Raw genomic sequence first — 288,358 nt, forward strand, 5'->3', positions numbered from 1 at the left:
TGTTTCAGCACCAGGACCAGCTTCTATTCCATGCACAAAGAAAGTCGGAGCAGTAAAATCGACTTATGAGACCAGGGCCAACTGTGAGGGCGGCATCCCCAAACAGCAGTATTGATTGTGCGAACTGCTACATAAGCTGGACATTCGCTACCTACAGCTGTATTGTTGAGTCCTAAGGTAAATTTTCCCGGACTAGCCCCCAATTTCTGTTACTTGTTAGAGTTGAAACACAATGTTAACAAAGAAATCCGAATTCAAAAGAATTCAGTGTGAAATGAACAAACATCAATGAAATCTTATAATCAATTGTATTTTAATATTAACCAACTTGACAAATATATGCAAACAGCATGAATGGAATTACGGTGACTGTGTATGAGACTTACTGTACAAAACACAGTGGTTGTGTTATTACAGAGGCGGTGTAAAATATGACAGGAATGGAGGTAGAAACAATGAGTGAGTGAGTTTAGTTTTATGTCGCTCTTAGTATTCCTATAATGTCACAGCAGGGGACAACAGAAATAGAAACACGCTTTACACACTGTACCCATGTAGGGAATCGAACCCGAGTCTTCGGCGTGACAAGCGAACGCTTTAACCTCTTGGCTACCCCACTGTCCCTACCTTACACTAGAGGAAAACAAACCCTGATTAAGGTCGATCTTGTTGTATTGGGAAACAACACGACCAGTGATATGGTAGTGACAGACCAACAAGGAAGATGACAAATGGGAGATTCGAATGACAGGATACAGGGAAACGTGAAAGAGAGCTAACTCTGGCAGCACGGCAAATAAGGGGCCTCATAACTGGGCCACCGCGCCACTGTTTGAATATAAACTATAAAGGCCAGTATTTAACCAGTCTCGATTATCATATATCGAGAGTGCAATACGCCGGTGTGATATGTACTTGAATTACGGCGTGTAAATGAGATGTTGAAGGAAGCCCAAAAGAATCGCCAATCGTAGGGGTTTACCATTTGATGAATCCTCCAAATACAGGTGTATATGCAGACAAAAGAAAATCATCTTTTGTTATTCAAACCATATTACCACGAATCAGGTACTTTGATGTTGGTTATATATGGGAGCCAGTATCTTCCTTGTATCACTGTGTCAGCTGTCATCTCGCCGACGACGCTTCGGAATGGCTTCTGCCAACATTCTGTCTGACAAGTTCTGGTGGAGTATAGACGATTACTCATATAGATGGAAATTGATGAAGGGTGCACCCCAGGGGTGACCCATCTGTACCAGTTCACAGTGTAATACCGGATGTCTGCGCGACAGGTAACTGATGGTAGAACATGACCATTCAGCAAGTAACAACAACGGAAGCTCTTGGCAAGACAGTAAGCGAGTTGACTAGATTTTTAAGAGAAACTTTGCTCAGCATGTAGCTGACGGACCACCATTGACCACGGTCAGGTTGATAGCATGGTAGCTCTGTCATTCAACGTGCTTCAATCAAGCAATCGCTGTGCGGAGATACTTCCCTTCGACAACCCTGACACCTATGAATATGGGTTCGAATCTCGACGTCAGTCTGTTTCTAGGGTTTTGAACATTATACCATGCAGGATTCATACGTCTGAAAACCTGCCAGTCTAAGTAAACTTAGTCTCAGTGTATTTCGTTACACCCCACCACTGAGTCTACCAAAACCTACAAGGTCGCGTCATTTAACCTTTGATCAACAAATGGCCGTCCAATCAAACGCGAGACGGTTAAATAGATTTAACCAATCAGACAACGGCTACTATTTAGGGGTCGGAGGGACTTTCAAAATATTCAGGACACTGACACAGATCTCCCCATAAACAAACATTCCCCCTGTAACACAGTTATTTGACCTGTAGTATATACGCGTTGGGGTTTCTGTTGACATGGTTACCATTAGCTAATATTTCCACAAGATAACATCCTTGAATATCCCCAAAAACACTTTTTTCAGCGACTGTTTACTCTTCGTTATCAAGGTTGTACGTACGCTGTGTGTATCAACCGGAAGCGAGCGTACGCTAAATAACATTCGGAATCGTTCGGGTACGAACCTTTTCGATATGAAAAGTTCAGAAGGTATGTGCGAATGTGCACTTTCGCGATTTGGTTAGCTGTGTTCTGATTGGTCAGTCTCAAAGGTTACCTGACGCGACCTCCCATAAGGTTTTTTGTTAGACTCAGTAGTGGAGTGTAACGAAAAGTACTGAGGATAAGTTTACTTAGACTGGAAAACCTGCCCCACGTCCAGTTATCCAGACAGTGATCCAAAGGAAGATTCCTAAATCAGCCATTAAATCCAAACGCATTCACTCACTCCTTTATCGTAATTAGGGACAATGTGCGGAGGTTTACACTTATCCCTGTCTAATCCCCTGACAATCGCTCCTTTATATATCTAATTGTCCTTTCTGTTACTGCATCCAGGTAAATGGACATAATTAGATATGATATGAAAAGACATGTTTACAGGTATTAGGACAGGTGGTGTAATTTCCATTTTATTATAATACGTTTATGACTTCTCACATCCCATTGTTGTTAATATTCAACCTCAAGTGTTCTTCTCGCATACGCCCATCGGAACAGCAAATATTGCTCATTTAAACAAACATTACCAAGAAAGGGTTCGAATTCTTCTTAGGGGTATTATGGAATCTGATTTCAAAATTTCCATACAGCTGTTTGTTTACGATCTGTTTGATTGTGTGGAGGAAATAACTCGACGATGACAGACAATAGTCACCTGAATGTAGGCTTGTTAGACAAAGGTTTATTCCACGTAGGCTTCAGGGAAACAAACCGGTGCAAGAAGACTCACAGGTGTCTGGTTTCCAAGTGGATAGAAGGGAAATAGAGAAGGGCAGGCGACTTCAGAGGCGGTCAGGAAAACATTAAATCGTTTATGGTAGCTGTGGGTCATAAACTGGCAATTGGGTAGGTGTGTAAGATAGGATGGACATCTGAACGTCTGACTGGTGTGCGTATGTAGGGGTGGAGGAGGGTGGGTAGTAGATTTTCCATGGAATGTGGGACAGCCTGATATCTCATGGAAACTCAATGTTGATGAGAGCAGGTGGGTTTTATGGAATTTAACGTGTGGATACTCAATGGTGAGGTGAAGGTGGGGTGGGGAGGGCATTTCTTAATGTAATTTGAGGTGCTCATTGGCGACTAGTGACTGGTGTGGGTATTATTTTTTAAGGAATTTGAGGTGTGTATGGTCACACGCCGATTGGGCACTGTTGTCTGGTTAGCTAAAAGTTGGCTGACTAAAGGTTAGACAAAATAGACCTTGAAATCATTTGAAGCTGACAATGAATACTGTAGTGTTTAGGTGGAAGACGAGATACATGCCCTCACTCTTCCACGCACCAATGTATTTAGTGACCAAATTTACATTAGTCCCGCAAACCATAAACTATGAAAACCAATGTCGCTATCTTGTTGAATGATAAACACATTTATGAAAGCTATGATTGAACGAGAAATTGTGTTAATCTCGCCACGTCTAAATTGGTATGTTCTCAGAATACCAGCATGCGGCTATCAAACTGGCTATTTTAAAACCCCAGTGCGGCGTGAAGTACCTCGAGCGATTGCCTTTCTATCAAGAATGGTCATTTCCACAGTTGCCACCTATCTCTATGTAATAACTTGACAGCTGGAGGCCGGATCCCTATTTACCATACGTAGCCTGAGCTACAGGGGTTCCGGCTCAGCCCATACACCGCGGTATTGGGACTATCACAGCGGATGACAGCGGAATATATTCTACAACATTAGCAGTAATTTCCAAGACATCCTCTCATAGGGAGGCCAGAGCTCCGCCATGTATACATACCCTTGCCTCATGTCCGTCGCCATGTAAACCATTGGCATTAGTTCAACCTCTGTCATGAGGGAATTCGTATCTTTCTAGCGGAATAACGAGGCAATGTTACGGTGAAATAAAGTGCCCATTTTAGGCTTTGATCCGGTCGGCGACAAGCTGTAATTAAAGGTGTGTAATAGACATCCACTTCAAAACCCGTCATATGTAGACGCTCGTAAAGCAAGCTAAAGTGGACGTTACACTCTGGTAACACAATCTGTTAAATACACCTTTCTGTGAAACGCGATCCTTCCATTAAAACAAGCCGTACGAGTTGGATAACGTCAGCTTATGGATTAGTGCACTTCTGTCGGGGGGGAGGATGGGGGTTGGGGGAAAGACAGACAGTTGCTATGTGCGTTAGTGTTCAGAACGAGAGGGTCGGGTTTAGAAATTGTGGGTAGGTGGTCTGCAGTCGGTTTCGTGTAGGTTTGTTATTGGCAATACTAGTACTACTCTAGCTCTATGTTGGTGGTTTACAGATAGTCTAGTCTGGACAATCCAGTGATCAACAGTATGAGCATTGATCTACGCACTGAAATACGATGACATGTGTCAGCCAGGTCAGCGAGCCTTACCTCCAACCCCGCTCGTCACCTCTGACTATAACCAATTCAGACCCTCATCTTCACGGGTCTTTGGGGCGTCGGGGTAGTCTAATGGTTAAAAGCCGGATTCGATTTTCCATGTGTACATGTGTGAAGCCCAAATTTGGTGTCGTCCTCTGTCATATTGCTGGAATATTGCGTAAAACTAAACTCACTCACTCACTCACTCACCCACGGGTCTTTGGCGAATGTATGATCTTACCTAAAGGTTGTCAAAAGAATTACAGAATTATTTACTAACCGTGTGAAGAGTGCATAGGCTTTGCTTCAAAATTTGGCTCTCAGACAGCAAAATAACTGAAATACTACAGGATAAACCCGATCCAAAGCGCTCTCACGCGCTCATCCAACGAGCCACTCGCTGTGTTATAATGACTATTGAAGTGGGCTTTGTTTTTGAGTAACATGAAACAGTCTATGCATTTAAAACCTTGATATGACCCAGCCATGTTGGAATCTCTGGTAACACTTTGGCTGACCTTGCTGCTATGGCAGCGCTAAACAAATCTGTGACACCACTTCATATTCCCTATACTGATTATAAAGCTACAATTAGATCTTACATTCGTGATCTGATGCAGAAGCAGTGGGACACCCAAGTAGGTATCAATAAATTCCATGCAATAAAACCATATGTTGGTTACACCTACTTGGGTTGTCGGTCCAGATTTGAAGAGGTCATACTACGACGATGTCGTATTGGCCACACTAGGTATACGCATGACTATCTTTTGAAAGGTGAGGCTCCTCCGTTCTGCATCCCTTGTGATGAAATCATCACGGTCAAGCATGTCTTGCTTGACTGTGTTGAATATTCCATCGCAAGGGACAATTATTTTAAATCAAGAACTATAAAGGACCTTTTTAGTAACGTACGTTCTCATTTAATTATTGCATTTTTAAAAGAATTGAATTTATTGACTGACATGTGAATAAATAAGTATTTTATGATTGGAAGTTGAATTAGCAGCTAAGATTGTTAGTGGCTGTATCCTCGAAGGGGGTTGAAGTACCGTAAAATTACTGTCCTCCTGAGAGGGTACGTAAGTCCCCAAACGGTTTAAGTCAGACTGAATCTTTCACTTTTTTTTAATCGTAGAATATGTGTCATTTTATTTTGTGGCTAATCTTGCATACAGTCGCCAACAGCTGAGGGGATGGTGTAAATCCAGCCAGGGACCAAGCAGATAGCAGAGGTACTGTAAGTCCCCATGGTCCCTGGTATGGGGATCTACCCTTTGTTGTTGGCGATCTATAACCTGTTTTTATATTGTACTGTCCAAATAGTGATACTATCATTTTTTAAGTTTCCACGCTAGTTTTAATACTAACTGTGATAATCTAGTGGTTTTACTGTCCTTCGTAGACAGGTTCTTCATAATATCCATATGTATTCTTTTTTGTCATATATGTTCTCGTCACGATATGGCTGCGATATTGCCGATGTGACGTTAAATGTTAACTCACTCACTCACTCCTTGATATGACAACGTGCTACCGCTGCACATTGTCTGTGAAATACATGTAATTTATCAAACCAGACCAGTCTCAGTTATACAGATGCAAGGTTAGCTTCATTCCAATTTCTACACAAAAACAGAAAAGAAATGCTTAAACGATTTCCTAGGTTTTGAGTTAGCTCCTATACGTGAGTGTGAGGCCACGCTGAAGTCACGCTGAAGCAACGCTGAAGTCACGCTGAAGCCACGCTGAGGGGCCAAATGTGTAGTGTAGATGCGGTGCTATATAGCATAGGCTGTACGTATCGTATAATGAACACACATATTATGGCTTTCTTGAGTAAGTAGTGTGCCGTGATAGATGTATTATTGTTAGAAATTTACTAGTTCATCTAAAGTATTTTATCTAAAGAACATTTAGATATTTCATTTCTTATTTTGTATATCTGTGGGGGCAGTAATCAAGTCATGATGTTGGTATGACATCAGGCAGAGGTTTCACACTGCATACCCTTGATCACTGGATTGTCTGGTCCACCACCAAACAAAGCAAACCAAACGATTTAATACCCTTAGTGATAATGGGAGAGAGCGAGTGTAGTTTTACGCCGATTTTAGCAATACTCCAGCAATATCACGACGGGGAACACCAGAAATGGGCTTCACACATTATACCCATGTGGGGAATCGAACCCAGGTCTGAGGCTTGACGACCGAACACTTTAACCACGATACTATCGCCCTTGATGTGAGTGTAATCCGGTGTTTAGGCTAGATTAGCAGAAGCTTTGCCTACTGCACCACCTCAAATCATCCACCACCTATGGTAAGGATGGACGAGCAGGGACTGACGCAGCGGGTGCGCACCCCTGCACCCCATATGAAGATGCGAAAAAAAACTTCACGAAACTCCTAAAAGGTCTTACGCTGAAAGACGCAATGTACCTGCTTGGACTTTGATGTATGCTGTAAACCCGACCATGTGGATGTAATCGATGCTATTATCTTCCTAGGTGTTACACATTCTTTAATGGTGACACACTCAACAAAAGGTGGTTTGATAAGGAGAATAAATATATAAATATTTGAACGTTCATCGCGCCCTGTGCACAGCCGGAATGAATGTTTTCAGGTCTAATGTCGTAGAAAGATTCATGTCATTTTTATTAAAAGTTTGTGAAATAAATGGGATTTTTGAGAAGAGACGTCATCACAATACAAGCTTGATATTGTCAGAAACCTACAGAGCATAATAGCATCTTACACCTAAATGAGTGAGTGAGTTTAGTTTTACGCCGCTTTTATCAATATCACGGCGGGGGCACACTATAAAAGGGCTTCAAACAGTGTGCCCAAGTGGGGAATCGACGCCGGGTTTTCGACGTGGCTAGAGAACGCTTAACCTTAAGGCTACCCTATCGCCTCTCTCACACCTAAAGGGCCATGCGGGTATTACAGTCAAATCATGGGGCACCAGGAATTATGCTTCTATACAGCGGGTATAAAGACTATGCAGTCCAAAGATGAAGGTAGTCGACCCTCGTATACACAAACGTGCGGTGTTGTAGGCTAGTGGGTAAAGAGTTCGCTCATCACGCAGAAATCCGGGTTCAGTTATCCACATTGATACAATATGTGAAGCCCATTCCTTGTGTCCCCCACCGTTTTACCGCTGGAATATTGCTAAGAGCGGCGTAAAACTATACTCACTCACTAGAATATACAAAAGATGAACGTTCACCTGAAAGAGATAGACGGAGGGAGGCAGGCATAAGTTATCCGACACAACACGTAGATGGCGGTAGATTGTCCTTGTATACATAGCACTTAAGTGGTCACAGGACAGGCTAAAGTGGAGCTGGGTTTGTCTTATCTACCTATTAAAATTGAAACACAATCAGACTTAAACGCAAAGATAGAGGCAGACATTTATGGTATAAACAACGGCCAAACGGTCACGCACAGCCCAAAGATAAAGCCAAACATCTATCGTATAAACAACAGATAAACTATCACGCACAACACAAAGATACAACCAGACATTTGTCGTACACACAGATAAACGATCACACACAACACAAAGATGGCGGAAAATAACATAAAGACACTTTCGTTCCTGATGTGAGCAGTCAGTGAACAGAGGTCAATTCAATCTGAATCAATCCAAATTCACTCGATCTCCAAACTAAACAAACCCCCAAATTACCGACGTTCTGTGTATATTAGTCGAGCTGAAATTGTCCACTTTGTGGACCCCAAGTCCCAACGATACGCTCCGGTCTGCTCTCCAGACCTTTTAATTATCAACCCATGGCCATTCTAGTAAACGGACACACAGAGGAGAGCAACGCCGTGCCAGTTTTAATTGATGTAAACACACAGGAGTGTGTCAATAAGGAGACCCGACAATATGGTATATGTACCAGGCAAATGGCAGAGTATTTGTTCCCAGCGTTTCTGGGTGGACTGACAAGCGGAGAAGGAGAGTAGCGGACTTTTGCCAACACCAATCTCATTTCCTCACCGGCAGCTTAATGAACTGTTGACCGCTTGTTATCAAGTGTTAGAGCGCTATTTGTCCGGAACTTGTTTCGCGGCCAAAGGCGGGCCGGACAGTCGTAGATCGCCATCAGCTAACATGGCCATGATGTATATTTACATAGAGGGATATGTACTTATGCCCAGTTTACTGTCCAGATTGTTGTGTACAAGCGGAGGGTTTACTTACATATTGAAGCCGCGTTGATTCCGGGATAAACATGCTCTCGGTAGCTGTCAACAACTACTATGTGGATCGGGTGGTCAGGCTTCGTGTCTGTTTGTTGTTTGACGCCACACTCAGCAATATTCCAGCTGTATGGAGGCGGTCTTTAAAGAATCGAGTCTGGACCAGACTATCCAGTGATTAACAGCAAGAAAATCGATCTATGCAATTGGGTGTGGTTTGTTGGTTTGTTTGACGCCACACTCAGCAGTGTGTATGGAGGCGGTGTGTAAAGAATAGAGCCTGGACCAGACAACCCCGTGATCAACAGAGCATTGATTTACACAACTAGGATTGGATTGTTGGTGTGTTTAACGTCGCACTCTGCAATATTTCAGCTATATGACGGCGGTCTGTAAAGAATCGAGTCTGAACCCGATAATCCAGTGACCAACAGCATCGAGTGATCAATTGAGAACCGATGACATGTGTCAACCAAATCAGCGAGCCTGACCACCCGATCCCGTTAGTCACCTCTTCCGACAGACATGAGTTACTGAAGAACAATTCTAACCCGGCTCTTCACGGGTACGACAAGCATGGGTTCCTGAAGACTAACCCGGATCTTCACGGGTACGACAAGCATGGGTTCCTGAAGACTAACCCGGATCTTCACGGGTACGACAGGCATGGGTTCCTGAAGACTAACCCGGATCTTCACGGGTACGACAAGCATGGGTTCCTGAAGACTAACCCGGATCTTCACGGGTACGACAAGCATGGGTTCCTGAAGACTAACCCGGATCTTCACGGGTACGACAGGCATGGGTTACTGAAGAACAATTCTAACCCGGCTCTTCACGGGTACGACAAGCATGGGTTCCTGAAGACTAACCCGGATCTTCACGGGTCCAGGCTTAGGGACAAGTCATTTCTTGTTATCATGTCCAAACTGTGTGGGTCGTTGTTCTCAATATCGATCACTAGATTGCTGGTCGAGTCTCGATTCTTTACAGATGGTCCTCTTATAACTATAATAGTAGTATATGCGGCGTAAGCTGTCGATGTGACACAAAAGCTTAACTCCTGCACACACGTACTCTCTTTACAGACTAGAAACAAACTGGAACGGAATGTTTATCGTTACTGGTCATCTATTGGTAACTACACCCAATAACAGTGGTAACCGTATAACACGGAGATTAACAATGCCCTGACCGAGACACTATTTATTTATACCACACAATTACTTTATATTTACGTATAGCCTAAACTCGAGGTGAAGTCAACAAAAATCTACAAATACATACATACTGCTTGACAAGTATTAGATGAGCCACTACCTGACAAACGACAGCAATTTGCATATATGGGAACGCCCTAGGACATTCCATTTGAAACAAGAGGGAAACAAGTTGTCGTCTAAATATTGAAAAGTTCAATTTCCTCGTGCGAATCGTGTCGTGACGGTGTTTTGCTGAACTAAATCGCTCGACGTGTTAAACAGTAACGGTATTGATTTCACGCCACGGTCAGCATGTATTGCACTTGCTAAATCGCCAATCTACCTGTAGCAGCCAAGTGTATTCGTTCAGATTACTTGCTCCGCCTGCTTGTCACAAACGCTTTCACTGCGCTGGCTCATCTAATACTTGTCAAGAGGTAGATATCAAGGGTTGGAAAATATGACCTTCCAGATTGAATGAAATGGATTGTTCATAAAAATGCACACTCGTCCTCGCTTATGGCGGGTAAAAAGTACTTGCTATGTGCTAGCCAAGTCCTAGCCAATAACGGAGTCTGACATGGCTACCCCGCTAAGTGGATTGAGTGGTCAGGTTTACCGACTCCGGACTGTCCGTTCCTTCGTTTTATACCGCTAGCCAACTCTGACGCTGTCATAGTTTCGCCCCACTTTACAGGCCCGGGAAGACAAACGCTTAGTCCCTGAACATATGTAATTGTGGTAGTAACCAATAATACTGTTGAAGCTGAAAAGGGAGGATGTAGAAGTGCTTTGGCTTTGCAGAAAGGGCTGGGAAGAAAAATATTTTGACTGAGGGGCTGTGAGACAGGTTAAAATCTGAAGTCTGCGATTCCTTCCCTATATGCCGATCGCCAGGCAGGGTGGCATCAAGAACCATCAACAACGTCGTTGTTTACGACGTTGAGAGCTGCTTACGTAAAAATTGTCTTTGTGCGTGCGTGCGTGCGTGCGTGCGTGCGTGCGTGCGTGCGTGCGTTCGTTTAACGTTATTCACTGCATCCCAACAGGACGGGGGACAGGTTAGAGACAGGATACCTGTTTCACATTCTACTTCAAAACACATAATTTCTTTTCTGAAAAGGGAGGATCAGAACAAAAAAATTTACAAACCGCAAAGTCCCAGAACAGACAGCATGCCTAGCGAATAATTCTTATTTCTTTGTACAACACGAGCACGAAATATTTTTTGGCAAAAAAAACCAGCATACTTATCGGAATGACAGCAATAGTTTCTCTGGTCATTACTGGGAAGTGAAATGTGTTTTAGGACTGCCTAAGTTGTTCGGACAGGCTGGGTAACATCATCGACATAACTAGCAATGAATATGCAGTCTCACGCTCGGTCGTATACAACTGGCAGACAAATAGTTGCTGCTCACTTGGCCGGTGACACCAATATGTATGAGGGGACCGTTCCATAGTCTGGGTGTCTCTACACGTTAATGTAAGGAACTGACCTCTCAACACCCTGGAGGTGGTCTGCCAAATTGTTAGAGACAGTTATTTTCTCTGAAAGGAGAAGCCGATTAATTTAAATTTTAACACGTTTATTTCAGAACATCTATCATGTCCAGCGGACGTTCATTTTATTTCTCTCAAAACCCGAGGCACCTTTTCTTCAGTACCCCTCAAATGCAACTGCTCTGTAATTTTCGGGAGTTGTAAAAAAACTGCACTTTTTTAAAGTTTGATATATTGTACTCTGGTGGAATTGGAAAGAGTCTAAAAACTGAAACAGATTTTTTTAAGGAAATTAAAAAGTTAACGCGATATGTTCCTCGGCATATGAGCCTAATAGGGCGTAATGAATACGATGTACAATCTGTAGGTTAGTCGAGACTTATAGGCAATGTGAGAGAGAACGCTTACAGGTTGGAGCTGACATGCTGGAGTTCAACGCGGGATCGTGTCATGTGAAAAAGAAAAGCGTTGAAAAGGGACATTAAAATGTTACTTCTGTACCCTGCCTGGAGCTGTGCATGAAGGTCTGGGTGCATGCGGCTCGGAGTAAGTGTATTGTCTCTACATTGCTATGCGTAGTCACTGATTGATTTATTTTTTTATTTTGTTTTATTTTATTTATTTATTTATTTTTTTGACGCTGCACTAATTAGTGAGTGAGCTTAGTTTTTAGGAATATACCAGCAATGTCACGGAGAGAGACACCACAAATGGGTTTCAGATATTGTACCAATGTGGGGAAATAGAACCCGGATCTTCGACCTCTGCCACTAGGCTAATGTGAAGCCTATTTCTGGTGTCCCCTGACTTGATATTGCTGGAATATTGCTAAAATTCGCGTTAAACCCATGTCTCTCACTGAGGAAGCAACATGGATGAAAGTGACTTTAAATCCCACTCACGGATTGATACAGGCCACCCGATACTCATTTGCAACAACTGCTTTGGATTTAACTAAAACATGAAAATACATGTATAACATATCTACGTAATAACAACATGACATGCCACACGCCTCAAGTGGCTAGAGGTCAGCATGGACAATGGCGTTTTCTGTGAGTCACTAATCTATCAGCACCAGGATGCCCTGGTAGACTCGGGATGTACACACAGGTCGGGTAGATAACGACAGGAAATTCCTGGTAGTCAGTATGGCGGAGGCAACTGTCAACAAGACTCCAACAGCGCTACTTAGATACAGATTTATCAGAATGAGCTCATTACACGACCTCTTGTCTCCGGCACGGCCGGCGTCGTGTTTCGCCCAATCCCTTGCATGTCGTAGTGATCATTAGACCAAGATACCCACCACCCCCAAATATGTCAGGCGCTTGTTAGACGTTAGTTTATGTGTATATGTGGTTGACTCGGCGACCCCAATTAAAGAGCACCTGTCGCTCCCAGTCTGATAGTTGCGTGAGTCTATTGTTTGTGGAGATAAGGAAATAACTGAGGGAGGGAAATATTGACATGGATGAACTCATCACCACCCTACTGCGTATGTACCCGGGTGTATTGTGTGTATATCCTATCTCCGATTACATCCACCTATATTATTACCAATGATTCAAGTCACGGCCAAGCCCACATAACATACCCATAATGTTATTTCAACAGACATGTTAAACCTTCTGTTCAGTTTTGAGGTTCTCTTGTATAAATACTGAAAAAAGTTAACAGCAAATTCGTGTTTATAATTACTTGCTTTTCCGGCAAAGTTAGACTGGGTGTATTACTGGCGCCGGCCATTAATAAAAGACGATGCGAGTGCAAGATCAGTTTTCATCATCAGTTTTTATTTATGTTTTTTTCTTATTTTAATATTATCATAATCATTGCAGTACAGTATGGAATTAAAACAGATATTTAGCTTGAACAATGTCCGGTCGAATTTGGCAACTAGCGATCGCTGCTAGTCTTTATCTTTCAGAGAAAGAGATGCAATACTCTACAGTGGCGGCTTTATGATGAACCGTTTGGGCAGTAATATTTTGATTCAACCTGGTATACATCTATGAATCCAGGAATCCAGTTATAGTGCATTTGTTGGCAAACTGTGAACAATGTTATGATGTCCAAGTCCGATCTTCTTAAACAGTAGAAAAATCGAGAAATTATTAATTCTGAATTTTAATTGGTATTTTTTTTACTGTTAGACCTAATATAAGCCCTTGAAATGTTTAGATAAATCACTGTTCTTCATAAGGATGTTTAATTGTTTCATCACGTTTTCCAAACATTATGGGGTTCATGTTTCGTTGAAGTAAACATACATATTGTTTCACCCATGCTATTATGCGGGTGTATCTGCCCAGGCTGTTACGGTGTAAGGGAGATAACTCTTTGCGTTGGAAAGGCCTGCGCTGTCTTGGTGTTCGCATCCGATCTATTTTGATCTAATTTACCCATCATTTGCTTCAGAGCTTTCATTTCAAGCATCAGCTACACGAGAATATATTGCCTAAGGGGGGAAGCGTTGTCGAAGCTCGTCAAATTGAGCATGAAGAAACATGATAATGACAAAAGTGGAACTTGGATTCGTGGAACCATATCGCCCCGTGAGGTATAAATTCTATGCAGTCGTGACCTTCAAGTGCTATGCACCACACCTTACATGATGTTGTGTAAAAGCCATAAATCTTGTTCTAATTGCACACAGAGAGACATACGTTTCCCGTGTTTAGCAGCCTATTGTTCATGACGGTTGTAGATTACAGAACAATGGGCGTGGGAGGACAATGCACACAATACATCAAAGAGGTAGGTATGGTGCACCCGATACTTATCCTCCGATGAGAGACTGACGTGCAGGTTCGGGCTAGATGCTCGACAAAAACATCACAGCGGGTTGGATCAAGGCAGAGCATTGACAGAGTAATCGTAAATCACCCAGGGCTAAATGAGTCTTCTAAATGCATCCTGGATTTAAGTAATATGAGCGAAGCTGCAAGACGTCGCCAAGACGCTAGGGATTGTACCAATCCATTAAAACCTTACTAAAACATCTATTGCAACGTGGTTTGAACAGATCAGGCAATGGTTTGGCTTGGTAGCACCAAACTTTGGTCAGATGCGAGTGCCGTGGAAAACGGGTCTGGTTAGCCCCTCCACTGACTGATATAAACGGCCTCCCTTCGACATGTTCTCATCATTGCCTCGTGAAATGCTGGGCCTGTCTGGCTTTGAGACAAATAGTTTGTAGGAGAGGGCTCCGATATGATTGGAGTGAGTGAGTGAGAGAGTGACCGCCTTTAGCACTACACCCGCAATATCACGTCGGGGGATCGCAGAAATGGGCTCAACACATTGTACACATGTGTGGAATCGAACCCGGTTCTTCAGCGTGACGAACGAGCACCTTAACCACTAGGCTACCCCATCGCTCTCCAGTGATCAATATCATGAGCATCGCTCTACGCAAATGGGACACGGTGACATCCCGTCAGTTGCCTGCTACGGTGCGTGTACGTTGCTGAATCGTCGTGGGTTGTTGCAAAGTATGTGAGTGAGTGACCTTACTTTTACTCCGCTTCAGCAAAATCACGACGGGGGACACCAGAAAATGGGCCTCAGACATTGTACCCATTGTACTGGGGAATCGAACCCGGGTCTTCGGCGTGGCGAGCGAACGCATTAATCAATAGGCTACCCCACCACCCCTGCTTAGCAAGTATTATAAGCCACAACATATAATCCATATCATATAACGCACGAGAGAGGTGTGTAATTGGCATTGTCGTTGGCAATATGCGGATAAGATTGACAGTTTTTATGTTTTGCAGTTTTGATTCATTCACACAATCATCTCATTCCTTTGTTGTTATGATAAGGATCACCTATGTGTAGTTCTATATCGTACCTTTTATGTTTATACCTGTAGTTTATAGAATATTGCCACTGATCCTTAATGGAATGACATGCAAGAAATTTCTTATCTTATCCTTTCTTTTGATAGCATCATGCACAAAGCATAAGACTAGTTGGCATTACTAAGTCGTCTCAGTTTTCTGAACCACATAATGTTCCCTTCCGCCAAACACTTTCTGGCATGCAGAACCCTAAAAGAAGCAAGGGTATAGTTCTTAAGGTTCTATATGTCCGAACACACTAAGGCCCTTGAGCATGAAGAGACGTGGTAATGCCCCGTGGTTAAATCTAAACATCGGCCTCATTTAGCTAATTGAAATTTAGACCATGGTCCGCCTTCAAGATTTACAACATATTGTAAATGTTTCCCGTTACAAGCTCTACTGTGTGACTATGTGCAAGAAACCTTCTTCTTCTAAATCAACGCCCATTTGAAGGGTATTGGGTACATGGCTGGCGTCTTTGGCGTCACATGTGGACATAAATTGTTTCGGTAATGACACAGTGGTGTCTTACATTAATATTAATGATCTAATTGTTGGTTCAATGAGCCCCTTTAGAAATGACGTGTTTTGATTGTTGATCGTTTTGTCTTCAGTTTAAATTCCACTTATGAGCAAAGATTTTACTTCATCGAACATTGGGTATCTGTGGGACAGTTTGCGCGAACATAACGAGCAGCTAAAGAAACAAGAATATATGAACAAGGAGTGAGTGATCATGAGCTCTGTTTTACGCCGCTTTGAGCAATATTCCAGCAATATCACGGCGGCGACACCAGAAATGGGCTTCACACACTGTACCCATGTGGAGAATCGAACCGGGTCTTTCGCTGAACGCGAACGTGTCAACAAGGCTACCCAACCGCCCCTGTCGCCCAAACCAACCATTTGAAGATTTTTGCAACAAAATGGTAACAAAGTTCATAGATACTAGGGATACAAAGATTTTTGAAGAAGATTGAACGTTATCTGCAAAAATACCATTTTGTTGTAAATGATACTAAAGATCGCATATAAGCCGTGAAGGTCCGGGGGTAGAATAGGCCTTCAGCAACCCATGCTTGCCATAAAAGGTGACTCAGCTTGTCGCAAGAGGCGACTAACGGGATCGGGTGGTCAGGCTCGCTGACTTGGTTGACACATGTCATCGGTTCCCAATTGCGGAGATCGATGCTCATGTTGTTGATCACTGGATTGTCTGGTCCAGACTCGATTATTTACAGACCGCCGCCATATAGCTGGAATATTGCTGAGTGCGGCGTAAAACTAAACTCACTCACTCAAAGATCGCATATACTCAAGGGGGGACAAAAGCATAAATGCATATATTAACATCGTTATGAATGAAACCCTGTCATTAAAACTGCTCGTTTCGACATTTAATTACCTTAGATTAATCTTTTTGACAACAGTGCACAATTCTCTCCCGCGAACGAAATTCGCCAATCAGATGGGCGCGCCTCCGTGACGTAATATGAGGTGTACCCATTCCTTGTACTGTAGGGGCGGTGGGGTAGCCTATAGCAGCCTCGTCCCGCCCAAGACCCGGTTTCGATTGCCTTCGTGGGTACAATGTTCGAAGCCCATTTCTGATGTCTCCTTCCGTGGTGTTGCTGGAATACTGCTTAAAGACGGCTTAAAACTAAACTCATTCACTCTTGGACGTTACGTAACGGGGCGAATGGTGATGAACGTTTAGCCAACCGATCCTCACCGAGTCGCTTCTTATGACACACATATTGGTTACCGGGGGACGTTTTCTAATCTGGAGTTCAACTGGGGAACAGGCCTAAAAGACGATTACCAAACGTGTAGTATTGCTGATCTTCGCTTTGATACAGACATTTACCATAATGAAACTGCACCAGAGCCTCAGAACTAAGGCGATCGCTTCATATTGGTGGAAATCGATGAGATTTGCGTTATTACTTTAATGGCGTCTATGAATAGAGGTAGTGATAGAGGTATTAAAGCTAGCATTATCGATATAATCCTTGGAAGAGCCGAGCGATGGTGAGCGAGGATGTCGATACTGGAATAGAAAGGTTTTAAATTGAGAGAAATAGATATGTTCCGAAACAGGGATTATCAGCGATAGATGAATGGATATCAATAGATGGCGAGATATGATATCCTGTGAACTTGACAGGTGATTTCAACCACTTAATGGCGTTTGAAGTTCAAAGAACTAATCGACTTTGAGCTGCATGAAATAGAACGTGGTATATTAAGAGTCGACTTTAGCCCCGGACGTTGTTTTGAAAGATGTTTGGGGGAGCTACTGATATGTCTGCCTAACGCTCTGCGAACGGACAGTTTGGAAACAGGTTTGATATTTTACGAGCGACTCAATCGATTCAGTAGTGACCCAGTTGCATCAGGTTGAGGTCTTCACAGACTGACGTGTTGTGTTTCATCGGTCCTTTCTCCTCGGCCCTTTGGACGACATAAGTGTTTATATGTATATATATATTGACACAGAAATATCAGAAAATAGTATCTTGTCCCCAGTGCTGTTCCATTAAACATTCTTGAAAGAAGTCAGAAGAAGTAAGAAGGTTTTTATATAAGATATAGCGATATCCAAGTACAGATGTGTTAGTAAGACGAGACAAACGGGATCGGGTGGTCAAGCCGCTGACTTGGTTGACACATGTCATCGTATCTCACTTGTGTAGAACGATGCAAATGATTCTGATCTGGTCGTGCCTACATGTATATTATATAGAGACCTCCGCAGTTTAGTTTTACGCCTCACTCAGCAATATTCCAGCTATATGGCTGCAGTCTGTAAATAATCGCGTCTAGACCAGACAATTCGGTGATCAACAACATGAGCATCGATCTGCACTTTTGGGAACCGATGACACGTGTCAATCAAGTCAGCGAGCCTGACCACCCGATCCCGTTAGTCGCCTCTTACGAAAAGCATAGTTGCTGAAGGCCCATTCTACCCCGGGAACTTCACGGGTGTCCTCCGCCACGAAGCTGGAATATTGCTGAGCGCTGCATAAAACAACAGATACGTTACGAGTAGACTTGACGCCGCTTAAATTTTCTATGTATCCAGCGTAGTATAACGAAAGAAGGAGAGAAATAGGAAAGCTAAAATCAGATCCCGATCGGCCCGTATAACATAATATCTCAACAATATTCAAGCAATGTCAGCGGGGGACACCAGAAATGGGCTTCATACATTGTACCCATGTGGGGAATAGAACCCGGTTCTTTGGAGTGACTTGCCAACCGTTCCTGTAATATTATAAGACTTGCTTGTCAGACCGAAAGAATTCATGGAATGACTGTATATCCATTCAGTGAAGGCTTGGAGCAAGTCCAGGACGATGCAGTGTCTCAGAATTGTCAGAGGGTCCCTGAAGAAATAATCAATATAGATAATGTACATTGACCTTCGAACCTTGTCAGGTTGAACGTCTGCTGCCAATACCTTCACCTACATCTTCTCGTCTGCTCGGAATGGCGGAGTCAGCGCCATGGCAATAGCTAGACAAAATGGGCACACATTAGCACCTGTCAACATCGGCGTGATCTCTCGGTCAGACGACATTAATTATTTACAATTCCTCCAAGCAACCGTCTGGATTGTTCAGCTGAAGAGACCACTGTGCTTCTGTGATTGGACGGTTTGTACGGTAAAGATCATGCCACAGTATACAAATTATTATAATTTCTTGTTAGACGGATTAAATCACATTGCAAAAGATCATTGAGGGAGGTCTAATACCTTTAAGCAATTGTTAAAATCCAAATATAGAAATTAAATTATCTTTTTGACAATTTTGCTTTTTATGGGGACTTGAAAGTAAACTGCTCTTGTCTATGTGGCCAGCGGGTTGCGAAGCTTGCTGGAAGATGTGAGTGAGTGAGTGAGTGAGTGAGTGAGTGAGTGAGTGAGTGAGTGAGTGAGTGAGTGAGTGAGTGAGTGAGTGAGTGAGTGAGTGATTTTAGGTCTACGCCGCACTCAGCAATAATCCAGCTATATGGAAATCGGCCTGTAAATAATCGAGTCTGGACCAGACAACACTGTGATCAACAGCATGAACATCGATCTGTCTGCGCAACTGGGAACCGATGACATGTGTCAAACACGTCAGCAAGCCTGACCACCCGATCCCGTTAGTCCCCTCTTACGACAAGCAAAGAAGCCTGGAAATAAAACACATGTTACAAGAATACCAGCTGACACTTTAAACTACAACAAACCAGTTGTATATGACATAGGCACGTGCACTACCTGAGTTTCACCGCCATTAATATTCGGTTTATGTTATTCTGTAACTTATGGTAAAAAGATTCTCGTATGTTATTTTGATATCATAAAAAATTGCCACAAGTGTAATTCATATGAGTTTGTAGGAAATGCATGTTTTTCGATGTTGTTTTATCTAAAAACATATTTTGTAGGGACATTAATCTTGATCAGCAGCACAGTAGATAACCGAAGCATTTAGTCTCCCGTGTGTCTTAAACAAATGAAGACGGATGAGAAAAAAGATTTCATATTCAAACAGATATTAATGTGCATTGCTTAATACAGTAATGCATCCATCGAAATGTCTCTCGGGGAAGATTGTATGACCGCTTCAAAAATTATTAGTTGAATGTGCGCATGTCAAACCGGAAGTTTACGTATTTGCCTTGGTTTCGGAAATTCCAAGGTGCATCTCTTATGAGCAAATGTTTTACGCAACGTCCCGGCGTTAAGGAATATTGATTCGCTGTTTCACGATGGTGAGCGTAATACGTCATTCCATCTGTGGAAAATGAGACATTTCTTGGTGTTTGATAACTTGTGGTTCCTTGATTGTATAAATCATGATGTCAGATCTTTAGCCTTATCTCGGCTAGGATCGAGATTGTACCGAATGTTTTCGGGATTTAGAAATATAGTGCATTATGTTACAAATAGCTTCAGTTTAACAAAGGCAGTATTTCTCAGTTACGTAATTTTCAATCTTATTGCAGGATAAGTGGAATCAATTTAGTAAGGTGGTGCATGATAAGACTTTGTTGCAGAAATTGAGATGATCCTTCATGTTCGTGGATCTTAGCAAGTTGAGATAATCTCCATCCTCTTCAAGAAAACCTTTCGCTGTCATCTTTATCATTATTAGTGGTTGGGAACAGTTACTGATAAATCTTCTAGGTAATCAAATACAAATTGATAGCTTTAATTAATGACACCAAATTCTGTTCTTAAAAATCATTTAGAAGTTGGACGAACATGAATATATGACACGTTTTTATGATAACAATTTCATTTTGTTCTTTATCATGACACTTCTGAACCAACCTTTGCTCCTTCGTGATGTGATGGATGGAAGTATTTAGCTAAATGTCTTGATAAAGAATGGAAAAAGTTGTTGCCCATAATATATGTCATGTATTCAGACAGAAAATGTGTTGTTTAATGCTACACTCCGCAATATTCCATCTTTCTTATGGCAATTTGTAAACAATTGAGTCAGGAAGATCAGTGGCTGACACCATGAATAAAGACTGACCCATTTGGGACGTGATCACATAGATTAATCAAAATAGCTTGCATGACCACAGGATCTTGACATTCAATGCATCATAAAGTGTGAGTTGCAGAAGTCGATAGGAAATTGTGAAGTTGCATTTGATTAACTACCAGAACTTGTTGTTAATAGTTATAATTGTCTGAAATGAATTGGGTCTCTTGTGTCCCTAGCTTCAGTGGTCATGGTGGTATGACACTGAATTTGTTATTTTGAACATTACAGGAATTATTATGAAAAGGGCCCTAGGCAGAATTGTGTTAAGAGGCCATTATTGTAGTTCTGACTTTGCATATAGCAGGAATTGTCCAGAGACAAGTATTCAGTGGACTTTTCAATGAGTTTGTTCAATTCTGTGGAACATTTTTGTTTATTAGAAGTATTAACGAATTGTTAAAAGATCCATATTTTTGACAGTTAGTGGCTGTGTGTCAACATTGTTTTCAGTGTTAGATTGATATATCTGTTTACTAATTCTACATGTAGAACTGATAGTGTTTGTGACAATTTGTAAAGTGATCTATCGGTTTCATCAAATTGTTTTGCAGTTGTACTGAGCACATCATGTTCACCAAAAAACACATATCGATTCAGTCTGTCTCCCAGTCCCTGAACCACATTACTTTTCCTTTCTGCAAATTTAGGGATCGAAATGAATGAAGCAAGTCTAGATTTCCTCAGGTTCAGGATTTCAAAGACAACTGATCAGTATTTACATCAACCTGAACAGAGATTGTGATTGTTTCAGGCTGACAGAAGTCAAACTGTTGCCAGTGATTCTGGATCTGACTGGGATGATGAAAGCACCCTGGATTTCACATCACCACGGCAACAGAAAAAAGTGCCCCTCCGATCCCCATACCACGCTGCACTACAGGATGATGAAGACAAGTCTGAGATGAGTGAAGCCAGACCCAAGCCCAAGGAAAGGTCCACAGGGAAGCAAGTGAATGGTAGCATTATGTATTCATTCCTTGATGTGTGTCCATGAATATTCAGGCTCTACAGGGATTCTGCATGTATGGCAATTTCCACTGATTTTATTTCCAGTTGGTCAGTTTTTTTAATTATCTGACCCCCAGTTCGGTGACACAGTGTTATTGAGTTTTCAGCTGAAAAACAATTTTCCTGTTGCCATCCCTCGTCTGCATCATTTCTGCTTTTCTTCCAACATCAAGCTTACACATCAAGTTATACCATATTTCCTCAATTAAACGCCACACGTAGACTAGCGCCTGGTTCTGCATGATGCTGGGGCATATGCCCGTTTGAAAAACATTCATATTAGGCCTCTGTTAGATGCTGGCTAATACTGTGATATTTTGGTCACTGATATTGACCCATTCCTGTGAACAAACCATTTGTATGATCGTTGGGGCTTGATATGTGTCTGTTGTGTCACTGTAGAATTTGGGATTTTGTAAAGGTTGTGGCTTGTCATATTGCCAGCATAAACCAGACTAGATTTTGGACCCTGTATAACTGAGTGAACCCAGTGAGTGTGATCAAAGTGGGTGAGTGAGTTTAGTTTTGTGCCTTACTCAGCAATATTCCAGCTATATGGTGGCAGTTTGTAAATAATTGAGTCTGGACTGGACAATTCAGTGATCAGCAACATGAGCATAGATCTACACAAGTGGGATATTATAAGTTGTTCACTGGTCGCGAGGGAACCATGGACTCATGTATCCTTGAGGTTTGTTTATGTTGTCCGAGCCCACTTTGATTTTGTGTGTGTGCATATGGGACAGGAAGTTTGCACACTTGTTTTGTTTACTTTCCACTGGTATGAAAAATAAAAATTCATAGTAATTATTTCAAAGTAGTCAATACTTTTTCTATGTGATTCAGATTGTTAATTTGAAAGTGCAGATTGTAATGCATATGCGCAGTAGAGGTCAACGTTCGCTGGTATAAAAAATATTGTCGAGTTTATTGTTTCAGTAGTAAGGTAATATGTTCATGTTGCTATTTCCATGACTTATGTGGGTTTTTCTGCATTTTTCTGCACAGTGTTCTGCAAGTTTTCTTTGGTAGAACTGCATGTGATGCTAAGTTAGCACAAACACATTGTCTCTGTGTTTGAGTATATTGATGCTTGTGTATATATCTTTTCAGATAATGGAGAGACAGTCCAACGGAATTCAAACATAATCCCCAAACAAAGAAAGTAGGTTGTATTTCAAATACATATTTTTCATCTGTCAGCACTTCACTGTTGTCGTCTATTGGTAAAAGATTAACATTTGAATCCTTCTGTAGGCACATTTTGTGGTAGAACTCTTTTAATGTTTTTCAAGTTTTGAATGGTTAATGAAAGAGAATCCTTGTCACTGTGAAGTGATGAAAGAGCCCTTCAGAATATTAAAGTGCCGATAAAATTACATTTTTTATTGGTTAATAATTGTTTATGGATCACTGTCCCATATAATAAATAATGGTGAGACAAATTCCAATGGTTTATGTTTCAAAATTAGGTTTTTACAGCTGAGTCTGATAATTACACTTTTGAAGCAGCCTCCCTCTCCAGTTTACAACCATGATATTTTCACAACCAAAACAAATTCTAATTAAACAGGTAGTTTGTAAATCATCTAACAAAACCAGCAATTATAATTCACCACAAGGCGTACTGCTTTCATTATCAGTCATGGTTATGTATAAGAGTTGTCAAATACCCAGAATGCTTTGCACATAATTTGTGTAGTGCTTGTGACGGTTTTTAGATGAACATTAGTTGTGTGCCAGTATTTTTTACAATTTTTCACCTGTCTTTGTGTGGCAGTCCGGCCGACACCTCACCTCGGATCCAGTCTGTCCCTGACAATCCCCCTTTTGACTTCAAGGGGGCACTTGAAGGTAGATATCGCAGATCAGTTTAACATGTCAGCAACCGTGGTAACTGTCACACTTTCACAGACAACTCACCTTATGACTTTGTGGGGCACTTGAAATTTTACATGTGTCAGTATCTGTTTTACATGTGTCAAAAACTGTGGTTACTGTCATAGCCAACTCACCTTATGACTTCAACGTGATGCTTGAAAGTAGATAACACAGATCAGTTTCACATGTCAGTAACTATGGCAACTGTCACAGACAGCCTTACCTTACAACTTCAACTGAGCACTTGAAGGTAGATATCACAGATCAGTCACTTTCCACCAGAAACAATTTCATATTAGCTATAGATGAAGAAAGATCAAAGTGATGTGGATATTTTATTTTCTAAAATAATATATTTCAAAAGTGCTGGGAAAACTGAGATAAGGAAACATGTTCTTGCTTTACATGGATATGAAAAGTCAGGGTTGGTAGGTCATGGGAAATACAGGGAGAAATAAGGAAACTAAGGCTGGTCAAGAAACATAAGCTGACCACTTGTCCTTGTGTTGTACAGATGATGGCAGACAGGAAGACTTAGGTCAGCGGCCAGGTCGGGGCAGGAAGGGCAACACCTACGATGTCTCTCCAACCCCGCAACTGGCCAACCCAGCTGGGCAAGGAGGTTAGTGTGTGTGTTGATGATGTGCTGACGCAGCTGAAACTTACCCAAGTGTGTGAGACGATGCAAGATGTCACATCGTCTCACAGCTTCAGTTAAAGCTGAGAACTGTATTCCCTATATGCATGCATTTGGATTGTCTGAATATCTGTAAATATCAGACAATGCCAGACACCTAAAGTGATGGCATGTATATAAGTGAAATATTGTACAGGTATGCCTGGTGATCAGGTTGAAATATATATTTATACATTTTCATGGATCTTAAATTTATCATACACACATATTGCAAGCATAAATATTATTTTCTTATTATTTGATTACTGAAATGGATGCCATGTCTTACGAATTGCTGTGATTATAATACTGGTTTATATGTGTGCCATGGTACGGTAAATATTGGAATGGCAAGGATGAAATATTTTCACAGTCCTTTGACAGTGCACCTAAAATGATACAAATAATTAATACTCACTACAATATATTTAATTAATGAAAAATGCAATTAATTTGACCAACTCAGAGGATTCATATGTTTGGACCCTATCAAACTATTTGTCACTGTCACTTTCAATCTCACAGTTGAACAAGGACATTCAAACCCAATATGTGCAACAGATATGGTTTTGTCAAATGACTAGTATGCTGAAATTTTTAAATTTTCTTTCCCCATCTGCACATCTTGCACCAGCATGGCTGATATCCCTAGTATCTATTTAAGAAATACCACCATGTATAGTGTAATAAAGCACACTTTCGCCCTGAACTATTATAGTTAAAGCACAAGGACGCTTGCGATCAAGTGCTTTAATGATATAATAGTTCAGGGCGAAAGTGTGCTTTATTACACTATACATGGTGGTAGAATGAACTGTGTTTCTTTTCTAAGATGGCGTATTTAATAATTTCTAAGCCTAATTTCGATTTATCTATGGCAGAAAACAAACGACGGTGTCTGTGACCTAAATTAAGAATCGTTGCACAGAGCTAACTGACGCGCTGTTCTTTTGACGTGTCAGCCCCCAACGTTAAGACAAATGTTACTAGAAAAACAAATGATGAACAGTTTGGTGACAGTTTATGTTCGGGTTAAATATCTTCGCTAGATCATCTTAATTACATCTGTGATTCTCTTAAACCATACAAGGCAATATGAACGTCTCAGTAAAGCAGTTTACAGTGGGAGACTGTACGAGGCGATGGCAACTGACATCCATCATGACGTCGGTTACATTGTGATGTAATGCAAAAAATTTCGATTATGAGGGGGCCAGCTGGAATGGCGCAATGACGTCAACACATTGTGACGTAATGCAAAAAGTGCATGTTATCGTCTGATAAAGTATTATCGGCACCTTTGATCTTTCACCGAAGCATCTTAGAAATAGTTGTTGCATGTAGTTATAGTCAAAGTGAGAAGTAGAGCTCACAGTGAGTGTCCGTTTATTTAGGTGGTGTTGGATCATGGGATGACTCTGATGCTGAAGAGAGGACGCTGAGAGACCTGAACGCCACATTGAAGAAGGAGAAGAAACGAGAGACAGAGGAGAGAAATCGGAGGAAGAAAGAGCAGAGAGATGGTGAGACACACAGAGTGATCTGTATCCTGGCGAATCAAACATCATGTCACAGAGATATTTCATGATGGTACAAAGGAAGTGAATATGTTACAGATGGATGGCAGGATGTTACATATCATGACTGGATTTTTTATCGCTTTATTTCTTTTTTCTAGGGTACAGATTGAAATGTTATTGGATATTGTTGTTGTATGTTACATTTGGGCAGTATGAATATTTGAAGTCAATCTATTGTGATACACAACAAATACATGCAGGATGGGCATACTGTACCACATACTTTTAATTTATATACATTTTCACTATATTTATTCTGCAATACTGAAACTGGGAACATCAGTAGTATAGGGAATGACAGTTCTGGACCACTTTCAAGAAAAGTCTCTACAAAGCCTTATTTAGTAAATAAGGCTTTGGTTGGGACCTTAGATCTTGCTACTATTACCCCTACTACTTAACGTGTGTTGGAAGTAACACTGTGCCGTACGGTACGATCATTAATTCTTCTCTTACAAACCCCCTACCCGGCCCTCCCTCAAGTAGTATAAGTTAGGTTCGTCGGCTTTCATATCCACTTTATCTATGTTGTAAGTTTTGACTGACCATATAGGATCGGTGGCTCGCTTACGGCTATCACCCTCGTGTTCCCCCGGCTGGTATAGATACCTCACTAGGGCCCTATCTGGTATCTGTTTCTCCTTCCCACGCAATGGAGCGGCCGACTCTGCAACTATTGATTTTAGTTTGATAGCATCTGTCGGTTTCTTACCGGTGAGACGGGTGACTTCATGGTTGATTGCCGACACCACCTTGGGTAACCTCGTGACCCATTCAGTCGATCGTTTTCCAGGGGTGGCCATCTCCCTAGCATACTGATAGCCGAACAAGCGCTCAGCCAAAGTCCTATTAAATCTCTCAACTATGGCTTGGCTGCGATGGGCTCCAGCCGTGCCACGCCTGACCTTTGTATCGTGTTTGGCTAGCAGTTGTGACACGGCACCCATGAACTCCCGTCCGGGGTCAACTTGCAGCTCTGTTGGCCACGTCAGCGGACTGCGTTTGTATATGCGTTCGAATCCTCTGGCTACCTGGGCCGAATCTTTCGTGGTCAAGGGTTCGGCTTCCTTGTAACGACTGGCTACGTCCACTACGGTTAAGGCATACTTGTACCTCTTGTCGTGGGGTAGGAACAGTAGGTCTGCCTGGTGAACGCTATTAGGTATGTTAATACCGAACCTCCTTCTAGGCACGTAGCGTGATGCCGGCAAATAGATCTGCCACAGGGCTTGTTTTTCAAGCCACGCTTTGGCTTCCTCCGGGGGGTACTCGCGCTATTTTAGCTAGCTTATCTACTGCGCTAGCTCCTTTCCAGTACCCACGCGGGCTGTAGTAAATAGCCTCAAATTTTTTCATGTCCATACGCGTATGTGTTTATCCCATCAATAGCTATCCAACATTTCGTGTCCATAGGCGACAGGGACGTCTTGTTTATAGTCAGTCCGTATATCTTATGTCCATCACTTCTAAGTGTGTTCATTTTATGCCTAAAGGTACGGGTCTTGAACAGGGCTTCCTTGAATCTGGCGTGTTTGATGTGTTGTTTCACCACATACTTCTTAACCCCCTTAGCCTTCCGGATCTCACTATTGTCGGCTTTCAGTATGGAGTACATCTTAGGTCTCAAACCTATGTACTCGGCTATGGGCGTGCCAGCACACTCGTCCTTCATCTTACCTAGGACCTTTTTATTTACCGTACTGTGTAGGGCATGGGTCTTAGGGTAGTCGCTGGTGTTGTATAAATCGAGGTGTTTTTTCATGTCCTCGTACACGTCCTCGGTTCGAATCTCCATCAGCAGGGAATCCATGTCAGTGTACAGCACTTCACACCTGTCGCCGTACTGTTTCTTGAGCTCGTTGTAGTAAAAGTCGTACATCAGGTGTTTGGATAAATCGAGGATGCTCATCCCCACGTAAACAGGCCGGTTGAATTTTATGTGGCTTTTCTTCATGTGTAGGGCAACCAGGTTGTCTGTGAATATCTTACTACGGTTGAATGCCGGACTGACTATCAATCTCCTGAGCTTGTCTTCCTCACTCGACCAAACCAGCTTCACGGTCACGCGTTTCCTCAGGTTCTCCATAGTCTTACCAAACACCGAGTTGTTCATGAGCTTGTAGAGATTTTTCTCAAAATCACTGGTGGCTTTTTTTCGTAGGTCTGTGTTCATTCTGATGTAGGGCTCCATCCATGGGCTCTGGTCGAACATGAGCACCCTGTGTATTTTGGTCAGCCTCATACCCAACGACAGGTACAGCTGTAGGTTGCGATAGTGAACGATGTACTTGGTCTTATTCATTAAGTTAGGCACGAGTTTTTCAACGTCTGTCACACGCCCACCTAACAAGTTATGTTGGTACTCAGACATCCAGTCTGGGTTAACCCTCATACGTTCGGGGGCCAGGGGGTAGCTGTTGTGTGATGTGTGTAATTCCTTGGTATACTCTAAGTCAACCTCGAGGATATACCCTTTGTTCGAATCTGGTGCAACCCCCATAACATCAACGTGGGGTACCCATTCGAATCCCCCTGTAGGTAGATACTGGCTCATGGCCCAGCCGTACAGGTTGTTTGCGTCGAGGTAGAGAATGTGATTGGTTGGCTTGTTAGGATCGTAACCTTTCACGTATTGATTATTTGCTTTCGCGTATCGTTTGGATGCCATGGAAATCCCACCTCGCAAGCCTTTCTCAATGAATAGGTGCATGTCGTAATCTGTGAGCAATTCCAAATTAACTCCGGTCTTTTTAAGCAAGGCGTCCCACGACAGACCTGGGCTGGTGTAATACCATGCGGGGTCGAGTTTATACTGCTTGAAACACGTCCGCCTAAACGTCTCAAACACGTCGGCTAACAGCAGTACATCTGTCCTCAAGTACAGGTCGTGATAATCACCCAGGTTCTTACAACCCAGTTTATTCCATACGTTAGTCGCGTGCGAGTAATCATCTCGTGAGACGGACGCCTCATTCAGCTTGCTATAAAAGCAGTCAATAGGGGGTAGTCTGGTCTCGGTGAACTTGACCCAACTATCCATGTACTCATAGGGGTACACACCCTTCCTCATAAGCAGGGGTCTAGTCTCGGCGTCTGTGTATCGATCGGTGATAGGGAAGGTATTGTTGGCCTTGACCAGACTGTCAAGTGACGACAGGAGGAACTGAAACGAGTCAATGAACCTAAGTCCGTTTAAGCTGAAGGAGATGTATCTCTCCATGTTGTTGGGGATGCACGTTATATTACCATCGATTTTCGCGATGGCCTGCATGATCAAGTGTGAGTCGTACCCTCTCAAGTTGTGAAAGACAACGGGGATGTTTATTGTCTTAGGGTTGATTTTAAGCTTGAGGTTGCACGCGCTGTGAGCGGCGCCTCTATACTTACCAGTTATGTGGCAGTGATCTCTCACCGAATCACCGTTAAGTGGTGAGTCACACACGTGACATTTAGTGCTACGCTTGTGAGCTAGCTTGTCGTCTTGGGTCAGACACATGGGAGCGATTTTATACAATGCATTCCTAATAATTTTTTCTTCCTCCTGCAAACACTTTAGAAACCTTTCAGCCGCGTCAGGGCCCTATACACTACCGGAGCTTTCGTTTCCCCGTCACAACGGACGACAATGTATCCAAACGAACTGGCTTTATGCTCTTGTGTCTTGTGGGTGAAGCTACCACTGGGGGAATCCCCACCCACAACTAAGGCTTCGAAGTCGGCGTATATGATATAAGGCACAGACATTTGGTTCTTGTGGTTACTGAATTTTAGGATTTTATTATCTTCCTTAGGCATATCGACTCGTATGGCCGTCTGCCCCACACCTTGACAATCATCCCGGTGGGATTCTAATAAATCAGCTCGACTGAAACCGTGTAGGCATCGTACACAAAAGTGTTTTTCCCCATCGTGTTTCGACTGGTCGTGCAACAACCGGCTGAGATGTTTTATCCACGTGTAGTGATACTTTTCACCTTGTTGGATCATGAATATATTGATAACTTGGCGATCCTTCACCGGGCTGACCCTGAGTACTATTGTTGTGTTACCTTCGTGCCCAAAGACATTTATAGCCAGATTATTCTGTTTTTCTACTTTAGTGATCTGGGATATGGGGGTGGGTTCATCTATACCATCCCAGTTGAGCCCATCGTCTTGGGGATAGCTAGAAAGCCTATCTGAATGAGTGCCAGCTGGAAATAAGGCTAACCTGATAGCTAACCTCAGGCAATCGTTTCCTCTATTCTTAACGTTTACTATGGCATGTTTGTTCTTATAGTAGGGAGGCAAGGCTAGGTATGACCCGCCTCTGAACGGCACGTAGTTAGCTATGTCTAGATAGACATTATCGATTTTATCTACAGCCCACCCGGACCCCAAGTGTGTGTAGCGTTCTAGGTATTCTCGTATCTGCTGAAAACTGGTATCGATTGATGTGTCAATGGTCTCTGTATGTGTGGCGACCTCTTGTTGACCTCGGAAGTAAGGCTGAACATATTCAGTGGTACTCCCAACCTGCTTATCGAGCGACATTTTCACTGTGATCTGAAACTTGATACTTCCTAGGTTATTTAGTTCCTGGTTGACCTTATCAGCTATCAGAGGCTTGATATCTGTAATGTCTATGTTTCTATCAATGTGCATGCGCCAACCTCTCAAATAGTTGCCTACAGCGCGCTCAGTGCGCACGAACTGTAGGTCAATAGCTCTATTCTGTCGTAATAATTCTACAAGCTGTGGTTTTCTCATACGGGAATACCCGCCTAAACCCAAATCGTGTGCCTCGGCTTTCAGTTGTTTTACAGTGGGAGGTTTTGCTACGGGGGCATGTGATAACAATGCGGTTAACCCGGCTCTCCCCAGGTTTGAATAACCCGTGTATCCAAGCTGTTTTGCTTGAGCTTTTAATTGTGTTACCGTAGGAGGGGCTTCTAAACCTAGTAATCTCAACAATGCTGACTTCCGCATTCGAGAATACCCGATGACACCTCTCTGTTTTGCGACCCGCTTCAGCTCGCGTACAGTAGACATAGTGTTTACACCTAAGAGAACCAATGTCTAATTGGTTCACAGTAAAGGGAGGTAACCCTTAAGTGGCTGTTTCATGCACTGTAATTGGAGTCTATCTTGAGCAGTCGCCTACGTTCTTTTATGTAGCCTTTTTTATTCTCGTAGATGAGTTGATGTCTGACTACGTTCGCTCCGTGAGCTTTACATAGACAGTAGTGCCCTTTAACCCCGATACCACACACAGAACACGTGTAGTTAGGACTTCCCATATGGAAACAACAGAACCCCTGATTCCTGCATTTCCTACCACAGGCCTCGGTCTTCCCCATAAGTATGTATTCGCATCGGTATGGAGCGGGTCTCATGTTTACTTATATAGGTATTTTAATTTAATTGCTTCGCAACCAACGCAGTAGCTGCTATACCCAACACTGTGAAGCCCAGTTCACGATTCATTTGTCCCTTGGATGGTGTGTAGTACTGAGCGAGTGTGGGTTTATTGAGCGGTTCCAATTGTTTACCAGTTAGTAGGTAGTATTCTTTCATTGCTTCATCGACATCGTTGAATGTTTGAACGGCATGGTTTTCACGCGTGAGTTGTTCGTTAATAAAATCGATCCTCTGGAGGCGTTTTTTAGCGTACTCGGCCTGTGCTCTTTGTAATTTCTCAGTAGCGAGATCGTGCCGCTTCCTTTCTTCCTGTATTTCAGCCGCGTGATCATCTCGTAGTTTCGAGAAGAGGAAATTACTCCCGGAAAATGCCAGGGCATTCACTAACGCCCCACCAACCATCATAGCTATCGTGGCCATCCTATATTTATTTCATTATATTATCAGGTATTATTCCTTGTTTTACTAGGATGTCTTTTGTGGCCATCGCCATACCAAGGTTCATTATGAGCATACCCATATCCTGCAGGTTGAAATCTAGCTTGATAGTTGGTTGTTTAAGCACCATTTTAGTCAACCGAGCGTACCCTACGGCTAGACTGGCGACCACTGTGGCGTGGTATGCGTCGTTGACGAACGTTTTCCCCTCAGACATTATGTATATGATATAAAATATTAAAATTATAACATGATATGCGGGTCTACCGTGGGGGTGGGGGGCTCACTGTTGGGTGGTGGATCACTGTGGGAGGGTACCCCCACGTATAACCACGAGATAGCCAAGGCAGCAGTTACACCTACAGCCAACAACAGTCGGGTTGGGTTGGCCACTTTATGTTGGTTACACCACCGTTTTTTACCGGCAGCTACTCTCTTAGGATTCTTCTGCCTGGTTACTGTTGGGGGTACCCCCACTGAAGGGGTCTCCACCGTCACCTCGGGACTCACTGTTGGGGGTACCTCCACTGGGGTCTCCTCCATCACTGTTGGGGGTACCTCCACTGGGGTCTCCTGTGCAGCATCCATCTATACTATTATTATTATTCTTTCTCTCAAATTGACAATGCTTTGCTGTGATAATCGCCGCCGTCACTGGAGCCAACAACATACCATATTTGTGGTACAGCTCGCAGCTGATAGAGCTCACGGCGTGTTCGATAAAAGGGTCTTTATCTAGGTCCTCCCACAGGTAAAGTCGGCGCTCTGGTGGAATGGGAAGGAAGTATGACACAATACCGGTGTATATCTGGGTCATAGCCGATCCTATTGTCTTTGTCATTTCTGCTCCGAGCCGGGACTCGTATCTAGCGTACAGCTTATCGATTTCTTCGGCTGACATTTTGTGAATTTTATCAGGAGTGTAGTCTCCAAAGTAATGTTTGGCTTTGCCGCCAACAGCCAACGCCACCAGTTTCTCTCGCTTATCATCAGTGGGGCCTGCCGTACCCCCAGGTACTAACTGTTCGAGCAATTCCTCACACTCCATCTTATAATATAACAAGTAAGATTTAGTTTTAACTATATAATACCCGATGCAGGCAAAACACAGAGAAATGAAGGTTAAGTTGCACACGACAAACACTTCAAATATCATAGCTATATGCTTAGCTTTGTTTAGCTTTAGCTTAGCTTTGCTTAGCTTTGCTTAGCTTTAGCTTAGCTTTGCTTAGCTTTGCTTAGCTTTAGCATACTATATATGCTACTGGTTGGTCGGTCTTTTGCACGAGCTTAGCGTGTTTAGTTTCAGCGAGCTGTTTCTTCACCCGTTCCCGTTCTAATTTACTCATCACGTCGTTCTCTCTCAAACACTCCTCGAACGAATCCCTGTCCTTGCAGTGAAATAAGGCAACCCATCGCGTCTGCTCCCTGAGGTCTTTCAACACCGAGTTGAACTTCTGCGTTAGCACCCAGACGCTGTGATTTGCATGCCGGCCGGAGAAGGCCAGGTACGATAGCATGTCTCTCTTTTTTGTTATCTCGCGATTAGCGCTGCAGTCGTCCAGTATGAACAGCGTCGGTTCCCCTTTAAATTTCTCGTGAAGAGCTTTCAACCAGTCCTGCAGGCGTGTTCCAGGGTCGATTTTGTGTACGTCCGGGTCCGTCATCACCCAAGGTCGCGCGTACGTTTTATTCATACTCAGAGTAGGGCACATGATAACGATGTTATCGAACACATCCTTGTAGTAACCCTCCAACATATCCAACACGAAAACGGTCTTCCCACAGCCAGTCTGCCCGCACACTATGGCGCAGTGTGGGTCAGTGGGGAGGTGGGGCAGTTTATTGTTGGGGGGTGTGGGGGTCTCCCCCCCACTAGTAGATGGCTTGCACGAATCTCCCATTGTCTATATTAAGTTGCGCGTCCATAATAACGTACAGATATAATTTCAACTTACCAGCGGGTTGAGCCTTCTTAGTAATCTGGATGGTTATCCCTTCGCTGCCGTTATCTATACGGCGCCCGCTACCGTGCAGTTTATCATCATCCATGGATCGCATGTCCAACCATAGGGCGTACTTGGTGGTCAGGTATTCACCGATCTGCACGGAGCCGAGGTCCAGGTCCTTTGTTATGTAATCCCCCACTGGTAGCTTTTTTATCTCATCCCACTGCTGATGTGGTCTCATACCATGACTGAACAGCTGGTTGGGCACGCCCTCGATGGTCACTTCCACCTTTTCAATCTCGGGGTTGAAAAACTTCTCGCTGTCCCTCCGGAATGGATCGTAATACTCCACGGGGACGACCAGGATACCTTTCATCGATCGCGCCGGCACGTTCAGGTTGATATTCCACACAGTGTCGCTCTTATCTCGCACGACTGATCTATGCCTCAGTACGCGATCGTACAGGATGGCCATCTTCCCAGAGTACTGACTTCGAACCTGCCTTGCCAGCTCCGGGCTAGTGACCATGTCGAACTCCAGAGAGATGTTGTCTATGGCATAACTGGCCTCATCACCGTTCGGCGTACGCACTACTTTGCTATAGTCGTTAAACGTGAGCTCGTATTCGAGCCTATCACCCAGCGCGGCCTGGTAAAACGGCGCGTGTCCCGTGAGCAACTCGAAGTCGAGCGGCACGCAGAATCGATTCCCGTATGCTCGAGCGATGGCCTTTTCACCGTCCGATAGCTTGTCTTGCTGGTCTTGCGTGAAGACATACCCTATGCGCGCCCGGGTTGATTTGCTGATACCCTGGTACACATCATTGACTCGTTCTCTCTCGCTTTTCCAGAGATCCTTGTAGCAGTGAAACACGTCGCTGTCGTCGATACTCAGCACCTCGTTACCGCTGATCTTGACGGTCGTTTTCTTGATGATGGCTCGCCCCACGTTCCGCACTAGCTCGCGTTTGTCGTTGTCGGAGGTCAACGTGATATTGAACGCCAGTCGAACAGTGCCTGGTACAATGAGGTCATTCTCACCAAGGTTTGGAAATCTAACCAGCAGAGTTTGATTCTGGTCTATCTTGCTGGGATTATTGGTGATGGTCACCGACTGACGCACGGCTCTGGCTCCTAATGGCTCTCTCAATCTTCTGAAAGGATCTAATTTTCTGCCGTACATTATTATATATAAACGAAATATATTTTTAATACTAAATAATGGATGAAGACATACCTATGAGGGAGATGTGGGATGATACTATGGATGATACAGGGGCCGATCAGGAGACCTCATTCAGCCTACAGCCGGCTGTCGAGCAGGAGACCTCATTCTCACCAAGGACCAAACTCGTGAAGGGCGCCGTCAACGATTATTACAACGCAGTTGAAGAAAGAGATGACATCAAACCGTTTAGAAGTCACCATTCCAGGTTTACCCTCGATAGAACGGGCAAGCTGCATTTTTTATATGATAACCAGGAGATCAATCTCATGAATAAAATCACGGGAAAACCGCTTGCCTTATCAACACTAGACAGTCGACATGGACCTAACTTTCTCCGCGAACTAGGTTTCATAAATTACGATGACGCGCGACCTAAGATTCCCCCGAAGGCCCGTCAAGATCTGGAAGGCATCAGGGACGCCACATCGGTTCAAAACATGACTTATGATATTGAAAAGGTGTTGGCCGACTACGAGAACAAGCCCTTCCCGGGCCTCGAAATTACCTTTCGGGAACTGAAGGGGTTGGACCTGTTGATGCAAACCATTCGTGGCCAGCTCTGGAAAAGCACGGCCAAAGTGAGTGAGATAGACGACCACATCGCCCGTGAAAAGGAAAAACTCGGTGAAACTGAGGACGAGTCTATGAAAGCCACCATCGAGGAACGAATACGTAATTTGGAAGATGAAAGGCAGGTCTGGTTGGAGACAGCGTCCGGCTACAAAGAAAAGCTTCGATCCCAGGTCAACCGTGTGCGGGAAACCATCAATCAAGTCCTCTACCGAGACACCACGTTAGCAGACAGGATTCGGATATTGTTCCGGGAGCAAGGGATCACCATCGCCAGCATTCTGACTGCATTTGGTTTCATCATATCAACCCTGGTGGTGTCACTGACAGGGGGAACCCCCACACCTGCCGGCGGGGGAACTCCCACTCCCACAGGCGGTGGTGTTAAAGACTGGATAAAAAAACTCGGGGAAGGCCTAGCTAAACTGGCTGGTAAAGCCGCCGAAGCCCTTCCCGGCATCCTGGGTAGCATCGTCTCGTGGTTGTTGAGCGCTCTGTCTAAAACTGCCATGTGGCTCAGTCAAAACCTGTGGGCAGCCATCGTCGCCGTGGCGGGTCTGGTGTACGTAGCGGCTAAAAAATCTTTAACCAAATAAGTCCCAAAGCTACCCCACCAACCACCAGGGCCGTTTTATTATCAATATGCTGCTGATAGGAGGTCTGAATATGGGGGGCCACCTCCTGTGGTGTTGGTTGAACTTTAGACTCCGGGGGTGGCGCCACTATACCCGTTTCACGTGGTGGGATGTGTGGGATATAGGTGGTGTTAATATCGGGGTTGATACCCAACTTTTGATCCGACGTGGCTATGACTATTTTGTTGTTATAACCCACCACTTTTTTTACTCTCAGTTGCATATCACTCGGAGCCATGTACAACCCCACGCCGAACACGTAATAAACGCGTCATAGACTGCGCACCCAACAGCGCCCACACGTACGTTCGAATCGAGTCGTTCAAGCGTATTGTACCAGCACGAGTGAATTCTTTCGATGTTTTTGAGATCATTTTAGTCCAGGCTGTGGCTGCATCAGGATTGGTTTGCTTTATACAGCTGACATGGATCTGTTCATTCGTTGTGGGGCCTGTAAATGTATGACGGTGTGGGTTGTATGAACCATCTTTAGAACCGGCCTGATATGTTCCGGACCTGTAGAAGTACACGAGAACTATACCGAGACCATGGTTCACACCAGGAAGGCGAAAGTCTTTATTCGTTGGAATCTCAAACTCCCCACAAATACGTTCATAAGCGCGTCTATCATAGCCGTTATTCGTCATATTCCACCCTATATCTTGGGGAAGAGGAGCCTTTATTTCCTTCAATATTCATCTCGTTTGATAATAAATATGAAACAAAATAACCGCCTTACTCAGTTCGTCTATACCGTAGTCTGGTGTCACACCTGACCCTGTCGTCGCACACCACACAGCAAAGTTGAGTTGGTTCTGCCAAAACTGCATTGGGTTTTGATTCCAGTTTACCACCGCCTGCGCGTTATTAACGGACACGATATAGTTTTCAAAGATATTAATAAAGGTTGTTTTAAACCCCGTGCCATCTGCATTCACCACGATTTTCAAGTGTGCTAAATCCATATTATAATATATAATTCATATATTATAATATGTACATAACACTTCCAGGAATAACGAGCTGTGAGGCCGTTCAGCTGACGCACGCGATCGATAACACGTCAGGCCAACTCGAAGTCGCACTCTGCGATATCACCTACCTACCGCAATGGACTAACATCAACGCCAGCAACAATAAACTGTTCGTCAGTGGAACTCGCAGCCAGATAACTGACGGCTACTACAGCGTGTGCTCTCTAAACGACGAGGTCTTCAAACACCTTGGAGCCGAACTCAAGATGAACGACTCAAACGGTACAGTTGTGTTAATCAACAACGGAAGAAACCCCTTGAGGCTCGGCCGACCATTAGCGAGGATACTCGGTATGTCTCCTGACGAGATAAAACCAACAACAACCGTCACAGGCACGAAGTTACCCGATCTAGTACCGTACCGAGAGCTGTACATTCATCTCGGTCAGGTGAGCACAACGTACAACATTCAAGGAGGTCACCCTTCCACTATACTGAGAGCAGTGCCGGTGAAAACTGAGAAATTCAACGACGGTAGAACCGAGTCGTTTTCACCACGGCAGTATAAGAGATTAACCCAGGGCAACATACCTGAGCTGACAATATCGGTGTTAGATATAAATCATAATCCTGTAAATATAGGATACCTCAGCTTAACGCTTCATGTAAAATGACCAGCGCACAAGGGCCCGGAGTGAAAAAATGCGTCAATATCGGGATCTCCGACCTCGGAGACACGCGCGGTTTCGACGCTCCCGGAGTAGATGGTACATCGTACGCCTTTCAACTGAAAAACAACATTTACAAACGCGTTGAAGTCCCCTCCGGTGGAGCCCTAAGTGATATAATAGATACCACAAGAGCAAAAGTCAACACTAATTACGCCCTTGTCAACACCGGTGATAATAACTGGATAATATACCCATCGTTCGGGGGTAAACTGTTCGACTTAGACGATGTTGAGAGCACTACCGTCGTCCAAAACAAACCATATATGCTCGTCTTCACCGAAGATGACAAGTGGGTGTTGTTACCCGATAACGACGACTGGTTTCTCAATATTAGACTCGTCTCCCCCTACGTGTTCACGGATAACAAAGACAACCACCTAAACAAAGTCGTGAACAATGGAACCCTGCTCGTGGCTTACGTCCCAACTCAGAGACGTAGCGTAGTCGTCAGCCCAGTCAACACTATGGCAGCCCACATGCTATCGAGTAAACCGGCCATACAAAACGTGAAATTGCAGTTGGTGTCTGAATTCGAAGGCGTGGTCACTATACTAGAGGATCTACCGGCAAACTCAACACTGATCATCAAAGTCTACCTAGGGGAACCATCGGGGAATGATGTCGAGATAGTGAAGGGGATCAAACTCGGGTGGGTGAAACGACACCAGTATCAAGTGTGCAACGTTTACGTGAGGGTGGGTGCCGACTCCAACACCAGTCTGCAGGGGGTCAACGTGATCGTGGAAAACACGATATCACTAACCAATATCTTCCTGCCTGACAACATACACTTCATGGGTATGAAGTTCACCCCTGAACTATTATCAAAAAACCTGTTGGAAATTATATCGTAATAGTATAATAATGACCAGTCATCATCCCAACACTACGCTTAACGACCTAGGAGATACGGAGGGATTCGATCAGCCTGGTGAGGAAGACGCCTTATATATCCTGCACTTCAAAGACAACGTGTACAGACGGGTGTCGTTATCAGATTTTAAAGAGCCCAAATGGCTGATCAACTTAACACTTGCCTCACCTTATATCACAATAGACGAAAATGAGTTTATCTCTAAGATTAGGAACAACGGTGTCTGGATCGGGGATTTCATTCCGGAGAGGGGATTCATAGGAACTACTAATACCGAAAAAAATAGGTTAAGGACTGTAGTAAAAAATAAATTAACATTTATCAAGTATTCTTTAAACATAAATCTTGATATATACTCCCCTTTCACACTCATCATAGAAGTCTTCTTTAGTTTAGACAATGAAAACACCTCAAGAGTACACCAATTTTTACCCGGGGTGTCAATACATTGGTATGACGAACACAGAAGAAAATATTGTCATATTGTTATACAACAGGATACCCCCACGGGTCCTATAAACCGCTTAATAAGCCTCAGTGGGGTTTTTATTACAACAGGAAAGTCTATTAGCCTCTCACCTATTGCCCTGAGTAGTAGTCTAGATCTTGTAGACTTCAAATACATTGATAGAGTATTAACTGAAACCCAATTAAAATATCTTTCATAATATATATTATAGGATGGGTCTGTACCCAGTCGTAGAGGAAGTAGCGAAGACGTTGGAAACCGTAGATGGGTTCCGCTTGAGGCAGTTATGTGACGTGAAACGTCAACTAGAACATGACCGTGACACGTGGAAAGCACTATGTAAGAAGTACAATAGAGCTTTCAATATCGTGGACGGGGCTGACACTACCCTTATGGCAACCAGCATGGGACTAGGGGCGGCAGGCGTTGGGTTGTTAACCACCATCGTGGCTGCACCTATAGTGCTAGGTATTGAAATAACAGCTGGGATAGCGGGGGTGTTAGGGTTGGCGCTTAAGTTGGTATCACGCAGACTGCATCGTAAGGCATTGAAACACGACGAGATCAGGGTTCTGGCCGAAGCAAAGCTGAACACAGTGAGTGAGCGTATTTCCACGGCACTCTCTGATAGTAAGATCTCAGAAGAGGAGTTTCGTTCAATCCTCTCTGAACTCAAAAAATATAACGGAATGAAATAAGATATTCGATCCAAGTCTCGTAAGTCTGCTATCAGCGAGGACGAGAAAAAAAAGTACATAGCACAGGGGATACAAAAAGCCCAGCAAGCCTTTATTATGAACACCAAAGAGATCGTAGGCGGTTCACGTTAAACTGTTTCATCGATATAAACGTGACATAGGCACCCAACCTTTTTGTAGTAGGGGTAATAGTAGCAAGATCTAAGGTCCCAACCAATGCCTTATTTACTAAATAAGGCTTTGTAGAGACTTTTCTTGAAAGTGGTCCAGAACTGTCATTCCCTATACTACTACATCCTTCATTTGGTATTTGAATGTGCACATATTGAAATGTTGTTCCAAAACCTGCTGACATGTGTACTGAAACTAGTGCTAATCGAAAAAACTTTTCTAAATCCATATCAGGCAGAAAGTTATTTGAACATATTAATACAATAAATCTGTGACCATCTAGTCATCCTGCCACAGCCTGTTTACATAATCACAAGTTCAGTTTTATGTTATTCTTTTATCTGAAATGTTTCATGAGAAACAAATGTAAGTCACAAGTGTAGCAGAGTTGTTGTTTCTTAGCAGACAGGTCCCAGGCCACAGATCTCCCCACCAGCAGGTCAGACAACATGAGGGGCAACCAAGCTTACAGCAGTGGTCGGAGTCAGGGGAGACAACCAGTACAGGTAGACCTAGATATGGTTGGTCCTTTATATGGGAGGGCTTGATACTGGCAGTCCATGACTATGTTCTTGACATAGGTTGACCATGGCACATGTAGTGCTTGACACAGCCAGTACCAGACACAGGTTCTCAATTCTTGTCACAAGGAGTCATTAAGACAGGTCAGTTTCATTGTGGACACAGGTAGTAATTAAGGTCATTACAGCAGGTAATTATGGACACAGTTTGTCGTTAGGGCAGGTAATTAACGTCCCAGGAAGTCCTTGAGGCAGGTAATTGTGGACACAGGTAGTTTTTAAGGCAGAGAAGTATGGAAACAGGTTTGTCCTTAGGGCAGGTAATTGTGGACATAGGAAGTCCTTAAGGCAGGTAAGTATGGAAACAGGTTGTCCTTGAGGCAGATAACTGTGGAAACAGGAAGTCCTTGAGGCAGGTAATTGTGGACACAGTAATTCTTGAGGTAGGTAATTGTGGACACTGTAAGTCCTTGAGGCAGATTTTTGTGGACACAGTTTGTCCTTAGGGCAGGTAATTGTGGACACAGGAAGTCCTTGAGGCAGATAATTGCAGACACAGGAAGTGCTTGAGGCAGGTAATTGTGGACACAGGAAGTCTTTGAGGCAAGTAATTGTGAGCACAGGATAGTCCTGAAGGTGGGTAATTGTTGACCTGAACAGACATGTGTTTGGTGTTATTCAGTACAGGTCCAGTCAGTAGTTCATAATCAGAGACACAGGTTGTCCTTGAGGCAGATAATTGTGGAAACAGTAAGTCCTTGAGGCAGGTAATTGTAGACACAGTAAGTCCTTGAGGCAGATAATTGTGGACACACTAAGTCCTTACGGTGAGTAATCGTTGGCCTGAGCAGACATGTGTTTGGTGTTATTCAGCACAGGTTCAGTCAGTAGTTCATAATCAGAGACATAACTTGTCAACACAGCAAGTTTGATATGACATACTGTTCCACTGCAGGTTTCATTACCAGGCTTTCTTTTTAACTTTTAAATATCAGGTTTCGTTATCAAATGTCAGAATCTGGTTTAATTACCAGTTTTTATTGTCAGATGTAATGATAAGGTTTCATCATCAGGTTTCATTATTTGAAAGTCTCATCATATGGTTTCATTCTAAGATTTCATTATCAGCTTTCCTTGTTAAATCTGACTATTTGGTTTCATTATCAAGTGTCATTGTCAGGTTTCAGTGATTGGTATCATTATTAAGGAGTTATGTTTTTGTCATAAAGCAAGAGCAATACGTTCTAACTGAATTGAAATCCAAGAATAGTTTCATGTGTGAGTTTCTATATATTTATGAGTGAGTGAGTGAGTGTTTTCTGCCATTATTAGCAATATTCCAGCATTATAACAGCAGTCGACATCAGAATCGGATTTTACACTATGCCCATGTGGGGAATCGAACCAAGGCCTTCATTGCGATGATTTACCGCTTTAACCACTAGGCTACCTCACTGGCCTCTTCATATTTAGAATTGTGTAACTTGATCATTTTTACTGCCTTCTGAAAATCCTGACTCCAGAAAGAGGAGATACTAATTTTCCAATGTCTCCTATCTTCTAGCAATATGACCAGCGATATGAGCAAGACTTGCCTTATGAAGACGTGACACGACGAGAAGTCATGTCACCGTACAGCGCACGTGACGTCCTGGTGAACATGCCAGACAACAAACATGTGGATGACCCTGACCTTCTTCCCGTTGTCTTCCATGATGAGGACGGAGCAAGGTCGGCTTTCTCTCAGTTTGTAACAAAATCAAAGAGACCATTGATATTTGTTCGTTTAATTGCTCATGATGTTGATCACTGAATTATTTACAGACTGCCACATTGTAGCCCAAATATTAGCTGAGTGCAACCTTAAAGAACAAACAGTCAATCATTACATGTGTTTTGACTAAAATATAATGCATGTGGACACGACAAACAATATGTTGATATAGTTGTCAGTTCAATATACCATAGCTTACTGCAGAGCTCCAAATAAGTTGTTAACCAAGTGTGTATGATACCCCTACTTTAGATGCTAAGTGGGTATTTCCAGTTTCAAGAGGATATCTACACTGTTTCATACCCACCATATTTATAAAATCCAGGTATCATTTCAAATAAGAAGTTTACTAGGAGTGACTTTTTTTATCCAAAAACAGAGATAAGACAAAAGTCAGGCGTTTTTTTTTGTCTCGTGTATTTCAACTTTTCTATAGTGTATTATATACAAAGAGATCTGAAGCTTTATTTTTTATCAGTGAAATATGATGAATGCACTCCGTGAGTCGTTCCCTAGTAACCATGCAGAGGAGACCATATGGATCATTGCTCATTGTTGGTGAATGGGTATTGTGGATGTCAAAGAATGAATCATTGTTCAGAATATTGACCACAGAGATTTCTGGCCCACATTTGATTAATTTACACGAGCTCCTTTCACAGAGCAACATTTACTAAGGTTAACTCCCATTCTTTAACATTGCTCAAAGGTTACCTTACTGACTTATGACCACCTTAGTGCTTTGGACCTGTGAAGGTCCCAGGGTAGAATAGCCCTCCAGCAACCCATGCTTGCCATAAAAGGCAACTATGCTTGTTGTAAGAGGCGACTAACGAGATCGGGTGGTCAGACTCGCTTACTTGGTTGACACATGTCACTGGTTCCCATTTGCACAGATCGATGCTCATGTTGTTGGTTACTGGATTGTCTGGTCCAGACTTGACTATTTATCAGACCACCGCCATATATAGCTGGAATATTGAGGAATAAAACTAAACTCACTCTTTAACACACCTGGGGCGGTGGGGTAGCCTAGTGGTTAAAGCATTTTGCTCGTCTCACTGGAGACCCGGGTTCGATTCCCCACATGGGTACAATGTGTGAAGCCCATTTTCTGGTGTCCTCCGCCGTGATATTGCTGGAATATTGCTAAAGGCAGCGTAAAACTAGTGATATTGCTGAGAGTGGTGTCATGCAATGAAGATTAAACACAATGTGTTACTTTAAACTGGCAAAAATACCCCAAACTGTGCATCAGTGGATCACCACAAACTGTAGAAAGACTTATTTGAAAATGATCTTCACTCACAAGTATTTGAGTTGTATTGACAGATGTACTAATGGTTGTTGTGTTGTAGGATCCTCTACCACTTCCACCCCTGCAACATGAAGATGTACGAAGTGCCTGACACCGAAGATACAGCCATCATGCCTGGTGTGGCTGACAAGTAAGTACATAAATATAACATGAGAAAGTGCTTGTGCTACCGGGATGGTCGGGTAGCTTGATGGATAAAGTGTTTGCTTGTCACGCCAAAGACCCGACATCGATTCCCCACACGGGTAAAGTGCCCATTCCTGGTGTTCAACGCCATGATATTGCTAGAATATTGCTGAAAGAGGCATAAAGTTGAACTTGCTCTCTTTTGCTTACTTTGAAACACAATAGATACAAAGCTTCTCACTTTTACTAAGACAAGAGCAGTTTAGGCAGCCCTAAGCAGATTGCCAATATAGTCTATTTGCAGTGAAAACGTACCAGTGAATTTCCATTTAATTACAAAAGTAAATCAAATAAAGTGAAATTAAGGTTACGAATCCTCATAATTGTATTTGAGAGGGTTGTATGTTGCCTGTCATTAATGGCAATGACTTTGTGTATTGAGAGCAGAGAGAGTTGTACATTGCCTGTTATCTCATAATCATTGACAATGCTTTTATGTATTCAGAGCAGAGAGAGTTGTACGACGCCTGTGGCAGGAAGTATTTGGAGGATTACGCCTTGTCACTGGCATTTTCATCATTTTTGTCATAGAAGCACTGAAATTTGTCTTCCACCATGTGGCCCAGCCAATTATCATTGGTCTACTGACAGGTGTTGGAGACTTCTTCCTCAAGCCGGTTCTCTCACTCACCTTCAGCCTCATCCTCCAGCCCGTCATTGTGTTCTTCTGGAACATCTTCACAGGTGTACGCCATCTGTTACAACCTGTGATTGAAATTCTTCATGGAGTGTTAACGCCAGTTGCAATGGTTTTACGCTCATTCCGTCTTTTTGATGTCACCTATCAAAATTCATCAACTCGACCCATTCGAAATGTGTAAAGGCAGCATTGACTTAACGATGTATTTTGACTTTTTATTTGTCTCAAGCAGAATGTACTGAATGCCTTTTCATCTGATGTGTGTTTGTATCGCAATACATGTGCGTCAAAAGAAATTCTGACATGCAAGTATCAGGTACTTAATTTAGTTACATATCAAAATTCATCGAATTGACTCATTCGTGTTCTGTAAAGGCAGCTTGACATTGTATTTTTACTTTACATTGTATTGTCTCAAACACAATGTACCCAATGCAATTTCATTATTTGTTTGTATCGCAGTACATCAAAAAAATGCTGACATGCAAGTATTTGGTACTTAATGTATTCACGATGAACGTTTTATGTTCAATTGACATTTTTGTTTTCAAATGTTTTCAGTAGCAGCTCATATTGTTTTGCTATTGGCTTGTTATATTTGTTCACATCCACTGTTAATTGTGGTCCTGCAATGCAATTTTCTATTAAAATATGTCTGTATGTAGTATCTGTGTCATACAAAGGTTCTACTTTATTGCATACTACTCTCCCAAACAGGTGAGAGAATCATTAAAGAGGGACTAGACATTGTGATCTAGCTGTCTAGCTAATCAGCTGATTTTTATGTTCGTTTTATTTGTTTTTTAATTGTTTTTAACACAAATGGCTTATTTACTACTGATATTACTTGCATTGCATAGATCTTCACGCTGTTTGTCAAATTAGCAATAACAATATCTTGAAATAACTGATTTGTTTCCCAGTGTAATACATTTTGGTTTTTATGCTTGTTTCAAGCTGTGATAAAAATATTTGTTTTTTAAGAGAAATGATGACTTGCCACTGTTAGCTGATACATATTCTATATATTTTATCATTGCATCAACACATCTGACGATGTCGTCGATTGTACTGATTCATGCTTGTTCTCCTGTTACAAATGTAACATGAAACATCACATTTGGATGTGTGTCCAAGACTTTTCCGTAATATTGATGACATATTGTAAGTGATTTGTTACTTAATTTTGATATTTGTAATCATAATTTGAAAATGATTTAATTTATTTTTCACAAGTTGTTTTGTTAATGTAACATGTGTATTGAAATTGTTGCTATTTAAGAATCCAAGTCTTTTTAAATAATGACAATAGTTTATTACGTTCATGTTCAGACTGTTGTGTTCAGCAGTCTATTAATGCATAATGTGTTAAATGAGAACATTTGCTCATTTGATTGTTTTACATTTTTTGCAATTGTTTTTATCAACCTATCTAACGCATGGTATATACATTATATGCAAAAAGTTTGTTTTGAATATTGACATCTTTATAATCAGCAACCCATTGAACAAGAATCGTTGTGGGTGGAGTTATTGCACTAGCTTCTGTATGCAAGGGGCATGCTCAAAGACTAACATTTTTACCCCGGACAATGGACCAGTGTGTACTCTGTTCTAATCTCAACTTCCTGGTAATCCCACAAGACACCCAAAGGGACTTAGAAGGTTCACAGATACCATATCATCCTATGGGTAGGTTCTTGTTTAATGATAATTGCCATTTATCTGTATATGGTATATCATATTGCCTTCATCTCTCCTTCAACCTGACAGTGAGTGAGTGTAGTTTTACGCAGCACTCAGCAGTATTCCAGCTATATGGTGGCGGTCTGTAAATAATTGAGTCTGGACCAGACAGTCCAGTGATTAACAACATGAGCATCAATCTGTGCAATTGGGAACTGATGACATGTGTCAACCAAGTCAGCAAGCCTGACCACCCAATCCTGTTAGTCGCCTCTTACGACAAGCATAGTCGCCTTTTATGGCAAGCATGGGTTGCTGAAGGCCTGTTCTACCCTGGGACCTTCACGGGTCTCCACCTGGCAGAATCTATATATACTACTCAAAAGTAGTTAAGGATCATACCATGGCAGATTAACCATAGGAATGATTACATCCAAGGTGTCCTTAGCTTCTTTTGGGTGGTATATAACAGTGTGACAATTCATATCTCTGTTACAGTCAAGTTGTCACAAGCTTTAAACATTCTTGGTGAAAAAGCAGAACTTGGAACACTCACTTTATACTTTACTGACTACTTCATTGGGATCATTTGAAAATGAGTTTGTTTACTTATTGTATTAAGTGTGGAGGAAAGTACTTTGATTCGGTCAGGTTTATGTAAACACTGTATAACATGCAGGATGTTCAATACTTTTTACTCATGTATGGTGATATACAATGCATGCATATAACTACGAAAGGGAGTTTCTTCTGGTGATCTGTATATCAAAACACATCCTCCACATAAATGTATTTGATCAATTATAATTAGGAGATAAACATCATGTGTTGGCCAATTTCCGGGTGTTATTGAGTATTTGAAGCACGGGAATGCATTTGGAACCGACGGCGTCAGCGTAACACAAAAGTAAACCAAAGGGGTTTTTGTGTCTGCACTCATTTACATCGAATACGGACACAGCAGTGAAGTGTCATCAGCTGGCCGTTTCAGCTGGTTCTCATGGTAGCATCTGGAGTTGCTCATTTGTGACGTCATTCTAACTTTACGTCACAATATGATTTGAATGACGTCACCACTGTTGATGACACAACAAAACAATTGTTTACGTGTCAATACGCGGTGAATAGTCTTTCAGTTTCCGGGAATCTAATACCATTTGATCATGTTTTTCAACCAATCAGATTACAGAACACAGTGACTTTTGGTTTACAATGTTGAAAAGTCAGTAGTTACTTGTGTATTTTTGTGTATTGCTTTTATCATTTTTAATACAATGTTCTTCAAAGATGGGCCATTAGGGAGATTTGATTCTTGCCTTTAATGATAGTGTTAGATTTATTACTACAAGTTAACATTTAGGTAGATAGAAGTATATGTAAATAACAAAATTCCAGATCTTGTCAAGGACTACAACCATACAGCAAGTCAAATATTTCAAAAGGTGCAAGCACCAAGGATGTGCATTTCGCTATGGAAAAAAGAATGCACACTAGACGTATCTTAGGTTTTATAACACTTTATGTTTTGATATTTTTTCAAATATCTAGTCATAAGTAATACTTACATGGCTGGATGAAGTATGTCTTTATAAGTGTATTTGCATAGTGTTGGAAATTGTCAGTTATAATCATTGCTTGTTCAGAATGTCATTTTTGTTTCTGTGAATTACTGGACTAGATGATATGTAGCAAGGATTGACTAGATGTAAACCTGGCTGTGTAAAACATACTGCCAGACCTTGTCACCACAGTCCATTCATTCTGTATGCAGTCAAACAATGAAGTGTCTTACTTATGGTTGTCTTAAAGTAAACAGTTGGTCCCTTTGTATTCCTTTTTTCTCTCAGATATTTAAAGTATTTTGGTCCCTTCAATTTTGAGGCGGAAGTCTTTGACAGTGTTTTAGATGCAATCAGGTTCTGGGCAAGATCCTCATTGGCAATAATATTAGCATTTGCATTCTACACTTTTTTAGGAAATAAGAGAAAAATCAAATAGTCTCAAGTTTCAGCACAAAATTCTTCACAGACATCGAGAATAAGGATAGGTAAAGTATAGTTGTTTGACGCTTCCTAACATAGAAATCAATGGTATTTAACCATTTTAACATGTATATCTATGCAGATTAATTATATGTTAAATATTTGTACATGTTGTATATACAACATGGTATATGTGTATCTTATCATTGTCTTAGAAATAAGTTTTTTCAGAGACTTGGTGACTTCTGGAAAACTGTTTTTTCTTTAGAGATTGTAGCTAAGCTGAGGGGCATTGGGGTCACCTTGTGGCTTAATTTATCACGCTAAATAACCGGGTTTGCTGGGTACAGCTGTAGTATTGCTAAAAGCGGAGTAACACCAAACTAACTGTAGTCAGTAAAATCACTTGTCAGTCTAAGTAAACTTATCCTCAGTGTTATTACCCAATTGCAAAAGTGGACATTGACACTTACCTTTTGAACTTTTACCTTGAACAGGTTTGTACCTGAACGATTCCGAATGCTATTTTCCGTATGATGCACATAGAGCATGCTACAACACTATCAACAGTCACTGATAACAGTGTTTTTGTTAATATTCATCGATGTCAGCTTACAGAAATATTGGCTAATGGTAGCCATGTCATCAGAAAGCCCAAAATGTATATGCTGCAGGTCAAATAGGTCATAGGTCACTCAAAGGTTCCTGACGTGACCTCCTACTAGGGTTTGTTAGACTCTGTAGAGGAGTGTAACAAATAATACTGAGACTAAGTTTACTTAGACTGGATCACTTGTTGACTCTCGGTTGTGTTCAGGTCCAGTTATAGCAAAATTAAAGTCCCTGAAGACTACCATAACTGGATATTTGCACAAATCAACAAGAACAAGTTTTAAAGTTAGTGACATTGTTGTATCACTTTGACTTGTATTTTGTTGCTGGTCCATAAAGATGCTGGCTATATGAATCAGGAAGATTAACTGTAAAATTCTGCATGAAGCAAGTGGTTTATGGTTTAAATGCTGTATCTCGTGATGGTAATTTTTATCTTATCAACAGAAATTGAAGAAGTGTCAATAGAAAGATATAAAAATGTTGAATTTATTTTATTGTTTAACACTGATGAGTGGCGTGATATTTCTGTCATACTGTTTCACAATAAGCTTATTGTAGTTGTAAGTTTATGGTAAGTCATGAGAGTGGTGATAGTTTCAGTTTGTGGAACAACACCCCGTTGACCAACTAGAAATGTTTGAAGAGGTCTGTAGAGCAAGGTTGTATCATTTCCACTTGACAGATCAGCAAGATCCAGCAACATTACTGTATTGCCTTGTGTAGACATACTAACTGTACTTATACTGAAGTATGCCCAGTCACTTAGAAAGTTCTTCATGGACAAATGTTACGTAAGCTGAACAATGACTTTGGGTGCTTTCCCTTGCACCCCCTCCCGGAACAACCCTGCCTGAAACTTACATTCCATGTTCCTGGATACCTGCTGGCTCTTCAGGTCCATCTCTCTCAGTTCGTGACACATCAGACCTGTTTTTTCGAAACAATCTATAACTTTTACTCACATTTCAAACTGAGTGTGACAATTTGAAACAGCTGAATTTTTAACTCAACTGCATTTTGAAAGTAATAAGCCCAAACAACTAAAGTATTCTATTCACCACACAGAAATTGTCTACTATGTTTGAATTTAAATATTGATGTCAGTCTATTCTGGTGTACCAGTTTTTTCAGATTTGAGTCAACACTCTTAAGTTTTTGAGAAATTGGTGCCGGGGCCGCGTTTCACAAAACTCTCGTAAGCCTAAGATCTCATAACTTTTCTTGTAGCATCCGTAGCTCTTGTGTTACAGTATAGGAGGCACAATGGCTACGAGAAAACTTACGAGATCTTAGGCTTACGAGAGTTTTGTGAAACGGAGCCCTGGTCCATTTCCAGGTTCCGCCTGAGTCTTCAGGTATATTTCCCAGGGTTCCACCAGACGCTTTGAGTATATTTCCCAGGGTTCCACCAGACGCTTCGGGTTTATTTCCCAGGGTTCCACCACACTACAGGGTCAACATGTCAAGTCCATGAGTTATGAGATTATGAGATCATTGTCCTGCATATAACCCTCATGTTTGTTACATTGATTAGAGATTATCTTCCGTCCAATGTTTACAAACCTGTTTGTGCTTACAGTGACATTTCCATTGTATTTTTGTAAATAAACTATATATTTTAATTTAACACAGTGACATATTCTTTTTCTTTTTCCAAACATATGGCAACAATGTTTTCTTCATATTCTCTAGCCTACCAATCACAAAGAGATTTGCTTGTTTAATAGCGCATCTAGTGATTTGCCTGCAATATGACAGTGATCTGTAAATAATCAGGTATAAACCAGACAGTCCAGTGATTGATATACGTATTGATCCACACAGTTGAGATTCAATAACATGCAGCACCTCACCTCATGAATTATCCTATTAGCTGCTGCTTACATGAGTTTCTGAAGACAAATTCTAATTGAATCTTCACAAGTAATGAGTGAGTGAGTCAGTCAGTCAGTTTAGTTTTACGCTGCTTTTAACAATTTTCCAGCAATGTCACGGCAGGGGACACCAGAAAATGGGCTTCAAACATTGTACCCATGTGGTCACAAGTAATGCTTGATAAAGGTAGCATCTATGTCACCTCAGCATATAAGTAAAGTAAAGTTGAAAGTATAAAGTTGTAATCCCCAATTCAACTCTATCTTCAGTGTGTTGGATTCTTAATGTTTCTATGGTTTTTGAAGAAATTTTTGTTTTGAACATTTAGTTTTTATTGGTCTCAAACTGAAATTAAAGGAATTAAAAATTCTTGTCACACATGTGCCATATGTTTCAGCCATATTGGGTCAAAGGACTGAACCAGGGCAACTGTCAACCTTGAACAAATATAGGGAGAAACTGTCAGTGATGTATATTCTAAAGAGTCAATACTGCTACATCAATACTTGCCTTTCTCATAATCTAACCTTGCATGTGATTAGAAAGAAAGTTTAAGGTCACATTCAGTGTCACTCCACTTATATGGCAATGTGTATGCATGAGTTGCATGTGACTAATTTCAGTTTGATAGCACTAACACAGTGAGATACCATGTTGGAGACACAGATAGCTGACTCTGAACCAGCCGGTCCTTGTTCAACTCCTTTAGTGATGAGAGCCAGGAATATAAACATTGATTTTGGTTCCCACCACTGTTTCACTGTAGACAGATTCTGATAAGGATTATGTTTCAAATAAGAGGGCCTTAAATGGTAAAACCTGGACAAGGGTACATGATAATTGTAATTTCCAAAATGGTAAATATTTGTCATGAATATGTATACAAATCTTGTTGCCATGGAATCTAAAAACATAATAGCTATTAAATAAATCTTACAAGGACAGATGCATTGATAACAGGCTGATAAACTGGAGCATGTTTGCTGTAGCTTGTCATAAATATTCTTGTTTTATCAACTATGAAGTGTCTTTTGACATCAGCTGATCATGTAGATATATACTGACTCTACTGATTAAAATACAAATATAATGATTTATAGTGAAGTTATTTTGACAATTATGTAATTAATTACCTTTAACTTCAGTGTCAGCTAAACATGGCCAGATGGGTTGACATGCGTGCTTTAAATACTTTGTGATACAAATCCATTTAGACTGAATACAGTGATAAAGAAAATGATCAGGAAACCAACAGACATTATGCTGACCCACTGTTTCACATGTAGCCTTGGTTTTGATAGTTTAGGTAAATTATTTGTTTTGAAGCTAGAAACTTTGTTCTAATTAATCTCAATACAAAAACCAAAGAAAAATGAAGAAATGTCAGATAGGATATTTTTGTAAGAGTGCTAATAAATGCAGCCAACGTGACAAAATGACTGCCTGTGAATGTCCATGCTTTAAAAGGACTGTTCATATGATGCATGCAAGATGATCGTGAACACATGGACAAACATGAACTATGAATGAAACATATTTTATTTAGGATGTATGCATGATTTTTCTGTTTCCACATGAATATTTACACACTTATTGCAAATCTTTGTCAGCTTTAGACATCAGCTGGGTTTACTATCTGCAGGTATGAAAGATTGTAGATGTTGCCATTCCTGAGGTGTAAACTTAGGAGTCAGCTTCACATTGTCATAGTCGAAATCTTCGTCAAGACAGAACGCCTCCACCTGGTCCGAACACACCTGCCGAAGTCAAACATGTCCATTCAGACATTAAACATGACTTATATTTTAAACAAAATCAATAAAAATTCATTTGCACTTATTAAAATAAAAATCTAATAATTTGCATGAACACTCTGCAAAGTAGACTAACAGCTAGTCTCTGAAATGAACATATTTTACTGAAAAAAAACGTTCGTAGTGAAAAAAAATAATATAATGAAATGGAGCCCTGAGACTTTCTTCATTTTCAGAGGCTAAGGAAATCTAGACTTGCCACATTTTCTAGACTTGCGTGGGCTTTTTTTTACTTCAGGGTATGTACGACAGACTATCTGCAAGTCTGCATAACAGATATATGTAGTGGGTACACTGGATTGCAGATGTACTCCATAAAATGCAAAAATATAATGAACTCAATTTTTATCTAAAAATGCCTGAAAAATAACTTTTCAGACGGCTTATTTAACTGATGATAAAATAAGAACACGGGAAAACCTACAAAACAATGACATCATTTAGTACAATAGCTCACCACAAGCTATGTCCAGTTTATCATCAACCAATCAGAAAATAGTAGCGTATGTTTATTTCAGAAAACATCAACAAAGAAAATTGTTTGATTATTCAATGAAAAACTAGAAACTTTTCATCATGTTTTTAATGTAAACACACCCTGCTTAAAACATTCCACATGTTGCCAGCTCTGAATAATCACTCTTGTTGTTTCTCACAAGCTGTAGGGCTGGAGCAGTTATTGAAAACATCTGATCATGGTTGCCATGGTTACCGAATAACAAATGAAGCATGAATCAGCACACAGTGTTATTTCATCAAATAAAACAAGGCAATACTAGCAAACAAGAAACAATTTTATAGGCTTCCTGCTGTACCGACACTGGAACATATGACAAAATGCAGCAATCTCAGAAAACGGTATTATTCAATCAGTATAGCAGTTTCACAAATAATGCTGAACCTACGTTTATTTAGACTGAGACTAAGGAAGTTTAAAGAAACATTTTATGTTGATGTCAGACTCAATCTACTCACTTCAGCTGTAGAGATTTAAGCTGGCACCAGAGCAACAGCCACTACAGCAAAGCCAACTAACATGATCAGGTGGTCGGGCTTGCTGACTCGGTTTATGCATGTCATTGTATCCTAACTGCACTGATTGACGTCCATCACTAAATTATATGGTCCATACTTAATTATTTACAGATCATCATGTTATTGCTGAAATATTGATGAAATATTGCTGAGTGCAGAATTAAACAACAAACAAAAACATGACACAACAACCTGCATGGAGCTGATGGACGAACAGGGAGGAGGAAGAGCAAGGGTGTCCATTTCATTTGACTGCATCTTGTTGTCAAATGCTGTACATTGAACAACTTATGGATACATGGGCAACTGAATCATTACAGAATACTTATGCCATGTCAGGAGACAGTTGTAATTTCTGCCTCAGACACAACACTCATTTATTCAATTAGTTTAAAGGAACAATCTGACTGACAAGTAATGTTGACTGTTATGTTTGTGAAGGTATTAATGGAAATTCTGTTTTGCACTTGCAAACGATCTTTAAGGGAAGTAACTCTGGTCAGGCATCCGAGGAGGAAGCATGCTCGGTTGCAGTCTAAGTAAACTTATCCTCAGTACTTTTCGTTACACTCCACTACTGAGTCTAACAAAACCTTATGGGAGGTAACCTTTGAGATTGACCAATCAGAACACAGCTTACCAAATCGCGAAAGTGGACATTTGCACACACCTTTTGAACTTTTTATCTCAAAAAGGTTCATAACCGAACAATTACGAAAACTATACAGCACACGCTTGCTTCCGTGTGATGCACACAATGTACATACAACCATGACAACAGTGCGTAAACAGTTGCTAAAAATGGAGTTTGGGGAAATATTCAAGGACATCATCTTGCGGAAATATTAGCTAATGGTATCCATGTCAACAGAAACCCAAAAGTGTATATACTGCAAGTCAAACAATTGTGTTATATGCGGATTTTTGTTTGTGGAGAGATCTGTGAAAGTGACCTGAATATTTTGAAAGTCCTTCCGATCCCTAACTAGTAGCCATTGTCTGATTGGTTATATCTGTTTAACGGTCTCGATTAGACAGTCCTTGGTTGCTAAAAGGTTACCTGACTCAACCTTGTACTAGGTGTTGTTAGACTCAGTGGTGGAGTTTAACGAAATACACTGAGACTAATTTTACTTAGACTGACTTGGTTTGTCAAATTTGCCACATGACATAGAGGTTTTACAAATGTAATTATTTACATTACAAACTTTGGTCAATGTACGTTAGGATAATTTCCGTTCAGGAAAAGTAATGACAATCCATCTTCTTTGTGTATTTAGTTTTGAGCATTTACTTATGTCAGTTTTCCGTTTGTTTACAGTCACTTGAGGCAACTCATCTCAACACTTGTATTAAATATGATATACACACCTGTAGAAGATAATGATGTCGGATACAAGTGAAACACAAGATTGGCGTCCGCTATAATGAATTTGGCAATGAAACAACAATGTTACCAATTTAAGTTGCAGGAGAAGTGTGCTGCACAGTGTCAAGACGTTGACAGATTATTGTTTAATTCAAAGTTACTTTATCACAGTGTGAAATATAGTCCATTGACTTTGGTCTTTCAGTATAGCTTCTTAGAATCCCTGACTTAGATTCTCTTGTGAAACTCTCCTTGAGTCCTAAAGAACCCATCAGAAAATCTCTGATTAAGATCTCCCAACATTGAGTGAGTGAGTGAGTGAGTGAGTGAGTGAGTGAGTGAGTGAGTGAGTGAGTGAGTGAGTTGTACAACCCCTTTAGCAACATTCCAACCATACTATGGCGTGGGACACCAGAAATATGCTTCACTCATAGTACCCATTCAGGGAATTGAACTTGTATGTTCCGTTTGACAAGTGAATGCTTTAACCACTTCGCTACCCCACCACCCCTAAACGTAAAATGACAGGAAAAAGGGCAGAATGTAAATACCTGATCCTCAGACTGAGTAACATGTGGTCTGTCCTCGTTGCCAGTTTTCCGAGTGGTGGTTATGTCAAGACTCGTGACCTGTAGCAGTTCCAACTCTGTGGGTACAATGTCAGGGGGAACCTCAACCTCTCCAGGGTTAAGATGAGCAGCAACATCATCGTCATCCTCATCAACAAAGTCTGCATCATACTGCTGATCCACTAACATACTCAGGTCACACTCCGTAGCTTGCTGTGTTGCATGGGGCAACTGCTGCTCTTTTAACAAAAACTCTTCCTTGTCCTGAGTTACCTCCCCTTCAGTGACAGATTTACCTGTGTATTTTCCAGAAAGAATTTCAGATATCACCCATGCAACCAGTGACCAAATTCCTCATATAAAATGGCATAAAACATAAGACACAGTTGACAGATACTTTGCAGATGAATCATTCAAGAGTACAAGTCTCTCAACATTTACAATCGCTTTGAAAAAAATCATTGAAATATGGGGACCTGTCAATTGGCACTTGTAGATAAAGGCAAGATACAAGGATGACAGCTTTCTATATTCTGCTATGATGTAGATCCTTCCACATTTTTCAAGTAAGTAAACTAGTTAAGTAAACTGGTTTTTACATCATTTTGTAGCAATATTCCAGCAATATCATGGCGTGGGTCACCAGAAATGGGCTCATCGCCCATTGTACCCAAGTGGGGAGTGAGTGTAGTTTTACGCCACACTCAGCAATATTGCAGCTATATGGTGGCCGTCTGTAAATAATCAAGTCTGGACCAGACAATCCAGTGATCAACAACATGAGCATGGATCTGCACTTTTGGGAACCGATGACATGTGTCAACCAAGTCAGCGAGACTGACCACCCGATTCCGTTAGTCGCCTCTTACGACAAGCATAGTCGCCTTTTATGCCAAGCATGGGTTGCTGAAGGCCTATTCTACCCTGGGACCTTCACAGGTCTACCTAAGTAGCGAATCAAACCCAGGTCTCAAGAGTTAAGTACCAGTACAGACTAAATAAACACACAACAACCTTCTTGTTAATATCTCCAACGTATTTTATACCCTTATGATGTTTATACCCTTATGTGGTGAACATACGAATACATCCAGCTTACCTGTCTCAGCAAAGCTTGCACTGTATCCTCCAGCTGATACATCATCAGTATCAGTATCATCATCACCATCATCATCACCATCACTACCAGCATCATCAACAAAATTGTCAAACTGCAACATAACATTTCACAAAGCTATCACAGGCTTTGAACAAAACAAGATCACAAGAGCTTTAATATAGTAACCCAAATTACTAACTTTGACGTGTATGACAGATGATTCATAAACAATGAGAAACTGATCGAATGGGAATCATACATACAAACACTGATATGATGTTCTCTGAATACTGATATGTACCAGTGAAAGGAGAATCCTACATGCATCCTACACTCACGTAGCTTGGGATCCACAAGTATCAACTATCCTAGATATCCGTACTCTGCATATAAACAAGGAAGAACTGGGCTTTGAATTTATAAAACTGATTATTACTGCACTAAATATTTGTTAAAAAAGCACTTCTAAAAACCGAGTGAGTGAGTGATTTTGGTTTTACACCACACTTCAGCGATAAGGTGACAGTCTGTAAATAATCGACAATGCAACCGATGACATGTGTCAACCAAGTCAACAAGCTGACGGAGTCCAATACCGTTAGTCACCTCGTACGACAAGCATAGTTGCCTTTTGTGGCAAGCATGGGTTGCTGAAGACCTACTCTACCCTGGATCTTCACAGGTCCCAAAACTGAGAAAACCCTAAGCCTTACAGTTTAGATTCTTATGTGATTTTGTTTGTTGTGTAATGTTGCACTCAGCAGTATTCCATATCTATGTCTAAAATAAATTGAGTCTGGACCAGACAATTTTGTGACTGATACCATGAGCACCATTAGGGGGGGAAGAGGTCATTCATCCTTTCAACATTCCTGGATCCTCCCATAACTACATCATGAAGGTCAAATGCAATTATCAGATTAGCTTATCACATCATGCAATACTGAAGAGGAGAGATACTTTTCTCAGTGGACGGTTGCCATGGTGAATGGCTCCATCAGTCATTGTGCCGGTCTTGGTTCCTTCATCCAGAGTCTGCAACAAAACAGTGTCACCATTACGGACAATCTACAAGGTAAATTTTGCTGTAACTCCCATGAGGTCTACACATGCAGTTTCTAGAAAATGTAACTGTTTAACTGTATATATGTGTGTCATGAGTTTGTATTAATGCACCCGAAGGGGTATTTCAATCAGGTCATCGCTTATGAGTTCAATGTTTGCAGGAACTAAGCGCAAGGAAGCATAATCTAACAAACTGGAGGATTACTGTGTACCACTAAACTACTCCTCTCTCACAGAAGGTGTGGACAACTTCCCCTTTTTTAAACCCACGTTTTGTGTGTTTGTCCTTTAACATTGCACTAAGCAATATTCCAGCTATATGATGGTATGTAAGTACCAGGGTAATCAAATCTGAACCCGACAATCCTGTAATCCGCGTCATGAACATCTATCTACACAGCTGGGATACAATAACATGTTCAACCAAGTCAGCGAACGTCACCACCCAATCCTGTCAGTCGCCTGTTATGACAAGCATGGGTTATGGAAGATCAATTCTAACCCGGATCTTCACAGGTTTGAACCCTTGAGCATACCAAGATTCTGTGTTAAGTTAATTCTCCACCAACTGAGGCGTCTAAACATAGTGATGGATGTCAGATTTAGTACATACTCTGCTAAATGGCATCAGTTCATTGCACTGTTTCTTCCTCTCACCTGTTCTTCTACACCATCATCATCTGTTTGTGGATCATGTCTGGGTAAAGGAGTTGCCTCTGTTATCAACTGTGCTGAGGAGAGGCAAACAGGTCTCTCCTTACTTTGGACAACAGGAGAGACTGTTCCCTTCTTTTTCTTGGATTCAGCTTCCAGTACATCATCTGCAAAAGAGTGATTACTAAACAACAATATAACCACAATAATCATTTTCCAGGAAGCCCTGGACATGTTTGAGGTCCATCCATGGTATGACCCTGAACATGTCCAGGGCATCCTGGAAAATGATGATTTCAAACTTCTCTGGAATAGGCCTATATACAGAATCAGAAGAATTCCTACCAAAAAACCTGATCTTGTCCTTTTTGATAAAGCCAGTGACTTTATTTATATCAGTGCATTTTCTGTCCCTTTTAACAGCAAAAGATTCAGGAAAAGCATGAAAAATATGTGGACCTCGCCTTCAAAATGTCTCGCTGGTAACCCAAATACACTGTCCACCAGGAGCACAGCCCTTCTGACAAACTGCGTAATGCAGAAGGCTTCAGTGTTGGGGGTTTTCATATACTTGGTGGGTTCAAATAGGCAGCGTTTCCTGGGAGAAGTCCCATTCGCTGTCTGGGCTGCATGTAGAGGGGGCAAGGGCCCTGAACTGATGATGAACCTTACCAGCCTGACTGTGCCAGGATCACCCAAACCCTCTCTGCTGCATTTTTATCTTAATCTGTAAAACATAATAACAATAATCATCACACAGGTTTTGTCTTCATAAGAATGTATGTGTCATACTAGGAATTAGGCCAACATGTTCAGTGGTAACAATGGATGCGGTTGACCTATTCAAATTCATAACTGAAAGTATTCTGCACTGAGCTTGTGCAGTTTACACCCTTAAAACGTGTCTTAGTTAGCTTATGTAATTGTTTTCAGAGAAATACCTATCCAAACACTATTAGTCACCATTCATGCTGGTTCTCTTATTTCATATCACTTTACGTCTTTGGACCAGTGACTATATCATAGAATAGATGGTCTCTCTTTGGACATATTCTCCTGCCACCCCCCTTTGTGACTCAGTAATAACAAACTGTTCCAAAACAATAATTAACTGGAGATAATTACCCATCGTCAGATATGTAAACGATTTGATCAGCGATTCCGTTGTCTCTTGAGATTTGTTGACGAAGCTGTCAATCACCTGCCGAACCCCCTCGTCAATATTTCGATTGATTGCATTTTGGCGTTCAGGGCTAGGCTCATTCATATTCGGATTTTAATTAGTAGCCTTCTTTTTCCATGCAGTTTTACTTATCTGTCTGTGACAATACCTCTACGTGCGTATTCAGATCGCACACATCTAAAATCTAAAACGTGACCGAACTGATAACGTAATAAGCACAGAAAAGCTATTGCTAGCAAGCTTTCCAATGCGTCTTTGACGACGGGCGGAAGAAGGAATGTTCAGCCGGAAGAGGTTAAAAAGATGAATCCCGATGCGAATCGAGAATCGGGATTAGGTTAACTTGCTTAGATTTTAACCAAGATTAATGACGTTGTGTGTTGCATGTATAGATATCCTCACGAAACACACTAAAATGTGGTGTATATATTTCAAACTGCTATTATATATTGTGCATCAGACACCGTGGGTGAGTTCAGTAGGGGCGGTGGGGTAGCCCAGAGGTAAGACCGTTCAATCGTCACTCGCTTCGATTCCCCTACTCCCAAAAGAGACCATGACGTCGACAATGCATTAGGTCTCTTCTACCACCACAAAGGGTGGCATGTTTAATAATGGATGTGCTTAAATGCTGTCATTGCCACTGGTAATTTGGGACGAAGGGACATCATGTTCTCCACCACCTCACCCCATCCTCCCTATCCAGAAAACAAAATATATGAATCGCACACTGAAATCATGTACCGGGATTACCTGTACCTAGGCCCATGGCCAAAAGTCAAGATTTTAGACCCATGGGTATAATTAAGTATATTGTTGGCAGTGATGTCTCTATTTGGAAAAAGGACATTTGCAACGTTCAGTGCAGTCAGGGGATTCCATGACACTGGTCTCCTGAAACAGGTCAGATACTTGACCACCAATAAATGCATATGACACACGCTGTTTCCACCGAGATGGAAAATGTTGTAATCGGACATATTACGCCAGAGCAGAGTAAGGGGTGTCATCACATGTAAACCAAGTACACGTTTAGATAACCGTCCATGTCGATCACATCTTCCACGAGAAGGTCTGGGATACCTGCAGGATTTTGTAATTGTTAATGTATTATAATATGAAATGTCGAGAAAATCGTACCAAATCCATACAAGACATGCCGACAAGCCCTGAGTTCAATTATGGTTACATAATTTGATTACCAAAGGGATAAAATTCATCTTTAGTCCCAGGGATAAAATAAGGGAATGTGGAAATCGATGTAGTGTAACATATGTCATACTTGGGATTACACTAATTCGATACTGTACATATATATTCTAGCACTTTTGTTGGGCTTAGTCCCATCCGGGATTCGAATCCACACCCTCAGCCGTACCAATGGAGTGTTGTCGACAAGAGCCCACCTGAGAGGATCGCTGCTGTTTGCTGACACAACACAGAGAGTGTGGTGCTTTCATCTGCAGGGTAAATAGATGCCGTGCTACTCGCGTGAGCGGGACTGCACCGCCAGATAGATAATATTGAGTTACAATTCAGTCCTGTAGATAACGGCCGGAATGTGAATTTTCTTACGTCAGAAATAACTGGAAAACAGGTGAAACTTTATCAGAAGACAGAAACCTCTGTTAATAACAACCCAACCTCTGATATCATAAAACAGGGAACAAATAGAATAAACTACTCTCTTCAGAGAGTGCGGATTATGTCCCTGGTGATTAATGCTGCAAATTCCTCGAACATCAAGTTACAAAGTCAGTGGAATGTATTATTTTGGGAACGACAATGCCAATTGAGTGAAGGATTGAGTAAGTCTTGCTCCGTTTTAACTAACAATATTCCAGCAAGAAATGGGCTTCACACATTGTACCCTTGTGAGGAACTGAACCCGTCTCTAAGGCGTGACGAGCGAACGATTGAATCAGTGGGCTACCCTACTGGCGAGAACAAACAATGGATGTACTTGGTATCAAGGAAGCCATATTTTCAACGTTTTCTTTGAAAACGGGTAACTCATAGAATAGGCTACTCTGAACATGGAATAAGTCCCTCGTAATGAATGCTGTAAATGCCTTTGTTAATGATATGGAGTCACCTGGCCCTGGCTCTTCTAGCAATTGTTGTAAGACACTATAAACATACACCGCCATATTACGGGGGACCTGACGTTTCCATTCAGTTTAATTCATTTCAGTTCAATTTTCATGTTGTTAAAGATCACAATAATACGTACGAGGGTAAATCGACTAGTTCTTAGTCTCGTAGACATTTCTTTGTAAAATGTAAAACACCTTAAGAATTTTGTGAGAAAAACTGCGAACATTGAGGAAATAGACTAGTTGCGGCTAATGTTTGCGCAAGTAGACTTGCCACCAAAGAGCGAACACTCTAAGGATTGGTTATGACTGCCCATCAACTGTACGGCAAAGGCAAAATTAATTTAAGAGGCAGTGTGTCTGAGAGTCAAGTGGAAGCTTAATCTGTTGGTATCCGACAAGCTCGTTGTAATTCATCACGTCACTGAGATAATGTGAAACAGTTTTGTCGCGGAGGCCGGTTTTAGGTCATCACCATCCATCTTAACGGATATATGAGCAAACTGTCCGCAGGATTGTACGCGTTGACATCAGGTCATCTGACTACATATACAGGGACTCTTTGACCGTCAACATAATTCTGACACATTTCTCGTGCGAACTTGTAATTTATAATACGAGCCCATCGCTTTGATAGGCTGAGTGAGTGAGTTTAGTTTTACTAAGCACACAGCAATATTTCAGCTATATGGCGGCGGTCTGTAAATAATGGAGTCTGGGCCAGACAATCCAGTGAATAACAGTATGAGCATCGATCTGCGAAAATGGGAACCGATGACCGATCTCGTTAGTCGCCTCTTACGTCAAGCATAGTCACTTTTCATGGCAAGTATGGGTTGCTGAAAACTATTTTATCTCAGATCTTCAAGGGCATGCTTTGATAGCCTACAGTGTTTCGCACACGCAAGCACGCACGCTTACGTTGCAACTACTTGTATAAGCATGGGAGCGGTCAAGACTTGAACCAGTCAACCATGACGATGACATCCCATAAGCCAGACATGCCCCGTGTTTTCTTTGAAGCTAGGGGCCCCCTGAGTGAGTGAGTTTAGATTCACGCCTCCTTTATCAATATTCCAGCAACATCACGGTAGGGGACACCCGTAATGGGCTTCACACTTTGAACCCATGTGGGGAATCGAACCCGGGCATTCAGAGGACCTCTAACTGTCTAACCTCGTTACAATGCCACCCTGGATATAATGCCATATTTTCTCCTGGACAAACAGTGCCATTATAACCAGGGTATACTATATACATGTAGTTGACTCGATTAGGTGCCTCCTATGGAAACTATAAGACGACGTATGTTCTTACGTATGCATGTCTGTGCCAGTTTGTACTTGCTTGAGTGCAGAAAATGCGTGCGAGCGTGTGACATGTCTGAATGTGCGTATGATTATGTTTCCACGACTATGCTGGTCCATACGCATATTTATATCTCGTCGTTGTAGATGGGATGTACGTCCGTGCATGATCACACGTACGTACGTGTATGTGTGTGCATGCATACACACGTGTATGTGCGCATGTGTTCGGTGCGTATGTATGCAACGAGGCCTTGCTGACTGACTATATGTGTGTTTATACCTGGTCGGTATTGATGATGATGGATATATACTGAACAGGAAAAGAAACGCAAGTTTCGAAAAAAATGAAACCTCATGGAATTAATCTTTCATGTTTATGGCTTGACAAAAAACGGAGTTGGGTTTCTTTTGCTGTTCAGTAGGGTCACACTGTATGGGACCTTTCACGCACGCAAGGGATGGCTCGTTCTGGTGCAAGCTGTCATACCTTCACTACAATCCCACAGCCTGTCGCCATAAAGCTGGAATACTGCTTACCAGAATGTAACAACTAATTATCTATAAACAAATCAAAAGCAATTGTGGTTAGAAAAGGTGGACTTATTTCTGTATTATTTAGCGAACACATATACAAATAAACTGTACTTACCGTAATAAGAGCCCTTGGTGCATATATGATGGAACCTATTTATTAAAATTCCAACGTTCGAAATAACACATGTTATCAGGTAAAGTTACAATAGTAAGTGCTTCAAAAACGAAGTAATCAATATTTGCTGCATGTTATTTTCTTGGGCGATAACCTGGTTAAAACAGTCACGATTACTTAATTGTAATACAATTACCCCTCCTCTGAAGATTCAGCTATGCCCCCAACGATTTCTTTGATTGGCAATCTAGAAGTTGATTAGATGAAGGATGAGAACTGTTTTATGGATATACAACTTCTGTATTTTGGTATTAGCGACGTTTCGACGTTGACTTGCTTGACAACGACATTAGAAATCTATGTCGAGATGTCGCTAATACAAAATAAAGAAGTTGTATATACATCAAATAGTCCCCATCCTTTAAATACATGAGGTGTTTAGACAACAGATGAGGGATGAGGCGAAAACGTTACAATGACATTAGAATCTGTGTCGAAATGTTCCTAATACAAAATAAAGAAGTTGTATATCCATAAAACAGTCCTCATCCTTTATGCCCCCAGTATCATTCATCTGCACCATATAAGCCTTCTCTGCATCTTGATAATCAAAATGAATGATATCGGAGACACTGGTGAATCACCAGAGGGAAAAAAGGAGCAACGGTGTATCATAGTCAAGCAAATATATTACGGAGTATTTTCTTACTATCAAGGAATTTTTGTCTCGTCGTTGTTTGTGTATGTATCACCGGTATAGCAACACATCGCCAGATGTTTTAACATAGTTGTATATCAACATTACATAACAACACAAGAAAGAACATGGCCCCGTTTCACAAAGCTCTCGTAAGTCTAAGATCTCGTAACTTTTCTCGTACATTCGTGCCTCCTGTCCTGTAACATAGGAAGTAGGAATGGTATGAGAAAAGTTACGAGACCTTAGGGTTACGAGAGTTTTGTGAAAGGGGCTCAGGATGTTGTGTAATGTTACGAGCTTGGCAGTGGGCGTTAAGTAAGAGCATTTGCGTTACATGAAGCTGTGAGCTTAAGAAGGCAAACACGGTAACTTTACACTATGCCATCAGTTTTCAAACCTTTATCAACAGACAGCTCGCAACTGGATATTATCATCTGCCCATAATACTTTGTCCGCCATATGGTGTCTAATGTTATCATGATTTCATCGGAAACCTTATGAGCCTCTAGTTGCACGCCTGTTTGAAGAGTGCGAAAATGTACTAAATAGACCAAACTGATAGCTGGTGAATGTTTGAGACTAGCAGATTAAGGTTCGTTCGATGTTGCATGGATCCGTTGGACCTGAATTCATTTCAGAAGTCCTTACTAGTTATATGTGTATTTAATATTTCGATGATAACTAAATAATTCAGATTTACTTGTCTTATAACGTCTTTCCTGTTATATGTCACAGAATATCCGCGTGCAATTGTGTTCACACATCGAGTGACACCATTTTCAGAATACACCTGGAAAAAGCCTTATATACACCCTGAAAAAGGCTTATATACACCTGGAAAAAGCACTTATATACACCCGGAAAATTTGTATTTTTACTACGTTGCCCAAGTTTTCTAACATCAGCGGTGTGCATGCACAGGAGTACTTCAGTGAGTTAGTAATTTCTTTTTCAGCAAGATAATGTCTTGACTACAACAAACCATATGAACATGTGTTCTTGCTCAAAATGACACCTGTTACATATATGGAGAGAGGATCAGGCATGGGATGAGACAAAAGCGTTTATTTGTTACCTGGTTCTTGTAACAGGTAAAGTTTCAAATGTACGCTAGGCGGCCTTGACCGATCTGGACTCGAGGTGGCCACGGAAGGTGTGTCACTGCATTATTCTGAATGAAAGATGTCACTGCACCAAGACGGTCCCATTCATATAAACAGGTTTTGTAGCAAGAAGATGATTATCATAATGCGGTACAACAACTGGATCCAGCACTTCCTGGACATGCTGATCACCCGTCAACTTTCCACTGTTGTCAAGTTTTCATATGAGACGCCATGACGAACCTCAACCGAAATCAACAGCTGGTGAATGTTTTTTCCCCTGCAAATGCAGTATTTCTCTGCCTTCAAACGCTAAAACAGCCAGCAAATAAACAAACTTCAGTTACATGAAGAATGAATCAGCTTTCATCAGATTGATGTATTCTTCGTCTAGTCCTCAAATTCCAGCGTTGCCGTCGCAAACACCCAAGTTAAGCGCATGCTGGTACCACTACCTTAGCAGAAGACGTTTGCTGATCATTCGGAAGTGGTACCCGTTTCCTTTCCGGCGGATACCGTTCACGTAGAGACCCAGAGAAATAGTACCGGTAATCAACTGTGCTTCAGGACTTTAAGAGGCGAATGGTTGTCATCAAGTAAGCCGCAATGGTGGCCTGTCTTCGCCGGGTTCACGTTTTCGAGTCTGGGTTGTTCATAACGTGAGGACCCGTGAAGGTCCCGGGGTAGAATAGGCCTTCAGCAACCCATGCTTGCCATAAAAGGCGAGTATGCTTGTCGTAAGAGGCGACTAAAGGGTGGTCAGTTTTGCTGACTTGGTTGACACATGTCATCGATTCCCAATTGCGCAGATCGATGATCACCGGATTGTCTGGTCCAGACTCGAATATTTACAGATCGCCGCCATATAGCTGGAATATTGCTGAGTGCGGTGTAAAACTAAACTCACTCACACTCATAACGTGAGAGAACCTTCAACTCGCTGGTTTCAAAGTATTTTCTGACCAACCTAGTGTCTAGTGGAGAATCATTTCCCGACCAAATGAACTGTAAAATATTTTAAAACAAAACGAATGTCAGCTTTTGGTCATTTATGTATTTGCTAACCTCAGACTGAACAACACACACGGTGCAACCAAAACTTCCCGAAACGTATTGAATCCCACAACTAATACATATAAAGTTCCACTGCTTTTTGTTTTTATCAATACAGTATATACAAAACTCCCTACTAAATTTGAGTGCCATCGTCAGATGACTCTATTATGGCCAAATGAAAATATTGTAACAAACATGTAGCCCAGAACTAGCTAAAAATAAACCATGTCTATCCATTGCACAAGTGGATACAAAATGGCCACACATAGGTTTTTCAATATGGCTTTCGTGGCAGCCATATTGAAATTCAGATTTAAAATCAATTGAATTTATTTCCGGGGGTAACAAGTATGTGAAGTTTGGATTCAGTGGTCAGTTTTCAGAGATTCATGAGCTACATAACGGGCATGGCATGACATAATCTCAGAAAATTTTATGTACGGGGAGCTGAAGTGCATGTGTAAAGGCGTGTCTGTAACCGTAAGATTTAAAAGATATCGACGCATCGTAAGATTTCATGCGACAAAACCCCCATCGATACAAAATGATATAATGCTCAAATGTTTTAGTTTCCATCGTTTAAGCGTTTGTGAGCTGAAAAATATATGGTAACTAATGGTTTAAATTCACTTAAATGAAAGCTATGAACGAGAGTCTTCAGCTCTCTCTTCCTCTGGAATTTGCAAAACTGAAATGAAGAGGTTCCACTGCGTTGCGATGACATTAAGACGGGTATTATGTTCAGGATCTTTAGACAACATCTGAAAGCTGACTGGTTGACAACTCTTATCACAGATTCTCCAAGCATGTTATGAACTTGACAGCTATGCAAGATAGTGGTACTAGTATTCAGTTACACATTCATACATCCATGACTAAACATGCAGTTAGTTCAGCTTTCCTGGCATTGTGATATACTATGACCTCAAATGTCTTACAATGATTATTTCTTCTTCAGATTCTCAGATCACCTGAGTAAATTTGAGTACACAAGTAATCATACACTACTCTGTGTTCATAATGAAATTGATAATCTTTCCCTCTTGCCCCAAACTGATCCTTAAGTCAGATGTGTACTTAACCAGAAGATCTGATCAAATATATAGTTTACACTGTCACAATATCATTGTCTCATACAAGTCATATGCTTGTAAGCACGTATCAGAGATTTCTCATAACATCAAGTAGACTAATTGTTTGCTTAACTGTTTAATGAATCAAATCACCATGAAAACAAAATATATAAAAAAGAAGAAACAGCTCAAAAGCAGTTTTATTTTTGTTCTGTCAACTTACATTAAATAAATTTATTCTCTGCTTTCACTGTGGCATTTAACAGAAACACATTATGTCAAACGCTATAAGCCCTGTTGAAAATCTATTATAACACTCCCATAAACACATTAATCCATTATAACACTCCAACATAAATGAACATTTTAAATCGCAACTTTTAAAGTTATCTTAAAGCAACTTAATGTGTTGGGACGAAAACAGGAAAACTATAAATAATTAAAGACATACTCAAAATGTAAACAATTACTTGAATTTATATGAAGGTTGTTCTTATCCTTACAAAAAAGAGGAGTGAGTAGGAACAGTATTTCAGAGGCAGTGTCTATGTAAAAAAAATTAACATGTAACAAAATTCAAGTTTTTTACTTTTTCAGACTTAAATTTTAAGACTTTAAGTCTTGTATATCAAGTAACTAAGGCTTAGGTTTTGGCAGTTTATGACTAAATCTTAAGAATAGGGAGGGGCAGGCTGAACTAGGAGGTGTTTGATTTTAGTCAGTAAACAACATGGCAGCCATAACACTGGGTTGTCACTTGTTTCGCCAAAGGAGGGAAAGACTTGTTGACAACAATAACGTAAAATTACTAGGACAGTATATTTATGGCATTAGATTCGTCGCCAGCCTCAAAATGCCAGATGCTGCCGCACAGCCATTCATAAAAGTTAAACACTCACTAGATGCCACACTAAAGACACTCATCACATGGAGGAGCTTTGTCACCAGAAAGTTTGTAAGCTAAGTCTGATTTCAAAACTTCAGTTCAGGTTTGCCTGAAGAAAAAATCCTGGTTTCTTTAAGAATACTGACCCAGTTACATCACAGCATGTCAGGTTTAAGAGGGAGGAAAGTCTGATGTGATGCAGGTGAGACATTTCCACTTTGGTAAAAACAAAGAACATTGTGCTGACAAGCACAAGGGCATTCAGATTCAAACCAACAATCAAAGGTTCCTGGTGTGCCAAAGGGATGCAACTCTGCAGAGCAAACTCAACTCATCAGATGCTGGGGCACATGTGTCTTCTTCAGAGAAGTTACACAAATATTATACAACCATAAAACACATGTATACTAAACAGCAAAACAAACCATAAGAGTTAGCGTTCACAGTAAAGAGACATAATGAACTCAGATAAGATGATGTCATGCCAATGACATCCAAATAAAACATTTGATTGGTGTCAAGAGTAGAACCATTTGCCTAAAGCATTCTTTCAGACTCTCGCGAACTCAATGACGCGACATTACACAGCCTGAATGCAAGCTCAAGGTGGCTACTACGAAAGCGTCACTTTTCGAGTTCAGGGGTATATCCATTTGATGGACTGAGATCAATTTGAATGTGAAAGCTGTTCAGTGTGAACAATTATATAACCGACTGTATTTTCTATAGAATAAATGACTTGCATTTATTTTGCTGTTCAGTATATGGTTTACATTAACATGCTGAGAGTTGTGTAATGCTATAAATAGCCCAATCTGTATAAACAAACAAACGTGTGACCCTCAGGACACATCCTAGCTATCAATAATACATACAAGCATGACAAACTAGGGAATTTTATAAAACATGTTTTATTATCATTCTCATAAAATATATCTTCATCAATAAAACATGTCAAAATTGGAAGATTCATTAAAGCTCTTAAACATGATAATTTGATAAACAAAAGGTTTTGGTAAAATGAAATTTGTGACACATCTTCACACTGTTAAAATGTTTTTGAGTTTCCATACTCCTGATGTAGGTTTTGTTTACAAGCAATGAAAGATACTACATGATACTGAAAATGTTACCATGGAATACTAGTAACTGTACACAACATAAAATGTAGAGTACACCAGTATAGTTACACCTATTAAAATATATTCCTTGTTGCATTTTACCAATCTATGCCTAAAATTGCACCTGCCCCTAATACAAATAACATATTTGTTAGCACTATTAAAAACTACCTTTAAAATTCAAATCATGTTTTGGCACAAGATCATAAAATTTCTAACCGGCTATTCATAGTGTTCCTATCACTATCGCACTCAAACATAAGACATGGTTGAAGGACCAGTCTCCTTATTTATTATCATGAATAAGGGTTATTAGAATCTGTAGACTTTCCAATTAAGAACTTCTCAAATGAACTTCAACCATGATAGGTGCATCAACATACATTTGATTTTAGTCTCTACTCCCTGGGGAGTATAATTCAAGCAGAAAAGCGTGCGACCAAAAGGGTCAAGTGGTACATTAAAATCAAGTACAGCATAAATGGTCTGTAACCTACTAAGGAAATACAATAGAAAAATAAATCCAACCCTCCCTACCCAGTCAGTTTCTAAAACTTCAACAAAAATAATACATATTTAAAAAAATGACCCTATCGTTATCTTCAAGGAGTCTGTATGCATCTTTGAATAAGCTACAATGATAAAGAGAGGCATATTATAGAATGACTATTTTAACATGTTTTACAAGGTTAATTTGAGTATGTAAGCTTTCCTGGGAGAACCTTAAAGATGTGATATATACAGGTCTGAAAATTGGCATAAATAACATTATTAATACTTGATATATTCATAATCTGCACAGCCTGGATAAATGAGGCATGAGGTTGATAAACATGATTAATATTGTTGCCCTTGGAGACATTTCCACAAGTATAGCTATTAAAACATCAACAAAGCATAATGGCTTAACTTACAAACATAACTTATTGAACATTGTTCTGTGAATAGTTTTGTAAATACCATTCATGATCTTCAGGCTGTAAGCACCATGGAGTTGACTGGACATCACATATTAATTTCACATTTAGTATGGTCACTGGAGCATTGTCTATAGTCAGTTCTCTTCTACTGGCGATGTTATACTGAACTGTTGACATCCCAGTCTCCCTGTCCAGCCTTCTTGTCTTGTTCCGTTGGTCAAAGTAACGCTTGTTGTCCCTGGGCCTTCTCTTCCTGTCATGGACATGTCTGAAGGTTTTGTTTCCTGTTGTAATATTTTGAGGTCTCTGAACAATAATCCCAGCTTTCCTCATTCTGACATAGAATTCATCATCCTCACGGCCCCAACCCCAGTATCGGTTTGATAAGCCATTCAACAATTTGAAATCAGATGATTTCAAGAGAAGTATTCCACCTACGAATGTTTTATAGTGATATAGAGGATGGAGATTAGGTGCAGCAATGTGAAAAGGTCCATTTTCTGGATAGGAGTAGCTGAGAGCTGGGTTTAGCGGCAACAGATCCACATCATGCATGGCAATGTAATCACAGACTTCACTGCTTTCGCGAAAACCAACATTGATAAGGGATGCTCGGTTAAACCGAAAATTATCAACCTGGTTCACAACATAAATTTTGTGACGAACGTTTTGATTGTTAAGGAAAGTATGCATGTGAGGTACAAATTCCATCAATTCTTCAAACCTGTCTCTCAGAGGCACAACAACCGCCAGGGTGTGATTGGATTTAAACCGGTCAACTGTAGCTGGTGTCTGGACAGTTCGAACATCCGTCTGCACGGAGTCGCTCTCTTTGGGTGGACATTGGCACTGTGTTGAATCTGGTAACGGATATCGGGCAAGGTAGAAACAAAACACCAGCGTTAGAGCCAAGCACAGTAGAAGAATGTGCGAGGATGAAAACAGCCTCCTGTTGGCCATCCATCAACTTTAAAACAAAAGTCAACAAATTATACGGAATCCCGTAAGCGTCAGGCGTGTGTTCTTCTGTGAGACAAGCGGCTACTGTTCAACTCACTCCAAACCGTCAAACGTCATCATTTCGGACTTCTGACATATGGCTCACACATGGGCTGGCCGACTCAATTGAATGCCACCGAGGGTAACGTATCAGGAAGGTTGATAGCAAGCAGGGAAAAGCGATTCTGTCCCGACAATCTCCGTCAGCTATATGACACAAGTAGCCACACAAATTTTCCGTGGGAACGCCTTTTTTCATGTTTTCGCAACGACCACTGACTGTGCCTCTCCCCAAAAAATTGACTGACCCATGACAGGTCGTTCGCAACTCCCAACAGCCAAACCTTAACAAACGTGCTGTTGTGGAGCTTGAGTATATATAAATTGCGGAATCGGTTGAACAAATACGAAAAATGGAGTCAATCCGAAACACGAAATTCCGTCATTTCAGCATAAATGACCCATTTGGGGTTACAGAGACACCAAAAATAAAATATCTAATATTACTAAAATGACATTTATTTCTAGAAAATAAACATCCAACCTATTTAAAACAAAAATTCCACTCAAAGATACTTTTGGTTTTCGAGATATGGCACCTCTAAATGTACCTTCGACATCTTCTCGTACGGAGATAAGAATTATGACATACTTCAAATTTAATCTCTTCCTATCATGATAGGTCAGTTAAACATTTGTCCAATTAAAGAGGGGTATGTATTCTGTTGAAGCACAATAAACTTTGTTTGCCTCGAGCCTTTGTAATCAGATACTGTAAAGTGAAAACATTCGTGTCTGATGAAAAACTTACACGGAAAATAAATGTTCCATTCCAAATGTGTTTATATAAAACATACACCATAATCAGTCAAAACAATAACTGTGTCAAGATTTCACATAATACTAAAGTTTAGTTCACTCCCAAACAAACGACATGATCAGTAATGCCAAATTCTCATTATAAGCATAAACACGAAATAATACCATTAAGATCACTGTAAAAGTTCACAAATGGCAATTTCACTATAATTCTAAAGGCTATAAAGCAATACATGCTGTACCTTGCAACACTTTATGGAGGCAACACTAGAATTTGAACGTACGTAGGGCTATATTAAAATTGTCTGTTTTATCAACAACAGACAAACGTAAAAATCCACCATGTGTCCATATGGAGCACGTGAAGAACTCTGTGAAGTAATGTCCGCTTTGCTGTGTATACTACAAACAAAAAGTGTGGGAACGTCCTAAAATTTAATAACCATACATCAACTTAAATGTTGTGATCTCATTTATACTCAAGGTAAATGCATTTTTGTTCGCTTAATGGGCACTTTCAAGGAGATGTTGGAACATACAGTGAAGTACTCTGGCACTGATGACAAACAGTAATGAAACAGTTGTTTTATAGTCAGCCTTGCCTAAACAAAAGTTAAAGACCCCCAAAGCAGTTTCTTGTTTATTTTAAGTGTCTGTTACCGTGTGTATGTTGGCGACATGGACAGACATCAATTGACACCATTTTGGTTGAATGACTGAATTGCATTTGATTGAAAGCATAGCACATTGGTCAAATTTGGAGTGTTTGCAAATCTCCACATCTCATTTGGAGATTTCCGTAAAACATGCTTTGTATGTCTATTACTCAAGATATACAGTTCGCCCTTCCCCCATGTATAGTGTAATAAAGTATCCATTTGCTCTGAACTGCTCTAACAATAAAGCTCTCGGATGCTTCTAAGATGCCAGATGTGATACTTAAGGGCAATAACGAGGTTTTTAATGAGGTTATGTGTCGATAAATATCAACTCACTATACTGAGGTACGATCAGAAAATTCAACAGAAGAACTCTGCATTAAATGTGTCGAAATTTTGGTGAAGGAGTGTATATTTTCATTTTACCGCTGATACATATACATGGTTTCATATACAGAAAAGGCCAAATGAAAAAGAATATCATTTGCCAAAACAATTATATACCATCATGAAAAAAAATCTGTCCACCGTTTGTTTGAACTGTAAGGTGTCATAATGGTCTCAGTAACAACACGATTAGGATATCACATAAGGAGATGAATGCATCTTCTACGAAGACGAGATTATTATCTATGGATTAATACGTAGATGTGAGCAATTTATATGATGATATTTTAAAAAAAAATATTTTAGACCGTGGCCTTAATACACTCTCATATTTGATGTAAAATGTAGGGAATCCAAGTTTTTCAAAACGTATTGTAGGAATGGCAGTATCCCCCTGTGCGTGAGATGCACACTGATCTTACACTGGACTATTTCTTTAAAGCAGGATTTTGTACAACATGCAACATTCCACGCAGTTCAATCTGCTGATAGCGCGTGACCTCATTGTGTGACTGGTAATGCTGCAAGGCCGTCAAGAACCAGATTCCATATAGTTATATCTGAGATAATCTACAACTCTCTATATAGTCTCCCTGGTTATATTGCCACACTCAGCAACATTCCACTATATGGTTGCAGTCTGTAAATAACCAAGCCTGGGCTGGGCAAGACAATCCCGTGATCAACAGCATCGGTCTACCCAGTTGATATACAATGAGAAGTTCCAAGCCGGTCAGTGAGCCGGACACCCGATCCCGTTAGTCTCCGTTTAAGACAAGCATAAGTTGCTGAAGATAAATCCCGAACCGGCTCTTCACGGGTAGATCTTGTAATATCAGTTATTGTCTTCAGATCAGTCCAAATAAGACTGCAGCACATGACACTTGTCTACTCCAACGTCTCCTTTCTCATGACTGGAATCTCTTCCTCGGGAATCCCCCTTGCTACAGTGAATGTTTTATGCTTGTTATATAGATCTGAGATCAGACAAACCAGTAGGTGATTGCTTGATCATTGAGTCAATAATGAAGCATGCAACTTAGTTTAGAAATGTTGCTCAGTGCAATAAACACAATTTTTATTCATGACATTTTTAAATCAGTGGGATGCATTGACAATCCTGACTGTCAGAACCATGAAGTTTGACCCATCAAATTACTGATCCTGACTAGGCAGGGGTGTTGTCTAGCGGGGAAAGTGAAGACCCAGGTTCGATTCCAAAACTGGGCACATTGTGTGAAGCCTAATTCTGGTGTCTCCTGCCCTGACATTACTGGACTATAGCTGAAAGTGGTATAAACCATAACTCACTCAGTGATCAACCGATCCGGACTCCCTTATCAAGACACCAGATTCCGATGATCATAAAACATATTCCCCTGAGGTGGCATGAGGTAAGGTTAAATGATATATTTTTTAATGCAAGCACACTCTGATTTTATGCTCCTCTGTTCCATGATTACCTGCTCAACCACAGTATTCTGTGAGCCTTTCATTGACACACTGGAAGGTTTTCTTTCCTGGCAACTCTGAGCTGACCACATTACCAGTCCTTTGTTTCATCCCTTAATGTCTAACATCAGGCAGAGACACAACAAGTACCATAATTTGGTGTAACGTGGTCCAGAATTGAACCATCATGTTCCATCCATCCAATACATTAAGAACTAGGTCAGGACTGAGTGAGTGAGTTTAGTTTTTCACAGCACTCAACAATATTCTAGCAGATGGCAGTGGTCTGTAATAATCGAATGATCAACAGTCGATTCTACGCAGGTTTGGCCACCTGCTCCAGTTAGTCGCCTCTTATAATATACACGACTTGCTGAACACCAGTTCTAACCTGGATCTTCGTGCTTGTCAGGAACTGGCACACTGTCACTGATTCCATGGCAGACAAAACAGCAGACACGTGATGACTATGTACAACTTTATTTATAGTCACAAATGATGATATTGTGACACTCTATGCCCTATGTACAGTTTACACACATATTCAGATAAATTTATACATATCAGGGTATTCATTAACATAACAGAATTCAAAAGAGGTTTTTCACCAAATATAATATTGGTACAGACCTGTAAGGAAAAAACATCACTAATTTTCACATATAATGTGACCTTAAGAAAATATTAGAGCTGTCAATTTGCTGACAAAGAAAGTAATAAAGAGAACCTATAGAAAACAAAGTATTATGACTAACAGGAACACGTTTATCAAAATAGACAAGAAAACGTTTGCCATGATAAATGATAAAATGGACCTGTCAAGATTGATCGGAAAATGGATTTATCAAAATGAAGAGGAGGAAAAAGGCTTATCAATGCAAATGAGAACACAGGCGTACCATGATAAAAGAGAAAAAATAAAATGAGTGAAAACAATTTCCAATTTTCCCATGATACCACGCTATCCCACAGTAACAGATATCAACAAATGACTCCATATCACCATACATATTGTCTTGGACAACATGAGATGCACCTGTTAACTGTATTGCCGAAATGGGAAACACAAACCAATGGAAGCATTTTAGGTCTATCATAGAAGATGAAGTCCCCATTTTACAAAGCTATCATAGTGCTACTACTGTCTTAAGTCTATGTTAAAGTATAGGAGGTACGACAGTCATAGCTCTATGATAGCTTCATGAAACAGTATCCTGCTGATGAAATGATGTATATTGGTACTTCTAATAACAGTTATATCATCACCTTGACTATGAGATATAAGAATAATAGCAACATTACACTTAACCTCTTTGAGAGGCATTAAAAGAAGTTGTAAAGATAGAGGAACTTGGTGAGTTACCAAAATACAGATTAATGTTTTCTCAACACATCTCTTGATAGAGGTAATGGTTACATGTTTCTTCAGCCTCTGTATTTGTCATTCATACCCTCATCCTCACACACATCCCCCCAGGAAACAAACAAATGGATACATCTCACACATCAAGTCCTTCTCCCAAAGCAGGATATCAAGATGGTAGGATAATAATGTAAGCTAAACATGAGGAACAGATATTTTGTTTGTATCTAATTTATGTAACTGAGTAAACACAACTGTAGTTCAGTCTTGAATGTCATTAGCAACATTAATATGATAAAATACTTTAGTAACATTTGCTGTTAGTATCGGAGAGCTGTTTGTTACATCAGAACAACTGTACTAGCAAGCAAGAAGTTATTGCCCCGTACCAGTTATCACAACACCTGGCTGTAGCACCAGTAAAGACAGTTTGATTTAAACTCATGAGGCCTATCACTTTAATGATGTGTTAATGTGTGAAATACTATGAAATTACAAATCAAACCGTCTTCACAAGCACAACGAATACTGGTCGCTAGCCAGTAGCTTTGACCTGGATGTTAGCTAAGTTAGGAATACCAGCGGCTAAGATCTGAATCACTTTAGGTACCGCAGGGCAACTTGAGCTATTATATGAATGATGATAGCTTTTCAGGAAACATAGCCATTATCTAAATGTTGGCTACACTTGTAGTCAACTTATGTTAGCTTGTTGTACTTTGTTGAAGCTCTCAGTTGATGTTAATCACCTTCTTACACTCAATACTACCCACTGAGTTAGAAACAACCGAGCATACAAAGAAACAATATGTTTACTGGTGGAAATAAAACTTAACACATTCTATTGTATTGTTTATACTCATTGGAAGTGATTATTGACGTCTTTTGAATAGAAACACCCCAGAAAGGGATTCGAATCTTCTGCCAGTAAGAATGTACCCTTTAACACCATTTACCAGTGGCATAAAACATCTTCTGACATATTCTCCTGCTTTAAATCTGGGAGTGTATTTGCAGCTCCTTTTGGAAAAATTGCAACTGAAATTGATTTAAACACTCACAATATCAAACAACAGTTACTCACTGAATACTGTGATTAAAACCTCCGGTGTTACAGAATTACACCAAGGTTTATACAACAGTCTTGGAGAAAAGTAAAATCTCATTCCAGTGGGAAAATAATGATATTAGCATCCACCTGAACTGATAATCTGAGTTACATTTGGGACAGTAGACACACAAGATTTTGGCACAGTATGGTTTGTGATTTTGTTTGGCTCGGCCTTCTGATGAATGATGGCACAACTGTCTAAAGTCATGTGTGGCTAACAGATCCATGCTCTCTGGCAACCATATATTGGCATCACTACTTCTCATTTTTAACAGACCACTTTGTCGACAGGGATTCAACAAAAATTACAAACAAAGAGCACAGTTCAAGGAAAAGGAAAATTATTAAGTGTCATTTCCCTTAATTCATAGGTTTTGTAAAGTTACATTCAATGATGTAAAACTATGCATTAAAGGCTCTTTATTGTCCATCATTTATCAGTGATGTACTAACCATACCATCATGCTACATGTTATCAAGATTTGGGAACATTTTAATCCCAATAAGGGAATATTTTTTACCATGTTATATTGTTTGATTCAAGGAATCGGGGTTTGCCTTCTTAGTATTACGGATATGAAAGGCTGTTCATTAACCCACAACAAGGCCACAATGATCTACAATCTGCATCCAATGGTATCCATTCCACTTCCCAGCAGTACTGTTTGACCTTGACCTTCAAGACAAGGGTTTCACAAGAATATATACTAACTTAAGTGTCCTCACTGTATGATGGTCCTGATGACTAAGGAAATGGGGTACAGCACATAACTGTAAGACCTAATAATTTAATTACAGATATTACACATTTGTTAAGAATTCAGTACAGTGACTATTATATTATTGTGCATACTTGGCACATATTATTTTCTTCTATGTCCATTCCATGCCTTTGTGCGTACTGGACACCCACTTCTGTGTGGAGCAAACGCTGCAGCCTCCTTTCACAAAGCACTAAGGTGATCGTAAGTCAATAAGGTAACCTTATTGCAAAGTTAAATACACTAAGGTGATCGTAAGTCACAAAGGTAACCTCAGTGCAATGTTAAAGAATAGGAGTTAGGTTAACCTTGGTAAAAGTTGATGTGAAAGGAGCACCTAGTATCTAACCAAGACCAATCTGTACATCAACATGGTCCTTCATCACCATCAACAGGGGAATCAGCAGAGGATGTAGGCAAGGACACCCAGTGTCCATTATGAGCACCATGAGAGAGTGAGGTGTAGGGGAGAGGGGGATCAGGCTGGGTAGGAGGTGGCAGCAAAACGATGCAGGTTGCCCATCTGTGACAGCCCGCTCTGAATGTGATTGATGTGGATCTCCACGTTGTTCTGGAAAGAGCTGCAACAATAAAGACACTGAATGAAGAAATGTCTTTAACCATTTCTGCCAACGTGGATAAAGAATCTGATATTTCACATTATTGACTCAGTCTTACTTGGGCTGCTAGGCTGAAACAGATGTCCAATAAAAACTTGTTCAGACTGGAACAATTCCGACAAAATTATCACTGGGCATCATAAGAATGACTGAAGTGCAATGTCAAATCAAGGTTAATATTTAATATCTGAGCACAATGTTTAGCCCTTCATGCGCCATATTTCCGCACATTTTCAACACAAGCAGCCAAGTAATGTCCATAAATACTGTTCAAAAAGAATGCCATGACGGAAATAGCATGTGATGCTTCGCTGAAACTGCCTTATTAATTTCTGAGACAAAAATGGACGTCCCACAAGCATGACATAAGCTCAAATGACTTATATTAAGTGGAGTAAAAATTTGATGAGGTTATTCAAACAAACAAATCCAGGAAATCTTGGAGAAAACAATCATTACTGCAAGGTTCAAAGCTAGGAATGGATACACTGAACTTAACAGCTATTGCTTCAATCTGAATGGCTAGTTCAAATCATCTGCTGCACTGTTATCAATGTTAGTAGTGCATGTTTGTAGCAGTGTGACATCATGTCAACATATAGCTGTAAATACGATGATCAATTTTTCAAGCTGTCAGAGTCATATGAAACATAGAGCCAACATAAAGCTGAGCAGACTTGTAAAAGTAAGATAATGAAATACAAATTGGAATAACAGCTAATATCAACCATATAAATTATGTACCTGCCTCCCACTTGTGGGACTAAGAAATCCTTCATGGTCAAGGGAATATAACATAGTTACTGGTGTCCAAGGTAATTTTTTCCATGCATCCACACATCTGTCCACTAGATTTGGAGATAATCACTGATCTTCAAATGGACTGACACTCATGATCACTCATTCTAAACTTGATGAATGATGAAAGATAATCATGAAATTTTATACAAATTTTATACAAATACAATTAACTACAGGACATAGCATCCTATCACTCACAGGTTATTCTCTAAATGTTCACAATAGTACTGATACTTACTTTATGTTATTTCCGTCCAGTGTAACCTTGATATCTTGTAAACTGTCTTGTAGAGATTTGAACTCAAATGAGTTGAAATCATTCTCAGAGAATGTCTGCAAGGAATGAATGAGGATATATAATTACCAGATTACCATTTCTAAAACATTGGTTGGGAAGCTTCATAGTTTTTATATCTTGTTCAAGAAACAGACAGTTCAATGCATCTGTGTACAGTAAAACCCTGCTTATCTGGTGTAATTCAAACAAATTTCTTGATATGAGAACTACATAGCAAATCTTATTATCTCCCTATTCTCCCATAATTTGTATATAATCTGACACAAACAGATATGTTAATCATCATGCTAAGATGCTTTGGTGAAAGATCAAAGGCGATGACAATACCTCATCAGACAATAATGTGCACTTTTTGCATTACGACACAATGTGTTGACGTCACTACGCCATTCCAGCCTGCCTCCTCGTAATCGAACTTTTTTGCATTACATCACAATGTAACCGACGTCATGATGGATGTCAGTTGCCATCACCTCGTACAGCCTCCCACAGTAAACTGCTTTTACACAGACATGGTAATGTTTGCAATGTTTACATTCCCACAATGCAATCGTGGAATGTTGCATGACTAGTCAGCTTCAGCTGAATGTACTGATCTAAACATCCGTTGATAGTAGAAATGAGACGGTCATAGTGCCTTGTATAGTATAAGAGAATCACAGATGTAATTAAATTGATCTAGAGAAGATATTTAACCCGAACATAAACCGTCACCAAACTGTTCATCATTTGTTTTTCTAGTAACTTTTGTCTTAACGTAGGGGGCTGACACGTCAAAAGAGCAGCCTGTCAGTTAGCCCTGTGTGAGGATTCTTAATTTAGGTCACAGACACCGTCATTTGTTTTCTGCAATAGATTAATTGAAATTAGGTTCAATTCTCCATGTGGTTACAATGTGCAGAACTAATATCAGGTGTCCCCTGCCATGATATTGCTGGAATACTGCTAAAAGTGGAGTGAAACTATACTCCCTATCTCACTCCTCGACTCTATAGCTAGTGACTCCAGCAGTGATGAGATTGTTAGTCTCCATACTCACCCTGACTTGTAACATGAGGGCTGTCAGGTTGGCGTATAACTATACTCACTCTCTCACTCCTCGACTCTATAGCTAGTGACTCCAGCAGTGATGAGATTGTTAGTCTAGATACTCACCCTGACTTGTAACATGAGGGCTGTCAGGTTGGCGTATAACTATACTCACTCTCTCTCTCCTCGATTCTATAGCTTGTGACTCCAGCAGTGATGAGATTGTTAGTCTCCATACTCACCCTGACTTTTAACATGAGGGCTGTCAGGTTGGCGTATAACTATACTCACTCTCTCACTCCTCGATTCTATAGCTAGTGACTCCAGCAGTGATGAGATTGTTAGTCTAGATACTCACCCTGACTTGTAACATGAGGGCTGTCAGGTTGGCGTATAACTATACTCACTCTCTCACTCCTCGATTCTATAGCTAGTGACTCCAGCAGTGATGAGATTGTTAGTCTAGATACTCACCCTGACTTTTAACATGAGGGCTGTCAGGTTGGCGTATAACTATACTCACTCTCTCACTCCTCGATTCTATAGCTAGTGACTCCAGCAGTGATGAGATTGTTAGTCTAGATACTCACCCTGACTTTTAACATGAGGGCTGTCAGGTTGGCGTATAACTATACTCACTCTCTCACTCCTCGATTCTATAGCTAGTGACTCCAGCAGTGATGAGATTGTTAGTCTAGATACTCACCCTGACTTTTAACATGAGGGCTGTCAGGTTGGCGTATAACTATACTCACTCTCTCACTCCTCGATTCTATAGCTAGTGACTCCAGCAGTGATGAGATTGTTAGTCTCCATACTCACCCTGACTTGTAACATGAGGGCTGTCAGGTTGGCCACTAAACTCAGTATCCTCTCATTCTTGGCCGTCTTTTTATTGTGGAACATACTCTGAAAACATAATGTTTTGTTGTCTAAGAGTTGCTTTTCTTATCTTCAGGAGATCAAACATGATCAATGGCATGTCTAGAATGGATCATATGTTACCTCAGTGAGTGATTTTAAACACAGATTTCTGACATGTTTTCCTTGGTAAGCTCAAATGTCAGTTACTTCACTATCATTATAATAGCCAATCTTGGAACAGTAAATAACGGTAACAAGGAATTATGAAATGGTTAAAACAACCTTGCAGAAAAAATAGAAGATCAACAAAATACGACAAATATAATTAAAAAACTGACATGAAAAACCTTTTAAGCAGGTCAAACTATAAGAGCAATCTCAAACACAAGTTTTTTTTTACCACACGATGTATTAAGACATTGATTCATGATTCCCTCAAGAGTTGGGAAGAAATATCTTCATGCAAGCCACCTGGTCTGGATCATTTAATCATTGTTTGGCACAGTCAGAAATACATAAATGTTAAATGGGCAGTAATGTGTCTCTGTCAAATTGATGGACTTCTTAAATAATAAGAAACCCTGTGACTTCACAGAACAGGTTTTCCAGAGCCTGATGACACCAGTATATGTTTATAGTAGTTGATGGTGTTAACAGCATAGCTTCCAAACATGGTTATAGTAGCACAATATTCCCCTCACATACACACAACTGTGAAGATCTGGGTTAGAATTAGTCTCCAACAACCTGTGCTTGTCATAAGAGGTGACTAACAGGGTCAGGGCGCCAGACTTATTGACTTAGTAGACATATGTCATCGTATCTCAATTGCATAGATCGATGCTCCTGCTGTTGATCAAATCCAGACAGACACCAACAGGTGCTGGACAGTTTCTGCTTGACTTTCACATGCAGCATGTTTAGTTCAGTCAGACTTTAGGTCATTTGACCTAGTCTCTTAAATTCATTTCCTAATCCTAGACATTTGAAGGACAATCATAACCAACAATTTGACTACTGATAACCGGATTGACTTGATTATATACAGACTTGCCATATAATATTGCTGGGCATTAATTAGAAAGAAGCAATCACTCACACACAACTGTCAAAGGCAGTCATACAATAAATAAGTTCCATACAATAAATATTCCAAGGCTTTTTGTCAAGGGATTTAAATGTCAGCGATGTTCTAACAAACTGTGTCTTCAAAACACTGCTGATTGATGCCACATATATTTGCATTGAGATTGCTCTTATGACAATGAGCCAGGGGAACATGAAATAACACTTCACTAGTGAGAAACATACCACAGATGTGTGATTACCGCCCTGGAAATACATCAGCTCTCATCATGCAAGACAGGACAATAGTATTAATAGACCACGGATGGCAACAGGAAATATATTAGTAGCGGCAATCTTATTATTGTCATAGAAAGAGGGGCTCGGGGGAGAATCTGATATAAAATCAACAGAAATCCACCAATAGGGGGAAAATTGCCATCCCCGATAGACAATACAATGGTGCTCAACATCCATGGCAACAATTAAGCCTTCACATCCACAATGGTAGGTATTTCATCAGTATTCAGTGTCTGAATCTGTATGGTGTATAATCCATTCCAAAACAGACCTGTGAAGATATGGGTTAGAACTGGTGCTCAGTAATACCTTTGTTATGAAGGCAACTAAAGTGATCCGATGGTCAGGTTCAGACTTGGCTGACACCTGTCACTGTATCCCATCAGTCCAGATTTGATTTTTTTACAGAGAGCCACCATATAGCTGGAATATTGCTGAGGTTTGCGTTTAACAAGAAACCAACAAATCACCCATTCCAAAACATGTTGAAAGAATGCAGTTGACATTGTACCCCTTAGTACACCTGTCAGACTGCACCTCAAATACCCACTTTTTGAACTGGGTGCTGGGTAAACTTGCAAGCAGTCACATGCTTCAGTGGACAGCAGGCCTGAAAGCCTATCTATGCTTGCTTATGGTGAGGTGCAAGTGTGAGATGGCATGGCACCTGCACTACATGTGTCTGGCTACAGACAACGATACACCGGTAGAGGCTGGCTAGCCTCTCCACTGACCTGACAAATCCTGCTGACCATGGCTTGTGCTTCCTCTTCACTCTTCTTTCGTATCTCAGATGGTTGGTCAATGGGCATCATCCCAGATCCAGGGGCAAGCTGAAGCAGATGCAGAAAATGTTTGCTGTAAATTTCTCTAAACAACATATTCAAGAACATTTTGCCAAAATTATTTGAAGAAAACTAACACTGTGAGTAACAATTCAGCCACATGTAACTGCATCAATTTTGTCCTATTTCAAGTAATGACTTAAATGTTTATTCCCATCATCGAATACGTGTCTTGACAAACTGCCACAACCTTCTGCAGCCCCTCCAGGTACAAACCTCTTGACAGAACTGTTGCACCCCCAAAGTACATACCTCTTGACAAAACTACCACACCCTACCAGTTACATACCTCCTGACAGAACTGCCACACCCTACCAGCTACATACCTCCTGACGGAACTGCCACACCCCACCAGGTACATACCTCCTGAAAGAACTGCCACACCCTACCAGCTACATACCTCCTGACAGAACTGCCACACCCCCTCCAGATACGTACCTCCTGACAGAACTGCTGCACCCCTACCAGATACTCCGTCAAGTCTTTGTTGAGTTTCTCCAGCTCCAACACAATGTTAGCATACTTCCTCTGAAACTCCACTGTGATTGGCTGCTGATATGACTTCTGAAACACACAGCAAACATGGGTCTGGGAGTCTCTACATAGCCTGGTCTGGGACAGTGGTGTAATCCTTGGCAATGATGAATGTGAATATTGGAACAAACATAAAAATAGTTTTCATACAACAAAGAAATTAGTTAGACGTCATTCAGAGACACTTCCATGAAATTCAACTTGAAAAAAAAATAAGAAAATAAATCAAATGGCCAAATATCTTTTAATCAACTTCACCTGTCAGGATCTAAGGCATAACTGTCAACTGATGAGCCACTTTTAACTCTGAAGCTATACCACACTCAGGTGACCGTCCTTTGATTCTTTGGTTCTCAACATATTTTCTCAAAGTGTAAAATGTTAAAGAGATGCAGGTATGCATCAGCTTAAATGTTCTGCTTCTCAGTATGAAACAAGCTCATTCTAAAAAGACTTACCAGTTTTTCCGCTTGCGTGTTCATATCCTGCAACTGTCTAATCCAGTCTTTTTTAATCATAAGAATTTTTGACAGCCGTGTCTGGAACACAACACATGGAGAATCTGATCAGATAAAGCAGACACTGAAACAACCTTCATCTGACAATGTTAACCATCACATTTTACATGAAACTTCTATAAATCCCTCAACTTTTTAGTCAAATGAGAGCTATGCAGTGAGGATTGATATTTCACAAAAGTAAAAATATGTTTACTTACCACTAAAACTAAAAACTTGATAGGAAATCCGCCGTATGTTCCTCCATCCAAACTCATCAACCGCCCCTTGAACGGTGAGCCACTCAGCAAAGGATCATCATTCTGTAACATGAAAAATGTACAGACCAATGAAGGAGTAGTATAGGTAATGGGGGTTCTGGACCACTTTCAAGAAATGTCTCTACAAAGCCTTATTTAGTAAATAAGGCTTTGGTTGGGCCCTTAGCTCTTGCTACTATTACCCCTACTACAAAAAAGTTGGCGGTAATTACTGTGCCTTGGTAGGAGGTAACACTGTGCCGTACGGTACGATCAATAATTCTTCTCTTACAAATCTCCTACCCGGCCCATCCCTCAAGTAGTACAAGTTAGGTTCGTCGGCTTTCATATCCACTTTATCTATGTTGTAAGTTTTGACTGACCATATAGGATCGGTGGCTCGCTTACGGCTATCGCCCTCGTGTTCCCCTATGTTATGTTTATATCGATGAAACAGTTTAACGTGAACCGCCTACGATCTCTTTGGTGTTCATAATAAAGGCTTGCTGGGCTTTTTGTATCCCCTGTTCTATGTACTTTTTTTTCTCGTCCTCGCTGATAGCAGACTTACGAGACTTGGACCGAATATCTTGTTTCATTCCGTTATATTTTTTGAGTTCAGAGAGGATTGAACGAAACTCCTCTTCTGAGATCTTACTGTCAGAGAGTGCCGTGGAAATTCGCTCACTCACTGTGTTCAGCTTTGCTTCGGCCAGAACCCTGATCTCGTCGTGTTTCAATGCCTTACGATTAAGTCTGCGTGATACTAACTTAAGCGCCAACCCTACCAACCCTGTCACCCCAGCCGTTATTTCAATACCTAGCACTATAGGTGCAGCCACGATGGTAGCTAACAACCCAACGCCTGCCGCCCCTAGTCCCATGCTGGTTGCCATAAGGGTAGTGTCAGCCCCGTCCACGATATTGAAAGCTCTATTGTACTTTTTACATAGTGCTTTCCGAGTGTCACGGTCTTGTTCTAGTTGGCGTTTCACATCACATAACTGCCTCAAGCGGAACCCATCTACGGTTTCCAGCGTCTTCGCTACTTCCTCTACGACTGGGTACAGACCCATCCTATAATATATATTTTGAAAGATATTTTAATTGGGTTTCAGTTAATAGTCCTTCAATGTATTTGAAGTCTACAAGGGTTAGATTATTACCAATGATAATAGGTGAGAGGTTAATAGACTCTCCTGTTGTAATAAAAACCCCACTGAGGTTTATTAAGCGGTTTATAGAACCCCAGGTGGTCTCCTGTTGTATAATAATACGACAATATTGGTGTATGTGTTCTTTAGACCAGTGTATTGACACCCCGGGTAAAATTTGGTGTACTCTTGAGGTGTTTTCATTGTCTAACTCAAAGAAGACTTCTATGATGAGTGTGAAAGGGATTAATATTCTTTCATTTGGATTACTAAATGTTAATTTATTGTTTGACCTAGTATTTAACCCATTTTTTTTCCTGTCCCAAATAGTTATCATGCGTAATCCCCTCTCCGGAATGAAATCCCCGGGCCAGATACCGTTGTTCCTAATCTTAGTGGTATACCCCGTATCTGCGTCTAATGTGATATAAGGTGAGGCGAGTGTTAAGTTGATCAGCCATTTGGGCTCTTTTAAATCTGGTAACGGCACCCGTCTGTACACGTTGTCTTTGAAGTGCAGGATGTATAATTCATCTTCCTCACCAGGCTGATCGAATCCCTCTGTATCTCCCAGGTCGTTAAGCGTAGTGTTGGGATGATGACTGGTCATTATTATACTATTACGATATAATTTCCAACTGGTTTTCTGATAATAATTCAGGGGTTAACTTCATACCCATGAAGTGTATGTTGTCAGGCAGGAAGATATTGATTAGTGATATCTTGTTTTCCACGATCACGTTGACCCCCTGCAGACTGGTCTTGGAGTCGACACCCACCCGCACGTAAACGTTGCAAACTTGATACTGGTGTCGTTTCACCCACCCGAGTTTGATCCCCTTCACGATCTCGACCTCATTCACCGATGGTTCCCCTAGGTAGACTTTGATGATCAGTGTTGAGTTTGCCGGTAGACTCTCTAGTATCTTGACCACGCCTTCGAATTCAGACACCAACTGCAATTTCACGTTTTGTATGGCTGGTTTACTCGATAGCATGTGGGCTGCTATAGTGTTGACTGGGCTGACGACTACGCTACGTCTCTGAGTTGGGACATAAGCCACGAGCAGGGTTCCATTGTTCACGACTTTGTTTAGGTGGTTGTCTTTGTTATCAGTAAACACGTAGGGAGAGACGAGTCTAATATTGAGAAACCAGTTGTTATCGGGTAACAACACCCACTTGTCATCTTCGGTGAAGACGAGCATATATGGCTTGTTTCGGGCGACGGTAGTGCTCTCAACATCGTCTAAGTCGAACAGTTTACCTCCGAACGATGGGTATATTACCCAATTATTATCACCGGTGTTGACAAGGGTGTACTTAGTGTTGACTGTTGCTCTTGTGGTATCTACTATATCACTTAGGGTTCCACCGGAGGGGATTTCAACGCGTTTGTAAATGTTGTTTTTCAGTTGCAAGGCGTACGATTTACCATCTACTCCGGGAGCGTCGAAACCGCGCGTGTCTCCAAGGTCGGAGATCCCGATATTGACGCATTTTTTCACTCCGGGCCCTTGTGCGCTGGTCATGTTACATGAAGCGTTAAGCTGAGGTATCCTATATTTACAGGATTATGATTTATATCTAACACCGATATTGTCAGCTCAGGTATGTTGCCCTGGGTTAATCTCTTATACTGCCGTGGTGAAAACGACTCGGTTCTACCGTCGTTGAATTTCTCAGTTTTCACCGGCACTGCTCTCAGTATAGTGGAAGGGTGACCTCCTTGAATGTTGTACGTTGTGCTCACCTGACCGAGATGAATGTACAGCTCTCGGTACGGTACTAGATCGGGTACCTTCGTGCCTGTGACGGTTGTTGTAGGTTTTATCTCGTCAGGAGACATACCGAGTATCCTAGCTAATGGTCGGCCGAGCCTCAAGGAGGTTCTTCCGTTGTTGATTAACACCACTGTACTGTTTGAGTCGTTCATCTTGAGTTCGGCTCCCAGGGGTTTGAAGACCTCGTCGTTTAGAGAGCACACGCTGTAGTAGCCGTCAGTTATCTGGCTGCGAGCCCCACTGACGAACAGCTTATTGTTGCTGATGTTGATGTTAGTCCATTGCGGTAGGTAGGTGATATCGCAGAGTGCGACTTCGAGTTGACCTGACGTGTTATCGATCGCGTGCGTCAGCTGAACGGCCTCACCGCTCGTTATTCCTGGAAGTGTTATGTACATATTACATATATATTTATTATATAATAGTTTTAAAATGTATTCCCCTGGTGTGTTTTACCCTAAACTGGATGTAGATTTCTCCCCCATGAAGATCGTGGTTGCTCCTGAGTTGTATTTCAATGCCCAGCTTTTAGATGTGTTCGATAAGTATAAGCTTTCGGTGACTAACATTGAGGCAGTCCACGCGTGGTTCAACAACCCTATGCAGTTCTGGCAGAATCAATTAAACTTTGCTGTGTGGTGCGCTACAACGGGGTGTGGTGTGACATTGACCGACACTCGGCGTGGACCGCTGAGTCAGTCTGTGTTCAAGTTCCACGTGTACTACCAGGTCAGACGTATCCTTAAAGAGATCAGCGCCCCCCTCCCACAGGACAAAGCGTGGGACGCAACAAACAACCCGTACGATAGACGGGTCTACGAACGTATTTGCAATGAATTCGAAATAAATCCGAAGACGGATTGGCGTTTGCCGGGGCCGAACCACGGGTTGGGTATTCCTTACAGCGATGGGCTCTCAGTAAAAGCATTTAAGAAAGATTTACTAACAAACTTTATGAAACGAAAAATGTTTAGTCCTGAGAATTTTTTCCGTGAATTAGATGAAATTGTTCCTAAACCTACCAAATATGGGCCAAAACCAGTGAAAGATGCAAGTGATGATTTACTGAAACGAGGTATACTTAGGCAGGACTTTGCTTTGTCGAGTAATGAATGGAGGGATGATCGTATGGACTTTAAAGGTGGTGTTGCTTTCACAATCCAGAAAGTGGAGCAGTCAACCGCAGACGGGTGGAAAATGTTCATGCTGGACACGTCGAAAGGATTCACTCGTGCCGGGATAGTCAGGTTGAACGACTCGATTCGAACGTACGTGTGGGCGCTGTTGGGTGCTCAGTCGATGACGCGTTCCAACATCATCGGTAAGGGAACTGCTTTCGACGCTCAGAAACAGTTCGTTGCCAACGTTGAGGATGCTATCAATTCTCCAGTTGATCTCCCGCGGGCCATCAACCGTTACCAAAACGTGTTAGAATACGCCAGATCGAAAGTCAACTACGTGTTCGGCGTGGGGTTGTACATGGCTCCGAGTGATATGCAACTGAGAGTAAAAAAAGTGGTGGGTTATAACAACAAAATAGTCATAGCCACGAAGGATCAAAAATTGGGTATCAACCCCGATATTAACACCACCTATATCCCACACATCCCACCACGTGAAAAGGGTATAGTGGCGCCACCCCCGGAGCCTAAAGTTCATGTGTCCCCCACACACCCTCATGTGCATGTGGGGGTACCCCCCTATCAGCAGCATATTGATAATAAAACAGCCCTAGTGGTTGGTGGGGTAACTTTGGGACTTATTTGGTTAAAGATTTCTTAGCCGCTACGTACACCAGACCCGCCACGGCGACGATGGCTGCCCACAGGTTTTGACTGAGCCACATGGCAGTTTTAGACAGAGCGCTCAACAACCACGAGACGATGCTACCCAGGATGCCGGGAAGGGCTTCGGCGGCTTTACCAGCCAGTTTAGCTAGGCCTTCCCCGAGTTTTTTATCCAGTCTTTAACACCACCACCTGTGGGAGTTCCCCCGCCGCCGGCAGGCCCCACAGGGGTTCCCCCTGTCAGTGACACCACCAGGGTTGATATGATGAAACCCAATGCAGTTAGAATGCTGGCGATGGTGATCCCTTGCTCCCGGAACAATATCCGAATCCTGTTGGCTAAAGTTGTATCCTCATTCAGTATTCTATCGATTGTTTCCCGAATACGACTGATCTGGGATCGAAGCTGTTCACGATTTGAGGAAGCGGATTCCAATCGTGTACGTCTCTCGTCTTCTAAATCGCGTAGTCGTTCATTGATACGACGCTTCATATCATCGTTTTCAGTTTCGTTGAGTTTGGTTTTTTCCCTAGCGATGTGCTCGTCGATTTCGTTCAGTTTCCCCATGTTGTTCACGAGTTCTCCACGCACGCGTTTCACGGCTTCGTCTAAGCCGCGCAGTTCCCTTACCGGAAAGTCAAACCCCGGTAACGGTTTGTCCCAGTAGGTGCTCAACAGTTTTTCTATGCTGTCTGAGGCTTCTGTAGCACGCTGTGGTGTCATTTCATCTCTAGTGGTGAGGTGGGATCTGGTAGCTTGCAGATCTTCTTTAACGGCCTTAGGTATTGCACCACCGTAATCATTCATGTTTAGATTTTTACGAATAAATTCGACACCATGGCGGCTGGCTAGAGTTGACAAGGCCAGTGGTTTTTTATTGCTCTTGTTAAAGAGGTCAACCCCTGGGTCAGACTTAAGGCGTAGAACACCCTTTGTATCAATAAAAAAATTCTTATGGTATCGACCCTGTGGTTCAACGTAGTTTTTATCTCTTCTTAAACTTTCGTAATAATCATTTACCGTTGTTTCCCAGAGTTCTTGGTTCAATGGTGAACTAGTAAATGAGGTCTCCTGCTCATCATCGAATGCCTGGGCACTAGCGCCCGGCATCTCATCCATAGGTATGTCTTCATCCATTAGTATTAAAAATATATTTCTTTTATATAACAATGTACGGCAGAAAATTAGATCCTTTCAGAAAATTGAGAGAGCCATTAGGAGCCAGAGCCGTGCGCCAGTCGGTGACTATCACCAACAATCCCAGCAAGATAGACCAGAATCAAACTCTGCTGGTTAGATTTCCAAACCTTGGTGAGAATGACCTCATTGTACCAGGCACTGTTCGACTGGCGTTCAATATCACGTTGACCTCCGACAACGACAAACGCGAGCTAGTGCGGAACGTGGGTCGAGCTATCATCAAGAAAACGACCGTCAAGATCAGCGGTAACGAGGTGCTGAGCATCGACGACAGCGACGTGTTTCACTGCTACAAGGATCTCTGGAAAAGCGAGAGAGAACGAGTCAATGATGTGTACCAGGGCATCAGCAAATCAACCCGGGCGCGCATAGGGTATGTCTTCACGACAGACCAGCAAGACAAGCTATCGGACGGTGAAAAGGCCATCGCTCTAGCATACGGGAATCGATTCTGCGTGCCGCTCGACTTCGAGTTGCTCACGGGACACGCGCCGTTTTACCAGGCCGCGCTGGGTGATAGGCTCGAATACGAGCTCACGTTTAACGACTATAGCAAAGTAGTGCGTACGCCGAACGGTGATGAGGCCAGTTATACCATAGACAACATCTCTCTGGAGTTCGACATGGTCACTAGCCCTGAGCTGGCCAGGCAGGTTCGAAGCCAGTACTCTGGGAAGATGGCTATCCTGTACGATCGCGTACTGAGGCATAGATCAGTCGTGCGAGATAAGAGCGACACTGTGTGGAATATCAACCTGAACGTGCCGGCGCGATCGATGAAAGGTATCCTGGTCGTCCCCGTGGAGGATTACGATCCATTCCGGAGGGACAGCGAGAAGTTTTTCAACCCCGAGATTGAAAAGGTGGAAGTGACCATCGAGGGCGTGCCCAACCAGCTGTTCAGTCATGGCATGAGACCACACCAGCAGTGGGATGAGATAAAAAAGCTACCAGTGGGGGACTACATAACAAAGGACCTGGACCTAGGCTCCGTGCAGATCGGTGAATACCTGACCACCAAGTACGCCCTATGGTTGGACATGCGATCCACGGATGATGATAAACTGCACGGTAGCGGGCGCCGTATAGATAACGGCAGCGAAGGGATAACCATCCAGATTACTAAGAAGGCTCAAACCGCTGGTAAGTTGAAATTATATCTGTACGTTATTATGGACGCGCAACTTAATATAGATAATGGGAGATTTGTGCAAGCCATCTACTAGTGGGGGGTACCCACAACTACCCACTGACCCACACTGCGCTATCATATGCGGGCAGACTGGCTGTGGGAAGACCGTTTTCGTGTTGGATATGTTGGAGGGTTACTACAAGGATGTGTTCGATAACATCGTTATCATGTGCCCTACTCTGAGCATGAATAAAACGTACGCGCGACCTTGGGTGATGACGGACCCGGACGTACACAAAATCGACCCTGGAACACGCCTGCAGGACTGGTTGAAAGCTCTTCACGAGAAATTTAAAGGGGAACCGACGCTGTTTATACTGGACGACTGCAGCGCTAATCGCGAGATAACAAAAAAGAGAGACATGCTATCGTACCTGGCCTTCTCCGGCCGGCATGCAAATCACAGCGTCTGGGTGCTAACGCAGAAGTTCAACTCGGTGTTGAAAGACCTCAGGGAGCAGACGCGAGGAAGAGTGTTTGAGAGAGAACGATGTGATGAGTAAATTAGAACGGGAACGGGTGAAGAAACAGCTCGCTGAAACTAAACACGCTAAGCTCGTGCTAAAGACCGACCAACCAGTAGCATATATAGTATGCTAAAGCTAAGCAAAGCTAAGCAAAGCTAAGCAAAGCTAAGCAAAGCTATGATATTTGAAGTGTTTGTCGTGTGCAACTTAACCTTCATTTCTCTGTGTTTTGTCTGCATCGGGTATTATATAGTTAAAACTAAATCTTACTTGCTATATTATAAGATGGAGTGTGAGGAATTGCTCGAACAATTGTCGTTGGAGGGTTCCCCCACGCCGCCCGCAGGCCCCACTGATGACAAGCGAGAGAAACTGGTGGCGTTGGCTGTTGGCGGCAAAGCCAAACATTACTTTGGAGACTACACTCCGGATAAAATTAACAAAATGCCAGCCGAAGAAATCGACAGCAGAAATGACAAAGACAATAGGATCGGCTATGACCCAGATATACACCGGTATTGTATCATACTTCTTTCCCATTCCACCAGAGCGCCGACTTTACCTGTGGGAAGACCTCGAGAAAGACCCTTTTATCGAACACGCCGTGAGCTCTATCAGCTGCGGGCTGTACCACAAATATGGTATGTTGTTGGCTCCAGTGACGGCGGCGATTATCACGGCAAAACATTGTCAATTTGAGAGAAAGAATAATAATAATAGTATAGATGGATACTGCACAGGAAACCCCAGTGGAGGTACCCCCAACAGTGATGGAGGAGACCCCACCCCCAACAGTGAGTCCCGAGGTGACGGTGGAGACCCCTTCACAGGAACCAGTGACCCCAGTGAGGGAAGTGACCCCCACAGTAACCAGGCAGAAGAATCCTAAGAGAGTAGCTGCCGGTAAAAAACGGTGGTGTAACCAACATAAAGTGACCAACCCAACCCGACTGTTGTTGGCTGTAGGCGTAACTGCTGCCGTGGTTATAACATGGTTATACGTGGGGGTACCCTCCCACAGTGAGCCACCACCCAACAGTGAGCCCCCCACGCCGCCGGCAGGCCCCACTATTGACCCGCATATCATGTTATAATTTTAATATTTTATATCATATACATAATGTCTGAGGGGAAAACGTTCGTCAACGACGCATACCACGCCACAGTGGTAGCCAGTCTAGCTGTAGGGTACGCTCGGTTGACTAAAATGGTGCTTAAACAACCAACTATCAAGCTAGATTTCAACCTGCAGGATATGGGTATGCTCATAATGAACCTTGGTATGGCGATGGCCACAAAAGACATCCTAGTAAAACAAGGGATCATACCTGATAATATAATGAAATAAATATAGGGATGGCCACGATAGCTATGATGGTCGGTGGGGCGTTAGTGAATGCCCTGGCATTTTCCGGGAGTAATTTCCTCTTCTCGAAACTACGAGATGGGGCTGAAATACAGGAAGAAAGGAAGCGGCACGATCTCGCTGCTGAGAACTTACAAAAGGCACAGGCCGAGTACGCTAAAAAACGCCTCCAGAGGATCGATTTTATTAACGAACAACTCCAGCGTGAAAACCATGCCGTTCAAACATTCAACGATGTTGATGAAGCAATGAAAGAATATTATCTACTAACTGGTAAACAATTGGAACCGCTCAATAAACCCACACTCGCTCAGTACTACACACCATCCAAGGGACAAATGAATCGTGAACTGGGCTTCATAGTGTTGGGTATAGCAGCTACTGCGTTGGTTGCTAAGCAATTAAACTAAAATACCTATATAAGTAAACATGAGACCCGCTCCATACCGATGCGAATACATACTTATGGGGAAGACTGAGGCCTGTGGTAGGAAATGCAGGAATCAGGGGTTCTGTTGTTTCCATATGGGAAGTCCTAACTACACGTGTTCTGTGTGTGGTATCGGGGTTAAAGGACACTACTGTCTATGTAAAGCTCACGGAGCGAACGTAGTCAGACATCAACTCATCTACGAGAATAAAAAAGGCTACATAAAAGAACGTAGGCGACTGCTCAAGATAGACTCCAGTGCGTGAAAGGGTTACCTCCCCTTACTGTGAACCAATTAGACATTAGTTCTCTTAGGTGTAAACACTATGTATACTGTGCGCGAGCTAAAGCGGGTCGCAAAACAGAGAGGTGTGATCGGGTATTCTCGAATGCGGAAGTCAGCATTGTTGAGATTACTAGGTTTAGAAGCCCCTCCTACAGTAAAACAATTAAAAGCTCAAGCAAAACAGCTTGGACACACGGGTTATTCAAACCTGGGGAGAGCCGGGTTAACCGCATTGTTATCACATGCCCCCGTAGCACGTCCAACTGTAAAACAACTGAAAGCCGAGGCACACGATTTGGGTTTAGGCGGGTATTCCCGTATGAGAAAACCACAGCTTTTAGAATTATTACGACAGAATAGAGCTATTGACCTACAGTTCGTGAGCACTGAGCGCGCTGTAGGCAATTATTTGAGTGGTTGGCTAATGCGCGTTGATAGAAACATAGACATTACAGATATCAAGCCTCTGATAGCTGATAAGGTCAACCAGGAACTAAATAACCTAGGAAGTATCAAGTTTCAGATCACAGTGAAAATGTCGCTCGATAAGGAGGTTGGGGGCCCCACAGGGGCCACTGAGTATGTTCAGCCTTACTTCCGAGGTCAACAAGAGGTCGCCACACATACAGAGACCATTGACGCATCAATCGATACAAGTTTTCAGCAGATACGAGAATACCTAGAACGCTACACACACCTGGGGTCCGGGTGGGTTGTAGATAAAATCGATAATGTCTATCTAGACATAGCTAAATACGTGCCGTTCAGAGGCGGGTCATACCTAGCCTTGCCTCCCTACTATAGAAACAAACATGCCATAGTAAACGTTAAGAATAGAGGAAACGATTGCCTGAGGTTAGCTATCAGGTCAGCCTTATTTCCAGCTGGCACTCATTCAGATAGGCTTTCTAGCTATCCCCAAGACGATGGGCTCAACTGGGATGGTATAGATGAACCCACCCCAATATCCCAGATCACTAAAGTAGAAAAACAGAATAATCTGGCTATAAATGTCTTTGGGCACGAAGGTAACACAACAATAGTACACAGGGTCAGCCCGGTGAAGGATCGCCAAGTTATCAATATATTCATGATCCAGCGAGGTGACAAGTATCACTACACATGGATAAAACACTTTAGCAGGCTGTTGTATGACCAATTGGCACACAGAGAAAAGACCCACTTTTGTGTACGATGCCTACACGGTTTCAGTCGAGCTGATTTATTAGAATCCCACCGGGATGATTGTCAAGGTGTGGGGCAGACGACCATACGAGTCGACATGCCTAAGGAAGGTGACAATATCCTAAAATTCAGTAACCACAAGAACCAAATGTCTGTACCTTATATCATTTACGCCGACTTCGAAGCCTTAGTTGTGGGGGAATACCCCACACCCCCTAGTGGTGGTAGCTTCACCCACAAGACACAAGAGCATAAAGCCTGTTCGTTTGGATACATTGTCGTCCGTTGTGACGGGGAAACGAAAGCTCCGGTAGTGTATAGGGGCCCTGACGCGGCTGAAAGGTTTCTAAAGTGTTTGCAGGAGGAAGAAAAAATTATTAGGAATGCATTGTATAGAATCGCTCCCATGCGTATGACCCTAGCCGACAGGCTAGCTCACGCTAGTAGCACTAACTGTCACGTGTGTGAATCACCACTTAACGGTGATTCGGTGAGAGATCACTGTCACATAACTGGTAAGTATAGAGGCGCCGCTCACAACGCGTGCAACCTCAAGCTTAAAATCAACCCTAAGACAATAAACATCCCCGTTGTCTTTCACAACTTGAGAGGGTACGACTCACACTTGATCATGCAGGCCATCGCGAAAATCGATGGTAATATAACGTGCATCCCCAACAACATGGAGAGATACATCTCCTTCAGCTTAAACGGACTTAGGTTCATTGACTCGTTTCAGTTCCTCCTGTCGTCACTCGACAGTCTGGTCAAGGCCAACAATACCTTCCCTATCACCGATCGATACACAGACGCCGAGACTAGACCCCTGCTTATGAGGAAGGGTGTGTACCCCTATGAGTACATGGATAGTTGGGCCAAGTTCACCGAGACCAGACTACCCCCTATTGACTGCTTTTATAGCAAGCTGAATGAGGCGTCCGTCTCACGAGATGATTACTCGCACGCGACTAACGTATGGAATAAACTGGGTTGTAAGAACCTGGGTGATTATCACGACCTGTACTTGAGGACAGATGTACTGCTGTTAGCCGACGTGTTTGAAACGTTTCGGCAGACATGTTTAAAGCAGTATAAACTCGACCCCGCATGGTATTACACCAGCCCAGGTCTGTCGTGGGACGCCTTGCTTAAAAAGACCGGAGTTAATTTGGAATTGCTAACAGATTACGACATGCACCTATTCATTGAGAAAGGCTTGCGAGGTGGGATTTCCATGGCATCCAAACGATACGCGAAAGCAAATAATCAATACGTGAAAGGTTACGATCCTAACAAACCAACCAATCACATTCTCTACCTCGACGCAAACAACCTGTACGGCTGGGCCATGAGTCAGTATCTACCTACAGGGGGATTCGAATGGGTACCCCACGTTGATGTTATAGAGGTTGCACCAGATTCGAACAAAGGGTATATCCTCGAGGTTGACTTAGAGTATCCCAAGGAATTACACACATCGCACAACAGCTACCCCCTAGCCCCCGAACGTATGAGGGTTAACCCAGACTGGATGTCTGAGTACCAACATAACTTGTCAGGTGGTCGTGTGACAGACGTTGAAAAACTCGTGCCTAACTTAATGAATAAGACCAAGTACATCGTTCACTATCGCAACCTACAGCTGTATCGTTGGGTATGAGGCTGACCAAAATACACAGGGTGCTCATGTTCGACCAGAGCCCATGGATGGAGCCCTACATCAGAATGAACACAGACCTACGAAAAAAAGCCACCAGTGATTTTGAGAAAAATCTCTACAAGCTCATGAATAACTCGGTGTTTGGTAAGACTATGGAAAACCTGAGGAAACGCGTGACCGTGAAGCTGGTTAGATCTAGTGAGGAAGACAAGCTCAGGAAATTGATAGCCAGTCCGGCATTCAACCGTAATAAAATATTTACAGACAACCTGGTTGCCATACACATGAAGAAAAGCCACATAAAATTCAACCGGCCTGTTTACGTGGGGATGAGCATCCTCGATTTATCCAAACACCTGATGTACGACTTTTACTACAACGAGCTCAAGAAACAGTACGGTGACAGGTGTGAAGTGCTGTACACTGACACGGATTCCCTGCTGATGGAGATTCGAACCGAGGACGTGTACGAGGACATGAAAAAACACCTCGATTTATACGACACCAGCGACTACCCTAAGACCCATGCTATACACAGTACGGTAAATAAAAAGGTCCTAGGTAAGATGAAGGACGAGTGTGCTGGCACGCCCATAGCCGAGTACATAGGTTTGAGACCTAAGATGTACTCCATACTGAAAGCCGACAACAGTGAGATCCGGAAGGCTAAGGGGGTTAAGAAGTATGTGGTGAAACAACACATCAAACACGCCAGATTCAAGGAAGCCCTATTCAAGACCCGTACCTTTAGGCATAAAATGAACACACTTAGAAGTGATGGACATAAGATATACGGACTGACTATAAACAAGACGTCCCTGTCGCCTATGGACACTAAACGTTGGATAGCTATTGATGGGATAAACACATACGCGTATGGACATGAAAAAATTTGAGGCTATTTACTACAGCCCGCGTGGGTACTGGAAAGGAGCTAGCGCAGTAGATAAGCTAGCTAAAATAGCACGAGTACCCCAGGAGGAAGCCAAAGCGTGGCTTGAAAAACAAGCCCTGTGGCAGATCTATTTACCGGCACCACGCTACGTGCCTAGGAGGAGGTTCGGTATTAACATACCTAATAGCATTCACCAGGCAGACCTACTGCTCCTACCCCACGATAAGAGGTACAAGTATGCCTTAACCGTAGTGGACGTAGCCAGTCGTTACAAGGAAGCCGAACCCTTGACCACGAAAGATTCGGCCCAGGTAGCCAGAGGATTCGAACGCATATACAAACGCAGCCCGCTGACGTGGCCAACAGAGCTGCAAGTTGACCCCGGACGGGAGTTCATGGGTGCCGTGTCACAACTGCTAGCCAAACACGATACAAAGGTCAGGCGTGGCACGGCCGGAGCCCATCGCAGCCAAGCCATAGTTGAGAGATTTAATAGGACTTTGGCTGAGCGCTTGTTCGGCTATCAGTATGCTAGGGAGATGGCCACCCCTGGAAAACGATCGACTGAATGGGTCACGAGGTTACCCAAGGTGGTGTCGGCAATCAACCATGAAGTCACCCGTCTCACCGGTAAGAAACCGGCAGACGCTATCAAACTAAAATCAATAGTTGCAGAGTCGGCCGCTCCATTGCGTGGGAAGGAGAAACAGATACCAGATAGGGCCCTAGTGAGGTATCTATACCAGCCGGGGGAACACGAGGGCGATAGCCGTAAGCGAGCCACCGATCCTATATGGTCAGTCAAAACTTACAACATAGATAAAGTGGATATGAAAGCCGACGAACCTAACTTATACTACTTGAGGGATGGGCCGGGTAGGGGTTTTGTAAGAGAAGAATTATTGATCGTACCGTACGGCACAGTGTTACCTCCTACCAAGGCACAGTAATTACCGCCAACTTTTTTGTAGTAGGGGTAATAGTAGCAAGAGCTAATGGCCCAACCAAAGCCTTATTTAGTAAATAAGGCTTTGTAGAGACATTTCTTGAAAGTGGTCCAGAACCCCCATTACCTATACTACTGAAGGTCCCAGGTAGAATGTATCTTCAGTAACCCATGCTTGTTGTAAGAAGCAAGTAATGCAATTGGGTGGTCAGGCTCCTTGACTTGGTTGACACATCATTGTTTCCCGGTTGCGCAGATCGACGCTCATGAAGTTGATTACTGGATTGTCTGGTTCTATTATTTACAGACCACTGCCATATAGCTGGAGTATTGCTGAATGCGGTGTAAAACTAAACTCACTCACTCTTAAGTATACTAAACAAACTTTGACCTCAGTTTCTAAGGCTCCATCAATATAATGGTGGTAGAAATGGAGGTACATGTTTGTGTCATCAGCAAATGATTGAACTACTTGAAAAATGCAGTAAGCGCAGTTGTGGCTGGACTTGAAACGGCAATCACGAGCAGCAGTAAGTGGAGCTTTTCTGAATGGCTTTCTACTAGAACTAGAGTTAGCCACCCTTGGTCTACACAGGAACATGGCAGGTTTAATCATTCTTGCAGTGAGTGAGTGAGGTTGGTTTTACGCTGCTTCTAGCAATACTACAGCAACATCATGGCGAGGGACGCCAGAAAGGGGCTTCACACATTGTGCCCAAGTACGGAATTGAACCCAGGTGTTCGGTGTGACTAGGCTACCCTACTATCCCCTTTCTAGCAATGAATGCACTAAAAACAAACTGACATAAGTAACAAACTACTGATGAAACAAACTTAAATTAGTGGTCATTACTGTTGGACTCCTAATTCAAGCCACTATTTCAATAATTATTTGCAGAGCTTTCAAACAAAGATACAAAAGGTGGAGTAATGTTGTTGTCAGTTACCAAGAACTCACCAGCTGCTGCCCTGGGGAGCCAAGTCCTGGGACGAACCTTGGCGGAGAAAATATCCCATGTCGGGGTCGATGTTTTTGGTGAAACGCTGTGATGGGTATTGTTTCAGCTTCTTCATTACTCTGGAAGATCATTCCATAAACTGTCATTACTTCACCTGTGGCAATAGAACTAATGGAGGCTGTTTCCCAATTCCCTAAATATAACATATCAGACATTCAAACATTATAACACAGAAAATCTTGATTTCCTAGGAGCAGTTTTATGTGATTCAAATGTACCATCCCCCTTAATCTTAAACTGTTGCAAGGACATTTTAATGTTTTGCAACAAAAACTCCAGTGCATGACTCTACTATCACATAACCATCTGCAGTCAAATGCACAATAACATGATCAACAGGTATCATTCAAAAACATGTATGTAAACTACCAGGTCAAAAGGTCAGCAACTTACTAAGACTTCAAAGTCTGGTATTGACTGTGTCTCGAGACCTGGTCGATCAAATGTGATTCTATATGTGCTGTCCACAGTGTCCAAAGCCTCCACTGTCCCCGTGAACAGACCATCCTGGGGTTTCCGGAGTCGAGCTGGACATACAATCAAACATCTCCGTCAATACTCTGTCTACATACTTTCCTCTAATCCAAACAGCTTCAACCATCCCCTCATAGAGACTGAGAACCATTACTTGAATTTCGTTCATCAATAAACACTGGAGAAGCAGCTTCAGCAAGAGTGAGTTGGGTTTTAGGTCTCTTTTAGCAATATGCCAGCAATATCATGGTGGGGTACACCAGAAATTCAATGGACTTCACACACTGTACCCACGTGGGGAATCAAACTCAGGCTTTTGGGGTGACAACCTCTGGCAAGAATGTGAAAACAAAATAAAAATATAATCAAGATGGGTATTTGTTCAGATACTGTTGACACAATTTTCACATCTATAATCCGTCATAATTCTTCTCATTGACTTTTTCTGATTATTCATGGGACCCATTATATATCAATAATCTGTTTAAACCCAGTTAACAACATTCCACATCTATTATAGTAGAGTATGAACATGGTTTGGAAGAAGAGTAATTGATGCAAGTTTCCTCAAATTGAACAATATAACCTTATATTGGTGACAATAATGAACAGCAAGTTACAGTTAAAAAGCTGCTGTTGGTCCTTTTAATCCAGCATAGATACAGCAAGACATAAATTTTCACTTTTCATCATCAATACATTTTGCTTGTTTGTTTATATATTAGCCTGTTTTCCACTTACTCATACCAGCTCAACAACGATACAAGAATCTGTATCGAAACATCGCATCATCTGAATAAAAAATTAATACATAAAGCCTGTCCTTATAATACCTCGTGAACCAGACAATTTCCGAGTGTAACCCAAACGTCCGGATAAACAGAGTTTGATTGTGCATGTACACTTTATACAGTGTACCAAAGGGGGAAATTAAATCAAAGTCATTGTATAACCCACCAGCTCACAAGCTGTGACAATCCATAGCTCTTTACTCCATTCTTGCTACAGGTCTACTGGGACCTATTCTGCCTTGGAATCCCAACAGGAAACACAGATAACGTATCTTATAACTCTTTTCATCAGAAAATTTAGCTCAGCTTTTGAGAGACAAACCTGTGACTTTGGTTCCTATGACTAGATGTAGAGGTATTTCTTCGGGAAGATCTTTGAGGCTGCTAAATTCGTTCAGTTTCCTCTGCTGCAGAAGTCGTATTTTTTCTCTCCGTTCAGCCAGGGCGGCTCTCTCTTCTCTGAAGAACGCTGGAGAACACCTGGGGAACAACACATCAGGTGACTGAGTGGCATAATGCTGCATTTGGCACAATGGCAGCATAAAAACTGGATACCAATTCATTGAACTGTGTACTTAGGTTTCTTCAGCTGAGTATGAAATGTATATGCTTCATTCAGTTACTTGATAAAATTGAATACCTTGTGCATGACAACATATAAAAAAAACTTCTAATACCTTTCACAATTTGAGAAGTATAGGTATGTTACCAAAGTATTTGATGAAAAAGACATTCAGCTAAATACAGGATTAAAGCAAAGTTCTTATTGTCCAAGATTAATGTGTATTTGACACTGCCATAAAAAAACAAGTTATTAAACCAAGTATTAAACCTCTTCCTGGTAGGTGAAGCCAAACAACAGAAGTTAAAACTAATCAACAAAATTCATACAAACCTGCAGCGGTTTTGTTTCTTGGAAGAAAGTCCTCCTTGGGGTACATATAAGCATTAAAATGTCCATACTAAATCCTACCCAGTTATAAGTTAACAATATTTTAATAAAAAATATTTTCAAAACCAAAAACTTCATATTGCCGTGTGAGACCACCCCTACAGGGCCGTGCAGGGTCCCCTACAGCCAAGGGCAGGTAACTTTCCTTTCGTCGTGTACCTCATACCTCACTTTTCATGCTGTCATTCATACTTTTAACTTCAGCGTGGGAAATTCTACTGATTTTCATTGCATCCTTGGGGCTACATACCAGCGAACACGTCTAGATAAGTCCCTGTCAGACTTGCTAGGATGGCCTACAGAAAAACACAGCTTCCATACATCTGATCAACTCACCTTCGGGGTTTGCCCATGAGTCTTCTGATCTTGCACCACTCGACTCTCCGTAGCTTCTTTGTCTTCAGCTGAGGGAAGGACTCACGGAGACAGATGCAGAAGTCATTCTCTCCCAGAAACAGAGGGCTGATAACATGCAGTCATACTGTCAGTATGGCACAATAAACATGTTCATTCATATGTCGTCAGGCATCCTATTTTTCATACTTTTTCTTAAAACAAAACGCAAACATGTATATGAACAGTTGACTGACATGATTAACTCCATGTCAAACGCCAGTATGGACAAGTACTTGGAATGGTGACATTGATCAGTAAACTGAATATGTAACAACATTTTGTGATAATTGCCATGGTTGTCTGGTAGGACTACACAAGTCATGTGTGTCATTTCACTGCGCTGAGCTGGTACAAGAGATACAGACTGGGAATTTCTCTTAGCATACAAGACCACTATCAGTGTTCCCCCTAGGCACATTTAGGAGGGCGCAGTGCCCTGCCCTTTGACTTTTGCGCCCTGCCTTTTTTATTTTGCACCCTGCCCTTTTTCGCCTCAATCGCAGTCGTTTACTATGACGGGTGTGTATTTTCCAGATTTGAAACGCTTTTTCAAATTCTAATCTGAAAATACCAACTGAGAAGAGTTAAAACGAACTTTAGAACTTAAATCATAAGACAATTTGACTTCATATACATTTTGTTGTTCTTTCGATATTCCTCACCAACATACCCTTTGAGGTTATGAAGTGCCCTTTTCCATGAATTTACCCTGCCCTTTCTGAACCCTAGGGGGAACGCTAACTATTGATAATAGGTTTGAGTTGGACCAGGCAATCCAGTGACTGATATCATGAACATGCACAGTAAGCTTCATCCAAGTCGGAGGCTGATCAACTGATCTTGTAATGCACTACTTACTACTTGTGTGCAAGTAGATGTAAGGACATCATGATGTAAGACAAAGTGTTTGTACATGAATATGATTGATTTATGGAGTGAGTGAGTGAGTGAGTGTGTGAGTGAGTTAGTTTAGTTTAGTTTTACTTTTGACCTGGTACATGTTTTTGAATGATACATGCTGATCATGTTATTGTGAGTTTAGTTTTACGCCGCACTAAGCAATATTCCAGCTATATGGCAGCGGTCTGTAAATAATTGAGTCTGGATCAGACAACCCAGTGACCAACAGCATGAGCATCGATCTGCATAATTGGGAACCGATGACGAGTCAACCAAGTCAGCGACCCTGACCACCCGATCCCGTTAATCGCCTCTTACAACAAGCGTAGTCAACTTTTGTGAGCAAACATGGGATGCTGAAGGCCTATTCTAACCGGGTCATGATGCAAAACAAAGTGTTTGTACATGTATATGAGGTGAAGATTAGGAACATCTAACCATTAATACAGTCATTGTCTCAGAGATGACCTCTTGTTTATTACACTAGGTCATTTCAACTGTATAATACGATGGAAGAACTCACTCATATAAAGCCACAGTAGCAAAATCAAGTATGTCAACTGAAGCGTATGCTGGGGCAGGGCTCAGTATATTCAGTATATACTAGACATTGACCACTACAAATTCAGAATGTCTGGTCATTTCACTGGTGTCGGTCTGCAAATTTTAAAATCAGTTTTCTGATGACCTCGGTCAATTTTACTTCTCTTTAAAAAAGGTTACGCTTTTACACTGAAATGAAGCTGTCAAAGAGAAATCTGCAGTTTGGAAAAACCCAACTTAAAATAGCAGCACTGATACATTGCAATACCCTCTTCATTTCTAATTGGTTGTTGGGTGCAGGGTCTCATGCACAAAGAATAGCATGATCACTTGACCGGCAAAATTTACAAATAACTGATATTTGAAAAGCTAGGCAGTCACAACGTTCAGCTGTAAAAAATATCAGGGGAAACACTGAGTGGACCCCAGTACTACTGTTGAGAATCTCCTGGGTCCTAACTGCAGCACTAGAATAATCCTAACTACACTACTGTAACGCAGGCTCCCCACAACTGTAGTGCTACAATCACTTTGTGGAACAAGTCCCATGAAAAGCAGTCTGATAGAGCCAAATAAATGCCAGCAGAGATAAAGCATATCATCTGAGTAAACCATGATGTGCAAATAATGACTGGTGAAGACTGTGTCAGATCTCCAGAAACAACCTTGCATTATAGACGACAGTGTAATAACTACTGCAAAGCGACGCAGTTGAAGCAAGCGCTCAAATCTCATGTCGATTAGATGACGTTGGGGAGTGCAGTCCAGCTGCCTTATGTGCTCAAAACCATATGGTACTTCTTAACCATAAGGCAATTGTACTTTTGATGACATCTGCTTGGGACACCAGGACATTAAATTATAAAGTAACTAAAAGGAGATGCAGGGTGTTAGATTTGTCGATTCATGCTTTGAAGACAATCAACTTACATGTCTAAATTTGAGTAGAAGTATTCATAGCAGACCCATTTGTGTGCCTTAGGAAGTTTGAGCAAGTTCCGAAGTCTGACACCGATTGCCTGTGCTGCCCGCTTGTCTGGCGTTGTCAGGGTGGATCTGCCTACTGACTGGAAAGCAAGAAAAATTTATATTAAGTTCTCATTTTGAAGTGAGTGACATGTTTTCAATAATGTACATGTAATCGTCAAGACAACAAATGCTCTTAACATGAGGACACACCATGATGAAACCTCCTAGGAATAGTAGTTTCAAAGATAATGAAACAGTAATTGTTGGTTACAAGTAGATAGCCATTTGACAGAAAATACACAAAGTTTATTAGATTGGGGAAACAAAGTCTTTCAGATGTTAACTGCAACTTCATCACATTTATGAACTCTACTGCATGGACATGAACACTCACTCCAGCTGAATTGGAAGATGTGGTGCGTGATTGTTTCTTCGGTGATCGGGCTGGGGAATAATCTGTTTCTTCATCCTCATTGTAAAATCGCTGGTTCTTCTTCCGTAACCGAGGAGGCTGAAATCAAACAACATTTGTCTTTGTAAATTATTCCAGTCCTACCTCTATCATATCAGAAATTTTGTTCTCTGTCAACTATTCATAGTAAGTTGTGCAAGAACTAGAAACAGTAGTATCTTTCTACACACACCTCATGTGCAAGAATGTCTTTCAAACATTGGATTAATCCTAATTCAATAGAAGCATTATTTCTGAAAACTCTTTAAATTTGAGTGAGTGGGTGAGTGAGAGAGGTTTTACATTTTAAAAATATTCCAGCAACACCAAAAACGGGCTTTAAACATTGTACCCATGACAGGAATCAAACCCAGGTCTTCCCCGTGATTAGATAACACTTTAACAATCTGGCTCCAAAATCGCTCCCAAATTTGACAGAAAACTAGCAAAGCTCTATGAATATTTGCACTTAGTCATATGTAAATATCACTGGAATAATTACTTTGGTACACTGTTCATAACATTCATCATATAACAATGCTTCAGCAACAAGATCTAAGACTTACGTTTCCTCTTCTGGGAGGCGTCTTGTAGGAGTTACCTTTCCCTGAAAACAAGAATAAGCTATCAGTATCTGACATATAGCACTAATGGATCAATGGAGCACAAAATTCCTCACTTGGTACAATCTAAGAATTCACTCTCTTTGTTGATTGCATCAGCATCAGTATTGCCTTAAAACATGTACAATATTGAGTCATATTCTGCGAGCAAATCCACAAAGGTGAACAAGTACTTGGGTTACTAATGCCATTATTAAACCCTCTCTGACTCAGCACTATAACTAGCATTGTCCTTTTTTCTGCCACTGTTTGTTGTCTTTCACTACAAGCCTATCTTACAACAAAGCCACTGGGATGAGCAGAAAGAGGTAAAATATATTCTTTGTTGTCCATCAATACAATACATTTTCTTCAGGGTTCAGACCACCCGTGAAGGTCCCGGGGTAGAATAGGTTTTCAGCAACCCATGCTTGCCATAAAAGGCGACTCAGCTTGTCGTAAGAGGCGACTAACGGGATCGGGTGGTCAGGATCGCTGACTTGGTTGACGCATGTCATCGGTTCCCAATAGCGCAAATCGATGCTCATGTTGTTGATCACTGGATTGTCTGATCCAGACTCGATTATTTACAGACCGCCGCCATATAGCTGTAATATTGCTGAGTGCGGCGTAAAACTAATCTCACTCACTCAGGGTTCAGAGTGTTTGGTGAGAGACAATGGGCAGGAGATTGGATGGTTAGGCTCTGACTGAACACACTTGGATCACTGAAGAGACTCGTAGAGTGATCACTACCTATCATTTGCTGGTTTGCCTGAATCAGATTTTCAACAGGTAAGTGTGGCAGATCCATAATAAAACTGACAGTAGCAAAAAGCAAATTACTTTCTTTGCTGTAAACTGCCACACTCTGGAATATACCAGCAATATGTATTCAGCCTGTGAGGATAAGATAATTTGGTGATCAATCCAGCAACGATCCACACTGTTGTTGGGGTGCAAACAGGCAACCATGTCTCCAAGCCTAGTCAAACCATTTGCCTCCTTCATGAAGCACAGGTGCTAGGAGACACAGTGATCCCGTGTCTCTGTGAACTAATGGGAAAATGTAGCATAAATAAAGAACCATTATTGTACCTAACATTATTGTACCTAAAGAAGGAAAACAATAATTTATGGGCATGCATTCACATTTCTCACACACATCACTGATTCTTGTTTTCTGTTTGAAGTCAGAAGTCAGTAAACATTTTTAATGGAACAGTTCAGACAAAACAATCATATTCCTTTCCACTAACTTGATGATATTTCAAAAAATGCTTATCATGTATTCAATTAAAATGCCAAGCATCTCACTGGCTGTTGCTGGTAATGCACAAAGCATATATACTTCCTTTCCCAAGTTTAGACTGTAGTCCATCTGGTTCAAAAGCGCATCACTGAATTGCAATCTAACGCAAAAACTAATAAACATGTAATACTCAATGAAACACTGATGATGATCAAAACCTCAGACCAACTCTGAGAGTTTAATTTGCAGAATTTACGTCCTAAGAGTAAAAGAGTTTCTTTCACAAACATCATTAAAACCTTCAGAGTTCACTATTTGATACAGCCCCGTGGATGCTAAGCACGTGCACAAGTGCTGACAAAGTTATTAATTCAATCACCCGTCCCTATCATTTCTCATACACCTGTTCCCTTCTGTGTACTCCTCCCTCTGGGTAACAAATAGTGAACTGAACTGAACCTTGAATGTTCATTAGTGTTCAAGTTAGATTGCAATACAACAGTCTGCTTTTGAGCCAAACAGACTATAGTGTAAATGTAGCCACTTACTTCAGTCAACTGTTCTAAACAAAATTTTGCAAAACATTCCATACTGTTTAACTGTACTGTTTACAAATGAACTGATGTATTGTAAAACAAATCTGTAATGCTAGAAAGATTATAGGAATGAGTCCAATAAATGATAAAAATCAGTGAAAATTGGCAAATTCTTAACAAAACTGTACATAAAAATGCCACTGTTCACATGCATGATAACTGCACATGCTTTTCAGCAAATTGATCATGTTGATGCATGCAATTCATCTGCATTAAGAATGCAGTTGGTTCCCCCAAGTTTGTGGATAAATTGATCATTAATGTGACCAGATATATATAATGTCTATGTGAATCTGAAAGCATATACACAACATACTGTGAGAGTTTAAAGTGAGTCTTAACTTTTGAAAGGAAGTATACAAAATAAACATCTTTATATTTATAATGAAGGCAGATAAGCAGCAACAAAGTGTTGACACTGTACAATGTAAAGCTACACAACAGCATCTTATTCTATATTCTAGTGCATGGGATGTTGTTTTCCTTATCTAACATAACTGTGAAGCATAATCAGGGATGGAAATAATTCTTGAATTGCTAAAGTACCCTGGTACAGTTGCACTTGTAAAATCACTTGCCCTGATATTTTTTCCACTATATTAGGCGATTTTCTTGTTGATTATTTAAATAAACTACATAATTAACAATGGAAACTCCACTGGACACTGGTAAAGTGTGATATACAAATTAGCTTGCCCGACAGAGAAAAACACAAGACTGGGTTGTCGGGCAATGGGTTATTTCCACCCCTGATGAGAAAAGATTACCATAAATTCTGGTATCAGCAATGGCAACGGTTTTCTGAACTTTAAACACTAAAAATGACATTCAAATGTGCGAATAATCCCTAAATCTTTATAAGTCTCAAATTTTCATGTTCTAGAATACAGGCTTTTATCAGAACTAGTTTGTTTAACAAATGTATTTATGTAAAATATTGTAAATTCACATCTCAATTACCATGGTAACTGAATTTCATTTCACAACCTTGCCATATATATTAACATGCAATTAACATGTGGCACAGGTGCATGACACAAATACACATATAGTCCATTGAAGTCAAAATCTCCACAGTGAATCTCCACTCTGACTCAAAAAGAAATAATCATAAATGACTCAAGTAAATGCTAAATTAAATAGGAAAAACACACCAACTCTGCAGAATTTTGTAGTAATTTTTGAAGTTGAAGACCCCACTAAACATCACAACAAAATGTAAAAGTCTCTCTTTCAATATGTCCAAGTAGTTAATACTATAGTATCAGTGAACTTAATTCAAAGTAAACATATAAAATTAAATATGAAACATTGAATATAATGTGCTGCAAATACCTGAAGGATTATCAAAAGAAAATACACTTTTACAACCTATTTCATTACATTTCTTCCAGACAGGAAAAAGTTTCGAAGCGAAAAAGTATGCAGCCTTACGCAATGCTGAAGGACGAGGATATAAACCACAAACGGTAGTCATTAACGACTACACACATTTTCGTGCAATGACTCAATGCTAGTCTTGAAGGGTTCATTTGTAAAAATAAAGAATGTGACTGAACAAGAACAGGACAGATAATGTAAAAATCTTGTTAAGTTCAATCAAAACTAGATACAAACTGGTCAAATAAGGTTTACTACAAAATTCTGAACTAGTTTCAAACACGATGTATGTCTCACAGAGCAAATTATAAGTCTTGATCAGGATGATGAAACTGAATACATTAACAAACCAAATAATTAGACACAGATCACAAACCCCATGGAAGGTGAAGGCAAAGCAGTGATTGTGAGAGTATCCAATGGATAGGTATACATACCCTCTTTCAGACTCACAAGAGCATTTGCAGAGCCTACAAATGTACAAATACTCTAAAACATACAAATAACAAAATAAACAGGTGGAGTTTCACCACTTTCTATTTTCTTTCAGCAGTGTTTTACATAAGGATATGGGCGTCCAGTACACATGTATGAAATGGATGCCTAAAAACATATGCATTACATTCCTTGGGATACAACATAATATTCATAATACCTCAGCAAGAAATATAATGTGCCTGTTATGAAGCATATCATTACATCTAGGAGTACTGTACACTACGGTACCTGTATTCACCCTCTGACAAATCTGGCAGATTCACTAGTGGTCAAACAGAAATCACCAAACCACTAGCCCCAGTGTCTGACTAAATATTTCACAATGTCTTTGAGTGAAGTTGCTATTTGTGGCATGTGACACTTGAGTGCTGTTTAGAAATCTTATGTTTGTTATCATATAAAGTTAAAGGTCACATGCAACATAAAACACAACTTTGCAGATTCTGGTACCTTTCAGTATGCACTTACCGAAACAAATCATAAAAAATGACAATTCAACCTATAAAGTTGAAAAAAAACCAAAAAAACAACGCAATGAAAAAAAAGCCTGCGAAACATTCAAACGTTTCACTAAATTCCCCCCAGCGCTGGGGGGAAAACTGGTTTCAACAGCTGTGCTGCGCTGCGTCCATAACGCATGTACAGTGAATAGGTTCGCGAGCTTGAAACCGTATGCATGCCCAATGTCTGAGGTCATGAGCAGTAGTCTAATCTTGGTTGTGTACACAAACAAGTAAATAATCTACTTGTTAAGTAAAAAACCTTGTTGATTGTGGTAAGCAGTCTCTGTCACAGAGAAAGCTCAGTGTCTGGTTTATTCACACCTAAATGTCTGCCTGCCTGTCTGCTAAAGACAACATGTAGTGCACAGCTTCAATCATTGATCACGTGCAATTTGAACTTAACACCTATCAGACTATACGACATAAAGATATTAAGTTGATTCAAGACTCGTGCACCCGAGTCCCGTCTCTGCCACATTATGTAATTAGGCACGTGTGATACACATGACATGTGTGGGTTGCAAACAAACTACATTCATTTTTTTTGGATGACTGAATCTGACGGAAACTGGTGCAAACTCTTGTCAGTTTCAAGTCCTGCTTTGTACTTGGATGAATGACAGATTCAAGCCACGCAGTAGTTTACCATCTCTAATGACATGATTTTTGACTGGATTGAGCGCAAATTCAGAGAACATATATTTTCAAAACCCAACATCTCTATATACATTCTTCATGGATAATGACTTCTTTTAGTGTATATGATTTTGTTTGACAACAGTATATGACTCCATACTGAAACGACGCATCAAGTACACAAAAAGAAGTTGTTATCCATATAGAATCTTACTTTCTTGTGACTCGCTATTCTTCTAAAATGCCCATCAAACAGATCATCTTACTGTACACACAATGAACCCTCAGCATATCAGCAAATAAAACAGCCAATCGGAAGCCGTCGTTACACTTGAGTGCACATCCACCCGCTATGACTGGGTTCGGTCTCCCGAGGGCTTCGTTTCGGGGGAAGTAAGCCCAAGTACAAAATATTGCACTTTTGAATCCCAAGTGTACGATCATAATTTTGTTTATTAGTTTTTTTAAAAGCAGCAATGTATATTGTATGTCATGAATAATTGATAAATGTGTTTTAATTATGTTTGATTTTTTTTGCTGCATGTGACCTTTAATAATTTCAATGCCAATCATAAGAAATGTCAAATCCGAAATGTTTGTTTAACTTTATTCTGTGGGTTTTGTGAATTTTCAGTGGGTCAGACAGTCATCTGAAACCTACAGGACCAATGTCCTGTTACTTTGAAACACCATTGTGAAAACTTTATAGGAACTTCATATTTCCAGACAGAAGTTTACCTTGAAACTACATACAGGGGTTCAAAAAACTCATCGCCCAATGTCTGGGACAAGTCAGTTTTCATTTTGGGCAATCAAATAATGATATCCTACTCGTCTCTGGGCCACTAGATAAATTCTGCTTACAGTTTCAAACTGCATATGAACTTGGATTTCATTTCATATCTCTTGAAAATGTAGCTATCAAATTTAACAATGATCATAAAGTAGAGTTATCTTTCTTTGTTATTTACCACTTCTCAACAAACAGTCCACCAAACATTAACATCAAATACCATGTTGATTTATTCGTTGATAATTACATCACCATGATTATGTCATAAAAATCAGGATAAGTAGAAAAATAGGCAACAGAAGTAACTTTCTTCAACTCACTTGCCCTATGGCAACTGGCTCTTAAAGCAAAGAATTTGAACACCTGACTTACTAGGAATGGCCTGGACTCCTATTTTTGAAGGGTGAGATAAAACCATTTCAGTAAAACCATGTCAGCACAAAGTGGGAAGAAAGGTGAAAGTGAGGCTCGTGCAACTCAGTTCCCAATGCATGAACACTAGTAAGGATTAGAGCCCCCAAGTCACTGGACTCTGGAGAGACATAACCCTACTTAGTGTGGACTTAAATCACCATACAAAATCTTTGGTAATTTGTAAACAAGTCTGTCTGTCATAATATGCTACTCAAACAAGGCTGTCTGTCACAGCAGTTTTCCCAGTGACCCATGCTTGCCATAGAAGGCAAAACAGTGGATTGGGTGGTCAGACATGGGTGTCATCGTACCTGTGATAAATGGATCTATAATCACTATATTTTCTGGTGCACACACATACATACTTGACCATTCAGCAGAATAATGCTGGGTGCAGCTAAGCTTATCATTGTGTTCTGCCCAGTGACTAACTTACATGGAAAGATGAAATGATGCTACGTGATTGCCGTATCTATGCATGTTATATCTTCAAGTCAGGGTCCACATTAATGCGGAGACTTGCATTTTTCACACTGATTATCCTAAAAACATGCAAAAAGTATTTTGTGTGAGTGCTTTGGATGCATAGATTCTGATCTATTCAGTTTTAAAAAGTACTTCTAAACAACAACATAAAAAACAAACAACACATTTTGAAATGATTCAGGACTGTAATTAAAATTTTATATGCAAAAGATCTGGCCTACATATTTATAATATTTCTGCACACACTTAACCTACCATGAACACTGTTTCAAGTACTTCAACTGGTTTATCAAACGGGCCTGAACTTCTAGCGGAATCTGTGCATGTTATCTGTATTAAATATTTCTGTTTTCGCCATGACTAATACATTTACTAGCAACACCATTCAGCAGGCAAATATTCTGAACACAAACAAATGCTTCAGTGAATGGATATTAAACTATCAAAAGTAAGAGAGACCTACCTGGACCTACTAACATTTACTTAATTTCATTCACTTCCTTGAATCAGCCAATGCTGTCTATAGATCCAATATCCATGAACATAGTAAAATAATACATTTCTCAGTTTGATGTTGACAAGATTAAGATTTTTGGTGTCTATGTGGTTTTGAAAATTATGCCATTGAAATCTTCACATGCTTGTAACTTGATCTGAACTTCAAGGAGATTCACTACCATTTGACTCATACTGTAATGCTAGTCTAATTTCTAAGCTACTAAACTCAAACACAAAACGATGTCAGAAATGACATGCTTACATCAAGGAACAAAACTAATGTGTTTTTATATTTAATACAGCTGCTCCCTGATACCTATATTTGTATGGGGGAGTCAACATATTTTTGAGGTGTCATGTTTATCATATACTGGGGCCCTGTTAAGGCATTAAATCCCACGTTGAAAAGACCGTCAAATATTGAGATGTGAAACATTTAAGTACTAAATGATTTAAATTTAAGAGGAAACTCCTAATTATGAAACAAACATTTTTGTGTCTACATGAAATAAGGAAAGTATCAATGGACCAGAAAAAAATGTAATGATTCTGAAACGTATTTCATCATCACACCCGACACCTAAACAGGGCCCTTCCATTGACACTGTTGATATCGAAACACTTTGCCGGTTCCACTAGATCAACGCTGCTACTGCAAAAGGTATCAATATGTATTGCATGAAATCGTTATGATCATCACACCAGTGACCCTAATTCACTCAAACCCGACACAGAATCGTAATGTACACCCACTTTGGTATTTACACTTACTTTCGACAGTCTCATCTGCCGCCATTTTGCTGGCGCCTCTATTTCAAACCGGTCCCTACGTCACACTTCCTTTTTAGGATACTACACGTGCGGGATTCCCCTATAGGGATTTTCCCACTGTGAGAGCGAAGTGGTGAATTTTCGTAACAATCAGAGTTTTCCCTCCATTCCCATAATATTATTTACTGGAGTGGAAGTTGATTGAGAATAAATTAATTTCTTCATTATCCCAAGGGAACTTTGTTTTGCACAATGTATAGTTCTACAGTTTTTACATTCATAAAGCATGCGTGTGTGCGTGCGTGCGTGCGTGCGTGCGTGCGTGCGTGACATAGGATGATGGAAAATACGACCTCGCCTCTTCCCCCTGTCCCATCAAACAGGGCATTAGTTGCATATGTTATGAAATTATGAAACGGGCACTGAATGAAGATGTTTGCCGCCACGTAAGTGTGGAGAAGTGCGTTGGTTTTTCAGTATTACCTCTTACCCACTCACCCTTCTCCCAAAATCGCAGACAGCTACATGTACATGGGAAATCGAACCCGACCTTCGTCCCGACATTTGATGTGCTTGAACCACTTGGATATCCAATGGTCCCCGCTACCGTGATCTGTGGGGTATAAAGTATCTTAATTCTGAAGTATTGACAACAAGCAGTTCCTTATTTCAAATCGACCCGTGAAGAAAAACAGTTAGAATTGACCTTCGGCAACTCATGCTTGTCGTAAGAGGCGACTAACGGGATCAGGTGGCCATGCTCACTGACTTGGTTGACGCATGTCATTGTATGGGGGTGAGTGAGTTTAGTTTTACGCCGCACTCAGCAATATTCCAGCTATATGGCGGCGGTCTGTAAATAATCGAGTCTGGACCAGACAATCCAGTGATCAGCAACATGAGCATCGATCTGCGCAATTGGGAACCGATGACATGTGTCAACCAAGTCAGCGAGCCTGACCACCCGATCCCGTTAGTCGCCTCTTACGACAAGCTGAGTCGCCCTTTATGGCAAGCATGGGTTGCTGAAGGCCTATTCTACCCCGGAACCTTCACGGGTCTCATTGTATGGCAAATGCGTAGATCAATGTTCATGTTGATAACAGGGTTGTCTGGTCTAGACTCGATTATTTACCGCAATATTATAGTGTTCGCGAGACTGATATGGCGATTTATCATGTGTCCGAATTAAAAACGAAGTTCAAACGACAACGAAGTTTCTTAAATACACTGGCCCAAAAAAGAAACGCATAGGTGAAAATCCAATGTTATGAGAGATGATTTATTAACTTACATTGCACAAAAAGTAATGGAACTTGAGCAATGATAATTCACACGGGTATTAACAAATATGTGTCAAGACATATACAATCATTCACAGTGGTATTAAGCGTCTCTATTTTCCATGGCATAGTGAGAAAGTCAGTATCTGGTGTGACCACCACGGGCATCAATCACTGCTCTGCATCGCCTGGGCATTGACTGTATAAGACGTCGTATCCGCCTTTGTGGGATTCTTCTCCACTCATCTCGGAACGCATTCACCAACTGTAGACGTGTCTGTGGCTGCGGCTGTCGACGTCGTAACCGTTTACCCAATTGGTCCCATAAATGTTCAATTGGGTTCAAATCCGGCGATTTTGAGGGCCATGGAAGAACTGTAATGTTGTTGTTGGCAAGGAAATCCGTGGTAATGCGTGCTGTGTGCGGTCTTGCATTGTCGTGCTGGAAAATTTCCCTTCTAGCGTCAATTGTAGGAACAACATGACGGTTCAGAATTTCATCCCGGTAGCGTACAGCATTGAGATTCCCTTGCACATGCACCAACTGTGTCCTGCCGTTCATAGATATGCCTCCCCACATCATTACACCTCCACCACAGTGTCTGTTGACCTCACGAACGCACTGTCGAGCATATCTCTCATTTCGACGTCTGTAAACACGCATCCTTCCATCATGTCTGTACAGCAGAAAACGTGACTCATCGCTGAACCAGATCCTCCTCCAATTCAAGAGGTTCCATGCCCGAACGTTCCTGCACCACTGAAGACGTGCACTACGGTGATGGGGATGCAGAACAGGTCCTGCATGAGGTCGCATAGGTCGAATTCCATGCTCTCTTAGGCGATTCCTGATGGTTTGTGGAGAGACTCTACGCAGCCCAGGAACGTGATCAGCGGTATACGTAGCAGTGACGGCCCGATTACGCAGATGAAGCACCCGGATGTAGCGGTCTTGTGCTGGAGTTGTCACCCTTGGTCTCCCACTCCTTGGACGGTCTCTGGTCGAGTTGTGTTGCGTGTATCGTTGCCAGAGACGGGAAATCGTTCTCTGCCTCACATTCAGACGTCTGGCAACTGATGACTGACTTTCCCCAGCTTCCAGACGTCCAATGGCTCTATTTCTGTTTTCTTCATTTAACCTTGGCATTTTTCGCGTCGCATAGAAAGAAATTCGAAGGATGAATCGCAACAGGACCTGTCCCCTTTTATAGCCATCATAATCAAGATTGAGATCCTGCATTTGCACGTGCATAATGCTTTCAGATTTTCCCACGTGCAGATTATACAAAGCGTTTTCAAGGTGCTGTGGTGTGGCGAATAATCACCAGAGGTTCTGTTTGTTTGTCTGTTTTTGGTTGTATTGACTATAAAAACACTTAATATTTACATTAATTGTCATTCCATTCCATATTTTCCGAAAAAATCTACTTTAAAAATGAGACTTCAGCTATGCGTTTCTTTTTTGGGTCAGTGTAATTACAAATATGAGTTGTATTACAATTTAAATATGTCTAACATTAGTATTGGAATGACAAAGATACTGGAAGTGATATTTTATTTTGCCAGTGTATGACACAATGGGTGCTGTTTGAGTGACCCGACGAATGTCCGAATGAAGCTGCGTTACGTCATTATACTGTGACGTCATGTTACTATTGCGTCACCGTGGATACACCACCAAGACCAATGCAAATGGCTGCCATGAACATGGGCAGTGAAGTATCGATAAGTAGGATCTTCCTGGAATGATTTTATTTATACAATGTTTGCTGTTTGCCAGTATTTTGTGTCAGGGTAAGTTGCCAGGGTCCTTTCTACGTTATTTGTCATACATCTGGACTACTGATCCGATTCTTTTCATATGCTCACCATCAGTAATAGGCCAAGATGTAAATATAGATTTGATCAACTTGATGTAATACGGGTACGAGTGAACTGGGCATTGGTGTACCCTTTGTCAATATGACAAGGGGAAGGGGTGGTGGTGCGGGGGTGCGCAACTTACTTTTGTCCTTAAAGTTCATTAAATGACCTTTAATGCTTAATTCTCGTGTAAATGCTGAAATATTCAGACCAAAATAACACTCCAGAAATAGTTATGACCTAGGGTTTTTCGATTAGGTTTGTTAAATCTTTGAAGGAAACAAAACAGTGCACGTAACGGAATGCCTGAACCTGACTGAGGCTCCCTGCCGCTGTGATTTGATAAATGGCTCACTAACAATTTTCAGTTTTTCTTGCGCGTTTAACATTAGATCTACATCCAATGGTCTTTCTCGTCTAGGGCCCATTTGCACAAGGCGAACTTATCGCGACGACTATCTCAAGCCTACAATGGAGAATGGGAGTTACCATCATTGTAGTGCTAAGATCGCTTTGTGCAAGTGGACCCAGGTCTCGATCCACAAAACGTTCGTATCGTTACGACCTGTCGTAGTTTATCATAGACTTACGACTGCTTTTTGAGTGTTTCTTGTTTTACGCCGCACTCAGCAAACTTACAACTAGCCGGCTGCTCTCCATAACAGGACGAGCCAGTGATGAACAGCATGGGCATCGATCTACGGGAAAATACCGTAGCACTTGTGGAGCTACTGCCAGACTATATCTTCTTTGTTTTGATGTTACATCTACAGACTTAAATGTTTTTGCACTAGAATATGTCCTTAACACTAATCTTTGTTACATGGTACGTGGTACTATATTATATATAAACCGCATCTTGAAAATACAAATTCTCCGATCTGCTGCAGGTGTGAGATCTTACAGGATCGTCTTTACATCGACTATCGATCACAAGCGACTACGGGAACAGACAGGTAATTTGTCTTCCACTGTGAATTAAATGAATAAAATATCGGAAAGTGGAAAGATACTGAATATAGCATGAAGATAAGTTAAAAAATATCTGGGTATAATTAATTGATCCTGTAAGGTTTTTGCTGCTTTCAGCAATATTTCAGCTTTAAAACGGACAGATGGCACCAGAATGGATGTCTGGATATAAAAGGACATTATGAAATTATAATTATGGGCATTTTGAATAATAGAATCTTGTGAACGATTATACCTTGTATGTGATCTCTAACCTCCTTGGGCCTGGTGGTTCAAACCTTATCTCACCTGGCCTTAAAACAGTTCGATTTCCATATGCAGATGGTACGTCAGCACCACTGCCTTACTGTGTACATGTAATGTTATATGTACCACGATACTATTATATGCCGTACAGGATTCATTCAAAACAAATACCAATGCTTTCTTCACTGTGATACACAAAACAATGTATTATTGAGTTGTACCAAAGAATGAAGGATCTTCACCGCTGTCCTGCCATAACATATATGAAATATTAAGCCGATATGTCCGTTATCTATCATTTTACTATTTAAGTGCCAACTGCAAACATCATTTTCTCTCTACTTGCCACCAAACAACCTTTCCGTTAGACAGCGAGGACATTCATGTGGTTCATTATTAATATCAGCCAACCATATTTTGTTTCCAGATAACTGGCTGCTGGAAAGAGAGATAGAGAGAGGATCACAGAATGGAGGAGGAAATGAGAGGAGGAGGAGGAGGAAGAGCACGAGACAAGAGATCAGTTTTGGTGAGAAAGATTACACAAATAGCCTATATTATACTCCGACCCGACTAGCCACAGAGGGCATGTCCCAACCCCTACAGCAAAGAGCCACTGTGTAGTGGATAACCTCTACACTAACCCATAGACTTGAGACATGTGATGACGTCAGTGATGACCCTTTTTACCGACATTGCTATATGTGGAATTATTTATGATATTTAAATAGACACGGAGTGGGGAACTGCTTGATGATTATCGGGACCAAGTTGGTCGTTTTTTTGTCTATAACGATAGTGGTAGTATGTCCTTGTTTGAATAGCCTTCAGCTATATTAGCTGCTCTTACAAGTAATAGGCTCTCTTGTCTTTCAGAACATTTTCAGGGAACCTATCATATCCTGCTTGCACCTCATTAATATGTTGGATTATTCACTGATCTCTCTATGGCTGGAGAAATTCAAAAGCAGCAGCAACAGCAACAGCAGCAGCAGTAGTAGCAGCATCAGCAGCAGCAGTAGTAGTAGAAGTAGTAGTAGAAGTAGTAGTAGTAGCAGCAGCAGCAGCAGCAGTAGTAGTAGTAAAGATTCCACAATAACTTTCATGTCACATTCATAAACAGAAAGAATACTGAAGTATTACCGGCAGTTAAGTTTATGGCATGAACGTTGAGGTGAACTCTTATTAACAGACATGACCTATGCATCACAGCAGTTCTGGTGCCCCAGGGTAGGTAATCTGGACCATGGCATAAGATAACCTGAAACCGATTAATATATTAAGTATACACCACTGTAATAAATAAGAAGTGAAGTAGCATCGCAGCTTGCATAGGAAATAAATGTTCATCCAGGCGTGGTTGTAATGAGAGTGAGTAGTTAAGCCCTACTGGAAATAAATGTTCTTTAAAGCGAGGTTATAATGGGAGTGAGTGAGTTTAGTTTTACTGAAAATAAACGTACATCCAGGGGAAGTTGTAATGAGAGAGAGTGAGTTTAGTTTTACTGGAAATAAATGTTCAACCAGGCGAAGTTGTAATGAGAGTGAGTGAGCTTAGCTTTACTGGAAATTTATGTTCATCCAGGCAAAGGTTGTAATGAGAAGAAGCAAAGAAAATATGTATGTGTGTGTGTGTGTGTGTGTGTGCGTGTGCGTGTGCGTACGTGCGTGCGCGCGTGCAAATCGCATGCCATTTTACTATATGGTAGAGATGTAATTGCACGATCGTTTAAAAGCCTGGAATCAAGCGACCTGATTTAATCAATCGTTTCCTACAATGCACCGGTGTTGCATGAATATTTCACTGTGTTCCAGTTGTCAACATGGCAGGGAGCGTCATTAAGCCTATGGCTTCACTGAGAGGTTCAGTGATGTCTCATATAATGCTTCTATACCGCAGTTTCAAACCGAAGTCTGTGGGACAAGACAAGTGATTACCCTGACTGGGCCGGACATTAAACCCCGGGGTAGATCTATGTTTGTCATAAAGTGGCTACTCAATGTATCGGGTGGCCAGGCGTGGTGCCTTGGTTGACCTCGATAACGTGGATCGTGAATATCGATTGCTGCAGTCATGCCTCAATTATTTACAGGATGTCATGCGTGCGGCCTAAGTTTTGTTACGATTTAGAGAAAAACGGATCTGAAAAGTAACGAATCAGACAGACACATCAATCCTCTCGTCTGACCGGTGACCTGCAAAATAAACACATATTTTAAGAACAATACAACCTTAACAGTGACATCCTAGACGTATTAAAAAAAAACCCAACAAAATAAACACTTCTTACAAATTACTGTTCTTTGAATATGTATATTTTCCTTTCACAGAGAGAAAACAACCAAGGTGTCTTAAGAATCTCCAAACAATGAGACAAGGGGCCAATAACCTGCCTCTACAGCTGGTCAGCATGGTAGAGGAAGGGGAGGCAACTCAGTTTACCTGCCACTACTGGTAAGTGGCGGTGAGGTAGTCGTGGAAAGGGCAGAAACGAGTATAACCTGAGCACAGTTTGCATGTACGCATTGTGAGCGCCTTATCCATTCAAGATGTTATTTGTCCTGGGGCATAGGAGAATGTCTGGTATTCGTTTAAATAAATTTATATATATGAATGACGATTATATTCTCACTGACAATCGTTTCATTATTGACAAATCATTACTGATTCTGCATGGAATGGATGTCACATTGTATTCGAATTTTCCATTGGTTTTTTTTCAAAATGAGTCTTTTGTATTCTTTTGTTCTATACAACATACTTTTTTAAGTTGAAAGAAATGGGATTCATAATGGATACATATCTGATAGGTCGTTACTATGTTTCTGCGTTACATTCTCACTGTTTAATGATGTTTAAACTAAGGGACTAGAGAAACGATTCCAACTCATAATCACTGATATTACAAAAGGAAGAAACTAGCATTGTGAAGGTGAGTGAGTGAGTTTAGTTTTGCTTACACACTCAGCTGTATATTCCAGCTGCATGGCGGCGGTCTGTAAATATTCGAGTCTGGATCAGACAACCCTGTGATCAACAGCATGACCATAGATCTGCGCAATTAGGAACCGAGTCAACCAAGTCAGCGAGCCTTACCACCCAATCCTGTTAGTCGCCTCTTACGACAAGCATAGTCGCCTTTCATGGCAAGCATGGGTTGCTGAACGCCTATTCTACCCCGAACCTTTCTGGGTCCACCATTGTGAAAAATGAAAACATATATGTGCATCTTGCCCATACACCTGTTATCAAAATTCACATTTCTTTTTCACGCTGATGGTTTGTTTTGTAATATTGGTTTGTTGTGAATGAGTGAATGATGTCTCACGCCGTAACTGCCAATAGCACAACTCTCCTTAAGTAAACTGAACTCCAGAGAAACGACCCATATGGGTATGAGAGGTTTCCCATAATAATATGGTCTATTGTGGATCGGATGTCCGACTAGCAAATGGCGTGTCATCGTACCCTGACTTTGTAGGTCGTTGCTCATCATGTCAATCACTGGATTGTCTGGTCTGGAACCGATGATTTACGGCCTCGTGATGTAGCTGGGACATTACGTAGTGTGTACAGTAAATTCCGTTTATAACGAAAATGCTTTTAGCAAACTGTTTTTTCTTCGCCGAAGTCTTGTATATTTTACTCAAAATGGCTTTATCATCCAATATTCGTTTTCAGAGAAGATATCGCTTGTAGAAGATCAAGCGATATCTGCCAGCAGAATGATCAATATTTTTGTACTACGCTGTACTTCATCTCCGTCAGCTGTAAACAAAGATGGCTACCGCAATTAAGATATTTTTGTTTATGGTTTGTTCTGACGACAGGAAGGTTTACTTACAATGACACCAAGAAATGCTGAAAATATATGATTATCAGAAATTTAATCAATAAATGTTGCACTACTTTTTATGTGCTTGTTTTTCATGACGTAATAGTGTCTCTCTTACATCACCCTTGGATATATGCATACGCAAATCTACGAATGAATTTGTAGCAAGTTATGTTTCGTTTTTAATTTTTATCGAACGACAAATTAAGGGTGATTTTAAATAATAAATAGAATCTCACCCTCCTGTCTTTTGATATCAAATATATCACCACGGGTTGATAAAAGTGAGACTACTCCCAGGCTTGGCGAGACACCCGGGTGAGATTCTCTATACAACGAACTGGTTCCCACTCACGATAATAAAATAATCCATGTTTTCAGTGGGGACGAATCGACAAAATTCGTGTCCATGGTGTGGTATCGCCTGACTAGACAGAAGACATCAGGGAAGTACATTCTCAAGGAAGTTGAACTGGACATGCATGACGACGAGTCACAGAACCGTGTTTACCTCGGGGCTGACCACACTCTTCACATCAAGCAAGCTAAGAAAGGTTATTAGAACGCTATCAGTTCGTGAAACTTTACACTGTGGAAAACAGTGGACAAATAATGACGACTGTATATCATCGAGTCTCTAAGGAAAACCAATGATTGATAACATGTGCACCGATCAACGCTAAAGGGGTATGATACCAGAACTACCTGGACACGTCTGAAGAACAGCCCGCCAGTTAACCATGTGCAGGGGTTCTTATTTTCGGTTACCTACGCCTTCGTTTGTTTTCTGCCTTAGATTGATCCATAGTAATCCTGATAAAGAAGACCGTGTGAGTTTAGTTTTAAGCCGCACTCAGCAATATTCCAGCCATATGGCGGCGGTCTGTAAATTATCGTGTTTAGACCAGACAATGCGTTACGGTTCTATTTCACCACTGTGTTGAAGTCACATTGTTGTTCTGCTGCTGCTACCATGTTGTTGTTCTTTTGCTGCCTGTTCCCATGTCATTCCCAATATTTTAGTGATTGTGCCACGTGGTTTAAAATGAACTGCCGGAATTGAGTTTTGTTACATAAGCCGATTCATCACAGTTTTTAAAGTGACAAATTTAGCCTCTTGACAAATATGCCGTCAGAGGTGACCTGACCAGGGTTTGTAAACTGAGTGAAGATCATTATCGATTGAAAGCCATTACATCGGATAAAGAGATGCCCTAGATAATCTTCCATCGATCGGTGAAGTGCAATTACGTTTCCAACAACTTCGTCTGTGGAAAGAAGAAATGAAAAGTGTTATCTAGCAGTTATACTATATGATTTGGAAAGTTCATTTTATGTAGGAGCAGAATATATATGATGGTCTGATTGGACAGACAATCAGTATATTTTGTTTGGCTGGTCTGGACAGGTCGTGAGAATTCTGTGGCTGAGCCAAACATTGTAAACTCATCCAATAGGCAACGTGCTAAAATGCATCGCGAAGGCGTTGAAAATTATGTTGTGACTTCTATATATACTGCATGTTTAATTACTCTTGCTTCAGCCTTCAGCAACCCATGCCTGTCATAAAAGGCGACTATGAATGTCATATGGGGCGACTAACGGATCGGGTGGTGAGGCTCGCTGACTTGGTTAACAGGTGTGATCGGTTCCCATTTGCGCAGATCGATGCTCATGATGTTGATCACTGGATTGTCTGGTCCGGACTCGATTATTTACAGACCGCCACCATATGGTTGGAATATTGCTGAGTGCGGCCTAAAACTAAACTCTCTCAGTTCGCCTTGAAAGAACAACATATCGTTATATAATGCCTCCATGTCATCCTACAGGTGACATTGGCACCTATTTCTGCCGAGACTATACGAGAAAAGACGAGAAGATCCAGACGAAGATGGTGGAGAAGAGTATCTACAGCCTTCTCTCCGACAACGGAACGTTCAGGTTTATGTATCATTTTGATGGTGGGTACATAATTAGCACTGTTATCATTGTTTTCAAAAATAAAAATACGTTTATTAATCGTAATGCAGTCTAAGTAAACTTAGTCTCAGAGTATTTCGTTACACTCCACCACTGAGTCTAACAAAACCTAGTAGAAGGTCGCGTGAGGTAACCTTTGAGCGACCAATGACCGTCCAATCAAACGCGAGACGGTTAAATAAATTTAACCAATCAGACAACGGTTACTATTTAAGGATCGGAGGGACTTTCAAAAATATCCAGATCACTGACACAGGTCTCTCTACAAACAAAAATCAGCATATAAGACAATTATTTGACCTGCAGTATATACGCTTTGGGGTTTCTGTTGACATGATTATAATTAGCTAATATTTCCGCAAGATGACATCCTTGAATATTGCCAAAAACACTATTTTCAGCGACTGTTTACTCACCGTTGTCATGGTTGTACGTACGCCGTGGGAATAACCCGGAAACGAGCGCACGATAAATAGCATTTGGATTCTTTCGGGTACGAACCTTTTCGAGATAAAAAGTTCAAAAGGTATGTGCGAATGTCCACTTTCGCGATTTGGTAAGCTGTGCTCTGATTGGTCAATCTCAAAGGTTACCTGACCCGACCTTCCATAAGGTTTTGTTAGACTCAGTAGTGGAGTGTAACGAAAAGTACCGAGGATAATTTTACTTAGACCGAATCGTAATGCAAATGAAAACGACAAACCCTTTCCACATCCCTAAGAGATTTCTGCGAAAAGTCCAACTGCATCATAAGCAAATGTTTATGAATCGCTTGCAAATGGTGAGGATAACAGGTGTTCGCGTATAGGTGACCGGAAATGACAATGGTTGTTATGGTGACGTATACTTTGCTGCGATATCGATAAAAAAATGCTAATAAATAATTGTAACCAGCCATTCTTACACTTTTCAAAAGTAAAAATCGGTCGTGTCAGCTTACTGAGGGAACCAGACTACCGTTGTCCATCCAGAGCAGCCTTAATAAGAAACCTTCTTACACAACCAGCGATGCAGTATCAAAGTTGATCCCAATTTCAACTGGGTCCAGTCTGAAATGAAATGCTAGCAGTGTAGTAGGGTTTTAATTTCATTTTTCGGAGTCTCTACAAGACTAGTAGTTGAACCAATGGAATAGAATCACGTTATTAACAAGACATCAATCAGAATTTGTTTCTTTTATTCCTTAAGTAATTCACTAAAATAAACAGTAATTGGCTGTTACCATAGTATTTCGTCACAAAAGACAATCTATTGATGTGTATATTATGTATAAAATATCCCCTGAATGTATTTCGTTCATGTATACATCTGTTGCAGTGCTGCTGACGTCGGAGATGGTGGTGAGAGAAAGTGAGTGTACAGTTGATGCTCGGAGCGGCGTCAGTGACGTACTAGTAACAACGATCAATGCATACAATCATGTCTTTGACAGTCACTGTGTCAAAATGTGTAGAATGTATCAGTAATTGCAATACCCTGGCGATTATAATGCTTGACACCACATCGAGTTTACATAATATATACAGTAAATATTTGCTGGTGCCTGTCAAACAGTGTTACAGTTGGTGCCCAATCTATAAACGGCGAGACTAGGGATTGTTTAGCCACCGAGATCATGAAAAATATTAGTAGAGACATGCTCAGACAGAGTCAGACAGTCTAAAGCTACAAAATACACTGGCCCAAAAAAGAAACGCATAGGTGAAAATCCAATGTTATGAGAGATGATTTATTAACTTAAATTGCACAAAAAGTAATGGAACTTGAGCAATGATAATTCACACGGGTATTAACAAATATGTGTCAAGACATATACAATCATTCACAGTGGTATTAAGCGTCTCTATTTTCCATGGCATAGTGAGAAAGTCAGTATCTGGTGTGACCACCACGGGCATCAATCACTGCTCTGCATCGCCTGGGCATTGACTGTATAAGACGTCGTATCCGCCTTTGTGGGATTCTTCTCCACTCATCTCGCAACGCATTCACCAACTGTAGACGTGTCTGTGGCTGCGGCTGTCGACGTCGTAACCGTTTACCCAATTGGTCCCATAAATGTTCAATTGGGTTCAAATCCGGCGATTTTGAGGGCCATGGAAGAACTGTAGTGTTGTTGTTGGCAAGGAAATCCGTGGTAATGCGTGCTGTGTGCGGTCTTGCATTGTCGTGCTGGAAAATTTCCCTTCTAGCGTCAATTGTAGGAACAACATGACGGTTCAGAATTTCATCCCGGTAGCGTACAGCATTGAGATTCCCTTGCACATGCACCAACTGTGTCCTGCCGTTCATAGATATGCCTCCCCACATCATTACACCTCCACCACAGTGTCTGTTGACATCACGAACGCACTGTCGAGCATATCTCTCATTTCGACGTCTGTAAACACGCATCCTTCCATCATGTCTGTACAGCAGAAAACGTGACTCATCGCTGAACCAGATCCTCCTCCAATTCAAGAGGTTCCATGCCCGAACGTTCCTGCACCACTGAAGACGTGCACGACGGTGATGGGGATGCAGAACAGGTCCTGCATGAGGTCGCATAGGTCGAATTCCATGCTCTCTTAGGCGATTCCTGATGGTTTGTGGAGAGACTCTACGCAGCCCAGGAACGTGATCAGCGGTATACGTAGCAGTGACGGCCCGATTACGCAGATGAAGCACCCGGATGTAGCGGTCTTGTGCTGGAGTTGTCACCCTTGGTCTCCCACTCCTTGGACGGTCTCTGGTCGAGTTGTGTTGCGTGTATCGTTGCCAGAGACGGGAAATCGTGCTCTGCCTCACATTCAGACGTCTGGCAACTGATGACTGACTTTCCCCAGCTTCCAGACGTCCAATGGCTCTATTTCTGTTTTCTTCATTTAACCTTGGCATTTTTCGCGTCGCATAGAAAGAAATTCGAAGAATGAATCGCAACAGGACCTGTCCCCTTTTATAGCCATCATAATCAGGATTGAGATCCTGCATTTGCACGTGCATAATGCTTTCAGATTTTCCCACGTGCAGATTATACAAAGCGTTTTCAAGGTGCTGTGGTGTGGCGAATAATCACCAGAGGTTGTGTTTGTTTGTCTGTTTTGGTTGTACTGACTATAAAAACACTTAATATTTACATTAATTGTCATTCCATTCCATATTTTCCGAAAAAATCTACTTTAAAAATGAGATTTCAGCTATGCGTTTCTTTTTTGGGTCAGTGTATAAGGATAACTTCACGCTTTGCTGTTTTTAGTTCCTAGGAAAGAAAATTGTATGGTGCGCTGGTTGAAAAATGCACACTGAATGAGAACAAATTTAATGATTATTAAACATACCTTTGTATTAATAGGTAAGAATTCTTTTGATGTGGTGCGGATGCATAGGATAATTTTACATATATAATTGTTTATGGACAAGATCATATGTGTTCATAGAACTGTAATGCATATACTGTTAAATATGTCTGGGTACCCAAGACATATTGTTATAGTCGTTGAAGATTGTGTGCTGTGTTGGATTTTTTATACGGAACAAGCTGTTGCTTGTTTTATTTTAACATGTTAAGCAGCTTGATCGGATGGTCATGCTCGCTGGCTTGGTTGACGGTATCGTATACCAATCATGGCGATCGATGCTCATGCTTTTGATCACTGGATTGTCTGGTCAGGACTCGGTTATTGACAGACAGCCGCCATAGAACTAGAATGGTGTCCAGAGCGACTCTAAACAACGAACAAACAACAAGAAGAAACCTGATACAATATATCCATAACACAGCCCAAATAAAACGTATCTATACGTATCCATAAGTGGGGAATATTTTCTGAATAGTTTCATTCATTACCTATTCCCCATTACCGGTCAACAGGAGGTAACAACACACTAGTACCAAAGAGTGACCTTTGAACTTTGGCTTTAGCGGGCATTGAGCAGTATTTTCGTTAAGTATAACATTGACGAGTACACTTCTAGGATAACGGACATTACATGATGACAGGGACCAGTAATGGATGCTACCCACGCTAATCATCTTAACCTAAGCAGATTCAGCGGTATGCTTGGACCACTCGCTGTTTATTCCATCTGTTATTGCGATACTGGATGTCCTGAAAAAATGTGTTTCACGAATTAGGAAACAATGTCGGCTTCAAAGCACACAGAAAATAATACTTTCCCAGATACGATGCCTTGAAAACATAATCTCTCTTCAAAAGAAGTGTTAACTGTTATGTTCCCTTGGACAGATACTGGGTAGGGTTCGTGGGCTCGAATCCTCGGCGATGCGACACGGGCTTTGAATCATTGTTCTGAACATACACGTTGAGTGTGCGACATAGCCACTGGACCGCTAGCCCGCTAGCCCCTGACTAGTACAAAAATACAGTCGGACCAGTCAATCAGAGTGACTGGCTCGACTGGCTCGAGAATTTTCATGTGATCGTTTTATGAATATACCATCTCACTAATTTATAATACACACTCAAGTGAATTATTTTGTGGGCGATTACTTTCATATTGGTATTGAATGATCGATCGCTCAGAAAGTTTGACCTTTACGTACCCAATCAGATAAGCGTGGATGGATGAGCTGTCAAGTATTATTTAGAACGTGGAAATTTATTGCCGACAGATATCGGATGCAAATGGTTTGTTGTTAAACGCCGCTTTCAGCAGTAATCAAGCTATATGGCGGCTGTCTCTAATTAATCGAGCCCGGATCAAACAATCAAGTGGTCAACATCATGAGCATAAATCTACGCATTGGTATACGATGACGTGTCAACCAAGTCAGCGATCCTGACCACCCTATCCCGTTTTCCGCCTCTTACGACAAGCATTGGTTGTTCAGGACCGATTCTAGCCCGAATCATCACATGTAGGTTTCAATTTGTTATTGACGGAGTGTTTTACTACACATTCTGCAATACGGAAGAATAGCTAAGAGTGCTAAAATGTATTTGCACCTACGGAATTTGTAAAGGTAAATGTGCTATCAGAAGGTCATATTACCGCAAAATAAGTTCGTCTCCCGCAAAAGGATTGTCGGTGTAAATGTAAATTATGCAAGTATATCTGGACAAACTGTTGTATCATGGTGAAAGTGAAATGTCATTGTCCTGTTCCAGTTTCCAGGTCGTCCCGGAATCCAGCGATGGTTCCAGCAGAACCAAAACCACACCGTAAGTCATATCAGTGACCTACAAGTCATGAAGATTTATGGATTCCAATGAACAGATTCGAGAACCATTTCGGATATTGACGTGGTGGTTTTAAAATGCACGTTCAGAATGCTGACTCAGAATTAACAAATAATGATAAAAAAACGAACAAAAATAAAATAAAATAAAATAAATACTCCACCTTTATTGTATACACCGTATAGATGCATAAGATATGTGCATCAGCAGCAGAACAAAGTACTTACGATCATTAAGTATTGCATGCCATATAATTAGAATATCGGAACCTACTGTAAGTCTGATTAAGTAATACTGAGTATTAGACTGGGATTGCTACTTGTGTTATTAACTCTTAATGATGTACTTTGGTCAGCGATGTATGTCAGCAAGGCCACGTGAAACTGCACAAATTTTCAAAACAGTATATTTTTCACAATGTGAATCAGTATCCTGCATCTATGAAGGCACCGGTGTATTTGCTTTATTATGAACACCACTACGTGGAATTGACAATGCGTCTTCCGAAGTGATGTGATGTTATTTGATAACAGTGATGTTATTTGTCAACGTTGTAAAGACGTGAAGTAACGTCAGTTGAAACGCATTGAAACCCAGTGTTTCCTCCGTTACAACACACGCATAAACTCCAGTTTGATTATTTGATGTATTATCGATAATATACAAGTTGAATTTGACAGGGTAGCTTCATAACTAATACGCCCACAATGCTCATCTCTTAGACGATGGGACACTTGAGTACCCATTCTCTTCCCACAGAGGTTACTTGTTATATCTTCCCACGTAACCTCTGTTCTAATACGGCCATATTTCACGGTAATCGAGAAATCCCCTTGCGGCAAAAAAATCGCAACAGGAATTATCTCTCCCTTGTTACTATTCAATCAGAACACGCGTTAAAAAGACTTAGCTCCAATATGGCGACCCCCATGGAGTTGGTTCATCAACGTGCGAAGGAAAGATTCGGTATTTCACGTTTAACTGAAAATCAGAAACTGTCAGTAGAGAGTGCAGGGATCAATCGCCATGATGTGTATGTACAAACAAAAACTGGTAGTGGCAAGTTTTCCCAATGCATTCGGAAATCACCAAGATCTTGCGAATGATCAGTCTTGAAACAACATCTCTGATTGCACAACTAAATCTGAACGCCTCCAATCGCGAGTATTGAACACACACCATGAAAGGGCCGTATTAGAACAGAGGCTACGTAGGAAGATATGACAGGAGTAACCTCTGTGGGAAGAGAATGCTGAGTACCATGCCGGTGTAATCTGTGGCAGCCATTTTGTGTTCGTTGTGATATTTGAGTATTCTTGCAAGTGACGTATAACCTGCTTGTTGACTCTTTCAGCCAATCACAACCTTGTGATGATGACATCCTGGGAGAAGTGGGGCGTGTGCAACGTGTGTGATCGGGTCGGAAAGAGGAAGAGACTCGGTATGGTAGCAGACCTCACGCTTCTGTTTTCCATGTATTGTTTTGTCTCGAATTCCAAGTATGTAATTGTAAGGTAACCCAGGAATCTATATGCAAAACAATTCCGTGTGAAACTAATAGACAGCCGTGTAATAGTATTAACTAGTATTACAAACGGACACCCAGCTACTGCAAGGGAAATGCAGTGGCAGTAAACAACAGGATGGCTATATAAAGTCATACCGAAACAAGTCTCATTAACCTCAGTCTAAGTAAACTAAGTCACAGCGTACTTCGTTACACTCCACCACTGAGTCCAACAAAACCTAGTAGAAGGTCGCGTGAGGAAACCTTTGAGCGACCAATGACCGTCCAATCAAACACGAGACGGTTAAATAGATTTAACCAATGAGACAACTGCTACTATTTAGGGATCGGAGGGACTTTCAAAATATTCAGGTCACTGACACAGATCTCTCTACAAACAAAAATCCGCATATAACACAATTATTTGACCTGAATATATAAACTTTTGGGTTTCTGTAGACATGGTTACCATTAGCTGATATTTCGGCAAGATGGCATCCTTGAATACTGCCAAAAACACTATTTTCAGCGACTGTTTACTCACCGTTGTCAAGCACCGTGTGCTTCACCCGGAAGCGAGTGTACGCTATATAGCATTTGGAATCGTTCGGGTATGAACCTTTTCGAGATACAAAGTTCAAAAGGTATGTGCGAATGTCCGATTTCTGATTGATCTGATTGTGTTCTGATCTCAAAGGTTACCTGACGCGACCTCCCATAAGGTTTTATTAGCCTCAGTAGAGGAGTGTAACGAAAAGTGCTGAAGATAAGTTTACTTAGACTGCATTAACCTATTCAGACAATGACCTACTTTTTAACCGATCCGAATTTTCTCGAGTGAAAGTGAAAATACACAAACACTCTGGTTAAACTGAATTCCAATTCCCTGTTTCGTATGAAAATGTTATTTACAAATGAATTTTAATTTTAAACCTTAATAACGCCTTTCTATATTTTATGTCGAGGCTCAGGCGGCATCCCTTTACTAGCCATTTGATGAGGTCGTAAAATGATTCACCATGTATTTGGCTCACTGTTTACACCTGTCATGTTTTTTTGCGCTTATTCAGCATAGTTCTGTAACGCACAATGAGGTTGATGTTATTCAGTTCCGTACCAGACCACCAAACTGTTCTAGCAGCAGAGCCTCGTTTTGAGATTTCCACGTTTCCATTAGTTAGAGCTCGCTGTACGAAACAGCACGCTGCTTGCTAGGATTAAAAGGTGCCTAGTGTTGCAATATACAAGTGCTTAGACTTATCAAATCATACTGAATATTTATGCATCCAGGTAAATGACATGGTCTAAAAATTCTGGTTACCGCACTAATTTGCGTAATAGGACGGAACCCAGTAAACAGGAAACGGGACTGTTCTGTAATCAATTGTTTGACATGTTAGCAGCAGTGGTAATAGTTATGTGGTCGAGCACAATGATAGTCACCCGGCAGTGGTCATACTTCCAAACTAGGCCAGACAACCAGTCACAGAACCTCTCATCTTCCCATAATAATGGCATACGCTAGTCCACATATAGTCTTAAACGTTTTCCAGAGATTATGTAGCTTGCTAGAAAAGCGTGCATGACTGCAGACTGGTGAATCGTGCATCCCGGCCATCTTGTTTTGTAGGTGTTTGCTATATAAAGAAGATCAACCAGCAGAGGAAGTGCAAGCCGTGGTATATTGACGCCATAATGACGTCATATCCTGCAGGCGTACCATGTCGATCATCGCTGTTTTACGGCCATCAGGAAATCAAACCGAGGCCAGATGAAATCGAGGCTAAGTTCTGCGAAGTACCTTGCATGAAAGGTTCGTTATATTGGTATCTATCTGTCTACTACTCACTCACTCACATATGTACATACATAGATCTGTGCCTGTTTCATTTGGTTTTACTGAATCGTTCTTTTTTCAGGTTTGATGGGGTTAAATAACACAAAGAAAGGTGCCATTTCTCCTGACGGAATCAAAACAACACTCTCCTTTGGGAAACAGAGCGGTAACCTAGTTGATATAGTAATGCACTGGCATTTTGTGCCCCTTCCATTAATACGATAACCGTTTGGTCAGTAATTTATTTTAGTAAGAAAACCTCTGAGTTTCAATAAATACCAGCTATGTTCATTATTACCATACCTGCAACAACCGGCGTGTATTTTTATTGTCCCACACAGAGCATACTTTCCAGCCTGCTACCATGTACAAACATTAATGTCTCTTTACACATTATATTGATTCTGAAATTGATACAGATGAAATGAAATTTAAGATTGTTGTATTTATAAATTTTCAACCAGATTTGGGGACGAAAAAAGGTTCTATTAAACTTCAGGGATCGTTAAATCAACAAACTGCGATGACAGACGGGCTGTTATCGACTATCAGTGTAGCGAATGAACAAATATTCGTATTCAATATTTTTTGAGAGCATCATTTGGATCCGAGGGTTTTGGGATAAAATTGGTGGTCATCTACCCATGCTAGTCGTTAGAAGCGACCAAACTGAGTGGGTAAGTCGAACTGAGTGACGTTTATTGAGTGGCATTGTGTCTCGACGGCGTTGATCGCTGTTCACAATATCGACCCCAGGATTGTCAGGTACATACTCGATATTCAGGCTCGTAATACAGCTGAAATATATCTGTGTGCGGGACTGTACAAGAAACAAGCAACCAATCAACATACATAATGGTATGTAAGTTGTTATTAATATTAGATTTTCGAATATCCATCAAGAATGCAGGCTTCTTTTTAAGGCCAACTGAAGAGGTCAAGGACGGTAACAATCGACGAAGGCTCCTCAGTAAATCTAACTTGTCAGGGGTAAGTGCTACCTGAGCTTTTCTAATTTGCGATCTTCAACTGAACCAGGGTTAATCGATGTCAGGGAAATATGGCTTGTGTCGATATATGGATTGTACTGCCAATTATGCGGTCGTGTTCGGTATGAGAGTAAGGTCAGGTTTGACTGAAATCCAGTAGAACAGCCAGTCTAAGTAAACTTATCCTCAGTACTTTTCGTTACACTCCACTACTGAGTCTAATAAAACCTTATGGGAGGTCGCGTCAGGTAACCTTTGAGATTGACCAATCAGAACACAGCTTACCAAATAGCGAAAGTGGACATTCGCACATGTCTTTCGAACTTTTTATCGCGAAAAGGTTCGTACCCGAACGATTCCAAATGCTATTTAGCGTACGCTCTCTTCCGGGTGATGCAAACGGAGTACGTACAACTATGACAACGGTGAGTAAACAGTCGCTGAAAATAGTGTTTTTGGCAATATTCAAGGATGTCATCTTGCGGAAATATTAGGTAAGGGTAACCATGTCTACAGAAACCCCAAAGCGTATATACTGCAGGTCAAATGACAGTGTTATATGCGGATTTTTTGTTTGTGGAGAGATCTGTGTCAGTGACCTGAATATTTTGAAAGTCCCTCCGATCCCTAAATAGTAGCCGTTGTCTGATTGGTTAAATCTATTTAACCGGCTCGCGTTTGATTGGACGGTCATTGGTCGCTCAAAGGTTACCTGAGGCGACCTTCTACTAGGTTTTGTTAGACTCAGTGTTGGAGTGTAACGAAATACACCGAGGATAAGTTCACTTAGAGTGGTAGAACAGGCAGATAAGGTTGTTCTGGTCTGTTCAGAACAATGGACATGGGTAGGTAACGACAAACCATCAAGGAAATAAGTGTCTGAAAGACACAAATGATGGAGAGAAAATTATATCTGTCATGGTTTAAATCCGAGAAACCACACGAATCGTGTGATTGCAGGACTGGAATCAACTTTAGGGCCTTGTTCCTTATACTTAGGAAATCAACAGATCCTTGTCTGAATGCAGGGTACGGAAAGGACATGTGGTAAGAAATGATCCACATTGATGATTCTACAGCAACAACTTGCTCCTAACACGTTCGTTCCACTACCAGAATAAACGATTCTCCTGATGTCTCTATTACAGAATGGCAGAGATTGCTATTAGTGGGTCATCGTGCCCTGAATATCATGAATGTTACATGTGGGTCAGTGTGCCGTGATTACATGGACTGCTGCTTGTGGGTCACCGTGCCCTGTAGACCTCTTATCATGTATATGAAATGAATCAAGTTGCACATATTTACATCATTTTTAAGAATTATAAGAATTTTTAAGAATATGGGTGACTGAGTTATTTATCAATTTAAAAAAAGAAAACCCAAATTCTCAAGAGCATTACAGGACCTTTAAAATGTCCCATACACCACCTCCCGTATGGGCAAGAACGTACTAACAATCACCGGTTTCACTGGTCCAAATGCGAGTTGCTACATGCCCTTGTCATGTATAATTACTGTAACATTGCTGATCATCGCTGTTTATGATTAAACAAAATTCCCATTCCCCAACTTACTCATGAGAAACAAACATTGGCATTGCAGTGTTCCTTTGGATATGCCTGTTGTGTGGCTGAACAACTCCCGAGTTATTGACGTCAACAACAGTGACGACAGGGTCCTGCTCCATGCCGACAATATTCTACACATCTCCGCCGCAGCTCCACACGACACCGCTACCTACCACTGTCTGGCAGATGGAAAGGTGAAGGCCAAGATCAAGCTGACAGGTCAGCAGCCCCAACTTGAAAGACATTGTTATTTGGACACCAGGGGCCCGTTTCACAAAACTCTCGTAAGCTTAAGATCTCGTAACTTTTCTCGTAGCATTTGCACCTCCTATGTTACAGTATGTCAGGTACAAGAGCTACGAGAAAAGGCTTGCGAGAGTTTTGTGAAACTGGCCCCAGATCTTATATATTCCGCTATGAATGTAACAGCTAGCTTATGCGTGGATGTTATTTTTTAACCTCAGGGCAATATATTGGATGAAAAGACAATGTCATTTTCCACAATAACGGACACATTGTGTTTTTGAAAACAGTGTTGATGACATCATTCCGTAAACATTTAGGCTAGAAATTATTTTAGCAGCCCATGCTTATCGTAAGGGGCGAAAGAAGTGTATCTGTTCGTCAGACTCCCTGACTTGGTTGATGCACGAGCTCCAGTTGTTCAGTCGCGCATGTCAATCGAACCCGGGTCTTTGGCGTGAGGAACGAACGCTTTAACCACTAGACTACCCCACCGCCCATTCCATAGGTCACTCTAAACGTTTGTTTCAACTCCCCTCAGAAAAGGTCACGAGGATCAATTGATTCTAGAGGACTTACCCATATTCTTCGAAACAAAAAATATCATGACTGGGAGGGAAAAAACCGGTGACATCAAATATGAACCAGCAACGAATAAAATTAATGCGTAGGTTATGCATAATGTTAAATTATGTTATGAAATATTATATGTATGAAATGTCACTCACCATATATCCATACATACTACTGATATTTATTACTGTGAACTTATATGTAATTATTTGGAATAATGACATAATCGGCTATTTCAGTCAGTACGAGAAATATGGGTGCTGTTATTTGTAAAACGAGTGAAGCAGCCCTTTGATCAGGTCGCGGTTGCATGACCTACTTTGTTCAAATGTCAGCACTAATGATACGTACTGTACTGCGAGTTGATGAGAGATACAAAGTCCGGGGTTACATTTGTATGCAAGGTATGGGAGCTTTCAAAATATATGGCTGCAACTGGTTATGTTTGCTGTTTTGCTGTTTAATGACTCCGTTCGGCCAGACAAAACAATGGACGTGCCGACTGACTATGTTGACAAACGCTTATCCTTGGAATAAATACAGTTTTGATAGAAACAAATAATTCCATTTAAATTTAAAGGAGCCCCAATGAGAGGGACATTCAGACCCTTGGAGTAAGTTTTCTCGCAGACGATAAGACACCATTAACCTGAGGAAATCTAGACTTGCTTCATTTAGAGCTTAAATATTTCAGAGGGCCGTGGGCAGAAGGGTAAACAATGGGTCCAGGGACTGTGTGGCTGTTGACAATGATACGAGGATTGTCAGAGAAAATCGAAACGTAATATAGAAGGACCTGCTTAATTACGAAATTATGAATTAATTAGTTGATCTCGGAGAGTTATGTAATATGTACTTGAACGAAATGATCAATATGAGCAGTTCTGTGGGATGTTGACAAATTTGACAAATTTGAACTTATGAACCCGTGTGTCTGTCATAGGACGGTGGGGTGTCCTCTGTTCAACATGGGTGCGATGTGTGAAGCCCATCTATGGTATTCTGTTCGTGATATTGCCAAAGGCGGGGTACAAGTTACAACTATACAACCTCATGCATCCAACATGATTTCAACACATGTCTGCATGAGATGCACAAACACTGCCTCCATACTTACTGACAGTGTGACATTTGGGGTGTCAGTACAGCTTGTCGTGTCATGCGTGAGCGTCATATCATAAGTAGGTTACATGTAATATACACTGTGTTGACAGAATGTGTCATAAATGGAGGGTGGAGTATAAGAGTGTGTCCTGTCATTGTTCCCTGATCCGTGGTGCAGCTGGAATATTAATGGCTTTGCCCGTTTAACAATATTCCAGCAATATCACGAAGGGGACACATTGTACCCTTGTGTGGAATCGAACCCATGCATTCAGCTGAACTACTTAACTGCTGAACTACTCCACCTTCCCGACACTGTAGTCACATTAAAATAATTCACATATTCTCTCACAGTGACTTATCTCATGTGTTTTATCTTTCAGTGGTCCCCCGTCTGCACCTGAATACAGGTACATGCCCAGTGGTCTGCTTTTATCATCACTCTTCATCCTGAAACAGACCTACCTTGCACGATGTCCCACGGTTCGAATGTTAAAAAATGTCTGCTAGTCTTAGGATTCATTTAAACTACCAAACCAATAAACGATTTTTCCACATTACCGTGAGATATAGACACCGTTCAAATTTCTCTTCAAAGCCATGTCATGTTTTCTGAGATAAGGCGATTTCAGAAGTAAGAACACGTTCCAGTTAAATTTATATTATCTATATCTATACCTATATCCAATTGTACGTTTTCTCTTAGCTGGGGATTCACAATGTCTAGACCGCGACTACTTGTTTCATAAGAAGACAATGCCATTCGAAAGTGATCAAATGTAACGTTATGTATGGGATCCCACTTTAGTCAATAAAGTACAGTTTTTACTTTCTTGTATTTCGATCAGGGAACTCTCATTTTTCCATACGGGGTTCGAACCCCAGTCTCAGCCAGACATCTAGAATCTGTGCGAAAGTGTGAGCCCAAATAGTACATATGCTACATCATGGCTCATGACAAGTTCAGTTTTATGTTTTCAGCAACACAGAGATAATGTGAGTGATAACGGACCCTATAGTTTTCAACATGCTCATTCCACCCACCTAAGCTTGATACACAGCACCCGTGAAGATCAGGGATAGAGTAGGTCTTGCCACATGCTTGTCAGAAAAGGGACTATGTTTGTGGTGAGAGGCGACTAACGGGATCGGGTGGTCAGGCTCGCTGACTTGGTATGATCGATGCTCATGCTATTGATCATAGGATTGTCTGATCCAGACTCGATTATCTACTAACCGCCGCCATATAGCCGGAAATTTGCTGAGTGCGGCGTTTGTAATACTATCAACCATGACTTGACAATTTACAGCTGTTGTGATGCATATTATTGCTGGCGGTGACGTAGATTAACAAATCAGCACTGAATATATGAAGAATGTTTTTAATGAATTCAGACATAAAACAGCGCTGATTTTTGTGTTGTAGACGCGTGGATATACGCCATGCTGACCTCGCTGACCTATCCTGCTGACCTGGCGCTGTTCCTGCTCCTGATGGCGGTCAAGCACCGACACCGAGAGACAGGCCTGCGGCTGACCAGGAAGCAACGACGGGAAGTGGAATCTGCATCCAGTCGGGGCTCCAGTCAAGACTACGAGTCGGTCCCAACAGAGGATCAGAGTAGCAGCGAGTTACATACTCTAAGCTCTTCAGAAAGCAACACTTCTTCAACAGAGCCATCGAAGTATAACGTTTTTCCTCGCATGCTGACGTGTCAAGTATTGCCTCCCCAACATCATCTTGCAGCTCCTAGATACGATATCACTAATGCGAGTTGATTCCTCTGTGGACATCACGGAGGATACACCCATGCGTCGAAAAGGATAAGATATCGCGAGACTTCAAACCATAATCTTTTTGGTGAACCTCTGCATGGCTTCTGTATACGTCCAGACTATATATACTGGCATATGATCTCTGGTTTAAAGAAAGGAAGGTTGATTTTAGATCTGTTCCATCAGTAGTCAGTAGGTTGAAGTCGCATTTGTTATGCAAATTGCACTCACTATTCAGTCTAAACAGTGGGACGATCATTCTGTCTCGAAAGGAAATCAAGATTTCAGACGTGTGTCAAACTCTACCTCACTACCATTTCAACGTGGAACACAGAAAAATGCCTTATGACTTAATCATTCTGCGTCCTTTCATTACATTTAACATTGGTCATTTGTTAAGTGAGTTCGTGGGTCAATACTTCTTAACAGTCCACATTTTAGCCGTGACCATTTTTTATGCATGAAAGTACTGAAATGATGAGTGAGTGGATATTGTTTAAGTCTGGCTGAAACACAAGCAAATCACAGGTCCAGTACGTTTGTGAAGCTCCAAAACGTGGGGCTTACAAATCAAGAACAATAATCAAGGCCAACCAGGGCCCACTTGCACAAAGCGATCTCAGCGCTACAATAATTGTAACTCCCTTTCTCCAATATATAGGCTTAAGATAGTCTTAGCGCTAAGATCGCTTTGTGCTAGTAGGCCCTGGATTTCAACCAACGATCGCTGGTTTCTTGCGAATTACCAGTCTATTATCGCATCAACCGATGGTTGTGCTCAGTGAAAATAATAATCTTTAAATTGTATTGCCGTGAAAGTCCCGGTAGACCAGGCTGATGCGCCAAGGGAAAGTTACACAGGAAACACTAGCTAGCTATCGGATCAACTTTCTACTAATGGTGTTTAGTTATTCTTTCCTTGCTCTGAATAACAGTCCCGGGGATATTTAATGTACGAATTTAAAATGAACGTCATTGATTCACAAGGCATTTGTGATTGATGTCGAGTCCTTATGTATTTATCATGCAAATCTGTCACGTAGCTAAGCTGTCGTGATACAATAGGCTGACATTTAGTGAAGTTATGTTATTTGGAGACATATACTTAAGTAAATTAGAAATCCGAGTGTAGCCTAGAAGAATCGTTAATGTCTTGATTACGTTTCCTGTGGCCGAAGCAATCAAGGCTTGTCAAATCTTTCCACACATGCGTAATATTCATACCTAATTCATTCTCTGTAGGGTTTATGGGACAGACAGATAGGTTACGTCGCTTAGACGTCACATTTAATGCCACCTATCTAACATAGTTTACCTCTATTCCTTCAAGACACTATTAACACACCCATGTAGAATGGTGATGATAGGACATCGTACAGTGCAGAATCTGGGCTTATATTTTCGAAGCTCTCTTAGCTCTAAGATAGACGTGCGTTAATGTTAATGTACGACTATCTCAGGAACAAGAGAGCTTCGAAAATCTAGACCCAGGAGAACCCGAAATGAAAGAAATACATTACCTGAGAATTTACGCACTTTACAGTTTGGGGGTAGATCGAAAGCAGCAATGAGTGAGTAAGGTTTTATGGTCTTCACACCTTGTACCTGGGATCGAACTCGGGTCTCCCGCATGACGAGCGCATTAACGCTGGGCTAACCCACAACCCCTCCAAAAGCAGACTTGAGAGTTTTGAATAAGATTGTGTTCTCAAAATGCCCATGCCACTGACTTTTGATGCGCACATGTAATGTGTCCGGTGGGAAAAAAGGGTGGGAGTCCGTGTTTGTTACAAGCTTAAGGTGCGTTGAGCCCTGATATCAGACAGGTGCGTCGAGCCCTGATCACAGACGTCATGTCCAGCGCAACCCTATACAGAAGTGGTATACGTGACTTTGCGGTTGTGAAAGGAAATGTTTACCGATCAGTTATGCCAGGAATGCTTGTTTCCAAGTGAATGAAAACGCGATTTTCCTTCAGTAATATAAGATAAGTACAGTCCAAAGCCCAGTGAATAACGATAAGGATAAGCCATCTGATATATCTGCTGATACGACTCAGGTTGCCAGCTGAAAGTCGATCCTTCATACTAAATGAACGGTGAGGGAAATGACAGGCCCGCGGTGATTTTACTGGATTAGTGGCCGTATAAAATAGCAGTTAACATACTACCCGTCAAAGGTTTAGACATTACTGTAAATATAGCCGTTTACTTCTGTCAACTGTACTGTTTAAAAGTACCGTTTACATATGATCTCATGTATTGTAAAACAAATTCGCAATGTTGAAAAGATTATTGTCAGGAGTTCAATAAATGAAAAAATCCGTGCAAACTGGCGAATTCTTGACAAAACTTTGCACCAAAAAACAGTTGTTTACTTGGACGATATTGGCATGTGGTTTTCAGACACTTGATCCTCTTGCAATTCAAGACACACACACACACACACACACACACACACACACACACACAAGGTATAGTGGAGAAATTCATTTTCGTTGTAACCACAACACTAATTAAAATTTTTACATGAATACTAACGAATGGAAAAACGAACTTTTTTCACATTGCCTCATTTACCGCTTGGCATAATATCCAGCTGCTCGGGTGATAGTGCCAAAAGCATTATGACACATACGCCACAGGGATCGATCTTATCACACAGCACAGCTGATCGGACACTGGTGCATGAACGGGTTTCCAGGGTCGATAAGTAGAACAATGTACACAGGAATTCCACAACACTCGCACAAACACATGCACATGTTGTGTGAATAAACCGCTAAGCCTTCGATTAGTGGGGGATATAAACTTCTGGTGAATATTCTTTTTCGGGTTTTTAAGTATTTTTGCGCAGTGTTTGTCTGTACACAACCGGTCTGTAGTGTGGGTATGTGTAGGTGTGCGACAGGAATTGAGGTATTCACCATATTCTTATTGTTGAGATCCAACCGTTTTTCTCCCAAACGTGCCACTTAACCGTCTGGTAAAGACGGACGAGCAGAACTGGTAGTAGTAGTAGCAGCAGCAGCAGTAGTAGTAGGGTTCTAGACTTGCTCTAGTCTCCAAGGTAATAATTAATAGTTTAAAAGACAATTTCTAGAGATTAATACAAAGGACACGTCCATATATACGAGACGCGCGTCCTTATGTACTATCCGCTTCTCTAGACTTGTCTGTTTTGAAGGATGACTTACAATACACAATTGGGTTTGACATTTATTACAGCCTTGGAGCCCCGTAAGACTAAGCCGCATGCTTGACAGTTTCAGCGGACGTCAGTTCATACTCGACTTTCACCATAAAACCATGTCATCGTATCAGAGTTGCGTAGATCAATGCTCTGTTGATCACTGGATAATCTGGTGTTGACTCGAATATTTGCACGACGCTGTCATATAAATGCAATACACCTGCCCTCGGCGTTGAAAACAAAACAAAAACACATAAATTTTGTTCCAGGCACAGGGACTTGTAAAGCTAAAAACTGCCACCGAGGTATATATATATTGTACCTGATGGGGTATTAGTACTATGAAAAAAGTACTAATACTCCATCAGGGACAATTTATACCTTGATGGCAGATTTTAGCGTTACAAGCCCCTGTGGTTCCAGGAGCGATTGTAAGTGACCATCACTTCTCGGCTGCGTAAGGTTTTGTTTAGTTCGCATGTTTAATGGGGCATCAGCGGACTTCAGGAATTCACTGTAAAGGAAATAGATCGGCTTCTTTCAGATGAATCACCTTCATTAAACGCGGTCTTTCACCTTGACAGAAATCACAGCAGATTCAGGTCACCTGTGGCTTTAAAAAGCCGAATGAACATTGTATTCTTTCTACATTACCCGTTGTTTAAATGTTGGAGATATAGTAATATATGACTGGATACCATACGTACATCAATAGGTTTAAATGTAAAGGAAGCCAAACAGGTACAGGGCCATGCTGGATTCATATTGCCTGCGAAGCACTTGACTTGCGAGGCATTAGAATCTACTAATAAAAACGCATAACGTTTGAGATAAAACAGGATTAAGTAGGTCTATAAAAAATGCTGTGCTTCCGATTACACCTCTTTAGAATTTAGGAAAGCAGGTAGGATATTTTGTTAGTTTATTTCTAGAGTACGAATTATCAGCACATTTATCAATGTGTTTTTGTTTATTCGAGCAAGTTTCAGTTTGCACGCTGGCTTGCGGTCATCATGTTACTTTTTCTCTATCAATATGACCGATATCCGTCGGTGCATTGAAAAAAAACCCGATGCTACCTGAAAGCTTATTCTATACATACCTCAACAAAATAGGATCGGCACTGGATTTGAGGGGTGGGTCGGGTAATCAGAATTGACAGACCTTAAATCAGAGTCTTTGAATTTACGTAGGGAAATAGTTTGATTTGGTGAGTAAATAATCAGACATAGTAAAACAAAGTCCCCGATATAACACTGCAGTGTGTATACATGATTGAATCTGGACATTACAAACCGGTACTTGATGAAATGAACAGCGTTCGATTCCGTAATGGTATACGATAACAGTGAAAGAGAGGGGTACTACTCAGTTAATTAATTCTCGTGGGACGACCTATATCTGTCTCTGCATAGGAGTCCACATTTGTGGCATAAACGTCTCCTGTGTAGCTGTTTGTATTGACCCAGTGAAAGAAAGTCTCATCATAACCAACTCTGGGACTTCCCGATTTGTGTGACCCGCCAGCACTTTATATAACGCCTTATCCAAAATATGTAGATTGATGCTCATGCTGTTGATCACTGGACTGTCTGGTCCACACTCGATTATGTACTCACGCCATCTAGAAGAAATATTGCTAGGTGCGACGTCAAACAATAAAAAACAACATCATCATGCCTATTGGGAGTTGAATTACAATAGCCGTATTCATATACGGGGTAAGTTACTTTCATATGGCTGCAAAACCGTGAGGGTCCCGGGGTAGAATAGGCCTTCAGCAACTCGTGCTTGCCACAAAAATCGACCATGCTTGTCGTAAAAGGCGACTTACGGGATCGAGCAGTCAGGCTAGCTTACTTGGTTGACATATGTCATGGGTTCCCAATTGCGCTGATCAACGGTCATGCTGTTGATCACTGGATTGTCTGGTGCACACTCCAGTAAAATTTACAGACCGCCGTCATTTAGCTGGAATATTGCTGAGTGCGGCGTAAAACTAAACAAAACTCCCTCAATCATACACAATCGCAATTTAAGCATACATGTATAAGTTGAACTTCTGGTTATAACAGCAGAAATATATCATATAGGCCTTTTTAATTACCAAACCCCCAAATCGATTTATGTGCCATATTCTTCTCAGCCACATGAAAATTGTGGAAAGCGGTAATTCTCTGTATCTGTTTTACTATAAACATGCTAAAGCAGTGTACTGAGCAACGTGATTGTTTAAACCAGAACCTCAGATTCGAGTATCGGAATTGGTGTTCACATCGCTACTTCTCTCAAATGTCCCTCTATGTGTTTTATTATCTTAATCATATTTGCATCGTCTCGTGTCACCTGATTCTGCGTCAACCATGCACGTGTGCAATGCCCGTTTCATCACAAGTATCTAAACATCATATTTGAACACATGATTGTGTTAAGGAAAGTTTCACCTTTATTGATGTATAATTGACGGGAATGTTTATCCCAAGTGTAAGCATTTCCTTTTAAGGATATTCTTTACCTGTGTCTAGACAGGTTAATGCAAATTAGATAAAAATTAACGGGTCATAAATGTAAAAGTTAACTTGACATGACAGTCATAGTTAATCCTTGATCGCAGATAGATCTACACGAAAGGACAAACATAATAAGATAATAAAATAGTAAGATTTAAAAAAAGTTGGTGGTCTTCGATTTCAAACAAGTTCTAATAGAGTAAGCTTTACATATAAACAGCCAATGGAAAATGGCAATCGCCAGGTAAAGTATATGGTATTGTGTTAAATCTCCTTTTGAGTGAGAAAAAAATACACTTTACTTTTTGATGAACGAAAGGAGAAAACATTCAAACAACCTGCAACAGGAATGTATTGATTTGCTCCGTGTTTTTTAACAATAGGTATACTCCCTTAAACAACTTATTAGCCGGTAGAACAAGCTGCCCTGCCCTGCAACGCGCTGAACTGTTGACAACAAGTGCCTGACAGATCTCGCCTGTTTGCGAAGGAACGTGTAAACCGTTTCCCAAACGACAATTTCTATACTCTAGATAATAAAACAATTATTACTACTAGTATGTTATTACCATTGTAGTGAGATAATCTATACAAATGCCGATATGACTTGATTAAAACAGGGTTCCCAGTATAGTGACAGTTCGGATATGTTTTATAAAATGAAGCAGTGGAAAGATAAACGGTTGTCCACCAACTAGTATCCGAATTGATTACTGAGTCGTCCACTGGAGGTCGCTGTAGAGAAGACGCCGATTTCATATATCTATCTTCAGGTGTGTTGATGTGAATTTACGAATTTGTGGAAAGTACGAAGCGTGTCGGCTTGGCATAAGGTATGACTATGCAATAGGTGTATCGAAGAAGCTGTTTGCATGATTTACGGAGCAGATACTCTAGTGGGTTCCAGGCAAACTTGTTGCTTGGGTACGGCATCCTCGCAAAACATGACGGCTGACAGATAACTTGTCTGTACTAGATACTGGTTGTGTTATTTGTCAAAACAGTGCAATCAGTGTCATATTTGTCATTAGTTACACTTTACACTCGGGTCAGTGATTAATCAAAGGTACATGTCTGCTGATGCAAAATTAGTTTTTTGATAATACTCTGCTTTATGGATCTGTACACATACCATCATCATCAACATGAGATCACTGATAATCACCACCGAAGTTGATTGAGCACAATGATAGTATAATGCCATTATGATATTATTACATTTTTTAAAAATATTCTAGTAAATTTTCATGTGGACGCAATCTATTTGTGAAAAGTAGAAGTTTTAGACTTGAAATATTAAAAGGATTAAGATGCAGCGTTAATCAATAATTGATTAATTACTTTTGGGGTATTAATCCGAAAAAGTTTAAGATTCCATGGTATGTCAGCTGTATGTTTTGTCTTCTTGGAAATTTATGTTGATCTGAATGTATCTGTTTCAAATGTGTAGTTGTCAACATGCATTATCATAATAATAAGCTAATGGATTTAAGTAATTCGTCTTCATTTGCTGAATATTGTGCACAATATGTAATGTTGACATACAGTAACAAGTCTGTTTAACTTTGATGGATATATCATGGCTAATGATAATTCACGTTAGCCAGCTGCTGAGCTGTAAGCATAAGGTCACCCATCTTAGACTAGTGAAATTTTAATCAAACATGTTATTCACTTAAAAAGCTATCATAAGGGACCAGCTACTGCCATAGATGCATGCCTATGGTAATCTAGTTTTACATCATTTGAGTGACTGAAGGAAAAAAGAGAAACTTGATGGTACATGTGTAAAATTGTATGGTCCAGACTTGTTATATAGAGTATGCAATGTAAAAACAAAGAGCACCAAACTGAAAACGTGTAAAACTAAAATATAGCTATATACGATATGTAAAGCAGGATGACATTGAATTGAATTTCTAACCATGACCATGCTAGCTGTTGATTAGAAATCATGTCTGATTGCTTTGTCAGAAGGCAACCAACAGACTACGATATTCATTGTCACTGCTCAGTTCATTGGTACTGGACGTGAGTGCATCAAATCAATACTTTTGATTCTGATTGCATTTAGAAGTTGAACACTGTAAACCACAACCTGTAATGGCGAATGTTTAAAATTTGGAGAGGATGACCATAATTTGTAAATTTCAAAGTTGAAGTTTTCAAGTCCTCGACTATGTCAAGACAAGAGAAATCCTTAAAATTCAGGGTGAGTTAAGGGTATCCCATAATCCTTGAAGATCCCTTAGTGGAGGGACAGTCTTAAACCTAAGTACTCGAAACATCTATTACTACTAACCATTTAGTCATGGCAGCAACCTGAACCCTTGAATTTTGTGTTTTATAGTTTGTTTTTTGTATTTTGTTTTCATGATAATGAAATAAACAAATAGTTTCAAGTAGTTTTGTGGACTGATCAGAGATTTAAATATGTGTAATGTCTAACAAGTAACATTACTGACTCATAGAGGGAAAGTCTGGGCCATGGGCCATTTTGCTCATCAGAATAAAAAAAATGGCCCATTAGAATTTGTAAGATGACTATTGATACAAAATTACAAGGGCAGTTGCCCATTCTGAATCAGGAAATGGCTGATAATCCGGAAAATGACCCATTGTCAAAGTTCATTATCCCAATTTCTGGATAGATCACAGAGACCTCCAGCCAAACATTTCTGCCATCCTTTGAGTAGAGTTGAACATAATTAGTAGTATTCATAATGACCATATTGACTTTAAAATGCTGGTTTAGGTGGGTGTTGGGGTAGCCTGAAGGCTTAAGTGTCTGCTCATCACACTAGAGACCCTGTTTCATTTGTCCACATGGATACAATATGTGAAACCCATTTCTGGTGTCCCTAGTCAGTATATTTCCAGAATATTGCTCAAAAAGACGCAAAACCATTCTCATGCTAGCTGAAGAGAAAGACGATGAGTGAGTGAGGGAGTGAGTTTAGTTTTACGCCACACTCAGCAATATTCTAGTGATATGGCGGCGGTCTGTAATCCAGTGATCAACCACATGAGCATCGATCTGCGCAATTGGGAATCGATGACATATGTCAACCAAGTCAGTAAGCCTGACCACCCGATCCCGTTAGTCGCCTCTTACGACAAGCATAGTCGCCTTTTATGGCAAGCATGGGTTGCTGAAGGTCTGTTCTACCCCGGGACCTTCACAGGTCAGAAAGACGTTGAACTGAAACTGATGAGAGCAGTCACCTGTCAATCAGTCTGTGTTCCATGATCAACTAAGATTGTAAAAATAAATAAATATGATATTTTGTTCTTATAACTGGGCTATCTTGAATCCCAACCAGCTGCATTTAATGTAACATTACCAAATTCAAAAGTACCTTGCAATGAATAATTCCAAATGTTTATGATAATATGTGTGTCATATGTCGTGTGTCAGTCAGCTAAGCGTGACAGTGCTTCACTCCTCAGGAATGTCTACTATGTCTAATTATGCCAAGTTTCTTACTGTATTGTCTATGATAAAGGGACCTAGTCTGTAGGTATGTTAATGCTTCACCATTTCACATTACATACATATTCCTTGAACAAGACAAGCAACATGAATGAGTGGAGAATAGGTAGTTTGCTGAAACATTCATCTTACTAGAGTATCCAACTGAGCAATTCCTTGACACTTGGATGTGAATTGTAGTCTAGAGAATGTCTCAAGTAATAACTATTTTTCACAGTGTTGTTTACCTTTCATTGATTGTGGTTTTAACCCATCAAAGCTGATTATACATATTGTCTTCAACAATTTTCTAAAGATATGTTTGCAAGTGATTTCACACAAAGCCTGTCTGTGAGGTGTGACTGTTTGCAGTGGTTATATCTCAGTCAGAGTTCTCATTGTACAGAAACTATTTCTCTACTTACATCAGTTTACATGGTAAATTTTGTGAATGTTCATTTACAAGTCACTCAACTCGTTCAGGTATGAATAATTCACATTTGGGTTGCCTAGCAACATTAGTAGCACTTCAATGATATCATTTGCAAAAATATCAGTCATTCAGTGACTGTAGTAATTCATTGTTATCAAGAACGTTTATATTTGCTGTCTGTTCTGGAACTGTGGTGGTGGTATAGGTAAATTTAATGAAAACATGTGATCTATGGTCTTTCGGATGTGATCATTGTGATAACTGTACATATTGAATATGGACCTTCTAGCTGTATAAGATGAGAAGTAGATGCAATTTTTTTTATCCATGCCAACTGAAGGAGCTGTTGATTTTAGCCTGGTTCAGCATGTTCATGTTTACCTGTTTAAACGTTTACCAAATGTTCTCTTACAAATGTAATCATATTACCAGTTCCTTTCTAAGAGGATGTGTTGTTTGTGTTACCATGGTAATGCATCAATATTTTCTGGCAGCTGAAACTACGGTTAGTGATCCCTGTGAAATGCCTCAAATATGTAAACATGGTACATGCAAACATGAAGAGGATAACTGATGAGGTTTTTACCACAAATGGGAATAGGAATAGACTAGTTAGTCATTATTTTCTACTGTTACTTTGTTAGAGGTATCCTGAGGACTTGTTGAATCAATGAATGTGATGTTTTTTTTCTGTGCCTATGTATGTTTTGTCATCATTTGGGTTGATAATTGTTTCATTTTAGTGTCATTGTCCTCAACATTATTCAACACCTGACAATTTGCTGTTGTTTACATTCACATCATATCTGATATCTACATTATATTGTGAACCTGTTTGTCCTTATTTTTCATATGTTTTCTTTTCGAGGGTTTAAGTACACCTTTTTTGTGTTCATTCTTGTCCATTGCCAAGAATTTGCCGAAAACACCTTCACCATGTTCACGGTTAGACATAAATTTTGGCTTGTTGTCAATGACAGTCATGATTTTGTTACATTTGAAGGTCTTGAAATATAGTAGGAAGAGGGTAGAGATCTGTGTGTTGTCATGTTTTCAGTTAAGATCTCTTATCCAGACACAAGTACCAGAGTCAGTGAAAGCATATTTAAACTGATCCGGTCTTTAATTTGCTTATTGTGTTAAGCTTTACTGTTGTATTCTATATATCACATATCATGTTTATGATGATATTTGTAGCGTGAAGCTGAGTGTAAAAAGTTAACATCACTTTTTTAGCATGTTAGACCAGACCATGTCTTCCTTAGACCCAAAGCACTGTCTTGTGATTAAATAGTGTAATGCCTCACAGATTGGTAATTAGCATGGCTGGTGTCCTGCTAGACAGCTCCTATTATCCTGTTATGGACAGTGTGTTAGAGCTGCCAAATGGGATGAATGCCAGATATTTGGATATGTGAAATTAGTTTATATAACCTAGTCTGTGGTGGAGAGAGCACAACATTGAGTGATCACACAAGGGATGTCCCAGTAAATATGTTCAGTGTTAGTGTGGACAGGTTTCTAACAATACTTGATTGAGGTGAGTCTTCTTTATAAAGTTTATCTTTACTGATCACCATGATAACTACTTCACCTTTGTTGGCCATTTGATGACCTTTCCTTATCCGAGAGAGATCCTTTCATGTGGATGTTTCCTGTTTGTTGTTGAGAGAGGAAAATAGGTTAGTTTGAAATATTTGTCTTTAAAGTTTATTTGTCATCTTTGATCATTTTTTATAAACTTTGATTGTGTGGATGGACATTTGAAAGATGATTTTGCATAAAGATGGTAATAATTTTCTGACGTAATTATTTACATAAATTGTGTTAATATTTTCTTTCTTGTTTGTTAAAGCAGGTAATGCAAGGGGTATTTTTCAGTTATGTTTTTTCACACACTCCCCCCTAAAAAACATAGGCCAGTAGGTAAATAATCCATTTTCCAATATGGATATATTTATAGCTGTCCTGAAAGTGTTCAGTAGATAAAGAAAGAAAAACGATAAGAGGAATAGATATCTTAGCAAGTTTCCCATACAAAATAGATAATGATCTGGCAGTTTTTGTCATGTTATGTTTCACTTCATGTATATTTCCTTGAAGGAGTTATTTGTAAGAAATAATGGTCCTAAAACTAGGACATGATGCATACAGATTTTTGCATTTCATCAACATGACTGTTGCTCTGATGTAGCCTAGTCTTTGACTAAACAAGTTTGAAGTTTGTGTTAAACTGTCTGTTCTCTTGGGGTGTTTTGATCAAAATTTCAACTTTCTTTTTATGGTTAGGTAGGCAAAGTTTAAAGTATTCTGCTGGTTATTTCTTTCATCACTGTTAACATACAAGTTCTAGCATGTCGTAATGAATCCAATACATATAATTGCTGATGCAGCAGCTTGTAAACTCTAAGCAGGAGTTTTTCTCCAAGGAAATCAATTTCCTGATGTCATGTAATATGAGTTGCTGTATTGAATTTTATTCCTGTTCACTTAATTGCCCACACATGTCAGAAAGAATGATATATGTGTGATAATAAGCAGCAGGGATATTCATGATAAGATGTTTGAGAAATTGGGAGCATTTTTTCTTATAGTAAATTCCAATATATATAATTTTGAGTGCACGCTGCAAGTTTCATGAGAGTGACACTTGTACCAGGATGAGATGAGATTATGTAGTCCCAGCAGCAGGCTACAGGACGCATGATGGGCAGACTAATGTACGGCTAGTTCTCCCACTCAGGATATAAATAAAGGTCACTGATTTAGCAATATGGCTGTTAGAGTGTAGATCACATTCACTTGGGGAGATTTGTCAAGCTGCTGGTGTATGTCAACTTGCACTCTCAAAACCTCCAGTGGCTATTGTTGCCTTGGGTTGATTAACAGCTGGTGTAGGAACAGATGGTCCTTTTTGAAACATACATGGGAATATGATTGGGATGAGAGGGTATTTGTTCTAATTAATTGGAAAAATGGATTGTGGAGAAAATATGCTTTCATCATTTGTTGATATATACGCAAAATGAGATGATATTGATCATTTTGAGAATGCAGATATAGATCATGTTTATTGCTAATTGTTTGGTTTCTTGCTCATACTATGTTATTAACTGATTAAATTAAATCAAATTGTCATGTTTATTGTATCATGGAATGGAGAATAATGAAAATATCTTCTCCGATAGAATGGTTTGGGGAAGAACTTTGTACAACATTAATTGACATTAATGACAGTGTTAACTTGCACATTGTGTAGGAAAATATTGTGTTATACTCGATTACATTTTACAGTATATACTTACATTAGAAAAACACCAGGGAACTAGTGACTTGAATGAAGCAATCACTGACTCTAGTAATATCTTAACAGAACATCTAGTAGTAATAACAATGCATGAACAGTATGTGATGGATTTCCACAGAGAAGCCAAAACATGTTCTGTAGGGGGGTTAAGTCTCTGATGCAATTTATCGAAGCACATTCATGAAAATGTGCCTGAGACCAAAACATGATGACCAGACAAAATGGCCAATTCTGGTTGTGATAGTGAGGAGATCAGTATCCTGGAGTTGGCCAGAATAGTTGATAAAACAAAAGTGTAATTTGTCATCTGTGATACAAGTACCAACAAGCAAGGAGATTTGCATGGGAGCGACTGTGAGACATGATTACTGCAAATCTGAGATAAAACAACACCAGGACAAGAGTGTGTCAGTACATCAGTTGTACAACGCAACAGATTCAGATGTGTTTTGGATATCTGTGCAGAATTCTTTAAAATAACAGAAAGGTGACATCTGATGCATGCTCAATATCTCCACGGTGTATGTTTCGATGTATCTCCACTATACCCTGGATGCATCTACTGGTTGGCCCGATAATTTTATTACCCTTTGCTTGTTCGGCATTCTCACATTAGCCAATCAGCTAATCCGCCGTTACAGCCGAGCTTCCCTGTGTCAAGATAGACGATGGTCGCAGCTGCGAAGCTTTGTTTGCAGTGCGATGCAAATAATACATAATAGGGGGTAATAATACATACAAATTGATAGGTCTGAAACTTTAAGCCAATGTATGCAAAAACCCCTTCTACCTCCTTTTGAGAAAGTCTGCATGGTTTGTGTAGCCAAGTTTAATCTGTTAGATTATTCAAAAAGTGAAAGTGAGTTGTGATTGGTTCGCTCAACTTCCCAGCGTTACTACCTGCTTGGATAAAAAGTCAGCCAAGGGAGATAATAAATTTATCTGCCAGACCCGTAGATGCGTCCAGGTTATAGTGGAGACTTATCAGAACATATACCCTGGAGATATCGAGAATGCATCTGATGTTGTAAAGCAGCTTTGTGAAGGACTCTTTAAGGAACATACTGTTAAGAGTGTGACTCTAACAGTGTACCATAAACAATGTCATTTAGAAAGTGGTCACATGCAATATTTGTTATGTTTGGGATTACGTTTTCTTAGCACTTTCTTGTGCCTCTAACTCAGCGATAGCTAGGAGGGTAGGGGTAGCCTAGTGCTTAAGGTGCTTGGATTTGATTCCCCACATGGGTACAATGTGTGAAGCACATTTCTGATACTCCCCGCCTTGATGATGCTGGAATATTGCTAACAGCAACATAAATCTACACTTACTCACAGAGGGCAGAACAAGTAGTGGCAAGGTTTATGCCAGGGTATATTACTAACAAGTCTTGACTACATTTGGTATGGGAGTGGTAGTTTAATGGAGTTGGGTGGTATCACACAACATGAAAACTAATTTAGTTCTGATAATGAAGATTTAACTTGTTAGTGTGTTGATGAAATTTTGAGTCCTGTCTTTTCTTGGTTTGGTAAAATTATCAGCAGAAATATGGAACTGCAAAATAATAGTGGCACACCAGTTTGTCAACATTTTTCTCTGACGGGAAGACATACAGACTTTGAACTGGCTGTTACTGTTAGGTAGTGTGGAGAATCAGAAACCAAATCCACTTTCAATTATTGGAGGACTCCTGGTGAACGATTACCGATTATAATAGAAATTCATACAGTTTTTGAAGTCATCACCAATTTCAAGGGTTTTCCGTCAGTCTTTTTTGTCTAATCACTCGCAAAGCGTTTTGCTGTGGGTATTAAAAAGTGCTCCATCTGTGCGTCTGTTCACATTTGTCTTTTCCGGACCAGAACTTCAAAACCGTTGATTATTTTTTCACCAAACTTGGCATATAGACATATCTGGTGGTGTGCTCATGCCTTTTGGTAGTTTGGGATTTCCGAATAAAATATTTTTTGCATTCCATGGCAACAAGTTTGACTTTGATTGAATTTGGTGGGTGTGCTCTTTCCAGACCAGAACTTCAAACCGTTCACTATTTCTTCATCAAACTTGGCACATAGATAGATCTGGTGGTGTACTGGTACCTTTAGGTAGTTTTGGATTTGTAAATAAAATATTTTTTTTCATTTCCGTGGCAAACGTTCTACTTTGACTGAATTTGGTGGGTGTGCTCTTTTGCGGACCAGAGCTTCAAAACCGTTCAGTGTTTCTTCAACAAACATGGCACATAGATAGATTTGGTTGTGTGCTGGTGCCTTTTGGAAGTTTTGGATTTCTGAATAGGGTATTTTTTTTGTGCTTCCACATGTTCCATGTCAAAACGTTTGTCTTCAACTGGTTTTTGTGGCAGTATTCCTTTCTGAAGCAGAACTTCAGAACCTTTCAATACTCTCCTTCCACTTTGCCGTGAACAAACCAAAACATTTTACACCATCATAACTAGTAGACATATTTATGAAGTGTATATTGCCATTGTGGGGGATATTGATGGCTTTGTCTTCTCTTCTATTTCTAATACTGTCATGCAATGAAATACAAGCATGCAACAAAGACACTGGAATTGTAATTAAACAATAAAAGTGGTTAAAATTTAACAGTTCCTACTCTCATATTTTCAGTACTTGATTATTTTATTCTGAATCATTAAATACATGTACCATCATTCATGAGTATGCTGAATATTCATCATATTTAATGGTAGTTTACTTCATTCAAATGTGTCTTACTAAAACAACAAAATTCCAGTTGATCGAAAATATGTTTTTTTGACAATAGATAAATAATTTTAATCCTTCTTTCATTAGTTTCAGTTGATTAAGAATACTTTCGATCATTGGAACACCACTACTGCAAGTCATGTTCTCGCGCTAAGTATGCAAGAGAGATCTGTCACCAACCAATACGGCCCAGCTTAGGGTATCCCTTTAGGTAGTATTGTGGATAATACAAAGGGTATTGAACACTTGTCAATCAACATTGTATGCTATAGAACATGGTGCTGTGCATTGTATTGCCAACATGGTTGGTACAGCAGATACTGAATTACAGTCCTGAAATTAGTTTTAGTGACCTTCATTGTGAGTACACCTTCACAATCATTTTGTCAATTCCCTTATCTGTAGTGTGTAGTAGTTTTGCTGTTTATTCAATCTGGCAAGTTGTAGGAGCTATCACTGTCCTGCACGCATGCCATACAAGTTGGCGGGTTGTTATTCCTTACTATCTGGTCGTGTAGGTCAACTTGATGGTGTAGTATGAATAGATTATTGGCTTGCATGATTATTGTCAGCAAAATGCTACAGTATTTCACTGACCATCTCTAGGTATTCTGGTTTAGAATTTGAGTAATGAGGTGGATCTTCTGATCATTCTTGGTAGATTGTCTTCTATGGTATTCTGATGGCATGGGTTGTTGCTGGCAGTTGTAACCTCTGAGGTGTCTCCAGGTAGTATTTTTGAAATGCTGCACCCGTATTGGTGGAATTGTTAGTGAAAAATTCATGGAAGTTTTGCTTCATTTCGGAATTTAAGCCCACTCATAAGTATGCCCATGGGATTAATAATGGGATATTTACCCGTTGATTCCATCCTATTTTGTCTATTGAGTCGTTTTCGTCATTCAAGCATTACCTGAATTTAACTTCTGGGCTAAATTATGTTGTTGTTTTTTTCATTTGTTAACAAGAAGGGTCATTATCTATTATTAAGCCTAAGGCTTAAATACAGGAAGTCATGGTATGTCGGTGACCACGGTCAGGTATAACCTTGCTATCATTTAATTTGTTGATGGAAATGATTAGGGCCAAGACACTTAATATCAGTGTCAAGAATGCTGTTTGCTGCATCAAACCAATGTATTTAGACATAATGTACAAATGAATATGTTTGTAGCATTGCACAGCTGCCAGTATGTCTTGTGTTTAGTGTGAGAAAACCGTGACATATGATGTAGTAGTTAACATGAAGACAGCTGTCATTGAGGTAATCAAGGTGCTGTATGAATTTGAATGGAACTCACAATGAAGCATGTCACATTGTGTAAATCAGGCATACCATTTTGTGTGATCACTCACCATGCTGGCTCTCTAGCTACTAATTAGATGTTTCACAGGTTTAATGTCCTTGGTTACGCAACGTGTGCTTGTGTTTTCATATATAATTATAGATACTGTCCGACTCAAGAAACAAGGTTGTATTGTCAGCATATCAAAAGTTTGAAAGCTTTGGCAATTTTTTCAGGGATTTTAATATATTGAAAGGTTTGATGAGATAAGAACCTGTATGTATGACAAAGTGAATCTTTCTGTATCATTGAATTATAGTTAGTCTCTAATGCCGTCTCCTTTCGTCCATGTCTTTGGACCTGATGTGAACGAATGCTCATGCTGTCTGTTACTGGATTGTCTGACCCAAACTTGATTGTTTAGGAGATAAACATACTGTACTGGAAAATCAGAGGTATTTAACAAAATTGTAGTAGCTCTAAATTTGATTTACAACCGAACACGTAGCATGAGATTTTTAAATGAAAAATTTAGAGATATTATAATTTCACTCTATGTCTCTGATTTTCCAACACATTACATTTATGTCCATACTACCAAAAGATTTATTATTATTATTATTATTAAGATTTAAATAAAATGTGATTATATACCTCTGAATGACTTTGATTGTTGACTTTGATGACTATGGATTGTTAAGTAATCCATAGACACCTATGGCAGCTTGAAAGTACTACATGTATATCCCACAGGAAAGATAACTCTTAAATTCCAACCATGGCTAGAAATCAGAAAGAATAAATTTTTGTTTCAGGTGTTTCGGTGTTTAAACTTGCTGAGCCTTTAGCCCAAAATTTGTGTTTCAGTTGTGCTCTTCATAATTTAGCGACGTTTCAAAGTTCCATGATATTGCATTCTCATGCCTCAAATGCTTGAACAATTTCCTACATCAGTACACTTATAATACAACATGAAAGTCTTCTTGAGTATGTTTTTATGTTGTTTGCAAATATCTGTAACAAGATAATCTTATGATCACGTAAATAGTAATGAAAATCAATTGTTGGCAGTAATGGCAAACTACACATGTATGACTGTGGTACTAGTCTTCTTGTATTGTAGGTCACGGAAAGAGCTGTGTAGTTACACTAAAACTTACAGGTGATGGGTCGTTAAACAATGGAACTTGTAAGAAGGATTTATTATATTTTTAACTTACCTTACCATAGGTCTTATGCATATTACCTCAAGCTTCGCTAGAAGAGATCAGACAGTCGTTGATTCGCCATTCCCTAGATGGCTACCTCATGTAATCTACGAATGTAGTCACGGAAGTGACGTGATCTCCCCACTCGCGCAAGCGCGAACAATCCAAAAATCACTTTTACTTCTAGCGTTCGTCTGTTCGGACGTTTTTGGTTCGCTTAGTTTACCTACTTTGTGGTTCAATAAAGTTGTTTCCTCAGGGGTAGGTATGGTTTGTATCCCTTAGGTGTGCGTGTTAAGGTAAGTTATCTTTTAACTGCACTTACTTTGCTACCTCGTGTTACTTTTTTCTCTCACTTCGGGGTGGGTTCGCCCGCGTCGTGTGTGAGTGCGGCATGGCGTCCGTGGGGGTATTATATCTTGCTGGTTTTCTCCCTCCATGTGGTTTTCCATGTCGATTAGTATTTTTGCCAGGTTTCACTGCATTTATATGTTTTTTCGTGCCACGTTGCGATGTACGCAGGCAACCGTTTTGGTTGTTTGCCCTTCGCTGTCACGAGCTTACGGGCGTGCCTACTTTATAGTGGGGGTGCGTTGGTGCTGCATTTCTGGTATAGGGGTGTTTTTTCTACCTCCTAGCGTTGGTTTCAAGGCATTGTTATGTTTGTTTGTTGCACTTAACTGTGTATATCTCCCCAGTTTTGCACTATCTGCTTGGGGCAGGAATCGGCGAATATCCTCACCCTTGGTGCCCGGATTGTGCGTCTCTAGCCTGCTCTTTTGACGGACACTGCCAGTACTGCGAGGTGTTATTGGTGGCGGATTTCGAGAGTCGTCGTTGGGATCTCTGCCGGACGACCCTGACTTACAACCGCCTTCAACGCCTGTGCCGACGCCTGGGATGGGGCGTTCGTCTGTGACGCCTGTACGCTTGTCCCCGGAACCACCTCGCTCGGATTCCATCGTGGATCTGTTTTCATCCAGATGCCTTGTCTCATCCGGAAGTCCAGAGGTTCCTGCGCTCTCTCCTGACGCCCGGTGCTGCTGCGATGCCAGCGTCTCGACATCTCGACACCAGCGCCTATGCCAACACCAGCGCCTTTGCTTACGCCAGCGTCTATGCCAGCGCCTGTGTTTGTGCCTATACCTATGTCTACGCCAGGGCCTATGTCTACGCCAGTGCCTATGCCTACGCCAGCACCTATGTCTACGCCAGCGCCAGAGGCTGTGCTTGCGCTAGTGACTACGCCAGCGCCTATGCCTACGCCAGCGCCTATGTCTACGCCAGCGCCAGCGCCTGTGCTTGCGCCAGTGCCTATGCCTATGCCTACGCCAGCGTCTGTCTACACCAGCGCCAGAGGCTGTGCTTGCGCTAGTGCCTATACCTACGCCAGCGCCTATGCCGACGCCGGACCCTATGCCAGCGCCAGCGCCTGCGCCTTACCGTATACCCAGGGTGTTGCATACGTTGTCCAGGGAAGAGGTTTTACAACGACAGTTGGATGAAGGGCGCGCTCGGCGCTTGGAGGCAGAGCGCTCTCGGCGCAGATCGCGCTCCAGGTTCCCTGGGAGTCGGTGATCCTGTACCCTCCACAGTAGTCTTTGTCGGCGCTCTCGGTCCCCGCTACGCCCTTTGAATGAGGACTCTCGCTTTACTACCAGGTGAAGACGGTGCTTGCGCTCCCAGTCCATATCACCTCGACGCTCCTCTAGAACTCGGCGTTTGCGGTCGCCGGAACCACCTTGGATCTCGTCCAAGGAATCTGCTGCTCATGCATCGACTTGGTCTCCTACGTCGCGGCGTGATTCGAATTCCGTTTCCTATGAGGACCTGGAAGAACAGGTTTTTGGCCCGGACTTCGACGAGGAGGCAGGAGGCGACGGCGATGGTGATGGCACTTAACTACCCTTATCAGTCGTCTTCGAGTGGATTGCTGACAGGTTACCGTACTGCCCTTCACCTTCGGCTAATTCCAACAACCCTGCAGCACTTCATTTATCGCCGGAGTTACTCATAGCGCCTGATCCTATGGTGGCGGACGCCGTGGCTGTATTAGATGCGGTCTTTGAAAAATTGTCATCTAATCCGAATTTCTAAGTGTGTAAATCCAAGAAGTCAGATTACAAGATACACAGCCTGGTTTTCGCGGACAGCGTGGCGGTCTTGGTTGAATCTATGTAGCGGTTATTGGGCTCCTCGCAGCTCTCTTACAGAGTGCAGGATTCTAAGCGGGTGACCATTGAGACTGAACTCAAGCGGATGCTTAAACCGTTGTCTGCTCTGGTGTCAGCTACCTCGGCGACGGCGATGGACTTGTCTGAAGACAACGCCTCGAGGATTGATCACCGTACCAGATATTCCTCTGCTGGTAGGCGTGAGACTGGGTGTCCTTTGGAGGGACTGGCTGCATCCTCGAAGATCCTTACTTTACAATTTGTCTACATATACTTCAAGCGGAGAAAGTTTTCTTTCACGTGCTTTACGCATTGTGTCACGAAGATTTTTCGAGACAACTACAAAGTGCCACGCCTAACTACACCTCTTATTATAGAGAGGGCAGCATTTATCTTCGGGGAAAATTCCAACACATGTACTTGGAAAGCAATTTGTCTACGTCCGTTTCAAGCGGCGGAAGGGTTTTCGCGCGCTTTACTCCTTTAGACACGTGCTCGCCATACAGCATGGTTACTGTTAAGCCTACAGGCTAGCAGGGTATCACCGTTTACAAGATTTATGGTGATTAGTTACCTGCTACACCGGTGACGTCACGTCTACATTTTGATTGGTCCCCGAGAGACAACGCCCTGCAAAGGATCCCAGGACGTTACATCTACGATCTGATTGGTCATCGAGGGACAACGCCCTGCGCAGAATGTGTTGTTATTATTCTAGTGTAAGGAAGTTGTCTGCAGTGACTTAGTCATTTACGATGGAAAGATGTCGTTACACTCTAGACTAGCAGTCTACAGCGGCATTGGATTTCTCTACTCGGCATAGAGATCCTCTAACAGTAGTCTCAACGCTGCCTATCAGGAAGGTGTGCAGCGATGTATGGCAGTTTCTGTTCGGACAGACAGCCAGCTATAAATAGACTTCCTTGAAATGTCAACACATTCATAATGAACAGCGTGGTTATTCTGAAGTCGAAGAATGACGCATCTTTACGGCATACAAGATTATCTTGAGAGGGGTGGACTTCATTATCAGGCTATTAAGTCAGCTTGGATGACTAACTAACTCCGCGGGAGTTGATTCATCACATCGCCGTCCCAGGTTCGGGGGTCGAAGTTCAAGGCGATGTTAAAAGCAAGCTGTACTCTGTCCGTTATCACTATGTCCGTGATAATGTCTACTCGATTTGCTCACGTCACCTTAGGATATGATCAGACGTAGACGTCTACTATTACGTCTATGACAGCGTTTTCTTGATCATGATTTCAAGACAGGTTTACGACTTTGGACGTCTTGACTCCACACCAGTGGTAGACTCGCCGGTCAATGTTGGAACTTGCATATTAGAGCCGTCATTCAACAACCATCTTTAGGTTGACACGTCTCTACCAGGATTGAGTGCCTATCTAGTCAAGGAGGTTGCAGCAAGATTCTGGGGGAGTGGAGCTCTATCTCTTCACATCACCCAGTTGAAGATAAGCGGTGATGCATGTCTATTATTGGCTGACAGCACCGAGAGACAAGCTACTGATGATCCATTCGGTCAACTCAATAGTAGCTCTCTAGGTAAACAAGGGTCAAGGAGACCACGACCTCTACTACACTTGTCGTTTCTACCCTTCGACGTGGTCGAGTCTGATCCTCCATATAAAAGCATCTCACACACCAGGAGCCTGCATCTTCATGGCAGACGCCTTATCTCGCCCCCTATGTCTATCTCCAACAGAGAATATGTTGTGTCGAGAGACGTTTCAAATATCGGCTTCCAGAGTGGGACCAATTGTTGTACCATCCTCACAATTGGACACTGCACCTGGATCCGTCACGGTTTCATCTTTGCGCCTGGACCATCTGTGATAGTCTTGAGGGCCAAGGGGTACTCATCTCAAGTGGCGAAATTAATCACCCTGGAGCACAGGGTTTCCACTCAGTCACTTTATGGACCTGCAGGCGTGGGCGATCGACACGATCCTGCGACTGCTTTTGGTCGCACCTTGGTGGCCAGCCAGGCCATGGTTCCCCGACCTGCGTCATCTCGCCAGCGGAGAGTCGTACCAGCTCCCAGATTAGTTACGTCTGCTTCGACATCCGCACAGTTGGCAGCTGCATCCGGACCCACTGAGATTTCATCTTCACAGTTGGGTCATCTGCAGAAGGCAATAAGAGTTAAGGGCTACTCCTCGTGCGCGGCAAGCGTCCTAGCTTGTACGCATCGAATGTCCACTAGGTCCTTATATGACGACAAGTGGCGCTCATTTGAGAGTTTTTGCGCTCAAAGATCGCAAGACCCTATGACAGCTTCTCCACAGTATTTAACGAACTTCCTCCTGTTCCTGCATAACTGCAAGCATCTTAGAGGCAGTACCTTGGGGACTTATCTGTCGGCTTTGAACTCTATTCGATTAAAGCAGATAAACAGATTTCCAAGGTACCAGATTTTATTGCGCTACTCAAGGCCTGCAAATTGGAGGACCGGAAAGTTAAGCTTCGTCCTCTAGTTTGGGACCTCAACATCGTCCTACAACATCTTAGAGGACCTCCGTATAAGCCTTTAGAGGAAGCCTCCTTCGTGTATTTGTCTCAAAAAAAAAGGACGGTCTTCATTCTAGTGTTAGCGCTACTGCTGATAGAGCTAGTGGAATTCATGCCCTGGACGTCACGCAGGTTCGCTTGGATCAGTCGAGGCATGGACCAGCCCACTTGGGTCTCCTGTGAGATTTTGTGGCCAAGAATCAGCTCCCTGGACAGCCAGACAGACTGTTCTCCATTCCTCTGTCATCTGCAGTCTTGGGACAACATGACTTGGAAGAGGAGCTGCTGTGTCTCGTTAGAGCCCTCAGATGTTACATCCGGAAGTTGGCTTCTAAGAGACGTTCCCCTAAAAGACTGTTCATCCCGCTTTCGACTACCTGCAAAGGGGAGGTGAACAGGAACACAGTCGCCTGATGGCTTCGATCTACGATCCTAGCGGCTTTTGATGCCAAGCGTCTACCTCATCCAGTGGCAAACATCCCACACGAGATCAGAGCGTTGGCATCTACCATGGCCCTCCATAGAAATTGCACAGTGCCACAAACTATGGAAGGCTGCTTTTGGGAGTCGTCGTCTACTGCCTTCGCTTCCAACTACCTGAGGGACTTGGCAGTTGAGGACATGGAGGGGGAGCTGCTGTGTCTCGTTTGAGCCCTCAGATGTTACATCCGGAAGTTGGCTTCTAAGAGACGTTCCCCTAAAAGACTGTTCATCCCGCTTTCGACTATCTGCAAGGGGAGGTGAACAGGAACACAGTCGCCTGATGGCTTCGATCTACGATCCTGGCGGCTTTTGATGCCAAGCGTCTACCTCATCCGGTGGCAGACAGCCCACACGAGATTAGAGCGTTGGCATCTACCATGGCCCTCCATAGAAATTGCACAATGCCACAAACTATGGAAGGCTGCTTTTGGAAGTTGTCGTCTACTGCCTTCGCTTCCCACTACCTGAGGGACTTGGCAGTTGAGGACATGGAGGGACTACAGTCTTTCAGTCCGTTGGTGGTTGCCCAGCAACTTACCCGGACGTCCGCCCATTAGGTAATAACACTGTTACTTACCGTTGGTCTTAAGATTAACCTCACCCTCAGGGTGCGTCGGTTTTTCTTTGGAGTTCCCTTGGGTTACTCTTTGTCCTGCTTCCAGGTTTGTCCTGTGACTGTTGGCATTGGTCTCCCAGGTTCTCCTAATGCATGTGCACTGGTTGCTGAGGGATGGTCCTCCGGAGTCCACACCACCATCCATCTGTCGAAGCCATATGCATAAGACCTATGGTAAGGTAAGTTAAAAATTTATTAAAATCTAAATATTTTAGATATTTAAATACTTACCTTACCATAGGGCGGTGACTCCCTCCCAACGCTGGATGCTCCTCCCCACTCTGGACTCTTCGGACCTTCCTGTTGCCAGTAAAAGTGATTTTTGGATTGTTCGCGCTTGCGCGAGTGGGGAGATCACGTCACTTCCGTGACTACATTCGTAGATTACATGAGGTAGCCATCTAGGGAATGGCGAATCAACGACTGTCTGATCTCTTCTAGCGAAGCTTGAGGTAATATGCATAAGACCTATGGTAAGGTAAGTATTTAAATATCTAAAATATTTAGATTTTAATAAAATACCTTGTGCTTATCATTCATCATATTCTTTTCCTTTCTGTCCCCAAAATACTTTCACCAAGCAAAGAAGGAAGGTTGACCAGAAAGTATCATGATTTTTATTGTTTGGTTGATGTAACGACAATTGATTTACAATGACAATACACCTTTTCATGCTCTTGTATGGCTTATTTTCTGACATAACTGCATCAGTGTAAAACTCTCTTTTATTGTTGAACAGTGACATGGTGGTCTGGAAGCTTTAAATGAAAAATGCAACATAGTTTGTGATTGTTCACAGTTGACAAAGATCCACCTTCATTGATCGATAGTTCATTTTGCAGTGATGGGATGATCATCCGGAAGCTTGCAGCCTTCATTCAGCTGAGTGAGATGCTCCAATCAGCTGTACCCTTTGTTTAAAAAAAATTTAATCTGTTTTTTTGCTTGGCGAGGTGGGACTTGGGACCAGCTAAGGGTCCAAGTTCTCTCAAAACTTGTTCATTTAATATTGATTGACTGGCATCAGAAGTTCTGTTTGACCCACATTTATGCATTCAGGTGAGATATTGACCCACATCTGAACATGTCTAGACTCTAAAATGAACACTGTGCATGAGAAACTTCAGCCCTCGCATTTCTAATGATGCCACAACAAAGATGTTCACCCAGCTTGAATGACCCTGCTGGCTCCGTGTTCGTCTTTTCATCTTTTCAAGGATAGAACTCTTTCTGTAGTTTGGAATACTTCTCTTCATGTTCAGACTTGTATTATTTTACTGCATTTTGCTCCCAAATCAGGGAGGCCTTCAAAGTCAATATTCTGAGGTATTGGAATCCATGGAAGTATTATCTTGTCAAGGTATATTGGACATGGAAGTGCCATTGAGATGTACACATGATTGGATTACATTGTACTTTGGATTGTTGCATAATGGATGCATTTGTGTTTCATCTGCTATAACCCTGGGAGTTTTATTGATTCGGATTCAGTGTTGCCAGGAAAAGCAGTTAAGATTCTATTCATGCATGGTATTAATGATACTGGGGTATTGCAGTTTGCACTGAGTCCACACAGACATTAGACATGATCTAGACTTGATGGAGTGTTGTACAATCCTTCTTAAACATACTAGATGCAATCATTTATACTGTACTAATTACCATCATTACACCGTGTCCTACAGGCAGACATGTTAATAATGTAATGTGTTGAACCATTCTGACTGTACATAATTAGTGCTTTGATTATAGACAGGACTGAAAGTGTTATAAAATGTTTTTGATTTAGCCAAAGACTGTAATAATTGAGAAGCATGCTAAAGGCACACTGGCTTGTAATGCTAAAAACTGCCATCAAGGTATGTACTGTCACTATCGGGGTCTTAACACTTATAAACATGATAAAAGGAAAGAGATGTAACAGGGTCAACAGACAAGTTTGTTTCAGGGTGAATTTAACCATGCCCACTGTAGGTATCCCATTAAAAGTATGCACAAATTTCATAACAGATTTATGTGCAGAATGAGAGTAAGAGCACAAAAATCAAAGCATTACTTTGGGGGCTTAGGATCTTCATAAGCTCGAAAAATTGTGATTTCTTGATTATGAGTCAAACTCAGAACTTGTAGTGGTAGCTCACATATGCTCTTGTTTATTCCACAGTATACACAAACGAGTGCACCAAAACACAAATTGATTGCACCTGTTAACACGCTAATTGCCATTCTTTTGAAGATATTTACACCTTACTGTCATAATGAGTTTACATACATTTATTCATCGCAAACAGGATTGTGTCGTCCCCGTTTGCTGGGACCTGTTTTATTTGTAGTCAGTGAGCTCATCATTTGAGCTTCAGAAGACCCAAGCCCCCAAAGTAATGCATCACTTTTGTGCTGTTAGTCTCAGTTTGTACGTGAATCTGTTGGCTTGAAATTTCTGCATACTTTTATTTAAAGTTTTATTGGATACATACAGTGGGCATTGAAAATTTGCCCTGAAACAAACTAGGTGTGTTGACCTCGTAATATCCCTTTCCTTTTATATAGTGCTAAAGCCCTGTTACTGTCAGTGACAGTACATACCCTGATGACAGTTTTCAGCATTACAAGCCCCTGTGGCTTAGGGCAAGGGACATTTTGCTTTAGAACTTTCTTGTGTTGGACTGAGGTTTTATGGAACAATAATTGGAAGGCAAGGGACTTTTGTTTTACAACTGTAAACACATTTAGAGCTTCTTTTTCGCATTTTTCTTGTGAGAGGAACTTAATAAGTTGCAAAGTTGGAGGGTTTTTTTATGTCCTTGTTCATAATTTTTACTGCCTACTGCTGCAGATTTATGAACAAATATCAGTCTTTATGCGCGTAAATTATGTAATAAAATGTTTTGTGCTCATGTTCAGAGATTATTTGTGGATCCCTAGATTTACTGTTGGTTTTTATGAGAGCTACAGCAGCTGAGCAAGCAAGGCGACTGACTGACTGATATTGACGCTCGCCAGTGATGTGTTAATATCGATATTGTTCCATGTTGCACTGCTTGTGTTGACTTCCAATACCAGATCAGCCACTGTTGTAATGTTACTGTGCTTTCAAATGGATCGTTGATTGCAGTTGAAATGGAATAATTAAGTTGTTGTTTGAGGAAATGATCTACAGTTTTATCGCATCATGCTGATTGTTGTGTTGATTTCATTGTGTTCACAGTGTTGTGTATTTGTCATGTTTATATGCTCAAAACAGTAGAGGTCTTACAGTCTGAAAGTAACGGTAGTCTCTTGTAAATTGTCTGTTCATTATGCCAGTGGAAATCAAGAACATTTGATTATATTTTACAGTGTTTGAAAAATCAAATGAGGAGTGTGATAATAGGTCTGTAATGTTAGTAAGCAGCACTTATCATAAGATGTCTGTTAGAAAGAAGCACTTTTCATTGTCACTATCTACCTTGAACAGTGATCATTTACTTAGAAATTCTTTAAGACAGTAGAATGTAAAAGGCCATATTTTTGGTTTTGCTGTGATAAAGAACTTCAAACATAAAACATATTTTCAGGCTCACTAAACATTATTATATGTATCATGTGATATCATTCAAATAGTCTGAGTGGTGCAGGGATTTTGCCATTTTATGTGAAGCACAAATGTAGACAAAAGATGTAGAAAAGCAAAAATGCTACATCCAAGGAGACACACATAAATACCTACCACTCTCCGTATGACAACTGATTCATTCCAGGTTCTGAAGTAATTATCTGACTGTACACTACACTACACCATTTCAATACTTTACAATACCTGTAAAATTTATTGGTGGAGGTCGCTTGGACTGTCACTGTAGCTTAGTGTAAGTCAAAGTTAAACCCTGGCAGAGTGATTAAGTTTACATGTTTACCAAAGATACTTATAATGAAAAGGAAACCATATGAAAGTAGTCACCTGTTTGACCAAGCAACCAAATTGTGTGTGAATGGCTGTTCAAATTTGACATTGACAAATCAGCTTTATTGACAGTTATACATTAGCAAAATACCTTTTGTTTTACTTGCCCTTTATGTTCTTGTTGAAAGATCGTACAGTTTAGTTCTCTTGTATCCTGTATATATGTCAGTGTCAGTAGATAAAGCTCATATCACAGAAAGTACCTATAGCATATGCAGTACACCACAATTCATGTTCCAGTGTGGCTTGAAATAATGTTCCTTACGTGTCTAAGGGTTCAGTTCAGTGATATAATTTTAATGAAAGATCATCCAATAAATATTGTTTCATACGTATTGCATTATGCATTGATTCAATATCCCCTGTAGTTTCAGTTTCTGCGACCTCCAAGGTTGGGAATGTACAGACTCGTGCTGTCTGGACATGATGAGGTGCTTAAAAGCCTAGCTTAGATATATGTTATGTTCACTCTGGTGTCATTGAACACAACATTTGTTTGACGATTGCAACAACTGATTGCTCTTCTGCTCCCTCAGTGTGAAAGGTGTTGTATCACAACCAAAGAATCAGGCAGAAATGCTTGAAAGTTGGTCAACACAAGGTATTTTTCAAAATGTCCTTGGGGTCAGCCAAAAGGTGATGAGCTGGATGTGGAATAATGAGTAGGACATGGAATCAATACCACCTGTTTGGATCAACTATCCAGCTACATAGTGGGGGCGACTTTATTTAAACACTCCGCAGAAAGCCATTTTTCTCCTGACTGCAGCAAGACATACTTTGCTGCTGCCAGCCAACTTGACTTAGGATACTGTCTAGGCTTCACTGAATGTTGTGTCTGAGTGTTTTAAGCACAAGGAGAAATATTTAACATATCTGAAAACATTCTTACTAAGCAGAACGTGACTGGTATCAAGGGATTCAATAATGATTTGTGACAGGGCAAGTAGAGCTTGAATAACCGATTTTTATGTTTTTCACTGGGACACAATAACTGCTGATGTGTCCTCAAGGGATGACATTCTGCTTGTGTGTAAGACCATATGCTGATGCAATTTTGATTTTTCATCCTCATGGTTGATAACACATTCTGTCATGCCTTTGCAACCATCTAGGTTACTGTGAACATGCAGCAGTGGTGCCAGACTCTGATTCTATCCCATGGATCACAAATGAGTTATTGAGAAATGTCTATTTGGACAGTGTGATCGATTAATTTTCGTGATCTTTTTGTATTATTCAGTTGCTTCCATTTTCACTAGTGATCTGACAGATTAATGGCGATATTAATTTTGTCATTGGTATTGTATGGCACATGACAACAGACTTGTCATCAAACACATCTTCAAGCAATATTGTCCTTGGCTATTTTGATAGATGCCATATGATGGTAATTGTAAGCAGACTTTGAGCAGGATAGTGTACCTCAAATCTAGCTTCCATATTAGTGTCCTTCAGTTCCCGGAAGTTCACTGTATGGAAAACATAGCATTATGATTATGCAAGATATGCTTGATATTCAGGTAAGATTAGGTCTCCCTCCAATCTATACTTGTGTAAAATGTGATAATGTCAGATGGTTGGGTTCACTGACTTGCTTGATTCAAGTCATCGTGTCCCAACAAAGCTGTCAGATGCTCACATGTCTGTCACTTGTTTGCCTGTTCTATACAGTCCAACCCCTGTTTACGCAGACCACACACGTCTGGAAACCCCGCCTTCCATACAATTTTTATGTGAAATGAAACTTATGTTCCTTAATTGTACTCGCTTAACTGGACGCCATGCTTCTGGACCCGGACAGCGAATTTTCAAACCATTCCCATTGGTTTCCCTTGAAAATGATCCAGTTATCCGGACGGAGAGATCTGTGCAACGTGCATGTGTGTATGTCACGTCAGTACCGTTTACCTCACAACTATGTGATTTCATTCTTAATCTATCTGAAGGCATTTGATGTGAAGTGATTAATTAGCCATCAAAACACTAGGGACGCATGTCACTCGGGTTATGCATTAGAATTTGGCGGGTGTGAGAAGATCTCATTAGTATCGAAAACACATGTCAAGTAGGAATCTAGGATTAAGGTAAACCACACTGTAATTGTACTGTATATAACACTTATAATTCGACCCCTACTGTCGAATGCGATGCAAGTTAAAAATAGCCTGCCACATGATCTAAGTCATGTGATCCCATCCGGAAGTTTACTTTCTGCAGACAGCATAAGTTCGATGCAATGTCATATGTTTTAGGGCATATAAAATTAAAAAAAGAATATGCAGTTGGCAAAATAGAGACTGTTGATTTATTGATATATGTACATGAAAACGTTTTGCTTTCACTTAATTTTCAAGTGTTGCTTGTTTGATCCAGTTAACCAGACGTCTTGCTATCTGGACGATTTTTGATTGAAACCACAACGTCCTGATAAACGGGGTTCGACTGTACCTAAATTTTAGAATACTACTGACTGTGACTTGGAACAACAAACCATGACAAATACTCCTTTGTTTATGTAGTCATTACTTTATCTTGCGTAATATGCACCAGTTAAACTAAACCATGTTATGACACAAGTTGCCTGCTCCAGAAGTCAATCAATATTCTGAGATGTCAAAGTATTCTCGATAATACTGCAGCTGAGTATTATGGTTATTGAGTATGCACATACAAAAATGTTTATTCCAGGCTTGGCCCTTGTGATTACATCAGCTTTCCTGATGCTCTCATCAATGTTAGCAATGATGAATAACCCTAGCGCCACCAAATTCAAGGCTGCATATTTTCTTCTTTGAGGATAATAAACTATAGTAATACTGACTTAAACCAGGGAGACAAGTTGTGACCTGATTCTGCATTGATAGTTCAAAGTTTACCATTTCTAACATGGTGAGGGTTTTGTGGATCTTCCTTATATGAATGCTTCTGACAGCTGCAAGGTATGATTGATATTTAGGTTTGAACTGGTTTCTACCAATTTATCCTTGTGTAAGACATGACCAAAGCTAACAGTATCACGTCATATGCAGTAATTGAAACTTACGTTATTAACAACTGTCACAAGTGAAGTCTGGATTACTATGTCTACACTTCATTGATCATCATGAGCATGTTAATAATTACATAGGGCACGTTTTACTGAAAAAATGATGAGGAAGATGGGACCTTTTTTCTGTTTTGTGAAAAATAGATGAGATAAGGAATGTTGAAGACATATTTTTCCCTCCAAATGAAGTATACAACTGGTAGCATTCTGAACTTCACTCCTCAATAAAATGTCAGATGTCAAGCATGAAAAGCATTAAACGTATGAAACTGTTAAAGGTTTTGACATAGGCAATAAGAATGACTGAATTTATAGTGCAGTCTGTCTTAGTCCCGGAACCCTTTCTACAATATAATGGCCTAAATCAATCAAATCAGGATTTTCCTCAGGTCTCACGTTTCCCAACCCTTTCACAAAACTCACATCAACCCGAGATCTTGTAACTTTTCATGAAGCATTCAGAATAGGAGGTACGAATTCTATGAGAAAATTACAAGATCTGAGGCTTACGACTCAAGCTTTGTGAAATGGAACCCATGGCTTCAGAGGCGTGTTGTAGGTATTATGTGGTAATTTAACTAATAATCATCAGTAATCAATAATAGGATTAGGAAAGAACAGGTACACTTTGCAGTTGTAACATAATCACTTTAGGCCTGAATTACTTTACTGCTGCAGCAGTGTTAGTGTATCACAGACAGGGGTAAGGAGTCTTGCATGATAGCTGTATATGCCATTCACTCAATAACAAGGCTCACTGTTGTTTCAGGTTACAGAGTATTGAATCATGGGCTGCGGAGACTGTCTAGCTGGCTGTGCCAGAGTGCTACTCATTGTCTTTAATTTCATCTTCTGGGTAAGTCAATTGCTATTGATTGTAAGGTTTTAAAGATGTGAATCATTTCAAGGCTTCATTATAGCATGTGAATTTGAAATGGTTTACTTCCTTGATTTTCATTTTCTATCATTGGAAATATCAGGTCTAGCCATAATAGGTCATGCTAATGGGGTGAAATTGTTCAGAAGATTATATGCATATATATGACTGTAATTTGTCAGGACAAGTATCATTAGTATGATTTTGCCGTCCAGTTTGTCTTGTCCAGATTTAATTATTTGCACATCTCTTTCACACAACTGAGTGTAATGTGAAGAACCAGTAATAGAATATGAATTGCTGATTCATCCTTTCACAATAGAAGTTAAGATCTGTAACCATGTCAATGTCTATATGGTGCTTTGTTTTCTGGTCTCCAGCTGTCCGGAGCTGCCATCTTGGGTATTGGCATTTGGTTCCTTGTTGACCCGAACATCTCGTCCTATCTGGATGTCATTCAAGTCAAAGGGGAAGGCGAGCTTCTCAAATATGCAGCATATATCTTCATCGCCTTTGGTGCTTTTGTCTTCGCTGTTGGATTTTGTGGATGCTGTGGGGCCATCAGGAACAGCCAGTGTCTTCTTGGCTTTGTAAGTTCTAAACACACACACACACAAACCTAGAAAATGTGCAAAGTAACATCACCCTCCATCAATCACTCACTCACTCCTAAATTTTTAGGCATAATTTTTTCATAGCCTTATCTGCAAAATTGCTGTCCCTACTTGTGTATGTGTACAAAATTGTTGACCTCACCCCCATCCCCCTCTTAAAATCCCCATCATCCCCCTTGACATAATATATGGTCTCTAATTGGGAAGGAACACGAAAGTTATACACAGACAAATCATTTTAGTTCTATCTCGTTTTCTTGTCTTATTTTATATGTCCTGGACAGAGGAAAAAGGGAAAGCTTTTTTTTAAAAATTCTACCTGTATTCTATGTGTTTATTGAGAAGATTAAAGACATCCTGCATGAGAGTTATATAACTGACGTCAATGTGTTTGTTGTTTCAGTACATCTTCTTCCTGGTGGTCGTGTTTGCTGGAGAACTTGCTGCTGGTATCCTTGTGGCTCTCTACAGAGGAGATGTGAGTTTGCATCACAGATTTGCCAAGATGTTTTATGTATTCGCAGTGCTTGAAAGACCCTTCCACCAGAATGGCCGAGACAGGTTCCGTTTTTAGTTGGGTTGCAAAAAGTGATGTTTCAGGTTGACAGGTTATCATTTGAACAATGATATCCTCATCTTTACCCTCCGTGACACTATGAGTTTACTTGGGAACTTGATATAAGTCCAATAAGCTATCAGCTTTTTGAAGTTGTGCATTTAAGGAAATCACATCAAACATACCATTTCCCTGGTCTCATTCAGTTAAGGAATATTTTCAGGGCTTATGTCAGCCCTGGTACAAATTTTGGGGAGGTTTCGTACGCTGGTATTAGTGGAACCCTGTGATGTAGAATAATTTAAGCTGTATCTTGCCTGTAACTGCTAGAAATTCAATCCATACCCTGACAGTGAGCATGACACCTCTCAGTGCTAATCACTGACATTGTCTGGTACATATTTGATTATTTTCAGCACTCAAATTCAGTTTGCTTAACAAATTCACTTATTGTCATCTTAGTATTTTATCTATGCAATTATTTGAACATTCTAATGTTTTAACTTAAAAAGCCACTAGTTTGTTTTATCCTTGAAAAGGTCCTGTTTGCCAGTGCTTTGCCCTAAAAACTAAACTCACTCACTCTCTCAATCTTGTAGCTGGAAAGCAAACTGGAAACTGAACTGAAGAGGAAGATCAAGGAAGAATATGATTTCGCCAACAGGTCTTCAGTTGGAGATGCCATTGACAAGGTGCAAGAGGAGGTAAGCCTGTCATTCTGCATGCTTTGTCCGTTTGTTCTGTAATTGAGAATGGATATAGATCTGTAATCTCTGCAAATCATTGTAAATGTATACTTAATTGCAAAAGAAGCATCACCTTACCAAAACGTTTGACCAGTGTGTTTCATGTTAATTTTAATCATTTTGTCAAGCTTTATTTGTTAGACGTGGCTTGTAGCCAATGTTCAAGAAAATTTTGTTCCAGATTCTGTGTTGATACAAAAAACATGTCGTCAAAACGCAGTTACTAGAGTTATGATGGGACAAGGTCTTTGTCCATATTTCATGAAAATGATTATGCACATGCATCCCAAGGTGTCATCCCTATGAGAAGAGCCACCGAACATGCATGGAATAATTAATTCACTGTCCGGCAGTAGCGACATGCCACGATTATAAACGAAACAGAGGGACCAAGCTTTAGGAAAACTGAATGCTGGCCAGACATGTTGCAAATCATTTTTCTGTTCATGTTTGAAAAATATACTGCCGGCAGCAACGAGTCCAAGCCACTAGAAGTACAACCAATCATCCTCACAGTGGAAGACCACCTGTGATGTTAGTCAAAATCAGCAGATTGTCACCTACAAAACTGTTTCACTAGGGCTATGGAAACTGCACGGACAACCATTGCCAATTACCAGAAACCAATCATTTGAGGCAAGGAAACGTCAGATTTTGCAGGCCTTACCAGTGTACCATTCTCACTGTTCAGCAGCTTCATGCTCGTCTCCATGTGTCCACACATCATCGGAATTGGCGTCACCGGGAGTGACGAATTGTAGTCTCCTCTGAAAGCTGGCCCACTACTGATGTCACAGTGAGAGTAGCAACATGAGGAGCGTCTTGCAGATGATTGTGTCCTTGAAAGAGACTCATGGGGGAGGTCTGAGCATAATGATGTGGGCTGCTATTGCTCTTAATCACAAACTAGACCCTATGGATTTCCAGAATATTGTTCAAGGTAGAAGAAATTGGGTAACATCTGTCCACTACATTGAACCAGCACTGAGACCCTTCATTGTTCCACATTTAGCCATCATGGAAACCACGTCTTTCAGCAGGGCGATGTGCGTACCCATACTGCCAGAGCAGCTAGAGACTTTCTCCATCAACACTGCACACAAACACTTCAGTCTCATGCCATTGCTCCAGACTTAAACCCGATAGTACACCTGAGGGACGAGATTCAGGGGAGGCTCAATCATGTGTGACCAAGGCAGCTGACTGCAGCTGAACTCTCTCAGGCATATCACCGAGTCTGTGGTCAGCTTTATTATTCACTCCATGTACAAACGTTGCAATGCTGTTGTCAACAGTCAAAGAGGCCATACACGTTACTGACTTTCCGATCACACTATCGCGCCACCTGTCATCATTTTGACTTGTAATTGTCTGAAATTCACCTTTAAGTACTGATAATCAAATGTGTCAATTAGAGGTCTTTCCAACAATCATTATGATATTTACATGTGTTTGAATTAAACTGATATCAACTTCAAAAAGGGAGTGTGCACTTAAAAAACCCACACACCTCTTGGTATATGACCAGATGGTGGCCATATGAATATGTGCAAACTCCTATTTGCGGGTACAGCAATGTGCAGGAAACAAAGTACTGTGACTGTGTGTCCCAGTCCACCCAGCCGTGAACTGGACACCTTGTTAGGATGAGAGAGCCAAAATAAACCTGGTGTGCCTAGTGGCAGCAAGAGTTGTATACTCCCCAGGAATTGAGATTGATAATATGATGTGATGCAGATATTGACATCCAATGATCGAAGGAAACTAATACCAGTGCCTGAGCAAGCAGTAGTTGCATGGATAAAGAGTTCTTTTTTAGTGTACATGTACAGTTATATCTAATGTTTCAATCAGAGTTGAACAGAAAAGACAAAGAGTTGTTTCAACTGTACAAAAGATGTACCCAGGATATTGCTGCAGTTTTGCTGTCATGTATTCAACCACTACTGTTTTCTGGTGTTGAATTGCAGTTGTTCATTTGAACAGCTAATCTTGCCTACATGATGTCGTGGATAGAACATTTGCCAATAGAGATCAAACACTGGTGGTTCAATCCCCAGTTACATCTTCCCAAAACATTTGTTGTTACCCTGGAGGTGCTGGGATGGCCAAATGGCTAAAGTGTTCGCTCGTCATGCCAAAGACCCGGGTTTGATTTCCTACGTGAGTGCAATGAGTGAAGCCCTGGTGATATGGCTGCATATTGCTAAAGGTGGCATTGAACAAAACACACTCGCTCACTATCATAATGAGGTGGAATAAAGTCAGTGTATCCAGAATGCTGAGAGCAACATTGAAATGTTGATGACACATTAGCTGTCTTCAATTCTGTGTTCTTTGTTGCAGCTCAAATGTTGTGGTGGATCAGGGGCATCAGATTATAACAACAGCAAATGGAGCACTGCCACTAAAGTAGGTATTGTGTTGGATGACCATCTTTACAAATTTCTTTTGTGGGGGGTGACAAACAGCTGATGGGACAGCATTTGACTAGTTTGAGTCATCTCACCTGGCTGTGCTGAGTTGCACCTGAATGTGTGCTGGTGCTCTTCCACCAGCGGTTTGTCACCCCTCTGTGTGAAGCGTGATAATTGAAGAATATTACATGATGGTTTCTGAAACAACTTTTTCCAAGACGTATCATGAAATATCAGATTTCCAATCCCGTTGGGTATAGAGGTTTCAGGACCATGTGTTTTATTTATATTTTGTGTAATATGAATTGCCGTAAGGAGCTTGTTTCGCTGTAGAGAGCTTGTTTTGATGTACAGAGTTAATTTATGGTATTTGTTTGCTAAAAGCACTTAATTATACTGATGATAGACTAATAGATTTGTCACTTTCGTAAAGGTAGGACTAACTGACCCCTTCCAAGGTGATCCTGGCTGCAGAACTGCAGTTATATATTTGTATCAATATTGTGCTACTTTAGTTAGGTTTGGTCTTATCTGGGATTCAAACCCACACCCTCAGAGTCAGGCACCTAATCGCCAGCACACAATATGTACATAACCCACTCAGCCACCGCATCATCCACAAAAATGGAAGTTCGACAAGAAAGTATAATCCCAAATATAACGTGTTGCATTTGGTCAAATTCTAAATGAAATTGTGTAATCATAGATCAAAAGGTGTTTTATATTAATGAGGTTTTTTTTATCATTATGGTTTGGGGAAATGTTTTATAGGTATAGATATTTTTTTTTGTTATGAAAATAGTGTTAGTATCTTTGACGTTGTATTTCAATACTGAGCAAGAATACACAATGCAAGATACTTGTAAAGAATGTACAGCTCCTTACTTAGGTTTGCTTGGCCTACCACTCAACAGTTTAGTTTTAAATTAAAACTAATTTTAAATGACTTTCAATAAGCTGTGCAAAAACTTTGATTTTCAGGTCATTTTTCTGTGCTGTTTGTGAAATGCTTTGAACTTAAAAGTTAAGGTTAAATTATTTACCTAATAATATACATATACATATACATGCAAGTTAGTATGGAATTTTTTCTGCTCATTTCAAGCTTTCTCAGCCTATTCTAAAAAAAGTCATGTTGTCAAGTTTTGTGTGGTGTTGCTTCAGCTTGCCTACCCAGCATCCTGCTGCACCAAGGATGCCAACAACAACATTGCTGACCAGGATCAGTGTCAAGCTGGGACAGGGTCCTTCAATTCAAGAGTGAGTAGTCCATGTAATGGCTTGGAAGACACATGAGAAACTTTACAACTAATGCAGCATTCTGTTTGAGACAGCAGATCCTCGGGATCCTTTAGCCCATAACTCTGGTGACAACAAATACATTATAAATTTGAGGTTTGGTGCTTGAATCATTTCATCATTTTATCTTTATAATGAATAGTCCAACAATACTTGGTGAATCACAGTGGGGAACACCAGAAATAACTTTCACATCTCATCCACATGAACATAACTCTGACCTTGACTTTAGTTATCATTGCATGCATGATATATGTGCAAATGTGAAGAAGAGCAAAATGGCACCTTTGTTTCTTTTGTCCTCTGTAGCATGGACAGATCCAGGAATATTGAGAGGGGCGGCTGGTAGGGTGCATTTTTCTGGGGTTTGAACACACACAAAAAAATCTTCCATGTGGTCTTAAGACATTCTCAAAAAGGGTTGTTTGAACCTCTGAACCTCCTCCCCCCTTCTCTCTATCTCTCTCTCACCCCCTCTCTTTCTCATCTTATTATCTGTTAAATCTTGTGATGTCTTATACTTCACAAAATGATGTGAAAGAACACCTTTTTCTTTTCAGTTTTAGAGTCATATGTTGTTTGAGTTTTTTTGAGTTGTATATGTAAAACTTATTGTGAGTTTCTGTATCCAGGGATGCAAGGATGAGCTGATTGCATGGATGAAACAGCACAGCACTATCATCATTGGTGTCGGATGTGGCATTGCTGGAATACAGGTAACATTACTTAAAGAAATACATGTGGAGATCCAAGTTTGTCTTCACCAAAGCATGATTGTTGTAAAGACAATCATAATTGACTCAGTTGACACATGGAGACCTGTGAAGAAACAGGTTAGAATTGGTCTTCAGTAACCCATGCTTGTCAAGAGAGGCGACTAACGGGATCAGCTGGTCAGACTTGCTGACTTGGTTGACACATGTCATTGTATCCCAATGATGCTTGTGTTGTTGAAAACCAGAGTGCCTGATCCAGACTCAATTATTTACTGACTGATGCCATGTAGTGGGAATACTGATGAGTTCACTGTTACATAAGAGGACAAGCAAACATGTAAATATTTGATTACCACGTAACAACTAAATTACATTTATTTGATATATTACTAGTACTATTCAAAAGAAGTAGAATAACACGTTCTCATTCATATGGCAATATTTAATCATGTAAAGTATCCATGAAGATCCATTTTAGAAATACTCTTCAGTAACCCATGCTTGTCAAGAGAGGTGACGAAGGGGATCAGGTGGTCAGGCTCACTGACTTCCCATTTGCATAGAATGATCATTAGATTGTCTGGTTCAGACTCAAATATTTACAGACTGCCCTCATATAGCCGGAATATTGCTGTGTGATGCATTAAACAACAAACCAACTAAAACTATGCCTTAGACATACTTGACACATATACTACCGTTAACCCTTGTCTCATTCATGTGGCTATAGTTAATCCTGTCAAGTCTTGTTCTGTCATTACTACAGGCCAGGACAGATTAACAACTGATATGATAGGATTGGATGTTCTTGTATCCTTTGAATGGTATACACGATTTACAGTGTGCACCAGTGTATAACATTTTCATTACAACTTAGGCAGATATCGTAAAAGTATGTTTGTTGTATTCATGTTGTATCATCAGTTCAAGAGATCTGACATGACATATATATTTACTTCCATATTTTATCCTGAAGATTCCAATATACGATTCCTGTGTTTGCAGATCATTGGCTTGGTATTTGCCATCGCACTGTGCAGACAGATCCGATCTGAAGAGAAGTGCTAAATGTCTGTATTAGACATGACAAGAAAACTCAGTACTGGAAATGGACAGAAGATATATATTGTTGAGTTCAGCAACAGTGAATGACAGTAGGACATGCCTTAGTGAACAAAACATAGCAAGAAACATAGTGTTCAGTCTGTGACAAGTTCTCACATGTCTTTTGTCAGAGATGTAGTTACAGAAAAATGGCATCTGTACATTTTCCATGACAGCTGTTAGAGATTGTGGCAGGTAGTGTCCATTACCTCCAGTAAAGACTTCATTTCTTTTAAACTTTTGATTCCCTTCTTTTTCTGATCTCTGCTTAGCTTGGACAGTATCTATATCTAACTGATCTATTTTTCTGTAATTCAACATTAACATTTTAATTAACATGTTCATGGTTTATGTTTCCAATATTGAGTGGCTTTTGAGGTGTTTCAGGAAGATGATAAAATGGAAAGGCACTGCCTTAGTAGAATGCAGGGATTTTGGATTTGTTTTGGTTAAAGATTAATGTCCAAGCTATACAGTTGCTATTACTCTCATCCATTGAATAATCAAGAGATCTGGTTCATGTGTATATTTCAGTGTTATTGTGTCAATGGCGAACATAATGGTGTCTCATTCCATTCCTTCAAATATCCTGACCTCACAAAAATAACCAAATGCATTCTTTTTCAGTTTTATGAATTGATAATGTATGCACTTTGTGTTGTTGGTGCAATTTTCATATGGTTGTTATATTCTTGCACAGCATGAACTTCCTGAATGAGACTTTCAGAACAGCTGAACTGTAACTAGTGTTAGGGTAGACATGCAGCTAAATGAAATTTTGGAATCTAGAGAATTTCACTCACTTCATATTTGAGCATCACTATCTGGAGACATGGTATTTGAATCTAGTCCTTCATCTCAGTGTGTACACGTTACCATGGTAGCTAGTCCATTTGAAACAGGCCGTATTCTTGCTGCTGATTGTATTTGATGCCACAGTAATGCTTATTCTGCTATTGTCCGTTTCCTTCATGTAATTCTAGGATGGATCCACATGTCCACTAGTTTGCATATACAGGTTATTACTTCCCTTGCTTACAAGAGAGGAGCTCAGTGGTAATACAGTTAGATAGTTATGATAACCCAATATGTTGTGATTATTGAAAACTTACACAGATCCAGATTGGATTTCTAGTTTATCTTTCATAATTCTACGGATGTCTTTTTATATATTAAAATTTGAGCCCCAAATATATTTACATTTTTTAATGTATCAAATTCAGATATTTGGAGTTTTTAGTACATTTAAAAAATATATATATATTTTATTAATACACAGATTTGATTAAATTGCTCAAGTGTTTTTTTTTCACTATTTCTGTGTTTTCTTTTCTATCTTTTGTTGAGTATTTTCATTGTTTCCAGCACAAGTGGTGGTACAGTGCTATGATCTGATTTATTTGATCTTCGTGTAGTATTATGTGCAATATGCCTGATAAAGTATAGATGGATTTGTTCATCAGCTTCAGTTTTGTTCTAATTATGTTGATCGTGATAGTGGGGTAATCATGGCTACCAACATACCAGTAATCATGTGACATGTTATATAGCTTTGTTTTATTAATTCGGTACCTGGATATATTTGCAATGCTGACACTAATACACATATTTATGATTCTGCTTGTATCATGCTTATGGGGTTTTGGCATTCTTCAAACTTAAATTTATTCCATGCTGATATGAATGGGAGCTTGTGTACCAGTATGCATTTTCACCCCAATGAATCTCCATTGCTACAATTATGGAGAAAACTTGACATGGTGGATTTCTTAGAGACCATCTCATTGTTTGAGACATATGTTCATTGCTTGATTTAATGAAAATGTTGTGAAAAAAGGTTGAATTTGAACAATGTGAAGATGGAGTTGTGCCTATTTGTGCCCCCTGGTGAAGTAATGACATTGGTTTCACCCTGAATATTAGACCGAATTAGGAATATCTTCCAAGTATTTTGGCAATAACTAAAACATGAAGCAAATAGAAAAAGCAGACATGATATTTATGCTTCACAAATTTTATTATTAGTGTAAGAAAAGTCATTAATTGTTAAAGTTGATGTTTATGACCCATTTGTTTGATTGAAAATTGAAGCTTTTGAAATGGCAGCAGAATGTCTTCTATAATGTTATTGTTGACTGTAATTTGTGGAAGTGTATTCCATGTTTGTTGATTCTTCAGTGTTGCTCCAGAGATGCCAACCTCTACAAATTTATTGTAGTCACAATGAATTTTACCCTCAAATTACGCCAGTACGTTTGCACTAGAAATTCTCTGAAATTTGAAGACAATTCATGAAAATTTGGATATACAGACAAAAAATTTACATTTTCATTGATTAAATACAGTTTTGCCTAAAGGAGAGGATAAAGAGAAATGGAATACTGATAATTTGGAAATCTGCTGTTAGAGGCAGGGGAAATTAAAATTTCAAGCTTAATTCTTATCCTGTCTTTTTCAGAATCAGTCATGGTTTGAAGTATTTATCTAACTACTAATTTCATGTTCAAACTGCTAGTTCTGATCTTTGAAACTTCTATTTGCAGCACTTTGGGGTTGGCATCTTTGTTACTTCTTGTTGGTTTGTGGTGATCATGTCACGAAGTCTGACATCTCAGTTTATGTTACTTCCATTTTGTGATGAGACAGTCATCCAGATGACATTTTGAACATTTTCCACAAAGGCACAGGTAACTATTAATATGTCAGATGTTTTCATAGATCAAAGCAAAAGAATGTGCCTTAGTTTGGTATCAGTTTCACTGAGAAATTGAGAGTGTTCATGCTACGAGTCTACAAAAATTTTGTTTACAGACACATATAATGGCAGAGATGTACAGCAAGTGACAATTTATGAAAAAGAACTGGGCCTTTTCAAGCAATGGCAGTATATCGAAACATGTAGTAAATGGTTCAGTATTTTGTTGTGACCTTTATATCGCTTGCTCTAGTGTGACCCATATGTGAGTTGGGTTATGTAGCCTTTTATGATTGTGAATACTCACTTCACTTGTCCACATTGATATGAATATTTATGTTCAGTTTCAGAACGTATTTAAAGTACCGTAATTTTCAAAAGCATGACATGTTGTATTTACTGTGTGTGTCTTTCATTTTTAATGCAACTTTGCAAGTTCACATGATAAAAATATAACATTTTTCTCACGGGAAGCCAGTATTTGCACTTCTTATCAGCTTTACACATGGTTGAAGGCTTTATGTATCCAAACACCCTTGATCTTACTATTTGTTGCATATATTTTACATCTTGTTATGCAGAGCATTGAGTCTTTTTCCTTAAATTGTTTGATAATATTGTAAGTTTTTAATTTGTGTTTGTTAACATAAAGTTGACACAAAATAATTGTACATCAAGACCAATAATGCAGTGTTAAACTTGTGGCTGAAAAGTAACAGAAAGTATGCATAGATGTGTCAGTGATTAGCATCTGCATTGTGAAGTGGCAGAAGTCACATTGCTTCACATGACATCATGACTCACATGACATCGTGCTATTTCTGTCTTGCCACATCTTATGAAGGCAGTTTTATTATGTAAGACATCTATATCTTAGAATGTTGATGCTTTCACTGATAGCTTAACATAGTTGTTTAATAAGAACTGAATTCTAATATTTACATGAAATATAGTCGTGTTTTTTCTGACTGACCACATGCTCAAGTTATCACTTGCCTCCAATGCATCATCATGGTGTTTCTGGACAGTTGTAAAATTGGAAATAAAATTGGGAGCTTATGTAACACGTGTTTACACATTTGAAAGATTTTCAAAGTCAGAGAGCCTACCTTCACTTAATGTTTTGGTCAAAATCATCCACGTGCCATTGGCATTTGTTTGGACCTGACCTTTCGATATTCCGAGACATTCTGGGACATATTTTTAAATACAGTTTGTTCCAGAAAATATAGTAAAATGTATTGTAAACACATTTGTTATTTATTGTTTGGTTCTTCCTTCCTCATACAGGAATACATTTTCATGGTTTGAAGCTCTTACTGTTAAGAAATAATGAATGTAGGTCATTTGGGCCCTAAGGGTTCTTCCTGAACGCCCTCTCCTACTTTGGCAGTGTTACTCAGTAAAGCTCCAGTCCTTTTGATGTGACATTCTCAGGACTGCGAAAGAAGTATTGCAGTTTGGACATATCTGATCTTTTGAAACTGAGAATAATATCTTTTTGTACTTGAAAAAACGGGTGTGGTACATTTTTACAGCACACAAGCAAAAGGGTGAAGGGGAAGAGTTTTTCATGGTCAACAAATTGAACAAAATTGTTTGTATTTATACCTACGTAAATATCAAAAGACTTAAAGCTATATTCATCCCTCATGAAATCTTTGGAGTATTCATCTCTCCATGTATTACATGTGTATGTTTTTTCATCAAAATTTTTAAAAACATGTAGGAAAGAGTAGGGATTTTTGAGGATTTGAGCATTGTTAGTGAATATTGAGTGTTACTTTGTTAATGTGTCTAGCAGATACTCATCATATTGTAATGTATTGTATCGTAAGCTGTAGCAGATATTTGGAAGGATCGATCTGTAGCCAAGCAGTGTGCAGTTTGTGTGCATGTTCTGCCTTGTTTTCTATACTTTTGTGTAATGTTGTAAATTGATATTTTGTAAGATTGAATCATCTTATATTCCGTAATAAAATAAATCAGTGTCACATGGCCTCATGTTCTTCATAAGTACAACTCAGAAACTCAGAAAGACCTTTGCTGGTTCCCTGCTCAGCAATGAGACAACTTACTCCTGTTTGCCCACATGACACAGGTGGATTAACACCAGCGTGGGTTCATGATTAACTATCCTACATTTTGAAAACTGAGGCCCTTAAGTAAACAGCGCGAGGAGGTCTTTATTACAAATAAACAAATGTGCAAATAAATTTATTAACAGGAAACGATGGTGTATTATTTCTGGGTTTAGGTTACTGTTGTGAATATGGAAATGCGGGGCGGTGGTGGAGCGTTCGCTTTCAGACCCGGGTTCGATTCATCACATGGGTACGATATGCGATGCCCATTTCTTGTGTCTCCCGCAGTGATGTTGCTGTAGTATTGCTAAAAGCAGCGGAAAACCACTATCACTTACTCAAAATGGAGAGAGGATTTGGGATCCACGTACATGAATCACTGCTTTTTCATATCGTCTCATTTTTCCTTTGGTCTGGGTTGGTGCTCTCTGCCATTACTGGTGTATTGCAGCATGAGATGCACTGCTGAATTGTAGTTCGCATCTCTCTAGCAAGAATGCCATGGAAAATTAGACCTGCTGAAATATTCATGTACACGGTGCGAGACCTTAGAGAATGCTCGTCCAAATGCGGCACTACGGTGAAATCAAGCTGTCATTGGGCGTCCCTGGTACTGCCATAAGGCCCAGTCTCCAGCCGTTTCACAAAATCGCTTGAAAATGGTAGAGACAGAGGGAATGCTCACCGACACGTCTGTGCACTAGTATATGGAAGACGTTATCAATTCTTCTCTTCGACGTTGTCGCTGATGAAAGGGGGTCGCTGCTGACACCATGTTTTCTAACCGTGCAAACCCTCCATTCCTGGCAAAGATCTGGGATCACTTCATCCCAACATATACGTTCATCCACAATCACATCATGCAAGAGACTGACAATTTTCGCTGATTCTTTTCGTCATATCAACAACTCCTGATGCCTTTAATCGAGTTGCTAATATATAGTATTGAAAACCACATAGGGACAACAATAATCAGATATATTTGGACGGAATCAGTAAAGGATACAGACAAAGTACAACAGTTTGGCACATGAGAAAGGTTACGCGCCGGATGAATGTGTATGTTTGATTTGGCTGGTTTGTTGTAAAACGCAACACTCCGCAATATACTCCGTAATATTATTTACTCTGTAAATAATCGTGTCTGGACCAGACAATCGAGTGATCAACAGCATGGCCATCGATGAATGGGATGCGATGACATGTGTCAACGACGTGAGCTACCCGGACCACCCGAACCGCCTCTTACGACCACCGTCGTGGTCTACATGGCACAAGTGATATGCAAAACATTAGGCGATAGACTGAAACCAACCACTGATAAAGAAAGTCAGTCAAACTTTGTCATTGTAAGTATTTGTGACGTTAACTTACAGGATCGGGGTTAGAATTGGTCAATCGCCTTGATCGATGGCCATGATGTTGATCACTGGATTATTAGACTCTAATATTTTCAGACCGCCATCATGTAGATGTAATATCGGTGCGTGTGGCGCTAAACAACAACAACAACAATAAAAATGATATAATTCGAACTCACCTTCCTTACTCAGAAGGACGGAAGGAGTAGGATGCAGTGACATGGCCGCTAGACAAGGAGTGGTTAGTCGGAGGAGTGTCTCCTAACACGTCAACGCATCATTCAGGGACTGTCCGAATTCATTCAGTGAATAACTCAAGCAACGTAGATTATATAATCCATAACTTTCTTCATACCAAATGACACGAACAGGTCAGACTGGTTATCAATTGGAAAACCGCAAGGTCCTATTTTCATTGAAACCGGCAGCACTTTGTCAGTGTTGACAGTATCTTTTCAGAGTGTTCGAGTGGAACCCACTCTTGTGACAGGTCCCGATACAATTTACGTGATTTCATAACCTCGGGTTTCGCCTTGTGATCGACCTTACTGAAAACTATTGATCTGTGACAGGCAAAGAGGGACCACTCAGTATCTCACCCACTCTGGAAATGTCTAGCTGTTCATTTCTGTGTGGTAGTCAGTGTTGTATTGACGAAAGACGGAGATACAGAAACTCCGAGAATGATAAGACGACACGACAGAACTGAATTTATTAAAAGCCTTGTACATTTTAGAAAGGTTTTAGACTCAATCAATAAACACCATCTGTTTGAGGCGGTGACATGTGGTGTTCCTGCACAACGTGTAGCCATTGATCAATATTTCAACAATATTTCATTTCCAGAAAACCCCTAGTGAAAAGTACACCCACGTGTAAAGGTAAGTGAATGTGTGTGTAGAATTATACTTTTTGAAGGTTTAGGAACGTTTTCGTACTATATCACACAAAATAGAATTGCGTGCACTCCATTCCCCATTTTATTAGGATATGTCTTATAACATGTGGTCGCGACAAGGGACTGTGCTACCTTTTGGTGGGGACTTCAGAACAAAAGAAAGAATCTGGGCCCTTATGTGAAGAAAGCCAATTATGGCACAGAGAGAGCTTACCTTGAGGCTGTTACCCGTAGTGTTTCGGGTAGAACAGGCCTTCAGGAACTCATGCTTCTTGTAAGAGGCGACTAACAGGATCGTATGGCAAGTTTTGCTGACTTGGCTGAGGCGTCATCGTATCTCATTTGAGAGATCGATGCTCATGCTGTTGATCAGTGGATTGTCTGGTCAAGACTCCATTATTGACAGAGCGCCGTCATATAACTGGGGTACTGCTGAATGCGGTGTAAAACTTAACTCATTCACCCAACTCACCCAATTCACCCACCCGAAAAGAAGATAAAAACAACTTTGACAAATCTATGGCAAATCTGCATTTGGAAAAGACATGCCCAAGAAATCTAATTTATTAGTATTTCATATCAATACAGATGTTACTGTCACAAAGTTAGTCGCCTCTGTCATTAACAGATGTCTTAACTCTCTAATACATGGTAATGAATTCATAAATGAAATGCGAAGAAAGAAGAATGTTAATATACTATCCAAAAAAGTATTTTGTATTGTATTTTGAAAAATCTTTTAATGACCTATTGTGTTCAAGCAATCGTCAAAATATCTACCGAAAGCGTTGATGACATGATTTTGCACAATTGCACAAGTAAAAAATCGACTTTACCTGAAAATGTTGATTTTGATGAGATTTCTTACATGGATTAGAAAGACATCGCCACAACGCAACAGAAATGACCTTCTAGTTGAAATTGTGCAGCAAAGAGCATTCACTGTCTGGCAATAAAAATCCACATTACTGTCAGAAATAGGCATTCGTTTGAAGGAGTTTCAAGGTCGAATCACTACGTCACGTCTTGACTTTGCGACATGGAACATCGCCTTTAAAAGAATGCATGCTGGAGATTACCGATCTTCTGTTGTCTGAACGTTAGCCTGAGCAAGATATCATGGACTTGCAGCTCGATGCAACTAAACAGGTCCCCGTACAGGCAGACCACGAGTTACCAGTGCAGATCGGTGCGTCCGGGTACTACATTAGAGTGATCGTACTCCCATGGGTGAGAGCTAGGGTACCTGGACTTCAGAGGATTCCCTGTCAAACTGTACGGAACAGGTTGAAAGAGATTGATCTGAGAGCCAGAAAACCCGACGTTGGGGTCGTGCTACGTAGTCACCGTCGGGCTCAACGTCTCCGTCATCTAAAACTGTCACTTGGGTGTATAGACATTATCTTCTTGTAAATTGGCACTAAAGTCCGTTTGTGGACGAGTTATACATGTTTGAAAGTACAACATTTTCGCAACATGTTTCTCGTCTATGCGTTTCTTTTTTTTTGATAGTATACCTAATGCTAGGACATCCTTGCAAATTTCCACTTGTCCTATAACTAACACCTTCATCCCGACACTGACACAGGAGGGAAGCAATCGAATGAACACTTCATATGTTTAGGTCGGCGGCCAAATTGCAATCGGTCGTGCGATAAAAAAAAAATGAAATAAAAAAAATAAAATAAAATAAAAGATCGTTGGCCTTACTGAGTTAGTGATCCTTTATTCCCCGGCTGTGGCTGGTGGTTATGCGATCCGCTCGTATCACAAATCTCGCGCCGACACATCTTGCTTGAATGGAAATAAACGCTTAAAAGAAACGCACAGGCTAGAACTAAGGAAATGTATTATACGTATTTAAGTGTGTATAAGCTTGAATATAGACGAGGGATTTCGACAAAAGGATGAATTTATACTACAAACAAAACGTATGAAGGTATGGGCACACCCCAAAATTTAATAGTCATGTTAGAACTTGCCGTGAAACAACTGATTCAGTATTCATTGAATTTTAGTGAAATGAAACATTGTCAAACACAGCGAAAAACCATGTGCTGAAACACACCTCCACCATGTTGTATTCAAGCACCCAAACACAACAGCCATGTACATGTTGAAGGCAGATTTTCGTTCACAGTTCTCTTCAGCAGTTTTCATGAGCTTCAATAGTCATTTATTAAACGTAATGGAGATGGGCGAGGACGCTAACAAGTTTCTGGCTATGCGCCGTGCAGAGCTACGAAATAATTGCTATCTGATATATTGCATCATGTGTGTAAAAAGCAATGACATATACTGATAAATTAATCGAGTTAGTTTCTTTACGCCGGGATTAGCCAGAATCATGTCGAGTCTTTGTGTATGATCATATAAATATCCTCTTCAAAAATACATATTGTAAACATGATAATAATTCTATAATGAAGTGAAACCCTTCATCAATTTATTAAAGAATAAAGAAAGCCTATCACAGAATCTTCATAAAACCTAAACACAAAGGCGTTTGCTAGACAAGCGAGTGACATTTTTAACACTGTCGCAAAATTTTGAAATAACGGATTTTTATGAAGTTCCATTTTGCGTGGCGGCAATCTTGAATGTCTGGTACATCCTCGGGTGACTTAGTTGACGAATGACCAAATTGTTTAAATCGATGCTCATGCTGTTGATCTCTGGATTGTCTGCTCCAGATTCGATCGTTTAAAAACCGCCTCCAATTAGAGAGAATATTGCAATGCACCTTTCAACATATACAAACGACCAAACGGGAGACAGTGTTTTCGTAGACTGAACCAGTTCGTAGAGGGATGTTTTCCGATCCAAAATTTACATCTTTCTGTAAAGGGGGGTAACTCTGAATTGTGTTTGGGTCAGGAAGGGGAAGGATCATGATTGACTTCGTTCTTGAAAACAGGTGAAATGAAACTGATTCCTAGGCAGTGAGGGATTATTCAAATAATATAAATCGGTTTAAATTTTGAAAAGGATACATGATATTTTCGTCAAATTTAGCATGGACCGCGGAAAGCGGGTGGCTGAAAGATAAATCATAAAACTACCACGTCCACGGTATGAGTGGGAGGGACACACATGCATTGATGCGAACTCGTTCATGAAACTGTCAGTGTTACCGTACGTGAGATGCAACCAAATGATTCGTAACTGGTAGTTATTAATCACTGGTCTGTTTTTTCAAGAAAAGAGTTTCATCCGTTTCCCAATAATAAACTCAAAACCTAACTCTAATCCTAATCCTAACTTCAATTTTGGATTTGTGTCACTTTTGTGAGATCTCTACTAGCTAGTGACCAGCTGTCTCCGCTTACCAGTTATCACCAACACCTGGCTGTAGCACTTGTGAAGACAGTTTGATTTTAACTCTCACAGCCTATCGCTTTAGTGATGTAATTGTGTGAAATACTACGAAAGTACAAATCAAGCTGTCTTCTCAAGCGCTATAGCCAGGTGTTGGTGATATCTGGTACGCAATGATAACTGGTTGGCAACTGATAACTGGATACACAAGTAACCCTTGTGTTCAGTTTTGTTCATAAGTTTAGTATACACTCACTTCGTGGATATGAAAGTGCATTGGAATTGATATTTTAAATGCATGATTTCATTTTGTATATGCACTGATTGTTTTAGTCATTCATCCAGTAAATTCAAAATGCCAGATATTCCACTCGTGAATGAAACGTTTGTTTGTGGAACACATTTGCAATCATCACTCATTCATGTGCCCACAAAATGTGATGTCACCATGTTTCGTGGATTGCGTAGCTGTTTGCTTTATATCTCTATGAACGAAAGCCCACTGCAGTAAGTACTGACACCAAGGAAAGCAGACGATGAGAAGTGTGAGGATTGGAGCTAACGGTACCTCCTTTAATTGTCATTTTGTAAAATGAAATTTGGCAGTGGTGGTGTTAGGGACTATTTATTTCAATGTTGGAAAATGATATTTAGTGCACTTGCGAGTAATCCTTAGATTCGGAATTTTTTGTCAGCGAGGTATGGCATCGTATGTACATCAAAAGTACTGCTTCATGACATCAGTCAGAACTTAATTTACAAGTTGGCATAATATTTTCCGTGATCCACAAATCAAGGCTATCCACAAAGTTCGGTTACGGCTCTGTATAATAATATATAAATATTATTTGGGATGGGGGATCAGAAGGAACTCGTATCGTTTTGACTTACTTTGAAGCAACTAATATGACTATTATTTATCAACTCACCAAATTACTTGAGCTTCAATGTCATGTTGAGACAAACTAATATGACTTACAATAACAGTTATGATAGAAGAAATTACAGAAATCATTGGTGGATTTATCATTTTCTTCATTCCTTGTAAAACCACAGGGAATAATGTTTCATCAATAATAGTTGGTATTGTCGATAACAATGATTATTGATATGAAAATTGTGTCATTGATAATATTGTACATAAACTTTGTGATAAAGTATAGTTTTAATTTACTCACTCATTACACAAAGTTAAATCTTTTTTAATGGGCTGCTTCCAAATTATGCCCAGGATGCTGAGTTGTTTTGTACATAAATTTGTCACCATTCACCGATGAAGGAAAATATATTCATCCTTTCAGACATTTTGGGCGCTTTAGCTCAAAGTTACTTCTCTGATATTTATCGGTAATCAGTCTGTTTTTCCGTTAATGATTATCAATTTTCATGATCGAGAATGACAGCCAGGAGTAATTTTTGGTGCTTTGCTTTGTTGCTTAACTTGTTAATTGTCATAGGAGATGGAATTTATATTTATTGACATTTCAGACTGTGTGCCCCAGTCTACTGGCCTAAGCTTCATTTAAACTGTGACTGTATCAATAAACTCAACACATTTAGGATTAAATATTCAAACATCACTTCTGATTTCAGGTTACGTTTTTAGAGCAAATGACTGTAAAGGGGTTCCACATTCAAGACTAAACCCTGTAAACTTTCAACTAGGATCTTTGTGGCTGCTCTAACAGGTTCTATGTTCTCTATACACAATTCACTCAGTCCATAGTCAGTTGAGGGATGGTTAGCTGAGGTAAATTACTGGAAAAACTCTTGCTGGAAGTGGTGTAAGGAACCATTCATAACTTTTGGCTTGTGATCGGAGGTTTGTTGGGGGTTTGAGGTGAATCAATTTGTACACATGTTCTGGGATGGGGGGTTGGGGTTATGCAATTTTTTACATTAACATATTAGGTGATTATGCTTAAAAAATTATTTGAAGGGGTTGTGGGTGCATTATATATTTTGAAAAGCGAAGTGATCACTTACTTTGTACATAAGTTTTAGGGCGGGATGGTGGGGGTTGTGTTTGTGTCATTCATAATATACATGCTTCTCCATTAGAATCAACATTATCCCCATAGCCATATGTTATGAACTGTCCCTAAACATCTTCTCAGTCATTACCTTTAATGTATTGCAGGTGATGATCACATAAGAGTTCCTCAATGGAGGCTGATACAGCACACAACCCTGGACCATCAGACCTGCCCATCCGAGAGCTGGCCTCGCCACTAAAGGGATGGGAGTGTGAACTGTGCGGCTTCCAATCCTCTTTCAGGACAAGTCTGATCAACCATCAGGCTGTCCATTCTGATGCCAGGCCCTTTGAATGCCAGATGTGTGACTATGCAGCCAAACGGAAATATGATCTCAAAAAGCACGTCATGTTGAAGCATAGGAGAGATGAGTCATTCCTTGGTGCCAATGTGTTTGACCATTCTTCTCAGCTGGAAAATATGAGTGGTGATTTGTTCAACACTGGCAGGTCAACATCTCCATTCCAGGCCCAGGAGCATTGCCAGACTAATGTGAGTGCCAGTCAGCAGGTTGATCAGCTTTCATCCAGGCACAGTATTTCTCCATCTGAGCAAAGGGAAAAGCTAGTTTTTTCTCCGATAGAGAAAAAGGAAAAGCTACATCATATTGAGGTAAAATTGGAACCGTCTGATGCAGATGATGATGAAAATCTAACAGAGAGTTTCCGATTCCCATCTACTCATCACTTGAAACAAATATCTTCTGGAAAAGAGTATTTGAGTAGGATTGATAATCATGGTTTCAAGTGTGGGAATCCCAAACAGCTGAAAACAACATTTGTTTTCAACAAGAAGTCTGATTTGTTGCATCCTGGACCTCATGATACTCAATACAATAGAGTTTCTCTCACTACCTCAGTGTCTCAGTTGGAACATACTCATACGAAACGATCACTGGAACAATCAGATACCGAAAGTGATGGCAGCAGACGAAAACACAGACAACCTTCTTTACCTTCAAGTGAAACACCTGGTAAGTCCACTGCAGATGACATCTCTCAGCAGTTATGGAAACCGTCCAATCAAAGTGCTCGTCTTTTTGAAGAGGCTCCCTCCAGCCAATCAGAGATTCCAACACATTCTGAAGTTAGCTGTAGCTCAGTGAAGGAGGACAAGTCATGTGAGACAAAGAAGTCATTTTTATGTGGTCACTGTACGATCCTATATTTCGACCATGCCCTCTACCTGATGCACATGGGCCTGCATGGACGGGGGAACCCCTGGAGATGTTCCGTGTGTGGGGAGGAGTTCGGGGAGAAGTACAGCTTCACATCCCATTTCATCAATCAGCATAGCCAGGCTGCTTCAGGGGAGTAGCTAGAACATGGCGAGGACAGATCTGGGAAGCCAAGATGTGGGAATTGTTCAGTGTGTACATGTTCGTTACTTTCCTGACATCATCTGTTTTCTCACTCTAGAAAGGTTGGTAGGGGAGCCAAGTTGTTAAAATATTTGCTTGTCATGCTGAACACCGGGGTTTGATTCTTCTCATGTAAGTGGGTACAGTATGTGAAGTCCGTTTCTGGTGCCCCCTCCCTGCCATGACATTGCTGAAAGATTGTGAAAGTGGCATAAAACTAAACTCCCTCCCTCCCTTGAAGAACACTCAATAACCATGTTTCTATAATCTGCATGGTTTGGCAAATACAGTGCTCCTGAACATGCTGAAATACATGTTAAAATATTCATACAGAGATGAAGGCAAGTGTGGTGGGGGTTCTTCCTGTTAGACGTCTTGATTATAATGCACAGTGCTGCTGCTGCTGCTGATGATGATGATGATGATAATGTCAATTAATATAACCTTGCGTTCTCAGTGTTCGTGCACCTAACACGTTTCGGCACGGTATGCGGAATTAACATGGCACATGAAAATCAACAATTATTCAAACCTTCATCAGTATAAAATGTTTGTAAAAACATAAGTTTCAGCATTTGACACATTGCTATCGTAGCGGGAGGAAGCCATCATCCGTGTGACAGTTTCAAGGTCAATTGCGCGACATCAATATTCGTGATAGCTAAAATCAGGACAAACAGTATGGTGAACAGTTTGTGCCAACAGCTGATACTGATGTACTTTTGCAGTTCATGTCTCACAATGCTGACAAAAATGTTTTTTAGGAAATGTTCAGAATTTGTGTACTTTTGTCTTTTTTCATCAAAAAGGTGCATTGAAACAATTAAAAGGTCCAGTAATCTTGAATGAAAATTTGAATGATATTCTACATCCCTTTGGAGACTTTTACTGATTAAACACAAGCATATGTTCGTAATTCATTAAGTAAAACCATTCGCTTTCATCATAAAAAGTCATATTACTTGCTTTTACTTAGTAACTTGTCATGGGAATATTTCGTAAGGCTATATGGATTGTGTCTGAAATGGGCTTCCACAGTTATTTTTGCCCGGACATCACCCCATCTTCTGCGGTCATGACCTTTTAGCATTGCTGTTCACCAATACAGATGACTGAAAACTGAATGAATGCGAGTGAAAACTATTTTTGGGGTTTATTTTCGTCTTGATGTTTTTGTATTAATGCAGAGGCATAAAAATATGTTTGGAAAACTTTGAACAAAAAACTCTACTTTGAAGTTTGTGATTTCTGAATCATGACAGCAGGAAAATGAAGACGACTTCTTGTGCAGAAACACAAAATCTTATGTCACACCTTTATGTGTAGTGACCATGTAGATCCGGAAGTGATAGGTGCATGAAAATCGATGTCTGTGAATTTACATTTTGCTAGGATTATGCACAATGATAATGGTGATGATAATGATGATGATTATAAAGCATGATGATGATAATGATAATGATGATAAAACATGAGGATTAAAGTTTTTTCATTGTAAACACAGTAGAAAATATTTACAGGCAGAGACCAACTGTTTGATATTTTCAGCCTGCCTTAGGATTTTATCCTGAAAGTATGCATTAATGATACCCATTTTTTCAAATCTTTTGAGAAAATGAGGCATTAGACAATGCACGGAATATATTGTTCATTGAAGCATTATTTAGATAAAATATTTAGGGCTGTTTTTGTTGTGGAAGTATCTAGTTCAGCAGCTGAAAAGATATTGTTTCCAGTTTTGTGCAAGAAATGATCTGTCCCTCTGTTGTGGAGCAATAATTATGCATGCTGAATTACTGGATTCAAGATACAGTTAAAAGGAATATTGTCTGGTACTGTGTGAGATCCAGATTACCCAGAGTCTGATGTTGATAGATTCTACTGTACCTGTAACCGTGATCTCCTTTCTTAGAAATCAGCTGTGGGATTAGGAAGTGGATCACAATGCAAAGTAGCCAAAGATACAATTCAGTGTTTAATTATCCTTGTCTTAAAAATACCTCTCTTTATCAGATGCCATCCAGAGAATATTGTATGTTAAATTATTGTCAAAATCACATTTAAAAGGAGTCTGCCGTCTATTTTATGAAGTGTGTGGGTAGCCTAATGGTAAAAGCGTTACCTCATCGTGCTGTAGACCTGAGTTTGATTCCCTACGTGGGTACAATATGTAAAACCCATTTCTGGTGTCCTCCATCATGATATTATTGTAGCTAGAAGGGTCATAAAACTAAACATATTAACTCACTCTATTTTATGGAAAAGTATGTGTGATGAACAAAACACTCTGCAGCCCCAAGGCTAGGGATGTGTGTATGGTTGTACATTCTTGTGAGAAACTTACTACCTCTCTTTTGAAAGAACAAGTGGTATGAGAACTTTTAATCATATTCATGTTGATTGTTCGTGTTTATTAAAAATCAGTCCCTTGCCTAGTTTATGTATCAACAAGACCTGTAGAACAGAAAGTAGATGAAAACACTCTAAAATCACTTTTTCCTTTTTAAAGTGAATGCAAACCATCTGTTCATAGCAATAGAAGATTTCATTAGTTGACTTAGCCTGCACAAAATATTCTGATAATCATTTAGTTCAAATGGTCATCAATTAGGATTGTCAAAATATGTAACTGTAACCCCCAAAATATGGAAAGTGAATTCTTGTTACTGTATGTATCATGGTAAACATTTTATAGTTTTTACAGTTTACAATTGTGTATTTGTGTCCCATGCTACTTATCATTTATTAGGCTAAATAAAAAAGTGAAATGTTTCTTGGGCATCGGCATGTCACTTTTATTTGCTCGCATAACAATTTTTTATTGCCATTTAAAAAAAATAATTTTGACTTTGCCGCGTCACGATGATTCATTTGTCCACTAAAAGAATGAGTGTCTGATATATATATATATATTATGCGGCCTTACAGGAATGTTGACTCTGAGGGTATTAATGCACTAAGAAGGAGCCTCCCATATATATTCTTATTTTGGGATGACACGGCATGTCCTTGAACATTTTTCTGCAATTCTTCCTGAAAATACAAAACACAAATGCACATTTATATTTGGATATAAAATTTTATTTTTTGCATGATGTGTGTATTATTATTTATGACCCTTCTTAAGAGACTGTTGTATGTTTTGTGCAGCCTCTCTGATTAACCACTCACTGACCACAGTAACTAGTCTGATTAACAAAAGTACATGCTATATGAAACAGAAGTATTATGAACAAAGGTTGTGCATTATGTATTTTGACCTAACCTCTTGGTTCCATGCCTCTGCTGTTGATCACTTGATTGACTTGATCAGAATCAATTATTTACAGACTGCTACCATATAACTGGATTATTGCAGAGTGTGGTGTAAGGCTATACTCACTCATTAACCATGCTGCAATATGTAGCTGGTTGCATGGAACTCTGGGAGGGGAGCGCAAAAAGACATCCCTAGAAACTACTCTCCATCCAATAATATTGCGTTATGCAACTGTGAAAATACTCATGGCGATATTATTAATGTTCAGAGCTTTCGAACCATATCCAACATCTTCTTACATGTTATTCATACAAAGTTTCAAAAACAGAGGTATGTTATGGCATTGTTTTATTTTAGTGAAGAGAAAAAACTTATTGGGAACCAGGTGACTGTACATATTACTTTATAGTATTTTTGTCATAATATTTTTCAGTTTCATACACATTAAATGTGAAAGGAATAGGTAAGAAGATACTATGTTTTTTTCCAACTGGCCACAGTTTTCACTTCTTTCATGATTTGTCTGGATGTTAGGAATTTGTATGTTTGTATTTCATTAAAAACATGTTTTTTTAAGTTACATTATTTGAATGATATACTGGACAAAAATAAGTTAGGGATATATGTAAATTTTGAAATTAGGAATAATGATGTATTTATTCTTTGACATACTGGTAAAATATCAGTCATAAAAATACCAATATCTCTAACTTATTTTGTCCAGTATATGTCTAGACTAACTTTGATATTCATCAAAAGTAGGATTATCTCAGAATATTTAGGAATGCAGTGTCATGGCTTCTGATTGACTGGTGCTGAAAGTTTCACTTTATATCAACTGAGTATAGATAGGCCATATCCTTTTCCAAATTGAGTTTCAAATCTCTAAAACTCTGGTGGGGAGCTACTTTTTCTCTGTACTGTTATTCATATTTATATTATCATTATGTTAATACATACATAGGGGGGGGATCCTTTTGTGTTTTGGCAGATTTGACAGTGTCTGCAAACCATTGTTTTATAAACAACCTATTTTTTTAAGTTCTCAGGAATATCTCAATTATTACCTTTGGGAAATTATTTTTGATACATTGCTCAGTCAGGTCAAGGGTCAGGAGTCAAAGTCACAGCCTAAATAACATTTAATCAATAATGATATGAAACTAATGCATGTTTCGAGAGTTCATCCAAACTGCACTTCCCTACAGCCATAGTTGTTTGTACAGCTATCGCTCCTGAATGATGATTGGTGTATGGCTTGAAATTTTCATGTGTGCGATTTTCATTTTAAAAAAATGAAACAAGCAAAAAACAGCTAGAAACAAATACTTTCAACTATGTGATGCAAAATAATTGTCAAAATTAATGGTTCATACTGATTCCTTCATAAAAAGCGTCAAACTCAAGAATGACACACCATGCATGTGTATGGGGCTAGTGCATGTGTATCCCATGTGTTGTGTTTAGAAGTGGTGATCAAGAGAAATTATGGTGCATTCATAAGATGTCTTTCTTTTGAAAGTTTGTTAACGCATATACTTCCTAGCCAAATTTAAAGTTCAGGTTCCCCTACTTATTTGTCAGAGTATACAGTAAGCATTCTGATCCACCTTTCACAGTGTGGTCAGCTCTTCTATTCGACTTTGTCAGAATATACGACATGCATAATATTTTCTTCAAAAAGAATACAACTAAATTTAGTCAGGGAAATTTCATATCTATGTTGAAGAAAGTTTGAGAAATGTTTTTGTCCTTTTATGTAAGTTAATGTTTATGTGGGCATGCCGCAACCAGTTTTCATCAGAGGAGCTTTTGATTATTGACACAAAATGAATTTGTTCCACTTTATGACAAAACTAAATACTGTTATTTCCTGATGTTGTAAAAATTTATATGTTACTATGGTTTTTTGATGGCTTGTCATTTTTCATACCTCTTCTCCACCCTAAGATCCATGGATCCAATCATGTGCCATGGAAGATCTAGATTAGATTTGATCTTCAGTTGGTAGACACCTGTAGATAGATGCTTATACTTTTGATCACTGGATTGTCTGGACCTGACTTGATTATTTACAGACTGCCGCCATATTGCTGAGCGTTTGCACAAAACTCGCTCACAAATTGATTTCCATAGGCCAGTTTAGGCCATACTACTCAGTCAAATGGACCAATCAGCGCTCATATAACAAATCATCTTCACTGATTAGTGACATCAAAAACATGGATTGTGATTGAGCTTTTAAGAAATTCAACATTGAAAACAAGAAAGCTCTCAAAGTTCTCAATGTATTAAAAAATTGGTAAGTCCTACCTTTAAAATTTCTGTATCTAGAAATGTTAGTGAAAGTAAATTGTTGATATTTTCAGATCCCAGGGATCCAGGGGTCAGTGTAGGTTGGCTTAAATGACATGGGGGTTACAGAGGCTGATTTTGTTGTCCTTCAGCATTGCTGAAATGTGTTATGTATTGTTCATTTGTTAACGTCTATGACAGTGAATATCTATTGTTTATATGAATACACAATGCCATGTAGAAAGTGGTCCAATGTAACATGTTGCATTTAGGATTACACTTTCTAAGTAAAATACTCTTTACACTTTCTCAGTAAAGTACAGATTCCTGTAAGTTTTTAGGTCTCAGATCCAGGATTCAAACCCACTCTCAAAGAGTGAAACACCTAATAGCTACCACATAAAGCCAACCCACTCAGCCCCTCCTAGGTGTAATCAGTAATTGAAATTTTCTTTTACAGAGAAATCATAATCCTATGTATAACAGTTTACATGTAGGACATTTCTCATCTCATATCAGAGGTTGTCTGAGTGATAAATATTTTTATACCTCCAGGTACACCTGATAAGTAATGAAACTTCATCAACATATACCAGGGTATGAATTGAGGCCTGTCTGACAGGCCAAATTTCTGACGGACGGATGAAATTTACAGCTACCAGCCCGACTGTCTGGGGCAAATTTTAGATGTTCCACACATCTGAGTTCTTTCTTTTGTGTCGGGTCTGGTTAAATCCATTTGGGATGGTAACATTTTGAAGTTACCAGCTTGGAATTGTGCTGTGTTGGAAATCTGATAATAAATGAAGGAACACTGATGATGTGGTGTTCCATTATTTGTTTTTCTTAATATATGCTAGTAATAACTTGGCACAGCTTGCTGAAAGAATAATGAAGAGTTTGGCTTAATACTATTGTAAACAGTAGGTCTGTTGCCATAGTTACATGCTAGTTTGTCATGTTAATGTATGGCGAGAACTTAATGCCGGTCTCAGATATCTACACTTGATCAAATGATCAACCAATGATCAATTTATAGTGCTGACAAACTGAGAAACAATCACAGTAAAATGGGGTTTGAACCCAAGATAATAGGTTCCTTGCATGTCTAAGGGACACAACTCTGTACAGATGTTTTCAGTCACTTAGGGACATAGTTTCTGTGAACACAAATGTCATTCTTTTCATTTTATTGGAAATCATGATATCTGTATAATTTTCAAGGACAAAATATTACTTTGTGTTTTTGCTCATTTTATGAGTTGACCTCTAGTCGAAGACCATACATTTGGGTATTTTCCTTATTGTATTCATGCATACATATTTTGATGATGTTATTACTCAGTATTGCATGTATACAGATGAATATTGTTTTGTTATGAAATAAAGTCATAGTTACAATATATACAAGAGTTTCACATTCATTAAGACTTTGTCTGTCATTCTACTCTTGGGGCATATCTCAGTATTAATATTATTAAGAGAGACATTTCTGCTAACTGTTCAGTGTGTAATCAACTTGATTATGTGGCACATTATTTATGACATTGCCGAAACTATGTAAAACAATGAAGGACAATTTTCAGGGATGAGAAATTTCCGCGGATCCGCGGAAATCCGCGTTTTTTTACATCCCCAGGGTCATTTTTCTGAAACGTCTAATATATATACAGTGTTAATATTGATTTTAGAAGCCATATTTAGTGTGTAAAATGCCAAAATCCCAGGAGCTTCCGGGGGGCTTTGCCCCCCTGGGCTCCCGACCAGGCTCCGCCCTGGACCTGGCTGGGGGCCGGTGGCCCCCAGACCCCCGACTAGTTTTCAGCTGTAAATGAAAATTTCCATTCTCATCCCTGAATTTTGGAATCTCTACAGCTCTCAATATTGACATCTCATTGGATGGATTATGTTCAAGGAATAGTGTTCGCCATGAAGTTCTGCTTCATGGGGTTATTAACATTAAGCATGTGGCAGGTTTTCTACTAAGTTAAATTTTAAATCTTAGCAAACCTATATGATGGACAAGGTGTAAATGGGCCTAGATGCCCGATCACCTATTGAACTTTTAATAACCCATCATCAAACTAAGTGGCAAGATGTTAGTTTTTGTTTTGTAGTTTGATGGCCAGCATTTTGGGTTTGATGTTCCCTGAGCAACAGTGTCCTAATGCCTAACTATCAAACACTGCATATGTCAGCCATTGTAGTACAGCCTGCCTGTTTTCAGAATGGAAATGGCTTGTGGATGATTCACATGTTGCAGTCACAGTATCGCCAGATCATACATAAACAATGGATCAAACCATGTAATTTGTAGTAGAATTACAGGAAGAATCATTAAGTCTGACAGAAATCTTAGAATGATTTTCCAGGAAGTGTCAAAATCCCTCTTTGTTAGTGTTTGATGGTACTGTGCGCAGCATGATTTGGTGCGGAGTGATACAGACATTCTTGCATAGAACATTTACTGTTATGTTTGTTCTTATACACTTTTACTAACCTTGAAATTTATGATCCCATTCTTAAGAGGATATGTTTTGACGAGTTCCATCTAGATGAGTCTGCTTTAACTGTTAGTTGCAGTAGAATTCAGTGATATGTTTACTGCAAGAAGAATTCTGACATATCTTAGTCATTTACAACATACTACCAGGTTCTGTCTAATTTGGTATAAAAGGGACAACAGCCAATTCAGCCCTTGAAATCACAACCATAATAGCTGACCATGGTATCAAATACAACACATCACTGAGATCAACACCCATGCTGCCCTTACAAAAATCCTGTCACTGATTCACTCTGATCAAGACAGAAAGTTCTGCACTGAAGCAAGAAGAAATACAGAACTGTTCGAGGAAGCTGTTCTCTTTGACTCAAGAACCCAACCAAGTTCTGAAAGAGATGAGGTGGAATTTCACTGATGATTCAGGTGACATGACCTTTCATGGAGTGAGGGAGTTGGGTTTTATGCCGCCTTTAGCAATATTCCAGAAATATCACAGATGGGGCACCAGAATGGGCTTCACACATTTAGCCCATGAAGGCATTTGAACCTGTGTAATGAGTGAATGCTTTAACCTCTTGTCTACCCATTGCCCCCTTCCATGGAGGTGGCATCAGATTTGTTCAAATGACAATGACCTTTATGTAGTAACTTAGGTCCTAAGAACCAAAAAGTCACCTAAAATAAATAACCACAGAACACAATTTTACAAATACTGAAAATAACATTTTATTACAATATCATATCATGACTTGAACCCCTCAGAGAATACTTTTGAAAGCAACATGTGGGAAACACGTTCCAGATCAGAATTCTTTGCGACACAAATTTTGCACAAGCACGTATCTCTTACGCCATGTCGCTGGATGAGGCTTGTGTCATCGTAGTTCTTGAAAAAACATTCATTGTTTATTATGTTATTATTGTGCATGGTCAATATCATGAAAATACCAAAATAATAAACCTTACTGGACATTGTTTCACACAGTAGCTTAGTTCTGATGACCAAATATGGACAACTTCTTTACAGCGAGAGCGACAATTCGGTGTAGGTTCTTACACTGTTATCGAGCATGGGAATAGTAATAATAAGTGTTTTTGAAAACTTTTTGGAGCCTGCACCTACATGTCACTGTCACCAAAATACACAAGTTGTTCATCCACATATTGTCATCCTTCCTTACTTATCCAGGCCATAATGCCTCTCAATGAGTGAGTGAGTGAGCTAGATGAGTTTAAGGCCGCACTCAAAAATATTCCAGCTATATGGCGGTGACCTGTAAATAATCGAGTCTGCACCAGACAATCCAGTGATCATAAGCATGAACATCAATATGCGCAACTGGGAACTAATGACCTTTCAACTAATTCAGCGAGCCTGACCACCAATCCCGTTAGTGGCCTCTTATGACAAGCAAAGCCACATTTCATAGCAAGCATGGGTTGCTGAAGGCCTATTCTGCCTGGGACCTTCACAGGTCACTTCTCAATGAAGTGGCAGTGTAGTTCGTGTACTCTTTCTGATGTCTGGTGTGTTGACTGCAGTGGATGGTGACAGTTAACCTTCTTTTACCTGCTTGTGTTGTATACTCCCAAGGGAGTTGAGGGTGACAATCAAGAGCACACTGATCCATTGTTGCAGAGATAATGCAGACCTTTCATGGTCTAAGCGCATATAAGCAATTGTAAGTTTGAGTTTCACAAATCCATATTACTGGCTGCCAGGGGATTACCTCGACTCAGAAACATAGGGGTCCAAGGGACTCCCAGCTATTAGTTCTAAATGTCCTTGCAGGGAATGTGAGGGTCCTGTGAAGCAATGGTGTAGAGAATTGTATGGTTGTTAATTTCTGGAATGAATCATTGATCATGCGGGCTGATGGATGAAATGATGGAGAAAAGAAACAACTAAACACGTAGCAAAGTCATAGATGTGTTGCGGGTGAAGAGAATTTTACTGAGTCTCCCTCTGGATGCTGTGAATTGTTTTTCTGTTTCCATTCTCTACATTTCTGCACACTGGATGCACATTTGAATGTCGTGTAAAAGCCTTGGATGCTTCTGATGATCACCAACATCACTGTGTGGTCTTGGCCAACATTCTGTGGTCTATTTTCTCCAGATGAACTAATCTGAGAAGGGTCAAGGTCAGTTTGGGACAATGATCTCACCTTCAACAAGGTATCAAAGAACTGTAAAAGCATGAAAGCATATCTACATTTCATATGTGTCAGCATTGACAAAAGTATCCCTGTTTCATTAAATGTGTTCCCAGGAAATGGTGTAAAACATGCATAATCATTCTTGTACCAAACATACAAATCCTTAAAACTCAGGAATAATTTTCAACTGGAATTACTTGATGGTGTACCCAATGCGTACCGATATATAGTTTATTCATTAGTAGCAGTGCCAATTAGGAAGTTGAAAGTTTTGATAATCTTTGTGACCACCAAATTGTAACTTATAAAAATGAATGTCCTTAACATGGCTAAATATTTCTTTTAATTGGAGCCATACAAGCATGCTTGTGACTTTTCTGATGGAAGGATACGGTTTAAGTTGTTCTGCAAAGTTTTTCATGTCTTCCCCAATCTGTTCCTGTCCTGAAGGTGCCACTACACTAAGCTCCACCAAATGAGACTGAGACAGTGGCTCCTGACTGTTGTTTTCTGTATTGCCAGGTTGTAACATCTACAAACAGAGACAGAAGATCGAGGGTTAACATGATTGAGACAGAAGATGGAAGGCTAACATGATTGAGACTAAATATGGTGGGTTAACATGACTGACACAGAAGATGGAGGGTTATCATGACTAGACAGAAGATGGAGGGTTATCATGACCAAGACAGAAGATGGGGGTTATCATGACTGACACAGAAGATGGAGGGTTATCATGACTAGACAGAAGATGGAGGGTTATCATGACTAGATGGAAGATGGAGGGATAACATGACTGAGATGGAAGATGGAGGTTTATCATGACCGAGACAGAAGATGGGGGTTATCATGACTGACACAGAAGATGGAGGGTTATCATGACTAGACAGAAGATGGAGGGTTATCATGACTAGACAGAAGATGGAGGTTATCATGACGAGACAGAAGATGGAGGGTTATCATCACTAGACAGAAGATGGAGGGTTGTCATGATGGGAAAAGACTGTAACCTGTACAATCAGAATATGGATGGATAACATGACTGAGACAGACTGTAACAGTATTGACAGATTGTAGCATCTCTGAAACATCAGTCTATAGGCTTTAATTAATTTTTTTTATGTCTGAAATATATTATGCAGAAAAACAACATGGCGAAAGAAACAGATTCTTGGCAAAAGAAACAGATTCTCTTATTGTTAACTAAGTATAGGTTTACTACAGTGTGACAAATTCAATCAATGGCTGCCTACTCTGTAGAGTTTGGACACTGTCACCTTCATCCTTCCCTTGTGGAAGAAGCAGCCATGAACAACATACTCGTGATCCAACCTGAAGCAATGTACAATGAAAGTATACATAATAGGTATATTTACTAAACACCCTAAAAGTCTATGTAGATATGACCCATAAACATCCAGGTTAGAAATGGTTTTCAGTAACCATGGTAACCCATGCTTGTTGTAAGAGGTGAATGATGTGATTGCATGGTCAGTTCACTGGTCAGGGGTTCAAAAGTCCTATTGCTGGGACAAGTTAGTTTTCATTTGGGGCAATCAAATAATGGTATTTTACTTGGCTATGGGCTACTAGATCATTTCCTGTCACAGTTTCAAACTTCGAATGAACTCTCATTTCATTTTATATCTGCTCAAAATGTAGCCATTAGATTTCGCTAATGATAATAAAGTAAGGTTATATTTCTTCTCTGTTTATCACTTTTCGATTAGATAGTCCAGTAAATATTAACATCAAATACCATGTTGATTTATTCTTTCATAATTACATCACCATGATAACCAGTATGTCTTGAAATCATGGCAAGTAGAAAATTAGGACAAGTCACATTCTTAAAGTCACATGACCTGTGACAAGTGGCTTTTAGAAAAAATTTTGAACCTCTTAAGGTTACACATGTCATCGTATCCTAATTACAAAGATTGATGCTCCTACCATTGATCACTAGAGTGACTGGTCTAGACTTGATAATTAACAGACCACCACCATATATTCATATCATTCTCCTTATTAACAGTAAAACTTCCCCTGTTGGCTTTATTCATGGTTTTACTGAACATAAAATACTGCATACTGTATGCTCAAAAAAATATAAATGAAAAACATACACTGCAAGTTTGACTGAACAAATGTAGAATGAAAAGGGAAATCAAAAATAAAAATGTCTGTTCCGACATCAAATATATACTATGTTCAGATATCTTGACTGAAACAGGAAACGCATGGGACATGTAAAGAATACAACTCTGTATTCTGTATACAATTGGTGCCATGTATAACACTCTTTCTATATCAAATTTGTAGTGTGTAACAGTTTGTCCAACCTTCAGGCATATATGGATAGACTTACCTGAATCCCATTTCATTCAGGAACTGGACAACATTTTCAGAGCAAGCCACATCAAAGCATGCTCGGACAAGTGTTGGTCTTGTCTTATCTCCGATCTCAGTCTGACCACAGTACCGGATATACCTGGTAAAATAAACAACATGACTAGATACAAATAGGTGTGAATTTACTGTCAGTGTGAATGGCAACTTTAAATGACATACAGGCAACAAATAATATATTAGGGATTACCATGATTACAATTTCTTAAAAAAGCACAACTTTTTCCTTTTTGGAGTTGATTCATAAAAATGTCCCTAAACGGTTTCATTTTAATGTTGTAAGCTTCACTTCACAATACCATGTCACTTATAATCTTTAATATGCAATATTCCAGCTACATCAAATCTGGACAAGATGAACCCGTGACTGACACTTCCTTGTCATATCTGAGGATCTGTCATCTGCCAAGGACCAATTTCCTGAGCAGCTCATGTGAAAACCTAACGCTTTCATGGATTATTTAGGACAGGCCAATTTTATTGCTTTCCATAGATTAAGTGTGATACCTGTGTTCAGTTCTTTGTTCCACTTACTTTTATACAGCAGGTTTTCGTTTATAGTTTCCTTGTGGAGAGGCCTGTTGTAAAAAATGCTACATCCTGTCTTAGTTTTGAGTAGTATTTCCAAATTAGGAGGAATAAAAGGTAAATCTTTCTGAATATTAATTTTGGAAGAGCTCTGTTTTGTGTATGATTTCACTGAAGATAATAGTCCTGTATATTCAAGAAATCCGTTTTAACCCCATACAGTTCTACGAATTCTTATAAGAAAGAAATGTATTGTCACCTTTTAAGCAACCATTCATAACTTTTACATTTGATTGTAGGTAGTGGTCATATACTACTGTTTTTTTCCCAATTGTTATCTTATCATTTGCCCATATATACTGTCTGCTGAGATAGTGATTTTCATATTTACTTTGGGCTTGTAATTCAGACCAGGCTTCCAATACGTCAGCATGCCTAAAAAACCTGTTTTATCACACAACATAATGCAAATAGTAGGCTGATGGTTTACCAAGGAGTGTCTGGATGATCTAATGCCCGTCGGACTCTGAATAACACAAAGTGACTGCTTGGCTGTGCTGATCCTTCTGAAACAGTTATGCAAAAATTAACACAGAGAAGATAGAAATTACACCACTTTTCGCAATATTCCAGCAATATAATGGTACAGGAAACCAAAAATGTGCTTGGCACATTTACTCATGCCGGGACTAGAACCTGGAACCTTGGCATGATGAGCTTCAACCGCGTGACTACCCTACTGCCACAAAATTCTAACAGTGAGACTGCAGGTTTAGTAAGTTTGAATTAACAAAGTTAACCTACTGTGAGATTGAGATATCAAACATTATCTTACCTCACACAAAAAATATCCATTCGTACCTACTCGTCTCGTTCCATGACCTGTGAGAAGACTTGTACCCCTTTCCTACGTCATTACTGGCAAGAGTTTTGTGGCAAACCAATCAATTTGCATGTAGTAGAAGGCATTTCATAATATGAAAATGGTGGAACCATTGAACTTTGAAACTTCGCTAAACTATACAAAGCTTAAACATAAACTTTGAGCTACAGAATGAACAACTTTCAACACTGAACCATATGTGGAAAAGGAATAACTGTATTGCTGTTTTGCCCACAGGATGTAGGATACTCAAAGAATGTACCCCATCTTGATGTTTGTTTATGCTCCCTGAATCCTTTGACTTAGTTATTTGCAAGAAGAAGTTGACATTCATAAATCTTACTTTTCTGAAAAGATTGGTCCACATGGTCCATTTGTGGACTCTTAATTCCTCCAAAAGTTACATATAAAACCATTCAAACCCACAAAACTTTAAGCATTTAGTAGAATATTTGGCACTTTTGGGGTCGCCTATTAAGACACTTCACCTTGTAAAGTATGACATGAAGCTAAAAGAAATGAAAGCATTTGGTACATTTTGTTGCACTGGAAATCATTGGAGATAAGAAACTTGAAAAAAGGACTTTACTAAGCAGAGATTAGTGCAGAAATGAGCAATGTGGATTTTTTCAAAGTCCACAGTGACTTATTTGGAACAGACCATGGTTTTATGCATATTAGTGTGCAATTATATTTTATTACAAAGAGAACTTTTAAAATGCTCATTTTGAAATAAGTCTTAGCTTCATGACTAGTGATAGCTGATGTAAATAATAACTTTGATGCTGAAACTATGAAGGATGTAGCTACCATGGAGTCTCATTATCACTATAAAAAGAAACAGGTAGGAGGGGTCATCTCAAAAGCAAAACCAGGACTCGTGAAGCACACAATGGTTGGGGTTGGGCTGGGGCATACACATACGATAAACCCTCAGGGGAATTAAAGTAGAGAAGTACACAGCATGTCTTAAAGGTCACATGCAACCAAAAAATCAAACATAATTAAAACACATTTATCACTTATTCATGACATATAATATACATTGATGCTTTTAAATAAACAAATAAACAAAATTCTAAGCGTACAATCGCGATTCAAAAGTGCAATATTTTGTACTTGGGCTTACTTACCCCGAAACAAAGCGCTCGGGAGACCGAACCCAGTCATAGCGGGTGGATGTGCACACAAGTGTAACGACGGCTTCCGATTGGCTGTTTCATTTGCTGATATGCTGAGGGTTCATTGTGTGTACAGACAGATGATCTGTTTGGTGGGCATTTTAGAAGTATAGCCAGTCACAAGAAAGTAAGATTCTTTATGGATAACAACTTCTTTTTGTGTATTTGATGCGTCATTTCAGTATGGATTCATAGACTGTTGTCAAACAAAATCATATACACTAAAAGAAGTCGTTATCCATGAAGAATGTATATAGAGATGCTGGGTTTGGAAAATACATGTCCTCTGAATTTGCGCTCGATCCAATAAAAAATCATGTCAGTAGAGATAGTAAACTACTGCGTGACTGGAATCTGTCATCTGTCAAAGTACAAAGCAGGACTTGAAAGTGACAAGAATTTGCACCAGTTTCCGTCAGATTCAGTCATCCGAAAAAAATGAGTGTAGTTTGTTTGCAACCCACAGACATAAAAACATGTCGTATGTATCACACATGCCTAATTACATAATGTGGCAGACACGGGACTCGGGTGCACGAGTCATAAATCAACTTGTTTTCTTTAGGTCGTATAGTCTGATAGGTGTTAAGTTCAAATTGCACGTGGTCAATGATTGAAGCTGTGTATTGCATGTTGTCTTTAGCAGACAGGCAGACAGACATATGGGTGTGAATAAACCAGACACTCAGCTTTCTCTGTGACAGAAACTGCTTACTACAATCAACAAGTTGTTTTACGTAACGAGTAGATTATTTACTTGTTTGTGTACACAACCAAGATTAGACTACTGCTCACGACCTCAGACTCCGAGCATGCATACTGTTTCAAGCTCCGCGAACCTATTTACTGCGCATGCGTTATGGACGCAGCGCAGCACAGCTGTTGGAACCAGTTTTCCCACCAGCGCTGGGGGGAATTTAGTGAAACGTTTGAACTCCGATTTCGCGGGCTTTTTTTTTTAATCGCGTTTTTTCCAACTTTATAGCTTGAATTGGCATTTTTTATGATTTGTTTCGGTAAGTGCATACCTAAAGGTACCAGAATCTGCAAAGTTGTGTTTTACGTTGCATGTGACCTTTAACATATACACCAATATTAAGTCCTGTGGGATCTTTGGGTGGTCATGCAACCTACATATTTTGTGACATTAACTGTCATGCTTTTCTATGGGTGTCAGGTATCATACTCTAATACATATTCTAACATAAACTTCATGAAATAAAGACAGTTCCGAAGTTAAGCAACATATAAGACATCTTCAACACACATGATAAAGTACAAAATATCTTTGAGATGACCCCTTGTGTCAGTTGGCAGGGCATGCATTTCATGCCAGGGGAGTCGACAGTCTGTCATCATACCTGGCTAATTGCCATCTGTAGTCTGATTTATTGTTTCCAGCAACTATCCGTAACTTTTGCCTGACTTTACAAGTAAACATGCTTTTCTGGGTATCCTCTTATGCATCTCACTGAATGCCCAGTTAGGCTGAAGTGAGCCATTTTGACATAACCTATTTGCAGTTGTGTAAAATTGAGGGATGCAGAGTAGGAACCTTAGAACAGTTTTTTTTCCTATTTCTGACAGTATTTTAACATCAATATTAGCTGTTTAGAGTTAAATCCTTCCTATGGTCTAATAAGATTCCATCTATCACATTACTTGTGTTTGCTTTGAAGAAAATGATGAAGATTAATATAATGGCCAGGATAAGATGATCTGATAAGTAATCAAGATCAGTAATATGCGCCTGACATCTTGAAGTTCATTAACTTACCTGAGCACTTTGACTAAAAACCTGAAGTTCTTTTGAAAATATCTGTTCAATGCTTCGATCACGATACACATACTTTGAATAAGCCTGCAGTAGACCTATATCTGCTGGGCAGTTCACTAACTGGCTGTTAATTTTGTTATGCCAAATTCATTGGACTAGGTATACATGTTAGTTCTGCCAAAACATAAGTAGGAAAATTTCAGCTAAGTCTGACAAGACTAGAGTTATTTAGTTACCTCCGGTGGCACAGGAAGAAGGCTTCCATGCTTCTCACCAGTGAGCAAATCTGTTTAGTTCCATCCCCTTTAGCAAATTAGCAATATTCCAGCAATATCATGGCAGGGGGTACGAGAAATGGGCTTCACACACTGTACCCATCAGGGGCATCAAACCTGGATCTTCAGCGTGATGAGCGAGCACTTCAACCACATGGCCCAATGCTCATGAGTGATATACACATAAACAGCATAATCATGATTATGTTTTTGGAATATTGATAAATGAGCAATGTTCTGAACTGAAGAAGAAAATAAAGTGTTCCATGTGATAATCCTTACAGTCAGAGTTATAAATTAGAACATCCTTAGATTCAAAATTCATACTTATTATGAACACTTAAAGGATCAAAACAGTAACATACTAAGGGCAAACACCATCTCGTGGTCACGGAAGGTTTCTGGGGTGTTCTCAGCATTGTCACAGAGTCCTCGTAGTCGATGTAGCAGCATTTCTCGATAGTTGTCACTGATGCTGCCCTGTAGAAGGAACTCCTGCTGAGGGGTGATGTGATATTTCACACCGAGGTTGTACGTGCTTTCCATGACAAGTTACTGAAAAGACAACATCAACAATACAAACTACAAACAGTAGTGTATAACAAGCTCTACATACAAACTTTCACTTCATTTTCAATAGCAACTGTAAGCTGATGACCTTGCATGATTATGTATCCTTTCATTATCCAAATGGATCTGCTATATATTAAAGAGAATGTGTGATGAAGGATACAATCAAGCCTACTATACAAATGGTGAACAAATCATCAAAACTGAGCTCATATATCCCAGTGTTAGGGATTTTCGACGGTATAAGACAAAAACGTATTTTTTATCCTTAATATCATTTTAAGTTTTGATTTTGCTAACCTTGAGTGATACAGGTATATTCATCTATTTCACAAAATAGTTTCATGTGTTTCCAACAAAAATAGCGTTCATAACATCGTATCGGCGAAACTGTAGTCGCTTGTCACATCCGGGTATTTTTGTATGTGTTTTCGACGGTGAGCCATACTTTTCCCTCCGCACTGCGAGAGAGTGTTTTGATCACGTGGCTTCCTGTTTCATACCTAACCTGTCACTTACAGACGACCGATCTTGCTGAATTTTGCTCGCTATTTTTTGTTATACAGGCAATTGATTTTGCATCTGAAGTGGTATTAACGATCGAGGGTAAATAATATTGTTGTTTATTTGCTCTTTACATAACTTAATTTCTTGATTTCAATTGTCAATAAAATGTCTCACGACAGGAACTGATCATTCGCCCTACCGATGAAACTGTTTGTGCACTACGATCGCGCACGTACTTCATCGATACAGCGCTAGCAATGCAATCGTCGAAATCACCAGAACGTCGAATTCAGCTCGCTTTGGGATACACCAAAACAGAACAAAAATCACCAAAATAGGGAAATATACTTCTAAACCTGCAACATTAGTCTCGAAAACTGAAACCTGTAATGGAAAACTAATTGTTTCAAATTGATACAAAACTCGCGTATCAGCTAGAACGGTCACCAAGTGTTTAAAATAGCAGTCACAGCATCAGAAATCGGCAGTCATACTCATAGCATCCCGAAGTGTTCTTTTTTCGTGGGTCTGTTCTTCAATTGTGTTCTAATTTCAGTGACCGGTAAGAAAGATTCCAAGTGCGACAGAATATATTTCTACTAAATACCTTTCACAGCTCCAACAAATATCCTGAAGTTGATGCAAACCCCAATTTCAGCAAAATGCAGTAAAATACACTTATCCTATCTTTGTGTTTATTTTGATGGGGAAAACGGAAATGTGTGCATGCCTATTTTCATGTTGAAAGAGTTCTTCAAAGGGAGGTAATCATTCAATTGCTCGCGACTGGAGTGAGTGCAGAGGCACGCATTCAGAAACTTCAGTGAAAACAGGGGAAGATGAATCGTGCCCTCCCGGGTTTGCAGTCAAATGGGCCGAAAAGGGTCGGAATATGTACATTTAATAAAATACATAGTAAACGGTGTAAATAGTATTCAGTTTGGTGTTATTTAAAATGCAATTTGAGCATGGAATTTGGAAAAGCAGTATCCGCCCATGAGAGTAATATGTTGTTTCTTAAGACTTCAGTGTTTCTGTGTTGAGAAGACATCGTAATCGACTGATGCTGAGAATTTGGCAAAGAAATACAATTTTGATAATTGATTCACGTGTTGCTATTTGTGACACCGAATGATGATGAGACTTTTTGTAACTGGTGTTCTGACCCCAGAGTAAGAACAGACTAAGACTTAACCAACTTATTGATAAGCGATTATTATATCAGATTATTACCACACACTGTGATGATATACACTACTCAGCATCTGAAGGATCTTCATTTACGTGTTATGTGCCATTATGAGCATGTTTTTGGTATGTTGATTTTTTGCCGCACTCGACAACATTCCAGCTTTATAGCGTCGGTTTGTAAATAATCGAACCAAACAATCCAATGATCAACACAATGACCATTACGCATCTGGGATACGAGGACATGTGCAAACGAAGTCAGTGAGTCTGATCATCCGATCATGTTAGTCGACCCTTGCTCGCAGGGGTTCCTGAAGACCAATACTAATCTGAACATTTGTGCAGTCTAAGTAAACTTAGTCCCCGTGTTACTTAGTAGTGTAGTGTAACGTAAAGTACTGAGGCTAAGCTTACTTAGACTGATTATATGTACATACGTTGATGTAGCAAGATAATATTGCGTGAAAACGTTTGATGAACAAAAGTCAATCAGACAGTGTCAAAAAGAACATGCGGCCAAAAGTCAATCAAATCCCCCTTTAATATGACAGAACTTGATGAGACGTCAAACTGAGTTAATTACAGCCTGACACTGTCGATTCCTGATCCCGGTATGCGAATGAGTATGGTTTTCTGCCGCTTTTAACAATATTCCTGCGATATCACAGAAATGTGCTTCACACATAGTAACCATACGGGGAATCAGTCCCATGTTTTTAACCACTAGGTTACCCCACCGCCACAATCCCGGTACATGGGAATGGGTAAATGGGTAACGCTGCCAAAGGAAGGTCGTTCGCCTCTTCAGTAAGAGCGTTACAGAGTTACCGCGAAGTAAGTTTCGTTTTCAGTCGTCTTTAGTATTGTTTCTGTAATACCACGGACGCCAGAAATGAACATGGCTCATAGAACCAACCCATGTGGGAAATCGAACTCGGATATTTGTCTTGACGACGGTACGCTTTAACCATAAGGCTACCACGCAGGTGTTCCCGGGACAGGGTGTCTGCAGCTTGTACCGCACGTGTTTGAATAGGGTCGAGGTCTGGTGATCGTGTTGGGAACCATGTGGATAATGGTTTCTTGTTTGGAGGAGGCGTTAACGTACCCCACCAACTCACTGTGGCCTCATTTCAGATGAAACCGACATTTTGTGTTTCTATTAAAACATATATTCCGAGTCCTAAGTTGCCCTGGCAAATTGCGAGGAGGTATGAAAAAGTTTCAATTATCACCAAGATACTGAGCAATCAGGATACAATTTTGACTGTATAACGTCAATGACCCTTGTCTAGTTAATGGACCGTGAACTATCTAATTCACTATATCCAGTCTTGTGTTATTTGCTCCTACACACCAGTACCCCCCAAGTATGGAGAAGCTGTAAATAAGCTTCTTGAACGTAAAGGGCAGCACTGCACGACGAATTGACGATGATAACCCATCCTATGACACTGTTGAGAGATGGAACAGGAATTTCCAAACCGGTCACATGTTCCTCACAGATGAACCAAGAAGTGGACTCCCCTCTGTGACTGACGATATGGACACCATGAATAAAATCGAGGCACTGGTTCAAGAAGATCTAAAAATACGAAACTGCATGACACCGACTAGAGATATGGAACATCATTCATAACTAACTGTACATGTCCAAATTGTCAGCATGCTGGAGTTCCTCGCTAATTGGTCCCTCTTCAAAGACAGATTCTACGGAACATGTCACGACAGGCATTGGAGCAGGATGAAGAACATTTCTTCAGAGTCTTGTAACATGGACGAATGGTGGGTCGGTCTGAATGATCCAGAGAGGAAGCACCCACTTCGTATACGTCGTTTTGATGACACGAATTGGGTCATTCAAGAGGTGGAGGGTTTGTTTTCTATGAAGTCTGGAGACTTCTGTTCAGCAGGTATGTGCAAGGTAAAGAAACGGCTGGAGAAATGTGTAACTCGGGATGGTGGCTATGTAGGGAAGTCATACGGACACGAAAGCAAAATACGTTTCTACCCTGAATGAGTCTTGGTGATAATTAGAACTTTTTGGTATCCCCTCGTGTTCACAAGAATACTATATAACCGCCTTACTAATTTCCTTGATGTGAATGAGTGAGTGAGTTAATACTTAACGTCACATCGGCAATATCTCAGCCATATCGTGACGAGAACATTCAACAATGAAAAAGAGCATATATAAATCATAAAAACCCGTCAACGAAGGACAGTAAAACAACTAGAATATCACAATTTCAATTAAAACTAGCATGGAAAGTTAAAACTAATAGCACTATTTAGACAATACAATATAAAAACAGGCTATAGATCGCCAACAACAGAAGGTAGATCACCACACTAGGAACCATGGGGACTTACAGTACCTTTGCTACCTGCATGGTCCCTAGTTGGATTTACACCATCCCTTCAGCTGCTGGCGATTGTATGAAAAGTTAGCCGAAATTAAAAGAACATGAATGTTACGATTAAAATCCTGGTAGACTTAAATTTACTGTGAATGTTTGTGGACTTACGTACCCTCTCAGGAGGATGATGTGAATGAGATTTTATCTTCTGCTCAGACTGGATTTCGGAAACAGCGAGCGAGCGAGTTTAGTTTTACGTCGCACTTAGCAATATTCCAGCTATATGGCGACGGTCTGTAAATAATTGAGTCTGGACCAGACAATCCAGTGATCAACAACATGAGCATCGATTTGCGCAATTGGGAACCGATGACATGTGTCAACCAAGTCAGCTAGTCTGACCACCCGATCTCGTTAGTCGCCTCTTACGACAAGCATAGTCACCTTTTATGGCAAGCATGGGTTGCTGAAAGCCTATTCTACCCCGGGACATTCACGGGTTGGATTTCGGAAACACTGTATGACTGCTGATAATGTTTGTCCTTCATATACTCTTCCATTTTTTGAAATAATCAAAACCAAAACTATGTTGGAAATCCTTAAATGCTTTTAACGAGTATTGTATTATGATGAAGTTAAACATTAATATTGTGAAAACTAAAGTTGTTATGTTTGGAGGCGATCCCGCAATATCACCAAAACATACCTTCTTTTACGACAGACATTGTTAAGAGATAGTTGATTCATATACCTAGTGCTCTACTCAGGAAGTCTCGAAATGTCAACTTACCGCTAGACATACTTATAAGCATCTGACACTCTTTATGTTCCAATTTTAACATATGGATCTGAATTTGGGGGATTTGAAAGCCCACACTCAATTGAACAAAGTACACCTAAACCTTTTTAAGCTCGCTGCAGGCATACTAAAGTCTACACCAAATGTTATGGTATAAGAGGAACTAGGTAGAGAACCTCTAGATATCAAGATATACGGACCTTCACGGGTCTTGAACAACAATGACTACCCAGGGCTAACCTGTATACAGCGTATGTTTAATAACATTGGTTTAAACCATATTTGGAATAACCCATCAGGGTACTCCACCCCATGGATAATTTCGAACACTGAAAGAATTCTAAAGGGCCAGTTCTTTCAAACAGGAAATACATCACTCCAAGTTCTTAAGGCTTATAGTATTGTCAATACAAAGTCTTTTGCATGTTAATCATACCTTCATCTGCCAAAGACGCTGTCATTACAACTGATGAAACATCAGACCATAACCTCCCCGTGGAAACAGGCCATTGGAGTGGACAAACTAGAGCTAAAGGACTCTCTCTAAAGGTCCTCTCTGTAACTCGCCTGCTATAGCAGAAGAGTTTCGTTATCTTTTCAATTGCGAAACCTCACCCAGGAGAGATCTACTAGTATGCATATTCCCCCAAAACTGTGCCAATTCCAAACCTATCTTAAACGGCCATTCTTCTTTATTCGAAAGAGACCACCATCCTACCTAACCTTTCCAGATATCATCAAAACTTAGGAGAGAATTCCCACATTCCATAAAGACTTCCTTTTCTTGTTTCCATGCCTGGTTTATTCGTATGACACTTGTGTTAAAATGTGATGTTTGGCTGATCCATGAAGTTGTAGTCATGCTTTAGCCGAGGTTCTACAAATAATTAATAATTTATATCTATGTATATTCTGCCATCTGGATGTTTAAAAAAACCCACATAGACACACACAGACAGACACTGATCTGTTGAAGTCAACGCTAGGCAAGGAGATTCCTTGGGTGGGTGATCGTGTTTGGCTTTTTGACTCCCGTCCTGTTCCACAAGGAAGCACATATGCAAAGTGTGGTCACACCTTAGGCGAGCGAGTTTGTTCAAACTTGCTTCTGTTCAGCCAGCAGAAAATGGATACCCGGTGGGGTAAGTGATTGTGACTAACCTTCCAACAATACAAGACAACTTCTTGGTTATCCATAAGTTGTTATCCATAAAATGTGTCTTGTATTACCACACCAACTTCAATGCCTTTGAAGAATCTAACCTTCTCGGGTCTTACAGCCAGCTTGGGTTATCTGCGGTAACAGATTGTGTGTTGCCCTTTGAGCATGTGCCATACACATGGGAAAAGAGCAATATAAATTCACAATTATTACTACCAGTCACCGAACGCGCGATTGAAATACAACACAGGGTTTCTCTCATTTAGTCTATTTACTGCAATACAGGTTTGTAAATATTGCACAGGAAACTGTCAGATTTAACGGTCACTGTTATGTCCAGAGAGCTCACAGGACACAAGCAGACCACACGGAGATGATGAGAAGAGCCAGAGGCGTTGTTAGACTTGAACTGATGCCTGTAAACAAAACATTCTTGAGATGAGCTAGTTTGGTTTTACATAGTCTAAAAGAGCTTGTTCCAAGCTTTTACTAACAGCTGATCCACTGGATGGATAATAATCAAATCCTCCAGATAAAGAAGTGTAGATACGCACATTTAAGAACTTTCTTATTGGCAAACAAGGATAAGTTAGATCGGCGCAGAGAACGCGTCTACGAGAAGTAGGTGGTGCACGGCAATGATCAAACTCATTTGCTTTGTGAAAGATAGAGCAGAAAGAGGTAGGTTGGAGCACGTGCACTGCACGGTGATGAGATTGATTACGGACGTAGCTGTACACGCCTTAAGCCTAACGTGGTCGGTGTAGCAAGCGGGTAATACAAAACGTGATCGCTGACAGCCTGGAGCCCCTTCCCTCACAATGTCCTTGTGGGCGGCACTCAAACACCCTAATACATGCCAACTGCCAGGTCGGTGCTTACCTTATCCCTGTTTGCCAGCAGAGATGCTTAAGTTTAGGTTTAACAATATATGAGCAATATATGAAGAAGACATAACTGAACTTCACATGCTGTATTGGTACAAGCAGAAACCAGGTTAGCAAAAGTATCTAACCACTGGAAATGCAAAGTAAAGAACTGACAACATATATTTTATACCTCCCTTATACCTCCCTTTTCTCCTGATCGTGTTGCAGGCCACAGCAACAATATCTCCTTATTTGGACAAACGAAGGTAATGACCCCTACGTAGGGGATGTAATCACAAACTATAAGTTCACGAAAGAATCTTGCTGATTAGAATGGCATAATGTGTTTGGTTCCACAAGAGACTAAGCTATTTCCTGGCGTCCTGTAAATAATTGAATCTCAAAAAGTGACCAATGTCAGAAGGACACTCATGCAAGACAAACCTGTGAACATCAGACGTATCTAGTCGTCCCTTGCTGGGAGAATAAAAAGAAAATAGTAATCCCCTGTCTTTTTTCATCAATGGTGGGCTTGAATCCCTACAGGGGCACAATATGTATGAATTGGTCAGCGTGAGCTTGGGGCCGTTTTTTGTAATATTCCAGTAGTATCCACGTGTTTAAGCCCACAGAGGGGTCGCCTACAAGGATCAAACGTAACCCATGAGCACTGCAAGAGGTAAATAGTCAGGGAATCATAACTGGGGCAACGCGGGATTCGAACCTACAATCACATTTCAGTTTTGTCCCACCTTCGAGGTTCAGAACCTTGGACGAATGGACCACACAACCCTTTTCTAACAACCGAAAGGCATAACAGACGCCAGATTTCAGAAGTACGTAGCAAACAAACGCCAGTAGGCGCTCCCTTTATAAGAAGCTGTGATAACCATGGATATTGTCTTAAAAACAAGTAAAATCATTGTGTCTGTAACAGGCTGGAGCATAACAGACCGGAGCATTCTTCTGACTAGGTGTAACTTAATCTCTACCGATCCGAGGGCCTAACACCACATATAAACTGACCGACTTCGCACTCCTGATCGATAATGTTCACAGACGCCGGGAGGGAGGTCACGTTTCGCAACTCCGGACAGTCGTCTCTATTCAGCTTAAAACAATCTTCAAACTCTAGAAGCGCCCTGAAAAGATAACGACATCGGTAAACACTGCATAGAGCAAACTGCTTTTACAGCAACATTCCAGCTATATAATGTGGCCTGTAACTAAATGAGTCTGGATCAGACAATCCATTGATCCAGATCATGGTCATCAGTCTCAAGGTCTTGAGTCAACACGTTCCTTTGGTAATGAACCTGACAATCCTGTGACTGACCACCATCCAACTACCCAGTTGGATCAAAGAGCTCAATCACCCGATCCCATTAGTCTGATACGGCGACGAGAGTCTAGTTTTAGGCTGCACTCTTCTTTACTACGAGTATGGGTTGCAGAAGACAGGTTCTCACAAGGATTCTCATGGGAGTGTACCGTACGTTAAATCATAGGTATTCTTCCTAACCATACTACACAACCAACACGTAGAGAAGGTGTGTTCGGGGTCTCACAGAGTCTTGTATAAAGGCTCCCTACAAGTTTTGGGCAGACTGACAAGGGACCGATGTCACGAGCAATGACGTCATCAGCACATCATGTAACTCTCGGAATAACTTGACCCAAATCACAGGCACGGACAAGAAGATAGTGCAGGTTAGTCGGTGTTAGTTCAGTGCCTGAACCGCATTATTTCCCTTCCGCCCATCTCACTCTGCCATAATGAAGTAGGCCACTTCTCAATCACTGGGGCTCATTCTAATTTAAACGGAATTATCGGTTTCTATGAAGTTCATATGACTACCAGTTAGTGAGTAAATGGTTTGTGCTACCTTGATCACGTGTACCTTGATAAACAGCTCCGTATACCCTCACGAGGGTCATATGAAACGGGTACATATGGACTCACGGGCAAGGGAAGTAGGTCTCCGAAAATTGGGCGTATGGTTTCAGTGCTAGCGAACAGTTCGCCAGTGGGCCGCACCCTGCCTGCATACTCAAGTTCTGACGGAGATATGGGTAGTACTCGAAATTCGCTGAAACAGAAAATATTGACTTGATTTGCAGCGCATCACTTATTGTTATAACCACGAAGGTGTGAAATGACAGCACGCGTTTAAACCACCTGTCAAACCTGACGCAACAAAGAATGCCCACAGTGAATATCCAGAACGACAAAATGTCCTGATACTCCCCGAGCGTCCAACCCCAAGAGACAAAAAGGCTAGAAATACCTGGGTCCAAGGGATGCCATCAGACCATAACTGCTTTCTAAGAAAACTTTCTGAAATCTATGTATTCAGAGCTACCTGGATGGTTTTAAGGGAGTGTTAGTTTTCATATTAACCTAGTTTGGCGTGACACTTAGTTGTCACCTGAAATGGTAAGGGTTCCTCCTGTTCCAAATAATATTTATATATTGATACAAACTAAAATTGTCAACAAAACCTAACACAACAATTACTGGCGCGCTCACAAAAATAAATAAAATCCGCCAAATCAAGTGCAGTATACAGGGATGAACCACTTAGTGTTACCTCTGTTAATCCGAGGAAGAAAGAATATGGGGGACCGGGAGTAACCGGTGTTTGGCATGACGAACCAACCCTTTAACCCCGTCCAATTCGACTGCAGGCTGCAAACGTCACATGTACAAACCCCTTTCCCAAAGAATATCCGAAACGTCCTGATTATGGCAAGAACCTACGTTTAGGTCAGAGTTTGGAACTAGAAAAATGGTAAAATATCATTATCCAATATTCTTTCCAAGCATTGGATCTTGAGTAACTTTCAAAAGAAATGTTTACGAACCAACTGTTCTGGTTCCAGCCAAGCTTCATACACTTACCGTATCTTTCTTTCTTGTTATAAAACTGCTCGAAGAGTTTAACATATTTAGCATTAATAGTTATGACACCAGATTCTTCCTTTGAACAGAGACTTGCTCGGGCCGTTTTCATCTTCACAAGCTGTTCTGAGTGAACTTCCGGGTGGGCGTGGCTAGTCGTGTCAGTAGGGGACGTGGTGGAGGACGTGGTGGGGGACGTTTGTTCTGAGGAAGATTCCGATGTTGTCACTGTGGATGTTTCGGTGGAGCTGCTTTGGCTCTCAGTGGAGGTCGAGGCACCTTGACATTGGGCCAATTTGTCTTCAACACAGGCCAGGTAGCGGGCATACTTCCTGTACAGAATAACACCAGCATCTTTCACATAAATCCATTAACATGACTTCATTGGCAACCAATGGTTGTGTTCAACCATTTTCTCTTCAAAGAAACAGTCCAACAGAAATTGATTCAGGTCTAGTTTTACGCCGCTTTAGCAATATTCAAGCAATATTATGGGTGGGGGACACCAGAAATAGACGTACAGAAAGTTAACGAGTCAAAAACACACATTGTCTTTTTTCTAACTTTATCTCGGATTAAGGTTTAGGCTCCAACAAGATCTCGCACCTACCCGCAATCGAGCTTTCGATCGTGTATCTGTTGCAGGGTCAGCACGAATTTACCATTGCAGTGGTCAACAGCTGGGCATTCGGTGGTCAGTGGGACGGTGTGGAGGTCTGTTCAGCAAAATATTATTATTCCTAAGATTCCTAGTGCCAACACGGCTTCACCGACGAAGGAAGAATTGTTCATAAAAACACAGAATAACGAAGGTCAGGATACACACCCAGCCGTACAATGAACGGACACTACAGTTTTACACATGATTGGATATAACCATAACATAGATTTAATACAGTGTTACAGACTATCATATGCTACACAAAATACGTTATCGAGTACGACAATATACTTATACATGCTTAAAATATATTTTCAGTACTTGTTATCGCTACAAACAGACACACATACATCCATATTAAAAGAAACTATTTTTCAGTACGCATAATCGCTACAATGTACTTCCATCAAATGTTTAGACTCACAACAGTAAATTTAGCCACTTACATCAGGCAACTTTACTGCACTAGATCTTGTGAAGTATTCCATACTGTTTATAGGTACACATGAACCGATGTAACGTATTGTAAACAAAATCGAAACGTTGAAAAAATTTTCCAACGAGTTCAATAAATGATAAACATATCAGTGAAAACTGACAAAACGCAGGTTGTCACATGCACGATATTTGTACATTGTTTTCAGCAATTTAATGCATTATCCTCGTACTAATCACCTGCACAAAGTTTGCAGATGGTTTTCCCGGTAAGAGATATGTTCAACACCGAGGCAGAAAAAGAAAGAAAGACCAACTCAAACTCGAAGACTAACCTAATCCTAATCCCCCAACCCAATCCTGATTATTAGAGGAAAGGGTGATAAAATAGTCACAAAATCAGGTGGTGAACATACTCCATAATTGCACCTACACAACATATGCAGTCAGTGCATAAATGGGTCTTTACGTTTGATGGGTAGTAATAGCCGGAAATATCGTCTGCCTGAAATTATTCCAGGCAAGGTTGACACTAAGCAAAGTGAAAAGTCAAATGAAGAAAGTTAGTTACCTGCGAGTTGAAATTCTAACAGGACAAATAAAACTACACTATATCTTGACATATTCTACTTGAATCAGCAACACAAAGTTGTGTTGATCCGTTCGCTTAACTTTTGAAGTCGACAAACTACAAACACTGCAGCGCGTGCGAATCGCATGCACGGGAAAGTCGTGTAACATTCAACCTGGCGTCACATCCATATATGGTCAGAAAATAGTTCAAAGGTCATTCTGTATATATCAAAATTGGGTATGCTCTGAATGACGTTTTATGGAAGGAAATGCATTAACTAAACTTAATACACGAAATTAATATTTGGTTATATTGTCGCAAGCTTTTTGTTTGATATTTCTATTGTTCAGAGGAAGAAAAGTTTATGTTGGTAGTGAGGTGGATTGTACGCAGCTTTTAGTTGGCTAATGTTCCGGTACAGAGAGAGAGAGAAATTTTTTATTTATGTGTCACATGTTATACATATCTAAAATATACATACATAATCTAAAACGCTGCTAATAATATAACATCCGGCCACATGGCCTACGAGCCACAAGACACTACAGAACGTGGTGCATCAAGTGAATAATCTATCTATAAGCACCAATGATGAGTGAAAAAAGCGGTTATAGTGAATAACGTATATACAGTTCAATGTTCACCAGTAAATAAAAATATTTAGTTACAGGACTACAATATGCGTTTACGTCTATTAAACATTTTAGTAACCAATGCAGCTAGAGGTTTTATTAGCTTAGCATTACGAAGTATGAATGCGGCCATTCCAGAAATATCACGGCGGGCGACACCAGAAATGGGCTTCAGACATTGTACCACAGAGGGAAATCGAACCCGGGTCTTCGGCGTAACGAGCCAACGCTTTAACCACTCGATCCTGTTTATGTTGATAAGCTTCTTCTTTTAGACTGTGATGTATAACGCGTTTGGGAATGTCAACAAATAAAAGATATTTATAAGAAAACGCCTTGAATTCTAGCATTTATATGAGACAGGAGAGGGAGAGTCACAGATGAACACATATGCACGCCTATCATTTGTAACCTATTTCACTCTTTTGTGTTCACTGACGGCTTTGGGAACATCTTTTGTGTTCACTGACGGCCTTGGGAACATCTTTTGTGTTCACTGACGGCCTTGGGAACATCTTTTGCATAAGCGTATTGATAAATGTGGTAAAGTGTCTACTTCGGTGTCTCGTTTTGGGGTTGAAAACCGATATTTTAAACACACACACAAAAAAACAACATTTGTGGTAAGTTTAAACATATAAACTGACTCATTGTATGAAAACCAATAAATTTACCTTTTGTAAATATTGGTTTGGTGCGTTTCTGAACAATCTTAGTTCCAGCTGTCAAGCTGTGAGTTGCTGTGGATTACCTAGTATGATCAAAATCACAACCATGTGTGGTTAATGTTATATACTTAGGATCTTTGCTGACTTAAATACATGATTTGTGTAGCTCCATATATTGTTTTATCTTACTTCGCATGAATATTTACGGCGAGATGTATGTAGTATGTTAAGAAAATGATTTCTTTTGAAGTCTGTTCCCTTTATGTACACTTTTAGTAGTTAAGGAATACACGTTATACAAATAGTCTTTTATCATTTGAAAAAATATCTAAATTAATTGACAGCGGCACTCTTTTCAGTTTCTATGTCCATAAAGATGGATAAATGTTGTCTATTTTATTTTCTCATCATGTGTTTCACATCGTATACATGGTGACTATGAAGTCAAAATCTTGTCTTGGAAACATACCATGCAACATGACCTATCTCAAAGGTTAAAACGACAAACATTTGCCAGCATCATATTGCTCTGGGCTACAAGAAATCCCCATGGATGTTGGAATTCACAATGGCCTATCCCTCTCTTTACTTCAGAAACAAACACACCTCAGGATTTCAGGTCAAGTTCTGGAGCTGAGGCCCTCCAAACATTCCCAGTCATTCTTGAACTGAGTTCTGTACCCTAGAATAAAATAGAAAAGAAATCACGTACCCATGCCGAAGAAGTCAAAAGCTCAATGTCTTCAGCAACACGTTCCTGTAGCACAAGTCAACAATCATTGTCACTAAGGTGACATATCCATTCTAAGTAAACTTATCCTCAGTACTTTTCGTTACACTCCACTACTGAGTCTAACAAAACCTTAAATGGGAGGTCGCGTCAGGTAACCTTTGAGATTGACCGATCAGAACACAGCTTACCAAATAGCGAAAGTGGTTAGTCGCCCATACCTTTTGAATTTTTTATCTCGAAAAGGTTCGTACCCGAACGTTTCCGAATGCTATTTAGCGTACGCTCGCTTCCGCATGGTGCACACGTCGTGACCATGACAACGGTGAGTAAACAGTCGCTGAAAGTAGTGTTTTGGGCAATATTCAAGGATGTTATCTTGTGGAAATATTAGCTAGTGGTAACCATGTCAACAGAAAACCCAAGACGTATATACTGCAGGCCAAATAACAGTGTTATATGCGGATTTTTGTTTGTGGAGAGATCTGTGTCAGTGACCTGGATATTTTGAAAGTCCCTCCGATCCCTAAATAGTAGCCGTTGTCTCATTGATTAAATCTATTTAACCGTCTCGCGTTTGATTGGACGGTGATTGGTCGCTCAAAGGTTACCTGACGCGACCTTCTGCTAGGTTTTGTTGTGGTGGAGTGTAACGAAATACACTGAGACATACCCCCCACTCCAATCAAACTATCAAACAAAACTTAAAGGGAATGAAAGTCGTAGTTAAAGGCCAAACACTGGACCAGGCAACTTCTCTTGATATCTTACTCTGCAGTTCTTCAAACACACAAGACCCCTGAAGGTCCCGGGGTAGAATAGGCCTTCAGCAACCCGTGCTTGCCATGAAAGGCGACTATGCTTTTCGTGAGAGGCGACTAACGGGATCGGGTGGTCAGACTCGTTGACTTGGTTGACACGTGTCATGTTGTTGATCACTGGATTGTCTGGTCCAGACTCGATTATTTACAGACCGCCGTCATATAGCTGAAATATTGCTGTGTATGGCTTAAAACTAAACTCACTCACTGAATTCAAACACACAAATATTTCAAGACTGACTTTGACCTTGTGATAGTAATAAAGAAAACGTTTGATGAAAAACATTCAAGGGAAGTCTTAAAAGTCTGTGATGAAAATCCATTGAACCATTTTAGATAATCTTGCTGACAATCTTAACATGCAGTTTTATAGCCTGAAATTGTCAAAGTGTTGCTGTGACTTTGAAAGTTTGGCGAGGGTTCCCTCAAATCAACTGGGCCCTGCGGCTTCACTGGATGAAGCTTGGCATCGAATATGAAGAAAATCCAGTGAATGGCTCATGAGATATCTCAATGACAACAGTAAAACATTACAATCCCCCTGTGACCTTGAAATGAAACATGACTGTGACATCCCTTATACTGTGACGAATCTAGGTACCAGATATGAGCACAATTTAGTCAACGGTTCTAAAAATATTCCAATTTGTACCTACATTTGTTTCCCTGCATGTACTCAGACCCTGGACATTTTCCACGTTTAAACCAACGAGATGGTGCTGAGAAAGCAAGAAACCATTTTATGGCAAACTGGGATTAGAACCCATGGCAAAAGGTTTCCAGTATGTCCAGGCTTAGCAAGTCTGTACGGCAAATAACGACCACTCAGGCGATATTCAGCCACCCATGCTATGTAACTGTTCTTCAGAAATTGCTAAACTTTGCTGAAATGGGGTGGTCTGGAACACTGACTTATGCTGTACATGTCATGTTATCCCAGTTGAGTAGATCAGGGAGAAGAGAAGACGTAGATTATCTCTGAGTAGATGGATAATCTACTAAAGGAAAAACCAAGAGTTCAAACACTGATCTTATGTATATATATATAATAAAAAAAATGATTATGACATGATCATGAGATAATCCAAATTGGTTACATCCTTCACATGATAAAGAGACCAAACATCCTTCACATGATAAAGAGACCAACAGCTTACATTGCATGATGTACAATGCACAATAATTTACTCCTTCAGCACTACACTGACAACTATTTCTCTACCAACAGCCAATACTCCACATTCTCTACCCTGACACACACCAATTACAAAATATCATATTACAGAAACAATTTACAACTGTAATTTATTACGCTGTATATTTTTAAAGAATAGGTGTTCGAAACTGTCTGAAATATATCAACAAAATCTGCAAATGTAGTAAACCGTAACAAATATCCAAGCCTTGCCTCTTTTGATTCTTACTTACAGACTACATTGGAAGAAACATGTATTTCAATATCTTTGGGTAAACGTATGTGTATTGTGATAGTTTGGGACCAATGGGGTTGTTCATCAATTATGGCTGTGAGAGGGTATAATGATTTTAATATGTTAAACATAACACTTTAGGAGTCATCATGACTCCCGGGTGTCATGAGAGGAAGTCATGGTCAAGTTCTGGGGAGTCAACTTCAGTTTGGGGACTTTCATCAAGACATCAACTACGATAATATATTAGAACACAATCATTAAGAATTATGGGAAAGGGGAGTCACTGATTTTCTACATGACATGCAGGAGGGGCACTTACTTTATGTACATAAATTATGGAGAGGTGGGGTGTCACTCACATTGAACATGCATCTCCATAAAAATCATCATCAATCCCCCTCATCCAAAAATCATAAATGGTCCCATAAGAGTTTTTTAAATCTTATCAATTGACATTGAATGTATGTGATCCCTTTTCCTACCATTTTCGATATCTCCAGTGTATACGTTCCGTTAGTCTCCACCATAACCTGGATGCCAATAATTTTATTACCTCCCTTTGCTGGCTCTGCATTGTCACAGTAGCAATCAGCTGGGCTGCCGTTACAACTGAGTTTGCCAGTATCAACAAAAGTAATGGTCACAACTGCAAAGGTTTCCTTGCAGTGCGACTTAGATTTTTGGGAAATCATACAGACAAATTTATAGGTCCAAAACTTTAAATAAAAAAATATATGCAAGGCCTCCTTCTACCTCTTTCAGAGAACCTCTGTATGGTTTGTGTTGCCAAGTTTAGTTGATGCCATTTTGTTGTCATAGACCATTAAATTTAAGAAGGAATTTCTGAGAAGATTTAAGATTAAACAATATAAATTACAACATACATTTACTCAACAAACCTGAAGAAGGTGTTCATAAGTACATGTATACTGACAATACTGCATATAGCTTGTAGTATACTTGCAGTATTGAGTACTACAACTAGTACACTAGAAAACCTGTGAATTGCTTTATATATTATAGCACTACTGCAAATTCCTAGTAGTATGCTGGCAACACTGTGCATTCACCATTGCAAGTTATATACTTACAGTAATGCGAATTTCTAGTACTGTAAAACATGAACACAACAAAGGATTATCACCATGCATACAAAAGGACAACTGCTGTGGATGATTGTTGACGACTGCCTGAAAAAATTCAAACTGACTTAATGTGTGAGGGATTACTGACGGAAATGTGACAAGGTGTCATTTCTCATTCATTCTGCTAATTTGTTACACATTTTCATTATTTTCATACCACTCAATCTCATCAGCCATGTTATATCTTTTAACATCAGAGTCAACCAACTCATCACTGTCAACCATTTCTTTCTTGTGAGACATATCATAAACATCACTGTCAAAAATTTCTTCTTCAATTTCATCATTTATATTACTGTCAGCACAATTATCATCTTCAATCAGTTGATCATTTTTATGCACGTCACCATCATAAGAAATATTTCTTTCATCAACACTAGTTTTCTTGTTCACATTGTCTTTTTTGAGAAAAACGTTTCTAGCAAAATATGGCTTGTTAACAGTTGCTTCCTCAACATCAGTTATGATATTGTCAACAACAGCCTCATTATGTGTAACACCATTGCTGTCAACAGTATTTCCAACGTCAATATGGCTACCAGTGATAATATCTCTTGCTAGAGCTTTGATCTTTACTGGTCTTCCCCTTGTACGAGGTTTACAGATCCCCAACATGATCCTGGTGTGATCCTTCATGTGCTTACGGAAGTCGGAATCCCATTTGAACTTTTTTCCACACGTCTCACACTTATGTCTCTCCCCTGTGTGTGTTCTCAGATGTTCTTTGAGGATTGATGTGCGGGAGAACATCTTGCCACATTCTCCACAAATAAAGGGCTTTTCTTGCCTGTGCTTAGCCATGTGTTGGTTGATACTTGACGAGTATGCAAATGACTTACTGCACAATGTGCACTTGTGTGGACGTTCCCCTGTGTGCACACGCATGTGTTCCGTCAGATTGCTGGAGTCACTGTAAGCCTTCTCACACAGAGTACACTTGAATGGTTTCTCCCCAGTGTGAGAACGAATATGTCTAACAAGATTGTCTGAAACAGTAAATGCTTTTCCGCAAATTTCGCACTTGAATGGCTGGACTCCGTTATGGTACTTGATATGTCTGGTCAGGTTGCCGGATGTCGAAAAAGCTTTATCACACATGTGACATTTGTATGGTTTCTCCCCTGTGTGAACTCTCATGTGTCGGGTCAGGTGTCCTGACACTGAGAAGCGTTTATCGCACACGTCACATTTGAAGGACCCCATCCCTGTATGTAGTTTCATATGCCGGTCAAAGTTTGCAGGGGTAGAAAATGTTTTATCACATACAGCACACTGGTGAGCCATCTTGCTGTGTTTCTTCAAGTGTTTCTGCAGGCGCTGATTGTTGCTGAATTCTTCACTGCAGAAGCTGCAGGTGTATTGCATCACGCCATCCGTCTCCATTCTGATGCTGTATTTGCTGAGATCTGTGGCCACTATCCATTATACCACACAGCTTTGAACAGATTGACAACTACCATTTTTGGACTTTAGTACATTGGTGTTTAGAACCATAGATAATGATTTTCCAGAATGAATTTTGGGGAACACTGTAGTTTCTGGAATGTTGATCTCCTGAAATAGATCATGAAAATACTATTTAAGAGTGAGTGAGTGAGTGGATGGGAGAGTGAGTGAGGGAGTGAGTGAGTGAGTGAGTGAGTTTAGTTTAGGTTTACGCCGCACTCAGCAATATTCCAGCTACATGGAGGCTGTAGTCGCGTATGGACCAGACAATCTGGTGATCAACAGCATGAGCATTGATCTGCACAACTGGGAATCGATAACATAATTAGAACCAAGTCAGAAAGACTGGCCACCCGATCCCATTACTTGCCTCTTACAACATTGTCACCTTTTGTAACAAGCATGTGGAATGAAACAGAACAAATATATGACCTTTGTCTTCAATATGTAGGCTAAAACTGTATAGCTGTCAACCCCTGAGAGTTCCATTGAGTGAGAAGTTGGGGTTGGTTGGGAGAGGGCAGGACCTTTTCTGGTCTAGGGTGACCATCTGGTAAAAAATTTGTCTTAGGTTATTTAAGTTTAGTATTTAGTTTTAAAAACTAAGTCAATAATATGTGAATTTAAAGAGGTAATGTGTGAGTGTGTGATACTGAGGTAAAACACAAGAGATGTGACAGGTATAAAGCTTCGTGAAACAGATACAACCCACCCATCACTTTCACACTATCAGACAATGAGAACTGTGTCACCCTAGTCTGAGCTCTTCATTTCACTTCAATTTTCTGACAGTAACCTGGAGTGATCTACATTTGCTAAGGGTCAGCTTTAGCTAATTTCATAATTACACTTTGAAATAAAACCAACTTGCAGCTGTTAAGTCCACAGTGGTTATATTAACTATTTCTTTTCAACTGCACTTCAGCTTTATCAATAATGTACCGGCCTGATCTCTTAGCAGCAAGTTAAAGGGGCACTGATGCGGAGCAATTTCCGTGGACTGGTGTAAACTTTTGTTATTGTTTTTCTCCCGTGAGTACCCGGATGATATCCCAGAATTCGTGACTGGTTCGTGACCTCTGCTGCGCAGTCCGTAAGCGCAATTGATAGTTTAATTATAGACAGATCAACTGAGGTGAAGTCATTTTTACTTCATTACAAATGTATTATGAAAACAAATGAAACACTTTGAAGGTTAATCATCTGCCCGTGGCAGAAATGGTAAAAAACTATTAGGACGGAAAACGTCTCTATATTTTGTCTCATAACCCTAGTTAGTTTATTGTCATACTTGTATGATTCTGAAAATTAATAAAAGAACACACGATCTGCTTATACTCATAGTAAATTTCTAACATAACAGCAACATTTATACATTGTATAGAATGCCAATGTGGATCTTATTTCACACACATACGCGATCTAGTGTGTTTTTTCTGTCATACAGATTCTGCTGAATGCTACAACAAATAAATTAAAACAAAATGCAAAACATGAATGTAAAACAGACTAATTTTATAGCAACGATGTCAGGCTACTACCTTGTTCAGGAATGTATCCATCAATATCCACGTAAAAGAAATCGTATTCCATTCATCTGCAGCTGGTAAGTAATCCTGCTCTGTGTCGCGTGTCTTACAACTGTCTCATTTGCGAAAAAGTAACACATCGTTTCACGTCTTTCGTTGGTGAAAACCAGATAAACCTCTGATTGGTCTCTCAAGATAGCACACCTGGCAACTAATTGTATGATGTCCACTATTCTAAGTAATTTAGTTAACCAATAATGAGCAATCAATCAATCAACGCAAGGGTGGTTAATTCTTTGAAGGGAGGATGTTGTTTTTGCACTTACACTTTACGACAGGGTGTAGTCATCTACACACACTGCCTTTTGACAAATCCGCTAGAAGATAAAAGTAATAAAACAATCAGTGAGTTATCAGTTAATCCTTTGATCGATGTTTGTTTTTGTAACTTAGTTGGTAAACCCTCTTGCATCACTTACATGCACATATTACATAACATACAATACATTTGCCATTACAGACCTTAATTCATGATGTTGAGTATTTACTCCAGACAGGAGAAATGCCAAATGGGAACCTTTGTTGAGTAACCGAAGTTGTGTTACTACTAATTATACCTGTTATAAATTCATTAATTGACCATCCAGAGAATGATGACAAATAACACGTGTAGGTTTACACCATCAAACGCGAGTTACAGCAAGGAAGATGTAATCTCTGCGTCGCATGCAGCCTGAAAACACTTATGGACCGAAACTGTTTTGAGGATACCTACGGAATTTCGTTACATAAGGAATACACACAGGCATTTGCTGTGTACTTGGGTAAATAGGTGAAATAAGGGTTTTTTACGTAAGAAAATTTTCAGATTTCTCTACCAAAGGCAAAGTCACCGTTTTTTGTTTACGAATTCAAATAAATCAACTGTGTGTTTTTATTATCATAAATAATAAACCATTGTAGCTACCATTGCTACCAAAATTTTCGTAAGATATTTGCTATCACAGCTGAACCAACACTCAGAATTACCTAAATATAAAGCTTTGCAATCTTCCGTACTGAAACAAATGGCTACGTGCCTGAAGACATCATATTTTCATGTAACATGATTAAATATCAGGTTAAAAACGCTGAAATAGGATCAAATTGGATCAGTAACTATACCATCCAAGCATCCGAAAAGAACTACACTGCTGGGATATTTGGTTACGATCAGACAAGGAATACCATGGATATTTTTAAACAAATGGCATATAATGGGCATCCGGCCTCCCGACTGTTTAGGTGAAAAAATTCTGCTAATATGGACAGGAGCCCAGTTCCTTTGTCCGTCACGGCCGAAGGAGCGGGCGCTGACCAATTTGCGGTTTGATTTCGTAATTAGACCGTTGGCGAGAAACATTATTCGCTCCGCATCAGTGCCCCTTTAAAGACTGGCGTTTGGTGAACGAAAACAGGACAACTACTCATACTGAGCAATCCACATACGTAAGGGCTATGCAGTGGTTTGTCACCATACTTCCTGTATATATTGAATCGTAAACAGCTTATTCATATCCACATATAGCCATTCAGCGAAGGCGTGAACCAATATAAACAAAACGTAATCAAGCAGTCGTATCTGTCCCACTGCCTTGTGAGAGGGTCTGTGGCCAATGATGGGGAGATAATTCTGTCAGTACTGAAGCATCTCAAAATCTTTCATCGTTGCACCCTTCCATCAGCCGTGTAAGATCGAATCCCTTTTTCGAATTGCATTTTATGAATGCAGTCATTTGCACCAATTTACTTTGGTCAGAGTTCTACAAACCATTTTTAGGATGACCTTTTACTCCAACAAATCCTTCAGTATTATGTGAAAATTGCGAAACTGGGCTCGTCCTGGATATGCAATATTCTTTAAAAGCATGTGTCTTGAAAAATATGCCCAGTTATTTTCAGTACTGATTCATTGATAGAGTTATTTATGCCGAAACACTCTTGAAACTGATGCTATCTAATCCTGCATTTTGTAACAAATTGCGGATATGTATATGAAATTATATAAATAAAAACATTGCAAATTTAACATACTGAAATTAAAAACATTGTTATGCCATAAAGGAGCAGTTTGAAAACATAATTATCTGTCTTATGGGAAAGGATATGGACATGTGTACAACTGAAAATAAAATTAATCTAATGACTAGATGCATTCATTCAGGTGTAAACAGAAATGAAAAGTAGTAAACAGCAAGCAGTTACTTTCTCAAGCTACGATTCAGTCACACTATTGTATTAGCATGATAAATTGGAATTTGAAAGTCTTTTTTTCTGAGTATTTTATATACGTTTTGCTTTAAGATCTTTACATCTTAAGAAGCACACGAAAATTGACAGGTATCCTTTCTCAAACTTTTTACATACATTGTGTATTGTCGTTTTTCACACGACACTCGGCAATTTTGCAGAATTTGTTTTCCCAACTGAACTAACTACACTGGAAAAGAACAACACAATTTACATCACATCACTCCAGTGTTTCAGTTCACTGTCACTACTGATGTAACCTTAAATCTTTTTTTTTTAAGCTTGGGTGTTTGAAATTGTTCCCGGTATGACACAGCTTCGCCCAAACGCAACGACCCCAAACAGTACCGTGATTCTTTCACCCTGAAACGGGTCACTTAATTCTTCCTCAACTACAGATATCTGAAAACTGCTTCCGAAGTGCTCTCACCAGTCTCACGCCACAGGTTTAACGCTAACGGTCAATATGACCTTCAAAGCTATATTACTGAAACTGCGTGAGCCTCAGCAGTAAGATCAATTGCACTATATCAGGATCTTTAAAGAGGTCACAAGGTGAAGAAATGCTCGTGAACTCGACAATGTTAAAGCCTTTGAGTGACCTGGTTATACCACCTATACACAGGGCCGTGCGATTTCACACAAGGGCGAGTCACGAACGGGTACTTAGCGCTATAGGGGCATAGGCAGATCCAGTGCGCACTCCCCCCTCTCCCCTTCTCGGATCTTGATCTGGGAGACATCAAGTTGTGCGCACCCCGCTCTCCCCCCTTTAACCCCCAAATTTTGTTAAATGACCAGACTGAAACGCCAATGCGTCGGCCAATGCAAGGAAGACCAGTGCATGTCCTTGAGATGTCCTTGTAGTTACGATATAGGGACCATGATCTGGGAGACATCAAGTTGTGCGCACCCCCCCTTTAGCCCCCAAAGTTTTTTAAATGACCACATTGAAACACGGGTGGAAATCAAGTGTGCACGCCTGGTCTTTAACCAGACCATATAATACATCATCATCATCATCATCATCATGAGAGAGAGAGAGAGAGAGAGAGAGAGAGAGAGAGAGAGAGTTTTTAATGAAGTCACTGAGTATTACAAGATTTTCCCCTCAGAATATGCCCGCTGTCTCGGCTTGATTCTGGACCAGCCGCCGAGTTTCTTAACATGCATCATAACAAGTTCATAACCGGTTCACAGATCATAGATTGATCCCACCCTCCCCGATCATAGAGATCCATTCCAGACCACTGCCGATATCTAAAGACCAATTACTTCTGCCATTCAATTTCAGATTAATTCAGCATTCTCACCGATTTCGAAAAAATGACTTGGGATTTGATCGGTGCTCAGTGAAATGCATTTTCATTGGAGTGAAAAAATAAAAAACATCTTAGGGTGAGGTCGACTTTTGGGCTCGGGCGGTAATGAGAAACAAGAACGTTGTTTACACGGCCTCCAAATAGACTTAGGACTTTGTACCATAGACTGTGGTACGATGCCAAGCCTCCACTCGCTACGTATCATAGCAGACGTGTTTTTAGTGGCACCGCTGCGCTAATACTGAAAATACTTCATGTATTACAACACAACACTACTTCTTAGAAACATACTTTATTTACATGGCGACTTTTCAGGTGAGGCCCTTCACGGAAATGTTTGTTTGTTGTAGAACGCCGCATTCAGCTTTAAGCCGACGGTCAATAATTAAAAAGGCCAAGATCAGACAATCCAGATTACTGGCTACCGTGAACTATTGCAAAAACATGTCACAGTTAAATAAACAGTAAAATTAGGCAATCGTCCAGTGCATCACAAGGTTCGAATATTCTCTATATATTCCAGTATGTTAAAAGCATGACCTGTAAAAACTATACGATAAAAATCCCAGTGAGGATTAATTGTGAAGATGATACAAAACGTTTCGATAAATGTGTGATTGTTAGTAAAGTGATTTCATTCATGACAATATTTTCATAAATTCGTAAATGCATATCGACACAAACGTGGCTGTGTACAAGACAGCGTGCTGTGTTGCCAACTCAGCGACGTACAGAGAAAATCTGTAAATACACATTGCACTTATGCTGGGAAGTCTAGAATGGTCTTACACCGTTACATCCCATCAATACAAAAGAGAACACAATCTTTTCATTTTAATCCATCCTTATTTATCAAGGGTGTAATGTCGTCATTCAACTTCGATTAATACCCTCGCATCATTCGCTAACACATACCATCGGGTTTAAAGAAGAGAAAATTGTATGAATGCTTCCATGACAATAATGTTATACTGATCACGGGATATTTCGTACATTCGTTACAACGAAGGAATGGTGACTAACTGAGTACGGTTATCAATATTCCAGCAATATCACGACGGGGGACAGCCCAAATGGGCTTCGGACATTATACACAGGTAGGGGATCGAACCCGGGAATTCGGCGCAACCAGCCAACGCTCTAACTTCTCGGCTAACCTACCAACCCTGGGAATGATGAAGACGCTTCTAGAACAGAGGTTCCGAGATCCAACAGAATGGATACATTGCAGGCTGGGTAACCGAAGATGGGTTTGCACACACAGGCCGTCGTGTCATTGCGAGGATTAAAGATTTTTTTGTTAAATATATAGAGAAAAATTTGAGATGACCACCCCACCCCCCCACCCGACTTTAAACGGCTCACGGTACAATATATCCATACAAGACCGGACGCTTCGGTGTACCCCACGAGATTGCATGGGATGATAGCGTCTAAAAAGTTTTGTGTTTCTAAAATCTTTAATCCTCGCAATGATATGAGGGTCTGTGTTTGCGCATTGATATTCCTGGCATCACCAAATACTATTCACCACTGATGCCGCCCCTGCAGCTCCTTTAGGTAATTCAGCAGCAACTGAACTTTGGCTGTCGTGACACCGTAGCCATAATGGGTGCCATCAAAACTAATAGTGGTACTCGTCATATTGAATGTATCAAACACGGGAATACCAAGAGGCTTCAACAGTTTCTGCATATTCTCGTTTGCTTTCTTCATATACTGGAGCCCCTGACGTTCATATACTGGCGATTTGAGAAGTCCGGGTGCGTGGCCATTTGCCCACATCAACTTCGGATATTTGAAGGAAGTATTTTTCACAAAGTTTAAGGCCGGCTTGAGATATTCCATAAATTTAGTTACATTGTTGCCTTCGCGGGCGGCAAGTGAAATCAGAACAAACGTTTTCTTCTTATGACCATGTCCTTTGATTTTGTTGTACAGGTCCGGGCCCTGCGACGCCTTTGTATGACTGACATACTTCAGATTAAAACTGCCATCACACAAAGGTTTTGCCTTCAGTTCAAGTGTTGGTCTGCATTCCTTAGATCCGAACTGGTATGGGCCAGGGCATTTCTTTAGAGTCACTGTAGCAAGAAGAGAAAATGGTTATTCTACCATGACTTCACTAAATACTGGATTGTGATTGGCTAATCAAAGTCATCCAGAGGTATATAATCACGTTATATACCTCTGATTTTCAAACACATCATGTACTTGTTTAAAATCTGAATAACACGGTTATGGTAGAATGGAGATAAACGTATTGTGTTGGAAAATCAGCGGTATATAACGAAATTATAATAGCTCTAAATTTGATTTAAAACCGAACGCGTAGTTTCCTTATATACCTCTGATTTCCCAACACAGTATGTTTATCTCCTAAATACACTTCGATTGTACCGTAGATGCACTAATTTTTGCATAATATATTCCAAGCAAGATCTGCACCCAGCTGACCACTGTACATCGGTTAAATAACTGTATAAATGTATTATAGGCCACAAGGCCGATATTACGCAAATAAACTGTCTGTTTGTAGATGCACTAATGCTAAAACCCCGACGCCCTCCCTCGCCTCAATCTTACTACCACCCCAATACAAATATGTCAGATAAGAATAGATATGAATAAGGGGCGTTACCATTACCAGCTAACATTTGATGAAAACTGTGTTCACATATGAACGTATGTTACGCGATGGATAGCATCCTCTTTGTTACGTATGATACGGTATAGACCCGTATAGCGTTGTCAAGCAAGACTGCCCGCATATTTTATGCTGGGTAAACAGGTTTAAGTGTATTGTGACAACTGACCGGTATAATGCACACGTCACATTGGGATTACAATGGGATTCTTAGTAAAGAACACATTCTAATACTTGTTTGGTTGAGACCCATACGGGATTCGAAAACGCACCCTCAACCGAAAACGTACTCGAATTCGTACTTTACTAAGAAAGTGTAATCACAAATATGACATACATTACACCTGACCACTTTCTAAATGACGTTGTGTAATCAACTTTATATACTCTTTAAAGACTATTAGGATATAGAAAAGATGATGACTGCAGGGGTACAATTAGGTGTGGAGTTGCGGAAACGGAAAAAAATGAAAAGAAATGAATAGGAAAATATTTCTTGAAAACCATTCTCAGACGGTGGTGGCGTTTGTAGGATGCAGACTACCAAGACAGTTGACTTGAGTGGTAAAACATGACTGTTTAAGGATGTCATGTTTATGAATAGTACTTTTAATACAATACGTGATAACGATACTTATCACTCACATAAGTGCTCATGGGCACATGCTTATTTTACTTCTCCTGGACACGGACATATTAAAGAAAGTGAAACATGCCATCGAACTGCACGTGTCATCATCAGCCAACGGTCACAAAGGGACAAGAGACTACCTATATGCGAAAAACTGGAGGTAGCGAGACTACGCGTTTACCGAGACAAGATAACCTGCTACGCAGATGAACATTGTTTACAAAAAGAAAACCTTTCACCCGGTGAACACATTTATCTAGGTCACTATCCAGCTACTGTCACAAGTAGGTTCAACTTTGAAACAAGAAGTATCGAGTATATTACGTTTTAGAGTTAACATTTAGAAGATAAACATACTCTGTTTGAAAATCAGAGCTATACAACGAAAATATAATAGCTGAAAATTTGATTTGAAACAGAATGCGTAGCGTGAGGTTTTAAATGAAAGATTTAGAGCTATTATATATAATTCGTTAAATCAGGGATAATCTGCAACAGGGATAGGCCACTCGCTTGCTTGACCTTGTCATGTTCCAACGCACACAGTACCTTGGCGCGTTCCCAGCGCATTTCAAACACAGAAAAATCTTCAAGAGGCGCTATGTATAATATTTTTAAAAATTCTGAATTCAAATATACAGCCTATCTGAATTTATTACATCATGATAACCGGAGGGCGTTACTTATTTCAGATCTTCAAACCATTATCTTCCAACTGAAATCGGAGGATGGATTAAACCCCCCAGGAATGAAAGATTATGTACTCTCTGTAATACCACCGATATTGGAGATGAATTTCACTTTTCGTTTATCTGCTCTACTTGGACCCAAGAAAGAAACAAATATATTAACAGCTATTTCGGTAAATTAAATGTACGCACATACGGCTCCTGGCTGCAATCAAGTGATATGTATGTGTGACCATTTTATGCTTTATAACTGTATATAAGTGACACATTGTGAAGCAATCTTGTACCTCTTATGCCGCATACCCGGGCCGGAGTGTAAATAAAGTTCAGTTTAGCAACTTCAGCTGTGTTGAACAGAACTTCAGCAAGTTTATTGTATCAGTTGGAATTTTACAGTCAATGAATTATAGTAAGAATTCAGAGTAAGAGTAAGAAAAGGAATAATAGAAAGAAGTACATATGCGAATGAATGAAAGAATAAATGATACATCACGGCCTCCCCTCCCAAATGCATCTTTCACATACGCCTTTAATTAGATCAGATCGGCGATAAGTCATATTTTCACACACCTCCATTACACCCTAACTTTCTTGTTCAGTTTTTGAAACTATCACTATTACTTGCAAACACATTTCAAGTGACAGTATATTCCCATCATGGGTGTGTGTGAAATATGTTTTTGAAGCAATAACTAGACGACGCAGTGTATGTAGTATTTCAAAGGCGGATCAGAACAGATCGGCGATATGTCATATTTTACACACACCTATAATATACCTTAACACTTTTTTGTAAGTCATAAAACTATTACTGTTACTTGCACATACCTTCCAACTAAAGGGATGTTTCCCTTCTAAAAATTACACGAATGTGTGAAAGAAGTTTTTTTTATCGACACAGTTTCGTCTATCTTCACGGTGAGTCGAGAACGAAGCCATTGAGGTATAACTTACCGACTTGAAACTTTACTATAAATCTACTGTCCTAATAGTGACACTAATAACATTATTTGACTTAACCTGAATAGTTTTCTTCTACATGTAGGTTTTCAGTTATCACATCACTCAGCGAATTTAATCAGTTGTTGAAAATAAACCGGGCTCAATCTTGAATACTAAGCTTCCGCCATATCGGCTACACTAGTCTCCCTGATAACAAGCGATTTTGATAGAATCGTCTATGAAAACAATTTGTATCTCGGAAAACATGCAAAGCAGGTGACAAAATTAAATGGCAGTAGATTGTGCAAACATAAAGCTTTCATTTTTCAAAACAAGCAGTTGTCAACATTGCAGGTTTAGACAAACCTATAATAAAAAAGACAATCCACCCCTGAACTGCATTCTCTTCCCACAGAGGTTACTTGTCATATCTTCCTACGAACCTCTGTTCTAATACGGCCATATTTCGCGGTTCTCATAAAATCCCCAAGCGGCAGAAAATGGCATCGGATTTTTTTCTGTCCAATCAGAACACGTGTTACATCGACTTAGATTCAACTTGACAAATGCAAGCAATGTGGAGAAACAAAAATGACATCACTGAGTTCTGTCTAGAAGAAACATTTGAGTATCGCGCTCGGGAAGAGGTTCTAGTTTTCACGATGCATCCTGAAATTACCAAGATCTTTCGAACGATCACTTTTGAAACAAGGACGTTGATTGCACTGCTAAATCTGATTGCCTCCAATCACAAGTCTTCAATACTCGCACCATGAAAGGGTCATACATACCGAAACATAAGTCTCATTAACCTATTCAGACAATGGCCTACTTTTCAGACGATCCGAATTTTCTCGTTTGAATGTGTAAATTGACACCACAAACAACTCTGGTTAAACTGAATTCCATTTCCTTGTTTCATAAGAAAATGGTATTTACAAATGAATTTTAATTTTAAACTTTAATTGCACCGTCATTCTCTACTTTATGTCGAGGTTGAGGCAGCATACCTTAACTATGGAATCACAGATTGCCCCTGTTTGATGAAGTCATAAAATGATTCACAATGCATCTGGCTCACTGGTTAAACCTGTTATGTGTTGTTTTGCGCTTATTGAACGTAGTTCTGTAACGCACAATGAGGTTGATGTAAAATCAGTTCCGTCAGAGACAGCTAAACTTTTCTAGCGGCATAGCCTCGTTTTGAGATTTCCACGAATTCCAGGTTTCCGTTTATCAGAGCTCGCTGTACGACATAACACGCCGTACGACGTATTTACTAGGAATAGAAGGAGCTTAGTGTTGCAATATACAACTGCGTAGACATATCAAATCACACTGATTAACATTTATGCATCCAGTTAAATGACATAGTCTAAAAATACTGGACTGGTTATCGCATTAGGCTGTGCAATTGGACAGAACAAAGTAAACAGGAAACGAGACTGTTCTGTAATCAATGTTTTGACATGTAGAACAGAGGTTACGTAGGAAGATGTGACAAGTAACCACTGTGGGAAGAGAATGCCGAACTGTAGCAGTCGAAGTAAACTTAGCCTCAGTACTTCTGGGTGATACACACGGCGCATGTTAAAACCATGACAACGGTGAGTAAACAGAAGCTGAAAATACAGTTTTTGGCAATATTCAATGATGTCATCTTGCGTCAATATTAGATCTGTGTCAGTGGCCTGAATCTTTTGTAAGTCAGTGGTGGAGTGTAACGAATAACACTGAGACTACGTTTACTTAGACTGGAAATGTATGGGTGAATATCGTTCTTTGGGTTAGGTGCTTTTATGGTCGCCTTCGCCGGTTGTCATGACCTATGAGATGAATACTACACCAAGCCACATAAGTATACCCCATATTACGTCACGGAGGCGCGCCCCACTGATTGGTTTAAAGTTCGTTCGCGTGAGAGAATTGTGCATTGCTGTAAAAATTATCGATTTAAGGTAATTATAATGTAGAAATGAGTAGTTTTAATGACGGGGTTTCATTTAGAACTATGTCATTAAATAATTTATGTATGTTTACCCCCTTAGTGTACGTGTGATCTTTTGATTTCTAAACAAATACACACCTAGTTGGAAAATCAGAGATATATAACGTGATTATATCCATTTGAATGGCTTTGATTAATCAGTCACAATACAATATATACTGAAGTCGTGGTAGAAGTCAAACCCTTTCTTAATTGTAGCATAAATTTACATGTACATAGTCGATTTTATCAAAGAATGGACAGCTTACTCCATTCCTGTCTGAAACTACATAACTTCTTAAAACAAAAGCTTTTAGCTTTCTCGCAGATTAGCATCGCATAACTACAGGTTTCTCCCTGGAAGATTAGCACACATCTCAGACACCATTCCTTATGACTGTGCACAGCGGTAACGTTTAAACTCCATGTACATTAGGTTTGCCTGGATACATAGTTACATCATTTATACCTGCCAGATGTGAATGATGTAAATTATTGTATATGTTAATCTTATATTTCAAATAGTCAATATAATTCCTGTTTCATCAGTATAATAAGTCCAAGATGTGTGTGAAGAGCGTGATTTGATTTGTAGCTTTGAAAGTAAAGGCTGTTTGAAGAGCACTTTTCAGGTTTTGTTTGTGGATGCACATTCTCCTCCGTAGGATGATGTGACAAGTAACCACTGTGGGAAGAGAATGGTGGATGCACTAACGTCTGAAAATTCTATTTATGAATTAATTCGTAACTCTCAACAATATAAGACCTTTTCTCGGGTGTTTAGACATGCTGACAGTCAACTTAAAAAGGTGCAACTCTAATAATAGTAGACCCACCAAGTTGGGATACGGTCACACAATGAATTAGCACTTGGTTAATAACAGAATGTTCCTTGAAAACGTTTGTCTAACTTACCGTTGTTATTTCTGTCCCTAAGTCCACCTCCGATCGGATCGTTACGTAATAACATAAGCATCGCTGTATAAAAATGACGAAAATGAGAATCTCCAAACAGAAACAGTGTCGAATTTGCTAAAAGCTGACAGGCTTCCGTTCCTGTGAAAACATGAAACGAACACCTCTGGTCCGCTGGTATCCATGTTGCATACTCCGCATGCACACGTTGCCTCACGTCGTAGCAGTTTTTGCAGCGACACTTCTCCACGGGTAGAGCGACGCATCTATTATTAAAACAACATGGCTTTTTGCTGGTTGGGTAACAGAGAGCTCTCGCATGGCGGTTGTAGGGAAGGGTGAAGTTGCCACACATCCCATCATTTCTTGATATATAACTAACTATACTTATTTGTTTCCGGGAATGGTTCAGGAACCTTTCTTGTGCGAACACTTCCTGCTTTGTCATGACTCTTTGCTTCCAGTGTCCTTTTGACATATTGTCCAAAACACTCGGACAACGAGTTCTACCTGTGGTGATCACTTTGGACTTGCGCTTGTTTGGCCTTGACTTCTGGATGTCAGTTTGTACTCGATCTGATCCTATGATATGAACCTTACGCTCCCCGATCCTTGCCGGTGCTGTGTATGTCGGGTTCCAGGAATACATATCCATGATGAGTTTATTCAGCATTGTTGCGGCAACGCTGAGAACGCCGATAATGATTAGACCAGATTTTAACGAAGCACAAAAACTCTTCTGATGTGCGGAGCGATGGATTAATTTCATTGTCGTACAACACTGTACTCACATGCATGAGAAATGTCCAAAACGGCTTAATATATTCTTCTGTGTGATCTGATCGGCATGCACCTCACCTGAAAGTATATAGGTGAGGAACATCAAGTACCACAACAGAATAATCTTGGGAACAATAGGCTAATTAACTAAATACCACAGCGAAAAACGAAAAGCTTTTGTGTTAGATATTGCTATGTTTAATCCTCTTAAATTAAGCTCGGTTCCTATATAAACAAATTTCAATGGTTTTTTTGTAATTGTATTTGTCTTTGGGATTTTCGACAAGCAAACTAATTCCAATTAACTGGCAACTAATTGTGCCACTGTCCAACATGGGGTTTTATTACGTAACACAGTGACATCTAATGGACAGGTACGAATGGGCATGTTAACAAAGACAAAGGAAACAATTAATAGGTGTTATGTTTAGCTCTAAAATGCTGTATTAGACAATGCCCCAAGGCATGTTTTCCTGTCGAGATAAATTTTTATCATGTCCAAATACAAGCATGAAATGGTCAATTGTCATTTGAAAAAATTGAATGTATTCCGACTGTTGCTTCGCTTGCTAGATACACACGTCTGTCTTAAATGAAAGCCGACAAGTTACTTGTGAATTAAATGCCCGTATGCATATTAATCCTGGCTAGATTATAAGTTACCGGATACCACCCGATACAACCCCAACACTCAAAGAACATTCCTCACATTCAACACAACCACTTTACACACTCTTCGTCTCACCATAAGATGCACATTGGAAGCGAGTAGAAGGTGGCACTGAGGATTTTGCATTAAAAAATCTTTCTTTAGCTGTTTTCTGCTTGAAAGTATTATCTATGTCCAGTGCCAGTGTATGACCGCCACACATGATATCTGAGTAGAGCGGGCACGAGATGGTGAAGTGAGATTCATCCTCGTTATACAGGGGGCAGAGTGGACAAACCCTGTCGTGTAGTGGGATAGGCGGCTTAGCGAATCTGCCAATCTCGATGCACAGAGGGAGACTGCAGGCTCCTTCGCATGAAGGACATGCGGTGTTGCCTTGACATCGTATTGGTTACATAGGGTTCAGGGGCATAAATCCTTCTTAAAAAGTCGATAGGTCCTATGCTTGTTTCCATTTGTTGTATTGCCTTTACTCGTATCATTCCACAAGTCAATAAACCATTTCTGTTCATTCAAGATATTCAGCTTCTGGCGTGTAATTGAAATTGTAGATAAGTATACAAGTATTGTTCCAGGCCTAACGCTTCGCTCAGCTTTTAACTCTGGATCTCTTCGGTTTAATGACCACATGTGCGCTTTGTGCAGGAGTCTGGTCTCTGGCATGTGACGAACTCTCATCCACAATCTAAATACAAGGCGCTGTTTGGTGACGTACGAGGTCCAACCCATATCACCCCTGGAGGCATTCTCTTCCCACAGTGGTTACTTGTCATATCTTCCTACGTAACCTCTGTTCTATTACGACCCTTTCATGGTGCGAGAATTCAAGACTCGTGATTGGAGGCAATCAGATTCAGTAGTGCAATCAGCGGCCTTGTTTCAAAAGTGACTATTATATGGTCTCTGATTCCATCCAATTACAAGCCCTTGGTGCGAGGGATGGCACCTCTCTCAAAACACTCCATCTACTTGCAGGCACCACTTCACTCACACAAAGAATCAACAAAAAAATTTAAATCTAACCCACATAAGACTCACTTACAACAACTAAATAATGTAGAGCACACACCTCCCATTGCAAGCTACATTCACGACAAACCACCACCGACACAACTCTCAACTCAACCCTCCAACACTTACCCAATAACACTACCAAATAAGCCATCGCAAACTACTCAAGTACATTAACTCAAACTGCCACACCCACACCCACACCCACACCCACACCCACACCCACACCCAAATACTAGTATACACGGACGCCTGCATCAACCCAACCCATGTCACTTCGATGTTAGTCACAATTATTAACAATGAACGCAGTGAACGCTGCGTTCAACCTTATGTGCATTAAGGTTATGGAAATGTGCATTAAGGTTATGGAAGAGAAGCGCAGAGTTAGGGAAGTCTGCAAGAGAGATAGACGCAATATTTTCTTTCGGACGAGATGATGGTAAGGCATTACATGGTAGGAGAGATTTGTTCATAATAGTCTCTTATGAAAAATGAAATCAGAAAAAGAGAAATTATGTCGAGTTTGGAATTTTCTGAAGCTGTCCAGACCACAGACACTCAACTGAACTGTCATCAGTGTGTGAAGTGTTCTTTTTGTTAAAACATAATGAAATATCTACTGTAAATAATTCAAAATATGCAACTTCCTCAATACCCGAATACCCCAAAATGTGTAAGAGTATACCACACATAGCATCTCTGTCTGTATTATCTTTGTAAATTCTTACTTCCTCTTTAAGGATTAAAGTGCTCTCGAAATTGGCATAAATATGTAAACTGATTTAGCATACTGTATGTTACTATGTTCTTGGCCGAGGGCTTGTAACTGATATGTACTATTTTCCTGTCTGAAATACGCTCATTGTAATAAAACGACTAACGGAGAGTTATCAGTGAATTTATTAAATAGTACTGTCTCGGGGTACAATGCAGGAATACCCTGAAAATATATGCTAAACCAACCCATCTAAAAATGGTGCCGAGTCATAATTAATATTAGGCACACAGAAGATCCGGGTTCGTTTCCCCACATACGTACAATGTGTGACGTCACGCTTTCCATACATACCATCAGCTTGTCGTCGTTGCGGATTATGTCCATCAAGACTTTTCGTTTAATGTATTATAATCATGTATGTATGTACAGTTCTTACATACTTTGTATCAATAATCGACTAATATATTGGTACACAAATATCAATGTATATAACCATCTTAAATCACATGTTAATACACACACACCGTTGGTAGCGTTAGTGAGCTAATAAATGATGATAATGATGATGATGATGATGATGATGATGATGATGATGCCATTTCTGGGTTTACCCCCAGTGTGCCAACTTTCTTTAAACAACGTGTCATCGAAACGAGGAACACAACAGAGGTATTAACTCGGGATTAATAAGGATGATCAGCATATATGCCAGCTTGAAAAAAGTCTCTACCTTCTGATGAGCGAACTAAAGCTCACCTGCCAAAGGTGAACTAAACTGGAGTTGATTGAATATTCAGAGTTATGATTGGTGAGATGCTGAGTTTGCAGACTACGTGACCCAATTGTGTGTTGTGGCGCAGAACGGCAGAAGAACATGGAACCACTTCCACAAACAGGGTCAACGCACGATTAACCATCATGAAGGTTGGCACTGAAGGGATACACCCATACTTCCTTCGCCTCGTCCTGAGATTTAAGAATTAGTGGATGAACAGGCATACTCTTTGACCACAATTACGTAACTGACTGCCAACCGTAAACTAAGGCATATAAAAATGAAAAACCGACAGTTAGATTAGAGACTTCACATACTCTGAGGAATGCTCTTCAGAATGGCACTAGGATAATCTTTGAGTGTGGTGATGTATCATTAATGTAAATAAATGGTATTGATGAATCTATGAGTATGTATTGAACCTATGTATGTGCAAGCTTTCCTAATCAGTGATCAATGGATATCACTGACACTGATGGTTGTTAATGGATGTATGTGAGAAAATATTGTTGCTAATGCCCTTTTTATCTACACCTGACCTCATACCAACTATACCCCATTAATCTTCTTATTTACAAACTTGGCGCAGTTGGTGCATGAATCACTGGGAACTGTTGAAAAAGTTCATGTGTAGTTTCTGAAAGGCATCTGTAATCTTACAGTGTCTATCCCAGCTTACATGGTCTAGGGAGAAACTGGAGAAGACTGATAATCGGGTCTCTAGCTGCTGCTGTACCTAAAATATCAAACGTTAAATTATCTCACACTTCACACAACTTCGTTTAAATACAAGAACAGCAATATGGCTATCAAGATAAGAGGTTACATGTTATCGTTAAATCATTTAGGTTTTAGTAAAATTTCGAGAATGCGTTAGCACTAAATGGCGAGTGGAACTAGTTTTGAAAGACCAATTTATTCAGAGCTGGTGGTCTTTAATGGATAATAGCCCCGTGACTCTTTAATATAAGACTTTAAAAGACTCATTTGAACGTTACTTATTTCCTCAAAGCAATGTTCATATCCCGAGAAATTCACAACAATAAAACGCGTCTGGAAGGGAAAATAGAACATATTATTGTGAGACTCCCCCACAATAGCTGATCAATTCACTATCTACTGAGATGTAGATACTTAAATGACATCAGAATAAATTATACTCCGTCGCAATATCTTAAATTGAGAAAATCTGATGACCTCGAAGCATCTGATGTGTACGAAGAAAGCAGCAAAATTGAAAAGCTATCCATGTTTATTAATATAGTAACAGTTAAATGTTAACTGTGCCCCGTCTTGTCTTTGTCTATAAAACTCGATGCGTTTGTACTCTTGTACCAAGACATGATACAGAAGAAGACTTTGAGGTTAATACATATTAGATGCGCCGTGCTGTCTTAAGATAACGAAGACAATCGAAAACCAAGATGGCGGAAGGTTTGACACACACACACCCACCTCACCTTTTGCCTTCGTCACAGACAATGTTGTCTCAATAAAACTGTCCTCAATGTATGCCATATCAGTATTAAATGGGCAACCCCGCACCCTGCAATAAATCAAGATAACAGCACAAGAGGAAGGGGAAGTAACAAACTACGCCTGTATAAGCGGTTCAAGTGCCAATGTCGAGACCCAATAGAAGATATCTTCTCTATATCTGTACTTTTTAATGTCTTTGTCTCTCACAACTCCTAATGGAGTGGCTCTTTTAATATTATATATTTTTATGGAATATTTGAGGTGAGACTTAAATAATCTATCTATCTATCTATCTATCTATCTATCTATCTATCGTGACTCCACCAAGTCAACTTTATCACCCCAGCCCGCCTAATAAGCCCACTCACAGTTCAGACATACCACCCCCTCAATATGATGCCCAGATTTGATGAGGTTATGGTGCTGTTACAAAAACTAGATGCTGTAGAACAATCCATCTGTCAGTAGAAACATGATGTGAAAACAATTGGGGACAGTTTGCAGTAACAACGACAAGGTGGAGGCTAGCCAACAATTTATAAGCAATATGTGGGAAGAGGACAGAACCGCATTTCTCAGCAGTAGATAAAGACATGGGGGAAACGATGAAAGCAATAGCAGATTCAAAAACTCTTTGTGACAAATTGACAGAAGATATTCTTGATGTCCAAAGTAGATCACTGTGGGACAACTTACTGTCCTTCAATTTTGAGTAGGTGGGGGACACTGCAAACTGTGTCGCTGTTGTTCAGGATTTATGCTCTACAAATTTGGACTTGGCAGATCCCTTAGAAATAGACAGTGCATTGCGCTTGGTCAACTGTGCTTTGGTCTACATGCCTCCAAACATGTCTTCATTCCTGTGTGACTTTGACCTGTTCCAAGAGCTTGAAAATCAAGTTGGATTGTATATGTTTCTTGGAAAAGTATGTTTGCTTGGAGATTTCAATAGTCGAACAAGAAACTTGAATGGTTATATTGCAAATGATAAGCTGGCCATCCACTTGGTTGAAAACACAGACACGGCAATAACCTATGAAGAAGGCTTACAGCTTCCTTTCCGCGTCAGTAATGATAATGGGCAAATGATTTTGGGAATAAGTTATTGCAACTGTGTATATCTACAGGACTTACAATATTGAATGGTAGAGTTAAACACTTACGTGTAATGATTATACTTTCAAATGATCAAAGGGCGTGAGTGTAATAGACTACTTAATTTGTTTATATGATATGTTTGAATATTTCGCAACATTTATTGTAAGTGACTTTAATGAGTTTTCTGATCATGCTCCACTTCTTGTAGAAATGTCTGTCAGAAGCCGTCTCGCATCTGAAATCGACAACCAGTCTTCATATATGCGAGCGAAGCGAGCAAAGATTGGCAACGCACTTCCCTCGCCTCGGTTCAAAAAGTATTTTTCATGTCAAAATAAAATATCGCCACCATCAAGAGTACACTCCAATTTCCTCACTTGGTTGTGCTCTTCGATTTCCAAGTCCACACTTAACAATTACTCAAGTGAACTATGTTATATTCAACATTTTAAGCGCCACTCGTGGTATTCAGTTCGTTTTTCGCCTCCATTACCCCTGCCAGCTTCCGGCTCAAAGGAGAGAAGGAACATCAATAATCAGAAATTATTAAGATGTACCATATTGCCTAATTTTATCATGATTCTGTTGGAATGTATTTGTCTTAAGTGTCGGCGTTATTGCTAGATCTTTTGTAACATTTATTCTACAATAAACACACTTCTGGCGTAGTGGGAAGCATGGGAGGTCACTCTATTTGTATTCCATACGGAATAATAATTTGTTCCTTCACTGCTTTGAACCAGAAGCTGGCAGGGGTAATGGAGGTGAAGAACGGTTTGATGTACCACGAGTTGCACTTGAAGTGTTGAATAACACATATTTCACGCGAGTAATTATTAAATATGGCGTTGGAAATCTGAGAGCACAACCTAGTGAGGAAATTGGAGTGTACCTTTGATGGTGGCGATATTGTATTTTGACATGAAAAATATTTTTTGAACCGAAGCGAGGGAAATGCTTTGCCAACATTTGCTCGCTTCGCTCGCATATATGAATACTGGTCATATTCTCTACGCAACGCAACCCCTCTTGCGCTACAGTTTGCCTGTGTAAGAATGCTGAGCGAAATGTAAACTGCCTATTCTACCCCGGACCTTCACGGGTCGGCACATGATAAGAATGCTGAGCGAAATGTAAACCGTCGCGCTCCCCTTCCCCGGCCCAGAGCAGACGACAAGTCATGGTTTAGTGGTGAGTTAAAGTTACTGTATGTTGACTATAGTAATAATGCCTTTAGGACCTTTAATAGAAATTAGACTCGATAATCATGAAAACCTCCACACTAAAAAAACTATTTAGAATATGACGAAGAGAAGACTTAGGAGACTTTATTTACAATCTGAAGGGAACAGGCTATTCCGGCTGAAAAAAATAATCCGAAACAGTTTCACCTGAAGTTTAACAAACGGCCCAAGGTTGAACTCGATATCCCAATTAATGACTTCTATGAACATTTTAGAAATCTCGCAAGTTCAGCACTGCAGATGTGTTCCAATTTTCGAACGCGCGATGCTGTATATGGAGAACTTGAGTTTGCGATTAGTGATATTGAGATCCAAAAGGCCACTCGTTCTCTAAAGCGACAGAAATCTCATCGACCGGATAATATACTAAATGAATATGTACATTCTTGAATTTGAAGAATATTCACTGTCGTTACTGAATAGAATATTTAATTGTATTTTATCAAATGGATATTTTCCTCGATCATGGTCTTCAACTGTCATTGTTCCAGTTTACAAAAAAGGTGATACTTCTGATCCGAATAATTATCGAAGAATCAGTCTCCCAACCGAATTTGGGTACAGTGGGGATCATATCTGCGTTACCCGCACTCATCAGAAAATCTCAAGGCTAAGAAACGTGTATATTGATCCTTCATTGACTTTAGGCGGACATTCGACTCTACAGATAGAAATGTGTTGTGGTATAGATTGTATCAAGGGTAAGCTCCTATCAGTTATTCACTGAGTCTACCCTAATATAAGGTCGTGTGTCAGTGTCGATGGTTTCTATAGCCGATATTTTCATAATAACTTAGGCTTAATGCAAGTGTTGTCCCCCATTTTATCCTCTCTGTTCACTAATGACTTTGAAGAGGCGTTTTGCAAGATAACTGCGTTCCGCACGAGTGGAAAACTCTCAGCCTTTTCTTGTAACGTACGCTGATGATTGGTTATATTTTCTGAGGAAGTCTGTGGTCTCCTAGAGATGTTTAACACCCTATCAACATGCTCCAAGAAATGACGAACGCAAGATAATACTCAGAAGTCCATGATGAGACATTGATGTATAATCATGACGCCATCGACGCCCAAGATAGTTTTACATATTTAGGTGTTCTATTTAACTGTAACAAGTTTGCAAATGCACAGAAACAGTTATCTCGTCAAGGCAGAAATGTCTCATTCGCTCTTAATAATAACACAGGTCCTAGTATCTTAATCCTCAAACAATGTTGTCTGTTTTCGATTGCTATGTTGGAAGTGTCTTGTGCTTCGCGTCTGAAGTATGGAGCTTTCATATGGCTGTAAACATCGAGACGTTACATTTGGATTATTGTAAGCGGTTAGGTGTAAAAAATCCACTTGTATTTGTATGGTTTATGCCGAACTTGGTCAGTATCCTTTGCGCTACAAACCAGCTCACCAGCTCAGGGGTAACTAACAAGTGCCTCCCCTGATGTCTTGAGAGAATCGCATGGTCCAGTGACCTGGAACCTTTATACGATACCTGCTGGCAAACTGGGGACACCACGTGGAACAGTCAAGCTGATGGAGAAGAGGGAAGTAGTAATTAAAAAGCACTCGACTGGAACAGGTTGTCCATTCTGCAGGCAGTCAAACTGGGAGTAATCACATTGGGAATGAACATTCAAAGCACTAGGTATATTTATCATGCCTTCATTTATAGAAGCATAAATGCATGAGATATTCTGTAATTTAACTGTGTAACCTTTAAGTACTTAACTTATATTTTTGTTATTATACCTGATTGTACAAATGTCTGATTACAGATGTAGTTATCGCTATATACGTGCGTATGTATATGTATCTATATACAACGCGAACCGATTTCTTTGGTATGTTATCATATTTATATGATCTGGGATCGTGCCACGACTTCCGACGAGAAGCGTGAAATTTGTGAAATTAAAGGAAGCCATCCTTCAGCCAGGTAAGATTCTCAGCAAAACGGAGAAATCTTTTGGACATGCCACTGGTAAATCTACTATTGGGGAGATTATTAGCTAATGGTAACCATGTCAACCGAAATCAAAAGGCGTATATACTGCAGGTCAAATATCAGTGTTATATGCTGATTGTCGTGTGTTGAGAGATCATTGTCAGTGACCGGTGTATTTTGTAAGCCCCATCAAACCCTAAACAGTAGTTGTCTGATTGGTTAGATCCGTTCAGCTGTCTCGCTCAAAGGTTACCTGATGCTACCTCCTACTAGGTTTTGTTAGATCCAGTGTAGGAGTGCAACGAATATCACTGGGGCTAAATCTACTTAGACTGCGCCTTGCAAGTCTATTCACATCCTAAACACGAGTGCATGAATGTCGGGTACATACAGCACAGAAAATATGCTCAGACTACTATCAATGGTAAAAGGATGACATAACGAGCGCTGCTACAAATGCAACAATGTGATACTTAAGACAAATAAAGAGGCTGGGATAGTAGTGTCCCATACTAATGGTCAGTGATATATGCTACGTGGTATTTATTTTATACAAGAACTTTTACGTAGATCATTATTTAATGAGGATCATCTGTAAATTACAGGGGTCCTAAGACAGAGCCTTGGAGAACGCCGGCTAAGACTGAATTTTGGTCAGACTTGTAAGCATTTATAACCACTCGCGGGAACTCTATTGTCAAGATAACTCTCAAATCATTTCAGCAGGTTACACCCCGCCCCCCCCCCCCCCCCCCCCCCCAAAAAAAAAAAAAAAAACCAAAACAAAACAAAAACAAACCATAACGTCTTAGCTTACATCTAATACCTTTATGCCAGACCTTGTCAAAAGTTTACTTACGTCTCAAAATACAGCCCTAACCTTCTTACCGCTATCTAATGCACCAGCTATAAAGTCATACATTTACAGTTAATTGATTTACCGTTGAATCATCTGATATGAAACTGGATCGTAAGCTGCTAAGTATTTCATTTTCTCTAAAATATCATGTACATGTTTAAAGATGCACTTTTCGAAAATCTTTGCTACGCAGCTTGTTAGTGCGGCTGGCGACAGTTACGACATTCATTTATACTGCCCTGTGAATAGGGAACAACTGATGCCTCCTTGAAAATATCAGGAAACATTTATTCTTTACTGATAAATTAAAAACATCAGACAAAGGAAGTGCTAATTGTCTTACATTCATTTTCAGAAATGTATTGCCAATATACAAATCGTGTGCGTGTGTGCGGTCTGTAAATAATCGAATCTGGACCAGACAATTCAGTGAACATCGATCCGTGCAACTGGGAACAGATGATATGTGTCCACCAAGTTAGCGAGTCTGACCCTCCGATGCCGTTAGTCGCCCCTATCAATTAAGGGATTATCGCGCATAAGAGAACGAAGTACAGGGATTTGGAACGCCCCCTGGATGTTCCGACACACGATGTTAGGAATGGACTCGTCAGCACAAGTACTTTGCAGATGTTTCATTTCATCTGCTTCATGTGGGACGTTTTCGAATCATAAATAAAACTGACGAAATACAGTATTTTTCTGTTGTCTGTGCTTGCAACAGCAAAATCCGGGTTATCAACTTGTGTAAACTCTGGATTATTTCTTTGTCTATTTTTAATTACACGTTAATGGGTATAATGTCAAATGCACAGGACTTCGACCTGTTTTTTACCTGAACCGCGACAGTTCACCCAAAGGTCAAGATTCGAGCATTATCTCAAACTATTCTGATACAAGCGGTGATAATTCCGTTCAGAACAACCATCCTTCCACATAGATTACATTTCATATAGTCAGCATCCACTTTATCTTGTAAAAGAATGTCATTCAAGAAAATGATACGCGCCTCACCTCATAAATAGTTCGTGTCCTTGGCGCAGTACATCTGAGTTGCTGAACGGGGACCTTGGCTTCGGCAGATCAGTGGGTGTGTTTGCGCGAACCGACACTGTTCGGGAACGTGAACGTAACCGACTGGATGCCGAGATTTTTCCAGGCGCAAATTTTCTTAACGTTTGAAAAGTGAACGTTGTGCGAGAATTGCGCTCGCGTGGTCCTGGATCTGCGTACAGCTATAAAATTACACAGAAGTATAGAATATTTAATTTCCTATCCGTTGGTATAAATATAACTTCAACTACCTCAGGGGTTTGAGAAATAGACACTGCTAAATGTTGTCCTAAACTTTTGTGTGCGTTTCAGTAAATTTCTCCGTTTTTTATCGTGCACCAATAAAAGCACTCTGCTACGATTTTTTAAAATTGTCATCTTTACGGAAAATGTGAGCAAAGAAAATACAGATTGATATCCGAACGACGTAAGTGTATATGAATTGGATGTATGTGCTAATGCATAACGTCATACTCAGAAAATAAAAAATGACTCGCAATAAATGTCAAAAATCGATTTTGTCCTGTGACGTCAAACCTCGACAGAGAGGTCATGCAAGTATAAAGATAAGGTGGGGCATAGCTCCCAGTGTTCACAGTGAACCAAACTATTCCAATACGAAGTTCCCCAATGTGAGAGGATACCTTTTGGTAGGTTAACAAATTGTAAGAATAGATGCAAGTGTACTACACCAGAAAGCAGGTAATAGCTATTTGGATGTCCCTATCCAATGTGTAATTTAGTCCTTAGATTCTACTGGCCACAGTTCATAACTGGCTGGTATGTTTTGCTGAATGGTCTTGTCCCGGGTGTCATGTCGACAGGAACACACTATCTAAATGTGGGCGTTCATTTCCATACATTGCGCGTGTTTTGTGATAACAGCGAACTGATACAAAACATCAACAAGCATATAGGTGTTGAAAATGGTGCGTTTTCATTCTGAAAGGGAAATAACTATCATGTCTTAAATCTGCTGAAATCAGATACCATACATTAAATATGTTGAAATAATATTTCCGTGTCTAAAAGCCACGATGAGTGTTATTCTATTCACGCTTGTCACAATAACGTCGGAATTTTCTTCAGAAACATGTAGAATGTATCGGCCATTTGGGAAGGCTTACAACTTACTCCGAGACCATATGTTATGAAATAAATTATACGTTCGTACGTAGTGATTATTTTCCCATTTATGACTGGGCGTGAGTTAGGGTGGGATGGGCATTTGTGTGTAAGGTGTGTGGGATTGTGTGGTGGTTTGGTTTGGGTGGTGGATGCCGGGGTGATGAATAGCATACCCCCCACCCCCACACACACCTGCATGCCATGTTCAAAATAATTGATTCCCCCATGCTACATGATATGTATTGCATAATATTTGTACGTACAAACATGCTGACCTCCTGACCTCCCTACAGTCAATCTGTACCAAAATGACCCCAACCCTAGAGCATAAAGGGTGAGACCCCATTGCTCGTAAAATCCACTCTCTCTCATCACATACACACACGCGCGTGCACACACGCACAAACATAGACGGTCCCTTTGCAGTAAGTCGCCTCTGTAGTTATTGCGTTAAGAGATGTCCCCCCTTAAGTTCTTATAGAGTGTCGGCGGCAAACAATCCTATCTTGGAGCTTCTAATTGATTTCATGACTTTACGACAACCGACATCATCGGCAAGTCTGCATTATTATAGCCGTCACAATTACAAAAAATCATGTTCATCGACAAAGGCAAAGCTGTCAAATGATCCTTTAAGACACATTTAAAACACGTTAACTAAGGGGAGATACCGCTTTGCACACCTTTCTAAAGTTTCGTGTGGATTCTAAATATGCTCCGATTTTTTTAGATCTTTGACATTGCTTTTGACATTCCTCATCAATCCATCTCTTACCCGTTGGCGTATAATTAGTCCCGTCTTTTCTTAATACGCACAGACCATCAGAAAGTGAGGATGTCAACACCTATCTATATGGTTTAAGGCGAATTTGGGAGAGAACAGTTACGCATACAAATACATAAACTCCTATAGCATACTGGTGCAAGTAAGTTGTCATACCCCTATGCTACCAATAAAATTGCCCCATTTATGCTAAACTACATGATCAGTAAATGTATATGTGGCTATTCTTATCCATGGCTAAATTACATCAAGGATATTTTAAGAACTTCTGGTATCCCGCGTTGTTTTCAATATCCACATTTTTTTCAAAAGGTTGGTTAACCGAAAAAGTGGTTCTGATTTTAAAGGACCAGTTTTTGCAGTCCTTGAGACGTGACATTTGGGATTCCCCGAAAGGTGTCTACTATTCGATTATTAAAGATTCACCATGTTTTGAAAAGTACTTATTACTCACAGATAACATCCATAAACCTTTACTATATTTTGGAACAGGTAATCACAAATTGCCAATAGAAAAGGGTCGTTGGTCGAACACTCCTCGCTGAAGAGAGATTTTACACATTGCATAATTCTAAACAAGTTGGAGATAAATTCCATTATTTATTTAGATCCAAGGCACTGGCGAATGAGCGTTTTTCATTTTTTAGTGATTATTTTGTGTTTTGTTGTGCTCTGGAAACGAAGCCTATCGCTCCATTTTGAGACTAAGTCAGAATTGTTTTCATGGAAACCAGGAAACCTAAAAATGCCAAAACATTGTAAATAGCAAAAGGCACCACTTTGTGATCTGCCTCGCATATTTGCTGTAAGATATTGAATAGTTTTCGAGTTGTGCTCCGGAAACGACGCCCATCCCTCCATTTTGAGACTAAGTCCGAAACGTTTCCATGGAAACCAAGCAAATTATAAATCATAAAAACCAGTAAATAGTAAAAGGAACCACATCGGGGTCTGCCACATATATCTACCAAGTTTTGCTAACATATTAGGAGCTTTTTGAGATGTGCTCCAGAAACGAAACACACCTCTCACTTTTGAGACAAGGTCTGAATCGTTTCCATGGAAACCGAGAAAGTAAGAAATCACAAAAAACTGTAAATAGCAAAAGACACCACTTTGAGGTCGGCCACACATATCTACCAAGTTACACTGACAGATATTAAGAAGTTTTTGAGTTCTGCTCCGGAAACGAAACACACCTCTCACTTTGGAGACAAAGCTCTTTTGAGTTCTCAGGAAACGAAGTCCGCTCCACCATAAGACTAACACCAAAATGTTCCATGGAAAAAAATATATATAAATGCCCAAACTCTGCAAATAGCAAAAGGCACAACTAGAGGTTGAGATCATTATATCTGTCAAGGTTGGTCTAAAAATATTGAACGGTTTCTGAGTTATGCAAAATGATTATGGACGGACGGACGAACTGACGAGGCGTCGACTATATCCCCCCGCATTACATGCCGGGGAGATAAAAACCTGTAAAGAGCAAAAGGCACCACTTTGGGATCTGCCACACATATATACCAGCTTTTGCTGACATACATGACATAATTATAAGTTTTTGAGATGTGCCCCAGAAACGAAACACACCACTCACTTTTGAGACAAAGTCCGAAACGTTTTCATGGAAACCGAGAAAATGATAAATCACGAAAAACCTGTACATAACCAAGGGCACCACTTTAGGACCCGATTGATATATCTACCACGTTTTGCTAAAAAAAAAAAATTGAACGGTTTTTGTGTTCTGCTCCGAAAACGAAGCCCATCCCTCCAGCTTCACCACTTCAAGTTCTGATAGATATATCTATCAAGCTTTGCAGAAAAATATAGTACGGTTTTTGCTCCGGAAACGAAGCCCACTCCACCATTAGACTAACACCAAATGTTGCATGGAAAAACAAAAAAGATATAAATGCCCAAACTCTGTAAATAGCAAAAGGCACAATTATAGGTTGAGATTATTACATCTATCAAGCTGGGTCTAAAATATTAAACGGTTTCTGAGTTCTGCTCCGGAAACAAAATGATTACGGACGGACGGGTCGGACGGACAGATGAGGCATCGACTATATCCCCCCAGCATTACATGTAGGGGGGGGGGGGGGGGGGGGGGGATAAAAATTGTATTCTGACGTGTGTTTACATTGTACAAAGTATTATCTATGTTTTACAACATCTCTCATAAATCGCTTTGCGATTGGTAGCTTTTATATATCGCATCACTTATATGTATTTCATTTGTGCGAGTGGAATGTAAATAAACCATTCTGTCTCTTGTGTAAGCCCGGGTTTTCTTTACACTGGAAGCTAAGCCCCTGATTGCGGAAACAATATATCGGCAACCTCATTCACAATCAAGAGAACGCAATAAATAAAACTATCAATGGCTGCTTGTGTCCGGGAGAACAAATATCTCTTGGTGACGTAGATCCGGACCACTTAGAATACTACTTATTTTTTAGTCACCTAACTGAATATAAACAATGACAGGAAATGTTCCAGTGAGGAGACTGCTGAGAGCTTACACATCTTCAGTTGGGTTAAAAGTCTTTGAAGCCACCAGAAAATATTCACCTTACAGTTTCGTTAGGTCCAGTGTGGACAAGACCAGTTTTTCTGCCATCGGTGTTCATTCACAGTTGGCCTGAGGCTATTAAGACTCCAGTAGGGTCAGTATGTCTGCACAGTCATTGGTCCGATTTTCTACTGTAATTTTCACGGGGGTCATTTAGTAAATATAATCTTTTAAAATAAAATTAACGTTTCCAGACAGTTTTAGTTTGTGCAAAATTATGACCTAATAAAAATTCTCATTCTAGTAGCAGCTTAATGATGAGATCCCTGTCTATTCCTGGTTGCATGTGAACTTTACAGATCCGAAAACAATTGTCTGAAATCACATGGCAGTGTGTGGTCTTGTTGATAGAACTAAGGTCACAAATCAGGTGAGTGTCTGGTGTCACTATGTGTAGCAGCTTGACTCATGAGACTATCTAGGACTTTGGCCCTATCTCACAATGAAGCACATGTGGTCACACCATACGCAAGTGTGTTCAAAATTGACTATGTTCACCCAGCAGAAAATGGGTACCCAGTGGTAAAATTCATATCAATATGAACCTTCTGGTGCCTAAGCAGGTTAGATATGTTGGAAAAAACATCCACGTCAATGGAATTCAGCACCATGTAAGTGGTCAATTGTTATAATCACATCAGTCTGACAAAACACAAAACACATGTCATTTTAACATATTTTATAAAAAAAAGAACAGACATAAACAAATAACAAGGTTGATTATAAATATGATGCATGACTGTTCACATAAACATAAAGTCATTTTTCATAATATCAATTGTTCTATGATGCACACAGACAAATGGCAAGCAGGCATCCCTTCAAAAGAAGTATCCTAATGCATATTATGACACAACATAAAATTCAACAAAGATGAAACAGGTAAATATTGCATCAAAAAGATCACATTTTCTCTATATTACCATTTGATACAGCAAAACAATCCTAAATTCTGGCATTTGTTTATGTTTTACATGCATCATGACACCTCATAAAAATAGAATATGGTTAATAGTTGAAGTGAGACTCATCAGGCATGACAAGAACATTCTGTTCAAAGTTGTTCCGAGCACGGACTGCCAAGAATCAGACTTTTAAACAACAGCTTCCTTGCTGTGTGAATAACAAGGTTCAACATTTCAACCATTCAGCAGGAATAGTGGGACTGATAACTGCTACCAGCTGCAAATAACTCTCAGTAACAATCATGCAGTGAAAATAATAACACTGTTAAAATTACAAGCAATATCAACATTTACATACTCATTGTGGTTTAAAGTATACAATGTTGTCAAATGTATAAACATTAACTATTTTGACATTACAAGCATTATGTAACATTTACAAGCGATACCAACAATCACATACTCATTGTGTTCTAGCGTATACAAAGTAGTAAATGTATAAACAATAATTGTGTCAACATTACATGCAATATGTATAAAGTTAACATGTAACATTTAGAATCAATATTGACAATCACATACTCATTGTGTTTTAAAGTATACGGTGTAGTAAATGTATAGACAATAACTATGTTGACATAACATGCAGTATGTACACAGTTAACAACCAACGTTAACATTAACATACTCATTGTGGTTTACAGTCAACCTTGTCAATGTATTAACACATGCAATCACCTCAGTCTAATACATGAAATCAGTTAAAAAAAACAAAACAACTGGTTCTCTTTGAAAATTTAGATAAGTTGCAGAGAGACCTTTTTGTGTCCTAAGGTACAGGTTTAACAAGCTGAAAATCATAAAAAATCAATTTTCATGATAACCAAGTGCTGGACCTTTTTTCGTTGAATGCCCCATTCATTAATATTCCAGCCTTGAAATCTGAGACTTGGTTTAATCTTAATCTTTCAGTTTCTTTTGTCTCACTATCAAACATACCCAGTACAGAAATGTGGACTAGAATGGGTCTTCAGGAGCCCATCCTTGTGGACAGATACAGCTAACAGGATATGGGGTTAGGCTCACAAACTTTGTTGGTACAGGTCATTGTTTACCAAATACATGATCAATGCTAATGATGTCAGTCACTGGATTGTCTGATTCAGATTCAAGTACATGTATTAACCAGCATTATTGCATGAAACAGGAAAAACAACAACCAAAACCTAAGCAATATTTTCAACAAAAAACAAATTCAATATTAACTGATAGAACTGGAAATACAATACATGTATGTTAAAGGTATAGTTCATCTAGTTGTCTTGGACTTCAATGCGATAACTGAATTTATGTCATACACGTCCTCAAAGTCCAACCTGGGAAACTCTTGCTGCATGTTTCACTATGTAAACTGGGACGTGCCAATGTCAGATTCTCAGTTGTGAAAATAGACTTAAGCTCACTCTAAGCTTCAGCATTATCTCACTGAAATTCCACAACTTAGTTCTAAAGGCCAAAACACAATACAGCTTGTATAATGAAAGGCAGGGTATACTAATAGTGGTCATGATTTAGAAGAAGCAATACTAAAGTTATATGATGACTGTGATTAAATAATCAAAACTGGATAATACAATACAGTGACTGACAGCATGAACATCTACACAATTAGGACCTGATGCCATGCATCAAACAAGTCAGCAAGTCTGACCACCTGTTACCCCTTGTCGCCACTTACAACACAAGCCTGGAAACATATTCAGGGTGAATCTGGGATGCTGATCCACAATCATTAATGACTGAATGAGTATATTTTTATGCCACACTCAGCAAAATTCCAGCTGTACAGCAGCAGTCTGTAAATAATCAAATCTGGACTAGACAGTCCAGTGCTCAACAGCATAAGCATCGATCTACATAACTGGGATAACATGGCATGTGTCAACCAAATCAGTGAGTCCTACCAACCGATCATGTTAATTGCCTCTTACAACATGCATGGGTTACTGAAGACCAATTCTAACCAGGATCTTCATGGGTTGATCATTAATGAATGGACCACTGCACACTTGCAGATAATGCCATATGTTTATTTTTTAATACACCTGTGAAGGATCTTGGGTAGAATAGGCTTTCAGCAACCCATGCTTGCCATAAAAGGCGACTATCCTTGTTGTAAGAGGCGATTAACTGGATTGGGTGGTCAGGCTCGCTGACCGTTGACATATCATCCGTTCTCAGTTGGACAGATTGATGCTCATGTTGTTGATCACTGGTCTAGCCTCGATTATTTACAGACCACTGCCATATAGCTGGAATATTGCTGAGTGAGGCGTAAAACTAAACTCACACACTATTTTTTAATACTGCAAAGTCTGACACTCAAATGGATAACAATTTCAACACTAGAATCAAACCTGAGGAGGCATGCATGGGCAAACACTTGAACTAGAGGGCAACCTCACTGTCCTCAAGAAGTGAATGATGTTATCAGTTTTCACTCTTCCGAGAGAAAGAAAGAAAATGAAGGCAATTACCAAAAGGGTTGATAAAGTGTAGGGTTGTCACAATAGTATGAAGAAAGATGAAGAAAGGTGAAGGTAAAATCTGGCTCATTATCAGTGTTACTATGTCTGCTGTTAATTTAATTTGATTTAATTTTTAAAAATTTTAAAGTTCTAGAAATTATACATTTCAAAGTTGTTTTCAAATCAATTTGTTTACAGATCCTGTCAAATGGTAGAAGAAATATGATAGAAACATTCTTAATTGTTCTAATAACACTTTGACTATTAATACTCATCAACACCTTGATGTCACTAGAACATGTATTTTTTCTAAAATGCACTTTTTCTATGAATCCTTATGCTACAGTTTTGAGTGAGTGAGTTAGGTTGAATGCCTTTTGATGTTGGTATGGGACTGACAAACAAAAAAACCAATCAGTTTGAACTGGGACTTGACCCTTAATTATACCCACAGATTTCCTGCATGCCCAAGGGAGACAACCCTGTAAGATGAATTGTGGAGCATTTGACAACAGTGGCGTTTTCCTAAGTAATAACATAAAAGCATCTTAAATGACTAAGGAATTAAGTCTGCAGTTTCACTAAAACATCTACTGCTGAAAAATGTGCAGCACATATTTTCAGATCCTGACATATCCACAGCTTGAGAAGAAAGACATGGTACCAATACATTTCATCGAGTTTTCATGTAACTATTAGCACAACCATTTTCAACAAATATTGCACTTACAATCCACCTAGGTTAACTATTAAGAACTGTCAAAGGTGGTTTACTCAGTAATATATGTAAATTTGAAGAATTACTTTGAGGAAATGTATCATCTAAGGACTAACTACCAAGTATTCTGGGGAACGTCTGGGCCTCTTCAGAGAGGAAGTTTCCTTAGTCACTGCTTCAATCTAAAAGAGAAGAATTTAATACTTTCCACATGGATTTGTAAACTTCTTGTTGCAGTTTAATTTCATTGCTTTCATCACCTTTGACAACTATAATATAGTTGGCCTCAGTAATAGCTAAACATGGCTGGAGCTAAGGTGTGCATCTGCAGATTATTTGGAGATTGTTGATACTGCTGCTGTTGAGCTGGATCAGGTGGTGCAGGTTGAAGGGTACAACCAAGACGTACTGGAGGAACAAGTGATCTGGCTTGAACTGGAGCCTGAGGAGGAACTTGAGGACGAACATGAGCAGTTGCTGAGTAAGGAAGAGCAGAGACAGACGGAGAAGGATGGGGAGATGGAGCTGAAGGAGCAACGGTCTGTGGAAGAGTGGGAGGTTGTAGAAGTGGGGGATCAGATTCGCATGGCTGTGGAAGAGTCTGAGGCTTTTGCATAGTCTTTGGATTCATCTTATGAGAGTCTATCATATGTCTCTTAAGGTGACTCGGCCTGATATAAGCCTTATCACAAAGCTGGCACTTGCAGTTCCTCTCCCTATTGTGGTATATCATGTGCCGCTGGAGGTTCTTCAGGTCAGGGTAGAAGTTGCGGCAGACTTGACACTGAAATTTCTTCTCTGGACGAGACTTTTCCTTTTCATGAAACTGAAGATGACGTCGGAGCCCATGACCTTGGACAAAGCCTCGGCCACATATCTCACAGGTGAATGGTTTCTCACCTGTATGGAGACGCATGTGAGAAATCAGGTAATACTTACTGAGAAAATATTTTCCACACACCTCACATGTTGCTGGTTGCTTTTTGGTGTACACTTTGGGAGGTATACCTTGATGAGCAAGGCGATGGTTGCGGAATGTCCCATACATGTAAAATGCTTCACCACAAAGCTTGCACCTGTATGGCTTCTCTTGGGTGTGGATACGCATGTGACGTTTAAGGTAGGACTGATTGGCAAGAATCTTGGAGCACACCTGACAACTAACTTTTCCAAGCAAATGCAGTTGGCGATGTTGATGGTATCCTGACTTGGCAGCAAACGTCTTGTCACAGTCTGTACATTTATATGGGCGCTCACCAGTGTGAGTCCTGACATGAATTTCCATCTTGGATTTGCAGCTAAAGTTCTTTTGGCAATGTTCACAGGGAAAAAGCCTTGGTGAAGCATGAGACTTTTTGTGGCGTGTCAAACCACTGAGTCGATTGAAAGACTTCCCACACATCTCACAGGTAAATGTTGGCTCTGGAGGTGTGTCATGTTCTTGTCGATGCAACTTCAGTCTCTTTGATGACCTGTAGGCTTTACCACAGATCTCACACACTTTACTTTTGTGTGCTTTTTTGTATTTTCTTTTGCTGTTTTCTTTTTCAAACAACTGTGTATCTCTAACAGAATTAGTTTGATCTGATATGAAGCTTTCATCACTAAAAGAACCACTAATATTAACAACAATGTCTGAATTATCTCCATCGGCCTTTTTACCATTACTTCCTGTCTCAACCTTAGCATTAGCATCTCCACCCTGGGAGCCACTATTACATCCCAAACATAAATATGGTCTTTGAGATCTTTTGCTTATGATATCTTTCCCACATACATCACATGAAACAATCTGGCCCTTTTCATCTTGATGTGTCCGAAAATGATGTTTCAGTAACTGTCTTTGCTCAAAAGTCTTCTCACACAAATAGCATTTGAAAAGGATTCCTTGTGTTCTGTTTTTAATATCTCCATCCAGGCAGTCAGTTTCTTCCTCATCCCAATCTTCTAACCCTTCTGTGCCAACATGACCTGCAATGTGCCTCTTCAGCTCCATCATTGTCAAGATGGTTTTCCCACACAGGTCACATTTGAGACCAGAGTTGACAGATCTGGCAGACTCTAATCTCAAAGATGAGCGAGTTTTCACAGATATGGGTCTCACATGGAGCTCAATATGATTCTTCAGGCTGCTATAATCACTGAAAACCTGGCTACACAAATCACACTGCAATACACTCTCTTCTGGTTTGGCTCCACTTTTCACAATCTTTGTCCTGCCATATTTCTTTTGCAGACGTGACACAGGCGACTTATCAGCATGACTTTCATATCTATGTCTAGAGTGTCTACCTGTTACCCTATGAAGTTTAGCCCGTCTCCGAATGTGGGTAGATTTGGTCAAGTTCCCACTCTGCGTGTTGATCTTCATCACCATCTCTGTGTCATCACCGTCTTGCTGGTGAGTCTTCTGATGTCTCCTGAGGTTGCCCAATTGGTAGAATCCCTTGTCACATATGTCACACAGAAACTGCTGATCACCATGGGTTCTCACATGCACACTCAGGTTGGCTGAAGAAGCAAAGGTCTTTCCACAAGTTCCACACTTTACTCTCTTGCCAAGATGCTGTCTTATGTGGTACCTGTAACTCTTAGGATTACTGAAGTCTTTACCGCACTGCTCACACTTGTGTGGCCGCTCACCAGTATGAACTCTTTCATGTACGATTACAGTTTTCCTATCAGCATACTTTTTCCCACAAACTTTGCATTTGAATGGCTTTTCTCCACGATGCATCCTCATATGCCTGGCCAGGTTGCTTCCATTCTTGAAACGCTTGCCGCACAAATCACAATCTGACACAAAACCTCCAGGATGAGTTGCTTGATGCACTTTACGGGCTCTGGAACTCCCAAATTCCTTATCACATATTTGACACCTAAGAACATTCTCAGATTTAGCATCATCATGCTTTTCCTCATCCAAATTATCTCTGTCGACTACATGACTTGTTTCACCAGAATCAGATGAATTTGTGTTGCAATATTTATGATTTTCTTCTATGTGTACAACTTCTTGCTCATCTCCACTCTCACGATGCTCCTTTCCACTCTCAGGATAACTTGATCCATCTGAAGACCGCCAATTGTCATCTTTTCCAAGGTCATTGTCCTCAACTACATTACTCTCTTGCTTTCCACTGTCATCTTTCCATCTTCCACTCATATCTTCATGCAAAAACTTCTTTTCAATGTTGATGCCATTCCCTTCAACTACCTGAATGTCACTTAATGTGTTTCCATCATTCTTCCTTTTATTCTTTTCTGCATCCATAACTGCTTGTTCAGATCTTTCATCTTTCTGTGTCTTCTTATTACCCCACTCACCACTCACATGGTGGACTGGTATGATAATTCCCATCTGATCCTGATCCACATTCTTTTCAAAATCGTCCTGATTTTCATTTGTAATTCCATGCATCTTGCTGTTCTTTCCAAGATTCATGTCTCTCTCTCCTGAAAGGTCTGGAATCTGACAGGCTACTTTTAACTTCTCACGCTCATCCAAAGGTCCTTCATCTGCGAACAATCCTTCAGAATCATGTTTACTCTCAAGGCCATCCTTACAAGCACCTACCAACAGACTACCAAGATTGCATCTTTCCTTAGGTCCATCTACAAAAGCTTCTGCCAACAGACCTCCAGAATCACTTCTATTCTGAGGTCCATCTATACATGCACCTGTCAAAGTTCCTCCATGATCAAGTGTCTCTTGAGATCCATCCACACAAGCACCTGTCAACAGTCGTGGTTCATGACTGCTGCAGCGGTGAAGTGAAAGACATGCCACATCAGGAAGAAATTCTTCACATATGCTACACTGTTTTAAACGCACATGGGTTACAATGTGTTTGGACATTTCTTGTATGTCTCCAAAACTGTTTTTGCATATTCCACACACAAAAATGTCCTCCATCCTTTTTGAACTCAGTGTTTGGTTTCAGGCAGGTCTGGGAGATTTGGGATGTTCAAAATTAAATCCACTGGAGACTATCTCTTCCAATGGAATCCATGGACCCTAGGAAATAAGAACAAAGTAACAGTAAGGAATAGTTATGACCTACATTGTATTACAAGGACTATGAACAATGTCATGGATTACCTGGGTTATATTTGTTCTTTCTGCAGACTCCTCTGAGTGAGCCGAAACATGTTCTTGGAATCGAAGTTACACTGTGTAAAAGGAGTGTGGGTAGATACCCTGTTTCTTGTACAATCAGTGATTTCATGAGTGAGTGAGTGAGTGAGTGAGAGTGATTTCAAGAGTGTGTGAGTGAGTGAGTTAATATTTAAAATCACATTGGCAATATTCAAGCCATATTGTGACAAGAACAATTTAAAATTACATTGCATACCAAAATTATCAGAAACTGAAACCCTGTAAAACCACTAGTATATCACAACTAGCATTAAAACTGGAAAGTTCAAACTAATATCACTATTTGGACACATGCAACATAAAAACAGGCTACAGATCGCCAACAAAAGAAGGTAGATCACCAGACTAAGGACCATGGGGACTAACAGTACCTTTGCTACATACATGGATCCTAGGTGGATTTACACCATCCATTCAACTGCTGGCAATTGCAGGAAATGTTAGCCACAATTAAAATACATGAATACTACTTCTAAAAGTCCTGGTAAGTTTAAATTTACTTCAAAAGTTTGGGACCAGTGATTTCAAAATTCAGACTAACAAACATTCATAGCTATACAGTATGCTGTTTTGCCATTGAATAACAAAGGAAAACATGTTGTGAATGAAAGTCGGTGTAGATTTTAATTTATACCATACAAAGATAATCACAAAAACTTCTGATCTGTTCTTCACACAAAATATCACTTCTCAGAATAATATTACAAAGTTGTTTGAAAAGCATATTATATATACTGTAATACTGCGCCGTCCTATCATAACTGTTGATTAACTTGTGTATGCTTTTCCTTGTGTAGCATACTTTCTGCATAAAAACATCTAACTGAAACTGCACTAGGGAAAACTGAGCCAACATACCAGGCCAGTTGATGCTTTCTCATCAGACATAACTGGGAATGACCACAGCAGAATGTGGTTTGTCCTTGTCAGTTCCAAGTTCTGTCAATATTCATAGTGAATGGAGCAATGTTAGCATGTCTGCATGTTTGTTCACAGTCTCAAGATCAGTTTGCTGTCATGTGGGTCCTTGTCATCCCTGATATCTCCAGGCTATACATTCCGATAACTCTCCACTATAGTGGAGAATTATGGGTATGTATGAGTGGAGATATCGAGGATGGTCCTTGGGGGACACTGCCCAAACCATGACAATGCTCCTCACATATAAATCATGGTCTACTGAGTAAGTGAGTTTAGATTTACGCCACACACAGCAATATTCCAGCTACCGTATATACCCATGTATAATGCGAGTTTTTCATACAAAGATGGCAGGTAGATGGGTATATGTAAATAATCGAGTCTGGAACAGACAATCCAGTGATCAACAACATGAACATTGATCTGCGCAATGGGAACCGATGATATGTGTCAACCAGGTCGGCAAGCCTGACCACCCGATCCTGTTAGTCGTCTCCCATGACAAGCATAGTCACCTATGGCAAGCATGAGTTGTTGAAGGCCTACTCTACCCCGGACCTTCACGAGTCTTACTCATGGTCCAGAATTGTGGACATTTCATAAAACTCACCAATACATAGCCAACCCCTGCTGCCATGTGTGAAATGGAAACAGAACCATGATTCATCAACAGAACATCAATCCCTAGTTCTGTATTTCTGGTCTGTTCTACCTTCCTGCCATGTAAAAGACGGAGATACTGTGGTTTTCATTCTGCAAACTAAGTTGTCAAATTTAATACAGTCATCTAGAAATCTGATATTTTCATTGACTCATTCCAGTGTGTTTTGAATTAACTTTCCTTTGGAACAACACATTTCTGAATTCGTTTTGTGAGACTTCTTAAACAGCTACATGGATCACAACAGTGCAGTGGTATGGTGTATACCCATCACCCTGAAGGCCTGGTTTGATCCTCGGTGGAGATTCAGGTCCCAAGGTGGACACATTTGCATGGTATCCTAGAGCAAGGGACTCATAAATCCCTATTGTCTCCGTTCACTCAGCTATAAAATGGGTACCTGTGAGGATGTGCTGGCAATGAAAGTGATTAGTTCACTGTGCTGAACAGGTAGCATGGCTGTATATCCCTAGGGAGTTGAAAAAGAATTGGAAAGAACGGAAATGTCCTATGCCTGGACATAGCAATGTATGTGACACTGTGAGCAGGCAATGTGCCTCATCAGGTGGCCTCATAAGCAGACTATTACTATTACTTGCTATGTTTGTGGGCTTAAATGTCAATCTATGGGTAAGGTTAAAAGGAAGAATGCAGTTGCTTGGTAAAACCATCCCTAATTTGATCCTGACAGCAACTCAATTCTTAGCCCTTGGATTGTGATTATCTATGTTCGGTATACCTTTCTTGACATTTAGTTTCCTGAAGGTTGCGCACCTCTTGGCAACTGAACATCCTTTACTTAATTGTGCTTTAGGGTCTAGGCAGCCATCTCATCTCTATTAACAGACTAATCCTGAGATATTTTGCGTAAAATATATATGACTAAATCAAGTTTGCAATTGGCTACCCTCGTGTAGCAACAATGTAAACACTAGCCTGAATTGGGTGCTGAAGATGTACACAGGTGCTTGTTGTCTGAGACAATGCTTGAGATCCCGTGGTGAATCGCTGGGTTTATCCCAGGTTTGAGTCTGATTAATTCCCCCACATATGCTCGATAAAGTACATTATTCTTTTGACTCAAAGGCAAAGTTCCCCTTACTGACAGAAGACTGCCCTCTGCCTCTGAACTAACCATGGTTCCGGACCGAGGGGAACGGAAGACGCTAGACCCACAACCTGAGTCTGTCAGCGATACGTATCGGCTGCTAAAAATATCAGTAACAAATCTAGCAGCCGATCATCTGAGCGGCTGTCAACCATCACACGCGGCTGTAGAACTCAATGGTCATGTTGACAGTAAGTTGTCTTTAACCTATTTAGTCGTACATGTTGATCACATCAATATGATTAGGAATTCCATTACACTAAAACCTTGAAAATTATGAACAAACCTGCCGAATTTTCATTTGTTTCATCGTTCGTACGACCGGAACTTACTGTCTCATGTGAACGGAGAATGACAAAAGGGAGGTAACTCGCATCATCTCATTTCATCAGCATTCGCATGACAATAGTGTCGTTGAGAAGTAGCGACAGTTTATGTGTTCGCTATCCGATAATTCTTTATAGCCACATGTTTTCTGACGAATGTATGTCAATAAAATATGTTTTTTTCTTCTTCTGACCGAATGTATTTACACAAACCATTTTCTTGTTGATACTATAAAATAGCATGTCTTTACCTCATACCATATTTTGGTTTAAACATATTTTGCTCAGACAAAGTAGGAAGCTGGAAAGGCGAACAAGCCTAGTGGCTGATGTAAACGCCGCTCCAGAACAATGTTCCAACATAGCTGGATACATACTTGAACTAATCTGACATGAAAAGAATAATACTAAGACAAAAGAACACTCGGATAAAAGATTGAAACATAAACACGGTTGTGGTGTTGGTTATGCTCAACGAAATGAGCTGCCGCAGAAAATCAAGTTGTGTAAAACCTGTATTACACTGAATATATATGTTGAGGTGATGATCACTCAAAGCGCTTACTTTAAAGGTCACATGCAACGTAAAACACAACTTTGCAGATTCTGGTACCTTTCGGTATGTACTTACCGAAACAAATCATAAAAATGCCAATTCAACCTATAAAGTTGAAAAAAACGCGATGAAAAAAAAGCCCGCGAAATCGGAGTTCAAACGTTTCACTAAATTCCCCCCAGCGCTGGGGGGAAAACTGGTTTCAACAGCTGTGCTGCGCTGCGTCCATAACGCATGCGCAGTGAATAGGTTCGCGGAGCTTGAAACAGTATGCATGCCCAGCGTCTGAGGTCGTGAGCAGTAGTCTAATCTTGGTTATGTACACAAACAACTAAATAATCTACTCGTTACGTAAAACAACTTGTTGATTGTGGTAAGCAGTCTCTGTCACAGAGAAAGCTCAGTGTCTGGTTTATTCACACCTATATGTCTGCCTGCCTGTCTGCTAAAGACAACATGCAATACACAGCTTCAGTCATTAACCAATTTAATGAAGGTGCACTTTGAACTTAACACCTATCAGACTATACGACATAAAGAAAATAAGTTGATTTATGACTCGTGCACCCGAGTCCCATGTCTGCCACATTATGTAATTAGGCAAGTGTGATACACGTGGCATTTTTTATGTCTGTGGGTTGCAAACAAACTACATTCATTTTTTTCGGATGATCTGACGGAAACTGGTTCAAACTCTTGTCAGTTTCAAGTCCTGCTTTGTACTTGAATGATAGATTCCAGCCATGCAGTAGTTTACCATCTCTACTGACATGATTTTTATTGGATCGAGCGCAAATTCAGAGAACATGCATTTTCAAAACCTAACATCTCTATACACAATCTTCATGGATAACGACTTCTTTTCGTGTATATGATTTTGTTTGACAACAGTCTATGAATCCATATTGAAATGACGCATCAAGTACACAAAAAGAAGTTGTTATCCATAAAGAATCTTACTTTCTTGTGACTAGCTATACTTCTAAAATGCCCATCAAACAGATCTGTACACACAACATCTTTCTGTACACACAATGAACCCTCAGCATATCAGCAAATGAAACAGCCAATCGGAAGCCGTCGTTACACTTGAGTGCATATCCACCCGCTTTGACTGGGTTCGGTCTCCCGAGGGCTTCGTCTCGGGGGAAGTAAGCCCAAGTACAAAATATTGCACTTTTGAATCGCTATTGTATGCTTATAATTGTGTATATTTGTTTTTTAAAAGCAGCAATGTATATTATGTGACATGAATAAGTGAAAAATGTGTTTTAATTATGTTTGATTTTTTGGTTGCATGTGACCTTTAAGCAGGGAGCCAATATAGAGATTATATTGTAGATTATACCTGCTTTTAGAAATGAACTAGTGTAATGAACTGAGAAAGTCACTATTTGTTGAAATATCAGTGCACCATTACCGTTTAAAGTAGTTTTCACTTCGTATGCTTGAATATAAAAATAATCCGTTGTTCTTAAATTTTGATAGTTCCGGCATGCAAACAGGTAGTTAATGACGTCGACGTCTTCATTATAATGACCACTTGAACACTTAGATGTTTCTGATATATGTAATAATGTGATGTGATAATAATCGTGCTCTGTAAAAAAAACATTGAGAATATCTTTGCGTTCTCCAGTCAGCAGATTGAATGGAATTGCTATCCCCAAGATTATAGTTGCTTTGTTGGAGTACTCTACCTGGTACAAGATCGTCCAGATAATTAGGAGTCTGACGTACGATTATACATTTTATGGAAAATTATGAGTTTGAAGTCATGTCGTCTTTGTTTCAGCGTGCTATAATTGGTTTCCTTGTATATTTTATCATGACTGGTACGACGAGCACTTAGTTCTTAATGCGTCTAAATGTAAGTTTTCCAGTCAGGTCGCCTCTTCAATCGTACAATTATCCTATATATGAGAGCAGTGATCAAACAGTGGTATATATGACAGCAGTGATGAAACAGGGTAAGATAAAGGAGCTATTTAAAGTATTTAGTGTTTTCCGAGATAAACGATATTTCAAACTGCTAAGACAATTGATCGTTGGACGCATTTCCTTTACCATATCACAGATATGAACTTTCCCAAGAACAATCGCTTTGAAGTGTTATACCTAAGTGTTTATGGGTAACAACTCCTTTAATAGTTTCGCCATCTATTAATAAGTTCGGCTTGCTATAATTTTTCGTTTTTCGAGTGAATGTTTTATTCTCAGTCTTACTAGTAGTAAAATTTACTCGCCACTTTCTATCCCATTCTGAATTTTTTGCCAAATCACTGTTTATCACTGCGCCTGCTGTGATATGATCCTCTGTTATAACAAACATCAGTCTAAGTAAACTTAGTCTCAGTATATTTCCTTACACTCCACCACTGAGTCTCAAGTACTGAGGATAAGTTTACTTAGACTGGACTTTTGCACTGATACATGTTTCTTTAACAGAAGTCAAGATCATATGCGATGTACTGGTGGTGCTCTGTGCGACCAAAGGAGGGTCGATGCACTGCCACTGTCTCACAGAGAGGGGAGGACTTCATACGAGGAGCAGCGGACCATAACCACGAGCCGATGACAGGACATCCACTAAGTCCACATCAGCATGAAGGTATTTTGCCGTTTAGCTTACTAGAGGAAAATATAAATATTATGCAATGTCATTATTAAATAGGTGTAAACTGTAGTGTAACGAGTTTAGTTAATGTAACGTGTTAAGTTTTTAGATCAGGGGTGTCGCCTAGTCTGAAGACTATTACAAGCAGTCTGATGTGATGAACCACGAGATAATAATTATGTGAAGTCTTGTTATGCGCCAATCTCCATGCAACAAAGCATGATCATCATTATTACCCCGGATAACCCAAGGTGCCTGTGAGGCGCTAGAAGGTTATAGTCACATCACATTGTCTCAGCGGGTGAAAAGAGGCAATGTTTGAACAATCTCACTTGCGTAAAGTGAGACCACATGTGCTTCTTTGTGGGGCAGGACCGAACTCCTAAAAACTGTCAGAAGTCAAACTGCCAGTCACGGCCCACCCATCCAAGAACTGTCCGAGCTCGACGGTGCTTAACTTCAACTGATTTCTGACTTGACCACTCGCCACCACCATCGCTACTGTCAAAAGAGCCGCTTAGTGAACGCAGCCGTCCATGCCAGCGCTGACCCAAGCCACCAGGAGGGTGGAAGAATGCGTAGGAAAACAATATAATTACGAAGCCGATTAGGGTTGATGTATAAATGTAACAATGTAACAACATATTGCAATTAATAAGTCAAGAGTGGGGTGGGTTGTTAACGATCAATTATAACAACGAAATACGAAGTTAATTAGATAGAATGAGTTCATATATTTAATTTTATTTAAATTTATTGTCTATAATCTGTTTAACGATATCTTCAAATCAAATAGTGATATCAACTGTTGTCCTGTATGAATAATTATTTACACAACAGAAGTAACCCCTTTTGCCACATCGATAACTATTTTGTCCAATAAAATAGGGAAGAGTGATCAGAAATATTAGATAGATGGCTAATAATATAACACTACGTCTCAAATCCAAAAAAATTACGTTTTGTTCCTTGTACTTTGTACTGCTCTCCAAGTTTGATTCACAAAAATGTACGCGGCTTCCATGCGAATGTCTCCGTTTGAAAAACACTAATATGAATGAAGTATCAAAATAATTTTGACCATCTCAATCTCATGACTTTGAAGTATCAGACAAATGACAGTCGAAAAGGTTCCTGAAACCGAGCGTATTTAGCTTAATCGTAGTATTTAGACCTGCAACATATTGGCAGTGTAGAGTACGTGGGCAGCGGTTTGTCCTGGATACAACGGTGTAGCCGGCAGCGCGGACTATGCAGTCAAATATGCATTTTCAGGAGCGCAAGTAATAACTAGGTATAAAAGATACACGTCTCTCTGGAGGAACAGCTGTTGAATTTTTTTGTTTTACACCGCTTTTAGCAATATTCCAGCAAATATCACGGTGGATGACACCAGGAATGGTCATCACACGTTGTACCCATGTTGGGAATCGAACCCGCATCTTTGGCGTGACGTCGAACGATTTAACCAATACCGGCTTTGTAATAGATCCTAAGTTTTTCTAGTCCAGCCGTAGCCTACTACCTTTCACCGATATATATATGTACCGATATATATATATGTCATCGACCAGTATATTCTTTCTTATCTGAAATATCATCTTATCAGAGACATCTCTACGCGCTCTTTGTCTGAAGACTTAGAGTTGTTTTAGTATTTAATGTTATTTCGTCCAAATATAGGACATCGATTATATATTCATAAGTAAATACAGAATTTCAACATTAAAAGATAAATCGGTGATCCATAAGGGTCCTGAAGACGCACTACCTCTTTTATACTTAAGAGTGATATGAACGACCTCGTTAAAAACAAGTAAATATCATATTAAAAGCCGTTGTAAAATAAAATATTGCTTTTACGCATTGACTACTATTCCGAATATTATTTTCTCCTTGGTTCCATAGTAAACAGAACGATTATCTGCAATAACATATCCCCATTCGATCAAAAATCAATAACAGACATTAAGACATTAAGCAGACCAAATGTGATAATAACAGAACAAGTAATTAATGATTTTAGTGATCGTTGTGTAGATTCTAGGACAATATATTCTTTCGTTGTTGAAGATGACGGACTTCAAGGAGTTTGCAGTCTGTGGCATGATGCTCACGTGCACGACGCTAATAACGAGAATGTAGTTTGTGGCGTGCCAAACTGGCACCATTATTCCAGTGAATACATCGGAAAAATCAATCCTTTTGTACACATCTAACATCTCATCTCACCGGAATATAACGGTGATGACTAAGCGAAAAGCGCGTGGAACATTTGGAAATAGTTTTGTAATCGTTTTCTCCTAAAAAATAACAGTTATTCGAACTGGTTTAAAATTCCTTATTTCAATCACACATGGTGTCCGCAAATACTGGAGTGAGTGAATTGAGTTTTACGCCGCAGACAATATTCCACCTATATGGCGGCGGTCTGTAAATAATCGAGTCTAGACCAGACAATCCAGTGGTCAACAAAATGAGCATCGATTCGCGCAGTTAGGAACCGATGACATGTGTCCACCAAGTCAGCGAGCCTGCATTGCAGACAAAGACAGCATGCAATCGCACTTGCAGTCAATGGCTATGGACATCTTTGAGGTATAGTCTGGTTCATAATTATTGAGAATTTTTCTTCTTACTTTGAGCTGTCCTAACACCTCAACTGATTCACTGATACTTAACACTAAGTAATGGTATAAGGGAGGTAACTCATCTTGGCCTACTGAGTATAGTACAATTAGAGTTACCTCCCCTGAATTTGTAGCAGACGTCATTTTCCTCAGCACTGTCAACAATGTCTGCTGAAGATAAAAGAAGGTTGATTTTTGAGTTGTGTAATCAAGGAATTGATGATGTAAATACATTGGCAGAGAGAACAGGAACTCCTCTTTCTACTGTGTATAGGATTAGGAAGAATTTTAAAGAGGGAAAGGATTTGGGGCACCAGTAAGGAGCAGGGAGACCCAGAAAATTGGACTTCTCAGATCGCGTCCGGCTGGGAATTTTAGCGTCTAAAAAGCAAAGGGCAAGCAGCTCCAACATCAGGTATGTAATGATAGAAAGGGGATCAACAGTTGTATCAAAATCTACAGTTAGAAGAAATTTGATTGATCTTGGATGGGAGAAAAAGACTGGAATTCCTTCTCCTCTCATGAAACAAGAACATAAAGACAGGCGTGTTGAATGGTGTTTGGCACATGAAAACTTTGACTGGGAAAATGTGATTTTTACTGATGAAAGCTCAATATGGGTATATCCCAATAATGTGAAAATATGGACAAAGTCTGCGTCAGCACCGTTGTATCGACGACCTAAATACAGCCCAAAGTTTCATGTATGGGGAGGGATATCCTTATTAGGAACGACCCCGCTGTGTGTGTTTGAGGGAAATCTGACAAGTCAACGCTACACTAACATATTAGATAATTTTCTCCTTCCAAGTGCACATGTGTTTTATGGAAATGACTGGATTTTGCAGCAAGATAATGATCTTAAACACACCGCAAAACATGCCAAGCAGTGGTTTCAGGAGAAAAATGTGACTGCATTACCATTTCCTGCATATAGTCCTGACTTAAATCCCATTGAGAACATTTGGGGGATGATGAAGGAATGTGTGAATCAAAAGGGGTTGACAAAAATTGAAGACATGAAGAGAGAAGTGGTCCGATACTGGGACAGCATAACTCACGAGACACTAACCTCTCTGATAGGAAGTATGCCTACCCGTCTTAGACTGTGCCGTGAAGCTCAAGGAGACTTGATAAAATATTAAATTGTTACCTACACAACATGAAAAGGTCAGTTCACTTTCACAATACATTCAATTTTATCTGATTTGTTCTCGTTTAATAATATGAAATGCTTTAGCTATTCTCAATAATTTTGAACCATACTGTATGTCGTAAGCATAACATAGATCTGAGCATTCAATGTCTGAACTTTCTGCTTGGTTACCGGACCTGCTGTGGCAGCCCAGAGCCCAGTCTACTGTGAGCAAGTACCATTATGATTATGCTGGCGGTGAAAAGTTGGGCGAAAGGTAGTAACATGCTTGATGTATTGTCTGTTGCATTGTGTCATATACATGTTGTCTGTTGTGCAGAGAAGTTAATCTATTTCATCAGTTGTAAATGTTTTAACTTTTTATAGCTTAAGGCATGTTCACACGATTATTGGGCTGGTGAGTCGGACAGATAAACAAATGAAAAATGTCAGCCAAGAGGAACTCAGTTACGTCAGTTGTGAAAAAAAAGAGCCCGTAACTAATGAAATTTACGCTGTTTATTCGATTCGAAAATTGTAAATCCACCCTTGTACAATTTACGGACAATAACTACATGTATGTGTTCACTAGCTTACGCAGGATTCCTGAGATCAGAGGAACTACTTCATGTAACACGTTCAGATATTGTGTTTTACAATTCTCATATGTTATTGTTTACTGAAAAGTCAAAAAAAGATGTTTATCGAGATTTTGCTTGGCTTGTGATTGGGAGAACAGGCACGGATCTTTGTCCGGTTGATGCTTGGAGATGTATTTACAGACAGCCTCCATTAATCCTGAGTCAGATGTGTACATCTTTAGAAATGTTACAAAGAATGGAGACGGTATGTATTGAGGAGAAGTAACAAACCTATGTCTTATACTAGGTTGCGAGACATATTTCTGGAGGCTTTGGCACCGTTTGTTAGTGATATTAAACGGTATGGTTTCCATAGTCTTCGCAGGGGAGGCGCAACTGCTGCAGCTAATAACTGTAAACCAGACCGTATGCCCAAACGCCATGGTCGATGGTGCGGCTATGTTAAAGATAAACTGGCGTAAGGTGTCTCTGTCTCTCTGTCTTTGACTTTCTTTGTTGTCTCGCTGTGCTCACTAAGCAGCGTGTCCCAATGTTGATAATGGGTGTGTTTTGTTGTTACTGAGTGTAACGGTGTTTTTGGATGAACAATTATATGTCCTACGTTTGAAGGATGAATTAGTAGGAAATTGTTTTCTCCTAGCGATGTGTAACGAGAGTTAGCTGCCCATGGGGTGGCGCTGTTAAGGGTATATACGGGCTACTCAATTTGAATTGGCCATTCTCGATATATTCTCGTATATCGCAACCACTTTACAAAGTGAGTTTTTGTTTTGCTTTCCCCAATGGGTTTCTATTTCATAATGAAATATGTTCATATGTTGCAGGTGTTGGTTATCTGAGGAAATACATGTAGTATGGCTGGATTCCGGCTAGAGAGCCGTTGTTGGGCTGAAGAGCCGTTATAGTACTTCTATTCATACACTGAAATGAATGAATTACAATGTATTTGTATTTGTGGTAGTCTAAAGAGCCTTCATAATACTTCTATTCGTTTTTGGAAATGAGTGAATTACAAATATACTTCAGTTGTACATATGGTAGGCTGAAGAACCGTTATAATACTGCTATTCACATGTCAGCGGGAATGCTGTTCCATATACAGTATGGTTCAAAATTATTGAGAATAGCTGAAGCATTTCATATTATTAAACGAGACCAAATCAGATAAAATTGAATGTATTGTGAAAGTGAACTGACCTTTTCATGTTGTGTAGGTAACAATTTAATATTTTATCAAGTCTCCTTGAGCTTCACGGCACAGTCTAAGACGGGTAGGCATACTTCCTATCAAAGAGGTTAGTGTCTCGTGAGTTATGCTGTCCCAGTATCGGACCACTTCTCTCTTCATGTCTTCAATTTTTGTCAACCCCTTTTGATTCACACATTCCTTCATCATCCCCCAAATGTTCTCAGTGGGATTTAAGTCAGGACTATATGCAGGAAATGGTAATGCAGTCACATTTTTCTCCTGAAACCACTGCTTGGCATGTTTTGCGGTGTGTTTAGGATCATTATCTTGCTGCAAAATCCAGTCATTTCCATAAAACACATGTGCACTTGGAAGGAGAAAATTATCTAATATGTTAGTGTAGCGTTGACTTGTCAGATTTCCCTCAAACACACACAGCGGGGTCGTTCCTAATAAGGATATCCCTCCCCATACATGAAACTTTGGGCTGTATTTAGGTCGTCGATACAACGGTGCTGACGCAGACTTTGTCCATATTTTCACATTATTGAGATATACCCATACTGAGCTTTCATCAGTAAAAATCACATTTTCCCAGTCAAAGTTTTCATGTGCCAAACACGACTCAACACGCCTGTCTTTATGTTCTTGTTTCATGAGAGGAGAAGGAATTCCAGTCTTTTTATCCCATCCAAGATCAATCAAATTTCTTCTAACTGTAGATTTTGATACAACTGTTGATCCCCTTTCTATCATTTTATACCTGATGTTGGAGATGCTTGCCCTTTGCTTTTTAGACGCTAAAATTCCCAGTCGGACGCGATCTGAGAAGTCCAATTTTCTGGGTCTCCCTGCTCCTTTCTGGTGCCCAAAATCTATTCCCTCTTTAAAATTCTTCCTAATCCTATACACAGTAGAAAGAGGAGTTCCTGTTGTCTCTGCCAGTGTATTTACATCATCAATTCCTTGATTACACAACTCAAAAATCAACCTTCTTTTATCTTCAGCAGACATTGTTGACAGTGCTGAGGAAAATGACGTCTGCTACAAATTCAGGGGAGGTAACTCTAATTGTATTATACTCAGTAGGCCAAGATGAGTTACCTCCCTTATACCATTACTTAGTTTTAAGTATCAGTGAATCAGTTGAGGTGTTAGGATAGCTCAAAGTAAGAAGAAAAATTCTCAATAATTATGAACCAGACTATATGTCGCTGTCTGAAGAGTGTTTATAACACTTGAGTTCAGTTATTTATACTGAGTGATATAGTCTTCACTGCTGGTATATCCCTTTGAGGTTGAAGAGCCATTATAATATAGTTAATGTGCGATACAAAACTTGTGATGAACTTTTGTCCTTTCATGTAATCCCTTATTTTTATAATGAGTATATTTTCATTATGCAATATTTTTAGTTGTTAACTCTTAAAATCTCAAATAGAAACATGTTATTGTTATGCAATATCTTTATTATCGATTTTTAAAAGTCTGAAAAAGAAACATATTTTACATTATGCAATATTTTATTATTTACATTTAAAAGTCTTAATTAAAATATATTTGAATAAAAAAGTACTTTTAGAATAATTGTTTGAGTGCTGATTGCAGTACAGTTAATAATAGTTTTTAGCACTAACTTATGACATTCTTGAAATGAAACTCCTGATACAGTCCACAGTGAAGCATTGTTTCCTATGTTCTCAGTTTAAAGCACTTGCCAATCTCAAACCGGCCAAGGAGCATTGGCTGCTGTTTAAGCACAATTACGAATGATCTGGTGATATATGGTACTATTTACAGTAGAACTGGTTGGCGCATCATACCAGGCAGTTTGGCTGAGATAGCATTTGTCACTGCCATGCTGATAGTCAGCAGTCACACAAATGAAATCCGTTTCCTCCAGGCAGAGACTCATGCACGCCTCTATGGTCTCAATGAGTGAAACCGTTTTGTCGTTGTAGCCGTTGAGGACTTTGTTGTGAAAGGTGGTGAAGTAGGATCCGTATCCAGATGCACCACAATCTGAAATGAGAAGCAAATAATGTTATACGAGTGAACTTAAAGCGTTCTTTTTGTCATTGTATTTTACAAGGGAGTTTTCACAGGTACCCATAGAGCGCGTGTTAGTATTGTGCCAGCTACCTCATATTTGTGTCTTTAGGGCACTTTGTGTCTTGTAGTCATGTAACCTTGCTCCGTGCCAGCAAGAATGGAATCCTAGGTCTTCGGCGACGCGTTAACCGTATCCAACGTTTACGGGTATCCAACCGGCCCTCTAACGCCGATGAAGCCTTCGTTTTTTTGTTTTTGATATTATACCACACTATATGATACCATATTATGTGATTGAACGTGATTTCAGAATCAGGTTTCAAGACACGGGTAGGGTGGCCGCGAAATGTGCTCTGTCGTTTTCTTGAACTTAAATTGTTACCAATCGTAATGATGACATGTTACGTATGTTAAATACATACCTTGGACGCAGCTGCTGCCCAGTTTTACGAACATGATGTCACACACACAAAAGCCGTCATTGCAGACCACGTTCGTCCCAGAACAAGTTGAGGTGCAGGTGCCAAAGTGTGGTGAAGATGCTGAAAGCAAACACCAACTGATAGATAAAGTGGCAGTAAAGTGAATTCGAAACTTTTTTGAAACTTCCAAACCTATAAATTCCTCACGTCTGTGCAAGTATGTACAGTAAAAATAGTAAAGTCGAAGTGTTTATCTCATCTGTCAGACATTACATAGCACCAAAACCCTATATCGTCACAAGTATCAGCATGAAATATACTGAGCGGCAAAAGAATGAAATCTCATACAAGTAAGCGTTCATGTTTATGTCTTCTATTTAAACACTTTTAAAAAGACAGATTTGAGTTATTTTGCTGTTCTGTAGAGTTAAGCGGTTGAAGAGCTCCACTCCAGAAACAGAAGCGCTATATTTCCATGATCAAACCTCATTATAAACACGAGTGAAAAACAGAATCTTCTTTCTGCCAAAAATCTTTTTGCTTGAGGACGATATATTTAGAGAAATACAATGTAGCTTCAACTAGTGTTTATTTATATAGTCTGTGTTGAAACAGTTAACAAGGCTTGCTAAAACTTTCAACAATGCCTTCTCGAAAGTAGTCAAATGTAACATATTCGATATTACATATTCTGCATAAAGTAAAACGTGTAATAATTTGGAAATGGTTCATCTGGAATTCGCTCCCACACTCTCAGAACAAAGCACCAAATCGCCAGTTTGTGGACGAATCCCTGATGGAAAAGTCTAACCCCATGTATAACTTTGAACACTGTTTCAGTGGCAACACGAATTATCATCTGGTTGCGGACGGCCAAATCAAAACAACAAGTGTGAACTTCAAACTTCACGTGTACGGAGTTTGACAAACATAGAATATGCATAACTATGGTGAACAGAGACGAACCCACAAGCCGGTTCCCCAAACTGGCACGTCTCTGCACAAGGACCTGCACTTACGAGTTAGAGGCCGTTTTAAAAGAATGTTTTCGTCTTACTATGACTAGGCGGGTTCGTTGAAAGTTTGGAATTTATAAACAAAAACATTCACCTTTAAATCAAAAAAGAAAATATGTAATACTGCATGAGAAAAAACATCATCTAGAAATACCAGTCTAAATCAGGTATGTCGTTCAGACACTATCATCTGCTCTCGAACGTGGTCCCTGTTCACAGTGCAAAAATATAACGCTCTACTTTATATCCAACAGCTATACGTCACATGTGCGTTCGTTGTCATGATGAAGATTCAAATATAAACGGGCAATACGGTTCTCTCATATTTTACCAGCGTTGGTTCCATTCCACAGACAAATAAAGGACTGTGCAGTAGCGGTTAAAACGTTCGGTCATCAAGCTGAAAACCCGGGTTCGATTCCCTACATGGGTACAATGTGTGAAGCCCATTTCTAGCGTCCCTTTCCGTGACATTGCTGGAATATTGCTAAAAGTGACTTAAAACAAGAGTCGCTCACAGAAAAATATAAACAAAAACAAACAACCAAAAAAAAGACCAAAAACATCGCTCTCAGCTGATGTGAACCAAAGGTAATTTACAACAAGTTTCTGCTTACCTTTGCATAACGAGTAGATTCTGTAGCCACTGTCGAAATTATAGCTGACGCCTGACGGATCGGTGAACGTTGCATTGTATGCTACACAGACCCCTGAGTTTGGATTGTAGCCACACATTTCAGACAGCTCATCTTGGCTACATCGGGCAACACACTCAGCTCGAGTGCTCGTATTCTGACCCGTCCACATCACATGGTCAATTACTCTTCTGTCTTCAAACCCAGACGTGATGTGGACATCACACTCCCCACAGTTCCTGTCTACACTGACCACACTTGTACAAACAAAAGCTACACACAGAGTTTCAAATGCCCACCGTTTAACGTTATATTCCCTTTCCGACAAGATCAACATTGCAGAGTTGCAGTGTTTTCTAGTCATGGATTGCTCTTAAGAACCTTATTTCTTGAGACTGAAAATTGTACCTTCCTGACAAACTCACTGCTGGTTTTCGAAGCTAATGCTGAGCACCAAATATTTATATACAACTCGCAAACAAGGTGAACACACATAAGGGTCATGTCAATTTCTTTGCAATGTGCATTGTGGACAAAGCACAATTAGTGCTTCATCACGATAATATCGATCTCCCTTGTAGATCAAATCTATATCTACAGGTCCATAAAGGCAACATACTGTTCCTCTTTGACTCAAAGTTTATCTGCAATACAACAGACGTATGTGTCCATTATATATGTAATCAATACCTACAGTTAATCCATGATGATTGGAAATAATCATCACAAAGGATGTCATGACGATGCATTGCCAGTGTGCAGAACATTTACTGATCTGACTTAAAGAACGAATAATCTCAATTTTTGGTACTCTTTTACCACTGCATATGAAAGACATTCTGGTTAGTCATAAACGGAACAACATTTTTTTCTAAAAAAACTTGTGGTTAATTAATACCAAGCGCTTAAAAGATGCTTAAAAACCCTCTGCTTCTCTCTCGATTGCTTACTACACATTGCTGGCCAAAAGGATTTTGCATGGATATAACGCTTTCTTCCTCGGAAGCGAGGTTGTGGTCGAGGTGACAATATTATTGCAAGTATAATATATCTCGATTCTAAGAGTGAAATTGTTATGTTATAAGCAATGTCATGTAGAATCTTAATGTCCATCACTAAAATAGATATTTTACTACCAGTGAAAAGTAATTTTGATTTTATAAGTCGTTGAAAACAAACTTAAATAGCATTTATCATCAGACAGGGCGCCGCCCTGTTTGAAAATCGTGAAGTCACGGGCTAAAGTCCGTTTGAATTATTGAAATTATGGTTTGTTTTCATCAAGTTAGAAAATCAAAACTACTTTTTACTATTTTACTAGTAGTTAAATATGTATTTGAATCATGGCCAAATGGATTTTGCTTGACACAGCTTGTAACATAAGAACTTCACGGAAGCAAGGTAGGGGTCGAAGTGACATTAATATTGCAAGTGATATTATATTGACCTCCACCTCGCTTCCATGAGTGAAACTGTTATGTTATAAGCAATGTCATGCGAAATCCTATTGTCCATCAATAACATACATATTTTACTACCAGTAGAAAGTGATTCTGATTTTTGTAAGTCCGAGAAAACAAACTTAAATAGCATTTACCCTCAGACAGGGCGCCGCCATTTTTGAAAATCGAGAGTCACGGACTAAAGTCCATTTGAATTAATGAGATTATGGTTTGTTTTCATCAAGTTAGAAAATCAAAACTACTTTCTGCTAGTAGTTAAATGTGTATTTGAATCATGGCCAAAAGTTGTTTGCATGACACAACCTGTAACATAACATAAGCGAGGTCGGGGTCAGAAATAAAATACTGCGCGATAAATTTCTTCACTTGCTAAATTTATGTGGTTTGTAACGTTCACTCACCAGTATGTAGACAATTGTCAATATACGTCTTTTTACTTGGATTCATCATCCTAATTACTTTATAATCATATTTGTATGCATTTTGAAACTTGATTTAAAGAAGCGATATGCGAATGTATAACAGGAATGTAATATCTAGACATTTTATAGTTTGCCTTTATGAATCATAATTCGCACGCACGCCCTAGTGTATGTCGTCTGTATCATTACACTTCACGACGAAAACAATGATTCTGTTGAAAGCAAAAAACAAAAACAAAATGCAAATATTAAAATCAAAACAAAAGAAAGTTATAAAAGCAATGTCAGGCTATTATCTTGTTCGAGGAATGTCTCCATCAATACCCACAAAAACGAGATATATATAATTCATCTGCAGATTTCCCAAGTGATGTGTCTTTTAACAGTCTAATATACGAAAACGTGATGTATCGTTTCAGGTTTTTCACATTGAGGTACAGTCTAATTGGTCACCCAAGATAGCACACCTGGCAACTAACTGTTTAATGTGCGTCATTCTTTTAAAAAATTAATTTAGTGAGCCAATAATGAGCAATTAATCAATCTATTGGCGGTTAATCCTTTGAAAGAAGGGTGTTTTTGTTTACACAGACCCAGACACGACAGAGTGTATTCAGTATTGATTAGTAAACGTACATACATAAACACCACTCCCCATTTAAATCCGCGTAAAAGTAATTAATCAATCAGCGTGGTATCGGTTGATCCTTTGATCGGTCCAGACACAAGAAATGTCAAATGGGGGCCTTTGTCGGGTAATCTAAGTGGCGTTACCACTAATCATACCTGTTATAAATTCATCAACTGAGCATCAAGTGAATGATGACAAATGATGTGTAGGTTTATACCACCTAACACGGATTGCAACCTAGTGACACCAAATGATTTGACAGAATCGTCTACGAAAACAAGGGTTGTAACTCGAAAACTAGGCAAAGCAGGAGACAAAACTAAATGATTGTAGATTGTGAGAACATGAAGCTTTCATTTTTCACAACAGCTGTCGCGATTTCAGGTTTGTACAAACCTGTAAACAAAATAGATTACCCCCTGATATGTAGATGAATTCTGCATAGACCCTCACATCTGTATCTACTATTACGTCACAGAGACGCGCCGCTCTGATTGGTTGAAATTTCGTTTGCGGATGAGAATTGTTCACTGTTGTCAAAAAGGTCGATTTAAGGTAATTAAAGATCTAAATGAGCAGTTTTAATGACGTCGTTTCATTTATAACGATATCAATGAGCGATTTATGCATTTGCACCCCCTAGAGTATATGTGATCTTTAAAGAAGCAATAACGTTTTTATAGTACCTATGTTACCATTTTATGTGAAATGCTTCACAGAAAGTAAGTGATGATTCAAACATATTTGAACAGATGAAATTGTTAACTGAATTTTCCTAGTTCATTTCAGTGACTGGACACTGCTGGTCTTGTCCTATTTTGAAGTCCAAGATGAAGGTCCGGATTAGAATATTGGCATTCAGTAACCCATGCTTGTCGTTAGAGGTCACTGACGGGATCAGGCTCGCTGACTTGGTTGACACACGTCATCGGTTCCCCATTGTGCAGATCGATGCTTATGATGTTGACCACTGGATTGTCTGGTCCCGACTCGATTATTTACAAATAGCTAGCAAATTGCTGAGTGCGGCGTAAAACGTAACACACTCACCCACTATTTTAAAGTGTTACTTTGTTTAATGCCGCACTCAGCAACATTTCAGCTGTATGCCGTGGTCTATAAATAATCGAATCTGGACCAGACAGTTCAGTGATCAACATCATGAACATCGATCTACGCAACTGGTATACAATGACATGTGCCAACAAAGAAAGCTTCATTGGGGGGACACATTCAATACATTGCATGACATAATACTCTATGCTGTATATGTTTTTCACGTAATGTTTTACATATGAGCAAATTACATACTAGTCTTTATTGATCTGTGCTGAATATGAGATTCAAGTTTTCCCTCAAATTGTTCCATTGGGAAGATTGTTGTTAAACGCCGCACTCGCACGATAGTCCACATATAAGATAGTGTTCTGTAATTGCATGTGTGTGGACCTTCCCATGATGAATCCTCGCAATAGTCCGAACTCAAGTCTGACAAGCACATCAGAGATAAACATGTCCAGGTATTTTACCGTATGACTTGTTTTTATATAACTTGTTCCCGTTGCAGATACCATGCACTGGGTAAAATACCATGCATAAATGTAATATAAATTTAGAATAGAACAAGTATAAAAAGATGACAACGCCTTTAATTCTAGAGCACAAAAATTTGAAACGCCTCACGAATTTGCGTTTCATCCTTGCGATACTGATATTCAAACTGGGCTTTGACAAGTATCTCAATGAAAAACAGAACTTCATCAGTTTCGGAGAAAACGTGTTATTTCTTAAAGCCAAACAATTTTTGAAAGCTTTTCCTAAATTTTGGGAACGCCCAAGAGAAATGTGGACGGCCAATTCTGTTTTTTTTTCTCTCAGTTCGTCTTGAAATTTCAATTAGTGGTTAAAAGCGTTATTTCGTTACCTTCAAGGTTCAGCTTCTATTCCTTACATCAAACGTGTTTATCTTGTCAATGATATCCCCATGGCATTGCTGTACTTAACAATGCCATTGATATCCACCAATAGCAAATAGTAATATGGATTGCACGTCCGATGTGGTGGTGTTTGTGAAGTAGTTTTTTCCCCACAATAACAACTGCCGGTTATACTTACTTGGGTTGTCAGTCCACACCTGAGGAGGTCATTACGCGACGATGTCCCACTGGCCATACTAGATATACTCATGAATATTTGTTAAAAGGTGAGGATTCTCCGTATTGTTTTCCTTGTGATGAAGGAATCGCGGTCGAGCACGGTTCTGCTTGACTGCACGGCTTTTCTATCACAAGGGATAAATATATTGAAAATAAGGCCAAGGTCACCCAGATCGTCTAGTGTCTGCGTAACCACCAATGTAATCTGTCACCAAAGAAGAGACATTGGTTATATCAGTTCAAAAGATATCGGATTAACAGGAGTAAGGGAGGTTGTCAAAGTGTCATGGCGACCTTTGAAATAAGGTCAAGGTCACACAATTGACTGATGTCGGCGTTAGCCCCCAATATAGAATGTCACCTAATTTGAAGACATTGGGTACAATACATCATTAATTACAGTGTTAACAAGAAACAGGACGTACGGATGCAAGGACGCATGGACGCTTTCGTATATGCTGTTTTAATCCGTCGATTAATTTTGTTGGGTCTCTAAAGTCTAATACCTATCCACATCAATCGTGTAGTTTGTAACTTAGAAACCAATAATCCTAACTCTAAATATATAATGTGCTTTGTATAAAGTACCATCGATCAGAGAGTCCTCAGTATCGTTTGTAAATACTGACATCAGTGAACAGGCTGCTGTGGCTCCCGTATTCGAACAGGAACAATTCGCGACAGTATTTCAACTGATTAACGATTGATTGGCATTGATCACTGTCTGAAGTTTCTATGCAAGGTTTTGACAGCTAAACAATTTCCAGAACTTACGAACTTCTTAGGCCTATTCGTAACACAGTGGGTACGATCAAAGTTACGAATTCTTAGGGCTACGAAAGTTTCGAGAATAAGAACCCAGGCGCGTAAGGGCCAACTATGGCCTACGATGCATTTCCCTGTTTTCCAGATGTTCACTTGCCGAGACAGATGGACGAGAAACCCGAAAGGTTTTTTCAACCACTTCTTTATATTGAAAACCTACACCTCTTCTTTACAATGATCAAAATTGTTTACCAATAATATTTGCAAATTTTAGCTCAGTTTGTGAGATGATGTGTAAGTATTTGAAACGGACACTAAATGTTCTTAAATCATTGCTAATAACAAATACAGGTCTCTCAACGATTCTTTCACCACCCAAGTAGCAGGGTTTGGACAGTAATTTAACAACCATTAATGTCGTGGCTCGTAGTTTTAATGGCGGAAGTTGTAAATTTTATTGACACTAAGACAATATACGTTTGAATCATCACGTTAGCAAGTTAGTGTTAAAAGAGGAAGAATGAGCCTGGTACTGTATGAACACACACGAAACACCATATAATAGCAGACTAACTCTCAGTGCATTAGGGGGTGATGTGACATGTTACTGTATCATGCCCGTCGTTGCGTTTGGTCGTCACCATTCTATGCTTGTCGAAAAAGGCCACCAATGGGATCGGTGATCAGGTTCAATGACTGCCTTCATAAATGGGACTGTGTCACAACCGTGGACACAGATGTTCATGCTGTTGATCACTGGAATGTCTGATTATTTAAAGCCGTAAATAGTACCATCTGTAGCTCTAAACAATAAACGATGGTTGATAAACACATCAAAGCCAAACACAGTTCTTTCAATTTGCAATATGTTAAATGTGAAACCCACAATATCTCCCTTGACTTAGTTCATCTTGATAAGCTACACTTATCTTAACATCGATAACAAGTTCTTTGCAATGATATTTGCGTGTTTCTGTTCCGTATGCGTTAAAATGTAGTATATGAAACGGACATAAAATGTTAACAATGTTAAACCATATTTAACAGATACAGTGGGTTTCTACATGCTTCATCTACCTACCCCAGCACAGTGGCGTTGATGTTAAGATGCTTATTACAATGAACGCATGAAGGTGTTATCAGTTCGGGAGCCTGACAAGATATTAAACGTGGGTGTTGGTCTCATTTACCTGCG

General features: G+C 40.2%; 12 protein-coding genes across 15 annotated transcripts; 4 read left to right on the top strand and 8 right to left on the bottom strand.

The window, feature by feature from the left end:
• Positions 1–19,914: 19,914 nt before the first annotated feature.
• On the top strand, positions 19,915–44,728 carry LOC137261097 (uncharacterized). The gene is made up of 10 exons (XM_067798772.1): positions 19,915–20,000; positions 21,540–21,744; positions 22,910–22,961; positions 23,577–23,650; positions 24,192–24,299; positions 25,748–25,876; positions 40,476–40,576; positions 42,156–42,322; positions 43,724–43,813; positions 44,315–44,728. Exons 1-10 carry the CDS (start codon positions 19,998–20,000, stop codon positions 44,688–44,690), a joined length of 1,305 nt encoding a protein of 434 aa, XP_067654873.1. The 5' UTR covers positions 19,915–19,997; the 3' UTR covers positions 44,691–44,728.
• LOC137261098 (mediator of RNA polymerase II transcription subunit 18-like) lies at positions 21,608–211,408 on the bottom strand. 2 transcript variants are annotated; one of them, XM_067798774.1, is made up of 8 exons: positions 211,250–211,394; positions 209,931–210,120; positions 205,940–206,015; positions 204,881–205,003; positions 203,766–203,844; positions 202,905–203,044; positions 202,423–202,482; positions 21,608–21,620 (listed from the first exon to the last, which is right to left on the bottom strand). In XM_067798774.1, the coding sequence occupies exons 2-7, from the start codon at positions 210,109–210,111 to the stop codon at positions 202,428–202,430; spliced, it is 654 nt and encodes a 217-aa protein (XP_067654875.1). In that variant the 5' UTR covers positions 210,112–210,120; positions 211,250–211,394; the 3' UTR covers positions 21,608–21,620; positions 202,423–202,427. The 2 variants fall into 2 exon arrangements, with proteins under 2 accessions (XP_067654875.1, XP_067654874.1); XM_067798773.1 differs by lacking the exon at positions 21,608–21,620 and having other exon boundaries at positions 201,055–202,482; positions 211,250–211,408.
• On the bottom strand, positions 52,189–59,738 carry LOC137261601 (intraflagellar transport-associated protein-like). The gene is made up of 6 exons (XM_067799379.1): positions 59,398–59,738; positions 58,276–58,439; positions 57,514–57,588; positions 56,554–56,665; positions 55,437–55,750; positions 52,189–52,424 (listed from the first exon to the last, which is right to left on the bottom strand). The coding sequence occupies exons 1-6, from the start codon at positions 59,537–59,539 to the stop codon at positions 52,287–52,289; spliced, it is 945 nt and encodes a 314-aa protein (XP_067655480.1). The 5' UTR covers positions 59,540–59,738; the 3' UTR covers positions 52,189–52,286.
• Positions 69,226–71,722, bottom strand: LOC137261567 (beta-1,4-galactosyltransferase 7-like). The gene has a single exon (XM_067799339.1). The coding sequence runs from the start codon at positions 71,327–71,329 to the stop codon at positions 70,373–70,375; it is 957 nt and encodes a 318-aa protein (XP_067655440.1). The 5' UTR covers positions 71,330–71,722; the 3' UTR covers positions 69,226–70,372.
• LOC137261797 (protein lin-9 homolog) lies at positions 75,147–114,361 on the bottom strand. Its single transcript, XM_067799581.1, has 15 exons — positions 114,311–114,361; positions 106,448–106,488; positions 105,825–105,941; positions 105,392–105,528; positions 102,959–103,084; positions 101,993–102,150; positions 100,799–100,932; positions 100,345–100,464; positions 84,995–85,096; positions 84,735–84,815; positions 84,181–84,306; positions 83,632–83,730; positions 81,491–81,577; positions 79,580–79,674; positions 75,147–78,501 (listed from the first exon to the last, which is right to left on the bottom strand). The coding sequence occupies exons 1-15, from the start codon at positions 114,333–114,335 to the stop codon at positions 78,399–78,401; spliced, it is 1,551 nt and encodes a 516-aa protein (XP_067655682.1). The 5' UTR covers positions 114,336–114,361; the 3' UTR covers positions 75,147–78,398.
• On the top strand, positions 117,339–139,624 carry LOC137262129 (Ig-like V-type domain-containing protein FAM187A). Its single transcript, XM_067799908.1, has 15 exons — positions 117,339–117,387; positions 118,347–118,412; positions 119,102–119,203; positions 121,006–121,129; positions 122,892–123,064; positions 124,343–124,474; positions 125,811–125,843; positions 129,602–129,655; positions 131,028–131,114; positions 132,811–132,993; positions 133,100–133,183; positions 133,941–134,007; positions 135,612–135,796; positions 137,881–137,907; positions 138,924–139,624. The coding sequence occupies exons 1-15, from the start codon at positions 117,339–117,341 to the stop codon at positions 139,274–139,276; spliced, it is 1,719 nt and encodes a 572-aa protein (XP_067656009.1). The 3' UTR covers positions 139,277–139,624.
• LOC137261320 (CD82 antigen-like) lies at positions 145,691–183,230 on the top strand. Of its 3 annotated transcripts, none has more exons than XM_067799055.1 (9): positions 145,691–145,748; positions 170,982–171,068; positions 171,470–171,679; positions 172,107–172,181; positions 172,859–172,963; positions 175,352–175,417; positions 176,587–176,682; positions 177,354–177,437; positions 178,443–183,230. In XM_067799055.1, the coding sequence occupies exons 2-9, from the start codon at positions 171,000–171,002 to the stop codon at positions 178,503–178,505; spliced, it is 768 nt and encodes a 255-aa protein (XP_067655156.1). In that variant the 5' UTR covers positions 145,691–145,748; positions 170,982–170,999; the 3' UTR covers positions 178,506–183,230. The 3 variants fall into 3 exon arrangements, with proteins under 3 accessions (XP_067655156.1, XP_067655155.1, XP_067655157.1); XM_067799054.1 differs by having other exon boundaries at positions 145,693–145,808; XM_067799056.1 differs by lacking the exon at positions 145,691–145,748 and adding an exon at positions 150,337–150,420.
• Positions 188,441–193,518, top strand: LOC137262128 (zinc finger protein ztf-16-like). Its single transcript, XM_067799907.1, has 2 exons — positions 188,441–188,496; positions 191,038–193,518. The coding sequence occupies exon 2, from the start codon at positions 191,063–191,065 to the stop codon at positions 192,248–192,250; it is 1,188 nt and encodes a 395-aa protein (XP_067656008.1). The 5' UTR covers positions 188,441–188,496; positions 191,038–191,062; the 3' UTR covers positions 192,251–193,518.
• A 4,939-nt stretch (positions 211,409–216,347) lies between the features above and the next one.
• On the bottom strand, positions 216,348–221,787 carry LOC137261099 (uncharacterized). Its single transcript, XM_067798775.1, has 6 exons — positions 221,593–221,787; positions 220,536–220,641; positions 219,926–220,257; positions 218,987–219,113; positions 218,050–218,165; positions 216,348–216,570 (listed from the first exon to the last, which is right to left on the bottom strand). Exons 1-6 carry the CDS (start codon positions 221,642–221,644, stop codon positions 216,500–216,502), a joined length of 804 nt encoding a protein of 267 aa, XP_067654876.1. The 5' UTR covers positions 221,645–221,787; the 3' UTR covers positions 216,348–216,499.
• Positions 221,788–226,892: 5,105 nt separating this feature from the next.
• Positions 226,893–231,641, bottom strand: LOC137261687 (zinc finger protein 502-like). The gene is made up of 2 exons (XM_067799465.1): positions 231,488–231,641; positions 226,893–228,578 (listed from the first exon to the last, which is right to left on the bottom strand). The coding sequence occupies exon 2, from the start codon at positions 228,405–228,407 to the stop codon at positions 227,157–227,159; it is 1,251 nt and encodes a 416-aa protein (XP_067655566.1). The 5' UTR covers positions 228,408–228,578; positions 231,488–231,641; the 3' UTR covers positions 226,893–227,156.
• Positions 231,642–235,137: 3,496 nt separating this feature from the next.
• Positions 235,138–242,190, bottom strand: LOC137261686 (uncharacterized). The gene is made up of 2 exons (XM_067799464.1): positions 241,422–242,190; positions 235,138–235,694 (listed from the first exon to the last, which is right to left on the bottom strand). Exons 1-2 carry the CDS (start codon positions 242,188–242,190, stop codon positions 235,138–235,140), a joined length of 1,326 nt encoding a protein of 441 aa, XP_067655565.1.
• A 19,793-nt stretch (positions 242,191–261,983) lies between these two features.
• LOC137261684 (zinc finger protein 585A-like) lies at positions 261,984–268,877 on the bottom strand. Its single transcript, XM_067799463.1, has 2 exons — positions 268,833–268,877; positions 261,984–265,715 (listed from the first exon to the last, which is right to left on the bottom strand). Exon 2 carries the CDS (start codon positions 265,611–265,613, stop codon positions 261,984–261,986), a length of 3,630 nt encoding a protein of 1,209 aa, XP_067655564.1. The 5' UTR covers positions 265,614–265,715; positions 268,833–268,877.
• Between the last annotated feature and the right edge of the window lie 19,481 nt (positions 268,878–288,358).

The sequence above is a fragment of the Haliotis asinina genome, chromosome 14 (genome assembly GCF_037392515.1).
Source record: "Haliotis asinina isolate JCU_RB_2024 chromosome 14, JCU_Hal_asi_v2, whole genome shotgun sequence".
Taxonomy (NCBI): domain Eukaryota; kingdom Metazoa; phylum Mollusca; class Gastropoda; order Lepetellida; family Haliotidae; genus Haliotis; species Haliotis asinina.

What these genes read in the sequence shown, in the direction of transcription:
- LOC137261097 (XM_067798772.1), top strand. An exon ending in CACAGGGAAGCAAGTGAATG is followed by an intron (nt 21,745 to 22,909) that starts GTAGCATTATGT and finishes ATATCTTTTCAG; the next exon opens with ATAATGGAGAGACAGTCCAA. An exon ending in CATGATGAGGACGGAGCAAG is followed by an intron (nt 42,323 to 43,723) that starts GTCGGCTTTCTC and finishes GTTGTGTTGTAG; the next exon opens with GATCCTCTACCACTTCCACC.
- LOC137261601 (XM_067799379.1), bottom strand. Translation starts at nt 59,539, where the DNA reads ATGAATGAGCCTAGCCCTGAACGCCAAAATGCAATCAATCGAAATATT. An exon ending in GCAACCGTCCACTGAGAAAA is followed by an intron (nt 56,666 to 57,513) that starts GTATCTCTCCTC and finishes GTTATGTTGCAG; the next exon opens with TTTGACAATTTTGTTGATGA. An exon ending in TTACTCAGTCTGAGGATCAG is followed by an intron (nt 52,425 to 55,436) that starts GTATTTACATTC and finishes TGACTTCGGCAG; the next exon opens with GTGTGTTCGGACCAGGTGGA.
- LOC137261567 (XM_067799339.1), bottom strand. Translation starts at nt 71,329, where the DNA reads ATGGCCAACAGGAGGCTGTTTTCATCCTCGCACATTCTTCTACTGTGC.
- LOC137261797 (XM_067799581.1), bottom strand. Translation starts at nt 114,335, where the DNA reads ATGGCGGCAGATGAGACTGTCGAAA. An exon ending in CATCTTCCAATTCAGCTGGA is followed by an intron (nt 105,529 to 105,824) that starts GTGAGTGTTCAT and finishes CTTGCTTTCCAG; the next exon opens with TCAGTAGGCAGATCCACCCT. An exon ending in TGGTCAGCAGGATTTGTCAG is followed by an intron (nt 81,578 to 83,631) that starts GTCAGTGGAGAG and finishes TTATGTTTTCAG; the next exon opens with AGTATGTTCCACAATAAAAA.
- LOC137262129 (XM_067799908.1), top strand. Translation starts at nt 117,339, where the DNA reads ATGATTTTATTTATACAATGTTTGCTGTTTGCCAGTATTTTGTGTCAG. An exon ending in GCGACTACGGGAACAGACAG is followed by an intron (nt 118,413 to 119,101) that starts GTAATTTGTCTT and finishes TTTTGTTTCCAG; the next exon opens with ATAACTGGCTGCTGGAAAGA. An exon ending in GTTTATGTATCATTTTGATG is followed by an intron (nt 124,475 to 125,810) that starts GTGGGTACATAA and finishes CATCTGTTGCAG; the next exon opens with TGCTGCTGACGTCGGAGATG.
- LOC137261320 (XM_067799055.1), top strand. Translation starts at nt 171,000, where the DNA reads ATGGGCTGCGGAGACTGTCTAGCTGGCTGTGCCAGAGTGCTACTCATT. An exon ending in GCCAGTGTCTTCTTGGCTTT is followed by an intron (nt 171,680 to 172,106) that starts GTAAGTTCTAAA and finishes TTGTTGTTTCAG; the next exon opens with TACATCTTCTTCCTGGTGGT. An exon ending in TGGCTCTCTACAGAGGAGAT is followed by an intron (nt 172,182 to 172,858) that starts GTGAGTTTGCAT and finishes TCAATCTTGTAG; the next exon opens with CTGGAAAGCAAACTGGAAAC.
- LOC137262128 (XM_067799907.1), top strand. Translation starts at nt 191,063, where the DNA reads ATGGAGGCTGATACAGCACACAACCCTGGACCATCAGACCTGCCCATC.
- LOC137261098 (XM_067798774.1), bottom strand. Translation starts at nt 210,111, where the DNA reads ATGGAAAGCACGTACAACCTCGGTGTGAAATATCACATCACCCCTCAG. An exon ending in CGAGATGGTGTTTGCCCTTA is followed by an intron (nt 206,016 to 209,930) that starts GTATGTTACTGT and finishes TAACTGTTTCAG; the next exon opens with AAGGATCAGCACAGCCAAGC. An exon ending in TTTGCAGAACAACTTAAACC is followed by an intron (nt 202,483 to 202,904) that starts GTATCCTTCCAT and finishes GACCCTTCTCAG; the next exon opens with ATTAGTTCATCTGGAGAAAA.
- LOC137261099 (XM_067798775.1), bottom strand. Translation starts at nt 221,644, where the DNA reads ATGTCAAGATATAGTGTAGTTTTATTTGTCCTGTTAGAATTTCAACTC. An exon ending in TAACAAGAAAGAAAGATACG is followed by an intron (nt 219,114 to 219,925) that starts GTAAGTGTATGA and finishes TTTCTGTTTCAG; the next exon opens with CGAATTTCGAGTACTACCCA. An exon ending in GAGACCTACTTCCCTTGCCC is followed by an intron (nt 218,166 to 218,986) that starts GTGAGTCCATAT and finishes TTATCTTTTCAG; the next exon opens with GGCGCTTCTAGAGTTTGAAG.
- LOC137261687 (XM_067799465.1), bottom strand. Translation starts at nt 228,407, where the DNA reads ATGGAGACGGATGGCGTGATGCAATACACCTGCAGCTTCTGCAGTGAA.
- LOC137261686 (XM_067799464.1), bottom strand. Translation starts at nt 242,190, where the DNA reads ATGAAATTAATCCATCGCTCCGCACATCAGAAGAGTTTTTGTGCTTCG. An exon ending in TAGGGACAGAAATAACAACG is followed by an intron (nt 235,695 to 241,421) that starts GTAAGTTAGACA and finishes TTCTTGCTACAG; the next exon opens with TGACTCTAAAGAAATGCCCT.
- LOC137261684 (XM_067799463.1), bottom strand. Translation starts at nt 265,613, where the DNA reads ATGGAGGACATTTTTGTGTGTGGAATATGCAAAAACAGTTTTGGAGAC.